Source organism: Mytilus edulis, chromosome 6 (genome assembly GCF_963676685.1).
Source record: "Mytilus edulis chromosome 6, xbMytEdul2.2, whole genome shotgun sequence".
Lineage (NCBI taxonomy): Eukaryota > Metazoa > Mollusca > Bivalvia > Mytilida > Mytilidae > Mytilus > Mytilus edulis.
Window position 1 is genome coordinate 82,493,663 of NC_092349.1, and position 288,358 is coordinate 82,782,020.

At 32.7% G+C, this 288,358-nt stretch overlaps 10 protein-coding genes and 2 non-coding genes across 27 annotated transcripts; 3 read left to right on the top strand and 9 right to left on the bottom strand.

Moving 5' to 3' along the window:
- Positions 1 to 15,728: 15,728 nt before the first annotated feature.
- On the bottom strand, positions 15,729 to 32,177 carry LOC139528657 (zinc finger protein 254-like). 2 transcript variants are annotated; one of them, XM_071324750.1, is made up of 9 exons: positions 32,038 to 32,177; positions 28,982 to 29,136; positions 26,578 to 28,115; positions 25,269 to 25,478; positions 23,275 to 23,405; positions 22,616 to 22,692; positions 22,033 to 22,119; positions 21,019 to 21,101; positions 15,729 to 16,327 (listed from the first exon to the last, which is right to left on the bottom strand). In XM_071324750.1, exons 3-9 carry the CDS (start codon positions 28,096 to 28,098, stop codon positions 15,851 to 15,853), a joined length of 2,586 nt encoding a protein of 861 aa, XP_071180851.1. In that variant the 5' UTR covers positions 28,099 to 28,115; positions 28,982 to 29,136; positions 32,038 to 32,177; the 3' UTR covers positions 15,729 to 15,850. The 2 variants fall into 2 exon arrangements, with proteins under 2 accessions (XP_071180851.1, XP_071180852.1); XM_071324751.1 differs by lacking the exon at positions 28,982 to 29,136 and having other exon boundaries at positions 32,038 to 32,168.
- A 3,754-nt stretch (positions 32,178 to 35,931) lies between these two features.
- LOC139526677 (uncharacterized) lies at positions 35,932 to 37,320 on the bottom strand. Its single transcript, XM_071321839.1, has one exon. It carries the CDS (start codon positions 37,318 to 37,320, stop codon positions 35,932 to 35,934), a length of 1,389 nt encoding a protein of 462 aa, XP_071177940.1.
- A 39-nt stretch (positions 37,321 to 37,359) lies between these two features.
- On the bottom strand, positions 37,360 to 39,225 carry LOC139526679 (putative leucine-rich repeat-containing protein DDB_G0290503). Its single transcript, XM_071321840.1, has one exon. The coding sequence runs from the start codon at positions 39,223 to 39,225 to the stop codon at positions 37,360 to 37,362; it is 1,866 nt and encodes a 621-aa protein (XP_071177941.1).
- Positions 39,226 to 42,244: 3,019 nt separating this feature from the next.
- Positions 42,245 to 53,847, top strand: LOC139528658 (UPF0764 protein C16orf89 homolog). Its single transcript, XM_071324752.1, has 7 exons — positions 42,245 to 42,646; positions 48,258 to 48,579; positions 49,477 to 49,588; positions 51,035 to 51,188; positions 51,788 to 52,025; positions 52,820 to 52,866; positions 53,744 to 53,847. The coding sequence occupies exons 1-7, from the start codon at positions 42,472 to 42,474 to the stop codon at positions 53,821 to 53,823; spliced, it is 1,128 nt and encodes a 375-aa protein (XP_071180853.1). The 5' UTR covers positions 42,245 to 42,471; the 3' UTR covers positions 53,824 to 53,847.
- Positions 53,848 to 65,328: 11,481 nt separating this feature from the next.
- Positions 65,329 to 72,991, bottom strand: LOC139528660 (DNA-directed RNA polymerase II subunit RPB11-like). Of its 2 annotated transcripts, none has more exons than XM_071324756.1 (4): positions 72,882 to 72,991; positions 71,058 to 71,147; positions 69,855 to 70,029; positions 65,329 to 65,622 (listed from the first exon to the last, which is right to left on the bottom strand). In XM_071324756.1, the coding sequence occupies exons 1-4, from the start codon at positions 72,932 to 72,934 to the stop codon at positions 65,587 to 65,589; spliced, it is 354 nt and encodes a 117-aa protein (XP_071180857.1). In that variant the 5' UTR covers positions 72,935 to 72,991; the 3' UTR covers positions 65,329 to 65,586. The 2 variants fall into 2 exon arrangements, with proteins under 2 accessions (XP_071180857.1, XP_071180858.1); XM_071324757.1 differs by having other exon boundaries at positions 71,058 to 71,981; positions 72,426 to 72,971.
- On the top strand, positions 72,960 to 78,711 carry LOC139528659 (putative methyltransferase DDB_G0268948). 3 transcript variants are annotated; one of them, XM_071324754.1, is made up of 5 exons: positions 72,960 to 73,082; positions 74,237 to 74,796; positions 75,680 to 75,777; positions 76,352 to 76,483; positions 78,365 to 78,711. In XM_071324754.1, the coding sequence occupies exons 2-5, from the start codon at positions 74,257 to 74,259 to the stop codon at positions 78,447 to 78,449; spliced, it is 855 nt and encodes a 284-aa protein (XP_071180855.1). In that variant the 5' UTR covers positions 72,960 to 73,082; positions 74,237 to 74,256; the 3' UTR covers positions 78,450 to 78,711. The 3 variants fall into 3 exon arrangements, with proteins under 3 accessions (XP_071180855.1, XP_071180856.1, XP_071180854.1); XM_071324755.1 differs by lacking the exon at positions 72,960 to 73,082 and adding an exon at positions 73,100 to 73,231; XM_071324753.1 differs by lacking the exon at positions 72,960 to 73,082 and adding an exon at positions 73,411 to 73,522.
- Positions 78,712 to 91,337: 12,626 nt separating this feature from the next.
- LOC139528661 (GATOR complex protein Iml1-like) lies at positions 91,338 to 194,845 on the bottom strand. Of its 12 annotated transcripts, none has more exons than XM_071324763.1 (40): positions 194,750 to 194,845; positions 192,127 to 192,220; positions 191,478 to 191,527; positions 188,012 to 188,097; positions 186,646 to 186,779; positions 184,683 to 184,752; positions 183,915 to 184,055; positions 183,033 to 183,102; positions 179,185 to 179,257; positions 178,257 to 178,444; positions 177,333 to 177,467; positions 173,194 to 173,255; positions 169,262 to 169,335; positions 168,890 to 168,968; positions 150,018 to 150,054; positions 144,504 to 144,612; positions 143,941 to 144,179; positions 141,081 to 141,287; positions 140,641 to 140,738; positions 139,571 to 139,650; positions 138,108 to 138,232; positions 137,055 to 137,147; positions 133,206 to 133,316; positions 129,303 to 129,444; positions 128,730 to 128,931; positions 128,137 to 128,222; positions 127,693 to 127,867; positions 122,870 to 122,952; positions 122,410 to 122,527; positions 121,983 to 121,997; positions 120,881 to 120,957; positions 119,874 to 119,939; positions 119,019 to 119,151; positions 112,450 to 112,552; positions 112,031 to 112,243; positions 109,675 to 109,701; positions 100,813 to 100,976; positions 98,311 to 98,479; positions 94,048 to 94,108; positions 91,338 to 92,657 (listed from the first exon to the last, which is right to left on the bottom strand). In XM_071324763.1, the coding sequence occupies exons 1-40, from the start codon at positions 194,805 to 194,807 to the stop codon at positions 92,198 to 92,200; spliced, it is 4,707 nt and encodes a 1,568-aa protein (XP_071180864.1). In that variant the 5' UTR covers positions 194,808 to 194,845; the 3' UTR covers positions 91,338 to 92,197. The 12 variants fall into 12 exon arrangements, with proteins under 12 accessions (XP_071180864.1, XP_071180860.1, XP_071180859.1 ...); XM_071324759.1 differs by lacking the exon at positions 109,675 to 109,701 and adding an exon at positions 108,930 to 108,944 and having other exon boundaries at positions 144,504 to 144,672; XM_071324758.1 differs by having other exon boundaries at positions 144,504 to 144,672.
- On the bottom strand, positions 145,488 to 145,680 carry LOC139529169 (U2 spliceosomal RNA). The gene has a single exon (XR_011665792.1). It is a non-coding gene; the product is annotated as a U2 spliceosomal RNA (small nuclear RNA).
- LOC139529170 (U2 spliceosomal RNA) lies at positions 148,761 to 148,953 on the bottom strand. The gene has a single exon (XR_011665793.1). It is a non-coding gene; the product is annotated as a U2 spliceosomal RNA (small nuclear RNA).
- Positions 194,846 to 194,892: 47 nt separating the features above from the next.
- On the top strand, positions 194,893 to 200,654 carry LOC139528662 (large ribosomal subunit protein uL16m-like). Its single transcript, XM_071324770.1, has 4 exons — positions 194,893 to 195,004; positions 196,984 to 197,043; positions 198,735 to 198,904; positions 200,181 to 200,654. The coding sequence occupies exons 1-4, from the start codon at positions 194,950 to 194,952 to the stop codon at positions 200,637 to 200,639; spliced, it is 744 nt and encodes a 247-aa protein (XP_071180871.1). The 5' UTR covers positions 194,893 to 194,949; the 3' UTR covers positions 200,640 to 200,654.
- A 3,361-nt stretch (positions 200,655 to 204,015) lies between these two features.
- Positions 204,016 to 238,306, bottom strand: LOC139526680 (cadherin EGF LAG seven-pass G-type receptor 2-like). The gene is made up of 18 exons (XM_071321841.1): positions 238,249 to 238,306; positions 233,876 to 233,965; positions 231,489 to 231,659; positions 229,681 to 229,756; positions 225,192 to 225,355; positions 222,407 to 222,586; positions 219,265 to 219,380; positions 218,543 to 218,714; positions 217,099 to 217,232; positions 215,869 to 216,037; positions 214,923 to 215,081; positions 214,323 to 214,463; positions 212,459 to 212,581; positions 211,317 to 211,499; positions 209,201 to 209,388; positions 208,203 to 208,569; positions 206,138 to 206,492; positions 204,016 to 204,588 (listed from the first exon to the last, which is right to left on the bottom strand). Exons 1-18 carry the CDS (start codon positions 238,304 to 238,306, stop codon positions 204,546 to 204,548), a joined length of 2,889 nt encoding a protein of 962 aa, XP_071177942.1. The 3' UTR covers positions 204,016 to 204,545.
- A 4,952-nt stretch (positions 238,307 to 243,258) lies between these two features.
- On the bottom strand, positions 243,259 to 277,924 carry LOC139526681 (protocadherin Fat 1-like). The gene is made up of 22 exons (XM_071321842.1): positions 277,807 to 277,924; positions 273,651 to 273,740; positions 272,541 to 272,711; positions 270,933 to 271,008; positions 270,443 to 270,606; positions 266,174 to 266,353; positions 265,684 to 265,799; positions 264,388 to 264,559; positions 263,227 to 263,360; positions 260,585 to 260,756; positions 256,553 to 256,686; positions 255,251 to 255,422; positions 254,409 to 254,545; positions 253,050 to 253,218; positions 252,272 to 252,430; positions 251,205 to 251,345; positions 249,651 to 249,773; positions 248,900 to 249,082; positions 247,273 to 247,460; positions 246,344 to 246,710; positions 244,565 to 244,931; positions 243,259 to 243,710 (listed from the first exon to the last, which is right to left on the bottom strand). The coding sequence occupies exons 1-22, from the start codon at positions 277,862 to 277,864 to the stop codon at positions 243,659 to 243,661; spliced, it is 3,525 nt and encodes a 1,174-aa protein (XP_071177943.1). The 5' UTR covers positions 277,865 to 277,924; the 3' UTR covers positions 243,259 to 243,658.
- Between the last annotated feature and the right edge of the window lie 10,434 nt (positions 277,925 to 288,358).

The following is a 288,358-nucleotide window of genomic DNA, read 5'->3' on the forward strand; positions in this document are numbered from 1 at the left end:
TAATAAAAAAGGATATAAAAAAGGATCCCAGCAGATTAGATGTACGCCAAAACAGAAAAATCTTATAGAAGTATAAAGTTGCAGCTCCGTCTGACATTAGTTTTAAATTGCTTCATGTACCAAAAGAGGATACCCAACATTATTGCAAAGGCCCTAACATGGCAAAATGTGAACCAACTATAAATTAAGTGAGGTGATACAATTAATTAATAACCGTAAAACCTTCAACAATGACAAAACCTGTCAGCTTTAAAAGGCCCCGACGTACTTGGATTTGTTTCTTTTTACATTCAAAAGATAATCATCTTTCAAATTTAGATTAAAAAGAGTACTTCTTGTTCTATAGTTTGAGCTGTTTTGTGCAATTTCATGTCATAATTGCCTCAGTCGACTGAAAATGAAGTTGTAGTATAACATTTCATAGGAAGTACAGCAGCTAGTATTAGAGAATAATATTCAAGGATGTCTTATCAATAGATAAGTTGCATTACCTTTCATATGGCGTAACTGTATGAATATTGGCGTACTTGTTTGTCTAGAATTAGAGCTATATTGAAAACACTTTATTTGTTCTTTTGTCCGATCGTCTAACTATAATTGTGTTACTTTTATCAGAAACAACGCTACTGCATTGTCTTCATATTTGCTCATCAGCTTAACAGCGACGAGTTTTAACGTGTGTACACTTTCTGATCTGTCTGTCTGTCTGCAATTAGTGTACATTTGTCGATACTTCAAATTATATCTCTCAATACACTGAAGTACAAAAGGGAGATGCTTATACACATAAGAAGACGTGGTATGATTACCAATGAGGCAAATCTCAACCAGAGACCAAATGACAAAGACATAAACGACTATAAAACATCGGACGGACTTCAACAATGATTAAGACCCACACCGCATAGTCAGTTATGAAAAGACCCTACATAACAAATGCAAAACAACTCAAACGCGAAACTTACGGCCTGACGGTTAAGTACAAAACAATGAATGAAATACAAATATGATATACAATAACAAACGACACCATTGAATTCTTGTTTTGGTCTATAACATCCAGATTGATATACAAAAAAATAAACCAATTAAACAAACTAACGTGTGACAATTCTTCATCTATTGGCAATATTTTGCTTAAATTCAAAACAAAAACGACACCAATGTATTTTTTTTTAAATCTTTTTAACGGACTTTTATTGACACCTTTTCTACATACATATGTACATATATAATATCATATAATTTTAAAAAATCAAACTCTGCAATTTTTTTTATGTACCAAGGCAAGTCCAGAACGGGATGAGAGACTTCTTAATTTACAATTTTATTTACGAATAGGGGTGTTGTACGACCTTGTCCACCCATGAGGGTCTCGCATATGCAGTCGGTTTTGTTATTTTATTGATTGTCTGTTAATTTCGACCGTACAATAACAATTCACCATTCAATTTGCAGTCTGTCCAATGCTATACAAGAAGAAAAACAATAAAGACACAAACTATTTTGATTCTGATTATCTTTCAATTCAAGATAGTATTATTGACTTCATTATCAATGAATGAAAATAAATGTTCTCGTCATGAAAAATTTCGGCCACTCTACGCGCCATATATTTTGTTAAAATGTTCTTATTAATCACGGGTTCAGACGTTTTCTCATTTCTTTTAGTTTCATAAAAATAACATGTTAATTGAAATGTTCAATTTAATATTTGCCGCTGAACGTCAAGCAGCTATTAATAGATATACCTTTTCTTCAATTGGTCATGCAAAGTTGTATTTTGTTTATTTTTGTTCATCTCCAGTATTTCCTTTGTTCTCACTGCTCTTCGGCGGATTTCGCCGTCTTTTAGAAACGACAAAGCCGCTTTTTTAGCAGGTACTTTTTTTGAAATTCGCGCAACCTGATTATGACGTCAGTGAATATTCCGCGAAAATATGACTTCATTTAAAGCGAAATGTTGACGTTCTTATTAGAAACACCGCGAAATTACAACGTTCTGGTTACAAACGTCGCGAAAACAACACGAAAAGTTTTGAAAACATTATTATCTGCCCCTGCTACTGTATCGTATTCCCTTATACATACATGTAGAGCAAATAATATCAATATGCAATGGAGTATGCAGCCGTACTCTCCCATAACAGGAAAATAACATGACTTTTTATTTACCATCGGCAATCCGCGTCACGCTTCGACCCCAATGAGACCCACATGTTATTATGCCCTTAAACACTCAAACACATAAACTTTACAACAGAATTATCAGGATTAACAACAGAAATCAATCGACAAATATTGTTTTGCGGTCTTCTCTCAAGTATTTCTCCCTATACAAAGCCTGTACTATATATGCAGGAATTGGTTGGCCCTTATTATGGGTCGATTGTATTGTACTATTTGATGAGGATCTTAAGTAAATGTACATTGGTGTCTGGATTGGTTTTACAGCATAAGGAAGAGTGGCAGTAGAGAATAATGGACAAAAATAACGATTAAAGAAAATTAGGGCTAAAAAGTAAGAATACAAAGAATAGAGTATATAACATGTATAATGGGCAAAAAATAAAGAATATGGAGAATAATCCTCAGTTTACTGAAGAAAGCAGACAATGCAGACTCTAAAACGCAATAGTCTTTTAATATGACAAAATTTGTACTTGCATGGTAGATGATGCGTACATAGTTTTGATCATTGGTAAACTCAGGTTACTTTTTTGTTTTTGTCTCTGAACAATGTATCTATCTATAGATATGATTCGAATCCTGTCATGATCACAGCTGGACTGTGTTAGCAGATTATTTGTTTGTGTCTATTTTCTGTCAAATTTTTAATTTGTATTACATTGTTAACGTTTTTAACGTTGGCATGTACTATTTCTTTGTTTTCTAGCAATGTGCAATACTATAAAAACACTGGAAAAAAATCGATGTAAATGAATGGAATTAACATTAACATGGTTTGTGTTTCCTGTATATGAAGGGTTTCAGCTTACAAAGATGAGGATGACGGGTTTAAAGTGATAAGGTTGAATTCATCCAATCACAATTTTTTTAGGTGACATTACGATTTAGTTGACTGTTATATGATATCTGCATTACAGATGACCACATATATCTTCCACTTGTCGTTGCCACAATATTAATCCGGTAATCTTTTTATCACAGAATGCGACTGATCACTGAACTTGATTGTGGAAATCTTAAAAGACTTAAAATCAAAATAGAAATACTTTCACATGTTGCATAAGTAAAGCAAATATTCAAAGTCAATGAACCATGAAGAGGGGGTGGAGCTATATAATCTTGCAATAAATAACAGATTCACAACACAACAGCTCCAACTAGTAGAGCACGAACTGATGAACTTAACAGCACCAGCTTGGTATCCTCCAAGGTGTTATAGGGAATTAACTATAGTTTGGAGCTGATGAGCTTAACAGCACCAGCTTGGTATCCTCCAATAGGGTTATAGGGAATTTACTATAGTTTTGGAACTGATGAACTCAACAGCACCAGCTTGGTATCCTCCAACAGGGTTATAGGGAATTTACTATAGTTTTGGAGCTGATGAGCTTAACAGCACCAGCTTGGTATCCTCCAAGGGGGTTATAGGGAATTTACTATAGTTTTATAACTGACGAACTTAACTGCACCAGCTTGGTATCCTCCAACAGAGTTATAGGGAATTAACTATAGTTTTGGAACTGATGAACTTAATATCACCAGCTTGGTATCCTCCAAGGGGGTTATAGGGAATTTACTATAGTTTTGTAACTGATGAGCTTAACTGTACCAGCTTGGTATCCTCCAAGGGGGTTATAGGGAATTAACTATAGTTTTGTAACTGATGAACTTAACAGCACCAGCTTTGTATCCTCCAACAGGGTTATAGGGAATTTACTATAGTTTTGTAACTGATGAGCTTAACTGCACTAGCTTGATATACTCCAAGTGGGTTATAGTGATTTTACTATAGTTTTGGAACTGGTGAACTTAACAACACCAGCTTGCAGGTATTTTCAAACAGGATTATAGGGAATTAACTATAGTGTCGGAACTGATGAACTTAACAGCACCAGCTTGGTATCCTCCAACAGGGTTATAGGGAATTTACTATAATTTTGGCACTGATGAGTTTAACAGCACCAGCTTGGTATCCTCCAACAGGGTTATAGGGAATTTACTATAGTTTTGGAACTGACGAGCTTAACAGCACCAGCTTGGTATCCCCCAACAGGGTTATAGGGAATTTACTATAGTTTTGTAACTGATGAACTTAACAGCACCAGCTTGGTATCCTCCAACAGGGTTATAGGGAATCAACTATAGTTTTGGAAATGATGAACTTAATAGCACCAGCTTGGTATCCTCCAAGGGGGTTATAGGGAATTTACTATAGTTTTGTATCTGATGAGCTTAACTGTACCAGCTTGGTATCCTCCAAGGGGGTTATAGGGAATTAACTATAGTTTTGTAACTGATGAACTTAACAGCACCAGCTTTGTATCCTCCAACAGGGTTATAGGGAATTTACTATAGTTTTGTAACTGATGAGCTTAACTGCACCAGCTTGATATACTCCAAGTGGGTTATAGTGATTTTACTATAGTTTTGGAACTGGTGAACTTAACAACACCAGCTTGCAGGTATTTTCAAACAGGATTATAGGTGATTAACTATAGTGTCGGAACTGATGAACTTAACAGCACCAGCTTGGTATCCTCCCACAGGGTTATAGGGAATTTACTATAATTTTGGCACTGATGAGTTTAACAGCACCAGCTTGGTATCCTCCAACAGGGTTATAGGGAATTTACTATAGTTTTCGAACTGACGAGCTTAACAGCACCAGCTTGGTATCCCCCAACAGGGTTATAGGGAATTTACTATAGTTTTGTAACTGATGAACTTAACAGCACCAGCTTGGTATCCTCCAACAGGGTTATAGGGAATTTACTATAGTTTTGTAACTGATGAACTTAACAGCAACAGCTTGGTATCCTCCAACAGTGTTATTGGGAATTTACTATAGTTTTTGGAACTGATGAACTCAACAGCACCAGCATGGTATCCTCCAAGGGGATTATAGGGAATTTACTATAGTTTTGTAACTGATGAGCTTAACTGCACCAGCTTGATATACTCCAAGTGGGTTATAGTGATTTTACTATAGTTTTGGAACTGGTGAACTTAACAACACCAGCTTGCAGGTATTTTCAAACAGGATTATAGGTGATTAACTATAGTGTCGGAACTGATGAACTTAACAGCACCAGCTTGGTATCCTCCAACACGGTTATAGGGAATTTACTATAGCTTTGGAGCTGATGAACTTAACAGCACCAGCTTGGTATCCTCCAAGGGGATTATAGGGAATTACCTATAGTTTTGGAACTGATGAACTTAACAGCACCAGCATGGTATCCTCCAAGGGGATTATAGGGAATTACCTATAGTTTTGGAACTGATGAACTTAACAGCATCAGGTTGGTAACCTCCAAGGGGGTTATAGGGAATCAACTATAGTTTTGGAACTGATGAACTCATCAGCATCAGGTTGGTAACCTCCAAGGGGGTTATAGGGAATTTACTATAGTTTTGGAACTGATAAACTTAACAGCAGCAGCTTGGTATCCTCCAACAGGGTTATAGGGAATTAACTATAGTTTTGGAACTGACGAGCTTAACAGCACCAGCTTGGTATCCTTCAACAGGGTTATAGTGAATTTACTATAGTTTTGGAACTGATGAACTTAACAGCACCAGCTTGGTATCCTCCAATAGGGTTATAGGGAATTAACTATAGTTTTGGAACTGATAAACTTAACAGCAGCAGCTTGGTATCCTCCAACAGGGTTATAGGGAATTAACTATAGTTTTGGAACTGATAAACTTAACAGCAGCAGCTTGGTATCCTCCAACAGGGTTATAGGGAATTAACTATAGTTTTGGAACTGACGAGCTTAACAGCACCAGCTTGGTATCCTCCAACAGGGTTATAGTGAATTTACTATAGTTTTGGAACTGATGAACTTAACAGCACCAGCTTGGTATCCTCCAATAGGGTTATAGGGAATTAACTATAGTTTCGGAACTGATGAACTCAACAGCACCAGTTTTGTATCCTCCAAGGGGGTTATAGGGAATTTACTATAGTTTTTGGAACTGATGAGCTTAACAGCACCAGCATGGTATCCTCCAACAGGGTTATAGGGAATTTACTATTGTTTTTGTAACTGATGAACTTAACAGCACCAGCATGGTATCCTCCAAGGGGGTTATAGGGAATTTACTATAGTTTTTGGAAGTGATGAACTTAACAGCACCAGCTTGGTATCCTCCAAGGGGTTTATATGGAATTTACTATAGTTTTCAGTGCTGTATTTAAAGCTATTCCTTTTTTACAATGTCAGTGTTTATAACAGGTACATTGAAAATAATGTTAGCAAGTTAAAATCTAATGCTGGATTTCTAACTTGCTACTGTCCGAGGATAAGACAAGAGACATTCATCCATTTGATACTTTGATTTCCTTATCACTGGTTATTATTCAACCATTTATTTTATTATGTACTGTGGATTCATAATTATCCGTTAGATAGACGAACCACGAAATTAAATGTTCAAATAATGACATATTTTCTTAGGCTTCTGCAAAACAACGAAATTAAATATCTACGAATATTCAAGTTTTCCTTAATCCACGAAAATTGGTACCCACGAAAATAAATGAATCCACAGTATAACTATGCATGTCTCCCTAGTGGAGCAGAAACTTTTGACTCTTTATGAGCATCCTAATATCCTCTCCACCTATATAAGTGGTTACAGGTTATTCAATCTTAAATAACATCGCATGTCTCCCTAGTGGAGCAGAAACCTTTGACTCTTTATGAGCATCTGAATCTCCTCTCCACCTATATTGGTGGTTACAGGTTATTCAATCTTAAATAACATTGCATGTCTCCCTAGTGGAGCAGAAACTTATGACTCTTTATGAGCATCTGAATCTCCTCTCCACCTATATTGGTGGTTACAGGTTATTCAATCTTAAATAACATTGCATGTCTCCCTTGTGGAGCAGAAACTTATTTTATCATGTATAACATCACATGTCTCCCTAATGGAGCAAAAACTTTTGACTCTTTATGAGCATCCTAATCTCCTCTCCCCCTATATTGGTGGTTACAGGTTATTCAATCTTAAATAACATTGCATGTCTCCCTAGTGGAGCAGAAACTTTTGACTCTTTATGAGAATCCTAATCTCCTCTCCACCTATATTGGTGGTTACAGGTTATTCAATCTTAAATAACATTGCATGTCTCCCTAGTGGAGCAGAAACCTTTGACTCTTTATGAGCATCCTAATCTCCTCTCCACCTATATAAGTGGTTACAGGTTATTCAATCTTAAATAACATTGCATGTCTCCCTAGTGGAGCAGAAACTTTTGACTCTTTATGAGCATCCTAATCTCCTCTCCACCTATATTGGTGGTTACAGGTTATTCAATCTTAAATAACATTGCATGTCTCCCTAGTGGAGCAGAAACTTTTGACTCTTTATGAGCATCCTAATCTCCTCTCCACCTATATAAGTGGTTACAGGTTATTCAATCTTAAATAACATTGCATGTCTCCCTAGTGGAGCAGAAACTTTTGACTCTTTATGAGCATCCTAATATCCTCTCCACCTATATTGGTGGTTACAGGTTATTCAATCTTAAATAACATTGCATGTCTCCCTAGTGGAGCAGAAACTTTTGACTCTATATGAGCATCCTAATCTCCTCTCCACCTATATTGGTGGTTACAGGTTATTCAATCTTAAATAACATTGCATGTCTCCCTAGTGGAGCAGAAACTTTTGACTCTTTATGAGCATCCTAATCTCCTCTCCACCTATATAAGTGGTTACAGGTTATTCAATCTTAAATAACATTGCATGTCTCCCTAGTGGAGCAGAAACTTTTGACTCTTTATGAGCATCCTAATATCCTCTCCACCTATATTGGTGGTTACAGGTTATTCAATCTTAAATAACATTGCATGTCTCCCTAGTGGAGCAGAAACTTTTGACTCTATATGAGCATCCTAATCTCCTCTCCACCTATATTGGTGGTTACAGGTTATTCAATCTTAAATAACATTGCATGTCTCCCTAGTGGAGCAGAAACTTTTGACTCTTTATGAGCATCCTAATATCCTCTCCACCTATATAAGTGGTTACAGGTTATTCAATCTTAAATAACATTGCATGTCTCCCTAGTGGAGCAGAAACTTTTGACTCTTTATGAGCATCCTAATATCCTCTCCACCTATATTGGTGGTTACAGGTTATTCAATCTTAAATAACATCGCATGTCTCCCTAGTGGAGCAGAAACTTTTGACTCTTTATGAGCATCCTAATATCCTCTCCACCTATATTGGTGGTTACAGGTTATTCAATCTTAAATAACATTGCATGTCTCCCTTGTGGAGCAGAAACTTATTTTATCATGTATAACATCACATGTCTCCCTAGTGGAGCAGAAACTTTTGACCCTTTATGAGCATCCTAATCACCGCTCCACCTATAGTCGTGGTTATCAGGTTATACACTCTCGAATGTTCTGTGTTTTGAGTTGTTTTCCTAACAGCAGATTGAAGGGAGGGGCTTCTTTTGGTCCAGGCCTCCTTTATAGGCTTATAGAGCTACATTTATGGTTATGCATAAATTTTACAAGTCCCATTCCTGACATAGCCATTTGGTTTGCCCACTTTTTTTTCAAAATCCTGATTCTGCTTTCTTTGTTTTTTTGTGTGGTCTCTTTTTATTAAGCTTCTGATTTTTTTTCCTTGATTTAAAAACCGTTTCCCCCTTTTTAGCTCACCTGGCCCGAAGGGCCAAGTGAGCTTTTCTCATCACTCGGCGTCCGTCGTCCGTCGTTGTCGTTAACTTTTTACATTTTGAACTTCCTCTAGAGAACTACTGAATGGAATGAAACCAAACATGGCATGAATGTTCCTTATGAGGTGCTGACCAAGTGTTGTTACTTTGTAGCCGATCCATCATCCAAGATGGCCGCCAGCGGGGGACTTAGTTTAACATAGAACCCTATGGGAAATGCATATAAATGACTTCTTTTAGAGTACCACTGAATGGAATAAAACCAAACATAGCATGAATGTTCCTTATGAGGTGCTGACCAAGTGTTGTTACTTTGTAGCTGATCCATCATCCAAGATGGAAGCCAGCGGGGGACTTAGTTTAACATAGAACCCTATAGGAAATGTATATAAATGACTTTTTTTTAGAGTACCACTGAATGGAATGAAACCAAACATAGCATGAATGTTCCTTATCAGGTGCTGACCAAGTGTTGTTACTTTGTAGCTGATCCATCATCCAAGATGGCCACCAGCGGAGGACTTAGTTTAACATAGGACCCTATGGGAAATGCATACAAATGACTTTTTTCAGAGAACCACTGAATGGAATGAAACCAAACTAGCATGAATGTTCCTTATAAGGTGCTGACCAAGTGTTGTTACTTTGTTACCGATCCATCATCCAAAATGGCTGCCAGCGGGGGACTTAGTTTAACATAGGACTTTATGGGAAATGCATACAAATGACATCTTTTAGAGAACCACTGAATGGAATGAAACCAAACATAGAATGCATGATCCTTATGAGGTACTGACCAAGTGGTGTTACTTTGCAGCCAATCCATCATCCAAGATGGCCGCCAACGGGGGACTTAGTTTAACATAGGACCCTATGGGAAATGCATACAAATGACTTCTTTCAGAGAACCACTGAATGGAATGAAACCAAACATTGCATGAATGTTCCTTATGAGGTGCTGACCAAGTGTTGTTACTTTGTAGCCAATCCATCATCAAAGATGGACGCCAGCGGGGGACTTACATAGGACCCTATGGGAAATGCATACAAATGACTTCTTTTAGAGAACCACTGAATGGAATGAAACCAAACATAGCATGAATGTTCCTTATGAGGTGCTGACCAAGTTTTGTTACTTTGTAGCCGATCCACCATTCAAGATAGCAGACAGCGGGGGACTTACATAGGGCCCCTATGGGAAACGCATACAAATGACTTCTTTTAGAGAACCACTGAATGGAATGAAACCAAACATAGCATTAATGTTCCTTATGAGGTGCTGACAAAGTTTTGTTACTTTGTAGGCGACCCATCATCCAAGATGGCCCCCAACGGGGGACTTAGTTAACATAGGATCCTTTTGAAAATACATACAAATTTCTTCTTTTAGAGAACAACTGAATTGAATGAAACCAAACATGTTTGTTTCTTTCCTTTTGAGGTGCTGGCCAAGTGTTGTTACTTTGTAGCCAAATTTTTTTTATATATATAATTTCAAAAACCCAAGAAAAGTCAGGTGAGCGATACAGGCTCTTGGGAGCCTCTAGTTTACATATGCCTGACCAAAACGTTGTGAGCTTTTTTCATCAGTTTGCTATTGTTAAAGGATAAGGGTTCCTACTGAAATGTGAAAAAGTTCTCATTTATATTGATACAAAAGTAATCGAACCACACTGAATTTAACCTTCATACCTTCAAGGCCATAAAATAAATTACAAATTTGTTTGTAAATGTTTATTATATCACAACTGCCTATATATACTGATTTCTGCAAAACATTAAAATATAAACAATAATAATAATAATTCTTAACAAATATTTAGGCATAACAGTTTAATGCTAAATGGTTTTCTGTTTTTTGACATTAATTAAAAGTAAGTACTTGGCTAAAACAGTCCAAAGTTTTATAAATATACTTCTAAAACATGCAGGTATAAATTCAAATATAAAATGCAATTCATAAATGTATAGTAAGTGCTAATTTAAATGGAACCCATCATATGCCAAGCCCATTTGTCCCTGGTTCTAATGATAACACAGAATACATCTAAAATATTCCCAAATTTGTTGGCAACAGGACAATAATCTAGGTCAATGTCACTGCTGGTGGAGTTTTTATTCCCAGAGGGGCATCACCAGCCCAGTAGTCAGTACTTCTGTGTTGACATGAATTGTCATTGATGTGATCATAACTATAAATTAACTGTTTATAAAAATTTGAATTTTTTAAATACTAAGGTTTTTCTACCTCAGAAATAGATAACCTTAGCTGTATTTTTCAAAACTTTTAGGAATTTTGGGTCCTCTATGCTCTTCAACTTCATACTTTATTTGGACAATTTAACTTTTTTGGCGTCACTGATGAGTGTTTTGTAGAAAAAGCGGGCGTCTGGCGTACTACCAAATTTAAATTCTGGTATCTATGATGAGTTTATTTGGTCTCATGTGAGCTTTTTCACATCTTAGATGTTAAAGATGTCTCTTGGTGGTAAAAATTATTTACCTCAAAAAAGTTTACAGTTCACCATATACATGATATAACCTAGGAAATTTTTTTTTTTTTTTCAAAATTCTTCTTTTTTAAGATATTTGCTATAGGGTAAATTGTAGTTTAAGTTTGTGTCTATTTGTATCATAAAATTTGTAAGATTTGAAAATTGCCATAAATGTTTTATTTGTATATTCAAAAATCTGCAAAATCTAAAGATAGATCAAAATCCAAAGAAGATCTGATTGCTTGAATTATTTATTCAAAGAAAAAACCACTTATATATATATGCAGAGGCAGATCCACGGGAGGGTTGCGTGGGTTGGACCCCCTCCCCTTGTTTTGGGATGATCAATGCATTTGAATGGGGACATGTGGTGGAACCCCCCCCCCCCCCCCCCCCCCCCCCTTATCCTGGGTAAGAACCCCCCTCTTTTCAAAATGGCTGGATCGGCCCCTGACATGCTGAAAAAATTGCTTTCAGTAAGTTAACACAATACAAAAGTTGATAATGTTTTTGAAAAAGGTAAAAAAAAATCCAGAAGTAATGAGAATTTAAATATACAACAAGTGTATTGCTCATGATTTTTTTTGTTTTGTGTGTAAATATATGACATACATGTATATTTAAAGACTCTACCTCTATGAGAAAATATTAGTGGACAAAAATAAGTGCAATTTATATTAAATCCTGTGTTTGAAATAATCCAATTCTATTTTTTATGTTAGAATATTACATTCATATCAAGTATTTTATTCAATATTAAATTAAAGTAAAAATACTGTATTCTGTCTTGTTTAGTTTTGTAGTGAATATATGCAATGCATATCTATATATTAGAATTATAAAGTTATTGTATAACAAATGTAAACTTTTACAAAAAAAATTAACAAAATACTTTGATAATTTACAATTTAAAAATTATTGGTTTAGAAATAATGAAGTAGTAAAAATTTAAAAAATTCTTATTTTCCACTAAACTTAAAAATTAGAGAACTTTATTGTTAATCAATTAAATGTTAATCATCATGCGTACCAGTTGATGAAAATACTAAAGAGATATCACAATCTTTATAGAGTTTTTTTTTTAAATTTTGAAATAATTCTAAGCATAAGCAGATCAACTTCCCTGAAATAAACAACTTTACAGTATTTGTTTTTCTACCATGGTACAGGTGGTACAGGTTAGTTGTAATTACAAAGTTATTACACACCCTGAATTATTAAACAACAACCAAGTCTCAAACTACACATAGATATCTCTGAAATACACATCCTTACCATTCTTCTTAAACAAAGAATTATATAATATATTAATGCAAAGGAGTAGGTTCAGTTAAAGACCCCTTTTTGGCCCCAAAATATAGCAGTTTTAGAAAATTGTGAAAATGTAATCTTTAAGCTATATTTTGGAAAATTAAAATGCTTCTGCTACATAAATATGAGCTGTTTTTGACAATGCAATGCACAAATATCTCGTTCTAGCATCATTAAGTCATTGTAAATTACTGAAATCTTCAACATGTTAGCGCTTTGGTTAATTTTTAGACGGTTTCTGTCTAAAGTGAAAGTGGCCGCGTTCATGTTCATTCATAACATAGAAATTTAAGTTGTATTTGATGATAATACAAAACATATATGTAACACTTCCAAACGTGTCCTTCCCCCCAAACGTGTCCGATTCTCCCAAACGTGTCTTTTCTCCCTAAACGTGTCCGAAATGTACAATATTTCCCAAACGTGTCCGATAATTGTTATTCGTCAAATCGTGTCCAATATTTAACGCCAAAACGTTACACGTCTTTTAGCGCTTTTACATGTATCTCTTAAATAAAATCGCTGATAACGTTGACGGCAATTCTATGATGGGAGACACACGTGATGAAGATGTCATTTATCAGATTAAGTTAGTTCGATGTAGGTTTTTAATGTCAGATTATAATAATTGCAAAATTAATCTGTTATTATTAAGTAACTTTGACTGCAGTTGTTTATTGTCCAGTTGCAAGTATTTCATATTAGTTTAGAGCGAACATACACATATAGTTTTGGAGTTGAATTAATCGTTAACTTTGATAATGATTTTGTACATATAAACTCCGATGATGCCTTTTATATTTATCCGAATATTGCATGGCGGGGTTTGAACAGTATTTTTTTTTTACTTTTGTCAATAGTTTGTGTGTATTTCAAAAACCCATCAAATTATAAACTTGTTATCCTGGTTTTTAATAAATTTTAGGTTTCCACCATTACTAAAGACACACGATAAGAAACATAACGTCCAGTGCCAAATATTTCATGCATTAGTTTTATAGATTACTGTTATGTGATCAACGCCGGTTTTAAATGCAAATTTATTTTGTAGTGTATAAATAAACTTTAGAATGTTGATTACGTATTGTCCAGTTGCAAGTACTTTATGCATATTTAGAGCGCACAATAGTTTTGCAAGTTTTAATGTTTTTACAGTTGTACTATACACATTAACTTTAAACTAAACTTTAAACTGATGATTGTGTATTGTCCAGTTGCAAGTATGTCATGCATATTTAGAGAGAACATACAAGTTTTAATGTTTTTGCAGTTCTATTTAGAGAGAACATAGGCTACCTGTTTTTTTTAACATTTTAACATACATGTTTTAATGTTTTTACTGTTCTTTTGTTAAGATAAACTCTAGACTGCTGGTTGCATATTGTCCAGTTGCAAGTATTTCATGCAAATTAGAGAAAACATACAAGTTTTAATGTTTTTTTCAGTTCTACTGAATAAATTAACTTTAGACTGATGATTGCGAATTGTCCAGTTGTCAGTATTTCATGCATAATTAGAGAGAACATTAAAGTTTTAACGCGCAGAGAAAGGGACACTTTGACCTGTTAACTGTACTGTTTAACTCAACATGTTTGCTTACAATTTACAAACGAAATAGCCGAAATGACGCCCCCACTTTAAGCCAGTTTAATTCTTCCGTTTTGAAAAAGTACTAACGTGCTTATGTATATTTTTAATGAAATGGTAAAATTAGTGTACTTTAATCAAGTAGCAATAACCAAATAATGCTTGATATGAACACGTTTTGGGGATTGGACACGTTTGGGGGTTAGTTGAGAAATGGACACGTTTGGGCATTTATACAAACGACACGCTTTGGCGCAGTTTTCAACTAGACATGTTTGGGAGAATTGGACACGTTTGGGGGGAAGGACACTTTTCTGAGTGTTACATATATAAAGGTTGAGGATGAACACGGATGCGGCCACTTTCATTTTTGACAAAAAACATCTGAAAAGTGACGTCTTTTGGCATATTTGATAGATTTTTCATATATAAGCTTGAATCAGAGCGTTTTAAATGACTAAATCAGTTAAAAGCTTTCACATAAACTAATTGAATCAATTGAAATAGACTTTAAGTGTTTAAAAAGTGTCCAAAAACTTTCGTGAGATGAACCTGAAATTTGAGGCCAAAATGGGCCCTTACCGGACCTACTCCTTTCAATGCATCCAAATATTTCAATGCAAAACATGTACCTCAATATTTTAGTTTTCATTAGAATGCAGCACGATAAAAAATTTGTATATACTAAAATACAGCAAAAGCCAAAGGAAATATTTTCAGTACAGGTCATTCATAAAAATAAAATAAAATAAAACTCAGATTTTGTTTTTGGAAAAACAGCATGATGAAATAACAAAATATTTTTTAATGGAAAAACATAAATTAAACTTTGTTCTTGGCACAAAAAGGAATAAAAATGCTTTGGAAGACGCAAAAATAAATTCTTTCTTTCAAATCAATATACATTTTATCTGCATATGATAGTTTGGTATATGAAACAAATAGATACATATTAAACATGTTAAAACAAAATGTGTATTTGTAGTCAGAATATTGTATAAAACATGAAAAAAAGACAACATGCAGTGTTAAAAGACGAACATTATTACAAATAAGGTTAGCAAGTTAATAAAGATTTAAGTTATCTTAACAATACAAACAAACAAAAAAACTGTCAAAATAAATGGCACTAAAATTTTCAAATCTATAATAAGAATGACTTTAACATTATACTTTAGCATGTTTGATGGCTAAAATACGTTAAACAAATGTGTGTGTTCAGGGTTTTCTTTACAAATTATAATTGGTAGGTCAGACCTTGCTTACACAAACCAAAGAATATCAAGTCTTCACAAAATTTGGTATACATATTATTTGACTTGAAAGTCACCATTTACAATTTGTCAATAAACAAATTGATTGTGATTATAAATAGGATTTGATCAGTTCTGTCATGTGTTTTGATCTAATAAAAAATCCTAACAAAAAACATAATGATCAGTCAAGAAATACTCGACACACATGGTTTGGCTTTCTCAAAATATGTTTTGACACATTCCCCCATTTGCCTTCTTAATCTTATTTCATAAATGAAATATGTCTGCAATTAAGCTGCAGTCTTTTAAGAGTATGATAATGGTATGTTACAATTCCCAACAAAGTTCAATAACTCCTGATATTTTTCTAAATTATCTCCCATTTGTACATGTCTCTCTTCAGATACATGTACTGGTATGTGTTCATTATAACTTTCACTGATTGGTCTATTCTGCAATGTTAAATTGGATGAAATTCTTTCTGATTCCATAAAATGCATTCTTTCCCCACCATATTCATTATAACTTTTCTCAGTTGTAATTGTTTTTTCACTTATTGGTCTCGTCTGTACAGATAGATCTGATGAACTCTTTTCTGAATCTATGAAACTCCGCCTAGCACTCATGTATTCATTATAACCTTTTCCTGTCTTTATCATTTTTTCACGTAGTTTATGAGTTGAAATTATCTCTAATTTATGAATGTTTTTCATATGGCTGTTCAAATTTCCTTTCAACTTGCAGCTGTATTCACAAATATGACATGAAAATGGACGAGCCTCCTGTAAAAATATAAATTTTATATAAAAGAAGTATAACTTAACAATTGAAGCAGTCAAAGGAGTAGGTCCAGTAAGACCCCTTTTTGGCCCCAAAATATAGCAGTTTTACAAAATTGTTAAAATGTATACTTTTAGTTATTTATTGGACAGTAGAATGCTTCTGCTACATAAATATGGGCTGTGTTTGACAATACGATATACATATATCGAGTACTAGCACCATTAAGTCATGCTAAATTACTGAAATCTTCACAATTCTAGCATTTTGGTTAAATTTTAGACGGTTTCCGTGTAAAACGAAAGTGGCCGCATTCGTGTTCATCCAAAATATTTAAATGTAAGTTGTATTTAATGATAATACATAACATGTATAAAGGTTGAGGATGAACACGGATGCGGCCACTTTCATTTTTGACAAAAAAACATCTTAAAAGTGACATTTTTCAGCATATTTGGTAGGTTTTTCATATTTGAGCTTGAATCGGAGCGTTTTTAAAGGGATAATTCGCAATTTTTCACTTTTCATCTAATTATGTTCATAATACCATAAAAAACATATTCACCAAGTTTTATTTCGATATGAAAAGTAATAAAGAAGAAAATTGGGAATTATTAATTTTATTTTATCAAACTTCCTGACTTATGTGACGTAGTTTAAGTCTTTGAGCATGCCGGGAGTGAAATTAATCTCATTTAAGTCTTGTTCGTTAACCATATAATAACGCTATTTAAAGCGCATCGACGACTTTTGGTGTAGCTATTAACCAACGAAAAGTAAGTGATAGCCATGCAACTTTTAAAATTAGATTGTAGGATTCATGTGTGGGTTTTTTATACGAATTCTAGTAATTAAAGTAAATAATACAATAGAACATTTTTATGACTTTTTTTTCTTTAAATACTTTAAACAAACATATGAAACTGACATGATCGATAGTGTATTAAAAAATACATGTTTGTATTCTGAACTTTTTGCTTCATTCCAGAAAACATTTTCACTTGCTTGTACTGTGGAAATTAAATGTGTATTAATTTGTGACACTTAGTGAATGTTGAATGCGTATTAAATTCAAGGTAATTAAAAGATTAGCATTATGTAATTCTTCATTCAGTGACACCTAGGCGTCACGGTTCACCATTTCAGGTGTGAACAACATTTCGTATGAATGATATACGGGAGTCAGTTATACTTTTAGACACAGAAATGTAAGAAAAAGAATAAAAATGAATTTACGGGAGAAATAAGGTCGCACAATAACTGGATAGCTGTTGTATATTTTTATATATTTTGCATAAGCTCACTTTTAAATGAATTACGACTTCTGATTACTTTTGTAACGATAAAATACTGAATTATTTTAATTGAATAAATTTATAAATAAAAATAGCCTTCTAAACACGAGTGTATGAACTAAAAAATGTACTTTTTAAATTAGAATCGGCAACCTTTAATATTTCAAACAGATTGCAATCATATAATTTAATCCATCCAAAGCGATCTTTATTTACCTATTTAGGAAGTAATGTTCTCATCAAAATATTTTAATCTCAAAACCATGAATACTTCAGCTATTTGAAAAAAAAGATGTTTTAAAAAATTGACAGGAAATTTAAGGATCCTCTTGGAATGGAATCGAAAAATTACGAAGAGATATTCTTTTCAAGTGTGAAAAACGTCAACCAAATGTATTCATAATCGGGAGCGTCCTTATTAAAATAGTCTTCTTCTCACAACGAATAATACTTTAGCTATTTGACCAACGATGTTTAAAAAAAAAAAGACAACGAATTTATTGTCATCCTAATTTCCCTATTTTTGAATGTAATTATAAGTCTGTTCAACTGGCAATAATACTCAAAAAGCGGACAAGCAGTTTATTCTTTAAATTGCTGTCATTGAATATCAAGAAAGAAAATAAATCCCGAAATCAATTTGAAACTTTTATACTCAATAGTTTTCCTAGAAAATATTCACATCCCTTGGGGTTTATTAGTGTACGTCCAGTTGCATATGTTTTACATGAATGTCGGAACAATTGTGATGATGTCGAATTTTTCCTTCATTGGAGAACGATCTAATTGATATATATATATTTGTGATTTTACTATGTTCATAACTTCGATGAACCGAAGCAAGTTATTATATCGACCTGTATTTAAATCAAATTGGTCCTCTTCTTCTTCTTCTTCTTTTGGTATACAATAGTCTATCGAATTCGATGATTACATACTGTTGGCATACGTGGACTAGTCTATTTACAAAACTGTTACCCCAATTTACACAAAATGTATGTTTCTTTCTTATGTTCAATGTATACATGTATAGATTTTAAATTGTGATATAGCTCCGTAACTTTCTATCCAGGCGTAGAAACCAATCGTCGACAAGTGCGTACATTTTTTTAAATCAATATTTCTGGTATGTTCCAATCTGTCCTTGACTATTGACAACGAGTTTATATTACATTTTCCCAAATTAAACCTTAGAAAAAAAATGTAAATAGATTTTTATTTCATCAAATCTTTTTTTTTTGTATTATTTATATTTTTATAAATAATATTCTTTACACCAGTAATGTTATTTATAAACAAGCGTATGAGATTAGTAATGACTAGTATATTATATCACTTTCGGACACGCAAAACAGAGATGTATATTATACACCTGATAGTTCAAAATGGAGAGTTATAAATTATCGGCTGTGTACACTGATCAATACCTACAGAAGTGAAACGATGCATGAACTTGCAAGCCCGACAGGAAATCGCTTGAATACCTGGACGTGTCACCTCACACCCCTCACAATACCTTTGGGAGTAATACCTTTAGTCATGCTGGTGATTAAATGAGGGAAGATCCGAATTTATTTGAATAAAATTTATTATTTTAAAGAATTATAAACGAATTAGATTTACGAAAACAGTTTTCACGGAACACTTATTTATGATTTAAACTTTTGACTTTTTAACTAATTCCAATATTAACAGTTCAAAAATAACAGACTATGGTTATTTAAAAAAAATTAAGAACATTTTCCGTATCAAGTTAGTTTGTCAGATAAAAACAACCGTACGATTGACAAGATATCGACACGCAATTACTACTACATCGGTTACTGTAGTTTTGGTCCTTTGTGGTTAATAGACATATCTTGATTTTAAATTGGGGAAGACGACAAAATGGCGGAACGCTGAGAATTGATACTCTAAATTTAAAATCGATGGTGATCTCTTATCTAGCGGAATAAAACTTTAATATCTATAAAGTTGAGCATTTCTATACAGAATGGACATAATATCAATTTTTGATTTTTTTGCGAAGTTTCCCTTTAATGACTAAATTAGTTAAAATCTTTCACATAAATAAATTGAATCAAATAAAATAGACACTTAAGTGTTTAAAAAGGGGTCAATTCTTTCATCAGATGAACCTGAAATTTGAGGCCGGACCTACTCCTTTAAAGTCATGAAAATACTGACTGAAGAAGTAATTTGGTATCCTGGTCTACAGGTGAAAGTCTCATTTACACAAACCCATAATCTCTTTGTAGTTACATGCAAATATATATTATTATATCATCAAGTTTACTGACTCTCTGAAATATGTCTGACCATCTGAAACATGCAGTCTACTGTTGGGAAGATAAACATTCCCACACACTGGAACAAATATGAGGTAAACAAAAATGCACTATCCTCTACTTTAAAGACAAATGTATTTGTAAGTTTAAATATTGTTTTGGTCACCACAACCATTTTGGTTAAACCTTAATAATTGTATCTGCTAATATTTTGTTATGGTAATAATCACAATAACTATAGCTACTGTTAAGAACTGCAAAAGTTCTTTATGAAAATTTGTGTTACTTTGTGTAGCAGAGCACGCCCTATATATAGTAAACATTTGGGGAAAAAAATTTCTTACATGTTTGAGTCTGACTGATTTTTTGTTCATCAAAAGAAATTGTTGCATTTGTCTGACCAATGTTCCACAGTTTTCTGAGGAATTTCATGAAGTCTGTATATCATGTTACAATGCAAATATGAATATTAGGTAAAATACTTACAGAATGTGTGCATTGTTCATGTGTTCTAAGTTTTCTTCTAGACCTTGTTGCATAACTACACTTGTCACATCTAAATACTTACAGAATGTGTACACTGTTCATGTGTTCTAAGTGTTCTTCTAGACCTTGTTGTGTAACTACACTTGACACATCTAAATACTTACAGAGTGTGTACACTGTTCATGTGTTCTAAGTGTTCTTCTAGACCTTCTTGTGTAACTACACTTGTTACATCTAAATACTTACAGAATGTGTACACTGTTCATGTGTTCTAAGTGTTCTTCTAGACCTTGTTGTGTAACTACACTTGACACATCTAAATACTTACAGAGTGTGTACACTGTTCGTGTGTTCTTTTGTGTAACTACACTTGTTACAAAGATTTAAATTTTCACTTTCCCTTGTCCTAAATCAACTTGCCACAGGTGATGGGAAATGGGAATCCTAGAACACTGTACTTACAGAATGTGTACAATGTTCATGTGTTCTAAGTGTTCTTCTAGACCTTGTTGTGTAACTACTTGTCACATCTAAATACTTACAGAATGTGAACACTGTTCATGTGTTCTAAGTGTTCTTCTAGACCTTGTTGTGTAACTACACTTGTCACATCTAAATACTTACAGAATGTGTACACTGTTCATGTGTTCTAAGTGTTCTTCTAGACCTTGTTGTGTAACTACACTTGTCACATCGAAATACTTCATCTAAAATGTAAATTGAAATACCAATACATAAGTACATCTATTTTTATTATGGCAAAGTTTGTATTGCCATTTCCTAGAAATTCTTGTACTTTGAAAATTTGTAAAACGTTTAAAGGTAGAAATCAGTGGGTTTTGTTTTTTAGTACATGTCTACCTCATAGTGGTCTATCTCAAGTTTATTTTAAGAGAAATACAGGGCGATGTTTTGTTTTTTGTTTGTTTGACATCAAAACAGGAAGTAATGAAATGCTTTGTGTTGAAAAAATATCTTGATATATATCTTGATATATATATTTTAATCAATTTTCTTCCTTTCCTGTTTTATTTTCATGTACTTGGCATTTGCATTTATATTTCAACAAACTGTGGTTCCAATTTTTTCGGATTTTAGAAAATTTATATTTAAAAATTTGTTTGTGTGGTTTTGCCACAGTTTGCACACAAGCCTTTAGATCGCTTAAAATTTTTTGAACATCTAAATCTTTTGGTTTGTTTGTGCCGACAAAATCCAACACAATTGGTATCTTACAAATATAAACAAGTAAAACTGCAAGCTACTGCTCACTGATGATACCCTGCCAAAATATTAACAGGAAGTTGTTGAGTGATTATAGTTCTTGAGAAAAATGTGACGAAAATTTTCAACTTTGCTATAAATATATATATCATGTGTAAAATGATACAAGTGTTCAGTAAACAATTCAGTTGTTGAGCGATAAATCTAAAAACACATTGTATGGTATAACTGACTTATATAAACCCTGAAACCAAATTTCAGAAATCCCTGTCAATTAGTTCCTGAGAAAATATTCATGGGACAGACTGACTGATGGATGGACTGACAGACAGACAGAGGTAAAACAGTATACCCCCATTTTTTTTTTAAAGCAGGGGTATAATAATAATGAATCCACAGTATGATAGTACTTACTGCTGTGAGAGGCTATTCTATGACTGTATAATGACTTATTGGTTTTAAATTTCTTTGGACAATCACTGCACTTGAAGTTCAGATCCTCTACAAATAAGCATAGAATAAATAAAATATGTATAGCAAAATATCTTCTTATTTTATAATGTAATTAAGCTTACTTGTTCACTTCTATAACAGCTAATTATAAAATATCAGTCTACATATGTAATTCAGTATTGCCTATCTGACAGAAACTATCTATAATCTAAACATATTTAATAATTTAGAATATATATGGTATCATGAGGTTCTCATCTTGAAATAAAAGAACAATTACAGTAATTCAAAAAACATTTCTAGGTTCTATAATTCTTTGTTAACGTATGCCAATTTTAAAAATGATAAATCATAATGGTGACCAGCACATCGGCAGGAGTGGTAAAAATGTAGATTTTATGAGTATTCAAGTAATCAAGGTTGTACTGACCAAATGAAAACTAATGCTTGCTATGTAGTCTGGGTCTTGCTCATTGTTGAAGGATATATGGTGACCTATAGTCACTAAAAGGATTTAAAATGCTTACTTTAATTTATAGTATACCTGAATGATTTTCTTGTTTATGATTTTTTAAATAACTAGGATAGAAACAGTAGAAATCACACAAATCACACTGGTATCTGAAAAATAAACAACAAATAACAACAAATCAGGCATACCATAAAGTTTTGATAAATTGGGTAATAAAATGAATGGTATATTTTTAAGGTATTTAAGGCATTGTTTATATTGCTACCTAGAATTTATATTGTCAGATAATAAAATAGCATGACATTTCATTTGATGTTCATAATATGTTATGTAAAGCTGTAATGTATATCTTATAATAACACAGACAGAGCCCTTAAATCACAACTGATTTTTTTTAAGCATGAATTGAGGTTTCATTACTTGAGACATTTGACAATTTTATGGGTTTTTTTTTCTGTGTTCATTTTTTTTTTAGGAAAACTACATAGTTTTCTCGTTTGAATTGTTTTACATTTATCATTTCAGGGCATTTTCTGACTGACTATGCAGTATTGGCTTTACTCATTGTTGAAGGCTTTATGGTGACCTTTAGTTGTTAATTTCTGTGTCATTTTAGTCTCTTGTGGTGAGTTGTCTCATTGGCAATTATACCACATTCTTTTTTATATTTCCTATTTCTGTAAGATAAGACCAAATCTATGAACTATGATGTTTCAGTACACTTAGCTTACTTTTTCATGTTGGAAGGGATAGCTTCTCCATGTACATTATGTAGATGAATGGACAATGTCATCTGAACTTTGGACTTAAATGGACATTTATGACAAAGTTTATAACTTTTATGTTCAGCATTCAGATGTTTCTGTGGAGAGAAAAAAGATAATTAGTCATTGAATATTTATTCTAAATCTTTCTATTAATCAAATATTAACATGAATTAACAGTAATAGCTTTATTTTTACTATCTTTTCGTTCAATGCCAATCCTATGCATTTATCAAATTAAGTCATATTTAGTAGTGCAAAAGTCAAACTCATAAACATAAAAGTTCCTAAAAAATGTTTTCACACACTTTTTATCTTATAAAACTAATACAAAATTTAATGTATTTAATTTTTGGAAAACTGATTGGTGTGCATCATTGGGAATCTTGAAACTTTTTCTATAGGAACCCTTTCCATAGTTGTCATAGAAAGATCTGTATAAGGAAATATCAAATAACCATTTTCAGATTTTTACCTTCGGGTATGCTTTTGAGAAGAAGAGTGTGTTTTATGAATATTTTTTAGATTCTTTTTTCATATCTAAAATTTGATTTAAATAACTAGAGGCTCTAAAGAGCCTGTGTCGCTCACCTTGGTCTATGTGCATATTAAACAAAGGACACAAATGGATTCATGACAAAATTGTATTTTGGTGATGGTGATGTGTTTGAAGTTCTTACTTTACTGAACATTCTTGCTTCTTACAATTATATCTATAATGAACTTTGCCCATTAGTAACAGAGAAAAATATTTGGTAAAAATTTACATAAATTTACCAAATTAATGAAAATTGTTAAAAATTGACTATAAAGGGCAATAACTCCTTAAGGGGTCAATTGACCATTTAGGTCATGTGGACTTATTTGTAGATCTTACTTTGATAAACATTATCGCTGTTTACAGTTTATCACTATCTATAATAGTATTCAAGATAATAACCAAAAATAGCAAAATTTCTTTAAAAATTACCAATTGGAGGGCAGCAACCCAACAACCGGTTGTCCAATTCATTTGAATATTTCAGGGCAGATATATATTGACTTGATTAACAATTTAACTCCTTGTCAGATTTCCTCCAAATGATTTGGTTTCAGAGTTATAAGCAAAAAACTACATTTTACCCCTGTTCTATTTTTAGCCGTGGTGGCCATCTTGGTTGGATGGCCAGGTCATCGGACACATTTTTCAAACAAGGTACCTCAAAGATGATTGTGGTTAAGTTTGAATTAATTTGGCCCAGTAGTTTCAGAGGAGAAGATTTTTGTAAAAGATAACTAAGATTTACGAAAAATGGTTAAAAATTGACTATAAAGGGCAATAACTCCTAAAGGGGTCAACTGACCATTTCAGTCATGTTGACTTATTTGTAAATCTTACTTTGATGAACATTAATGCTGTTTACAGTTTATCTCTATCTATAATAATATTCAAGATAATAACCAAAAACAGCAAAATTTCCTCAAAATGACCAATTCAGGGTCAGCAACCCAACAACAGGTTGACCGATTCATCTGAAAATTTCAGGGCAGACAGATCTTGACCTGATAAACATTTTTACGCCTGTCAGATTTCCTCTAAATGCTTTGGTTTTTGAGTTATAAGCCAAAAACTGCATTTTACCCCTATGTTCTATTTTTAGCCGTGGCGGCCATCTTGGTTGGTTGACCGGGTCACGCCACACATTTTTTAAACTAGATACCCCAAAGATGATTGTGGCCAAGTTTGGATTAATTTGGCCCAGTAGTTTCAGAGGAGAAGTTTTTTGTAAAAGTTAACGACGACGGACGACAGACGACGGACACCGACGTCGGACGCCGGACGCAAAGTGATGGGAAAAGCTCACTTGGCCCTTCGGGCCAGGTGAGCTAAAAATAGATCTAGATAAGTCAAAAGGAAAATATATTTTAGTACTCGCTATCCCTAATGAGATTATGTTTCCATTTGACCCCTTATTACTTACTGTAAGTTCATGATCCCATCCAAACACTTTACCACATTCTTTACACTTAAATTTCATTTCTTCTTCTTTATGGTGAGATGAGTGAGCTCTCAAGCCTCCTTCTGATGTGAACTCCATTCCACAAACATGACATACTAATTTGTCAGTCTTATAGCGATGACATTTTTTATGGTTGTATAAATTTATATTTAAACATTTGTGTGAGCATCCCTGTAAATAAGAACAGTCAAAATTATTACAATGGTAATTAATTAATTAATTAATGTAAAAACATGTTCTATGACAAACGTAAAATATGTATATAGCTTATAGTACATCATGTGCATAAAGTGTTTATGTACCATGATAATACTGTACATGTGGCTTTATCATTTAACAGGTGAAAAAATATGATTCGAAACTAAAGATAATAATTGTTGCAAAATGTTTTGAATAACTATATATACCATCTTGTCTAGCCAAGGGTTATGATCCACTCCCGTTCTCTTCACCCTTGGCGGATTGAGATAAAATTTCGGAAACACAAGGTAAGGATTTTTATTGGTTGAACTAGAAACTCGCTGCATCTGCAAAAAGCGCCTGTAAAATGATCATGTGTAGATGTAGAAAGTGTTTGTAAACAATTGCCACTTGTTAATTGTGCAACAAGTCTTTACATCACTAAACATACGACTATATTTAGTGACAACTTGAATGTTTTTAATCAACTAATAGAAGTTCCTGTGTATGTTTCATGCACAAATGCATGAATGTTGACGTATATTTTTGTTTCCTACCAAGTGTGTAGAATCTAGATGCTACCATATTTTTACCCCCAAATTGAATAGTTCAAGTGGTACCATTAGTCAAGAATAATGTATTCAGAATGAATGGGCGTAACTTTAAATTAATCTTCCGATAGATGGCACAACATCGATATCACAAATGTTAGCTCAATCTGCCAAGGTTGAAGAGAACGGGAGTGGATCTTAACCCTTGGCTAGCCAAGATGTATATATAATTGCATGTAATTTGCAAGAACATATGTATTTCCTGTTTAAAGTCTACTTTTATCTTGTGCTGTTGGCTTAGTGACTCATTACTGTTAAGCTAACAATTGAAATTTTATGTATGTGCAATTTTATGTTTGGGGCCATAGAGAATAAGATGTTAATTAATAATACAAACTCATATACAACTTCTACAAGAACAAAATCTACTGTTTACAAGAAGAGGGACATCTGATGTTCAGCACAGGATGACAGGACATCCAAAAAAGAAGTGTTAATACATACAGATAAGAAAAAATAAATAAATCATTACATTTTACCTCAACATCACATACAACCAATGGATATTTCTTTGGGAAAATGACCACTTTGTGTTGTCCATACATATGTGAGGCATAAAGGTGGGGCTGTATCCCAATCCACTCGCACAGTTCACATGGGTAAGGCTTATGAACTTCTCTCAGATGATCTCCACGTTTTGCATATGATGGGAAAATTAGATTACACTGAACACATTTCCATTCCTTTTTTGTACTTGTCATGTCAGAGTCCAGAGTAAAATCTTCATCCTTTTCTTCATTATTATCATCGTCTGATGTGTCCCTTTCTTTCTTTTTCAAAAGTTTACGATTTATTCTTTCAGTTTTTTTGGCTTTATTTACATGATTTACAGGTTTTTGTTTCTTTAAGCCTTTTGTTTGCTTTAACCTTTTATTTGAGGAAACTGTTTCTTCACTTTTTATATTACATTTATAAGAGCGTTTTGTTCCTCTTCTCCTAACATTCTTTTGACTTCTTAACAAAGAAGATGCTTTGCTAGAATCTTTTGTTTTCCCCTGCTTAGCAGAAACTTCTGTGGGTAATTTTTCATACACTACAGTATCAACATATTCTTTTTTTGTCCTCTTTCTTATTTTCACAAAGGAAGTAGTGTTACTATCAATGTCATGTTTGTTCGTGTTGTCAGAACTTGGGACAATAACAGATTCAGGGATGTCAGATTCTTTTTGACTTGTAACATGTACATCCTCACTAATGGCAAGCTTCAAATTGTCATTATCAGAAAGTTCTTCCTCACAAGGTTTAGTATCAATGCTATTTTCATCATCAGAAATATCATTACTGTTTAGGTTTTCATGATCACTATAATTTTCAGATTTACATGTAATTGGTGTGTTGGTAATTTTAAGATATAAATGTTCTCCTTCGTTTACTATTTCTTTACCCAATACATCACCTGAGTCTGAATGCATTGGAGACCTTTTAAAGCATTGGGTATCAGCATCATCACCATCATCCTCATCATCAGCGCCAACATCACTGTCACAATCAGCACCATTATCACTTTCACCATCAGTGACATTATCACTGTCACCATCATCACCGTTCTCATCCTCATTATTGTCAATAAACCGAGATGATTCAACCTGTCTATTGTCAAATTGTGGATATGATTCTACAGGTTTGGGTAATGTTTTATGATGCTGTTTTAAAGTCTCACATATTTGATTTAGATCTAGATCTTCAGACACCTTGATAAGATCAGAAATATTCTTTTCTTCTATAATAATTTCACCTGTGTATAAACATATGACCACTGCTTCAACTACTTGAATACTGTATTTTGTACAGTCAATTTGATGACTTTTTGTTTTGTTGAAACCATGAGGGTTTGAATGTGATTCACTGTTTGCCTCCAAGATGATACTGTGAAGATTTGCAGTGCCATCACATGCTTGTAGTGTTACATCACAGTTAACTCCCCTTTGCTGTAATTGATGCAGTGAATTAAATACTTGATCTTTATATCCAGCTACAGAAACACTGATTACTTCATCCATTCTTTTTCAATAATAACCTGCAAAATTCAATCATAGCTAATCATACATACTGGTTTATCTTGAACATTTTATTCAATTAATGCAGCTTTCAACTAACCAACATGAATATCACAAAATTAATGGAGCAGAATTTGACCAGGTGACCTCTCTGAAGCAGCTGGGGCTGTGTTCATTTAATTTATTGTTCTTGTTTGAATTTGTGTTGCTCAAATTAAATCAATCAATCTTTAAAAGCTTTCCATGTTGTAGTAATTTTTGTTTTTATTATTTGTTTGTTAGTTTGTTTGTTTGTTGCATTGGATTGTTGGTGTTAAACCCAATTTTCTGTAACCATGGCAATATCACAGCGGTTAGTTGTTATTGCCCGAGTACAAAATGTAACAAGAGATGCCATTAACTAAAAATATAAATGTAAAAAGTGTGGAAGCAGTTTCCAAGCTAGCTCATAATTGAAGCATACAGCTCCCCACTGACATTTCTCTTCAACTCTTTGTGCTTATGGATCCTGCCACATGATTTTTTTTATTACCTAATTGATTTTAATGGTATTAACATGTATTCTTGGTTTTCTGAGAGAAAAAACAAATACTTTCCAATGCAACAAACCATGTCTTATTTATAAGAGTTTAGTGTCCTTTAGGCTTTGATTTGTTCTTTTTATATTCCATCTATTGCATAAATTAAATCTTGGTTTATACCATTAATAATTTTGAAGACATGGTAGATATGGAAAATTGTCATGGCCAAAGATGATGTTTAAAAACATTCTTACTAAGAACTGTACACTACATAACATGCTTAATCATGTTAATATAATTATAACAGGGTTAAATCAGTTTTCTATGGACCTTGCATTTGTTACTTTAAAAAAAATAATAAATACCAGTGAATCCAAAATAATTAACTTTCTGTTGTTTGTCTTTCTTGTATGTACAGTGATCCTTTCCCATTTTCATGATTTTGGATTGGGGGCAGTCATCTTATTGATATAACAAATGAGTGCTGCCTATATCAATTGACAATGGAAGGTAATTTTACCTGAAACAGAGATCATAAAACATACCTTGTCAATTTGTGTAGAAGGAGATGTGATATGATTGCCAATGCAATGATAGTATAGATAAAACTATCCTCCAGAGTTTAAATGGCGAGAACATACATTGTAAGTTATAGTATATCTGGCCATGGCATACAACAAAAAAAAAACTTACCGGTATGTTCGTTTTATTTATTGTGAAGTCAGCAAGAAAAGGCCCCGACATTTATTATTTTCTTTTCTTAAATTCTCATATGAAAGACACTGTCACGCCCATATAATTATACAATTGTCTGTATAATTGTTTATATTTTGTATTTGATCATGCACCAAGGGTCATAACCATTTAATGTAGATAAATCTTATTCTGTATTGACTAGAACTGTATATATGTATAGTACAAAAATGTATGTAAATAGATTGATGATTTATACATAACTCACATTTTTTTCAGTTCTGACATTTCATTTCATATTTCAAGGGAAAATAGATTTATATCATTTATCTATTTCTTGCTTATTAATAAGTATCCGCAGAAACAATAATCATACATTAACAGTAACATAATAAATGTGGCCAGAGCCAGAATAGTTACTCTGTCAGGAGAGTAGCATTACCAAAGAGTTACATTTGTGTAGGTTAATATCAATGCCTCCCACACGTATATGTGTGTATGTACAGTGTATGACCAACTGATGAAGACAGCGCTCATTTACCATGTTTACATGTATACCACATACAAGAGGGTTATTGTCATGCATCAACTGTTCATTTTTGTGTTATCTTAGCTTTAAATGAGCCTTAATCTTTTATTGTCATTTGTCAAATGGCATTTTATAGCTACCATTAGCGTCAAATGGAGTAAAATGTCAAAGTAAAAACTTTCAGCACTGTCATACTGTAGCAATCAGTCTTAAGCAATGTTCAATCAACACCATACAAATTATGCCAATGCAAGCAAATTTGGATTTTATAAATTAATATTTCTTAAGGATCATGATCAACACCTTTTGACAAAAAAAGCTGTGTTCACATCATCATGATCATCAAATTTTCTCTGTGTTTAGACAAAACTGTACAGTTTGAAAAGTTTTGAATAACGGAGATATTATTTTGGACTTTTAGGGGGAAAAGGGGGAGGCATGCCTGTTAACCTGTGACGATGGAAATGCAGGTCATGACCTGCATTGAGAATGAAATATCAGGTCATAAGACTCATAACGCGTACAAACTTTTTTGAGCTGAATTTCAGTATTATGGGGACATTTTTCTTATAATTTAAATCAAAGTTTCCAAAACATGTTCACTTGGTTAAGTAATTTAAAATTTTATTGATTATTTTTTCATTGCACTTTTAAAAGCTTTTGATGAATTTGTGACCTTATATTATTGATATTAATATTGTACATCTGATGTCTCAGCCTTAACAACATGAACAATCAACTATAAGTTACATACTTCACATAAAAGTATTTACTGTTTTGTATCCAGCTAGTGACTTTTCACTGCACACTTAGTGAAATTAGATAAAGTACAATGTATATGGTAAAATAAAGTTAAACAGTTAAAGGAAGTATAGATGAAAAAAATAATTTTTTAACTTTTTTTTTATAATTGTATAAAGGTACATGTATAAAAATAATGAAAAGTTATATTTCAATATGTATTTGAATTCTATTTGTTGTAGATTTAATATTTTTTACCCCAAAAATCGTAAATATAAGGAACAATTTTGAAAGGTGACATAAAAGGGGAAGTAACTTTAGTTGAAAAATAATTGTAAAAAAACAGAGGAACTATTTAGGACCTAAAGCTAAGGTAATTAGTGTTAATCAACAGTGTGTTTGACGCCAAAGCTGTCAATTGAAGTCATGCACTTAATGGGTCACTTAATTTGACAGTTTACACAGCTCAGCTGAACTTCCTGTTCATAAAAGAATTACGAATTTGCCGGTATTTCAAAGGAAAATCACTTAATAAATCAATCTCAAGGCTTAGAAATCCAGATGAAAACGGGTAATTTTCAGAATTCCTGGGTCATTGAATGACCCTACGGGTGTCCTGGGTGATCCCTCCCAATTGTGAAAATCTCGGGTCAAATCCGCAGAATACGGGTCAGTTGACAGGTATGGGGGAAGGGGGGCTAGAATGAAAAATTTGAACAGCATTTCAATTTTTATCCTGGAATCATATTTTTCATTCTATACTGTCCTGCCTGTTTATTTTTCTTTTTCCTGACTCTCTTCTACATTAATTCTAATCCTGTCTTTTTTTTTTACTCAAAACCCCTGTCAATGCCCAAATGATGCCTGTCCGGACTTGTTTTTACAAATTTCATCCTACCCCTCCCCCTCCCTTTTCAATCAAAATGGTACAATACAATCATAATTTACCGGAGAGGGACCATCACAAAGATTTCACAAGACAGTGGCGGATCCAGGGGGGGGGGGGGGTCCGGGGGTGCGCACCCCCCTTTATTTTTGCCGATCAATGCATTTGTATCGGGACATATGTTTTGCACCCCCCCTTTGCCCTGGGTTAGCACCCCCCCTTTCGAAAATTCCTGCATCCGCCCCTGCAAGACGTTGACTACATGGACCAAGGACTTGTATACTATACAAATCCTTGCATGGACTAAGTCTTTGCTTTATTTTTCAACATGTGCAACAGGGATTGAATTTCTTAAGCTATATCCACAAAAGTTTTTTTTTTTTTTTTAAAGGAAAACGAATTGTATATCAAGGTACTACCAGGCTTTAAAACTCTTCAAGTTACACAGTTTTGTCTTTCCTCAGAGAAATTTCAGAAACAGTGACCCTGCCCTTTGGCTTTGTCAAAGTGTATTGATGAACCATAAATCGCAAGAAAATACTTGCTACCGGATTGAGCCTACACACACTTACATGTGAATGAGTATTGCTGCATATGAGGTGATATTTTTTTGATTGCATTTCACTGCATATGCTAAATCGTGGTAATTATTTATTTTGGGTTAGGAAAAATTAAAACCGGAAACAAGAAACCCAGGAAAATCGCAGCCCAATAACGGAAAATACATGGTTTTAATACGGACATATTCTAGGAATGATTGTTAATTCAGCAAAAAGGAATCAACAACACACCAACATGAAGGAAATAATTTGAAAGTTACAAAATCTGTCCTGTTAAAAATTTAAATTGAAATGAAAATTACAAAGAGAAACTATGATATCAATTTATTCAAAGGAAATCAATCATTTTAAAGATTCGATTTTGTAAGAATGATTTGTTATTTAATTTTCTAGGAGGGGGTAGACTTTCCTTTATACTATCATGACTATGTAAATGAATGGAAGGGGTGAGCCAATGGTAAAGGTAATTATAGTTTTCGAGATAAAACATTATATGATAAAGGTTGTTGATTAAATCAAAAGTTCACTGTATTATAAAAACCAATCATGCACACTCCAATATTTTTCACATAAATTATTCAATTAAAACCATAGTCGGAAATACCTAAAAATTTTGTCAAATCTATGTTTTTTCTGTTCTCCAAATATGTGAAAAGTCACTGCCTAGAAAGTGATGTCTTAGCTGCTTATTCCTACCAAAATTTATTGTTGTTCCCTCCAGCTTCAGCCCCTTTTGAATTTCATTTGTAAAAAAAACTGTAGAGTTGATACTGACTTGACATGTAAATGGAACAAATCTTGGAAATATATTCAAGTATCGTAAACAATATCTATCAACAGAGGGAAAGTCAAACTCAAGTCAAAAATTATTGACAATGCCCCGGAAAGCAACCAAAAGTAGTGTTTCGTTCGGTCGCTTATTTGAAGTTTTCCCATAAAATGTGAGTCATAACAATAAAGGAATGATAAGATGGGAACTGATAGTCCACATTCATGACATTGAAATAGTACCAACCACTTAGCGTTATACTTTATCACCAAAACGAACATCAATATTATGAACCATAATTGTTTTAACCATTGTTTTGCATGTTACACGATTGTTTTCTTGTAAAAGAAGGATGAGAGATACCCGAGGGACGTTCAAACTCATAAATCAAAAATAAACTGACAACGCCATGGCTAACAAAGATGAATACTAAGAGACAAAAAATAGTACACAAACACACAACATACAAAATTAAAGGCTAAGCAACACAAACCCGGGCCACCAAAAACAGCGATGTGTGGTGCTCCGAAAGGATAGCAGATTCTGCTACACATGTGGCACCCGTCGTGTTGCTCATGTTAGTACAATGTCAAACCCGTTAATAAGTATAATTCGGTACGTCACATTCGTGCAAAGGGAACGGGATTCTAGTTACGACACAAGGAAAATATCGGCTATCATCTGTGAAACGGATATTCCATAACAGTCAATCAACTCGTGATGGCGTCCGTAAAAATTACGACGAGATGATTTCAACTTCACCATTTGGAACTCTTGGTTTAATAGCTTCATTCAAGGAAATCAGGATAGTGTTATCAATAATAAAGAAATGTAACGATGCAGTAAACGATAGTTTCGCCATAATTTTATCGAAATACATTTTATATTGGAGTTTTTTATTATAAAAAAGAGAAATCTTCTGTTCAATTAGATTTAACAGGTTTAAGATACATATATATATATAACTTTATTTCCTCTATTATAGAGATTTGGTGTACATGAAATATATAAATCAGAAAATTACAAAAAACAAAGAATTAAAGTCACCGTTTAAAGTTAATATGAGAAAAAAAAATTAGCACTGTCTATAATATCGGTAACGGACACATCTTCTATCGATTGTAGAAATCTCTGCAGATTGTTTCAACATGACGAACACAAGTCTTAGAGAAAAAAGTTAATTCATCATTTTCTAATTCATATGACGTATTGCAAGAGAGAATTGTTGTTGTGAATTCATGTGCCGAAAGACTGTCCATATAAACACTGAACTGAATGGGATTAATGTTAATAATGTCTTCCCATAGATCATCTCTTTTGTCTTGAATAAAATCACAGGATACCAGTAAGTGTTCAACGATATTCAAGAAGAACTTTCCACATTTGTCGCAAAGTAAATGTTCATCTTCGTAGCGTACTATAGAACATAAGTCAATCACATACTTGGCGGAGACACGAAGTTCGGGAAACTGTTTCGCAATTGTCCATGCTTTATGCGGTTTGATTGCAGAATGAATATGTCTAAACATATAAAAGTCATTATCGCATGAAATTCGGTAAGACCACCATGTTTCTTCACTTGCATTTATATTCTGATTTACAATAATTGACCAAAGTTTTTTTGATGGGAAAGAACCAGTATTTGCAAAATTAACAATATAATCTGTAATGTTATATTTTTCGGCTGCTTTATAGATGTCAGGTATAAAACGAAGTTGTTCTGGAACACATTTATGTTTGAATTCCATAAGTCTGCTTATCATTATTCGTTTTGGTAACGCAGAAGACTTTAACCTACATAGTCTACCAAAAAATAAAAGTTTACATCTGTTGATAATGCTTTCAACTGAAAACCAACCTAGAAGACTTGTACACTTGTCAGAACGGGTTCGTTTTGGAAGCCCTTGAATAATTTTACACACAAATCTGTGAGATCTTTCTAACATCGTAAGTTCTGTTTGAGTCAAATTGTTCCATAACTCACAACCATATAGAGCTTTGCTGTAACATATTTGAAGTATTATCTTGGAACACGTCAAAGGGTTTAAAATTGATGGATGAATTCCAGAATTTAGAACTGAAAGAGCAGTTGATCGCAACACTCTACAAGCATTCAACGTCTGGTCCATTGATCTAAATTTACAGTTCAGAAGAATACCGACATGTTTGGCAGACGTCACGAGTGGTATGATGTCATTATACAAAGTTAAATTGCTTGTAACATTCTTGTTCTTCTTTGAATAACGTAAGACGTTGCTTTTAGTCGGAGAAAACTTGAATGCCCACTTCTCGCTATATGTCTGACAAATGTTAATAAGTTGTTGCATTCCTTTTTCTGTTGTTGAGAGTAACGCAATGTCGTCGGCTTGAACAGAGCTGCTTACACTGATATCTAGAAGAACGCATCCCAATTTAGAGTCTTCAATGTCGCACAAAAGATCGTTTATGTATACTAAATATAACAGGGCGGATAAGACGCCACCTTGGCGAACGCCTCGTTTCAGTTCAAACCAACGAGATAGCCTACCATTGAACAGTACAGAACTACGCATGTCACTGTATATTTCATCTATGAGCAGCCATAAATCACCGGTAACTCCATATTTATGTAGTTTATATAACAATGCATCATGCCATACGGTGTCGAAAGCTTTCGTGCTATCTAACAGCACAACAATAACATCACTGTTACGTTCAATATAATGACGAATCGGTTCTTGTAAGTTAAATGAAGCATGAATACTTGATAATTCCTTTTGGTATGCCATCTGAGATTGATGTGGAAACTTTATGTGCAAGGAGTCGAATCGAGGATAAAGAGACTTTTCGAATATCTTGGCGATACAACTTGTTAACGATATACCGCGGTACGAATTGGGATCAGTTTTGTTTTTATTTCCACCTTTGAATAACGGTATAATTACACTTGTTTTCCAATCTAGAGGAGTATAACGTGTTTGTATTATTAGGTTGAATAGATTGCATAAGTGTTTTTGCAATGTTTTACCACCATATTTTATATGCTCATATGAAACGTTGTCTAAACCTGTAGATTTGTTGTTACATAAACTTTTACAAATGTTGGAAATTTCTTCAAACTCAAATGGGTTGATTGGAGCTTTGATTTCCTTCTGCGTTTATCGTATTTTATTCACTTCATGTTTTACCAAATTTATGTTTGCTGAATTTGTTAGCTTGCTATCAAACTGAAAAATGGATTCAAAATGGTACGCCCATGCTTCGCATATTTCACTTTCGTTTGTATGAGTTATTCCATTTAAATTTAGTTCACGACAAAAAGTTTTCTGTTTACGTCTGCTTTTTAAGACCGACCATACATATCTTTGATCATTTTCGATAGACTCTACCATTCTGTTGGCAATGTTCATAATATGTTCGTTGTAAGCTTTATCCATTTCATTTCTGAAAGTCCGTTTTGCATGTTTGTAATCAGTAAAGAACTGATCGCTTCTATCGTGAACTTTTCCGTTCAGTATCCATAAACTGCGCTTATTTAGCATTGTTTTGTGTGATAGATCTACGACTTTCGTCCAATAAGGCTTTATATGTTTCACAAATTGCTTATGTGGGAGTGTTTCTTTGTCAGCTTTTTGAACAGCAACTATAATAGTCTTATAGTAGAGCTCGATATCTTCATTGGTCGCTGGTAGTGACGGCATTTGAACAGACCATAAAAATTGTGAGACTGCAAATGAATAGTCATTAACTGAATTCATTTCTAACGCTTTGGTCCACGATACTTTGTCAGCCATAACACTTTCGTATAAGTTGTCACTATCAGCACGACATTGTTCGATTAGTAAAGTACACGCGATAGGCTTGTGATCAGAAACGTTAAATATGCTTTCGTCTGGGACAAACACATTGTAAATATCTCGTGTATTTTCGTTATTTGTGACTATGTGATCTATCACTGTTTTAGGACCATCCTCATAAGATTGAAATGTACATACCGGACCTTTGGCAAAGTCCTGAACATGTAATGATATACTGTTATTGTCAATAAGGAGACTTTCAAGACGTTGACTACGACGATCTTGAGTAAACGAATATCGGGGTCCACCAATCTTGCAATTGAAATCACCAAGAATATACACCGTCCCGTGGTTCGAATACGATTTGTATGTGTCCATTAAGTATTCAAGTTCATTAACGAATGCTTCGTTGGGTTGTGTAATTGCTGGTAAGTATATAGACAGAAAAAATATACTAGGTAAATTAGGAAGTTTAAGTTCGATACCACATATCCTATTGCTATCAATTACTAATTCTGTGACATACGGAGATAAAGTTTTAGAGACCATAATCGCAACACCTCCACGGGCGCTATAACTGTATTTTTCAGGGCAGTGTTCATCGGCGCATTTTCCAAATACTAAATAGTTTTGTTTATCGATTGAATTAAGGAAGTGGAATTGTGATTTTCTAAGCCAGTGTTCAGATAAACAAATAATATCAATCTTATTATCATTTAAGAATTCTAGTAGATATGGTACTGCGGACATTATTCCGCGACAGTTCCAACATGCTATGTTTAAAGACATTTATGGATGTTCGGTCTTTGTAGATAGAAAAACTGACCATGGAAGCCATTCTTTTAGAAAAATGCCTTCAGGCCAAAAAGACGGATCCCGTATTAAGGTTTCACATTGAGCATCGATATTAAGTTGTGCAGAAGCTGTTCGTCGATTTTGTTTATCAAAATATCTTAAATGTGTTACATTAACACCTCTTGCAGCGAGATATTCACGCATAGATTCTTCACATGAATTGTGTTTGTCGATACCACCTACGTAGAATCTGGATACACGGTGTCTTGTTTTTTTAACAAATCCACGAAAATTGTCAACGGTTGTGGGATTACACATGGAAGTTGGAAAATGCACTTGTATATTTGTATTTTGTTCATTTCCAGTTATATTGTTGTTGGTGTTCTTGATTTTATTTGCTATTGAAGTAGACGAAGCTGGATTAACAATATTACTTTGTGCATGTATGTCTTTGACTAAAACGGACAGATTCGTAACATCAGAGGATCTGACGTGTTTTGTGTGTGAGTCAACTAGAGAATTGGAATGTTCATTAATGGAATTCCTTTGAATTGGCTCTTTGGACTGACTCAAATCGGATTCGATCACATTGCAATTTTCTAATGCTTCAGCCGAAGCTTTAACTTGTTCAGATTTAGATTTTAGAATGTCTGCGTACGATTTTGTAGACTTGTCAAGGACTTTGACATCTTTCTCGGTGTTTATGATACGCTTTCGCAAATCACTAATTGACTTCGCATGAGAACAACAATCAATATTTACTTTTTTGAGTTCATCGTCAAATTCTTTCAGTTTATCACTCATGATGTTTGTCTTTGTTTTCAGACTTACAACGCCTTGCGCTCTTGTATCACTTAGCTGGTTAATTCTACATGACTCAGATTTCACGCTTGAACGTAGTTCATTAACGTCTAGTTTTACTGTTTTAAAGTCGTTTTTTATTTTGTTTACATCTGTTGTTAACTGTTGAATGCTGTTTTCGTATTCATCCAGTTTGTTTCGGAAAGTTCCTGAACTTTTTTCAATTGCTAATTTATTTGATTTGCATGTCATTTCCGCTTCATGTGTAACGACACTCATGTTGTTTACTGTTTTAGCTAAGTTTTCGTTGTTTTCTCGTAAGGATGAAATTTGATTCTGAAAGTTCCGTAACCGGTCATTGTTTTTCTGGTTAGCGTTGACCAGTTGCTTGTTTTCTCGTACTAATACAGATACTGTTTTATTAAGATATTCGATTTCCTGAGTGTAGTCGCCTTTCAATGTATTAATTTCTCTTTCTATGCGCACGAGAGACTCTTTCAGACACAAGTTCTGAGAAAATTCGCTGGAATGTGTTTGGTTATTTTCATCTGCTGTAGACATTTTTCGGGCACTTTGCGTATGCGAACGAGTATTAAGTGTTAATCTTAAATCTTCCGTATATTCTCCGAGTGATGCTAAATAAAGCGCATAGCAATCGCTACCAAGTTTGTTTTCAACTGATTCACCGTTTGGTTTTCTAGGACAAAGACGCTTTTTAAGAGTTGCATTCAGATATGGAAAGTTATGTTGACATTTTGCAATTTCCAGAAGTGCGTAGCGAATGTCGTCAATTTCACAGTGAGCGTTTTGGCATTTATCAATTAATTTAGACACAAAGCTGTCTTTAGGTAAAGATAAAAGTTCTTCTTGGATAAATTTTATTATCGATTCTGTTATGCTTGTATCGTTGCTTATGTTGCTTGTGTTGGAAGGAACATCTATTGTAATGTTAGTTTGTCTTTGTGACGAAAGAAGATCATCAAAAGGATCAAATTGGCTATCTATAAAACTCGAGTGAACAAGTAAATCGCTAGGTCTAAGTTCCGTTAGATTGTTCATGATATATTATATATGTTGTGAATCGCTGAAAACAGTTCACAGTGATCTGATTTTGAAAATCAATACAGTCATGTTTATGAAGTAATATCTGTAAATGTATTTAAATTCTTTTTTATCAATATGGTGTTGTTGAAAGTATGGAATGATCTCACCAAATTCTTGATCTTTGAAGATGTATGAAAACTGTCCTATTCTAGAATAATAACAAGAGCACATTAACAGCACGTCCTTCACTAAAGGGACTGGTTTGTGACGGCTGCAGTGCAGGCGATTTGGTGTCACGATATCACAGTAGCATGGGTTCGAATCCCGGCGAGGGAAGAACCAAAAATTTGCGAAAGCAAATTTACAGATCTAACATTGTTGGGTTGATGTTTAGACGAGTTGTATATACATTATGTACACAGCCATGTATCACCATCATTGATGGCGATCCGATGGATACATCTGTTGTAGAGTTGTCATTGACTCAGACGTACTTATAAATATAATTATTTTCTGTGACTGTATATTACATTAATTTGTAGGATCCTTTACTATAGATAATTTAGCTGATCTGTAACAATAACATCTTCATGCCTTATATATCATGTACTGTAGTACGCCGCTAGATTAAAACTGACGAGGAAAGGTAACACACGGCCATCGAAAGCTCTTTTAGTGAGAGCCCAGGTGGTCGTGTGGTCTAGCGGGACGGCTGCAGTGCAGGCGATTTGGTGTCACGATATCACAGTAGCATGGGTTCGAATCCCGGCGAGGGAAGAACCAAAAATTTGCGAAAGCAAATTTACAGATCTAACATTGTTGGGTTGATGTTTAGACGAGTTGTATATACATTATGTACACAGCCATGTATCACCATCATTGATGGCGATCCGATGGATACATCTGTTGTAGAGTTGTCACTGACTCAGACGTATATATATATATATATATATATAAATAAGCAGTGAATGGGGTTGTTTAATTTGATAGATGCTTTTGTGCTTTTTAGTTAAATATTTGTGTGTTTTTTTCTAATTGAGATTGTGACACATTGATGACTGCTGTACACCTTTTTTTTGACAATTTTACCTATTGTGTCTGTTTTGTTGTAAATATAATGGAATTTAATACGACTGTCATACAAGTGAGCGGTTAACCGCTATAAAACCAGGTTCAATCAATCATTTTCTACAGTTGAAAATGCCTGTACCAAGTCAGGAATATCACAGTTGTTGTCCATTCGTTTAATGTGTTTTATCATTTGATTTTGCCATTTGACTAGGGACTTTCCGTTTTGAATTTTCCTCGGAGTTCTGTATTTTCGTGATTTTACTTTTTATTATATAATATAATTTAAAGAAGAGAAATCATGACTGTAAATGAAGACTAACATACGCTACCTTAACGTATCCAATGCTTCCAAAGACGTGTTCCACGTCAGAAATAATTGTTATCACTTTAAACCTAATAATCTAAACAGCTTCTGGGCGATTGAAAGACCACAAATCAAAACTTCAGAAGAACCACACGATATGAAGTTGAACATGTACTGGATACAGATATGATACAAAATCTATAAGATTCGTTTATGTGTACTTTGGGAAGCTTATACAAATTGCAAACCTTGCGCTGTCCAGTTGTTGTTGATGCATGTTCATTTACGACCTTTTCTTCAGTAAAAGTTAGGATATACCGTGACGACGCGTACTGGTATATGTGTGATCTCAGTTTTGGGTAATTCACTCAGTTTGTAATTAGGTAAACGACCAAACCAGCACAAGGAGCTGGTAAAGTGGTTGTATGAAAATTGCACTTGTCTCAGAATATATTTAAATATTAAGGTATATAGGAATATTTTTTTCTGACACAAGTGCCTGTGGATATATATAAGAAAATTCAATTTAGAAAACTTATTTAAAATTCGTAATTGCAAATAATCATATATAAATTAGATCATATATTTTTTTAGACATAACTGATTGAAATAAAAAATAAAAAAGAATGTCCGAATCATACGTCTGACATATACTTAGATACTCAAATATTAAAATTCCTATAGAAACGAATCGATAGCATAACATTTCAAAAGAAGAAAGATACACATTTTTATGTCATGATAATTACATTGGTAATCCGTTTCATTATTTATTCAATGTGTAATAATGATGATGTTACAAGATTAAGAAATAATTCCAATTACAAAAAAACCTGAAACGTATACTGTCATTCAAGTGAGAGGTTTAGCTAGCCATAAAAACAGGTTCAATCCACAATTTTCTACATAAGAAAATGCCTGTACCAAGTCAGGAATATGACAGTTGTCATCCATTCGTTTGATGTGTTTGAGCTTTTGATTTTGCCTTTTGATAAGGGACTTTCCTTTTTGAATTTTCCTCGGAGTTCAGAATTTTTGTGATTTTACTTTTTATTTGTCTCTGTGTGTACTAGATTACTATTTCGTTTAAACTTAGAGATGATAAGATGAAACGTCTGGTGTCTCTATGTAATATAAAAGTCTTGAATAATTTAGCAATTTATAAAATATCACTATATAAATTGTATAATTATACATTTATAGTGAATATAATAAATTATCAATGAATTAGAGGAGTTTTATTAAATGCCAGGAATAATGCTAAAAGAGAACAAAGAAAAATAAGATTAATGATTTTCGAAAAATGTTGAGAATAATTTTATTTCATTTTCAATGAAACCCAGACGTCTGGTTGTCAGTGTTATTTCATTTGTAAATTAAATTCGTATTAAACTACGAGTAGTACAAACACATGTCCAATAAGTGCGATGGATCATTCCTATTAATTACCCATACTTCACGTCTTTCTGTTGTCTCCTCAACATTTCCATTCGTAAATGTATTTCGAGTTATACTCCAGAAAAATGTCTTCGTGATTTTTTTCTAATTAGACTTTCTAAACAGGCGGAAAGTCCAAATATAAGACCATGTAAACGTAACCAAATACTTGTGTAGGATTGTTTAATTAAACTCTGCTATCTTCACGACGTAAATATTTTCAGTTTGGGAAAACGAGAGATAACTAAAAATACTAAAAAAATCGACTACGCAGTTTTGATTAATATTTTAAAACAACTAATTAGTTTGTAAAAATAGTGGGCATCATCAAATCATATTAATCATTGGTATACTTATATAACCTAATGCTATCGGAGTTCCAATAGATAACGAAATCCGAGAGGTGATACGTTCACCTGTTGTAATCTCACGAAACGAAAATAAACCCGATGGCGGTGTTTTATTTCCTTGTGGTGACCATTCTACCCGCGCTTGTTGTATCTTTACCAACCACAGACCTATTGAAGGAGACATTGTCAACGGTAGACCGGGCTTTGACATTTTTTAGTTCAGATTATAGTAGCATCAATGTGGACGGATTATTTGGACTAAGAATCGGACAGGGTGAGTGTCAATATTTATCGTAGTTATTGTTTAAATAAGCAAATCTAAGTGAATTGTATTGCATTATAATACAACGTCAATGAGTTAGTTTACCAGTCATATTTTTATTCATATTCTGAAATTATAAAGTCAATTGCAAAAGAGATAGAATTAAATTAAAACGAACGGTCTTTATATCAATATTTATCCGTTATTGTATTAATAAGCCAATCTAGGTAAACGTATGCCTTAATATTACGCCAATGAGTTAGTATACCCCCTATTGTTATTCATATTATAAAGTCAATTGCAAAAGAGGGTGAATTTAAAATAAAAGGAAAGGTCTTATCAATTACCAATGTATACATTCAAGGGTTATATAGTACGTAGAAAATTGAGAAGAAATCCCAGTTTGATATGGTATTTTACGTTTTGTATATCAAGTTTATTGCAAAAGAGGATAAATTTAAAATACAAGGAACGTCTTATAAATTACCAATGTATGCATTCAAAGGGTTATATAGTACGTAGACAATTTAGAAATTCAAGTAAAAAATTAAAAACCAATTCTTCAGAGAACAATTGAAGGTCTTTCCACCTCGATAATAAGAATGAAATTTAAAAAACGATGTTAGAAAATGTCACTCCTTGTTGATGTTATTTGGTTCTTCAAATTGATATAAAAAATAAGACTAATAGGTATATGCAGAAGACTTGAAATTATTTTTAGCAAAGGTCAAAATCTAAAATGTCAAATTGACCTTTGACCTTGACCTCAATTTCAAGGTCATAGGTCAGGGATCTCAAATCAAAAGACCCCAGGTCAATCATTTGTATGGTTGTGGAGAAATACTGATTTCAAATACATAAGGGGAGAAAACTCCTATAAGGGTTAACCAAAACACTTCGACTGAAATAGATTGAAGTTGCGCCTTTTTGTAAACAGCATTCAAAATTTATAACATGACCTTGACCTTTGACCTTGATCTCAATTTCAAGGTCATAGGTCCGTGAACACAAAACGGAAGACCGGAGGTCAATCACTTGTATGGTTGTGGAGAAAAACTGATTTGAAATACATAAGGGGAGAAAACTCCTATAAGGGTTAACCAAAACACTTTGACTGAAATAGGTTGAAGTTGCGCCTTATTGTAAACAGTTATTTAGTAAACACATCATATCATTTACTGTCACAGTTTCTGTGGTATAACGATAACAAGCAAAATTCAAAATTTAGAACATGACCTTGACCTTTTACCTTGACCTCATTTTCCTTCAAATGGACCAAGGACTTCATATCAAAAGACTGTAGGCCTCTACGACTTATAACGTATGAATTGATCCAACAAATCGCCTATCTTAAATTTTCAAAGGGAAATAACTCCCTTAAGATGTCTTCCGATCACTAAAGTCAAAATAATTCAAATCATTCTCAAGAGTAGACGACCAATTTGGTGAAAACAGTTTGCTAAAATCTTTTACGGTTTTAGAGATATAGCGATAACAAGAAAAAGGGGACGCAGGGAGATAACTCCTATAAGAATAAGTGTTCGGTCACACAGGGTGAGTTTCGAAACCCCCATTACTGTACAACATCATTGGCCAAAAAATCCATTCTATATGTTGTAAGACAAAAAAGCATCTCAGACGGCAGAAGAAAAAAAAAAAAAAAAAAAAATAATCAGAAGAAAAACAAAAGGTCTTTCCACGAAAAGTGGAAAGACCTAATTAGTATTTCAGGTGTTTAACAAGCAATTTACACACACATATAAGGGGTATTTTCAATTGGTGCTTTTTATAATCTTCTACATTTTTGATATGCCACAGATTATTTCATTGCAAAATGGAAGATTATATCTTAAATTTGAGATTCTATGTAGATTTGCTTGCTTTCGATTCAAGCTGAAAGACTGTTTTTGTGTAAATGAAAAGAAATAGAACATTGCAGTTAAACTATTCAAATGACCATTTATAATCGTGATATGCAAGTGCAAAATACTTGTATATAGAAAGTTGTGATTATCATTCGATCATTATGGTCATGATGGTATCTAGTGATTTAAGAAGTTTTGGTAAATCATTAAAATGCATATTTTGTCTATGGTATAACAGAAATTGCCGACAGATACGATTAAGATAGGAAGAGAATTAGTTGTAAGCTAATGCTGATGAATGTCATTACAGAATTAAAGTTTCAGTTTTAGAGTAAGCCCTGTAACAAAAACCAAAATTAATCCTCGAAGACATGCAAAGTCTATTTGATGTACGTTATTCATGACATTTATATGTAGCTTTACATTTTTATCAGTTTTTAAGTAAATATTAAACTGATTAACCCGTGTAATAATGTTATATTTTAACCTATCTACTTTCAATTCTTGTTTAAGTACTAAACGTTTTTTTTTAGAACCAGATGTTAATTTATTGATTTTATTGAAACACAATTCCAAAATACTGTGCTCATCAATGCAGAAATGAGATATATTTTTTAACAGATATCAGTTACTTAAATATTGAATTTCAAAACTGTGTGATCTTAATATAAACAAGCACATTTTAAATCGAGACTTTAAACATCAGTATAATCTCTGTTATATATGTACATGTTCGCTGCAGCTGTTAAATATGTATTGAGACATGAAAGTTTTAAAAGCGACCTTTCTTCTCAAATCTAATTGATATAGAAAAAGGCCTTCAAAGTACTATTCACTTTTTTTTCTTCGTGTATCTTTTTATTGACAAAGCACGTCGAATAAATGAATCGTATTTAAAATAAGATTGAGAATAAGTGGATAATGCAATTTAAACATTATTAATTATCTATGAAAATGAGGTCAACATGGTCAAGGATAAGATGAAACATTTGGACAGTCATAAACATATTACAATAATTCTTTATAAGTTTTGTTATGATTAAGATAATAACACAATGTTGACCTTTGTACCCCTATTTTTGACATTTTTACCTATTAGGCCTACGTGAGAGGCTTAGCTAACTATAAAACCAGGTTTAATCCAACATTTTCTACATAAGAAAATGCCTGGACCGAGTCAGGAATATGCCAATTGTTGTTCATTCGTTTGATATGTTTGAGCTTTTGATTTTGCCATTTGATTAGAGACTTTTCGTTTTGAATTTTCTGAGTTTAGATTTTTTGTGAATTTACTTTTTTCACCGAATACAGTTGGTCAATTATTTATAGTACTTGAGAAACAAACACCACGAACACAAAGTTGATCACACTGCCACACACATTAAGGTCAAGATGATTTCTAATTACTCAGTTGACCACATATGACATGTATCGATTACAACTATGAAAATAATGTTAAGGACAAAGACATATATGTCAGGCGATATATAAATAGGATGCAATATTATTTCTGTAATATAAATCTGTATATATATTACGAAAATATGTGGACAATCGATGTATATGAAATTCTAAAATATGAAGCAGCACCCATTTCAGATGCTGAATGGTTCTGCGACATTCGTCATAAAATAGTAGAGATAGAAAGTGATGGTTAAATTTGATGTGTTAATCTTTAGCACTTGTTTCAATACAAATTTCTCCAATTAGAGTTTAGCCGAAGATTTAAATGTGTATTAGGTATAAAGATATAAAAAAAACCACCGAAAGATATTGTATTGCATCATGTTTATTTCAATAATTTGTCGCTAGAATAATGGTAATTGTTAATTAAAGCATTGTATCAGTACATCACTGAAGTGCTGATTTATGTCCTCATCCTATGTAGTTACATTTGTATAGAAATAATGTGATCATTCAATTGAAACATACTTTGACTAGATCTTTTGTTTAATTAAATTTGATTGATATATAGTAAACTTAAATAAATTTGATTGTGGAAGTTAATATGTTATTTTGATGTTTCATTTTGGCACTTTCGCCATGAATATCTCAATTTGTTATCATTTAGAACCGGACTGTAAGATTAAGCTTTGTTTCATATCTTAGATTATGAATATATAGATATTGAAATAACGGGTACTGTTCACTGATGCTACTGCAGTACTAAGTGCAACGGTTTTGGCATAATCATGATAATGTTTGAAAAACACTTTACAAGTATTCCACATTCCAAACTAAAATACAAATTGAAAGAGTTGGTATTGCTTTGTTTCATAAAAAAGAAAAGGCAACGCAGATACAAGTATCTTGTCTTGGGAAGGGATAAATCCTACTTTGTAAAAGATCACTCTGATTCAAATAAAAAATTCTCTGAAACTGACATTATCAAGATGTTGACAACATATTTGTTACCTTCGGAGGACGTGTTTTTCAACAGACTATCGGGATTCCAATGGGAACCAATTGTGCCCCTCTTCTTGCCGACTTGTTTCTTAATTATTATGAGGCTGACTTCATACAGGAACTTCCTAGGAAGAAAGATAAGAATTTAGCAATATCCTTTAACTCTACTTTCTTCTATGTAGTTAATGTTCTTTCACTAAATAATTCGAAATTTGGTGACTATTTCGAATGCAACTATCCCATTGAACTAGAGTTAAAGGATACAACAGATACAGTTAAGTCTGCCTCATATCTTGACTTACATCTAGAAATTGACAATGAGGGTCGATAGAAAACAAAACTTTACGACAAAAGAGATGATTTCAGCTTTTTTAATGGTGAACTTTCCATTTCTAAGTAGCAACATTCCAGCAGCAGCTGCATACGGTGTATATATCTCCCAATTGAAACGATATTCCCGTGCTTGCATTTCCTAATGATTTTCTTAATAAAGGGTTGTTGCTCATAAGAAAGCTATTAAATCAAGAGTTCCAAATGGTGAAGTTGAAATCATCTCTTCGTAAATTTTACGGACGCCATCACTAGTTGGTTGACCGTTATGGAATAACCGTTTCACAAATGATATCGGATATGTTCCTTACGTCGTAACTACAATCCCCTTCCTTTTCATAAATGTGACCTACCGAATTAGACTATTTATCGGATTTTATATCTCATAAGCAACACGACGGGTGCCACATTTGGAGCAGGATCTGTTTACCCTTCCGGAGCACCTGAGATCACCCTTAGTTTTTGGTGGGGTTCGTGGTGTTTATTCTTTAGTTTTCTATGTTGTGTCATTTGTACTATTGTTTGTCTGTTTGTCCTTTTTATTTTTAGCCATGGCGTTGTCAGTTTATTTTCGATTTATGAGTTTGAATGTCCCTCTGGTATCTTTCGTCCCTCTTTTAAAAGATTCCGTTTATAATATCCAAAATTATTACGAAATCAAGGTTCAGATCCCTCAGGCAAAGTTAACCCTACAAGGTTTACTGAATTTGGCTATTTTGTATTTTCCGTTTGTTCATATAGATCATAATATTTCAGCGTATTTATATATTCCTGACTTTTAAAAGTTAAGTTTTGAATGTCTTGGCGAAGTTTATCCAGCTTCAAGTTAATACAATATTCCATACTTTGGCACAGCCTGGTTAATACATGTAGTTCTTGTGAAATGTTTTACAGGTTTAGGGCCGATCATCGTTTTTGTAATCCTTCTACCCATTGTCCATACTACAATCTGCTTTTCGTCGACTAATTAATGTTTTCAAATTTCAAATTGTCCTCTTGATGTCTTTTGTTCTGTTTTACAGGTCAATTGATAGAGGCTGCAAATGTATGTGCCAAAAAGAAAAATTGTGGAGAATATCTGAAACTTTTGAAATCTTTAACAAAACAACTCGATGAAACATGCGAGAAAGCATTACCATATATAGAGCAGAGTGATCCTGATTATTACAAAAGATTTGAGCAAACAATTTCAAAACCATATATTCTGCCATATACATCAACCAAATTTGACTCTTCTGTTTTGTCCAGTATACGAACAGGAACAAACTCTAGCTATGTGGAGGAGGAAGGAGACGCATGTTATGCAAGAATTATGGGAACGTTCGAAGAACCGAAATCAGGCCTGTAAGTTAATAAACTGTTATAAAATTAAACATAATTAGATAGTTTGAAATGTGAAATTTAGTACAAAAATAATGTGTGACATAAGCCAAAATTTAATATTTCTTGCATTCACAATTTAACAATCTTCCGTATTATCTTAGTATACACGTTAATAAATGTAGAGGACCACAAACTCATATTATCCATTTTAATAGTATTAAAGTTCTTGCTTTAAAATCTTGTATAGCAGCCGTGGACTTGAAACACGTAGAAACCTCTCACTACTTGATGATTGAAAATTGTTTTTAGACTAATTAAGAAAGTCAAATAAATCAATGATCTACGTGGTATATCTTCCTGAGACATATAGATGACTGTATAGTATTTTTTTGTCCTCAAAATGAAACCTTGCTTAAATATGTGTTTGGCTGGGACTGAGATTCTGTTACCAACATGTAAATTCGTATAAACTGCTAAACAAAACAAATGGAAGTTTATAACGACCCTTGGCTGCTAAACCGCAATTGATTTTATGATGTGTGATGCCTACGAATACCCACAATTCTTAACCCTTAGCACACGTTTTCCTTACCAAACCTTCATTCATCGCAAAGCTAATAAAATACTTCTATCCATAGGATGTATGTCATATTAAGCGATCTAATAGATTTACAAAAATCTGCTAGTACCATTACAAAGTTTTATTTAGAATTTGAATACTCGACAATAGCGTAATTTGAGGCAATACGATATTGTGTATTATATCTGGCAATTTGTGGGATAACAATTTGATAAAACAGTTCTTTAATGTACGAGTTTAACAGTTATTTAACTGCTTCAACCCTTATGAATTCGAGATCATATTTAGCGTGCAATGCTTTTCTGTTTCTTCACACATTGCTCATTTTAATTTTGCAGCAAAACAACTCGTTGTAACATCACTAATTCATGTTATAATATGATGACGTCACAAGGTACATCTAAATATGCTATCACACATCAGCTGTTATTCTTTATGGTGATAGAACATGTAAGTATATTTTAATAGTAACATGTTATCTGGAATGTATATTGGCTAATATTTGAAATTAATACGAGCATATCACGGAATCATTTTTCAATGTCACCACGTTTTCAAATTTTCTAGTATATTGTCTGCTAATATACTGTCCTAGATTTGGTGCTGAAAATCAGAATAGCGTTTAACGTCCAAAATCACCCTGATTGTAAGAGTGTTAATGATAAAGTTCTTTTTTAGTAGATTATTAGAAAGTGGTGAATAGGTATTGCTACACCAGTATTACTGAAAGGAAATCTTTTTAAAAACAGATAAGTTGAGGACAACAGTAGTTGACCGATGTTCTAATCTCTTAGATCACAAACACCCCCGCAGACCGTAATACAAAGGAGTAGGTCCGGTAAGGCCCATTTTTGGCCCAAAAATATAACAGTTTTACAAAATTGTTAAAATGTAAACTTTTAGTTATTTATTGGACAGTTGAATGCTTCTGCTACATAAATATGGGCTGTTTTTGACAATACAATGCACATATATCGGGTTGTAGCACTATTAAGTCATGCTAAATTACTGAAATCTTCAAAATTCTATCATTTTAGTTAAATTTTAGACGGTTTCCGTGTAAAACGAAAGTGGCCGCATTCGTGTTCATCCTTAATATTGCAATGTAAGTTGTATTTTATGATAATACATAACATATATAAAGGTTGTGGATGAACACGGATGCGGCCACTTTCATTTTTGACAAAAACAATCTGAAAAGTGACGATTTTTGGCATATTTGAGAGATTTTTCATATTTGAGCTTCAATCGAATCGTTTTTAATGACTTAATCAATTAAAATCTTTCACATAAACTAATTGAATCAAGTAAAATAGACACTTAAGTGTTTAAAAAGTGGTCAAAATCTTTCTTCAGATGAAACTGAAATTTGAGACCAAAATGAGTCCTTACCGGACCGACTCCTTTCAAATCGACGAAGTAGTAATTAACCATATAGAAATGCATGTCAAAGTTGAGATCGATTCTAGCGAGCAGTTGATCCCTTTTATGAAACTAAAGTTGCAATATTCTCAAACAATGTCATTGCTCTCTTTAGACCACATGGGTTTAATGATTTCTGTTGTTGTTTTTTTGTTTTTGTTTTTTTTTTTAAATTATTTACGTGTACCTGATGATGGTATTTCCAACAGTGAAGTAACCATTTTTGTGGGTATTGTGCGCTAGGAAGTTATGGAGTATGTTTTAACATTATAGTTAATATGTTTATGACGTAAATGTTACTTACAGCTCGATCAGGTAAAATTAAGTAATAGTATGGAAAATAAAATCTTTGTTATTACTATTCTAGGCAAATTAGGAAAAACGTTCAGGGCTAGACGTTCGAATAAATAGTGTTTAGTTGTTGGAATTAATTTAAAAGAACCTACCTGTCATGTATCATTTGCTTGTTTGTAGGTAGGTTGTACTGAACAGGTAGAAAAATTCATCAATGGACATAAATTACGTGAAATACAACAAGGATTCTGCCAGAAAATATACAAAGAAGCCGATAACTTAGTAGTCAATGGAAAGGTGAAATCATCTCATAGAGATTTGTTCCTAGAACAAAGTAAGTTATCGTTAAGCTTTCCATAAGCTCTATAATAGATTTTCAAGGAACTTTACACTTGATTGTACGAAGTAATTCTTTGAAACTTTGCTTTCAAAACCAAAAGATTTCACAAGTTGAAATGATAATACTAAATGGTATATTATACATCTAGAGTTATTTTATCTATAATATTCCGGAGAACGTAAAATATTCTGAATCCCATATTTATCTATACTAGTTACTCCAAGTTTTATTAACCAACAAAGCTGTTTCAGAGACGATGAAACTATGTCCTATGTTATTTAACATCGACGAATATGTGTGGCATCATTCCCGTTACAGGTATAATGCAAAGTTAACACTTGGAATCGACCTTTACTCCACAGAGTCTTTTGTAGACCAAACGAGCATCTGGCGTTCAAAATTACAATCATGGTATCGATGATGAGTTTCTGTATTGCCATAGGAAAAGTTTCCACATTTGGATCCCTTAAACACAACGAGACTGAATACACAGACGTTTTACACATAAATATAAAAGTTTATTTAAGCTCCCTATGAGATTACTGGTGTTTCATTATAATGATAAATAAAACACAAAAATTCTGTTCATTCAGGTGTATTGTGTGGTTCCTTGGGATTTGAAGATTTCTTTAGATCTGATTGGATAAAAATGACCTTGACATGGCCAGACAAAAAAGATGGTTGTATGAAATCATCATGGACACAGCTACTTGAAATCGACAGCCAAAAACTAGTTAACTCGCTGTTTACTAATCCTAAAGCTCACCAGCTTGCTGGAGACGTGGGCAAATCAATTGAAAATAAGTTTGAAGAGGAATTGAAGAAATTAAGGTATGGATTCCTGGACTTAATAACTCTTGTTAAATTACCAAAATGTGTATCGCTTCCAATGTTCAATATCATACTTGAACACAAAAAAAAAAACATTCACGTAATACTCTGTTTCACTTTACGAAAAGCTAGGAACTTGAACTAAAAAGTTCATGTAAACAAAAACAATCATGGCAATGCCAGACAAAACTTTCATAATGAAAAGGAACTATCTTTTAATGAAGCAATTAAATGTGTTAAAATCTCTTAAGATTCATGTTATGACAAACTGGTGTTATCACAAGTCACGATTCAAACTTATTATAAACTAATAACTCTGGGGTATGGAATTTGAAAATTGTCAAACTCAACATGGAGATTTTTTCATATATCAATAGAACAAAAAAATTGTAAACACTAAAACTTATTCTGAACTTTATTTGTAGTATAGGGAGAAAAGTGTAAGCCTTTAATAAAGACATTAAAACAACTCCATTATGATCACCTGGAAGTCATGACAAGTTGATAATGAATTTAAAGTAGACAGAACTTATCTGACAATAGCAATAAATAGACAAAAACTACTGCCCCAACCATTAGATTAAAACAAAAGGTAAATAATGCAATTGTACCACGTACTGCAAGATGTCAATATATCTATTTGAAAGTATACATACTACTTGAAAAAAAGTATGTGTCTCGTTCAAGTTTTCTTATAACAAGAATAACTAATTATTGAAGACATGTGAAGCATATTTTTTATGAAGAAAATACTAGTAGCTAAAACATGTTATATTCATCTTGTATACTTTCAGTGGTTCTAAAACAATGAGGAAACTTCTGAGAGAAAAGGCAATGAAAGGTAACTATTCGTGTCTCCCCTTATATTTATGTATAATAATATCTAATCATCAACCACCGGTGTCCTGTAACCATTCCCCTTTTTAATCATTGACTGTAGTTTTCTATTTATAATACTTTTTGAAAATTGAAAGTTGTCAAAAATATATTTTTAACTTGATAAAACCTGTTTTTGCTACTATTCGGAAGGGTAGTTGAGCATACTTAGTAATGAAAAAAAATAAAGGCAACAGTAGTATAACGCTGTTCAAAAGTCATAAATCAATTGAGAGAAAACAAATCCGGTTACAAACTAAAACCGAGGGAAACATATCAACTATAACAAGTATAAGAAGCAAACAACGAAACAACAGATACATTGAAATGCAACAGAAACAAACGACAATGCAACACACACAGAAACGAACTATGAGATAGCACTAAAATTTCCTGACTTGGTATAGGACATTTAAAAAAAATCGTAAGTTGAACCTGGTTTTGTGGCTGGCTAACCCTCGCGCTTTTATGGGATTGTTAACTTTATATAACACTACATTGACAACATTATACGACAGGAATACAGTACTAATAAATGCAAGAACATTCAGGACAGAGAAATACACAAAAAACAATACAGTTGTACATTTTGAATTGCTAACTGCAGAATGAAAACAACTTTGTAAAACAACCTAGTGCAGCACACCAGAACCACGAACTGTCTGTCACACGACTGGATCAACGCCACATAAGTGCATCAAAGGTAAATTTCTAGAATTTGATATAATACAAGATTGATAAAATTTGATAAAATTCAAGATTAGGATGAAACTAATAATGTCCCCCTTATTTTTATAATGCACTATTGCTTCGACTTTAAATACCATTGTTTGTATTTTCAGATGACTGCATGGCCCATGCCTCAGGATTGGCTTTTGGAACATTCGGCAGTTATGTACGCTATTTAGTGCTGCAGTTATAATTCAATAAATTATATGATAACTGATGACATATCATGCAATTTGATACTGAGATTTATATCACGCATCTTGTATAAATGTATGTGTGATATAAAAAAATAAACATGCCGACCTCCAAGGAAAAGTCTGAACGGAAAAATCCCTCATCAAGTAAAAAAATTATGAGAGGGAAAAAATGTCAAAATTGTAGTGCAGCAGTCAACATTTGATTATAGTATTACGGTACTCACTATGAAAATAAAGACCGGGATAAACATGATAAACTATTGAAACAATGAAAAAAGGCTTATAAACTCTCTATAGACAAAGTTTTTATGCGAATATAAAATACAAGAATTCAAATATGATCGTAGCACAATAACACAATGGCGAAAACTTTATACCGAGTCATGTCAAACGAATATATAAAAGAACTGAAGAGTACATTTAAAAAATATACAAAGACAAATAAAAGCAACCGTAAGCACCTACATGTATAATCTATACTTTAAAACCGTTGGGTATAATTTGTAAAGTTGAAACGGAACAAGGTCTAATAAAATAGGATTAGACATTCATTGACATACCCCTGATACCCCTGGTTCAGCAACTTTCTGATCAGACACTGGTGCTTTTTTATAAAAGCTCCTAAATATTCTGAATCAGTTCGGAAATGTATATCCCACAGGCAGGTGAAGTTGGTATACAAATTGACGATTTTCAATACCTGTAAACTGTGTCGAAGGTCAAAAAATAATTTATAAAGGCCAAGTCAGAAACAAAACGTCAATGAGTTATTTTCATTTTAATTTAGAAATGTAAAATGTTGTACCCTAGTAAAACATTTTTAGACAACAATCAAATCTTGGGATAGGTTATTTTGGACCAAAACATATTTTTTTGTGTTTTGACAATTTGTCGTTTTTTAAAGATTGATATATAATAAGTATACCATACATTCCAAATTGTTTCTTTGTGTCAAAATACTGCTTAAACTAACGCTATAATGAGTCTTCTCGTGTTAAAATGTGTTATAAGTACTTCATAACATTTTCAAAGATAAAAGACAATGAGGTCAATGTCAGATAACCCTATCAGACTGATATTTAACACCTCAAAATCATGCCAGACTGATATTTAACACCTCAAAATCATTCCATGCACCAAATGAAGTGCTTATTATGTCTGAGGAACAAACTAGGAAAACTAACGTGTATATACAATCTTTCCTGTACAACAAATATAGTTACGTATTTGTTTTTCGTTCATTTTTGTACATAAATTAGCCCGTTAGTTTTCTCGTTTGAATTGTTTAGATTTGTTATTTGGGGGGCCTTTTAAAGCGGACTATGCGGTATGACCTTTGCTCATTGTTGAAGGCCCTACGGTGACCTATACTTGTTCATTTCTGTGTCATTTGGTTCTTGTGGATAGTTATCTCATTGGCAATTATGCCACATCTTCTTTTTTATATAGAACTATTGGCTATAGTATATGGCATGAGGGCCAATCCATACAAACCTTTTCATTTGCAAAAGAACATTCAAAATAAGGTCAATGTCGGTTACACATTAAAATCATTACATACACCAAAAACAGTAAGTTGACATATTCCGAATAGTATGTTTAAATAGACCAAAACATAAAAAAATCATTGAACCATGAAAATGAGAGCAAGGTCAAATAGAAAAGAGAGGCTTAAAATACCGAAGGTACATTCAAACTCGTAAGTCGAAAATAAAATACAACACTATGGCTTAAAAAGAAAAAGTCCAACAGACAAAAAATAGCATACAAAATACAACATAGAAAACTAATGACTAAGCAACAAACACCCCACCAGAAACTGGGGGATATCTCAGGTAGCTCGGAAGGTTAAGCAAATCCTGCCCCACCTCTGATACCCTTCATGTTCCTCATGTAAGTACAAACATGGTATTAAGTAGCCTAAGTAGGTCATATTCAGGGAAAATGAAAAGGTATTGTATTTACGACATTTGGAAGATATCTGCTATCATCATATGTGAGACGGGTATTCCATCACGGTCAACCAACTCGTGGTATCGTCCAACTTTACCAATTGGAACTCTTGGTTTAATACTGTGGATTCATTTATATCCTTTAGTACCAGTTTTCGTGTTTTGAGGAAAACTTGCATTTTCGTGAATATTTAATGTCTTGGTTAAGCATTTCAGTGTTACATTGTTTCGTTATTTTCCTCTTATAGTTGATGTGTTTACCTCAGTTTTAGTTTGTAACCCGGATTTGTTTTCTCTCAATCGATTTATGACTTTCAAACAGCGGTATACTGCTGTTGCCTTTATTTGGCAATAGTCTGCTAAAATTCCTGAAGAAAATTTGCAATTCTTTGAATATTGGGATTCGCGGTTCTCTGGTTACCACGAAATTCACGACAATTTGTATCCAACTAATAATAATGAATCTACAGTAGCTACCTTGTGAGCAGCAATCCTCTATCAGGGAAATCATGATAGGAAATATAATCCCTGGAATGTCGTATCAATTGATAAACGGACAAAATCACGTCACTTTCATGTTAATCGCTAGTCAATGAAATGTGTTAAGAGGTTAAGGAACATGTGTCTTATGTACAGGCAGATTTTTCAAAGAAACGCATTTATAAACCAACTATATTCATCCTATCAGTCTAAATAAGTGAGAAACTCACATGAAAAAAAATAGAATCTCATTTTAGCAGTCTTTAAACATGTTAAAGGTAAGGTCAACGAAACTGGAAGAATGATAGACGGAAATTCTTAAAATAAGACATCCAGGTCCTCAGTCTTTTGCATTTACCAACAAGAGTGCGTGCACACGCTGAAATGTCTCGCCTTCTTTACTAATCATTGACATTATGTTGATATTATGTTGATAGTCCTAAATATAAAGCGTTATTACAACTTTAACATTAACTTAACATTAACCAAGAAAACTAAACATTGACCAATACACCATGAAAATGAGGTCAAGGTCAGATAAACCATGCCAGGCAGACAAGTCTTCCATACAACAAATATAGTGACCTATTGCTTATAGTTTAAGAAAAACAGACCAAAAATAAAAAAAAACCTTAACACTGAGCAATGAACCGTGAAAATGAGGTCAGGGTCAAATAAAACATGCGTGACTGACATATAGATGCTGATCATAAAAAATATCACCATACACCAAATATAATTGACCTATTGCATATAGTATAAGAAAAACAGACCAAAACACAAAAACTTAACTATAACCACTGAACCATGAAAATGAGGTCAAGATCAGATGACACCTGCCAGTTGGACATGTAAACCTCACAGTCCTTCCATACACCGAATATACTATACCTATTGCTTATAGTATCTGAGATATAGACTTGACCACCAAAACTTAATCTAGTTCACTGATCCATGAAATGATGTCGAGTTCAAGTGAAAACTGTCTGACATGCATGAGGACCTTGCAAGGTACACACATACCAAATATAGTTATCCTGTTACTTATAATAAGAGAGAATTCAACATTACAAAACTTTTTTTTAAGTAGTCACTGAAATGAGGTCAAGGACATTGGACATGTGACTGACGGAAACTTCGTAACATGAGGCATTTATATACAAAATATGAAGCAACCAGGTATTCCACCTCTTAAAATATAAAAATTTTAAGAAGTTAGCTAAAGCTGTCGCCGCCGGAGCACTATCCACATGTCGAGCTTTCTGTGACAAAAGTCGCAGGCTCGACAAAAATTAATAAATTGAAATTTTATCAAATTTTGGTTTTTATACAAAGTAAATAAACTAGTGTTTAGTTTAAACATATTGTAGCGGCATTAGTCTGCTCTTTTTTCGAAATCTACAAGGGTGTCTTTAACGTGCAAGAGATATGGCTTTCTCTTTACACGGGTCAGCCATTTATCGTCCCCTTCCGACGGACTATCATCGTTTCCTCAAGACCATACTCGCAAATGGTGGGTGTCTTTAACGTGCAAGAGATATGGCTCTCTCTTTACACGGGTCAGCCATTTATCGTCCCCTTCCGACGGACTATCATCGTTTCCTCAAGACCATACTCGCAAATGGTGTCAAGGGAGAGCCTAAAATTCAGTCCCTCAAATTTTCAACCCAGACGGGAATCGAACCAGGAACCTTTGTATTAGTAGTCCGATGCACTAACCACTACACCACGGCTCTGTGGTGTTGTCAACGGTTAACCGGTTAACAGTTTGAACAACCGAATACCGAATACCAAAAACGCTAACCGGTTAACCGGACTTTTTTTTAAATTTTGATAGATTTGATATAAATTTGTAATGAAATCATTAAATAGTGGTAATTAATTTGACAGATCAATTATCTAGTAAATTGATTGCTATTATTAATAAAAAAAAATATACAATTAATTAGAACTTGTCTCTCAGCTCGGGGCAAGATCTTAAGGAAACATAATTAGAATACTAGAACACACCCGTGATATCGCGGGTCCGTGACTGAATTAAAGTATATAACTATGCGCAAGCCTTATTTGAGTATTATTTTTTATCTGATAAAGTCATGCCGATAATAAGATACACAGTTTTCTCTGCTTTCAAATCTTTCTGTTTGAATCCGTCGAACTGGAACTTATCAATTATTGGTAATATTAATTATTTTGATAACAAAAGGTCCTGGAATGGAGTAATTTTTAATCAACAGCATTGTCCTATGTCAGTTATAAATAAAGTTGAATTATTTGATTCACTGTTTTATTTCATGCCCGCTAACAAATTGAAAACGGTTCCTATATATACACCTTAGTTTTAGTCCAGATTTTTAGTATTCGTATTGTTATCTTAGAAAGTCTTACTGATTAAAATACTACAATAGGTAACAATTTGACAATGATTGAATTTAGTAGTGTCAACCCTGTGATTATGATCCGTGTATATAGCATAATCCTAAATACACCGTTTGGTGGTGCACCTGTTAGATGCGGAACGTACAGATAAGGTAATAGATAACAGGTGAATTATACTATTGGTATCGGTATCGGACTCGACCCGGAACTTCTTAATTATTGGCAATATCAATTACGTGGAAAACAAAAGGGCCTGGAGTGGTGTAATTTTTAATCTACACCTTTGTACTATATTAGTTAGGCAGTGGCTATTTGACCGGCACCGGCTAAATAGCAAATTTGCTATTTGACCGGCACCGGCAAAATAGAAAATTTGCTATTTAGCCGGCACTGAATAAAATTGTTCATTGATGTGATTAGTCATGTTAGTAGAGAATAAAAAAGCTTAATAATAATTTAAAATCATTTTATCACAATATCAAGCATTAAAATACAGTACAATATAAAATAAAATATTAAAGATGTTCATATAAATAAAATATTAAAGATGTTCATATAAATAAAATATTAAAGATGTTCATATAAATAAAATATTAAAGATGTTCATATAAATAAAATATTAAAGATGAACATCTTTAATATTTTATTTTTAATTGTTCATATATAAATAAATAATTTATAACTTAATAATATTAATTAAAAGCATGAAAACACCATCAAAAGATCAAAGAACTAGCTGCAAACTGCAGTTCAACCAAGGAGCTCTGGTTAGTCTTTAAGACCAACTTAAACCAGAGTGTGGCAAATCACACCCCGCACAAAACTGCAAAACAACCTTGGTTCACACCATCAGTACGCAAACTAATAAAACGCCGTGACAGATTGTACAAAAAACATAAAAAGTCAGCTGATCTTACAATAACATCCAAACTTAAAGAAACAAAGAGAATGGTACAAACATATTGAAACTGCAATGAGAACATCGTAACACCTAAGGAGGAAAACAACCAATATACATGTAGTAGTATGAAACGATTCTGGACATACATCAAACATCAGAAAACAGAAAGCAATGGAGTTGCACCTTTTCTCAGTGAAGGTATAAGTTACACACACACTCTGTAGACCACGTAACCATTCTAAACAAGCAATTCCAATCTGCCTTTTCCACCAAGGACACATATAAATAATACGAGTTTAAATCCAGATGCAATATGCCAGGTCAAAATCCCTTAGCATGCAGAGGAACTCAACATCACAGAAAATGGTAAACTCAAACTTCTGAAAAAAATAAATTCAAATACAGCAGCTGGACCAGATAATATTAAACCTAAACTACTCAACGAACTGGCCACAGAAATAGCCCCAATCCTACAATCATTTTCAAAACATCAATAGAAACTGGGGATGTACCAAATGACTGGACAAATGCGAACGTAACACCAGTATTCATATAGTACGTAAGTCCAGTATGGGACCCATACTTTAAAACAGAAATAGATTGTCTAGAAATGGTCCAGAGACGAACAGCAAGATATGTGTCCAACAAACACCATAATCACTCAAGTGTCAGCAAAATGAGTGAGCACCTGGAATGGTCATCTCTGCATGGGAAAAAGGCGAAAAGACGATAGACTAATCATGTTCTATGAAATAGAATACAACAAAGTGACTGTAACTACGGAAGGACGTCTCATGCAACCAACACCACTGTCGAGGAACATGCACGACAAAAGTTTCCAAATTCAAGCATCCAGAAGGGATTACAGGAAATACTCATTTTTCCCCGAGAACGATCAGGGATTGAAACGCTCTCCCTCCTGGTGTAGCATCAGCATCGTCAGTCAAGGCCTTTAAAGCCTCGCTGACAAAGCTGAACTAAATTATTAAATTAAGGTGGGTGGGGGAGGGGGTCTGTATGCACACTTAAGTCATTGCATGTGGCCATTATCAGACAGAAGCAGGAGCAGAAGAACACATTAATTTGTATATACATTACTAAATATATCAATTACGTGGAAAACAAAAGGGTCTGGAGTGGTGTAATTTTAATCTACACCTTTGTACTATATTAGTTATATATAAAGCTGAATTCTTTGATTCGTCGTTTTAACGTGATGACGGCTGACAAATTGGACCTCGTAATTTTAGTATTATAGATAGATGTATATGTTTTGTTAACAGTAACTTTAAATCAGTAATACGATTAAGTTTTACGATTTACTTTATTATTTTATTTTTCTTTATATTGTGCTACATCTGAATGTGCAATCTCCGTCGTGCAAGGCTTTGCCATACTTTAAACGAAATGCTAACTAAAAAAAATGGTGAACTGCAAACCTATGTGAATGTAATCAGTGTATACTTGATAGTACGAGTAACAAGCTTTGGCTTAATCATTTCAAATTGAAACACTCCGATTTATTTTCGGAGACAACAAGAGAAAATGAAAGAATCATCAGTTTCTGACACATTAAATTCTACGAGATCAAGAAAGTTTTTTTTTCATTTTCCAATATGAATTTAGTACAAACGCCATAGTTGGTACGGTGTATTTGATTACTAAAAGTCAAACTTCGTCAGGAATCTTCACAAACAAGTCTTATAATACCAAAGAACAATAACTTCAATTCAGCGTATTATAAAAAAGTAAATGTATGACTTGGATGGAAGGTTGTCACATTAACACTCATACCACATCTTCTATATATATGTGTGTAGCGTACTATAGATAAGGCCTTCAAACATCAACATAAACTACCGGTTAACCGGTTAATCGGTCGAACGATTATCCGAGTAACCGGTTAGGCAAAGGCGTGCGATATGACAACACTAAAATAAACTTATCTAAGATACCAGGATTTAATTTCGTATTTACGCCGGACGCGCTTTTCGTCTACAAAAGACTCATCAGTGACGCTCGAATTCGAAAAAGTTGAAAAGGTCAAATAAAGAGCGTTGAGGACCAAAATTCCTAAAAGTTTTGCCAAATACAGCGAATGTAATACATGTATATTCCTGAGACAGAAAAGCCTTAGTATTTCAAAAATTCTAAATTTTTGTCAATAGTTAATTTATAAAGATGACCATAGCAATGATAATTCATGTCAACACAGAAGTGTAAATATCTGCTACAACCTCTCTTTTCAAATTAAGGCCAAATTACGTGTCAAAAGATTTTATTAAGACATTAAAAAGTAATTTACACTGACAAACATCTAGATAGTTTCATGACATAACCAGATGCTCCGCAGGGCGCAGCTTTATACGACCGCAGAGGTCGAACCCTGAACAGTTGGGGCAAGTATGGACACAACATTTAAGCTTGATACAGCTCTGAATTTGGATTGTGATTAAATAGTTGACACAACATAGGTTTCTAACACAAAATGAATGTGGTCTATGATCTTAAACTTAAAAACTTAAAAATTTTACATTGGACATTTACCTATTATGGTCCAATATCCAAAATATAAATACATGGTTAGATTCGGCATATCATAAAACCCCATGAATTCAATATTTGATGAAATCAAATAATGTTCAATTTTAGACCCTTTAGTCAATGTGGACCAATTTGATAACCGGGCCCAAATATTAAAAATTTGTAAGGGTTCCGCGGAACCCAGTGTCTCGCCTACTTTTGCTGTTAATCACACACTCATCAAAAATGATGAAAAAAATAAATAAAATTATTCCTCTCGGTACTATCTTTTGATTGTCAGAAGCTTCTGTCAACGTTTGGTAAAAATCCAGGCTATTTTAAAAATCTTAAAAATGTTTTAAATACTTTAACTGCAGACTGTAATGTTAACTGGAAGAAAAACTAAGTCCATTTATAAGTAAAATACGGGAAAAATGGAATTTTATTTTTACAAAATTTACTTCTGGATACTATCTTCTGATCATAAACAAGCTTCTGGCCAAGTTTCTTACAATTCCAGGATAGTTTAAGAAAGTTATTAAAATTTTAAAAACTTTAACCACAGAGTGAATGTAATGTTACCTGGCAGAAAAAACTAAGTCCATTTATAAGTAAAATACGGAAAAAATGGAATTTTATTTTTACAAAATTTACTTCTGGATACTATCTCCTGATCATAAACAAGCTTCTGGCCAAGTTTTGTACATTTCCAGGATTGTTTAAGAAAGTTTTTAAAATTTCAAAAACTTTAACCACAGAGTGGATGCCGCCGCCGACGGAATGTAGGATCTCTATGTCTCGCTTTTTCGACTAAAGTCGAAGGCTCGACAAAAATCTAAATACATGGTTAGATTCAGCATATTGAAGAACCCCATATATTCAAATTTTGTTGAAATCAAACAAAGTTTAATTTTTGACCCTTTGGGCTTTAATGTAGACCAATTTGAAAACGGGACAATACTGTGCAATTGAATATTTCTGCTATTGCGCAAAACTTTGCAATTCAAAATTTCTTGCTATTGCGCAATATTGTGTAATTAGATATTTCTTGCTATTGCGCAATACCGTTCAATTGAAGATTTCTTGCTATTGCACAATACTGTGCAATTGAAGATTTCTTGCTATTGCGCAATTGAAAATTTCTTGCTATTGCACATAACTGTGCAATTGAAGATTTCTTGCTATTGCACATAACTGTGCAATTGAAGATTTCTTGCTATTGCACAATACTTAATATAATATTTTGGACCCCGATTTGGACCAACTTGAAAACTGGGCCCATAATCAAAAATCTAAGTACATGTTTAGATTCAGCATATCAAAGAACCCCAAGAATTCAATTTTTGTTAAAATCAAGCTAAGTTTAATTTTGGACCCTTTGGACCTTAATATAGACCAATTTAAAAACAGGACCAACAAGAATGTGTCCTCAGTACACGAATGCCCCACTCGCACTTTCATTTTCTATGTTCAGTGGACCGTGACATTGGGATAAAAACTCTAATTTGGCATTAAAATTAGAAAGATCATATCATAGGAAACATGTGTACTAAGTTTGAAGTTGATTGAACTTCAACTTCATCAAAAACTACCTTGACCAAAAACTTTAACTTGAAGCGGGACAGACGGACGAACGGACAGACAGTCGGACGAACGAAAGGACGCACAGACCAGAAAACATAATGCCCCTCTACTATCGTAGGTGGGGCATAAAAATTAAGAATCTGAATACATGGTTAGATTTGGCATATCAAAGAACCCCAATAATTCATTTTTTTATGAAATCATTTGGACCCTTTTGGCCCCTAATTTGTTGGGACCAAAACTCCTAAAATCGACCCCAACCTTCCTTTTGTGGTCATAGACCTTATGTTAAAATTTCATAGATTTCTGTTTACTTATACTAAAGTTATTGAGGGAAAACCCAGAAAAATGCTTATTTGGGCCCTTTGTGGCCCCTTATTCCTAAACTGTTGGGAGGGAAACACTTTTATGGTCATAAACCTTGTATTTAAATTTCATGGATTTTTATTTACTTTTACTTAAGTTAGAGCGCGAAAACCAAATGTCTTCGGACGACGATGACGCCAATGTGATACCAATATACGACCAAAAAATTTTTAATTTTTGCAGTCGTATAAAAACAACTCTGAATTCTGCAGTAATAACATGACTCAGTTTTGCAGGGGCAAGACAGATGTCCTCATGATTTAAACAGTGATTTGCTTTTATAATATGAGAAACATTAACATATTTTGTTTTTGACTGGGTTTTTCATATCATTTGATAACTTTACCTTCTATGTCTATAATTTCAAAAGGAAGTGTATTGTGTAAGGAAATTGAATGTCATGATAATCCCTCAACTATTGAATATAAATTGTTTATCAAAAAAGTAAACTAGGGGGAATATCAGTACACATCAACAACCTACCACTAATAATAAATAAACATGCAAACAAAGTCAAACAGTGAACCAAACACGGTCAAGAAAACTGGACTTGGTATACCAACAAAACGGGGTTTGGTTAAACCCCATATCTAACCTAACGTGTTAAAACACGCAAACTATTTAAGGTTTTACTTATCTAGAGCATAGTTTAACCATCCTGTATATAGTTATTTCATTTTTTTATGATTTTCATAATATTCTTTACACTTGAATTGAAATAAAGTCCTACTCAATTTTTTTTAATTTCAATCATGGAATGAGTGCAAGTTACACTTGGCTTATCTTACTCAGACTTATAAGAGTTTGGGAAAGTGGTTTCTTTTTTTCTGATGAAAATTGGGCATTGTATAAGGGAAACTCCTAAAACATGAAAGGATATTTTACAGATTTGTATTTAATGACCAATAAATGAAAGACTTTTTTAAAGATTATGACATTCTTACTTCGTTCTTTATTTTATTTTTTCAATTATTTTTTGTTGGATCATCAGTGATGAGTCTTCTGTAGAGGAAATATGTGCATTTGGTCTACAAAATTATAAGCCTGGTATCTTTGATGAGATTTTACAGGCCCATACATAGGACCAAGTCTTCAATTGTTTTACACTTGTCATTTCGAAGACTTTTGCAGTTGACTATGCAGTATGGGCTTTGCTCATTGTTAAAGGGTATATATTGACCTATAGTTGTTAACTTCTGTGCGATTTGGCCTCTGGTGGAGAGTTATCTCATTGGCAATCATACCACATCTTCTATTTTTAAATAAGATTAGTGTTGGCTGGATAAAACTCTGATACAAGATGAGAGGAAAAAAAGTTTACATGTATATCTTTTAATCATGGATTTATCTAAGAAATGAATGTACATGGTTATTAACATGTTGAAATGAAATGATATTAGACAATCAATTGTTATTGTTCCTATGATTGACAGATTCTCATGTGTCCATTATGGGAACCAATATCCATTGTTCCTTCAGGTTTAGACCAGCTAAACTTATTATTTCAACAAAATACATTTTCTGTTGAAATACAATTGTTTGTACATTTCACAATAATGTTGCAGATTTTGGTTTCATATGTCACCATCCTGTCGTTCTCTTACTGCATCCTAAAATACATAAAAAGATTAATTAGTTTGGATCATAGATGCTCATCATTTTAACAAAATTATGAAATCAATACCGCAGTATGAAACATTAAACTAGAGGCTCTCAAGAGCCTGTATCGCTCACCTGATTCTACTTGGGTTTTTGAAATCATATGAAAAAATATAAAATTTGGCTAAAAGTGACAACACAACCTCATTGATAAGGAAAGGAACATGTTTAATTTCATTCAAAAGTCCCCCACTGGCGGCCATCTTGGATGGCGGATCGGCTACAAAGTAACAACACTTGGTCAGCACCTCATAAGGAACATTCATGCCATGTTTAGTTTTATTCCATTCAGTGGTTCTCTAAAAGAAGTCATTTGTATGCATTTCCCATAGGGTCCTATGTTAAACTAAGTCCCCTGCTGGCGGCCATCTTGGATGATGGATCTGCTACAAAGTAACAACACTTGGTCAGCACCTCATAAGAAACATTCATGCAATGTTCAGTTTTATTCCATTCAGTGGTTCTCTAAAAGAAGTCATTTGTATGCATTTCCCATAGGGTCCTATGTTAAACTAAGTCCCTGCTGGCGGCCATCTTGGATAATGGATCGGCTACAAAGTAACAACACTTGGTCAGCACCACATTAGGAACATTCATGCCATGTTTGATTTCATTCCATTCAGTGGTTCTCTAAAAGAAGTCATTTGTATGCATTTCCCATAGGGTCCTATGTTAAACTAAGTCCCATGCTGGCGGCCATCTTGGATGATGGATGGGCTACAAAGAAACAACACATGGTCAGCACGGCATAAGAAACATTCATGCAATGTTTGGTTTCATTCCATTCAGTTGTTCTCTAAAAGAAGTCATTTGTATGCATTTCCCATAGGGTCCTATGTTAAACTAAGTCCCCCGCTGGCGTCCATCTTGGATAATGGATCGGCTACAAAGTAACAACACTTGGTCAGCACCACATTAGGAACATTCATGCCATGTTTGATTTCATTCCATTCAGTGGTTCTCTAAAAGAAGTCATTTGTATGCATTTCCCATAGGGTCCTATGTTAAACTAAGTCCCCCGCTGGCGGCCATCTTGGATGATGGATTGGCTACAAAGTAACAACACTTGGTCAGCACTCCATAAGGAACATTCATGCTATGTTTGGTTTCATTCCATTTAGTGGTTCTCTAGAAGAAGTCATTTGTATGCATTTCCCATAGGGTCCTATGTTAAACTAAGTCCCCCGCTGGCGGCCATCTTGGATGATGGATCGGCTACAAAGTAACAACACTTGGTCAGCACTCCATAAGGAACATTCATGCTATGTTTGGTTTCATTCCATTTAGTGGTTCTCTAGAAGAAGTCATTTGTATGCATTTCCCATAGGGTCCTATGTTAAACTAAGTCCCCCGCTGGCGGCCATCTTGGATGATGGATCGGCTACAAAGTAAAAACACTTGGTCAGCACCCCATAAGGAACATTCATGCTATGTTTGGTTTTATTCCATTCAGTGGTTCTCTAAAAGAAGTCATTTGTATGCATTTCCCATAGGGTCCTATGTTAAACTAAGTTCCCGGCTGGCGGCCATCTTGGATAATGGATCGGCAACAAAGTAACAACACTTGGTCAGCACCTCATAAGGAACATTCATGCCATGTTTGGTTTCATTCCATTCAGTGGTTCTCTAGAGGAAGTCATTTGTATGCATTTCCCATAGGGTCCTATGTTAAACTAAGTCCCCCGCTGGCGGCCATCTTGGATGATGGATCGGCAACAAAGTAACAACACTTGGTCAGCACCTCATAAGGAACATTCATGCCATGTTTGGTTTCATTCAATTCTGTGGTTCTCTAAAAGAAGTCATTTGTATGCATTTCCCAAAGGGTCCTATGTTAAACTACGTCCCCTGCTGGCGGCCATCTTGGATGATGGATCGGCTACAAAGTAACAACACTTGGTCAGCACCCCATAAGGAACATTCATGCTATGTTTGGTTATATTCCATTCAGTGGTTCTCTAAAAGAAGTCATTTGTATGCATTTCCCATAGGGTCCTATGTTAAACTAAGTCCCCGGCTAGCAGCCATCTTGGATGATGGATCAGCAACAAAGTAACAACACTTGGTCAGTACCTCATAAGGAACATTCATGCCATGTTTGGTTTCATTCCATTCAGTGGTTCTCTAAAAGAAGTCATTTGTATGCATTTCCCATAGGGTCCTATGTTAAACTAAGTCCCCCGCTGGCGGCCATCTTGGATGATGGATCGGCTACAAAGTAACAACACTTGGTCAGCACCTCATAAGGAACATTCATGCCATGTTTGGTTCCATTCCATTCAGTGGTTCTCTAGAAGAAGTTCAAAATGTAAATTGTTAACGACGACGACGGCGGACGACGACGGACGCCAAGTGGTGAGAAAAGCTCACTTGGCCCTTCGGGCCAGGTGAGCTAAAAATTGACCACCTGATATATGTAAAGAAAAAAAAGACACTGTCAAAGATATCTACTAATATAATTTCATACGGTTGAACGTAGTCAATTAGAGTGAAATTATTTTCTCTTGTCTTTTTATGATGTATAGGTGTCGTACCTATCGTGTGGTCAGTTTCCCGCCAAAACAGGGGTTTTGGTCATTCAGCCTGACAGCGCCAAAGCAAGAGGTTCTCATCTAAACACTTGGTAATTTTTAATTTATTCAATAAGTCCCCTTTTTAGTTATTTATAAGATATATAGGATTGATAGGACTTGAGGGTTGTTTTTCTTTTTGGTATTATATTGAGTGAAGTATATAGTTTCGATATGTGTTTTTGAATGTTCAGGTGTAACATATTTAATAAACATAGAAGCAGCATTGTCGTGTAGCTTCCCACTTTAATTATGAGTTTTGCATTCTTTATACTTATACAGTAAATGGTTTTTCAAAGGCATACATTATCATGGGGTGACGTACATGAGACTAGTATTATGTAGTGAAGTTTTAATACAGAATGAAGGTTGTTACAAGAGAACATGTAGATTTTTTTTGGGTGTATACAGTGTTCTAGGATTCCCATTACCCGTTACCCGGGGTAAGTGGATTAGGACAACGGGTAAGTCATTTTTTAGCCTTTGTCACCCGGTGGTAAGTCAATTTTCAAGTTCGGGGAAGCCGAAAAACTCTTGAAATTTCCCGGTCCTCTTCAATTTTCCCATATCTGCTTTTTATTTTTATTAAATCACGAGAAAAAACTTTGATAAAAGATCGAAGATTTTGTCGATGTCTATCGGCGCTTTTATTCAAGCACTCGTTTACTAGGTGTAATCAAGCGCAAAAGAGACCACATTCTTCTCCTATCATTCTAAAAGTCGGTCACGGTGTCTGTAAAATCGGAAAATCCGGATTGATAACTGGTGCTTAAATCGGGACATAAACGATTTTTTTTCTTGTCATCGGAGGAAAATAAACTTACAGTTGCATTTATTATAGCTCTTAATAAATGACATAGTAATAACTATAACATATTTGTCAAATTTAGTAAGAAATCGTTTTTTTTGCACCGTCCGCATTGGTTGGTGGATTTAACTTTTAGATGTGGGTAAGTAATTTTTTTATTGATCTTACCCGTGGTAAGTCAAGGTGCCAAAAAAATCCTAGAACACTGTGTATATACTTATTAGAAAATTAACAATACTTCTTTTATACACTACATTCAAATACAAGTACATAATAGAAAATTGAAACACGTAAGAGGCATATTGAAAAATAGAATATGTTGATAATAACATGTTGAAAATCTGTCAACATTGGTCAACAAAGTATATATATGGGATATGAGTCAAATAATCTCTATGAGGTAAGATCTACTATTTTTGTATACAGTTATGCCATAATTGTTCTTGAATCAAGGTAATTCTCTCTTATGTGTTACTTCATTTTTATGCGTCAGTTAGTTTGTTTTCTAAAATTGTTGTGCAGTCCAACCATATTAATTGCCATATTATGCATTATATCCTTTCAAATAATTTATTCCTGCCACTTGCCAAAAATGTAAAGTATTCAAAAGTCAAACTGAACAGATCCTGCTTTTTCTTAGAATATGTATACCTGAAAATAGAATTGACTGAAAAGTTGATTTTACTTTGATACGTGTAGCTAGGTTTACTCAATTTGTGACACAAAAATCTATGTAAATTTTAAAGACAAGCTTGAAATAAAATACAGTTATCGATTTAGTTAAGAATAAACTCTTAGCCTTTACCTTGAATCTTTCTTCTAGAAGTGAGAACTCACTAATGAGATCAGTGATGGCATTGGTCAATGCATCCTGAGGACTGTAGTCTGAGGTCGTCTGTACTCTTAACACAAATTTGTGCTCCAATGGATGCGGGTTTTTATATCCAGAAAACAAAACTTGTGGGTCTTTCCATAACTGTCTGTAATAAGTAAAAGAATATTCATTTTTTGTTTTTCAAAATGTGTTGTGCAATTATAACTTTATTTGGTTAAAGTGCTCATTTGTCCCTCTTTAAAATCATCCACAACTGAAATTCCTTAATTTCAAGTCATGATCATGAGAAGATGTGTGCAGTTTTTTCATTGAAAGGCCAGTTTTCCTCAATTTTCAAAATATTGAAAATGTTTATAAAAAATTCTAGAACACTATTTGTGTGTTCAAATAATCCAAAATCCCCACAAAAAAATAACCAACAGGAAATTTAAGCTTGTCAATAACTGGAAATAAATTTGGTGAATGGGCAGAATCACTCAGGTATTTAATAGATATAACAAAGAAATATGACCTTTGAAAGTACAACTTATTCATCAAATCAGAACTAATAAATTATAATGAAATATTTTTGTAGTTAATACATGTAATAAAAAATGTACATTAATACATTGTTACGTTTGAACTACACATGTAGTTGTATTTGATTTTTATATTGAAATCGCATATAAATATGCATTTGGTAAATGATTGAAAAATAATATTTCAACAAAAATTTGGTGTTACAAACAAAAAGTAAAATCACAAAAATACTGAACTCAGAGGAAAATCAATTCGGGAAGTCCATAAACAACATTCTGAAAGTTTTTCACTTATTCATGAAGTACCCAAAATCCTCAGCTTGTCTGGCAATTTGAGTTTTGGAGTAAAATATCACAGATTATACATGATCCAATATGGTAAATGACTTCAGGAATGTTTGTGAATGGTATTTTAGTGAATGTTCAGATGAATTCAAGTTACTTTTTTAAAAAATAAATTATACTCCTATCTTTTCAGTCATGGAGATAATATTGTAGTGTATCTCGAAGGTTACAGATCTAATGTCATTATTCATAAAATGTAAAAACAATATTTAAATAATGATAAATTTTTACAAGCGTATCAGTCTTTGACTCTTTTACCATGTTTACTGGTTACACCTGCCTAATATTATGGATGTTTTATTAAACTTACGAACAGATCATGTTTCCTAGTGTGTGATCTTCTTTATTCACTGTAAATATTGCAGCATTTGGTACTTTAGTGTCTTTTTCAATAGTGATTCTGAAATATACATTAAATATAAGTACAAATGTATCTGAATCTATCTTCATTTGATCTTACACCATAAACACATCATGCACATGCCAAAATAAACTTTACATTAATACAAGTACATTGTACATGTATATGAATGTGTCTCTCTTTTTTTAGTCGCCAGCGTAAAATGCCTGCCAAAAACTAATTTCATCTATCAACATGATCAATTTATAACGGAAAAATATATATGGTACATGTATAATATGGAAAAAAATGTTAAAAATATTTCTTTAAACAAATTGTCATAAAATTGCTTTAAACCTCACATTGGTCAAAGATTTTGAGATAAAATATATAGGCATATTCTGTTTTGCAGACTGATAAAAATTATAAAGATCTTTTAAATGAAAATTTTGATGGGCATTTTTTCGATCCAAACAGATGTAAGAATAAACTAAGTTACTGTTATCTTTTTGATGAATCTGAGTCTGTTCGCCCTAGTTCCTGTTCGCCCAGGGTCCATTCACCCAGATTTAATTTTTTTCCTAATTGTTGTCTAGTCACATAATTTTAAGTATTTGAAACAAAATATGTTATTAAAAGTTTGTTGAAAAATTTACAGAATATTTATATTGTTGCAATCAATTTATCTTTTTCCCTACGATTTGCAGAGTAGAATACAATACAATCATGACAATGTATTTATCTTTATTGATATTTGTTAACGAAATAATTGTATTCAGTCAATCTCGAAGGTATGCAGTATAACTGAGACTAGTCTCAGAGTATAATAATAAAATCCTTTATTCAACTTAAATGCCCTGAATATTTTTTATTTTTTTTAGTAGGGCCAACAGACTCTTATGCAGGTTTGGGACAACCCATCAAATGGGGAACTGTTCCCCAAATGAGTAACAATCCCTCATTTGAGTAATCATTTCATAGTGCTAAAAAGCAAAATTTTCATAATTGAGTCTTTTTTTCTTAAAATGGCACATATTCATGAAAAATGCAGACATTTTTCAAAAGATGATTATCCCTATCTAGATTTACTGAGAAGATACAAGCCTATGAAAAATTAGAAAATTTGACTATTTCCAAGGCTTCTAACTTTTTTAAAACCCATAATAACAATATAGTTCTTTGGAAGAAGTTGTTCAATTTTCTATCAATGTGTGCCATTTTATCTAAAAAAGACCCATTTTTAGAAAATTTGGTTTTTAGCACTATGAAATTATCACTGAAATGAGGGATTGTTACTCATTTGGGGAATAGTTCCCCATTTGACGGGTTATCCCCAACCTGTTATGGGCGAAAGGACTCTATGACTATGGGCGACCATGTTATTAGGGCGAACAGATCCGATACCCTTTAGACACCCCTATGAAGTTCAACTTATATTTGTTATCAGTGTTATTAGACAGTTAATGTAGTCAACGACGTATAACTAACATCTAATATACGTCCTTGATGCAGTGTACTAATAGAAAAATTTATGGTGCAAACACAAGGGTTTGTTACAATTGATTCTTTAAATACAGAAAAATATCAACATCAAAATTCATTTTCGGGGTTCGTATGGACAGACACGTCAAATTGTTTCAAACCCCTGTGTCTGTGGTGCAAACGCAGGAAATTATTTGTCATTTTTGTCAAAGTGTTTTGCATTGAAAAAACTTAATTTAATGGTTTTGAAGGATTGTTTGTCCTTATCGATAAACTTGTCTCATTATGACAACATTTTTCTCAAACAATTACTTCTTTTCGCCGTCAAACAGAAGGAAAGACTCAAAAGTCGGAGGCGCATTCATTTTTACGTGCTGTTTTCCGACGAAACGGAAATGTAATGTTTGTACAATATACCGCACTTACTTATAATGTCATTTTGATTGGTCAAAAATAAGATAACGTCTGATAACCAACGAGATGTAAGGGACACCTCTTTCTTTTACAGTCAAGGTAAGCTATCAATTAATTGATTTCTTCATGTTATTTCATACACAAAACTTCAGTCGATTGTTTCATTACAGCTGCAATACAATTCATTAATTGATCTAAATATTTAGAGGAGGTTTAAATGCATTTTTGACTGAAGTGGAACTAACTAGGTCAGTTAACTTATGATGCCGAAAATAGTTTTAAAAGTGGGAAATATGAATATTTCAACCGCAATTCAAATTCAAATTATTTATCTGGGAAAGTTAGGACAGAGCACTATTAAAGTAAAAAAAACCAAGTAAACTGGCAGTATATTATGTCGATGGACAGAGACACAAAATATTTGTTCCGCATAATGGTATATTTTTCAATATGAAAAACTCTGTCTTCTTTTCTCAGTTTCTCTGTGTAAACTTTGTAGTACGCTATGCTACGTTTTTGCAGGAGGATAAACATGTTTAGTAAGTTACAATTTATATCAACTTTGCATATCTTTTAAAAATGGTTATGTCATGAATGTTGTACTAAAATTTATAATAGAAAAGAGGTACTGTACATTTGAAAAATGTTATTTTTTTTGTTAAAACACAACTTCGAATTTCAGTTAAAACTGTTTAATTTTATTAAGTCCCTATTAAGAAAACAATTAATTTTCTTTTTATTTCTGACACTTACCGTTTATCGGCTTTCCTATCTTTTTCACTTTATGTTCACCCGGCATTTGAACTGCTACTCTTAGCTAGTTTTCTGGGATTATTTTCACTTTGTGATTTAAGTCTCTAATATCTTACCGAATTCTTTGTTTTGCGTGCTAAACATATGAATGTATTTCATCCCAATGTCTATACATTAAACATGTGAAGCTCCATTGCCACCGAGTAACGGGCGGGACTGAGTTGTGGCTGACATCGGACACAGGCATTTGTCTCAGAAAAAAACCCTATATGCATTGAGGTATGTAAGAAAAAAAATCTTAGACAAGTGCCTGTGACACCGAACTACATTTTCGTACCTAAATGTCGACGTATCAGTGTTGTGCAAGTAATTTACGAAATTTCGATTGGATAAAATTAAATTAAAAATATTTTTTCCTAGATGCATATGAAATAAAAACAAAATGATTTGCCTACATCAACATGATTAAGCTATATGAGTTGATAGTTTTTTATTTCCAGAAACAAACCATGCTACTGTAATGCTCATTAAACTGTGTGGACAATTACTCAGTAGGACAAAACAATCCACAAATACAACTATAATCACAAGGAATATGAGTACAAGACTTTTCGAAAGTTCTGACCATGCTAAGTACTATGCCCAGTTCAGACCAGACTATCCAGACACAGTGGTCAAGTCAATAGTTGATTATTGTAAATTATCAAATAACGATATTGATACGGCGATCGACATCGGCTGTGGAACTGGACAAAGTACTTATTCATTGAAGACCTATTTCAAAAACGTGTTTGGTGTTGATGTGAGTGAAAAACAAATAGAGCAGGCCAAACTCAAATACCATGACATAAAGTTTACAGTCGGACCGGCAGAAGACTTGTCATTTTTGGAGTCGGGAAGTGTAAACTTGATAACAACAGCACAAGCATTGCACTGGATGAATCATGAAGCATTTTACGAAGAAGTTGACCGAGTTTTACGACCTGGAGGAGTATTGGCGGTATATGGTTATGGGATACCTGTAGAAAACAAAAAGGAGGCACACAACCTTGTCTCACATGTAAGATCAAGTATTATACTTATGTATAAACGTTTTTGGCAATTGTTGAAACACTCTATCACGTTCGCACAGGATTACTTTATATTATAAATAACTTCTTTAAAGATCTACCTATAATTTTTAAACATATCTTTCACTTTATGCATGGTTGCTACATTGGCCCATACATTACATTATCATTTACTATAGCTAAATAAATATTTGATTACCATAGATTTTTTAACTTGACATTGAACAAATACCGTGTCCCTTCTGAACCCGATTTCTACTCCGCGTATTGCAACGCTTTGATTATAATACGTTTTATACAACAAAAAACATATCATCAGTGCAAGAAAATGATCATAGCCTATAGCTATGACTATGTCCAGGCAGACAGCAGAGAAAAAAAAACCACGACATATGTACTTAAATCAAGTATTGATGTTTCTTTAAATGCGATCTATAATTTATCATTTTAAGAATAAATGCATGCATTGCCAGCACTTGCATAGTCAAAGAAAGTATTTATACTTCGTGGAATAAATCATGCATCTCCCTTGCCCAAAGGGGATACGTAGTTAACTATTTCCAACATTTTATTTGTCAGGAGTTTTATTCTTACGCCAATTTTTAAATATTCATTTTTTCCAGTTGCAATGCCAAATAACTTATTTAAAAAAAAACCTCCTTCCAAAATGGTCGTCTATATACTATATTTGATATGACTTAATTTCATACCCGACTGCCATATAATGTGTCAAAGTTGCCTGGAAGGTACGGTTGGATAAATATCTGGTATAGGCTGTGTATACAATCCTTCGCTCAACCAAACATGTGAGGGTGGTTTAGGAAACGTTGCTGATGACAAATGTTTAATTTTAATAACTATTTCCTTTCACAGTTTTACTCTCAAACTCTGTCAGAATATTGGAGCAAAGAAAGGAAGTTTATAGAACAGCACTATCAGTCGTTTCATCTTCCATACGATGGTTGGATTAGGTCTGTGGCAGTAATTGGTTGAATAAATCTATCTTACGCCCCCTTTAACTGTTGACACTTAATAATAATTCATGCACATCACTATAAAAATAAGGAGATGTGGTATATATGATTGACAATGAAACAACTATCCGCCAAAGTTCAAATGAAGTGGATATAAACAGCTATAGGCAACCGTACGACCTTCAACAATGAGATAAACCAATACCGTATGGTCACTGTTCATTAACCCAAGCCGAAACACAATGTACCTATAGATTCACGGAACACCCAAAATTCACGACTGCATGAATGATGCATATACGTTTAACAGTTCCTCTCATTGCTTGTATTCGCATTTAGCATTCAAAAAGACTAATTCGAGTGAAATAAATGTATATATGAGAAAATAACCCTATATATACTTTTCGAAATTGACTCATCTGATTCATTAATTGATTGAACATCTACAGCATCGATCAGATAAGAAAACTTATAAGAATATCTGTAAATTCTATAGAATCACAGTCTCTGATGGAATTCAGATGCTCATTAGATTAAAATGTTATGTTATATTTTTTTATATATTTTATAGGAATGATGAACTAGAAATAGTTAAGAACTGGTCAGTAGACCAGTATACCGGTTATATTACCTCCTGGTCAGCATGGCAGAAATACCTCAAATCTTATCCCGAATCAAAGGATTTACAGACATTACATGAGCAGTAAGTAATTCAAAGGACACATGATATATAAGTGAGAGACGATTTCAGATTTGAGAAATCTGTCTCATAAGCCTCGGTCACACCTTACCGGATAGCACGAACGGACGCCTAACGGATGAAAATAAAAGTTGTCCATTGACAAAATTGTTATCCGTTGGGAGTCCGTTGATGTACTGACCGAATAAAACGGACGCGTAACGAATGCATAACGGACACACACCGATCTATGCAACGTTCGGGAAACGTACCGGACAGAACGGTTGTCGAACGTAAGCCAACGGACGAGCAACGCATAAAACGGACACCTGTAACTGAAGCGTATCGGATAAAACGGACGAACAAGATATACGGAAAAATTAAAGGCGACAATATTAATACATCATGTACATATAAATCGCATAAATATTCAAAATGATTCTGTGTAACTGGTTGTGTTTTTTTTCAAAATTCCGCCAAAGGGCAGTGTCTGGCCTGAATAACTTAAGAACTGCTTGATTGTGAAGACGTGCCCTTTTATGAATAATAAGAATTCATGAACCTTAAGAAATCTGACATACCAATAATTGGCATTTCTGACACGAAATTTCCAATTGGCATTTATCCGTTTCAGATTCGTTCAACATCCCTTTTAGGTAGAAGTCCGTTGATGAATTTATCTGCCAGACCTCCAAAGGATGTATAATGGACATGTAACAGATACAAAACGGAAACGAAACGGACGAGTACCGTACAAAACGAACGGCTACCTAACGTTCAACGGATATTTCATCCGTTGGACGTCCGTTCATAGTTTAGAGTTTTTCAAGTTTTCCACCGGACAGAACGGACGTCGACGAATAAAACGTACGTTAAACGGACATGCAACGGATATGGACGGACGTCTAACGGATAAGAACGGACGTCTATAACAGACATGAACGGATTGAAAAAAAGTTATCCGTTAGGCGTCCGTTCGAGCTATCCGTTAAGGTGTGACCGAGGTTTTACCTTTTGGGTTATAAATATATTGTACTTTCTACAAATAACTGAAAAAGAAATGCTAATTGTCGAAAGCCGTATGGTGACCTATAGTTGTAAAATATACATGCCACTGATTTGGTTTCTTGAGAAGAGTGGTCTCATTGGCAAAAAACAACATCTTCTTTTTTATATGCACTAAATAATGTTTACGTATACGTCCATGCAGGCCAATTTGTCAGCATTATTTCATTACGCATACAGTTATTTTTATTTATTCAAGTTTATTAAGATATCCAATTTCCTTCTGAAATGCTCTGGTCTACGACAGAAAGTCACTCTGAATTAAGATAAGTGTTTAATTTTTTTATAAATTTCCTGTTGACAAAACTTTTAACTTTTCGAAAAAACATAGGATTTTCTTATCCCAGGAATAGATTACCTTACCGTTTTTGGCATAACTTTGGGGAATTTTGGGTCCTCAATGCTCTTCAACTTTGTACGTGTTTGGCTTTATAACTTTTTTGATCTGAGCGTCACTGGTGAGTCTTATTTAGACGATATGCGCGTCTTGCGTATTAAATTATAATCCTGGTACATGTACCTTTGATAACTATTTAACCGGGCAGGTACCACAATTCATTAAGTTTAACTCTAAATCGTATACGTTTAATCCAAGCACGTACCACAATGCATTTAGACTATACAAGTGCAGTCCATTATCTAGTTGAATATGAATATATTTATTTATGTATGACACCAATATAATTTTATTGCCTGTCCATTATGAAAATTGTATTTTTTTGTTATTTATATCATCTTTTCTATGCGATTTCTATCTACAAAATCTCTACAACTACATAAAAAGCAAATTATAAAATTAGAATAACTCATTTTTTCTGACACCAACTTTTTTTCTTTCAGATTGTTATCGTTGTATCCGAATGAAGAAATAATGACAATAAGATGGCCTATTTTTATGCTACTTGGAACCAAGCCCACGGCGTAGTCAAACATTAATTCCTACTCAAACATTTACAACAACAAACATGATCAATATATACAGTAAAAATAAATTCAGTTAATTTAGTTCTATAATCATCATCTAACGCGTTATATAGTTAGTATTGAAAGTCACAAATTTGTTGTACAGTAACCTTGCATTTGATAGTACTATTGTTCGCACTAGACTTACACTTGAAGGGCTTGTGTTGTGTATGTTTAATGAAGCTATGTTAGTCACTTGACTTACTTATACTCTTCTGACTGAACATTTATTTTTATTCTATGTTGTTTTCTTCTGCAAAAATTAATAAGCGAGGCACTTGTATGGCGTATGGCTTACTAGTATTCCAAATGCGGATTTACGTTAAGGGCGGTGCATAATGAAGTAAGTGTTATACAATAAAGGCAACAGTAGTATACCACTGTTCGCGGATCAATCCGTTAAGCAATCTGTTATGCAACCTGTGTAGGCCATAGCTCTACAGAGGACGGTTATAATTTTATTATGTTAGCCAGTTAAGGCCATGTCGCGTTTTTACGTTTTTCGCTTTTTTTGCACTTCACATTCTGAGGGGAGAAAATGCGAAAATGAGAAGTCGCGAAGTCGAAAACGCGACATTGGATTTGATCTCCTTCAGTCACATACCGATAGACTTTTCATGTGATAATTGGATCAATTATAAATGAAGGGAACAGTGGTAAACCGCTGTGATAAATCATAAATCGATCAAGAGATTCTGAAAACAAATCCGAATTACAAACCAGAACCGAGGGAAAAAATGGCGAAATGGCGAAATGGCGAAAACGTGAAAACGTATAAGCCGAATCTTTTTCAAGCAAATCAGCTATGAGCAATGATACCAAAAAGGACGTGAAAAATAATAGCCAAATCCATGCATCTTAAGTCGGCTTTGCCTGAAGGAGTTGGAACCTTTGTTTCTTGATAATTTATAAATTTGTAAACGGACAATTTTAAAAAGTTATGTTCTAAATCATGCCAGTTAATACGTAGGTAATGATATCCTCGGTTACTGAAAGTCCACCATCGCAAGCAGCGGTATCGACCTAGTGCTATAAAAATATAAAATACACTAAGTAAAAAGTAAAATCACAAAAGTAAGTCAGTTGTATGTGTCGGAAGAAGCGTTTTCCCTGATTTACATTCACAGGGAACGGTCAAAGTCAAGATAAGACATTCAATGTAAAAGAACTGAAGCAGTTGAAAAGTTAATTTTGACCGGAAATTGAACATATTAAAAAAATTGAGATGGTCCCAAAAACGTTTACGATATGCAATATCAGTAGTGTATCAGAAGTGATAGAAATAATGTGGTCAATGCTACATAAAAGAAGATTACATACAACATGTAAAAGATTAGTGATGTTCTCGTCATCTTCAGATAAATATATATCCCTCTTATTATAATAGTTCACGCTAATTCCAAGTATTCCTCCTTTTTATGTTATAACTATTACTAGTATGGGACCCTTGTATGGTAGAAAGATGTACATAGGCTACGCCTGCGCAAACAGTATCTTGTCAATTAAAAAATATTGAAGGATAAAAGGAGTAAGAATTGGCTTCTTGTGATAAACTTATTATTATATCCAAATGGATAAGCATCAATTTAAATAAAGACTTTTAGCAGCAGTCGTCTTGCGACATACAAGGAATATATGCATACTGCAAAGATTTTAAATTGTTATCTTTAAGGCGTTATTTTGAGCATAATTTACTACTTTAACAATTGACTTGAAGCTCTACTGCTCGCTTAACTTATGTAACCATTTCGAATCATTTGCCAAAAAAATATATTGTCGTCATCTTTTACGTATCTAAACGTCTGACTGGAATGCTAGATGGGCTTATTGTGATTATTGCATATGAGGACAATTTTCTGTCTATTTGTAAACTCAGAAAAGTGAGAAATGTTTTGGTTTGGGTAATTTTTAGTTGTTCGTTTTTCAATTTTATTTTCAATTTTAATTAATCGTTTATAATCAAGTGCCATTGTTAATGTTGACGAAACTTGCGTCTACTTTAGCCTGGTTTCTTTGATGATACATTGTAAGTAAAAGATCTAAAACTGTTTTGATGATCTGGTAAAGTATGTTTTAACTACTCGTTTGTAGCATTGTCATGGTTTGAAAATAACAGCAGAGTTTCTTTCCATACAATTAATATAAAATAAATCGTATTGTACCACCGTGTTTTAGCATAACTGTTATATAACAATGATTCAAGTAATTAAAAGTAAAGTGAAGTAAAGTAAAGTATTAAAACGTTTAATCCCGCTGCAAATCTTTGCACCTGTCCTAAGTCAGGAATCTGATGTACAGTAGTTGTCGTTTGTTTATGTAATATATACGTGTTTCTCGTTTCTCGTTTTGTTTATATAGATTAGACCGTTGGTTTTCCCGTTTGAATGGTTTTACACTAGTAATTTTGGGGCCCTTTATAGCTTGTTGTTCGGTGTGAGCTAAGGCTCCGTGTTGAAGGCCGTACTTTAACCTATAATGGTTTACTTTTTAAATTGTTATTTGTATGGAGAGTTGTCTCATTGGCACTCACACCACATCTTCCTATATCTATAATCTTTATTTAAAGTCGGGTTGCATATATACATAATAACAAAGAACATGAGCTCTTTAGAGCTCTTTAATCGACTGATATTGATAAACAAAACATACATGTAATAACATCAGATACACATATACAACACAAACATACAGACATCACATATATATATATATATATATATATTAAAGTATAAAATAGCACATGCAGAATAAAAGCTAGGCAAGATATATTAAAACAAATGTAGAGTAGCACATGCAAACTTAAACACTATAAGTACAAACAAAAGACTGCATGCAGCTATAGCAAAGGTAATGCATAAGCAAAAGAAATAAATGGCTAAATGGCTAAATAAAAATAACTGCAAAAAGATAAAAAAAACAAAAAAAAAAAAAAAAAAAAAAAAAAAAAAAAAAACAGCAGGCTTCGAGATCAAGTTATGAGGCAGCAAGTAAGTACATTATTTACAAGAACTGCATGTACATTTTTCTGAAAAACACCAGGTGGAGATAAAAATTTTGAACTGGCCAAAAGTTGATAAGCTCCTTGCCTAATTTGGCAAGGAGTTCCAGAGTATTGCTGCCTCAAAACTAAAGCTTTTCTTACATACCTTGATGTTTTTGGCCGTGGTATATCTGCTATGCCTTTGTACCTGAAGTTATATGAATTTTCTTTAATATTTATTAAATTATGTAGGAATTCTGGACTTGATTTATTTATTATTTTATATGTCTCTAATGCCATGGTTCTCAATCTTCTGATTTTTAGTGCTGGTAGCTTAGATTGTACAAGAAGTGTATTGTAAGAATTTGTGTAGTCGTCATAAATAAATCTGAGTGCTCTTTCTTGTATTTTTTTGTTTTTTGTTTTTGTTTTGTTCACTGCAGAAGTGCCATGTAAGAGGACAGTAGCTGAGGTTTGACATGATAAATGAGTGGTATATTGTGAGTTTAGAAAGTCTTGTGAGATGAGTGCCAATTCTTTTTAGAACGTTTAGTTGTGCTGCTTTTTTGCAAATATTTGAGATGTGAGTGTTGAAATCCAGTTTAAAGTCTATTGTTACACCGAGAAGTTTCACTTCGTCGTCACATTTTATGTTGAATCCATTTAGATTGAAAATAATATTTTGAGTGTGTGTTTTTTACCTATGGAAATTGCCTGGAATTTTTCAGGGTTTGCCTGCATTTTGTTGAAAGAGAACCATGCTATTAGGGAATTACTATCTTCCTCTAAGGGTTTGATTACTGATTCCAAAGTAGTACCTGTTTTTGAGAGGGTGTTATCATCAGCATAGTTGTATAAATCACAGTGTTTGACAAAAAGAAAAATATCATTTATGAAAACATTAAATAATACAGGGCCTAGTATAGACCCCTGAGGAACACCTTTATATATATCTTGCATTTGACTGATACTCTGGCCTTTTTTTACACACTATTTTCTTGCAGTCAGATAGCTTTTGAGTAATTCCAGAGCAGATGGACTAAGGCCATATTTTCCAATTTCAAAAGAAGTAAATCATGTGGGAGACAGTCAAAGGCTTTACTTAGGTCCATTAATATAGCCGCTAAATATTTATTGTTATCCAGTGCCTTTTTCCAATCTTCCAAAATTTGATAATTTGTTGACTGGCAGCCATAACCAGCTCGAAAAGCCGCAAGAAAATGGTCGAAAATATCATCAAAGTATTTATATATAGTAGTAAGTTGATTTTCTATGGCTGTTTCAAAATTTTTAGATATAGCAGGTAAAACACTAACTGGTCTATAATTACCCTTTTCAAGAACACTGTTTTTTTGTGAACAGGTGCCACTTTGGCAATTTTTAATGAGTCTGGAAAAATGGAAGTGGATAATGATAAATTTACAAGCTGTGTGATAGGTTTGATCACTACAGGTTTAGCAGCGTGTACAATTTTTGGTGATATACCATCTATACCAGTAGCCTTTTTAACATTTATTTTACCAATTCTTTTAGAAACTAATTCCTCATTTATAGGCTGAAAAATAAGTTTATTTGATGTTGACCCGTTTGAGTATTTATTACTTATAGCTTCTATACTTGGGTGTTTGTTATTCACCTGTATGTTCTTGTCACCAATGTTTTTTGCAACATTAAAAGTCATTAAAAATTTCAGATATTTCTTGTTGGTTCGTAATGATTTTAATGTTTTCCTGCAGTATGGTTTCTTTTTGGCTGGTGCATCCTTTGTTTGTAAGGAATGGCTTAACTGTTGGCCAGAAATCTTTCGACTTAGGACCACCTGTGCAGCGTTCTATGAAGTATCTATTTATGGATTGTTTTTTAAGTTTAGTGACAAAATTTCTTTGTGTTTTGTATGCATCCCATGTCTTGCTGTTATTCATTTTTTGAAATTTGTTGTACAGCATTTTCTTTTTATAAATTGTAGATTTTAACTGTTTGTTCATGGTATGGTATCTGTTTAGATAGGGTTTTTCTTTCTTTAAAGGATGCATGTTTATTAGCTGTTTCAATAAACTTCTTATTGAAGTTTTCATACTCAGTATTTATGTTATTATGTGGGTGAACATCCCAATTCAACTCATTCAAATCAGATAAAAAATCATTTACATCAAAACTTTTAAAACTTCTACATTTTCTGTATTTTGGTTTAATATTAGGTCGTTCACATTTTATTTGAACCCCAATCAGGTTCAGTAATTAAGAGAAAAAAAATCATCATACAACAAATAACCCTTTTCTATCTCAAATATTTAGAAACTTAAAGCCGGCTTACAAGTTCTTGGTGAGTTGGCTTAGAGACAATCAAAATGCTTTACCCGTTATTTATCTTTATTGATGCCAATATTTACATTATCATGATCTTATTCATTTTTTTTCAGTAAAATGCATGTATCTTTTTTGTTCGAAAAGCTTTTTGATTTCGCAGAAAGCACTAAGACGTATTATTTGTTATCTCAACTGACATGTTGTATTCAGTTGAGAAATCACTACAATGAACATTAATGGTTATTTTAAGAAGTATCATATACTTTATAATATTTATCTTTAAGTACTAATAAAATCTTAATTCTATAATAACTAACAATATCAGTAGGGAAATTATTACTTTAAACTTTATAAAGAGCAGTTACGATCATGATGATATTCATACAAGTAATATATGTCTGTATGAGAATTGTTGTCGTGCACTTTTTTTTAAACACTTATCAAGTGCTTTTACCTTGCAGTCTTTCTGTGATGTAATTATAAGAACTAAAAAATATTAAGGTCACATCTTGGAAGCATGGTATTCCATGGTCACTTTATGGGGACGGTACAATTTGCAGTTGTCACTACACACAGGCAGACATATACATATATTTAATTGTATTTATTTACAGTGATTGTATGCTTCTAAAATAGATAAGCATCCTGCAATTATACTGAAGAGATTAGTAGATGATCATTTCTGTACACTAAAAATAAATACTTCGTGTATTGTATCAGAGATCCTTTTTATAAGCTAGATGGGATAAGGTCGCTGCGCAATGCTAAGCTGTGTTTTCAAGAAGCTAGAAAATAAAGTACAGGTTCCAGCCCCGGTGACTGGGAGGAAGTTTTAAACGAATCAAATCTACTCTAACATCGTTAGGTTGATTTTCTAGGTACTTTATATATATACATGTCTCTGGTTATAGGTAGTGTAGTAGATCAACATGTAGGCATTAGACATTAGAAAATATTGTCACATAATGACTTGAGCTGAGTATGTAGTGATGTTAACTACTGATACTTTTCAAAGTACAATACTATAAACATGATACATGATAAATAATTTTGGAGTATTTAGTTCATACTTTAAAGTAATATAATTATAAAAAAAACTTATGAGTAAAAGACGCAATTATTTTATTAACGCAGTCAGCAATCAATAAAAAGTCGTTGTAGTCCAATCGGAGGTCATATCAGAACCAATGTGTAAAAGGGATCAAAACCATAAGTACCACTTTCCCGTAAATATTCAAAGGTTAATGAATCCAAATTAGAAGAATAATAAGTATCTTGTCTTAGGGAGGGATAAATCCTACTTTGTAAAGGATCACTCTTATTCAAACAAATATGCTCTGAAACTGACATTATCAAGAACTTGATTTCTTGATTTACAACATATTTGTTACGTTCGGTAGATGTGTTTTTCAACAGACTGTCGGTATTCCAATGGGAAACAATTGTGCCCCTCTTGCCGACTTGTTTCTTTATTATTATAAGGCTGACTTCATACAGGAACTTCTTAGGAAGAAAGACAAGAAGTTAGCAATATCCTTTAACTTTACCTTCCGCTATATAGATGATGTTCTCTCACAAAATAATTCACAAAATTGGGTGACTGCGTTGAACGCATCGATCCCGTCGAAATAGAGATAAAGAATACAACAGATACAGTTAAGTCGGCCTCATATCTTGACTTACATCTAGAAATTGACAATGAGGGTTGGTTGAAAACAAAACTTTACGACAAAAGAGATGATTTCAGCTTTCCAATTATGAACTTTCCATTTCTAAGTAGCAACATTCCAGCAGCACCAGTGTGCATACGGGGTATATATCTCCCAATTAATACGATATTCCGGTGGTTATATTTCCTATCATAATTTTCTTGATAGAGGGTTGCTGCTCACAAGGAATTCGAAGCTATTAAACCAAATGGTGAAGTTGAAATCATCCCTTCGTAGATTTAACGGAATTCATCACGAGTTGGTTGACCGTTCAATTTCACAGATGATATCGAATATGTTTCTTTCGTCGTAACTACAATCCCATTCCCTTTCATGAATGTGACCTTTCGAATTAGACTATTCACCGGATTTGTTATAATATGCGCAACACGACGGGTGCCACATGTGAATCAGGATATGTTTACCCTTCCGGAGCACCCGAGACCACCCCTAGTTTGACTGTCCCTCTGGTATATTTCGTCCCTCTTTTAAAAATATCAATCACAGTCAATTTTTTGTCATGGGAATAAACGGAACATAAAGAAATGTAACAAAATAATGTAAATAATGAAAGATAAAGAAAATTATTGAATATTGAAAGATAGAATCACGGTGTGATGTTGGAAATCGAATGTTGATTATCAAGTGTTGAATGTTTAAAGTTGGATATTTGAATGTTTAATGTCGAATATTAATGTTGAGTCCAACTTTTGACTGTTGTGAAAATTGAAAAAAAAGAAAATTACACGTTATGAATTTCATGCGTCCGAAGCGATTTTCTGGATTTACCATTCATCAGAAACGCCCAAAGCCGAATATTTGAAAGCCTTAGATGTATAAGAACCTAAACAGACGAAAAGCTATGTAACCAAAAAGGACATGCATAAAACAGCCAAATCCATCTACGGTCAACTTTGCCAGAGGGATTTCAGTGAAACCTTAGCTCCCAACAATTTCGAAGTTCATTAACGGACAAGTTTTTAAATGGGTTGTTATAAATTATGTCAGTACCGAATTACTGACTACTAAGCTGATGGTACACTTGGGGACGAATAGTCCACCAGTAGAGGTATCGACCCAGTGCTGTAAAATGTGAAAACAACACGTTATAAATGTCATGCGCCCGATGCGCTTTTGTGGATTCACCTTCATCAGGAACGCTCAAAGTCGACTATTTGAAAGCCACGGATGTATAAGAACCTAAACAGTTCAAGAGATATATAGCCAGAATTGAGACTTGAAAATTATAATTTTGAATATTGAAAAGAAATACATTTGGCCATGCTTATAATTTTTTTCACACTGAATCAAAACCATTAGAACTACTATCCTTAGACATGCTACATGTCCTTTCCTAATTATGTTTTTTTTTATAATTTTGCCCCTTTAACAATTTCCTGTTATAACTAGGAGAATACCATTATACTGACATCTGCAGGACAATCAGTACACTGGCAGTTATCAGTACACATATAAATTAGTAAGAAATAAATAAATAAAAGAAAGGGAATTGTAGCAAGTCTACACTATCCTGTAAATATGCAAATGTTCACGAATTCAAATTAGAGGAACATTAAAAATATCAATTACAGTAAAATAACTGTTTTTGGAATAAACGGAGCAAAAGGAAATGTAAAATGTAATAACATCTATTTCAAGAAATATGAATGTGAATAACTTAATATAAAGAAAATAATATTAAATACTAGTATCGAAAGATCGAATGTGTGATGTTGAATGTTGATTTTCAAGTGTTGGATGTTTAAAGCTGGATACTAGAATATTGAAAGTTGAATATTAAATGTTGAGTTCGAACTATAAACTGCTGTAAAAAATGAAAAACAAGAATGTGTCCAAAGTACACGGATGCCCCACTCGCACTATCATTTTCCATGTTCCATGGGGCGTGAAATTGGGTAAAAATCTAATTTGGCATTACAATTAAAAAAGACTATAGGGAAAATGTTTACTAAGTTTTAAGTTGATTGGACTTCAATTTCATCAAAAACTGAAACTCCCACTTTCATTTTTGAAATTAGAAAGATCAAATCATAAGCAACAAGTGTACTAAGTTTCTAGTTGATTGGATTTCAGCTTCATCAAAAACTACCTTGACCAAAAACTTTAACCTGAAACGGGACGGAGGAACGGAGCCACAGACCAGAAAATATAATGCACCTCTACTATCGTAGGTGGGGCATAAAAAATTGTAAAAAACACGTTATAAATTTCATGCATCCGAAGCTCTTTACTGGATTTTCCTTCATCGGAAACTCTCAAAGCCAAATATTTGAAACCCACGGATGTAAAAACCTAACAGTTGAAGAGCTATATTACTAAAATGGAGACTACTGAAAATTATGATTTCAAATATTGAGAAGAAATACATTGGGCCATGCTAGTAAAAAAAATAATGATAAGGTACCGGTACTTTCTGTATCAAACTAACAAATGTAAAAAAAAAAAAAAAATCAATAAAGTAAAAAAATAATGAATGATGAATACTGAGCCAACTTGACAACCGTAAGTACAATTAAAGAATAAATTGCAACTAGTAAACATCTAAACAATTATTGGTTATATTTTCAAAAGAGTACATGAAAACAGTTGTCAAACGATGCAATTTCATACAATGGTGTATCTTAGATTAATTCTGGTCTGTAACGTCAGATCATTATTAAAAGAAAATGACCTTATCTCGAAAGGAACAAAAAATTATATAAATTGATAAAACCACTTCTAGATACAGTAAATATGAATTCTTGTTACATGTCTTTAGGTTTGATGTGCCGGGATATGCCAAATTCTAGATAACTTGATATGGGCATTGAAGTTTGAAGCTTATAACTTCAATAAACACATACGCACACCAAACTGCAATATATGGTAGACTTTATGTCAAATTATAATTCATCAGTATTGCACATATACATGCGATTAACTTAGTCACCTAATTTAGGATAATTCGGTGAAATCACATATTTATACAAAAGAAACTTAATGATGATTTCAACAGCTGCTACTCAGAATTTATGAAACACCACCGGAATCTGAGCAGATAACGACAAATGAGGGTTATGTCAGAAAAAGTCATGTCCTTTATCTTAATTATTTCATAGTATTTGTTTAATCTATATTTGTCTTTTGTATTTTTATGCCCCACCTACGATAGTAGAGGGGCATTATGTTTTCTGGTCTGTGCGTCCGTTCGTCCGTCCGTCCGTTCGTTCGTCCGTTCGTCCGTCCGTCCGTTCGTTCGTCCGTCTGTCCCGCTTCAGGTTAAAGTTTTTAGTCGAGGTAGTTTTTGATGAAGTTGAAGTCCAATCGACTTCACACTTGGTACACATGTTCCCTATGATATGATCTTTCTAATTTTAATGCCAAATTAGAGATTTTACCCCAATTTCACGGTCCACTGAACATAGAAAATGATAGTGCGAGTGGGGAATTCGTGTACTGAGGACACATTCTTGTTAACCTTAAGTCAATACTTGGTAATATCGTTTCTGACGTGGCTTGGTACTTATACATTACGCAGCTTTGTTATTGTGCTCTGGTCATTTTATGAAATCTTTTTTGACTGTGCTATGTCTAAAGAGTGTCTACATGCCGTTTTAACATTGTTAATTGTTTTTAAGGTGATTAAGATTATAACACAATGTTGGTTGCTGTTTTTATTTTTACATATCTCTCCTTTGTTATCAATAAATTGTCATATACTGTTGTCAAAATAATAGAATTTTATGAGACTGTCATACAAGTGAGAAGTTTAACTAGCTAAAAACCAGATTTAATCCACCATTTTCTACATATAAGGAAATGACTTCAAGTCAGGAATAAGTATGTTGATTTGCATACTTTTGATGTCTTTGCTTCTAGTATTTGTTGATGGAATTTTCGTTTTGAATTTTCCTTGAATATAAAAAAGAAGGATGTGGTACCGTATGATTGCCAATGAGACAATATCTGTTATTCATCTTTTTTCTACCTCTTAAGTTTTTCTTGCAAACCACTGAATGAACCATAAGACTTTTTGACCATGGGAAATAATTTCTAGAAGATGAAAAAAATCATATAACAAGAATGTAGGAATGTGTCCTTAGTAAACGGATGCCCAACTCGTACTATCATTTTCTATGTTCAGTGGACCGTGAAATTGGGGTCAAAACTTTAATTTGGAATTAAAATTAGAAAGATCATATCATAGGGAACATATGTACTAAGCTTCAAGTTGATGAAACTTTAACTTCATCAACAACTACCTTGACCAAAAACTTTAACCTGCACTTCGCACTATCATTTGCTATGTTCAGAGGACCATGAAATTGGGGTCAAAACTATAATTTGGCCTTAAAATTAGAAAGATCATATCATGGGGAACATGTGTACTAAGTTTCAAGTTGATTGGACTTCAATTTCTTCAAAAACTACCTTGACCAAAAACTTTAACCTAAAGCGAACAGACGCACAGACGGAGGCACAAACCAGAAAACATCATGCCCAGCTACTATCGTAGGTGGGGCATAAAAATCAAGGACTCTCCCATTGGCAGTTTCTATTAATTTTCCCATAGTGAATTTTTCTTACTGTGTAGCAACATTTAAACAGAACCTACATATCATTTGGTGTTTATATATCCCTGCTTTGATAACTCATGGCTTGCATCACACTTATAAGTTTCCTTTCTAGATGGTTGCTTTTATCAAGAAAACTATTGAACCAAGGTTTTCAAATCTTGTAGTTTTGTTGAAACCAGGACGAGCTGCTTTTTATGAAGTTTTTTATGCTTTTGTTTTGTAGTATGTATTGTGACCATTGTTTTCTAATGGTCATTCTTCTCATGGTGTTTTTTCTGATTTTTTTGTTGTGTGGGGGTGGGGCTGTTTATCAAACTTGTTTGTTTACATCTTTGTACTAAAGCAAAACGGAACATGACTGAAAGGATCAAAAGGTCATTAAAAAAATTGTTATACGAAGTTATATCAAACAATTCATGGTAATTTTTTTGTGCATTTACTACATGCCTTTGCTAACAATTATCTTCTTCTAATAAATATACCTTTGATAACAACTATCTCTTCCTAATAGACTACCCATGAATTCATCATTATTCCTGGATAACTAATTTTCATGGATGTTTTGGGTAAACAAAATTGAGAATGGAAATGGGGAATGTGCCAAAGAGACAACAGCCCGACCATAGAGCAGACAACAGCAGAAGGTCACCAACAGGTCTTCAATACATGTAAATCACAAAATTAAGTGTTTACTGAATTACACATTTTTAAAAAGGTTATATGCAGACTTGGACAAAACCATGGAATCAAATATCCACAAAAAATCAAGTTTTCCCTTATCCATGAAAATTGCTTCCGACTATAATAAAAGAGTCCACAGTATTCATTTAAATGAAATAATTAAAATAAAATAGCTGATGCAACTCATTTTGACATCCTTTTCTTAAACTTGCAAAATATATAAAGATCTCAAGCATTATTATGAGAAATACACAGACACTTATTAAAGTTATTTCTACACAAAAAAGTATTTGCACATAGGTAATTCCACTAACAATTCGGTGTGTTTGTGTTCTATTTATACTGTAAAAAGATGCTCTCTATTACATCCATTGATTGGCTTCAACAAGTTTCCTTTTGTTCATGTCTTTATTCTTAAATTATTTGTTAGTATGAAATGTTTGATGTGTTCATTAATTAATGTGTTTATTAAGACGTTATAAAGTTGTAAAACTTGTGTCTAATACATTTGTCATTTTGAACAATAAAATATGTTTAAACTAACTTATTTTGGTGACCACACCAATTTCCTTAAGAAAAGCAAAAGAAACATAAAACAAAATTTGACTTATTTATTCATGAAAGACAACAATTTGAATGAAAGCTTTTTTAATAGTTCCAAACAATTACATTTTAATCATAAACATATCATGTTATCACTCAACATATAACATTAAAATAGATTGCACTTGCCAAAAACATAATTATAAGTTCACATTATCTAAGTATTAATGTTTTCTATAATAAATACAACCACTTTTTTCATTGAAACAGGAATGTGATAAAAAGAAACAAAATATAAATGTAGCATTTCGAAGATATTGACTTTAAGTCTGCAATTAAAAAAAAAAGAATGGAGGTCTCCCAAGACCAAAAACCTGACAGGTGGTTATAATAACCATCTGAGAAGTAAATAATCTTTCTTTAAAACTTAACATACAGTTGAAAACCTAATTATTTGAGTTGACCAGTTGAAGCTTCTTTCCATGTCATTCAAATAACTTATCCCTATCAATTTTTTTATTCAAATATATTTTTTTTCAAGAGAATTATTCTTTGAACTTGAAAAAAATGATATCATGAGAAAACAATCAGGTGTTTAGCAAATCTCCACATAAAATCTTATACATATGGCAGAAATGAAATAATGTTCTTATATTTCAAATTATCACTCATTAAACTTTTTGTTTCTGATCTAAAACCAATACTACATTTCCTGGAAACTGACATTTATTTCCAACTGCTTCATGTATCCACATAATAAAACAAATAAATCCACATCATATTAATATGTATTTTATAACAGTTAATTAAAAATGTAGTTTTGGTGGATAAGCACTCTTTTGAAATGATATGTATTTCAATTATACATAATGCACCAACAAATACCTGTAATTTAATTGATCATAATTGATCATCACACAGGATTATCTAATTTATAATCATGCCAGTATTCTTTCAATCTGTCATCTTTGTTGGAACAAAACTCACGGAAATCAGCCAACATTTTGTCCTGAAAATGTTCATCCCCTGTGTGCGATGTCCGCCACTTTTTAGACAACATATAATTCCACGACCACAAAAACCCAATTTTATTCCAATGCTGATCATCATGTTGATTTGTTCGGCTTGTTTGACGTGCTATATAATCTTTCCTTAACTGTGACGCTGATTTTTTCTTGTGGCCGTACACAAACGGTGCCTCCTTCATTGTCGGAGAGGTTGTTTGACTGTCCTCTATCAATACAAACATTCCACCGGAGCAGTGTACATATTGTTCCTCATTCTGACTAGGTGAGGACCCAGAGGAGGAGGGATTTGGACTAGGAGGGTATCCTGAGGGTTTAGCCATCACAGAAAAAGGCATGAAACCATATCTGAAATCAAATATAAAATACATACAAGTTTTGAAAAATTTGATTTTTAATATCCTGTTATTGAACTAACAATGCTGCATTTTACATGTTTTATGTCTTAACCTTCATATGTGTCTTTTAAAAGAGTACATAAATTCCAGATGTTTTAAATCCATGGGCTGTTGGTTTTGAGAATACTGTAAACAGGGAAATTTTCGCTGTAGTTTTATTTTCGCTATTTTCGCGGTAAGAAGTGAAACGCGAAAATAAAACAACCGCGAAAATATCTAGGAAACTCTTTTCATTACATTTACTTTAACAAATTGTGACTTGGATGGAGATTTGCCTCATTGGCAACTATACAACATCTTCTTATATCTACGTATATGAATAGAATATATATAGGACTACTGTATACCACTGATTTCAAAGACGAGAAATATATAATTTAAATTATAACTGTATCTCTTAATGAAAAGCAAAGTTAAAAGTCATGTCTTTAACTCAAATCGTTTATTTTATTGAAGCGAACGTTACGGATATTGTTATGTAAACAACACTCATTACAATTATGTTAATGACACCTGTCACCTGTAATAAAGGTGTCACCTCGTTGAATCTACTACAAAGATTGATCAGATCAAAAGATCGATTAATTAGCATTAATCCTGACAGCTTTTTATTTAAATTCATTCCTAATTAGGTTTACTTTTCTATTATTGTGTATGTGTTTTTACGAGCATTAAAACATGCCAAACTTTTAATCTACTTTAACATTAATGAACCGAAAACAAACGATTTTTGATTGATTTTATTATTTGATTTAAGATATATGTAAAGCTGTTCACTTTCGAAATCATTTATGAAAATATTTATCTAGGCCACTGGGAAATCGCGAATTCATAACGGCGCGAATTTGGATCGTGTAAGTAAATCGCGAAATAAAGACGGCGCGAAAATTTCCCGGTTTACAGTATTATAAATCTGTAAGTTGTGGTTTCAAAATGGACAGAGCCATGACTATATGCTCCCAAAATGTACCATTTTTCAACACCTTGCCTATCCTATGGGTAAAGTCATCTTGGTACTCGGATAAGGTAGAGCAACCAAAAGAAGTAAAATTAAACACATGATAGATACAATTGGGTGGGAATTTTAACTGTTTTCTGAAGATTTTGTCGTGTATAGAAAGCATAAAACATTAAGTTTCCTCTAAAACTGTACCATTTGTAAGCTTGATTTGACTTCTTTTAGTTTACATGTCTGAGTACCAGGATGTCCTACTAATGAAAGGGTAACCTGTAAAAAAATATATACACTCTGGAGTCAAAAGATGGTATTAATACGAAAATGGTCTATTGTTCATAGGGAATAAAGACCGAACATCTGAAATTGTAAGAGTTGAAATTACCTTTTAATAATTGACTGTTGGAAGTGTTTCAACTTTTGTGCCTTTATATCCTGGTCATAGCCTACAAATATAAATACAGAGAAGAGAGTTATAAATTCATGGTTTACAATAATTACTGCAAGGTTCTGAACTAAAAAGAACATTCATTGTTGTAAACTTATTATTTAACCAGTACTTTGATAGATTCTCAAATTTATTAATGTCCTTGAAGATGTCTTGTCTATCCAATAATTTGTTAGTTGTAAACTGATAATCCTTGCATTTAAACTAATGATATGCATACAAGGACTTGTTACTTATCAACCACTATAAAAGACCAAAAGACACATTGCAAAATGCTAATAAAAATTTAAGAGAAAATCATAGTGACTGAAAATATAAAATTATTATATAGTCTTTTAATGAGATGGAGCATAAAAGAGACTGCTAATGAGATACCAAATTTGCACAAATGTATAAAATAATGGCATTTTGCTTTAGAACTTATTTAATATGTACACCTGGTTATCTTATCTTGATTTACAATGATACACAAACCCAACTTGTACATATTTATACGACCGCAATAATTTTTTGTGGTTGTATATTGATATCACGTCGTCGTCAGCGTTGTCCGAAGACGGATGGTTTCCGGATAATAACTTTATTATAAGTAAATAGAAATCAATAAAATTTTAACATAATGTTTATAACCACAAAAGAAAGCTTGGGATTGATGTTAGGGGTTATGGTCCGATCGGTTTAGGAATTAGGGGCCCAAAACATACATTTATCTAGTTTCAGGACAATTAGATGTGTATAGGTATTTCAATTACTCTGAAATTGTACCACAATGTTCATACCATTAAGTAGAAGGTTGGGATATATTTTATGGGTTATGGGGCAAACAATCTAGGAATTAAGGGCCAAAAACAAGCATTTTTTAAGTTTCAGGGCAATAACTTAGGTTTAACTGCATGGATCTCTCTGACATTGTACCACAAGGTTCCATACAATGAAGGGAAGACTTGGTGTCAGTTTGGGGTTAATGTCCCTGAAAATTTAGGAATAAGGGGCCAAAAAAGGGCCAAAAAGAAACATTTCTCTAGTTTACAGACAATAACTTGTGTCTAAGTGTATGGATCTCTCTGAAATTATACTACAAGGTTTCTTACTACTAAGGAAAGGCTGGAATTGTGTTTTGGGGTTCTTGCTCCAAGGGGGGTTTCAATAAGAGAGGGGCCAAAAAAGGGGCCCAAATAAGCATTTTTGTAGTTTTCAGTCAATAACTTGTGTCTAAGTGTATGGATCTCTCTGAAATTATACTACAAGGTTTCTTACTACTAAGGAAAGGCTGGAATTGTGTTTTGGGGTTCTTGCTCCAAGGGGGGTTTCAATAAGAGAGGGGCCAAAAAAGGGGCCCAAATAAGCATTTTTGTAGTTTTCAGTCAATAACTTGTGTTTAAGTGTATTAATCTCTCTGAAATTATACCACAAGTGTCCATACTACAAAGGGATGGTTACAGGGGGTAATGGATCAAATCATTAAGCAATTAGGGGCAAAAAAGGGGGGAAACAAGGGTTTTTCTGGTTAAAGGACAATTTAGACAATTTTAAAGCAGTGTAAGGGAGGTAATCCAATTCCAATTAAAATTTAAAGAATACTGTTATACAGTGAAACCTGTCCAAACCGAACACCCACGGGACTTTGCGTTTTGTTCGGTTTTCACAGGTGTTCGGATTGTAGAGGTAGACGGAAGTCAACACCAAAATAATTTTGGCAGGAATAATAGGTGACACAACAGCCTACAGTTTATTTTTGGGTTGATTTAGATGTAAATATAAAAATTAAACGAAGATAAAAGATAGACGTTTTGCTACATTTTTGTTTATAAATCAAACGCCACTCCGTCAATCACGCTCGTCGTTGGGAAATGTCCGACGTGGAGCGATTTTGCTTTTTATAATTATTTTCTCATCCGTTAATTCACTGACCAATTCAGATTCACAGTCACTGTCATATGACAATTCCGTAGTTGAATTGGGAATGTCATTGTACACACGAGTTCTCGGACTAAACTGGTCACCCGCTGATTGATACTTCGGCACACGATAACAGTGAAACAACACCAGGGGTCCAGTTTATTCTCGGACTTTATCGTTGCTAAATAGCTAACGGAAGTCTTCGGGAGCATTCGAATCAAATATATAGTGCCTCTAATGGGAATCCAGCAATCGAAATCCATTGACCTTGTTGTGTTGCACGACTTCTTAATCCTGTGAAAGGCTCTAAAACTATTATTTAATTAAACAGTTTAGCTACAGAATGGCAGTTTCGATTTTGTGGCCGTAGTTATTTGAGTAAGGTGCATTTAATTGATCTGAGAGAAAGTTCCTTTCTTGTCATTATCGGCGATGGGGGTAGCTGACCAGTTTAACGTTTCTTTGGACACTGACATGCTAATTATTTTGTAATAACAACTCACAAGTACATTAAACCTCAAATACCTTCGGGGATACTCTGCCATCCTTTGTTTGTTTAATTAAATCATGCAAATAATTAATTAAAATTTTATTGTTTTGATTGGTATTGATCGAGTTTGACAGGTAATTTTTAGATACAAATTTACTAACGAGCCTTCAAAAAGCGTTCGGAATTCGGTGTTGACAGGGTTCGTTTTTTTCAGGTTAGATTAACGTTAATTGATAGGAAAATTTTGTGGGACTTTTAAAATTGTTCGGTTTAAACTGAAATTCGGTTTTATCAGGGTTCGGTTTACCCAGGTTTCACTGTATATATGTTTGATTACTTGATTACCTCCCTTACACTGCTTGAAAATTATGTTAAAGGAGTGATAATTGTCTTGAGATGTGTAGCTGTAAATTTATTTTTAGAAGTTACTGTTAATTGATATTAATTTTAACCATGACTGTAAAAGAAGGACGAAAGATACCAAAGGGACAGTCAAACTCATACAAACTGACAACGCCATGGCTAAAAATGAAAAAGACAAACAAACAACAGCACACACGACACAACATAGAAAACTAAAAAATAAACAACACGAACTACACCAAAAAACTAGGGGTGATCTCAGGTGCTCTGGAAGGGTAAACAGATCCTGCTCCACATGTGGCACCCGTCGTGTTCCTTATGTGATAACAAATCCAGGAAATAGTCTAATTCAGTAGGTCACATTCAGGAAAGGGAAGGGGATTGTAGTTACGACGTAAGGAACATATCCGATATCATTTGTGATACGGTAATTCCATAACGGTCAACCAACTCGTGATGGCGTCCGTAAAATTTACGAAGGGATGATTTCAACTTCACCATTTGTAACTCTTGGTTTAATAGCTCCATTGTGAGCAGCAACCCTCTATCAAGAAAATCATGATAGGAAATGCAAGCACGGGAATATCATATCAATTGGGAGATATATACCCCGTATGCAGGTGCTGCTGGAATGTTGCTACTTAGAAAAGGTTCACAATTGGTAAGCTGAAATCATCTCTTTTGTCGTAAAGTTTTGTTTTCAACCGACCCTCATTGTCAATTTCTGGATGAAGTCAAGATATGAGGCCGACTTAACTGTATCTGTAGTATTTGTAAGTATCTGTAAGTTATTTTATATTTTAATACTTTATGATGTATTTAGATGAGTAGTTATTGCTTCCAATTCATTAGAAATTTGAATTGAGATTATTTTTGGAATAAGGGATTAGGGGAGGTGAAAAAAATGGGGAGGGGTGGGGGTAAAATTTTTCTCATTTCAGATTTCAGAAATTAAAAAGAATTGTTCTTCAAATATTATTTTTGAGGGGATTTATATTCAACTGCATAGTGTTTTGCTCAAATTTGTTAAGTTTTTAAGTTCATTAGACCACATTCATTCTGTGTCAGAAAACGTTGCTGTGTCAACTATTTAATCACAATCCAAATTCAGAGCTGTATCAAGCTTGAATGTTGTGTCCATACTTGCCCCAACTGTTCAGGGTTCGACCTCTGCGGTCATATAAAGCTGCGCCCTGCAGAGTATCTGGTTATATTAACTTGTGATCTTCTCATTTTCATTAAAAATGTTTGGAGTGATGATCAAATTGATTGTAGCAAAATTTTTATTTTTATTTAATAATGCCCTAAACACCAGAACATGTTTATCTTATTAAATTACTACAGAATCCCTAAAGCGTTGTTGTTTTAACTGCTTGCACTTAATAATTAATATTAAGCTTCAGATTGTTTACATTTAGATTCCATAAACACTCAATTTAATTTCTTACCATGGAAAATACCTTTGCCCCCATTAGACATGCATGCGATATTTAAGGGTAAGAATATTGGTCCTCTTAAAGGATCAGAATCAGGTGCTGTGGGCAAGGCAAAAGGATCAACAGGAACAGGCAGGAACTGAAAACCACAAGGTCTTGCTTTCCTATACCAAGTTGATACCTGTAATAACATAAGAATGTATTTATAGAATTATAAGAAGCTTTCAAGTTGTTCATAATTAACTTATGGCACAAATATGTATTTTGAAAATCTTAACTTACATTGACATGTTAATTCCTTATACTATTTTGTTTCTTATACAGTCCTGGCTTTTGAATATTTGGCTTTGGAGCATTGCTGATGAAGATATCTCCAGAAAAGCACTTCTAGTGTATGCAATGTATTAAGTGATCATTTCATTTTTAACCCTTTTATTAATTAATTATATTAATATATCTGAAAGCATCTTTATATTATTCAGACTTTACCAAGATATTTCTAAACTTATTATGTTTAAACCAATTTGAATAATGTAAATTTGGAAAAAGTGATAATATCTCTTAGCTAATATCTAATAAAACAAGAGGCTCTCAAGAGCCTGAATCGCTCACCTGAATTGTTTTGGTTTAATCTCTCATCAATGATTATTTTGGCTTTTCAATTTATTTAAATGTTCTTTGAATCGTCCTATTTTCTTCAAAAGCAAAAAAAAATCATTTTCTCCTATGTTCTATTTTAGCCATAGGAGCTATGTTTCTTGACATACAAGGAAATGAAATATAAAATTTATACTAGATACTCTGAAACTCTGAAACTCATTTAGCCTAAGTTTGGCTGAAATTGATACAGCAGTTTCATAAGAGAAGATTTTTTAAAGTAAGTCAACATGATGAACAAATTGTGAAAAAAGTCTTTAAAGGGCAATAACTCCTAAAGAGGTCAATTGACAATTTTGGTCAAATTGACTTATTTGTAGATCTTACTTTGCTGATCATATTTGCTGTTTACAGTTTATCTTTATCTATAATAATATTCAAGATAATGACCAAAAACTGCAAAATTTCCTTAAAATTACCAATTAAGTGGCAGCAACCCAACAATTGGATGTTTGATTCATCTGAAAATTTCAGGGCTGATAGATATTGACCTAATGAACATTTTTACTCCATGTCAGATTTGCTCTTAATGCTTTTGTTTTTGAGATATAAGCCAAAATCTGCATTTGACCCCTATGTTCTATTTTAAGTAACGGCGGCCATGTTTTTTGACGGATCAAAAATCAAAGCAAACACTTTGTGCAGGATAATCTAAGGAACAACCATGCTAAGTTTTAACCAAATCCATTCAGTAGTTTCAGAGGAGAAGATTTTTTAAAGTTAGCAAATATGATGAACAAATTGTGAAAAATTGTCATTAAAGGACAATAACCCCTTAAGGGGTCAATTGACAATTTTGGTCATATTAACTTATTTGTAGATCTTACTTTGCTGATCTTTTTTGCTGTTTACAGTTTATCTTTATCTATAATAATATTCAAGATAATGACCAAAAACTGCAAAATTTCCTTAAAATTACCAATTAAGTGGCAGCAACCCAACAATTGGATGTTTGATTCATCTGAAAATTTCAGGGCTGATAGATATTGAGCTAATGAACATTTTTACTCCATGTCAGATTTGCTCTTAATGCTTTCGTTTTTGAGATATAAGCCAAAAACTGCATTTGACCCCTATGTTCTATTTTAAGTAACGGCGGCCATGTTTTTTGACGGATCATAAATCAAAGCACACACTTTGTGCAGGATAATCTAAGGAACAACCATGCTAAGTTTTAACCAAATCCATTCAGTAGTTTCAGAGGAGAAGATTTTTTAAAGTTAGCAAATATGATGAACAAATTGTGAAAAATTGTCATTAAAGGACAATAACCCCTTAAGGGGTCAATTGACAATTTTGGTCATATTAACTTATTTGTAGATCTTACTTTGCTGATCATATTTGCTGTTTACAGTTTATCTTTATCTATAATAATATTCAAGATAATGACCAAAAACTGCAAAATTTCCTTAAAATTACCAATTAAGTGGCAGCAACCCAACAATGGTTTGTTTGATTCATCTGAAAATTTCAGGGCTGATAGATCTTGACCTAATGAACATTTTTACCCCTGTCAGATTTGCTCTAAATGCTTTCGTTTTTGAGATATAAGCCAAAAACTGCATTTGACCCCTATGTTCTATTTTAAGTAACGGCGGCCATGTTTTTTGACGGATCAAAAATCGAAGCGCACATTTTGTGCAGGATATACTTAGGAACAATCATGTTAAGTTTCATTTAAATCCATTCAGTAGTTTCAGAGGAGAAGATGTTTGAAAAATTGTTAACGACGACAGACGACGACGACGACGACGACGACGACGACGTCGACGACGACGGACGCCAAGTGATGAGAAAAGCTCACATGGCCTTTTAGGCCAGGTGAGCTAATAATGATATGCAAAAATATCGGTTTACCAGTTCAGCCAGTATACTGCCAGTAGCCACCACCCACTGTAGTTCTAACTCCCAGGCACATTGAGGACTATAGTATGCATGGTACCTGGCTGTGGCCCATTCTGGTCGATCACTTCTACCATTAAAGTCTACATCCACACTTACATATTTGTGGGTCAAAGTAGCTGTAAAAGTAAATGGTGTTATTCTAACTGGAAACCATTCATAGGGCTAACAATTTCTTGCACAAGGTAAATTCTTTTGAAGAGCTATAAATGTTCAGTTGTTGATTCAACACTTGAAACCTTTGCCTAAATTGATCTAAAATATTCCTGAACAATGCAGTTTCATCTCATATATGATCAACAATATGATTCCAACACCAAACAATATTTTCACATGTTTTGATACCATTTCATATGAATTGAAAACACGTTATATTAAACAGTTCCACTTACATTATAATTTTAAACAGTTGCACAAATGTTTTAAATAACTGTTGCATCAACGTTATAATAAACAGTTACACAACTTTTTTGCACGACTTTTTGGAATTTTGGATCCTCAATGCTCTTTAACTTTGTACTTGTTTGGCTTTACAAATATTTTGATATGAGCATGACTGATGAGTCTTATGTAGACAAAACGCGCGTCTGGCGTACTAAATTATAATCCTGGTATCTTTAATAACTGTTTACATCAACAAAGCAGGATAGTCTTATGCAGATATTTTTGCAGGAATAAAAGACAATATCTAGAAAGTACCTTATCACAAATTAGTAAATGACTCTAGAAAAACATGCATGAGGATATCCATAGCTATAAATATTGCTTTAAATATATATGGCTTCTGTAAGTACCATGACTCTGGAACAACAAACCAGATAATTAAAAATATCAGAGGCATGTCTACCGTCACCAATCGCAACAACAGTGCAATGTGTGTAGTTATTTAATCTATGCATACTAGAGTTAGTGTGCGACATACAAAAAACTGACTTAAGTATCTGCATTACTTGTGTGTTTATTTGATAATCTACATAAGGACCTTGAGCTTTAATTTGCAGCTAAGATAATGGAATAAATTATAAAATTTACATATTTCTGTAGGTATGGTTGAATAAAATACATTTGATACCAGTAAGTGTAAAATTTAAAATAAGCAAAATGATCATATGGGTTTAAGGATGCAGGGAGGCAGTTTGTACTGGAACATAAAATAAATGTAAACCAGGCTGTTAGTTTTCTGGTTTGAATTGTTGTCATTTCAGGGCCTTTAATAGCTGACTATACATGAAGACCATATGATGACCTATAAGGTGTTAACTACTATGTCATGTGGTCTCTGTCTCGTTGGCAATCATATCACATCTTTTTATTTATATATTATGACAAAAAATTAGGGAATAGTGAAGGACTTGGAAAATGATATGATTAAAATGAAATGGAATCTATTCATTTTATAAATTGTCAAGAGTATAATCAATAAGTTGTGTTGTATGTTTTCTAGTTTGTGAACCTTTCAGAGTATCTTTATACAAAGTATAACATTTAGAAAACCTTGTTCAAGTATTAGCAGTATCAGCAGAAATATACTAATTCTAAGAATTAATTATATAATAAAATCTGTTGACGTATTGCTTTTAATTTAGTATTCATATTTATTTACCTTCAATTCAGTGCATAAAAAATATTTAAAGGTGCAAAAACTTATTAATTAACATAATGAAACAATAGTGCTAAATACCAGTAAAAAGGTGTGCATTGATAATCAAAATTAAAAAAAAACATTTGTCTGTCTATACACCAAGTATGATTATGCAGTCTAAAATCTGATTTACATATCTATCTACATAATATATAATACTTTTAATAATATTCTTGTATGATTTGTATAATATCAAATCCTATCCAAGAATTGGTAAAAAGGGCTTGCCATAGTGATAAATTTAATAGAACATTATTACCAAATAGCTTTTGGACCCAAAATAAACAGCACAGCTGTTTAAATAGACCCACACAAAACAAAAGCAACTGCATGCTTTGTTGGGCTATGCATATCTAACTCCTAACTAAAAGTATCAGAAAACAGGAAGAACAGACAGCCCCCTTAACACTGTAAAGGTGCTGATCAAATAATAAGTTATTTCTTTCAGGTATTTCCCAGGAAATTATGAAAGAAATAATTGTTTCATTCAACATTCGGAACAATTCAAAGGACCGTCAAATAGAAAGTAGGTGTTTGACAAATCCAGTGTTCAAAGGTTACAACAAGGACTGTCAAATAGAAAGTAGGTGTTTGACAAATCCAGTGTTCAAAGGTTAGGCCACCCTTAAAAAATTGTTTGTTTGGCATTGCCGACCCACACTATCAGCAGGTGGGTAGGTAGGTAGGGATTTTTTTTTTTTTTTTACATTTAAAAGCCTTATACATGTAAATCATGAAGTCTCCAGATCAATGTTGTCTCAAGCATTGCAGCATTGTTGTGTGTACATGCTGGTGGTTTCTTTGAAAGGAGTCAACCATCAATGTCACATTCTACATCATATGGATAATTTCACGTAAGACAGTCAGTTTTATTGGCAAAGTTAACCAAAGTACCCAGAAAAAAAACACAGAACTGAGGCAGGAAACTGACAAATTAACCATATAAAATGTATGACATGAAAATTGAACTTTTATTGTGGGACTGCCCATTAAACAGAGGCCTGATGTCACATCTTGAAGTTGTGGTCACAGTTTGGTAAAATTACCATAATTTAAATGGCTCAACCACTACGGCTCCTTGTACAAATGGACAAAGATTTAAAACTTTGCTTTGGTTTTATAAACATCACTTTCTACACCATATGGGTAATTTCATGGCAGTCAGTTTTAGTGCCATACTAAACCGTAGTACTTGAAGGAAAATGGCAACCTGTGGGAGGAAACTGACTAACCTTATCACATCTGACATGAAAATCAAACCTTAATTTTGCAACTGCCCAACTAGGGCTCAAACCAATACCTGGAGGCTAGTAATCATACATGTAAGGTGTGACGAACTACCATAAAAACATGCCTGATAAGTTTTGAGGATAAAGGATCTGTTCCAAATTAGGATAGCAAAATATCAAAAATTTGGAAGGTTGGCACAAATAGACATGGTGTTTATACTAATATTATCCAAGTGCAAGGTTTTTCAGGGATTTAAAACGTATGATAAATTCAAAATGGAAATATGCAGCAGGACAGACAATTTTTGCAGATAAATAAATTATTGGTTGTAATGCTTGTTTGATTAACAGAAATCTGGACATGCATTACATGAATACAGATAAATTAATGAGCCCTTAGAATTGTGGAAAAAGAGGGGATTTTATTCATCACTAGTACACTGGATTCATTTATAAATATGTTTCTGTCAGTATCTTTTATGTTTTAAGAATTATCTTATTCATGTTAAGAAGAAAGGCAAGAAAAGGGGGAAGTACTTCAATTGACACAAGATGCTAGTCTTTAAAATATGTATGTTTTGTTCCAGGCTAGCATCTACTGGTACAAAACTACTATAAACCTGTAAATCATTATGGTCTTTAAGCTTTGGTGCTTACAGCCATAATTATCTTGAATGCATCATTGTGGTTCTGACTATAGTAGATACTTTGTTCTCTGGTTCAAGGGAAAATTTGTCAATGATAAATTTCAAATATTTAATAAGTTCATCAAATGTAAGAGCCACGCATATTTGTTCTGTGATGTCCCGGTGAAAAACTTCTATCTCATGAAGCGACAAATTCAAGCAGAAATCATCTGTTTCTGCTTTACAAAAGATAAATCTGAGTCCTCTACAAGGTCTCTCAGAACGTTTCTTTCAAAGAATAGCTGAAATTTGAATTTTGATAAAATCCATCTCCCTTAACCAATGCATTGCAGCATAGGGAGATGCCTTCCCCTGCCGGCCTCTTTGACATTACTTTTGGCAGACTTTTTCTATTCCATGTCATTTAAATGTTTGCTCCCAATACAGCGGTCTCACTAATTAGCGACAACAAGAATTTTAGCGACAACAAGCGTCAACAAGCGACAAGAAGCGACAACAAGAATTATTTTAGCGACAACAAGCGACAAGAAACTATTTAGCGACAAGAAAACATTTTTTTTTAATTAAAATTAATTATTACAATAAATATTAAAAGAATATGCAAAAGAAAATAATTTTAGCGACAAGAAAGTTTAATCAAGCTTGGTGCATTTACCAAGAGGCTTTACAGGATAATTTGGTGGATTAGCAACTATGAAAAAATTAGCAGACATCAAAATGATTTTTTGTTTTTTTTTTATATTGGTTTTTTGTTTTTTGTTTTTTGTTGCTTTTTGTTTTTTTTCTTTTTCTTAATCATCTTTTAATTCTTTTATTTATTAATTCTCTATATATTTTTTTTGTATGTCCTTTTTAATAAGATACAATTATAAAATCCAAACAAAATGTTATTTTCAAGTTCTATACATTTTCTAATAGGTTGTATTATATTACATTTATATATATGAACTTATTGTTTGATAACTGTACTGTTGTATATTATATATGTTGGATAAAAAAAATAAAAAAAAAAAAAAAAAAAAAAAAAAAAAAAAAAAAAAAAAAAAAAAAAAAAACATTTTTTTTTAATTAAAATTAATTATTACAATAAATATTAAAAGAATATGCAAAAGAAAATAATTTTAGCGACAAGAAAGTTAAAATTGATGGAAAAAAATGAAACATTATTGACATAATATTTTATTATCTATTATGAATAACAGCCAGTATTACGTTTAATTATTGTATTATGAGATTACTTTTCCTTGTGTTTTAGAACATATTATTTATCTTATAATTTGTTTTTTAAAACTCTTTACGTGCAATATATATTAAGCTCGCAAAATGAATTATTTGTGCATCATTGTCCTGAAAATATTGACTGTGAAATACAAAGAACTGAAATCAAACAGGAGGAAAAGAAAATTGAAATGTGAATGTTTTCATCTTTTTATTTGTTTATTGCCTCATTAAACGATATTTATCATGTTTATGCATATTGATTGAAGATGAAAGGAAATTAATGACAATCTTGAGTTTTCTTCTTCACAAATGTTAAATTTCTTCATCTACCAATATAGATATACTAATATAAACTTCACAATCTCTTTCTTCCTCACAAATGTTTCATTTCTTTGTCTATCGACATAATAAAACATTTTAATTAGACATATCTGCTCTTATATTTAAAAAAAAACCATTAAATACAAATTTCTTTATATCTAATAAAAAAAAATGTTTTATTGTCGCTAAATAGTCTTCTTGTCGCTTGTTGTTGCTAAAATAATTCTTGTTGTCGCTTCTTGTCGCTTGTTGACGCTTGTTGTCGCTTCTTGACGCTTGTTGTCGCTAATTAGTGAGACCCCAATACAGTGTAAGGCAAGCGCTTTTAAGATCATGATTTGAAATAAGTAAAGCCAGGAACAAACTCGGTGGATACGATCAATTTCCGGCACAATTTCGATATTTTTAAATAAAAAAAAAAAAATTTCTGAAACGCAAATAAAATTATTTGGGCGGCAAGTTTTTCAGTGGGTCGGGCGGCAATGCCAAACAAATGAAATTTTATTTTAGGCCTTACAACAAGGACTTTCAAATAGAAAGTAGTTGTTTGACAAATCCAGTGTTCAAAGGTTACAACAAGGACTGTCAAATAGAAAGTAGGTGTTTGACAAATCCAGTGTTCAAAGGTTACAACAAGGACTGTCAAATAGAAAGTAGGTGTTTGACAAATCCAGTGTTCAAAGGTTACAACAAGGACTGTCAAATAGAAAGTAGGTGTTTGACAAATCCAGTGTTCAAAGGTTACAACAAGGACTGTCAAATAGAAAGTAGGTGTTTGACAAATCCAGTGTTCAAAGGTTACAACAAGGTCTGTCAAATAGGAAGTAGGTGTTTGACAAATCAAGTGTTCAAAGGTTACAACAAGGACTGTCAAATAGGAAGTAGGTGTTTGACAAATCCAGTGTTCAAAGGTTACAACAAGGACTGTCAAATAGAAAGTAGGTGTTTGACAAATCCAGTGTTCAAAGGTTACAAGGACTTTCAAATAGAAAGTAGGTGTTTGACAAATCCAGTGTTCAAAGGTTACAACAAGGACTGTCAAATAGAAAGTAGGTGTTTGACAAATCCAGTGTTCAAAGGTTACAACAAGGACTGTCAAATAGAAAGTAGGTGTTTGACAAATCCAGTGTTCAAAGGTTACAACAAGGACTGTCAAATAGAAAGTAGGTGTTTGACAAATCCAGTGTTCAAAGGTTACAACAAGGACTGTCAAATAGGAAGTAGGTGTTTGACAAATCCAGTGTTCAAAGGTTACAACAAGGACTGTCAAATAGAAAGTAGGTGTTTGACAAATCCAGTGTTCAAAGGTTACAACAAGGACTTTCAAATAGAAAGTAGGTGTTTGACAAATCCAGTGTTCAAAGGTTACAACAAGGACTGTCAAATAGAAAGTAGTTGTTTGACAAATCTAGTGTTCAAAGGTTACAACACATCATTGTTACGCTTCTGTCAGACCAAATATTAAATATTTGTTGGAAGAAAGAACAGACAGACAAGGTGATTGTAGTTTAGTCTCCATGCTAAGAGTGTGGACATAAAAAAATGTGTTCATAGGACACCATGTTCAACTCACAGATCAGGGTTGTGTTCAATTAACTGCAAAATTTTGATAAAAAAAAATAAACATTCTCTATATATTCTTAATTGCTCATAGCATAATGAACATGTTTTTTTCTCACCTGACAGATGCACAGACTAGAGTACATTAAGCCTCAATGCTAAGTAGCAGGGCATATATACAAACAGAAATAACCCACATGTGCAAGTAAGGTTAGTAAATTGTTTTAATAAAAAATAAGACACTTATTCCACAGATATACAATTAACTTCAAACATGTCCCTCTGCAGCAAGCAACCAAGCTTATCATTTGAACACTAGTCTTGATATCTAATAGCAATAATTGTTTAATTCAGAAAAAGAATACCTGCTCTTCAACCCTGAATGCATGCAATTATTTTATTTTATGTGATTTTTTTTTACTATTTAACCTTATCACCCTTAATTTTACATTCACCAAATGTGTGAATTAACATGTCAGTTAAATGTAAATTATAGGAAACAGAAACCCAATATTTTAATTTTTGTTAATTTAAATTTTATATTAGTTCTGATTCAAATACAAGTTACACATATGTGTCCACACTTTGCATACAAGGATCTGACAACACTCTGTTATACTGTCTGTTCAAGTAATTATTACACCAACCAAGGTAATTACAGCCTTCAAATTTTTGAAAGAGTATCCAGGATTCTTGAAAGGTCTTCACAACATTGAATTGTCAGATTTATGTAAGGAAATATGAAATAAGAGGATGTGGTATGATTGCCAAAGAGACATCTCTCCACTAAAGACCCTAACATTTACAGGGTTTGTGTAGTGTTGTGTTTTGTGGACTTTTTTGTCTGTCTGTTGTTTTCATTTTTTTGCCATCACACTGTCAGTTTCTTTCATCTAATGACTTATGAATGGCCCCTTGAGTTGTCACCCATCTTTTTTTTTGTTGGTTATATACATAGTCTTGTATTATTTTAATTTTAGTTTCTTGTGTACAATTTGGAAATTAGTATGGCGTTCATTATCACTGGACTAGTATATATTTGTTTAGGGGCCAGCTGAAGGACGCCTCCGGGTGCGGGAATTTCTTGCTACATTGAAGACATGTTGGTGACCCTCTGCTGTTGTTTTTTTATTTGGGCGGGTTGTTGTCTCTTTGACACATTCCCCATTTCCATTCTCAATTTTATGTATACAATTCTTTACATATGTATTTGTTATCTGATTTATTTGTCCATTTTTTTTATACTGACAATTTAAAAACAATCTATTTGGGACAGAAGAATATGAGAGATACACACATTCAAGCAAGAAAAATATTACAAATAAAAAACAAGAAGAATTACGATGTCAAATGATTTTGTGTCAACAAAGAAATACATTTAATAGGTAGGAATGTTAAGGTTAAGTATTGAGAGAAGATGAGGTTAACATGAACAACAAAAGAAATGTTTACCATTTACTGCTAATTCTACAGTTATTAAAATATGGATTTTTGTATATTTACTAAGAAAACACATTTTAAACAAAATTCAAATCATATTCTAATTTTTTTCCTTACATTTTTTTCTTCTTTTAAACTATGCTCATTGTTGAGGGCCATGTACGACCTGTGGTTTATTGCAATCTCATCCTAAGTCTATGGTGGATAGTCTAAATGGCTGTCATACCAAATCTAGTATTGTTTTGTTATAAAGTTAAATAAAAGTGGGTTATCTTCTGAACTTAAAAAAACTAACAGTTCAACCCAAAATATTGTCATTCTAACTTTTGTTTTGATGAAACTTGATCACCTGTTGACATCAACAATTGTTGTATGAAGACAAAAGAGGGAAAACTCAGGATTTAGTTCACACATAGACTAATAGTTTTTATTTGACAAGGAAATCAAGATATTGTTATTTTCCAGACTCATTTGTAAAATAATGATTTTAAATCTTGGAACTAAGAAAAATGTAGAAAGTTAAGGCAAAAGCTAACATTGATCTGCAATAAAAATGAAGTTGAGCAAATTGCAATATATTCTGTTTTAAAAAATACTTTAAAAGTATTAATCACCAAAATAAATTTTAAAGCTTTAAAGACGAACATTCAATATCATAGACTTGATATAGATATCGTATAACAAACTGAATAAAATCATATATATAGTAGTACTACAAATCTAGAGCGTCAGCAAAGCGTTGTGAGATTCCACTCACCGTGATGTTTTATATTTAGAATGGAATCTGAAAGAAACTCTCACATAGACAAACAATCCTGAACATACAGAACAGAATAATAATGTACACAGCTTGATTTTTTTTTCGGAACTATATTTTACATTCATTAATTGGTTTCAGGAGATTATATTTAAGTTTTGATCTTTACTTCATTTCTAAGCTGTTAACTAGAGGCTCTTTATAAAGAGCCTGTGTCGCTCACCTTGGTCTATGTGACTATTAAACAAAGGAAGCAGATGGATTCATGACAAAATTGTATTTTGGTGATGGTGATGTGTTCGACATCTTACTTTATTGAGCATCCTTGCTGCTTACAATTATCTCTATCTATAATGAACTTGGCCCAGTAGTTTCAGTGGAAAATGTTAGTAAAAATTTACCAATTTTATAAAAACTGTTGAAAATTGACTATAAAGGACAATAACTCCTTAGGGGGTCAATTGACCATTTCGGTCATGTTGACTTATTTGTAAATCTTACTTTGCTGAACATTATTGCTGTTTACAGTTTTTCTCTATCTATAATAATATTCAAGACAATAAACCAAAAAAAGCAAAATTTCCTTAAAATTACCAATTCAGGGGCAGCAACCCAACAACGGAATGTCCGATTCATCTGAAAATTTTCGGGGCAGATAGATCTTGACCTGATAAACAATTTTTCAGATTTGTTCTAAACGTTTTGGTTTTTGAGTTATAAGCCAAAAACTGCATTTTACCCCTATGTTCTATTTTTAGCCGTGGCGGCCATCTTGGTTGGTTGGCCAGGTCACCGGACACATTTTTTAAACTAGATACCCCAAAGATAATTGTGGCCAAGTTTTGATAAATTTGGCCCAGTAGTTTCAGAGGAGAAGATTTTTGTAAAAGATTACTAAGATTTACGAAAAATGGTTAAAAATTGACTATAAAGGGCAATAACTCCTATACGGGTCAACTGATCATTTCGATCATGTTGACTTATTTGTAAATCTTACTTTGCTGAACATTATTGCTGTTTACAGTTTATTTCTATCTATAATAATTTTCAAGATAATAACAAAAAACAGTAAAATTTCCTTAAAATTACCAATTCAGGGGCAGGAACCCAACAACGAGTTATTGGATTCATCTGAAAATTTCAGGGCAGATAGATCTTGACCTGATAAACAATTTTACCCCATGTCAGATTTGCTCTAAATGCTTTGGTTTTTAAGTTATAAGCCAAAAACTGCATTTTACCCCTATGTTCTATTTTTAGCCGTGGCGGCCATCTTGGTTGGTTGGCCAGGTCACTGGACACATTTTTTAAACTAGATACCCCAAAGATAATTGTGGCCAAGTTTGGATAAATTTGGCCCAGTAGTTTCAGAGAAGATTTTTGTAAAAGATTACTAAGATTTACAAAAAATGGTTAAAAATTGACTATACAGGGCAATAACTCCTATCTGGGTCAACTGATCATTTCGATTATGTTGACTTATTTGTAAATCTTACTTTGCTGAACATTATTGCTGTTTACAGTTTATTTCTATCTATAATAATTTTCAAGATAATAACCAAAAACAGTAAAATTTCCTTAAAATTACCAATTCAGGGGCAGGAAACCAACAACGAGTTATTCGATTCATCTGAAAATTTCAGGGCAGATAGATCTTGACCTGATAAACAATTTTACCCCCATGTCAGATTTGCTCTAAATGCTTTGGTTTTTGAGTTATAAGCCAAAAACTGCATTTTACCCCCTATGTTCTATTTTTAGCCATGGCGGCCATTTTGGTTGGTTGGCCAGGTCACCGGACACATTTTTTAAACTAGATACCCCAATGATGATTGTGGCCAAGTTTGGTTTAATTTGACCCAGTAGTTTCAGAGTAGAAGATTTTTGTAAAAGTTAACGCAGGACGACAACGGACGACGACAGACGCCGGACGCCAAGTGATGAGAAAAGCTCACTTGGCCTTTAGGCCAGGTGAGCTAAAAATATGACACTTTCTTCCATGTAATTTGTTATTTCAAACCTCATTAAGAATACTCAGAAGAAAATTTGGAACGCATGCAGTATATATGTTTTCAACAAGACCTTTGAATAGAACAGTTTATAGGTTTTTAGGTAAACTTTTCCTAGAGATAAATTTTATTGCATTTAAAAAAGAAGAATTAAACAAAATGAATTATTATCATTTATTTAGTAATTTTATTGTTTTTCTATCATGAACCTATTCTTCTGTTATGTTTATATATTGAATTGTACACTTACCATAACCCTTAACAATAACCTCAATCACATACATTGTATATTTGAACTTAAACCTAAACCTAAGTCTTTTTTACTCAAGTTATAATATTAGTTTTACCTGATTGTTGACCCCAGCCTTGACTCCTAAAAGACAATCCAGTCTGTGTTCTCCAATCATCATTTTCAGCATCTATTATATTATCATATGGTCTTGAGGATCCGTCATCACCAAGGTGAAATTTATCCTTTGGTTGATTCCTATTAGACGTTGATACAACAACTTCACACCACTCATTCTCAAAAGTACTGTTATAAACCATGAATTCTGGAGCTTGATAAACAAATATTAAAAAGTTCATATTTTCTTAGAGTACAGTACTTGCTATTAAGAATTAAAAAAAAGATGACCCTAAAATTGTTGATCTTGCAAGATGTTTATAACTATATTTAAAAACAAATGTGAGTATTTCACTGTAAAGTGCCTTTTCTTGGTAGCATGAATGATAAACTGGAATAACCTTCACAACTTTCACCTACCTTTTTCTTTGTTAGGGATCACACAGTACAGGTAGAAGCCATAGATAAATTTATGTTTAGGATTTCCTGATGCATGCACAATCACTTGATCATCAATTAATCTCTGAAACAGAAAACACCAGTATGAGTAATCAGGATGTTCATATGTAGTATCTGAACAGATTAGTAAATATCAGTAATCAGGATGTTCATATGTAGTACCTGAACAGATTAGTAAATATCAGTAATCAGGATGTTCATATGTAGTATCTGAACAGATTAGTAAATATCAGTAATCAGGATGTTCATATGTAGTACCTGAACAGATTAGTAAATATCAGTAATCAGGATGTTCATATGTAGTATCTGAACAGATTAGTAAATATCAGTAATCAGAATGTTCATAGGTAGTACCTAAACTGATTAGTAAATATCAGTAATCAGAATGTTCATATGTAGTACCTAAACAGATTAGTAAATATCAGTAATCAGGATGTTCATATGTAGTACCAGAACAGATTAGTAAATATCAGTAATCAGGATGTTCATATGTAGTACCTAAATATTCAAATTTTTAAGTAAATTTGGATTTTATTAGATAAATACTTACCATCATAAATTCTGAGTGTAACCCCAATTGCGTCATAGGTCAGATGGAAAATCCCAACTAAAAATAAACGTACTCTCACTGGTCCGGACATATACCCCTGTTTGCCCATATTCTTCCATTCAATTTCCTCAAGACAGAAACATAAGGAAAGGGGATGAAGGGGAGGTGGGTGGGACCTATAATTTATGATGGTAAGTATTTATCTAATAAAATCCAAATTTACTTAAAAATTTGAATATTTTATAGCTATAAATACGTTACCATCATAAATTCTGAGTAACAGAATCTAACGTAAAGCTGAATCCCCTGTAACAGAAGAAACAGGAGGAAAGTTCAATCTTTGTGCTGAAACTATAGGTCCAAGAGAGTATAAACTTTCGGCAAAAGTAGCCATAGATTGGAGGTAGTGAGATATAAAAGAGTTCTCATTTCTCCAGAAACCTGCAGACAGTACCTCTTCTAAAGATGCACTGTTAAACAGAGCCCAGGATGTAGAGATACCCCTAACATCATGAGCTTTAACATTAAAACTATTTAAAAGTTCTGCCTTAGAAGAACCATAAGCTAAAGATATGCATTTGCATATCCAAGTAGAAATAGTTTTAACAGAAAGATCTGAGATTCCTTTTTTAATAGGAATAAAGAGTCTTGAGTTAGAAACAGAACGTAAACTACACGTTCTTTCCAGATAAATAGATAGGATTCTTACTGGACATAAAAGTACAGAAATAGAATCGCTAGGGAGTGCAGGAATCACAACTGGTTCTGCACCCTTATCTGGAATCTGATTCTTTGCCAAAAAAGCAGGATCCGTTAAAAGAGTAACAGAAGATTTATCCCTGTTAAATCGAAGGCAAGCATCAGAAATAGAGAAGGCATGGATTTCACTCCTTCTCCGTCCAGAAGCCAAAGCTAAAAGAAAACAGCATTTATAGGAAAGAAACCTTAAATCTATTGTTTCTGCTGGTTCAAAAGGAGGAAGTTTTAAAAAGGATAAAACTAGTCCAAGGTCCCACTTAGGAACTAAAGTTTTTTGTCTTGGTCTTTCAAGACTAAAACTACGAACCAAAAGAGAAATATGCTCATTGATTCCAAAATCTGGGCCACCAGAAATATGAATAGTTCTTGAGATAGCTGATCTATATCCCTTAATAGTAGAGGGACATAATCCTTTGGATTCAAAAAGAAAAACTAGAAAGTCTGCTAATTGTTGTACAGTGACTTGGAAAGGATCAATTTCCCGCTCACTACACCAATCTGAGAAGATTGACCATTTTGCATCATAGACAATGCTAGTGGAGTCTCTGACAGACTTTGTGAGATGCTTGGTTGCTCCTTCAGAAAAACCTCTCTTTCTGAGGCTAACCCTGAGAGAAGCCAGGCGTGTAGATGAAGTTTTTCTGGATTTTGATAAAGAACCTTGCCCTTGATTTGAGACAGAAGGTCTGGTCTCAGAGGTAGAACTAGAGGACAAGCACATGATAGGCGCAGAAGGTCTGGAAACCAAGACTGTTTTGGCCATGCTGGAGCAATAACTATGATCTTGCAATTTTCCCCTGCTATTTTCTGAAGTACTGGGGAGAGAAACCTGAAAGGAGGGAAGGCGTACCCGAACATTCCTTTCCAAGATAGGCTCATTGCGTCTACCGCAAAAGATTTTGGATCTGGAACCGGAGACACAAATGTTAGAAGTTTGTGATTGAGACTGGTCGCAAACAGATCTATCTGAGGTGACCCCCAATGAAGAGTCACAGCTTTGAAAACTACTTGAAGTAGTTCCCACTCCGTGTTTACTGGAGCAAGGGATCTGGATAGAGTGTCGGCTAGAATATTGAGGTGCCCCGCAATATGTCTCACCACTAGATGAACCTGGAGTTGAAAACACAGAAGGAGAATGTCTCTGGCTATCTGATAAAGAGAAGGTGAATGAGTTCCTCCCTGATTCTTGAGATAAGCTACAACTGTTGTGTTGTCCGTGGCCAGAATGACAGACTGATTCTTTAGAGACATTTGGAAATGATTCAGTGCAAACAGAACTGCTTTCATTTCCAATACATTGATATGCTCTTCCAAAAGATCTGGACTCCAGACTCCCGAGATTGTAAGCCCCTCCAGATATGCTCCCCAACCGAGGGTGGAGGCATCTGTGAATAATGTTAGACTGGGAACTTGAGGGGACAGACATAGGCCCCTCATTACATTTTCCCGTACTAACCACCATTGAAGGTGTGGAAATAAAGGCTGAGTGATTGGAATCAATGCTTCCCATTCTTGTGAAGCTGCAATCCATAACTTGTGCAGATAAAACTGAAGCGGACGAATGTGAAGTCGTCCCAATGGAATTACATCTGCCAGAGAGTTCAATAGACCCAGAAGTTGCAAGAATTGACGTGCTGTGACTGATTGAACCGTCAGGAATAAATGTATTTTCTGACATACCGGTAGTTTTGTAAATTTCTCCTCTGGCGGGAGGACTAGGCCTACACTGGTTAGGAAATGTTCTCCCAGGAAAACAAAGTCTTGAGACGGAATTATCTCTGACTTTTTCCAAGAGATAAGGAAGCCTAGGGACAGAAAACAATTGATGACCAAGTCTGTCTGAACCCTCAATTTGATTGGGCAAAATTCCTTGAGAAGGGAATCGTCCAGATAGGAATGAATCTGAATAGATAGGGAATGTAGGTGAGCTATAGCTGCCTGCATGATTTTGGTAAAAGCCAAAGGGGCTGTAGACAGGCCAAAAGGGAGAGCCTTGAACTGGAAAACTTTGTTGTTCCAAACGAAGCGAAGGTATTTCCTGTAAGTTTTGGAAATGGGAATGTGGAAATACGCGTCTGAAAGATCCAGAGAAGTAGTCCACATTCCTGGAAGGATTGAAGCCCTGATGGATCTGTTTGTTTCCATTTTGAAGTGGGGAACAATAAGAAATTTGTTCAGAATAGATAGGTCTATGACTGGCCTCATTCCTCCAGTCTTCTTTGGAACCAGAAAAAGACGGGAATAAAATCCCGGAGACAGAGTTAAGATCGACACCTCCTCTATTGCAGCTTTTTGTAACATAGTGTCCACTTCTACTGATAGAAGTTGACACTTGACTGGGTCTTGTGTATGAGACAAACTTATTGGAACTGCAGATAGAGGAGGTGGGTTCTTGAACTGAAGTGTTAATCCCCCTCGAATTATTGACAGCACATAACAGTCTGAGGTAATTTTCTTCCACTGATTTAGGAAAAAACTTAACCTCCCCCCTACTGGTATTGATTTTTGAGGAACTTGTTGTAAATTTTCCCCTGGGGAAGCTGTCAATAACGTACGAGGGGGCAAGAACCTAGGTACTAGACCCAGGTTTCTTGGAACCCTTAAAACCACCAGAAGGCTTACCTGAGCTTTTTCCTGAGTTATTGGGTTTGTTCTGCGGTTTGCCGTAGTTATTCTTCCTTTTCTTAGCAGAAGAAGGAGGACCACCTGAAGCAGAAGTACTATTAGAACTAGATGTAGCATTAACCGACCTCTTGCCATTAGTAACTTGTACACTAACTTTGACTGGAGGAGGGTTTTTGCTGAGTTCCTCTTGAACCCGCTGTAAGGGTAAACCAAACATCTTGTCAGAGAGTGGAGATTTCAGTAAAGAATCTTTCAAAGGCTCAGCGATAGAAATGTTTTCAAGAAACTCTGCTCTTTTAGATAGGGTGCAATTAGCAATAGAACCCATTAAAAGCAACTGAGATGAACCTAAAGCTTTATCCAGTTGAAGTAAGAAGGATCGTACTTCTGCTGGAACAACCGAATCTTCGCTGTTAAGCAAATGTCCGGTTGCAGCTAGAAAATGTTCGGCTGTGCCAAGAACTTGAGAAGCACTACGAAGGAGATTCTCAGTCTTTGACCAAACAGGTTGAGTGAGACGAAGACCATCTACTGGCTTTTTTCCCAATAAAGATGACATAGATTTGTCACAACTGGGAACAAGTCTACCCAGTGAAGAATCAAAGATATCAAAATCCTTGTACTTAACCTGATCAGAAAAGGATGACATTCCAAATCCTGAGATATTGTTATTAGCAACCTTTTCACTAGCAGAATTAGCGATACCTTCATTAATAAATTGTAAAGCAAAAGTCATATGGCCAGATTCAGGAAAAGAATTGTGAGAAGTCACAGTATCCTGAGAAATACCACAGGAAGCTTCAAAAGTTGAAGAAGGTTTCTTCGGCTTGGAAGGAGAGAGAAAAGGGATATGTGCTTCATCCCTCATCAAGGTATACACCTTATCCCTAAGATCCTTCAAGGAAGGAGGATCCTCAGTCTCCTTGGTGGGAGGTTGTTGAGCTGACTTAGAAGAAGGCTCAGGGGCCGTCTTCGATACCTTGGGAGAAGAAGAACTTTCAACATCCTCATCAGTGAGGAAAGCTCTTTCATGACTCCCAGGGGAAACAGAAAGCTCGTCATCCTCCCTCTCATCACATTCTACAGACTTAGCTGGAGAAGGTTGATGAGAAGAAACTCTATTTTCCAGTAGAGTCATACGACTGGATAGAGTACTAAATTCAGCCTTGAAAGACTCACCAAAGTCTAAAAGTAACTTCTGTAAACCATCCAAAGGTGATGCATGATCAGAAACCTGAGTACCATGAGAAGAACTAGAAGCTTGAGAGTCAGGTACGGTGGTAGAAGGAGCTACTGCAGAAGTCAAAGATACTGCTACGGGTAGAGCAGAAGCTAAAGGTGGTGCAGTAGCTACCCCAGAAGGGGGACCATAGAAATTGTCCCTATAAGGCCAAAAACCAGGTTGGTTTGGCATAAACCCACCATAAGGGTAAGACTGTGGCCAAGGTGGCTGAGACCATGAGGGTAAAGGTTGTGTGCCCGTGTTGGGAAGCATATACCCACAATAGGATAATGGGGGTCTAGAACCTGGCAAGTTCAAGCCCATAGCTGTACCTGGGACAGAACTAATAGTACCCGCTGAATTAACAGACCTAGATAAAGTATGAGTCACCGAAGTTGACGTAGGTACCCCCCCAAAATGCATGGCCGAACCTTGTGAAAGGGTCGGATAGGTAGCAATACCAGACACCGTTGTCGAAACTCCGGTCAATGTACTGGTAGTTTGGGGGGGACTTAAAGGTAGTGACCCATCTAAGAGATAGTCCGAACCAGGAATACTTACATACGGACTATTCAAATTAAAGTCCATAATAAATTTTACTTTAGTCAAAAACACAAATAATTTGTTTAGAAATTTAAACAAAACAAGGGAATATATTTCCAATAAAATACACAATATATATGAAAAGCAATTAAGCTATTCAAAAAACTAAACACTTCTCTGTTGAATCTGTAAAACTTGATGTGCACGTGTGACCGATGTCGCAGATGGAAATTGAATGGAAGAATATGGGCAAACAGGGGTATATGTCCGGACCAGTGAGAGTACGTTTATTTTTAGTTGGGATTTTCCATCTGACCTATGACGCAATTGGGGTTACACTCAGAATTTATGATGGTAACGTATTTATAGCTATAAAACAGATTAGTAAATAACAATGTGGATTATCTCCCCTTGAACAGTATTTATAAACTGATGTATTAAAGACCTTCATGAAAAATAAAAGTTGTTCTAACTAACTACATCACAAGTAAACAAATCATTCACCAACCATTTATATTGTCAAGTAGAATTTAACCTTATTTAATGAATTCAGCTATAGCATAGGTGAGGAAACAGATATAGTATTTGATAGGATGACACTCTTTTTCTTATATATATAAAGCATATAAGTAAACAAAGCATTTACAAATCAATCGATTATCAACATTATTTAACTAAATCCTTCAACATATATCTTTTAGATGAAACAACTACATCTGATAGGTGATTAGGTGTAATTGCACAGAAAACCAGTATGGATATATGTTTTTGATACTATATTTTTACCATGTCTCATTAAGAAGTTAATTGTGATTCTGTTTTTCTACAAACCTGCATTAGCACTATGGCTGCTGTGATAGTTTTAATGCCCTCTACCTCCTGTACACACCAATTTACAGCTTCTTCAGCTATAAAACAGTTGTGGGGTAATCCGGGTTGTTTAGACAGTAGTGGCAATCCAAATCTGAAGCACACGAAAAATACAAATGATTGCACAATATGTACTGTATAACTAATTAAGAACATACTTCATTTTCATTGAGACAAACCAATCCAGCAATCCCTACATAACCTACCTCAGTGTTTAGCTATTATCTTAAGTCATTTTTTTATGTTAAATTCAATAACTTATTAAGGTCTTATGCTCATCAACATTATCTTTCTTGAATCAATTAACTATCTCTTTTTTGTTGTTAGGATATAGAAGTACGCGGCCACGTCCACTCTGTTTTTGTTAAATGTATTTCAACTTGTATCCATGTGATAAGTTAAGCCTTTTTCAACTGATTTTGATAGTACGTTCTTATGTTGTACTGTTATACCACTGTCCCAGGTTAGGGGGAGGGTTGGGTTCTCGCTATCATGTTTAACACTACAACATTTTGTATGTATGTGCCTGACCCAAGTCAGGAGCCTGTTATTCAGTGGTTGTCATTTGTTGATGTGTTACATATTTTTTTTCTTCATTTTTTGTACATAAATTATGCCGTTTGTTTTCTCAATTGAATTGTTTTACATTCGTCATTTCGGGGCCTTTTATAGCTGACTATGCGGTATTGGCTTTGATCATTGTTGTAGGCCGTACAGTGACCTATAGTTGTTAATGTCTGTGTCAACTGGTATCTTGTGGAGAGTTGTCTCATTGGTAATCATACCTGATCATCTTTTTTATATTTGATAACTTACTGATTATCAACCATTATTTCTGCAATTTTTATTGATGGAGTGCTGCCTGTTATTGTTTCTTTTTGCCTAAAAAATACAAATATATATTAAAAAAAAAGTACATATATATATAATTAAAATAAATACATTCAGGTTATACAATTTATCTTCTTTTTTGCTATGTTTTCCAGATACTTTATTTAAGTTCTGAGTTTGAGTATAAATAAAAGGAGATAGAAGTTACACATCATTTAGATTACACATAAATTACATACTCGTTCATAACACATCTAGAGTAAAACTACTTTAAAAAGCTTTTTAAATATAATTGGAAAAAGAGAAGGAAATCACTTATTTTTTTCAAATCTTTAGATATGTTATTTTAAAAATATTAAGTACTGCCCTTTTTCAAAATACCTTTAATTCTTACAGAGGCATTAAAAAAAAGCTTTTGTTATTTCTTATAGACAATATCCATTTCATTATCCTATCAATGTATCTTCATATAAAGATTGGATTTTTTTTTTGCAGTTTCTGCATTTTCAAATTTGAAAGTGAGCATCTGCCCATTAAATCTTGTAAATATAAAAAAAGAAGATGTGGTATGATTGCCAATGAGACAACTGTCCACAAGAGACCAAAATGACACAGACTTTAACAACTATATGTCACTGTACAGCCTTCAACAATGAACAAAGCCCATACCGCATATGTAAGACTATTTTGTAATATTATGCAGCAGCTTTGTTTATGAATAAATCAACCAATTAAATTAACCATAAACATTCTTACACTTCAAACCTTAATGATTACCTTAGTTTCTTATTATATGACCAGATAAAACCAGTTTTAAGAAGGATAAATCTGCATGTGTGATACTGGTATTAATATAGATTTTTTTACCGATGGGAGAATACAGAAAAATCTACTTTTACAGTTGCACTGTACTTATTGTATGTCATAATTTAAACTTAATGTTAAATATAACCAACCTTGTCTGCTGAGCATCTGAGTTAAATATAACCAACCTTGTCTGTTGAGCATCTGATTGTTTAGTTGTTTCCCCTAGTGGTGGTGCTGGACTCTGTACTTGATCACCAGAATTCTAAGAAAATACGGAATTAAAGATAATTTAGGTTTTTTTTATTGTTTGATAAGCACATCCAATATTGATCAATATTATTGGGCATTTTCATTTAAGTGGTGTAGACAGACATTAGACAGACCTGCTGATTTATTTTATTTGTGTCAAGTTTGGTCCAGATTCATTGGAACAGACATTGAAGACAACAGCCAAATATATATCTGAACACAAGTCTATTTTTCCCCAATCAAAATCCATTAATTTGTTGCTAAGAATCGACAACTGTTTGACTTTCAATGTGAAGACCTTCGTGTTGGAATTATAAGCTTTCTTACTTACACTTACTAGTACTCTTAACTTATTGTTTTTCTTGTTATCAATTTTTAGTATTTGTCAATTTTTTTAAAAGTAGCATCAATATTTCAAATTATACAAAATGGGTTATTCATAAGTATTTATTAGTAACCAAAAAAGGTTTATATCAAAGAAGATAAAGCTTTCATAATTATGATACATTGAAATCAATTCATTTTTTAAAAGTATGCAAATGTATAAGTATTATTACAGGCAAAATTGTAGTATTATTATAGCATGTCATTATATGAATTTTTTTAACCAAATCTTAGCATATTAAAATCGATCAGCAATATATATATTTTAGATAAGAGTTAAAACTTTTGCTTCCTCCATTTTATCACTAATATTGGTAGAAACAAACATAAGCTTGATCACAACTATATATTTCTGCCAACATACAAGTTTCCTTAGCTTTGATCAAATTAAATTAGATAACTTGATAACCTTCTTTAAGATTTATTTGGAAATATGTTTTAGTTTTAAAACAAAATAAGAAGCAAAAAATCAACAGGCCAAAATTTTAGCATCAACTATACAAGACATGCCATGGAATAGTCCTAAAAATAGAGTACTTCTAAAAAATCTCAAAGTTGGCAAGTATATAAGTGATTCCAAAAATAGAACTGAAATAAGCAAAAAACAGAAAAACAAGTATCATAAAATTGTTTAATAACTTCAACACTACTTACAATACTACTAGCATGCTACAAAATTTACCATCATTATCTTAATAATTAAAAAACGCTTTTTTTATTTACCCTTGACTAAAATTGTTATTTCTTGTTTATATTTTGTCACAACTAAATATGTTTATATGACAATAAATTATTTCTACTATTATATTATTGTAATTGATAGAACAACCACTCCTGTATTGAAGTGTCAGACATTTCCTTTAATGACATCAATAATTTGCAAGTAATTGTGGATAACAGGGTATCTTTCTTTCCTTATTTACATATTCTGAAGAAGTCCTTTTTTATTTTATTTCCTGAAATAGGCTTCAAAATAAACTTTTCCATTTTTAATTTTCATACACAAATGACATTGCGAAGGGTGCACAACAAACTGATGGAATACATACTAATAGATAAATAAACTTAAGATGCAAATTACCTTTAACCTTCTTTCCTGTGATGTCCTCTTCAGTTTATTTAGAGTTTCCAGATATCTTATGAAGCCATGCACAAAGTTCCCAGTGTCTGTATCAGATATTTCTGTGTAGATATCACACCTACAAAGATCAACATATATTTTAAGTAAGGGTTAATATTTTATTTCTCGTCTTTCTATTTCAGCACTTCAATCTGTTTGAGTATTTCTATTTTGACATGTTGCTCTTAATTTTAGAATTCTTTGACTAGTTATATATATTTGTGCTCTGCATCAATTAATGTGTTCCTATATACAAACTAAAGTGGTGAAAGTATGAAAATCTAATTATGTCAATAAAACTCTTTCAAATTAAAAACTTTTATTTTACAAAGCAAAACTTATACCCCTTTTCTCATATTGATCTTAATCACAAACATGTACCAAAGCTTAAAATAAAACCTTAATATCTACCACAATATACCTGTCATTTCCATCAATAATTTTCTTTGTAGCTGGTATATTGATAGGTAACAGTAAGAACCTGCTTCTCCAGAACTTCAATGACTGAAAATACAAATCAAACATTGTATAATTAATAATTCTTATTGTCAGACAATGTACCTTTTAAATGCTTTTTTTTGTTATATTGAGGTTGTTAAGGTCTTCAAGATTACATACGTAATGTTACCAGAAAAATAATGATGAAATGACACAAATTTTCATCATACCTTATCATTTTGCAAGAGATCATAGGATCTTGTGTGAATCTACTACATTAACCCTTTCGCCGATGAGTCCCGGTTTACCGGGATTCACGCTTCAGACAACTGACGATGAGTCCCGTTTTACCGGGATCGGAATACATCTTTTATGTTTCCCGCTCAAAACAGTGCAAACATGAGTTATCTTTCTTTGATGAATACCCGGATGAACGTGTAAACATGGGGCTTCCGTTTGTTGAAAACCGTGTCAAAATCAGACGAAATTTACGGAATTTACGAGAATTTGAAATGAGGGAACATTTTTTTTGAAAGAATATGGAAGAATTGAAGCCAAACTAGTATACTTTTTTGACATAAAATGTCGTTTTATGTACAAAACACTTGGAATGGACATCGTTCAGTGTGAGGAATTTGTACAGCCTCATAAAATTTTTCAAAAGTTTGCCGTTTTGGGTTAAAAAATTACGATTTGGGGTCAAAGAGCAGAATTTTGAGAATTTGACCTAAATAATGCCGAAAATTTGAAAATTTGGATATTTTATGAGGAAAAAATTATCAAAACATGAATAAAACTGTGAACATGGTGTTAGTGAATGAAATAAATACACAAATAACTACAAACAAGTTTTTATTGACATTTATTATGAAGATCTCCCACTTGAGCAATAGTAGCCAGGGAAGCCATCGTCTCAGAGTAGCTTCTGTCTGGGCAGCAATCGGTGAAAGGGTTAAAATAATATACCAGTATTTAAGAAATTACTCTAAAAATTAAAACAGAGTATTTAAAAGTAAGTTCCTACCTCTAACAGACCAAAATCTCCTTCCCCATGTGTACACATGTATTGATCAAAGTAGTTCCTACCTCTAACAGACCAAAATCTCCTTCCCCATGTGTACATATGTATTGATCAAAGTAGTTCCTACCTCTAACAGACCAAAATCTTCTTCCCCATGTGTACAAATGTATTGATCAAAGTAGTTCCTACCTCTAACAGACCAAAATCTCCTTCCCCATGTGTACAAATGTATTGATCAAAGTAGTTCCTACCTCTAACAGGCCAAAATCTCCTTCCCCATGTGTACAAATGCATTGATCAAAGTAGTTCCTACCTCTAACAGACCAAAATCTCCTTCCCCATGTGTACACATGTATTGATCAAAGTAGTTCCTACCTCTAACAGACCAAAATCTCCTTCCCAATGTGTACAAATGTATTGATCAAAGTAGTTCCTACCTCTAACAGACCAAAATCTCCTTCCCCATGTGTACACATGTATTGATCAAAGTAGTTTCTACCTCTAACAGACCAAAATCTCCTTCCCCATGTGTACAAATGTATTGATCAAAGTAGTTCCTACCTCTAACAGACCAAAATCTCCTTCCCCATGTGTACAAATGTATTGATCAATGTAGTTCCTACCTCTAACAGACCAAAATCTCCTTCCCCATGTGTACAAATGTATTGATCAAAGTAGTTCCTACCTCTAACAGACCAAAATCTCCTTCCCCATGTGTACAAATGTATTGATCAAAGTAGTTCCTACCTTTAAGAGACCAAAATCTCCTTCCCCACGTGTACAAATGTATTGATCAAAGTAGTTTCTACCTCTAACAGACCAAAATCTCCTTCCCCATGTGTACAAATGTATTGATCAAAGTAGTTCCTACCTCTAACAGACCAAAATCTCCTTTCCCATGTGTACAAATGTATTGATTAAAGTAGTTCCTACCTCTAACAGACCAAAATCTCCTTCCCCATGTGTACAAATGTATTGATCAAAGTAGTTCCTACCTTTAAGAGACCAAAATCTCCTTCCCCATGTGTACAAATGTATTGATCAAAGTAGTTCCTACCTCTAACAGACCAAAATCTCCTTCCCCAAGTGTACAAATGTATTGATCAAAGTAGTTCCTACCTCTAACAGACCAAAATCTCCTTCCCCACGTGTACAAATGTATTGATCAAAGTAGTTCCTACCTCTAACAGACCAAAATCTCCTTCCCCATGTGTACATATGAATTGATTAAAGTAGTTCCTACCTCTAACAGACCAAAATCTCCTTCCCCATGTGTACAAATGTATTGATCAAAGTAGTTCCTACCTCTAACAGACCAAAATCTCCTTCCCCACGTGTACAAATGTATTGATCAAAGTAGTTCCTACCTCTAACAGACCAAAATCTTCTTCCCCATGTGTACAAATGTATTGATCAATGTAGTTCCTACCTCTAACAGACCAAAATCTCCTTTCCCATGTGTACAAATGTATTGATCAATGTAGTTCCTACCTCTAACAGACCAAAATCTCCTTCCCCACGTGTACAAATGTATTGATCAAAGTAGTTCCTACCTCTAACAGACCAAAATCTCCTTCCCCATGTGTACAAATGTATTGATTAAAGTAGTTCCTACCTCTAACAGACCAAAATCTCCTTCCCCATGTGTACAAATGTATTAATCAAAGTAGTTCCTACCTCTAACAGACCAAAATCTCCTTCCCCACGTGTACAAATGTATTGATCAAAGTAGTTCCTACCTCTAACAGACCAAAATCTCCTTCCCCATGTGTACATATGAATTGATTAAAGTGGTTCCTACCTCTAACAGACCAAAATCTCCTTCCCCATGTGTACAAATGTATTGATCAAAGTAGTTCCTACCTCTAACAGACCAAAATCTCCTTCCCCACGTGTACAAATGTATTGATCAAAGTAGTTCCTACCTCTAACAGACCAAAATCTTCTTCCCCATGTGTACAAATGTATTGATCAAAGTAGTTCCTACCTCTAACAGACCAAAATCTCCTTCCCCATGTGTACATATGAATTGATTAAAGTAGTTCCTACCTCTAACAGACCAAAATCTCCTTCCCCACGTGTACAAATGTATTGATCAAAGTAGTTTCTACCTCTAACAGACCAAAATCTCCTTTCCCATGTGTACAAATGTATTGATTAAAGTAGTTCCTACCTCTAACAGACCAAAATCTCCTTCCCCATGTGTACAAATGTATTGATCAAAGTAGTTCCTACCTCTAACAGACCAAAATCTCCTTCCCCACGTGTACAAATGTATTGATCAAAGTAGTTCCTACCTTTAAGAGACCAAAATCTCCTTCCCCATGTGTACAAATGTATTGATCAAAGTAGTTCCTACCTCTAACAGACCAAAATCTCCTTCCCCAAGTGTACAAATGTATTGATCAAAGTAGTTCCTACCTCTAACAGACCAAAATCTCCTTCCCCACGTGTACAAATGTATTGATCAAAGTAGTTCCTACCTCTAACAGACCAAAATCTCCTTCCCCATGTGTACATATGAATTGATTAAAGTAGTTCCTACCTCTAACAGACCAAAATCTCCTTCCCCATGTGTACAAATGTATTGATCAAAGTAGTTCCTACCTCTAACAGACCAAAATCTCCTTCCCCACGTGTACAAATGTATTGATCAAAGTAGTTCCTACCTCTAACAGACCAAAATCTTCTTCCCCATGTGTACAAATGTATTGATCAATGTAGTTCCTACCTCTAACAGACCAAAATCTCCTTTCCCATGTGTACAAATGTATTGATCAATGTAGTTCCTACCTCTAACAGACCAAAATCTCCTTCCCAATGTGTACAAATGTATTGATCAAAGTAGTTCCTACCTTTAAGAGACCAAAATCTCCTTCCCCATGTGTACAAATGTATTGATCAAAGTAGTTCCTACCTTTAAGAGACCAAAATCTCCTTCCCCATGTGTACAAATGTATTGATCAAAGTAGTTCCTACCTCTAACAGACCAAAATCTCCTTCCCCACGTGTACAAATGTATTGATCAAAGTAGTTCCTACCTCTAACAGACCAAAATCTCCTTCCCAATGTGTACAAATGTATTGATCAAAGTAGTTCCTACCTTTAAGAGACCAAAATCTCCTTCCCCATGTGTACAAATGTATTGATCAAAGTAGTTCCTACCTCTAACAGACCAAAATCTCCTTCCCCATGTGTACAAATGTATTGATCAAAGTAGTTCCTACCTCTGACAGACCAAAATCTCCTTCCCCATGTGTACATATGTATTGATCAAAGTAGTTCCTACCTCTAACAGACCAAAATCTCCTTCCCCAAGTGTACAAATGTATTGATCAAAGTAGTTCCTACCTCTAACAGACCAAAATCTCCTTCCCCATGTGTACATATGTATTGATTAAAGTAGTTCCTACCTCTAACAGACCAAAATCTCCTTCCCCATGTGTACAAATGTATTGATCAAAGTAGTTCCTACCTCTAACAGACCAAAATCTCCTTTCCCATGTGTACAAATGTATTGATCAAGGTAGTTCCTACCTCTAACAGACCAAAATCTCCTTTCCCATGTGTACAAATGTATTGATCAAAGTAGTTCCTACCTCTAACAGACCAAAATCTCCTTCCCCATGTGTACAAATGTATTGATCAAAGTAGTTCCTACCTCTAACAGACCAAAATCTCCTTCCCCATGTGTACAAATGTATTGATCAAAGTAGTTCCTACCTCTAACAGACCAAAATCTCCTTCCCCATGTGTACAAATGTATTGATCAAAGTAGTTCCTACCTCTAACAGACCAAAATCTCCTTCCCCATGTGTACATATGTATTGATCAAAGTAGTTCCAGTTGTAGTTCTCTAACTTTTCATTTTTAAATTCACTCCACGAGACATCATACCCCAGAGAATCTGGTACCTTAAACCTGTATCTGTCGGAGTATGATAAGGTGGGCTGCTCATGTCTGAAAGTGTAAATAAATGTATGTAGAGTACTGGAAAAAAAAATTAGTGACTCTTTTTCCAATTTTAAAATTCTGAATCCACTGATGTAGAAAAGTAATTGTAGCTTAAATTTTTTAAGCGCAGATCCAAGTATTTTCAGTGGTTAAACCGTTAAAATATCCTTAAGAACCAACATTTAGTAAGGAATAACAGTACTGTAGTTGAAGAGTTGTTACCATAAATTGGCGATTTGATGGTTGCAAATGCAGTTTTACTGGGGACACATTACCTTGGTCTATATCTGGTCACAGTTATTGTTGATCCAACCCTTCTTATCTTGTGAAATATCCTTCCTATACTCAGATGATATTCCTCCTACAATACACAATACAATTATTTTACATATGAGATACATTTTTTAATATTTGATAAGGTGGTTTTCTCATATGCCAAACTGTTGATCAATATTTCTTCTTTCTGGATAAAAGAGTATTTTTTCTTTTCTTCACAACTTATTTTTTTCAAATGAAACTAATTTTGATGCTTTTTGCCCCAAGATAATAAACTATAACAGTACTTTATATGTATTAATAAAAATGTTTTAGAATACATTGTCAAAGAATATGCAAAGAAAAAACTGCATAAAAATGTTTTCCTTGACCTTCTGTGTATTCAGCTATTTTCAGATACATTATTTCATGGCTTTGGTTTAAAACCCAAGGGAAATTTGCATGTCATTTAACATTAAAGTTCATGGTTCCCTATGCATAGGAAATCCACAAAAAATAGTACCCAGGAATAATGATGAATTCACAGTATTTATGATATAAAGTTCAGTTTAAATGTTAATATTGTCAAACTGTATACACCAGTGGCACTTACAGAAGGTTCCTGTCTTGGTCTAGCTCTCATTAGTCCCATAGAGTATTGCTGACCTGGTACAAGTTTAGACTGGGATACAGGACTTGTACTAGCTGACAGGACGATGATTTGGAAACCCTGTGCCAATCTGGATGATATTAATTCTCTGAAAACTTGGACAGTTGATAGAGGCTTCTTTGGATTGATTTTATCTGAATCTGACCTAAAAAAAATAAATCAATAATTATTGCAACGTCAAGCCAACAAATAATAATATTCACAAACAACGAAATTATTTTGACAATTAACAAGTTCTTTGCACAACTGTAAAATTTGTTAAGGTAAATGCTCAAGTATGAAATAGTTGTCCTCTAAAATGAAAATAATTTTTCTATTAATCTTATAATCCTTTCCCAAAGAGGAGAAGGGTTCTGTTAATGTACATATATCCTTTCAAGCAGAGGTGGATACCCCTTACTTAGAAATAGATGATGAGAAAGTTAATGTTCCACAAGATATGAAAACGGCTTACACAGTACATTTCAACTTTAAATAGATTCAAACAAAATGAAAATATGAAAATTAAAATCGTACTGGTTCATATCAAAGTTAACATCTTCTGGGAGTAAGTTATAATCTGATACCACATAGTCATTGGTCAGACTTTGTTTCTCTGGGAAATAGTCTGTTGTGATTGGTAGAGAGGCTGGCATTGTCAACGACTTCCAATCAACACCTGCAAATATAATCAAAATTTTTTTTTAAATTCTGAAATGAAAAAAAAAACATTTGCAAATTGTTTTAAAACTGATCATTGCTTAGTATTGACATTATCTTTATTCAAATTAAATCATTTATTACACACAAAACAATTAATCTGATACATTTACCTATTCCTTCAGTCAAAGTATTTTTCATAGAAGATTATTGTTTCATTAAAACTTTTAATTTCAAATATTTTGTAGGATATACTGATTAAGACATTAAATCCCTGCTGTTAATTGACTTATTTATTAAATGATTTATCACATAGAAATATACAGTGCTCCCCACTGACCATTCACATGTAAACAACAACAAACGAGTATATGATAGAGGAGGATATGGGGAATTATAAATGATGCAATTTTCAAATTGATGGATATATGCAGATATGTTTCAAAACACTGATCTGCCAGCATTCCTTCAAATTTTCATAACTATATGTATAGGCTAACTTGACTTTATATACAGCAATGAAAGTATTTGTTCTATAATTATGTACCATTGAAGTTTTAAGTATCTCAATTAGACCATAAATAAATCAAAAAGATTTCTTGCACCTGAGTTTATTTCAACTTGAATTTCATCTACATGTAGAACTTTTTTCACAATTTTTACGTATTGGATTCCTTTTTGCTCCAGTAAAACAGAAGACTACAGGTAACTTTACCTTGAATCTACCAGAGTTCCTTCGGACTTATATGTTTTCAAGCTGTTATTTCATTAAATCTACGGCTTATAACTTATAATTACACCTTATGTATGAGTCCTTGGTTTTGATTGGTTGATAGCCAGTGTATTTTTCACCAATTTATTGTTATCAAATGAATATCGTTCATTTTTTAATGCCGTCGGGATCATATGCAAAAAGGATATGCCTCTTTTATCCTCTGTGCCGTGGTAGTTGCCAAAAAATTCTCAATCCGACTGGATGCTTGTAACGTCACCATCATCAATGCGTTTTTGAACGTAAACATTCAGTGTAATTAAACAGATATAACATGATCTTGAGGGATATTTACGAAAATACCCATCCTTAACATAATATATCTGTTCATAAACCATCTTTGTGCTATGGTATGGAGACTAATAATTGAATTATAAATCATTATTTAAAGTTTGTTTAATCATTCATGTTTTCTTACTGAGACTATGAAATGATATGATCAAATAAGCACTAATATGGATAAACCAGCATGTGCAATACTAATGATGTCGCCCTGTTGATATTAATACAGCTTTTCTCTCTGTTCCAATACAGAAGAATGCTGCATCAGCCTATGAGCTACCGGTAATATGTTCACTTCTAGGTACAAATGAATTTTTTAAGTAGCTGAATGCCAAAACATGTATGCCAATTACCATAAAAAGCTCTAAAAGAAAAAGCACAATGTTTAAAAAAAGCTTGAAAAAGCTTCACTAAAATCTATTTAGAGCTAATTTCTAAATGCATGCAGATTTAGACTTTGGTTGGCTTGCTTGACCTGTTTGTATACACGTTTGATCAATCATTGTTGTTAAGGTTGATGACATCTGCAAACAATACAAACAGGGGAGTTTGGCCTGTACTCGAAAATCAACCAATCAAATTGCTGGATTTCATGTTTATAGCATGATTTTTGTGCTCAGAGCACTGAGCAAAGTTTTATGCCTTCAAGGCCAGGTGCCAATCTTAATTACAATGCTTGATCAAACAATTATACAAACAAAGCAAGCAGCCAATCAGAGTCTTTACCTAAAATTAGGAAATTAGCTTTAAAAGCTCTGTATAACTTGTTCTGCAAGCAATTATAGCAAAACATAAAATCAGATTTAGCAATCTATACTTTACATACATGGTCCTTCACCAAACAATTACACCCGCTCGTTTATAATATTTGTAATAATTTTTAACTAAGCTAGACATGCCTAGGTTTATTTCTTTTTTAGAAAGAGTCAAACAAATAATTGTCAGTTGTGTGGCAATGGAATCAGTCAATCATTAGAAATTAAACCTTTGTATCCGTTGAAGCAGTTAGTTTGTGCATGCATGTGTTAACACTAAATATAATGTTGGGGAAACTGGGGTCAAATTCCTTTACCGGATAACCCTTAAAATCATTATTTCAAGTGAAAGTATACGTGTGGCAATACAACACATTCAATTAAGATATAAATAAAAAGAACAATGTGCCCATGGAACACAGATGCTCCCTTTGTAAATACATGTAGATGTATACGGTAAATTACACAGTTTTTATATTTTTAAAGGGACATATCTCAGGAACACTGAAAGTAATGCCACCCAAATTCAAACTGGTATGAGCTGAGGCCCACCTCCAGATGCAGGATTTTTTCACTGCATAGAAGACCTATTGGTGGCCTTCGGCTGTTATCTGCTCTTTTGTTGGGTTGTTGTCTCTTTGACATATTCCCCATTTCCATTCTCTATTATATTGATCTGTGTTAAGTGGTAAAAAGCATTGTGTGTAAGTTTCATAAAATTTAGTTGTTGGTAAAGTAAAATTTATTAGTGTGGAAACAGCATACTCAGATTTTTTTTCTCAAAAATATCCACGAAGAGCATAAAAACATTGACCATTCAAAAATGTTGCTTTAAATAATTTCGTTTCAGTAATACTTAATTTGAATAACAGTACACAATAAAAAGTATTAACCCTTTGAATATGTAAGAGGTGTTGTTTTTAGGAAAACATATAGACATGCTGTCTTAAAAAACGCACAGACAAATATTAAACACAGACAATTATAAGACACATAGACATGTAAAAAGATAACAAATAAAGTCTTAAAAATCTGTAAAAAGAAATGTATAATTTGTTAGTAGAAACTGAAAGCATTATCTGCACTGCAAACTAGGTCGCTGTTGTCAAATTATACCTGACAAAAACAGTCAATGAATGTCAGACTAAAAGTAATCAGATGTATAAAAATAAGAGGATATGGTATGATTGCCAATGAGACAACTACTAGTCCTTGGTAAATGTAGTGATAATTTTTTCCATGGCAAATATACAATACCTCAAATAATTTTTTTTTACTAAAAAGAACCATAATATCTGACAGATCTTAATAAGCATGTTTTTCAAAGGTTAATATTCAGTTTTTATACAAAAGGTATGGAGCACAATGTGGGAACCTTTTAGGGTATCCAAAATTATTCTTCACAAGAAAATTAACTGATAAGAAGTACGGATGGAAAAAGGCCTGAAATTTTTTCTTGTTTAAATAAGGAACAATTTCAAATTTGCATTCAATACAAACACTCATTTTTTTGTCAGATATAACATAACAAAAATATATCACACCAAAAATTATATATAATATGCATTCATACCTGTTAAAATCTAGTTTGAAATTAGCTGTTATTTACAAGCATACAATAATATATTAGCAATCACTTTTATAATAGTATACTTATAATTTAGGAGCATATATACAATGTTAAGAACTTCATTTTCTTCAAATATTTTTTTGCAAACTCTTGAACAGATTTATTCATTTAATTTTATGTTCCATCTTTTAAAAATGAAAGATGTGCAGCTTACTAAGACCAACATAAGATTTTTAACAGAAATGAAGCATTTACAACAGAAATAAAAAATGCAAGTAGTAAAGCAAAATTCCCACAATGCACCTCTGCATGCCACATAGTGCTTTTGTAAATTTTGGACCACAACATTTGAAGAAAATGGTGAGAAAATCTACAAAAGGTAAAAATACACTAATTCATACTTATTCCGGCACAAAAATTTTTGGACTGAAAATCAGTCCCTAGAAGAGGTTTAATCAAACACGACTCTGACTGAATATTTCTGTGACTTTCGGCTGGCCGCCAATCAGTACCTGAAATTCAATATCCCACTGAACATTATTATAATGTTAATATAATACAAGTTTATTCCCGATTTATGTTTTAAAACAGTTGCCTCCCTTGTTTGTATAGATTTGCTTTTTATAATGCAACATTACTTTTTTTACTTAACAACAAAAAGAGGAAAGTTGGCTGAGATTCTAACCGAACTGCATATTTATTTCATTGACATTAAACAAGAATGACTAAGACTTGTATTTCAAGGTTAAAAAATGAAAATATAAAATAAAGCAAGGGTTAGAGAAAGTTATCATGTGGAAACACAATGATTTACTATATGCTCTCTTAAATATTTTTCAAGGAGCATGAATTTCATGACTTTCAGAGCACTTTGTGAATTTTCGCTGGACACAGGCAATTATGTGTCATATTGTTCCCATTATTAGAAGCAAAAAATAAAATAAAATACAGGAAACATTATCAGCTTGTAGAAAATGAGAATAAAGAGGATGACAAATATGGCCACTTCTGATGACCTAAGAAGATGCAAAACACTGTTTAAAGAAAAATACTTTTCCTATTCCTGTGATCTTACCAATGCCTACTAATATGTACATGTATATAATCATGAATAATTGGATAAGGACTCTGAAACAAATAGTGAATCAAGAATAATGAAATAGCACTGAGACTGGCAGTGTATTGTTACTGCTGTGTGAAGTAGACACAAAACAGAATCTATAGAAATGTCTATGAACAAATAAGCTGAAGAAAAGCTGAAATAGCTTCAGCAGAATGGACTGAAAATTGTTTTCTAACATTCAAACAACAACTAGCTGGTCGCTGTGTCTATCGAGAGGTGTATCATATGACCCCACAAGCAATGTATGTCTATTTGGACAGTTAGCATGTTATATGTACAAAAGCCTAATAAAAAGAAAAAAAGTATGAGTTGAAAAAAATGAAAACTACATTTATAAATGTCATGCATTCAAGGCACTTTTCTGTATTTACCTTCATCAGGAACACTCAAAGCCGAATATATGAAAACCAATGACTTGTGAATAACAGATAAAGAATAAACAAGAGGCTGTCACAACGACAGCAAACCGGATTTATTAACATTTATTTGTATCCTGCCAATATCACAAGAACCATTACTGATGAACGGTGAAAGTGAAAATCATCAATATCAAATTTGACCATTTTGTCATCAGTATCAACATATTAAAATTTGAAAAGCTTAGGTTCAATGGTTCATGAGTAAATGCACGGACACGACTGGAAAAGCCATTTTTCAATCTTCCAAGAACATTACTCCTGAACGGTAATAGTCAAAATCGTCATTATTGAACTTGACCTCCATTTTGTCATCAGTAACAACATATTAAAATTTGGGAAGCTTTGGTTGAACAGTTCATGCGTAAATGCACGGACACGACTGGAAATGCCATTTTTCAATCTTTCAAGAACCATAACTCCTGAACGGTAAAAGTCAAAATCGTCATTATTAAACTTGACCTCCATTTTGTCATCAGTAACAAAATATTAAAATTTGAAAAGCTTTGGTTGAACAGTTCATGAGTTAATGCACTGACACGACTGGAAAAGCTATTTTTCAATCTTTGAAGAACCATAACTCCTGAACGGTAAAAGTCAAAATCATCATTATTAAACTTGACCTCCATTTTGTCATCAGTAACAACATATTAAAATTTGGGAAGCTTGGTTGAACAGTTCATGCGTTAATGCATGGACACGACTGGAAATGCCATTTTTCAATCTTTCAAGAACCATAACTCCTGAACGGTAAAAGTCAAAATCGTCATTATTGAACTTGACCTTCATTTTGTTGTCTGTAACAACATTTTAAAATTTGAAAAGCTTTGGTTGAATGGTTCATGAGTAAATGCACGGACAACATTTGGTTGCCGCCCGCCCGGCCCCCCGCCGTACATCCCCAAATCAATAAATAACCGACATTTTTGTCACAAAAATCCGGTTAAAAATGGAAATGATATACCTTGCTTTGTAAAAATAATATATCTTGCTTTGTAAGAATAATATAGTAAGAAGTTTTAAGAATGTGTATGAAGTTTAAAAATAGTTTATACTAGCAAAGGAATCTGTGTCATAAAAAAATACATCAAGCACTATGTGTAACTGCAGTGTGCTATAAAGGGAAAGTCCAGAGAAATAATGTGTTTTTTATAATCATACTTTTTAAATGAAAAATAAACAATCAACAACTGTCATTAACTTACTGTGTAATTTTAACTGAATATACACATAACTACACCTATGTCATAAAGATAAACCAGATATTTCTGTATTCATATTTTTAAGTTTTGAGATTCATTTTATTCAGGTAAATCAAAATTTTCAACCACTATAGTTTGAAATTTCTTGTTTTATTAATTAATATGCAAGTCATGTAATGTATTTTGAAAATAGATATATGCATAAAATATACAAATATACAAAAATAATTTTCCTTCTTATCCAAACAAAAAAAAATCATCAAATTATAGGAAAAAAAATCATTGACATAAATTTAAAGCATAAGCAAACACCATGCAGATTAACCAGAATGCAACATCATGCAAAACAATAACAACCAATCAAAACATGGAAAAATCTACAAAGAACCATGTGAAGAATTCAACTAAAGTAAAAGGTGCAAGATTGATTAAAGTAACTGTCCTGAGTATTATACACAATGTCTGCAGATATTATAAATGTCTATAGCAATCATGGGAAAGATAAAGGATTTTTGTAGATGTTTATGAGTATATAATATATAAGTTCAGCCAATACCTTACTATTTATGCAAAATAACTAATAATATTTGGATTATAATATCACGATAAGGATATTTCTCATTATTAGAGTATTAATAAATAAATTGTTGACAAAAAGATAGGATTTCGCCTGTATTTTTGATAGTATAATTCAAATATTGAAATCAAAACGTAGGGCCAAGAAATACTGTGGAAATGAAAAATGCCAATGCAAAGTTTAATGTTGGACCATTCCGACCTCATGTGGACCAATTTAAAAACTGGGACCAAATTCCAAAAACTTAATAAACAGTTAGATTCAGCATATTTAAGAACCCCAAGAATTCAAGAATAAAACCCCATTGAAATTGGTCAAGAAATGAGCAATTTATACAAAGTATTAGAAAAGTATTGTTTTTGGCCCCTTTTTCCTAAACAGTTAGGCCATAACTCCCAAAATCAATCGATCCCAAACTTCCTTCATTGGAATGGAACCTTGTGGTTCAATTTCAGAAAGATTCATACCCTTACACACAAGTTATTGTCTAGAAAAATACTTATTTTGACCCCTTTTGGGTCCCTTGTTTATAAATTGTTGGGACCATAACCCCCAAAATCAATCCCAACCTTCATTTTGTGGTTTTAAACCTTGTGTTTAAATTTCAAAGATTTTGATTTCAGATAATAAATTGCCTAGTATATAAAGTGAGTATACTGTTTTAAAAATATAGACAAATCTTCATGGTTTTCAGATATATTGGATACAGACATATTCTTTATTTACATTTGATAGATTTTTGGCGTTTTAAATGGTGAAATAAATGAATTCAATAACTGAATATGGAAACAGGTAATAAACCATGAAAACTTGTATCATAAACAGGACTATTTTGTGTATAGATGGAGAGGTTTCAAAAACTATGAATATATCATTATAAATAGGGATGTCTCTGATTATAAAATATGACAAATCAAACATTATATACAAACCTGTTGTCATTTCTGGACTCCATTCCTGCTCCCCTGTTGGACCCCACAGATACGATTTGTCTTTAGCTGACTTACTCCGCCCAGACACTGAACCTAAGTAAAAATAAATACAATTTTGAAATGAGCCTTATCTAATTGATCTACATCCTATTTGATTAAACTAGTTTATGCCTAAAGTAATTAATTAAAAAAGTCTCCCATTTAATAATACAAGTTTCTACATGTTGTTATCAGTAATACAAGGTTATTGGACTGGGTATTATCTGGAGTATAACTAAACATTCTAGTCTAGAAAGAATAATCAATTTTCAGTCTATATTGTGCAGTAACCATTATTTTGGTTTTTCCTGTTTCGATTACGGCTTTATGGTTTTTATGCTCTCAAATATCACTTCCAAAACTTTTGGTCTGAAGGTTATTCAAGAAGCATGTGTTGTACACTTTTTTTTACTATGAATGGGTTGGTACCATTGCTGATGGACCATCAATCTGTAGATAACCATCAACCTAAAAACCAGAACTTCAGTACAGACATGATTAAATAAAACATAATTGTCTTCACATTTCCTGTTCACAGACTAAAACATAATTGTCTTCACATTTCCTGTTCACAGACTAAAACATAATTGTCTTCACATTTCCTGTTCACAGACTAAAACATAATTGTCTTCACATTTCCTGTTCACAGACTAAAACATAATTTCTTCACATTTCCTGTTCACAGACTAAAACATAATTGTCTTCACATTTCCTGTTCACAGACTAAAACATAATTGTCTTCACATTTCCTGTTCACAGACTATGTAAAGTGAGTAGTTACATCAGCACATCATTTTTCTTACCATTAAATTCAAGCTCAGGCAACGTAATCTGATTAAGTTTTGTGAATAGCGCAATAAAGTTTATCTGTGGATGTGAATTCATTTATTTTCTGGGAACTATTAAAACTTTGTAGTTGGTTGAAGATTTGAATTCACTTGTGCCCAAGAAACCCACAAATACAAAATATCAAACAAAAATAATGAATCCACAGAACTTATTTTTATTTCCTACCTAAGTCGTTCATGAACACTGATGATCCTGTTGATGATGGCCAATGTGGATCAGTGTTTCCTTGGTAACTAGAATGAAGGGGAGATAACCCTAAACTACTACCTCCAGAGTCTCGTCCTTCATTTCTGTTAAAAAAAACCAACAACAATAAAATAATTTAACAACTTTTAAAAAGAATATTATGGAAAAGGAATTTTAACATTGTAAATGCTGGTTCATATTTGGGAAGATTGCCTATACTCGAATATTTCTATTAATGGCTAAAAGAATTTTTTAGAACAGGCTGAAATTAAATGGATGTGCCCAGTTACCATGTTCTCTTAAACCCAACAAATCTACCTTACTTGATTTCTTTTCTGGCATTACCTATCAAACTATAGCCTCTTAAGAGCCTGTGTCACTCACCTTGGTCTATATGTGCATATTAAACAAAGGAAACAGATGGATGCATGACAAAAATGTGTTTTGGTGATGGTGATGTGTTTGTAGATCATACTTTATTGATCATTCTTGCTACTTACAATTTTCTCTATCTGTAATGAACTTGGCCCTTTAGTTACAGAGGAAAACATTTTGTAAAAACTTACCAAAATTTACCAAATTAATGAAAATTGTTAAAAATTGACTATAAAGGGCAATAACTCCTTAAGGGGTAAACTGGCAATTTTGGTCATGTTGACTTATTTGTAGATCTTACTTTGCTGAACATTATTGCTGTTCAGTTTGTTTCTATCTATAATAATATTCAAGATAATAACCAAAATCTGCAAAATTTCCTTAAAATTTCTAAATCCGGGGGCAGCAACCCAACAACAGGTTGTCCAATTTGTCTGAAATTTCAGGGCAGATAGATGTTGACCTGATAAACAATTTAAATCCTCTTCAGATTTGCTCCAAATGCTTCAGTTTCAGAGATATAAGCCAAAATCTACATTTTACCACTATGTTCTATTTTTAGCCATGGCGGCCATCTTGGTTGGTTGGCCAGGTCACGCAACACATCTTTTGAACTAGATACCCCAATGATGTTTGTGGCCAAGTTTGGTTAAATTTGGCACAGTAGTTTCAGAGGAAAAGATTTTTGTAAAAGTTAACGACGACGGACGCCAAGTGATGAGAAAAGCTCACTTGGCCTTTTAGGCCAGGTGAGCTAAAAATGACTTTAAAGGGCAATAACTCTTTAAGGGGTCAACTGACCATTTTGATCATGTTGACTTATTTGTATGATGATGATGATGATTGTGCCAAATTTAGTTAAATTTGGCTCAGTAGTTTCAGAGAAGATTTTTGTAAAAGTTAACAAGGATGGACAACGCCGGACGCCAAGTGATGAGAAAAGCTCACTTGGCCCTTTGGGCCAGGTGAGCTAAAAATACAGCAATAACACTCACTTTTTTATGATTAAACCTGCAACTTGAAAAAAAATAATCTTGTGGTCATGAAAAAAGTTCTGAAAGACTTACCCAGGAACATCCACAAAATCATTACTGCTTTGTCTTGAAAACAGCTTAGTTTTTCTTGCTTCTAATGCTAAGTGTGCACCCTATGAATAAAACAGTACATAAATACATTTCACATCATATATAAACTTGTTGGTGACCTTCTGCTGTTGTCTGCTCTATGGTCGGGTTGTTGTGTCTTTGACACATTCCCCATTTCCATTCTCAATTTTATTGTAAACATATTTTTAAAAGTATTGACCTAAAGGTAGATTGATTGGTGTTTAACACCACATACAGTACTATTGTGCATTTTAGTGGTGGTCAGTATGTATTTGTGGAGAAAATAGGAGTGTCCAAATAGAACCTAGACCTTTGGTAGGAAATCTGACAATCCTAATCAATAAAGAAAATCGACTACTCTGACCACTCTGCTAGTGAGTCCTCCTATCTTAGGTAGAGAATTATTGAAGAACCAAAACTGAAACATCAGAGTCAGATTTTGTTATTCTAATTCACCTGAAAAACTGATAGACTGTTCTAACGTCATTGCAATATTTCAGGTGGTGAACTAATCCGTACACTTCCATTGATATTATATTTTTTTTCATAAAACAAAATTTTCTATATTTTATATAGCTTATTATGTTAACATTTCTGTATATTTTTTCTTGGTAAAACTTCAGGTGCTAACAAAAGAATTATATAAATTTTAACTGTTTGTGCTGTAAAAAAAGATAAGTTCCTTAAAATACATTTGTGATTATAATAGCAGTCTGTGTTATAAGAATAATGTAGAAAATCGTGTAACTTTCTATTACTCTTATCAAGTTTAAACATAGTATGGTATTCAGTGTTATTTCTAGAAAATTTGCTGATGGTGATAAATCATTAAATACAGCTGATCTGAAATAATCTGCATGGCATGAGTTTATATTTTGTAGTACTGAGTAATTGCAAGATTAAAAAAGAAACCTTACTTGAAAAACTCCTACATGCTATAGTCTCCATCATGTAAAATTGACAACCAGACTTGATCAAATATTTGAATTTACTTGAAAAACACTAAATGGTAGTAAATAATTATCTTTTACCTGTAAAACTTCTCGTGTTGGCAGACTATGCTCTTCTTCTATTGCATCCGTCGTACTTGTATGTATGTGATGGGTCTGTACAGCTGCTCCACGTAAATCTGTAAATATAATGTAGATAATGAAACAAAGGCTGGATTCAAGTCTGCCCTTTAAAGATAGAAAACGTGTGTTTTCTTATTTCAGCCTGGTACCAATCACTAAATTTTAACACTGTTCCTATGTCTCATTCCCTTTCCCTGTTTATCAAGTGGATGCAAGATTTATAAACCTCAAGGCACAAATACAGGTAAAGGCATATACTTTCAGCGTGATGGTAATTTTTTTTTGACAATTTCATGCTAAAAAATCATGAAAATTGTGACCAAAATGCCCGTCCTTTTTCAAAATCTTAGATCAGCATAAAATTTAAACCATTCCTGATAGTGAAAAGGTTTACAAACCCCTTGGAAAAGCATGTACCCATCTTCTTCTGTAGGATGTCATTTTGAACTGCATCCTAGAGGGAGCAAAAGGGTTGATGAGGGCACGACGTGACTTGACATGATGTTGTGCCCTGGAATGACTGACAGGTGATCCAGCACTCCCAACTCGAGGCTTCAATTTGATTGTCTCTTCACTGTCTGTAGATTCAAATGACAACTTTTTGTCTGAAAAATAAAAATATATAATGAAAATTTCAATTTTAACAGGGTTAACACCATATAAATAAATATAACATGGGTCTCAAATTTAGCCGAAAAATGTTAGATATGCAAATTTACATTAGTAAATTTTTGTTTTCCCCAAGAAGGATACATAACCCTTTAAACATATGAGAAATAAAATTTAGTTTAACAGCTGTTTGATATTACTGCACAGTATGATTAATACTAAGCCTGTCTATAGTCTTTTGATAAATGACAAAGTCTACTCAAAAGATCAGAGGGACATAGTTTGAAAACTACTTGCTGAGAGCTGCTGGTTCTCACTAGGAAACCTGGTTTTTGATAAACTGAATTGAAACAAATGAAACTTTAACAAAAGATATCTTAAAGTACTAATCATCTGGAAAGACAAAACAGTAAGATATTGAATGTAAAGACAGATAATTTTTGATGATCAATTCTTATACCAGTTCAAGCATTAAGTTAATGAATATAAAATAGAGAATGGAAATGGAGAATGTGTCAAAGCGACAACAACCCGACCATAGCGCACACAGAAGTCAAAGGCCACCAATGGGTTTACAATGTAGAGTGAAACTCCCGCACTCGGAGGCGTCCTTTACCTGGTCCATAAACAAATATGTATACTAGTTCAGTGATAATGGACGTCATACTAAACTCCGAATTATACACAAGAAACTAAAAGTAACCACATGCTCAGCAGGGCGCAGCTTAATATGACTGCAGAGGTCGAACCCTGAACAGTTGGGGCAAGTATGGACACAACATTTAAGCTTGATACAGCGCTGAATTTGGATTGTGATTAAATAGTTGACACAACATAGGTTTCTGACACAGAATGAATGTGGTCAAAGAACTTAAAATTAAAAACTTAAAAATTTTAAATTGAACATTTACCTATTATGGTCCAAAATTCAAAATCTAAATACATGGTTAGATTCAGCATATCGTAGAACCCCAAGAATTCAATTTTTGATGAAATCAAATAATGTTCAATTTTAGAACCTTTAGACTTCAATGTGGACCAATTTGATAACCAGGCCCAAATATTAAAAAATCTAATCTATTAAATACATGGTTAGATTCAACATATTGAAGAACCCCATATTTTTCAATTTTTGTTGAAATCAAACAAAGTTTAATTTTCAACCCTTTGGACCTTAATGTAGACAAATTTTAAAACGGGACAATACTGTGCGAGTGAATATTTCTTGCTATTGGGTAAAACTGTGCAATTGAAAATTTCTAGCCATTGCGCAATATTGTGTAATTAGATATTTCTTGCTATTGCGCAATACTGTGCAATTGAAGATTTTTTGCTATTGCACAATACTGTGCAATTGAAGATTTCTTGCTATTGCGCAATACTGTGCAATTGAAAATTTCTTGCTATTGCACAATTCTGTGCAATTGAAGATTTCTTGCTATTGTGGAATACTGTGCAATTGAAAATTTCTTGCTATTGCACAATAATTATTATAATAATTTTGGACCCTGATTTGGACGAACTTGAAAACTGGGCCCATAATCAAAAATCTAAGTTCATGTTTAGATTCAGCATATCAAAGAACCCAAAGAAAATAAATTTTGTTAAAATCAAGCTAAGTTTAATTTGGAACCCTTTGGAACTTAATGTAGACCAATTTAAAAACAGGACCAAAAATTAAGAATCTGAATACACGGTTAGATTTGGCATATCAAAGAACCCCAATAATTCATTTTTTGATAAAATAAACAAAGTTTAATTTTGGCCCCTAATTCATTGGGACCTAAAGTCCCAAAATCAATCCAAACTTTCCTTTTGTGGTCATAAACCTTGTGTTAAAATTTCATACATGTGGAGCAGGATCTGCTTACCCTTCCGGAGCACCTGAGATCACCCCTAGTTTTTGGTGGGGTTCGTGTTGTTTATTCTTTAGTTTTCTATGTTGTGTCATGTGTACTATTGTTTTTCTGTTTGTCTTTTTCATTTTTAGCCATGGCGTTGTCAGTTTGTTCTAGATTTATGAGTTTCACTGTCCCTTTGGTATCTTTCGTCCCCCTTTTTTATACTATAGTTATTGTGAAAAAACCAAGGAAAATGCTTATTTGGGACATGTTTTTGGCCCCTCCTAAACTGTTGGGACTAAAACTCCCAAAATCATTCCCAACCTTCCTTCTGTGGTCATAGACCTTATGTTTAAATTTCATAGATTTCTGTATACTTATACTTAAGTTATTGAGCGAAAATCAAGAAAAATGCTTATTTGGACCCATTTTGGCCCCTAATTCCTAAACTGTTGGGACTAAAACACCCAAAATCAATCCCAACCTTCCTTTTATATTCATAAATTTTGTGTTTAAATTTCATAGATTTCTATTATTTTTTACTAAAGTTAGAGTGCGAAAACCAAATGTCTTCGGATGACGACGACACCAACGTGATACCAATATACGACCAAAAAATTTTCAATGTGGTCGTAAAAAAATCATACAAGACTAACAAAGGCCAGAGGCTCCTGACTTGGGACAGGCGCAAAATTGCAGCAGTGTTAAACATGTTTTTTTAAATCTCAACCCTCCACCTATATATAAAGACCTGTTACCAATCAAAACTTATCACTTAATTATTCTGTATAATTCTGTATATACAAACCAATAACAGGATAACATCCTACAGAATATGCCACTTCTTCTCCACTTGGTGACCTTGGGATATTTATAGCTGGTGACCTTGTTCCTTGACTACGACCTTCAGATTTCTCCAGTGCTAGTCCGGCAAAGTCATCAGATATATGTCTATCTCTTGGCTGACGAAGACGCTTAGCTTCAGCAAAAGTAGATATAGTATTTTTGTTGCCTTGAAATCTAATAATTCTTTTCCTTTCACCCAGCCTACAATACCAAAGAAAATTGTTAAAACATGATAATTTCTATATTCATGAATAATAATCAAACTATAAAAATTCATATTCAAACTCATATAAACAAATATGTGATAAAGTAAAAATCTAATTTAAGCAAATGTTAATCATTTTTAAAACAACTTTGAACATATAGTTTTCTTATGTCCACAATAAAGACAACAACACTCAAGTTTTTACCGCATAGTATGTTTATTTGGTGGACATGTTTCATCTATAGGCTGGCGTCATCAGGACAATGTTACATATAAAATTTACAGTGAGATGCATTTTTTTGGATTACCATTTTACTCACCCAAAGCTTGGGACTGGTACTTTAAATATCTGAGCATCATATTCATCATAGTCAACAAATGGGAAATTATCCTCATCATTATGTACAGACTGTGGTGAGTGGATTAATTCTGAAAGAGAGGGGAAATAATCCTCATCATTATGTACAGACTGTGGTGAGTGGATTAATTCTGAAAGAGAGGGGAAATAATCCTCATCATTATGTACTGACTGTGGTGAGTGGATTAATTCTGAAAGAGAGGGGAAATTATCCTCATCATTATGTACGGACTGTGGTGAGTGGATTAATTCTGAAAGAGAGGGGAAATTATCCTCATCATTATGTACGGACTGTGGTGAGTGGATTAATTCTAAAAGATAGAACTCATATATATATATTGTTGGTTGGTTTTTATTTGGAGGAGCAAATAGTGTTACATCAACACTCATTGGAATGGACATAAATAATTTACAAAGAATTATTTTGATTTTGTTTAAATCATTTGAAACTGTAATCAAAACTACTTTCTGTTTTGACACTCATGATTCCATAATATGTTACATGATATCAAACCCTTATCATGCTTGACTATGAAATAAAGTAAAATTGTTGAGAAGCCCTGCTTCTTAAGTATTATTTTATATTAACCATAATATCATGGTGTAACATTTAGCTACACCCATCAGGCTAATGCCCTTGTCTTATAAATGCAGACAGTATAATTTCAAAAAGAAGAAACTAGAAAGGGAAAATATACATTTTTAATTAATAATGATACAATCATTAATAGACTATTCTAGACGAAAACTCACTGACTTACAATGATATATCTGTAGACATAAAAATAAACATTATCTTGTTCAATTAAAACAAAAATGACTTTTAATATAACAATAAGGTTATGTCAGACTAGATCATATGAAATATTATCTCAGTGACAGGGACTCTAAAAGATCTGTAGTTTCTAAAGGGGAGCTATGTTTGATTTATTTGTTCTCCCCCTGAGGGGAGTGGGCCGATCCTGGAGGTACTGCAATACCAGGCCAACCCGTGACGAGAGCGGAGCAAGCCCCTGACATCTCATCGAGTACCAAAAATCAGTTTAATATCGAAGTACCCACATGGGGTACGTATCAGATATTAAGCTGATAAGAACAGATACTACACTTTGATCTTAGCCAAAAGGCCGAGAAGCGATACCAGCAATTGAAAAATCTTAGGTAGTCTAATATCAAAACAATTTCATTGGTGAAGGTATGGATCAAGAAAAAATTGGGAAAATTCACTTGCAAATAACTCAATCGTGAGCTTTTCTTCATTTTTTATTTCAATAAGTTTCAACAATATAAATAATTCTTATTTTTTTGGTATAAATATTATTTACTTAGAATAATTGATTTTAACATAAACAATTAATTACTTTATCAAGTAGGCTATTTTTCTATCTAGATTATCGTTCCTGCCAGTTATTTAAACCTATTATCTACGTTTACACTATACAGGCTATTTATAGATAACATTATCATTGTCCACTTAACATGTTAGTCATGTGTGCCCACAGCAAATATCTACACTCAGGATTTATCATTCAATTTTATATTTTATCACAAAAAAGTAAATGAATGAACAACTTGTCAGTAAATTAATTATTAAATATCAAGTGATTAAAAAATAAAAGGGAAAAAACTTTAGAGAGCTATTTTAATATGTCTAGAAATTTTATACTGGCAAAATTAAAAGACAAATCATAATATTTAAAAACATTTTGTAAATACTCAAGTTTAAACCAGAAGTATCAATAAAATAAGATTAACTATCATAATATCTAGAGTGTTTACCTTTAACTTAAATCATAGATGTAATACCCATATGGGTATTACATCTATGCTTAAATTAATTCTAAAATCTGCAGGTTAATACAATCAAAGCCTTAAAGGCTGTAAAAGCAATTGCTGCCATGTTAATGTTTGGAAACTTTTATTTTTCATCCACATATATACAAGAATTAAACCTGACATGAGTGTTGTCTAGTTAAAAGTAAGAAGGTTTTAACTTTATATAAATAAAAGACTTTAGCAGAAAGTCATTTTTAATATGTTTTATATTTCACAAGGAGACAACACGTTTACCAGGCTAAAGTTGGGGTCAAATATACATGTGCTGAAACATATAACTCAAAAAGAAATCATCATGGATAATCCCCTGGTAGTGTTTGTAACTTCCTTGGCAATAATTTCCTTTATTGATTTAATTTTAACAATTTTCATTATTAATTTATATTTAACCATTAACACAAATGATTAAGTTAAAACATTTCAACTTTCCAGACGCAAATGTTAAAAAACGGGAAAGAAATAAAATATCTTACAAGACATAAACATGTAAAGAATAAATGTATATTTCAGCTTAATAAAAATATTTTCATAATGTTACTTTGTCATCATTTTTAAAACTAAGTTCCAAACATTATTGCTCAGTTGATATGTGTCCTTCTGATGCGGTACGGGCACAGGCACTTGTTTCTATCCATAGGAAGGTCGATTATCCATTTAAATAGTTTTATATGGATAGTCGACCTTCCTATGGATAGAAACAAGTGCATGTGGGTACGAGATAACTACAATTCTCATGCAATCCCGAAAAGGGGGGTCATCACAGACAAACATGACATTAAATCGTTAATACTGAACTAGTATATATATTGTATAGGGGCCAGCTGAAGGACGCCTCCGGGTGCGGGAATTTTTCGCTGCATTGAAGACATGTTGGTGACCTTAATTCTGCTGTTGTATGTTTTTCTATGGTCGGGTTGTTGTCTCTTTGACAAATTCCCCATTTCCATTCTCAATTTTATTATACGAACAAGAACAAACAGCTCTACGTTGCTTTGTTATTTATCAATTTTCAGGAAACATTGCGAAAAATGATCTTCAATATTTCGAAAACATGTGAAATAAAATTGCTAACACGGTGGACCGTCGAGTGTCAACAAACGTAGTAGACTTGTTCACTGAAAAGACGAGGATAATGGTTTCATCTGACATTTGTTATGCAAACCCAGTTTTGATCATGATATTTAAAAAGACGTACTTTTTTCAATCTATGTATTAATAAACTAGAAAATTCCAAATTGTAAATATCTCTTCATCTGGACCGACTTGGCATCTACTACGTTTGGACGGGTCCATTTCATTAGTAAGGTGATCGATAAATATTACGGAGTTTTGACAGAAAAGGAAAACGAACTTATTGTTATGTGTTTTCAACAAGGGTTTCGTTCCGCTAAATTATTTGCCCAAATAAAGTTTGTCTATTTTTAGATTACAGGTAATAATTTGACACTACGCATTAACCTGTGTAGTGATTTTGATTTTACGATAAATGTATGAATGAACGATAATTTTATGAATGAACAAGAGCACCTGACCTCTTAAAGAAACACAAATTAAACATAAAAAAACCGTATTTATTAGGAGATAATCCAGTTAAATTTTCAATACTAAGTCAACAACTGAAATGAATCCATATTTTGTTGAAACATCGTACGAACGGCGGAAAACGGAATCGCATTTATAAAAATGTACTTTTTTTCACTCGGACTTCTATGTTATTTGATAGTCAAACGGTTGACCCTTTAAATACAAAAATACATCTACAAGAACATATTCTGAAACTTCTTAAATCCACTAACTTTTTTTTAAAGTTTCAAGCTATGTATTGCATTAGAAAACATACATAGGTGTTAAAGAATGACTGACCAGGAGCCTGTTTAACAAAATACTATGGCTTGATCTGGGCGGAGTCTCTGATCTGGGTCACAAAGATGGCCATACGCGACGGCATAAAAGCAATTGCTTTAAAAATTAAGTGATGTTTTGTTTTTCTTAAATTGAGAAAATCTCTGGGAAATCTGTGCTAGACTTTCTTTGTAATATGTCTAAAGTGGGTGAAAGTCTACAAATGCAGAAAGTGAAATTATAAAACATATATTACTGAGAAAGGAACAAAAGAGTATCTGAATATGACATGCATATATTTCTACTGATAAACATACAATATGAAAAGACTATTATTAACAGAGAAATGACTTAAGATTCCGTAGTTATACAAAAAAAACAAAATTTTCTTGTACAATAAATATACTCATTCTATAAAAAATAAAGACATATGACTGGCTATCAGGGTATGAAAAATTCACTTTAGTAAAATGCAATGAATCTTAAAACATTTCGAGTTTTTTAAGGGGACCTTTATTTGATTTATTTGTTCTCCCCCTGAGGGGAGTGGGCCGATCCTGGAGGTACTGCAATACCAGGCCAACCCGTGACGAGAGCGGAGCAAGCCCCTGACATCTCATCGAGTACCAAAAATCAGTTTAATATCGAAGTACCCACATGGGGTACGTATCAGATATTAAGCTGATAAGAACAGATACTACACTTTGATCTTAGCCAAAAGGCCGAGAAGCGATACCAGCAATTGAAAAATCTTAGGTAGTCTAATATCAAAACAATTTCATTGGTGAAGGTATGGATCAAGAAAAAATTGGGAAAATTCATCTGCAAATCAATTAATAATGAGCTTTTCATCATATTTTATTTCAATAAATTTCAACAATATAAATATTTCTTATTTTTTTGGTATAACAATTATTTAATTTGAAATATTGATTTTGACATAAACAATTAAATAATTGTACTGAGTAGACAACTTTTCTCCCTAGATTATCGTTCTTGCCAGTATTTTAAACCTATTATCTACGTTTACACTATACAGGCTATTTATAGATAACTTGTCCACTTTACATGTTAGTCATATGCCTACAGCAAATATCTTTTATTTACATTAATAGCTCCAGAATAATCATTCAATTTCCCATTTAATCAAAAATAGATAATCAATGAAAAAAATTAAATCAATGATAAAAAAAATTGATAAAAGTGATTTAAGATAAAAAGGAAAAAAACATAAGAGAATTACTTTTAACATTTTTGTAACCTTATACTTGTCAAGTCTACAGACAAACTAATTTTTTGCTAATATTTTTTAAAATGCTTCTGATTTAAACCTAGAGTATCAACATTTTTGGATATTATCATAAGTTTTCTCACTACGATATAGCCTTGTTGTGCTAATGCGACGTAAAGCAACCAACAATCAATCAATCAATAGAGACTTATGTTTAAACTTGAAACATAGCTAGCTGGAAAGTGATGTCTAAATTTTTAATTGTGAAAATCTGCACTTGACTGGCTTTGAAATATCCTAAGAAAAAGGGGGGTATAAGATATTGAGATAGAGAGGAGACCTCTGTCAATATCATTACATAGTTATTTTTCACATTTTCATATTTTCTATAAAAATAATTTGTATATCCTTCAAACAAATACCAGCTGTCATCAAATTAATAAATGAAATAATATTCAAAATTTACATGTGATATTGTTTGCTAAATAGATGGGTTTGGTATTTTTTGGGGGGTGGGTGGGTGGGGGAAGGGGGGTGGGAAGCACCTTTTTTTTCTAATATATTTACCAGAGTTTCTTTCTTTGCTTTTTGGTTTTGGCTTGAACTACAATAAGAAATAAAACATGGCTCAAGCTCAAATATCTTGTCTGCATTGTCATATCAAATTATTGTCAATATGTTCCATGAACATCAACTGCTCATGGTTGACATTTTATCAAATAACATTCAATAGTCAGAGAGCAAAAAATGGAAATGAAACAAATCTCTTTTTTCTTTAAATGCATAATTTAATATACTCTACAACCAACCGTAACACTTTTTTCATTCGACAGAAATAATTTAATGCACTGCTGAATACTTGAAAGGGTGTAAGGAATTCAGTATTGGTTTAGTATTTTCTCCTTAAATAAAAATTCTTGAATTGATTTGAGTTCTATTTCACACTTATAAACAAAAGGACAGGTTCAATGGTCAAAAGTAAATTTTTGCTTAGATTCTTAAAAATTGGCATGATAAATAGGTTTTCTAATGTGTTTCTTCAGAAGATATATTATAAAAAAGTTGTGGTATGAGTCAACTCTACACAAGAGACCAAATGACACAGAGCAGGAATGACGTACCAACGTCTTCAAGGGATACCTCATAAACTTTCATTCCACAAACAAACTTTTTTAATTTGTCTTGAAAATTACAAATTCTATCTATGGATTATTTTCTTTAGTATAACAGTTTTATTATCAAAACATTAAGCCATGAAGGAATCCCATAAAACCCTTTTAAAAAGAAAATTGGCACTTTATCATTATAAATTATGTTGATATTATTTTGGTAGTATGTAGTAACATATTTCATTATAACAAGAAAGAAAGAATTTAATTTTTTCATTCCCTGAGCTGCAATGCATTGTTTATATCAGTTTCCAGAGGTTGTGACAGCTTCTGTTAGGAGGAATAAGTATATGTTGAAACACATATAAGCAGTTTCAATGTACAGAATAGAAAATGAAGGGCAAAAAGTAGAATAAAAAAGAGAAATAAGATATAAAATAACTGACTACTGTTATAAAGTACCCCCATCCAGACCCTCTTTTATGAAAAAGAACAAAAACAGGCTTGGTCAAATATTGAGCTGGAAGTAGATATAGAAGTAATCAATATTGGATAACCCAACTCTTCCGGACCAGGCATACTATTATAGAGTATACGAATGTATTTAAACCTACAAAACGGGACCAATACATTTCAGTCATAGTGTAAATTTGCATATCAGTTTTAATTCTTTCATATTTTGATATTTTACTGTAGATACAGTTCTTATATTTTGGTTAATGAAATAAAACAGATTTATTATGTTTATTTTATATAAGAATATTTGATAATTTTTCTGTATTTAATAATTCCTTTTAATTGACATATTACTTAAGAAGGGACAGAACTGTGTATATCTATTTTTTTTCCTTTGTTCTATTTTTAGCTTTTGGAAATTCCTTTTAACATTTACTTTCTGTTTAATAGTAATTTCTATTAGACACAATACTTCAAGCCTTTTAAACTATTTTACCTGTGTTCAAAATATAGAAAGTTAAATCAACCACACAAAAGTCGTAGTGCACAGCTATGGATTTTTCAAAGTGTGAAAAACTGTTGACATTATTTAGAATAGATAATTTTAATCAAGGAGAGCAGCTTTAGTGTAATAAATGACACCTTATCATACAACCTTAAGGGTGATTAGTTATCTTTACCAAAGCCTACAATGATTATAAGAAAAACTACTTTATATTTATATGAATATGTTGCTGTAATTGAGAGAACAATTTATTTAGGAGATCATAATTGGTACTTAAATTACATCGTTCACAGGCATCCAATGTTCTATCAACATTCAAATACTTATAAAATTTGCTTCTGCATTTTGATCATGCTATTCGAATACATATTGTGTACTCTTTATTATGTTGAGAACAAATACTGTGATATATTTTCCATAATTTTCTTCAATTTAGAATTTCTATTGCATGACAGATGAACATAGTATTAAAGTCTAAGTATAAGAGGTGTTCAGATGTGTTTTCATGAGCTCCATCTCGTTAACAAAATGGAGCTGAATTTCTTGTTGCTTATGTCAATCAAAATCCTGTTAACATTATCTATTGGAATTATAATAGATACTAGCTTTGGATCATAAACAAGCTTCTGTCCAAGTTTAGTACAAATCCAGGATTGTTTAAGAATATGTTATCAAAATTTCAAAAACATTAACCACAGAGTGAATATTTGTGGACGCCGCTGCTGCCAACAACGGATTGTAGGATTGCTATTTCTCGCTTATGGTTTCTGCCATAAAAATATTTCTGCATTGATATAATCTTTAGGTCTACCTGTAATTTCAAACAGTCGTGTTTTTCCCAAGTGATTGATTTTGTGCCATTTAAGCTTTGCACGTATAATGAATTTTTTTACCATCTTTACTTTATTTTAAAACTAAATTTTTTTTTTTTTCACTGACATTCAGAGACACACCATTGGTAAGAAAAATTTGTAAGAGTTCCATGGAAACCAAGTGTCTCACCTACTTTTGCTGTTAATCTCAGGCTCAACAAAATTGAGGAAAAAAATCAATAAAAATATTCCTTTCGATACTATTTTTTGATTACAAGAAGCTTCTGTCCAAGTTTGGTAAAAATCCAGGATAGTTTATGAATCTTATAAATGTTTTAAATCTAGATCTTTAACTGCAGACTGTATGTAATGTTAACTGGAAGAAAAACTCAGGATAGTTTATGAATCTTATAAATGTTTTAAATCTAGATCTTTAACTGCAGACTGTATGTAATGTTAACTGGAAGAAAAACTAAGTCCTTTCTAAGTACAATATGGATAAATGAGTACAGTTTTAACAAAATTTCCTTTTAGATACTAGCTTTTTATAAAAAAAAAATTCTGTCAAAGTTTGGTACAAATCCAGGATCGTTTAAGAAATTTATTAACATTTTAAAATCTTTAACCCCAGATTTATAGTGAACATACATGTTATTAAACTGGCAGAAAAACTAAGTCCATTTTTAAAAGTAAAATATTGAAAAACAGGAATTTTTTTTTACAAAATATACTTCTGGATACTATCTTATGAGCATAAAAATTTTCTGTACAAGTTTGGTAGAAATCCAGGAAAGTTCACGAAAGCTATTAAATTTTTTAAAAACTTTAACCACAGAGTAAATGTAATGTTTGCTGGCAGAAAAACTAAGTCCATTTATAAGTAAAATACAGAAAACAGAATTTGTTTTAACAAAATTTACTTCTGGATACTATCTTATGATCAATCAAAGCCTTAAAGGCTGTAAAAGCAATTGCTGTCATGTTAATGTTTGGGGACTTTTATTTTTCATCCACATATATATAATAATTAAACCTGACATGAGTGTTGTCTAGTTAGAAGTAAGAAGGTTTTAACTTTATATAAATAAAAGACTTTAGCAGAAAGTCATTTTTAATATGTTTTATATTTCACAAGGAGACAACACGTTTACCAGGCTAAAGTTGGGGTCAAATATACATGTGCTGAAACATATAACTCAAAAAGAAATCTTCATGGATTATCCCCTGGTAGTGTTTGTAACTGGGCAATAATTTCCTTTATTGATTTAATTTTAACAATTTTCATTATTAATTTATATTTAACCATTAACACAAATGATTAAGTTAAAACATTTCAACTTTCCAGACGCAAATGTTAAAAAACGGGAAAGAAATAAAATATCTTACAAGACATAAACATGTAAAGAATAAATATATATTTCAGCTTAATAAAAATATTTTCATAATGGTACTTTGTCATCATTTTTAAAACTAAGTTCCAAACATTATTTCTCAGTTGATATATGTCCTTCTGATGCGGTACGAGCACAGGCACTTGTTTCTATCCAAAATAGTTTTATATGGATAGCCGACCTTCCTATGGATAGAAACAAGTGCATGTGGGTACGAGATAACTATAATTCTCATGCAATCCCGAAAAGGGGGGGGGGGGGTCATCACAGACAAACATGACATTAAATCGTTATCACTGATGTATTGTTTAGGGCCAGTTGAAGGACGCCTCCAGGTGCGGGAATTTTTCGCTGCATTGAAGACCTGTTGGTGACCTTCTGCTGTTGTATGTTTTTCTATGGTCGGGTTGTTGTCTCTTTGACACATTCCCCATTTCCATTCTCAATTTTATTATACGAACAAGAACAAACAGCTCTACGTTGCTTTGACATTTATCAATTTTCAGGAAACATTGCGAAAAATGATCTTCAATATTTCGAAAACATGTAACCCGAATAATTCAGTCCCTCCCCTTAATCGATCTCTCCTACTTGCGAGGTTAATGTAGTAAGCGGAATATAACGACTGAATTATTGGGGTTAGAAAACATGTGAAATAAAATTGCTAACACGGTGGACCGTCGAGTGTCAACAAACGTAGTAGACTTGTTCACTGAAAAGACGAGGATAATGGTTTCATCTGACATTTGTTATGCATTCCCAGTTTTGATCATGATATTTAAAAAGACGTACTTTTTTTCAATCTATGTAACTAGAAAATTCCAAATTGAAATATCTCTTCATCTGGACCGACTTGGCATCTACTACGTTTGGACGGGTCCATTTCATTAGTAAGGTGATCGATAAATATTACGGAGTTTGACAGAAAAGGAAAACGAACTTATTGTTATGTGTTTTCAACAAGGGTTTCGTTCCGCTAAATTATTTGCGCAAACAAAGTTTGTCTATTTTTAGATTACAGGTAATCATTTGACACTACGCATTAACCTGTGTAGTGATTTTGATTTTACGATAAATGTATGAATGAACGATAATTTTATGAATGAACAAGAGCACCTGACCTCTTAAAGAAACACAAATTAAACATATAAAACCGTATTTAATAGGAGATAATTCAGTTAAATTTTCAATACTAAATCAACAACTGAAATGAATCCATATTTTGTTGAAACATCGTACGAACGGCGGAAAACGGAATCGCAGTTATAAAAATTTACTTTTTTTCACTCGGACTTCTATGTTATTTGATAGTCAACGGTTGACCCTTTAAATACAAAAATACATCTACAAGAACATATTCTGAAACTTCTTAAATCCACTAACTTTTTTTTAAAGTTTCAAGCTATGTATTGCATTAGAAAACATACATAGGTGTTAAAGAATGACAGACCAGGAGCCTGTTTAACAAAATACTATAGATGGCTTGATATGGGCGGAGTCTCTGATCTGGGTCACAAAGATGGCCATACGCGATAGCATAAAAGCAATTGCTTTAAAAACAATTGCTTTAAAAACAAGCTCCTGTCCAAGTTTGGTAGAAATCCAGTATAGTTTAAGAAAGATATTAAAATTTCAAAAACATATTAAAATTTCAAAAACTTTAACCACAGAGTGAATATTTGTGGACGACGCTGACAACAGAATGTAGGATTGTTATGTCTCGCTTTTTCAACAAAAGTTGAAGGCTGGACAAAAACATATAAACATTTAAAACAATTGCATGGTGCATTGACACTGACCCCCAGAGAGCAGTTGGGATGGTTGATGCAGGAATAAGTGTTGCTGATGTCGCAGCTTGATTTTAAATGCATAGGTTAACAGTTTGAAGGCTAATAAACAGATATCAACAAACTGGAACTGCATAGAATAGGCCAAGATCTAGGAGACCTAAAAAACTAATGCTAAAAAAGTAGAGCTACATTCGCCTTACGTCAACACGTAACAAATTTGTTTCGACCACACGAGTAGTGTATCTATAGACTAAGGGCACATACTGAAGTGCATCTTTCAGCTCAGACCATGAGAAATTGCCGTCACAGACTAGGGATACATACACGAAAACCACATAAAGATGTAGCTAACACCCAACCACCAACATCAAAGGCTAGTCTGGACAAAAAATAAATCACAAAAATACTGAATTCCAAGGAAAATTCATAAAGGAAAGTCCTTTATTAATCAAATGGCAAATAAAAAGCTCAAACACATCATACAAATGGATAACATAGTTCTTACTTGGTGAAGGCATTTTCCAATGTAGAAAATGGTGGATTACCCTGATTTTTTATAGCTTGCTAAACCTCTCTTGTATAACCATCTCATCTTTTACACTGGTTAAACAGGCTTGACAATAAAATGCTTCATTCAACAGCTAGATACAACCACAGAGGTCAAAACCTGAACAGTTGGGGTAAGTTTTGACACAATTTTCATTCTTGATACTGTATGAATTTGGATTCTGGTCAATTTTTGACATAACATAGAGGGTGGTAAAGGGGGTGCTTGCACAGAAAACCAGATGCTCTGCAGGGCGCAGCTTTATATGACCGCAGAGGTCGAACCCTGAACAGTTGGGGCAAGTATGGACACAACATTTAAGCTTGATACAGCTCTGAATTAGGATTGTGATTAAATAGTTGACACAACATAGCAGTGTTCCAGCTGGCCGTTTTCAGAGGGCGCGGCGCCCGCCCTTTTCCGAGTGGCGCCCTGTGCCCTTTTTACAGTTTCCAGGGCGCCCTGCCTTTTTTGAAGATCGATTGCATATTAATTTGCGTATTGATATGATACGCTAATTACTAAATTTTACCTGGGGAAAAGATTATGACTTTGTTTACCACCCCAAGCTAATCAATGGTTACAACTGGTGTCCTAATCTGTTGTTATAGGTAATCCGTTTATCGGATGGGTCATTAATGATCATCAACATTAATTCGTTCAAATAGAATCGGTCAGTCGGCAATTATCTTTGAAGAAATGTGCATACAACAACTTGGGCACAATTTGCGATGTTTACCGTAGTTTCATGGAAGAAACGTAATGACAGAAAGTTGGAAAACCATTAATGATTATAAACTCGTTGAAGACATTGTTTTACTTGTTTTCTGAAAAATAAACAGAAAATTCAGACGTATTTGTCATTGACTGCCTTCATTTTTGATACGAAAATAACAAAATCCGCCGCCATATTGTGATCATATTTACATCATATTTACGTTCTGTTTATAATCCTCCAAAGAAGGAGCACACCCGAATAAAGAAAGATAACTCAATCTGATTTTTTTCCTAGCATTGAGTAACCCATTTACATATTCTAAAATGTGTCTCCATACTTCTTGCTTAAGAATATATATGTTTAGGTATTTATTTTGAGTTATGGGATAAGTTAAAGAGGGTCTTAGTAGCAGTGTTGGTAGGGTGCCTTGGTCATCTTTCCTGTATTCTTTATTTTTGATACTATTTTTCACTGTTGCTTTATATCCTAAAATTGTGAATTTACTGAGCACAGCTGTTTTGTGCTGTATTGCCATCAAGCACAGCAGGGGTAGAAAGGTGAAACTGGTAAAATGTGGTAGACCATAGAAACAGTATGAAACAGATCTCCTTTCAAAACATACTGCATATAAAGTTCAACTGTGCCAAGCAATGATAAAAAAACTTGTGTGACAAGCTGCTTGACAAGTTTTTCAGCCTTAAAAGTAGAAAGATAGAGTTCTACATGGGCTATATATGTTCTTGTATAACCTGTGATTCAACGAATAAACACAAATGTTTGATTAACATCTTTTATTAAAATATGCCCTTTTCATATTATCATATCGCGCGTTAAATGCCCTTTTTCAGGATTGGCACCCTGCCCTTTTGAAAACCTAGCTGGAACACTGCATAGGTTTCTGACACAGAATGAATGTGGTCTAAAAACTTAAACTTAAAAACTTAAAATTTTTAAATTGGACATTCATATTTTACCTATTATGGTCCAATATCCAACATCTAAATACATGGTTAGATTCAGCATATTATAGAACCCCAAGAATTCAATTTTTGATGAAATCAAATAATGTTCAATTCCTAAACTGTTGGGACCAAACTCCCAAAATCAATCCCAACCTTCCTTTGTGGTCATAAACCTTGTGTTAAAATTTCATAGATTTCTGTTTACTTATACTAAAGTTATTGTGCAAAAACCAAGAAAAATGCTTATTTGGGACCTTTTTTTGGCTCCTAATTCCTAAACTGTTGGGACTAATATTCCCAAAATCAATCCCAACCTTCCTTTTGTGGTCATAAACCTTACGTTAAAATTTCATAGATTTCTGTTTACTTATACTAAAGTTATTGTGCGAAAACCAAGAAAAATGCTAATTTGGGCCCTTGTTGGCCCCTAATTCCTAAACTGTTGGGACCAAAACTCCCAAAATCAATCCCAATTTTCCTTTTATGGTCATAAACTTGTGTTTAAATTTCATAGATTTCTATTAACTTATACTAAAGTTATAGTGCGAAAACCAAATGTCTTTGGAAGACGACGACGTCATACCAATATACGACCAAAAAATTTTCAATTTTTGCGGTCGTATAAAAACGTGAAATAAGACATAATTTCATGTTAAAAGTGAAATAATTTCTGACATGAATGTTGCACGAAGAATAAATACTTTGATTGAACCCTGTGTGACTGTGTCACTGTCTTCTTGTATGTATTAAATCTCTGTTTTACTTGATATTCCCGATTTAGTATATATGACCGGACCGGATTGCATGTCAATAAGTGGGGGAACTAGCTGACATTCTGCGACCCAGTTCCTATCATATTATTTTGTAGGGGAACTAACTCTGTATAATGATGGTAGAGCATAGGTATCTCATTGTCTGGTTTTCTTCATATAACGCACAAGAAGTCAATAAAACACTAAGTTCAATGATGGTATATTAATTATTCTCGTATAGATAAAGCATTCATATTTACAACACAAGAAATATATGTATACGAATATGCAACTAAGTCACCATGATGTGACAAAACCCTAAGTTATCCAATCTCTAAAATTACATAAAGTTCATATATCCAAGTCACTTTCTAAAAACGCATCTCCATCTGCCATAATTTCAATAATCATTTTATGTATATCATATTAACTTGACCAATCAAAATACATAACTCCTGAAAAGGGGAGGGTAATTATTTTAATCCTTAGTATTCAACTTATGGTCCCTTAGATACATTTTTATCAATTCAAATATATAGTTAAAGTATAAAATTATGTAACTAAACTATAGCACTTCTATTGTATTTTATCTTAAATAGGAAATAGCTAATTACAGTCTTATTGTAATATTTTGAAGGTGCTAATAGCTTTACCTCAAGTTTAACTTAATCCCTAATCCAGAATTAAGAAAGACAGTCTAATTATGTTTTCTTTGAAACGTGAATTATTTGCATTAAGCCTTTACTTAGTTTTGACATGTTGACATTCTAATACTTTGATTTATCCTTAAAGAAATAAAGAAAATATAGATTTATTTATACAAATATTATAACGCTTGACCGTTGTCCGAACTTTTAAGATGCTCTTTATAACTTTACTAGACATATATATAATTTGGTAACTGCTGCAGTCTCATTGTCCAGACAAGTTCAATAGTTTATAAAAGTGCTTATTTGACATATTTGAAGAATCCTACGCTTGAAAATGTATAGAACATTTAAACAATAATTTTATGTAAAATAGTTTACAAAGTAGAACCCGCATACATTAACTAATAAACCATATGAAATAAAATAAACTACATTTTTCTATTACAATACAAAACTATTCAAAAATATTGCTAAGGAAAAATACCTCATTTTTCCTTGGTGATATACTTTCCCTTCTTCCACAAAAGATTTTTTTTTTCTTATAGAAAGAAGAAATAACAATAAAAAAAAAAAATCTTTTCATACATGTGCATAATATATATACTACATGGTAACACACATTATTTAAATTAACATTATTTCATTAAAGCAAATTATTCTACAATAATTGAAATATCCTCATTGAAAGTAAACACATCCTGAATTATGTACATGAATATCATTATTAACGTCATTGAACAAAAAATGTATTGTCATTCGAACACAGTCTTTTGGTTTTGCTTCTATTGATATTAATCTTTTGGTTTTGCTTCAATTGATATGAATCCTTTGACATAAATCTCATTATTAACGAAATGAATAGTTATTTTAACACAGTCTTATGATTTGAATCTTTTGATATGAATCTTTTGATACAAATCTTTTGATAATAGTCTATTGGTCTGAAATATTCTGGAACACATCTGTTCTGTTGCACGAACACGACAAATCTTCTGGACACAAAACAAACCTTCCTCTCAGAAGAGAGTGGTACCCGAAGGATGTTTTATCGGCATAAACCAGTTGCCTGGTTTGAAGTCTCAATCCACATGAAACTTCTAAATCCCATTTCTGCATGGCGATTCATACCTTATATATGGTTTTCCTGACCTTCGAAGTTTCAATCCGCATGAAACTGAAGAAATTTACATATGACAGATGTAAACTGTGAATTCCATATCCACATGGAGATTCACCTGATCCACTGATGTTTTACATCAACGAATGTAAAACTTTGAAATCAATATCCACATGGAAGTTTCAAAAAAAGACACACAATGAAATGTTACATATTCCGAAATGTAACATGAAATCCATAACCTAATGGATTTTTCCTTTATATAATATTTGACAAGCATGAGGAACCGACACTAGAATGAGGCTGAATATATCTCTTTTTCCCACGAGCAAAGCACAGAACTTGATTGCTTAACTGCAATTTACTTTGAAAATGTCTTGTATTCTGGTTCTTTTCTGTACTAGAATCCTCTGAAATAGTCTAATTTGATAATCATAAATGTTATTGAAACTTCTTCCATACTACTGAGTATAATGAGACACAGCTTACTAAAATCACCTTGTGACAATTTATTTTGGCCTTAATACATGAAATATTAATATCCTATAATCTTGAAAAACTATTTATTCTTAGCCCTTTGAAAAGCGATGAGCAGAGTTTATATTTAATAGAGAAACGTTTAGTATCTACATGTACATAGCATTAATATTATTCTTTAGTTGATCTTTGAATTTATTAAAAACTATAAAGTACAAACCCTTGGGATTAACTAACACATTACTTAAGAAATATAGGGTAAAAATAAATTTTCGGACTTTTATAACTGACTGATTAGATATATATATATTAATACTTCAAAAACCAAAAATAACAATGATGTATCATAATCTTAAGAAATCAATGAAAATGAATTTCCCGAATTTGATAATAATTCAGCATGGAGTCGTCACTTCCATACTAAACTGCCTGTAAGAAGTAAGGTTTGGTTGACGAGACCAACCCTTACTCTACAGTTTAAAAATGTTTCTAAATATTTGTCATCACATTTAACAATCATTGTTATTTTTAATTTATGTCTTATTACTTTATTTTAGTGTTGAATGATAAGAACAACAAAAATTACATTACTATTGGAAAAAAAATTGTATTCCATGGTCTTTGTCTAGGACAAGAGCATGAACAATGCTGAAATAAGTATATAGATCCTTAAAAACTTATACGAGCATGTCTTTTTAAGAACAAAAGCTCGATTAAAGCAGAACCTATAACATACCCAGTTTTGGTAAGGAACTAGTACAGACTTGGATCATTGCCATTAACCCTTGCATAATGTTCAATAAGTTTTAATCTGAACCTGTTAATGCCATGACCAGATGAATATTGAGTGGGTATTGCTCTTCGTGTTGTAGGTGTAAAATGGTGCATAAATTTCATTGTTTCAATATCAAACTGGGATACTGGCAGAAAATCATTTGGTTGTACTGGATTTTGAGAGTTTCCACACATATTTTCTTCTTGTTTTAGGACTTTTAAGAACTGCCTAAACACATCAGGTCTTAAATCCTCACTCATAAATAGAGTACTTCTTGGACCTTGACAGACATTACCATTTGAAAACTTTACTAAATATCTGGACTGTTTTTGATCTTTGTCTAATAGAACGCTTACAATTTTTTGATTAGGTACTTGACTGAATTGTTGACTATTTCCCTGGTTTTGAAATGAATTTGGTTTTGTTTTGGGAAATGCCTTATAAGTTTGAATGACTTGAACTGACGGACTTTTAGTTGACTCAAAAAACTTGTGTTTTCCTGGACGTTTCCGCTTTCGTCCTTTTGCATTGTATTGTCTATGGTAATCCTGTTTTAAATTTTCTGGAATACGTGAACCATCTTGCCAACTAGTTCCTGGCTTACCAGTCAATTTTACTTTGTATATAGGTTTACCCTGATAAAGACTATATTCAACAAGTTTTTCAATTTCATTGGACTGAAATGCGGTATGCTGAGGGTTTTGTAATCTGTTTTGATTTTGTGATGCCCCTTGGTTTGCCTTTTGTGAATTTTTGACCTGTGAATTATGTTTGTCTGGAATACTTGTATCATTTTGAACTGAACTTTGAGTCTGAACTTCATTTTGTGTCTGATTATTGTCTTCATTTTGCATGTTTTGTGAATCAATAAGGTCATCATTACGCTCAACATTTGTGGCTTCGTCATCATCTTGCTCCTCTGCATCAAGTAGAATGTCTTCATATTCAGGCAGCAGATAATTTGGACGGTCTAGGGGATTGTGGTAGTCCTTCAGTCTCTTAGCATGTACTAATGCCTTAACCTCTTTTTGTGTTTCAGTATTTTTAATCTTAAAGGTATTATTTGGCCCTTTGTACAGAATTCGGTAAGGACCTGTCCATCTTTGAACTAATTTGTGATTCTTGCCCTTTGGTGTTCTGCTACAATATAGCCATACTTTTGCCCCAGCAACGAAAGTTGGTTGAACTGCTTTTTTGTCGTGTTGAAAGGTATATTTGTCTTGTTTTTCTTTCTGGTTTTTGGCAGCAACTTCACGGTAGAGTTTTAATCTGTTTGCCAATTCATTTACATGTTGTTTAGTTTCCCTTGGCATTGTTTGTTTTGGTATTAAAGACACATCAATAGGCAGCCTCATTGGTTGTCCAAACAGTATTTCAAATGGTGAGAATTGAGTTGACTGTGTTGCAGGTGTGGACCTGTAAGCCATCATGATTGGAGGGATAAAATCTGGCCAATCTGTCTGTTCTTTGTTACAATATGAACGAAGGGATTGAATGATATAAGAATTCATTCTTTCACAGGCTGCATTGGTTTGCGGATGATAGCTACTTGTATAGTGTCTAGTAACATCACATAACTCGCAAAGAGCTTGAACAAGCTTGGACATGAAATTGGCACCTCTGTCAGATATGATACAACGTGGACTTCCCCAGCGGCAAATTATCTCATTGAATAATACTTTAGCAACCACTTTCGCTTCCATTGATTTCAAGGGAAATGCCTCACACCATTTCGAGTAACTGTCAACCACTAGTAGCAAGTATCTGTGTTTGTCAGGTGTTGTTGATAGTTCTAAAAAATCCATATGCATTCTTTCAAACACATTTTCAATTGGCAAAGGAGTAAGGGGTACTGGTCTCTGATGTTTAGAGTTCTTTGATTTCTGGCACTGTTCACATGTTCTTACGTACTTGTCTATGTCGGAATACATATTTGGCCAATAGTATTTTAAACGTAAGGATGCATGGTTTCTCTCAACACCTGGATGAGCTGCCATTTTACTATCATGGTAACATAACATCACATCACGTCGTAGGACAGCTGGAACACAAAGTTGTTTTAGGAAATTGTGGCCTGGAGGAAGTTTTCTTGAATTTTCGGAAACCATATGGTACAAAATGCCTTCAATAATTTCATAATGGTACGCCTTTGCAACAAGAGATCTTGCCTTTTGAACCTCATCTGGAACGAGTCCTTTTAGTTTATAATCAAAAATTGGTTTGAAGTCTGGACAGTTTCTTTGTAGCTGGTACAAGGTTTGACGTGTTGGTAACATCTCATCAGGATCTTTAGGTTGGTCCTCTTCAATAGCTAGAACTTCAGGAATCCGGATGCTGTTTTCCCAGCCAAACTCAAAGGTGACTGCTATATGTTCTTTCCTTTCAGCATGAAGTGAACCAATCTCTGGAAGGTCATCATCAGATTGGTATTCTTTGTCTTGGCTATCTATGGGATAATCTCTTCGTGACAATGCATCAGCATTTTGGTTCTGGGTGCCTGGCCTATGAACAATGTTGAAAGTGTACTGCTGTAAAAACAATGACCACCTCCCAAGTCGTCCAGTAGCGTCCTTTGAGTTATTTAGCCATCGCACGGTTATACTATCAGTGTAAACTGTAAACTGATTGTTTACTATATACGGTTTGAAAGTTTTTATAGCTTCAATTAGAGCTAACCCTTCTTTGTGATTGATATGCCAACGTTTTTCCTGATCTCTTAAACCTCTACCTCCATATGCAATAACTTTTTCTAGTCCTTCATGATGTTTTTGACCTAATACATAACCAATTGCTGAATCTGACGCATCTATTGACAGGAAAAACTCTTTTTCAAAGTCAGGAAATGCAAGGATTGGTGCAGATGTCAGTTTTTGTTTTAATGTATTGAATGCATCATCTTGTTTTGTTGTCCAATCAAATTTTACATCTTTCTTTAATAGTGTTGTAAGAGAGGAACAAATTTTACTGTAGTTTTGAATAAATTTTCTGTAATAGTTGCACATACCAAGAAAGCTACGTAATTGTTTGACTGATTTTGGAATGGGATATTCAGAAACTGCAACTGTTTTAGATTTGTCAACGTGTATGCCATGTTCAGAGATAATGTGTCCTAAATATTTTACTTGTTTTGCCGCAAAATGACATTTTGAGGGTTGTAAAGTTAACTTTGCTTGTTTTAATTTTTGAAATACCAGATTCAAATGTTCAAGATGTTCATCAAAGTTTTTGGAAAACACTAATATGTCATCTATGTATATAAGTGCAACCTTCCAATTTAGTTCTTGTAAGACTTTAGTCATTAACATTTGAAATGTTGCAGGTGCATTTGTTAAACCAAAACACAATCTTTTAAATTGGTATTGACCTTGTGGTGTCATGAATGCTGTTTTGTGTTTTGACTGTTCATCAAGTGGCACCTGATGAAATCCACTAGCAAGATCAAGCGAACTGAAAATTTTAGCTCTTGAATAGCCAACTGTATCAACAACCTCTTCTATTTTAGGAATTGAGAAAGAAACTTTTTTAGTGACCTCATTCAATTTTCGAAAGTCTAAAACGAATCTGTATGTATTGTTTGGTTTTTTCACTAAGATTACACTGCTATGGTAAGGAGACATTGATTCTTCAATGATGTCATTTTCTTTGAGATTTTTGATTTGTGTCTCCATAATTTCTTGCATTTTTGGTGAATATTGAAACCGTTTAGACCTTACTGGTGATTCATTTGTCGTTTCAATATTGTGATAATGCAAGTCTGTTTTGCCTAATTCAGACGCATCTTTAGCGAAAACATTCCTATTTGATCCTATTAACTTTAGAAGTTTTTGGTGTTGTTCTTTAGTAATGTTATCGGAATCAATTGTAACATTAAGATTTAATGCCTCTTTAATTGGGTCTTGAAATTGAACATCTGATTTTGATTTGTTATCTAAGGCACAGATTGGTTTTGTGGGTGATTTCCAAACTTTTGAAATTGGTGAATTTGCCTTTATAACAATGTCTTCATTTGTTGGATTTAGCACTCTGTAGTAAACTTTTGCATTTTTAACTACACTGAGACAATTTGAACCTAATATTTGTCTGTTTATCAAATTATCGTGTGGCTCTAACAGCACTGTTGTATTTGTTGGGAATTTATTGATAGAAAGTTGTATATCATTCTCTGTATATGCTTTCAAAGTCAGCGTTTTGTTTGTGTTTGCTATGAAATATCTCTCTAAATTCTTTCCAGACTCCAAGGCAGCAATAGTAAAATCATTATGAAATGAAACACAACCATTTGAAAAATCAATATTTGCCTTATGAGTAGTCAAAAAATCTTGACCAAGGATTAAGTGAAATCCAACATCTCTTAAAATATAAAAAGAAAAGGGCATAACTAATCCATTGACATCTATGTCCAAATCAATTTTCCCTTGAACATTATGTACAGTATTGCATACTCCACGAATTTCATGTAAATCTGTAGTAGTTATGACTGGTAATTCTTTCTTATAAAATGCTCTTCTAAGCAATTGCTCATTAATAACAGAAATTGTAGCACCAGAGTCTACAAGAGCATTAATATAAATATTACCTAATTTAACCCTTATTTTATTACTATTTACAATGGCTGTTTCTACATTAGCCATGAAGTTGTTCTTGAACTCAAAAGACTTTGCCATTTTAATAATATAATATTAGACTTCAGGAGGGATGAAAAATATAAGCCTTATCACTTATCAGACCTAATTATATGCTCAATAAATTAAAATTATTATTATATATAAAAGTGTCACAGGTGATTTAATAGTAGGCTGTACTCACCCTCTGCAGTTACCAAGGAATAAGTAAATAGCTAAATTCCTATACGGTTTTCTGTCCTGGAGGTCTTCTATATTATGGCACTAGTCCTTAAAGTTCAGCAAGCATCTTCTTCACGAGAAACGAAGCCGGGTCCTCGAACCACTCTATGACCGGACCGGATTGCATGTCAATAAGTGGGGGAACTAGCTGACATTCTGCGACCCAGTTCCTATCATATTATTTTGTAGGGGAACTAACTCTGTATAATGATGGTAGAGCATAGGTATCTCATTGTCTGGTTTTCTTCATATAACGCACAAGAAGTCAATAAAACACTAAGTTCAATGATGGTATATTAATTATTCTCGTATAGATAAAGCATTCATATTTACAACACAAGAAATATATGTATACGAATATGCAACTAAGTCACCATGATGTGACAAAACCCTAAGTTATCCAATCTCTAAAATTACATAAAGTTCATATATCCAAGTCACTTTCTAAAAACGCATCTCCATCTGCCATAATTTCAATAATCATTTTATGTATATCATATTAACTTGACCAATCAAAATACATAACTCCTGAAAAGGGGAGGGTAATTATTTTAATCCTTAGTATTCAACTTATGGTCCCTTAGATACATTTTTATCAATTCAAATATATAGTTAAAGTATAAAATTATGTAACTAAACTATAGCACTTCTATTGTATTTTATCTTAAATAGGAAATAGCTAATTACAGTCTTATTGTAATATTTTGAAGGTGCTAATAGCTTTACCTCAAGTTTAACTTAATCCCTAATCCAGAATTAAGAAAGACAGTCTAATTATGTTTTCTTTGAAACGTGAATTATTTGCATTAAGCCTTTACTTAGTTTTGACATGTTGACATTCTAATACTTTGATTTATCCTTAAAGAAATAAAGAAAATATAGATTTATTTATACAAATATTATAACGCTTGACCGTTGTCCGAACTTTTAAGATGCTCTTTATAACTTTACTAGACATATATATAATTTGGTAACTGCTGCAGTCTCATTGTCCAGACAAGTTCAATAGTTTATAAAAGTGCTTATTTGACATATTTGAAGAATCCTACGCTTGAAAATGTATAGAACATTTAAACAATAATTTTATGTAAAATAGTTTACAAAGTAGAACCCGCATACATTAACTAATAAACCATATGAAATAAAATAAACTACATTTTTCTATTACAATACAAAACTATTCAAAAATATTGCTAAGGAAAAATACCTCATTTTTCCTTGGTGATATATACACATTTATGATATAATTGGTTTACGGGTTTTAAAAAAGTATTTCTTGACAATCCCTGCTAAGTGTTTGAATTTTATTTGAAAAATACCGAGCACGCAAAATAAGCATTCGAAAATCAAGATGCATGTAAAATTAAATAAGCAGAACTCGTTGAACGAGGCACCTGTCTTGCACGACTGAATGTCAAATAAAAAAGTGAAAATACGTTGACCACGAAATAAAAAACAGTGATCACATGGCACAAAATAACCCTTTACCACCCTCAACAAAATTAAGATGATCAAACATCTCAAAAATTAATTGCGCATTAATGCGCAATTGAAGATTTCTTCTTGAAACTTTTAAATATAATTCATAAGAAAAAAAATATGACAAATCCCGGCTTTCCCTTTGTGATATGGAACCTTGTGGTACAATGTCAGATAGATCCATACACTCACACACAAGTTATTTTCCAGAATCTACAAAAATGCTTGTTTTTCAATCCTTTCTTGGTCCCTAATTCCTAAACTGTTGGTATCATAACCCCCATAATCAATCCCAACATTCCCTTTGTGATACTGAACCTTATTAAAATATTTCTTAGAGATCCATTCACTGAAACAATGTAATTGTCTAGAAACCAAATATGTCTTCGGACGACGTAATTGTCTAGAAACCAAATGTGTCTTTTCAGACGACGACACGGATGACGACTTTATAGCATTATAAGAACGCAAAAAATCTTTTGCGGTTTAAAAATATATAACAGTCATTATTAAAGAAAATATGCAGACAACCAAATAATTCATTTATGTGATTGTATATAGGTATATTTCATGAAAGAAACAAGTGTTTTCTTTGCTTCATGATTAAACTGGAAGATGACTTGATAAGTTTGGGTCCAACTTATCAATGATGGTTCATTCATATTGATGTCAAAGTTTTTAAGGCCAGGACAAAATATTTGAAGTCCCAAATCCACAATTTTCAGTTTTATTACAAGGTAAGTAGAATGATACAGACAGTGGGACCACCAATAATATGTGTACTCATAGCATGCAGGCAGAGAAGATAGTTGAAATAAAGCTGACCAGCCAGTGACATTGTGCAATATATAATCCACAAAAATCATCCAATCAGGGACCTGACTACAATGTTTGATGGTCGAGAGATACATGTGTTGTTTCAATAATTTTACTTTAAGAATACTTCAAAGGCGTCAATGGACCTTTGATGTGGGAAATATAGAGGAAAGGTTTGACAGATCATGGAGATATTAAGAAAATATTAAATACAAGAATATAATAAAATTAAAACTTACTATTTCTGGGGGTGGTTTAATCCTTGGTACAAATGATCCTTGAAGTCGAGCTTCTATCTGGTGTTTAGATATATAAAAACTGTAATCAGAAAATATATCTTATTTTAAAAACATTCACAGTAATTTTTTTTAATTACTCATAAAAAATGATGCCTATTATGCTAAATTTGATAAACAGCAGCAACATGAGCAAGATACGCCTGTTACTTTTTCAATAAATTTAAATTGATAAAAAAAATAAAGGAAGGTTTCTTTTTTAGATATAAACCAGTCACCAAAGTTTCATGAAAACTGCTCAAAGCACATTTAGGATATTGTCCGAGAACTGGAAAATCTTTTCTTTAATGATAATAAACACCTGTATATAATTACCTGTGATTCATCCAGTGTGGTATATTATAATCGTCTCCAACTTCTAAATCTGACTTCTGACTTTTACTGTGAAACTAAAAGAAAAATAATGTGGTTATATCTATAACAAATAATGTTTTTATCATATCACTTATATATCTTCTTGTTAATATTAGCTCTTTTTTTTTATTAGACAATTCTTTTAATACATGTCACTTGAGCTCAAAAGAAACATTTTCAATCAAGAATATACAGTATCCTGTACCAAAATAAGGATATCTAGTCTGACTGTGATACTAGTACAAATGGACCAATGGTTTAACTTTGTGACCTTCAGGTTTTAAGTTTAAGATTCCATGGTTGTTTGCATTATCTAGTAACTAGACAATCACATTCTTTTTCCTTTTCAAAGATCTGCAAAATAATCCTGTTCTTTTCCTGTGACATGATCAAGCATTGTCATCTTATTTGTTTGGATGTCACAACACCAAGTTCTGAGGTAGGTTGAACTTATATTAAGTGAACTGTACATTGATTATATTAAACAGCCATTTGGTGGATGCCTCAAAGAAACTAAGAATAAGAGAATGTTTAAGGGGGCTCATGGGTATAAATCATTTTTTTTTTCTAATATAGGATTTCGCTATATTTTTTTTATAAATGAACTTTATCATATACTTAAATGAAAAATGAAATAAAAAAATGGGGTCACCGTTCATTTAAGCTCACAATCTGCCTCTGGAAACAGCATACACTTTTGTTAATGTCGTTTTTTTCTGTTGAACTAATAGGTGAAATAGAGGTAATATTGAAATAAAAAAATAACCTAATTACAGAAATCGCTTAAATTTTACAATTATTTAGTTTATGTACAGCTTATTTGAAAACAATAATAAACTAGAGGCTCTAAAGAGCCTGTGTCGCTCACCTTGGTCTTGTGCATATTAAACAATGGACACGGATAAATTCATGACATAATTGTGTTTTGGTGATAGTGATGTGTTTGTAGATCTTACTTTACTGAACATTCTTGTTGCTACAATTATCTCTATCTATAATGAACTTGGCCCAGTAATTACAGTGGAAAATATTTTCTAAACATTTTCAAAAATTTATGAAAAATGTTAAAAATTAACTATAAAGGGCAATAACTCCTTAAGGGGCCAATTGACTATTTTGGTCATGTAAAACTTATTTGTAGATCTTATTAAGATTTTATTTTGCTGAATGTTATTGTTGTATACAGTTTATCTCTATCTATAATAATATTCAAGATAATAACAAAAAACGGCAAAATTTCCTTAAAATTACCAATTCAGGACAGTAACCTAACAACGGGTTGTCAGATCCATGTGAAAACATCAGGGCAGATAGATCTTGACCTGATAAACAATTAAACCCTGTCAGATTTTCTCTTAATGCTTCGGTTTTTGAGTTATAAGCCAAAAACTGCATTTTACCCCTATGTTCTATTATTAGCCGTGGCAGCCATTTTGGTTGATTGGCCAGGTCACGCCACACATTTTTTAAACAAGTTACCCCAATGATGATTGTGGCCAAGTTTAGTTTAATTTGGCACAGTAGTTTCAGAGAAGAAGATTTTTGTAAAAGATTACTAAGATTTACGAAAAAATGGTTAAAAATTGACTATAAAGGGCAATAACTCCTTCAGGGGTCAACTGACTATTTTGGTCATGCTGACTTATTTGTAAATCTTACTTTGCTGAACATTATTGCTGTTTACAGTTTATCTCTATCTATAATAATATTCAAGATAATAACCAAAAACAGCAAAATTTCCTTAAAATTACCAATTCAGGGGCAGCAACCCAACAACAGGTTGTCCGATTCATCTGAAAATTTCAGGACAGATAGATCTTGACCTGATAAACACTTTTACCGCATGTCAGATTTGCTCTAAATGCTTTGGTTTTTGAGTTATAAGCCAAAAACTGCATTTTACACCTATGTTCTATTTTTAGCCATGGCGGCCATCTTGGTTGGTTGGCCGGGTCACGCCACACATTTTTTAAACTAGATATCCCAAAGATGATTGTGACCAAGTTTGGATTAATTTGGCCCAGTAGTTTCAGAGGAGAATATTTTTGTAAAAGATTACTAAGATTTACGAAAAATGGTTAAAAATTGACTATAAAGGTCAATAACTCCTAAAGGGGTCAACTGACCATTTTGGTCATGTTGACTTATTTGTAAATTTTACTTTGCTGAACATTATTGCTGTTTACAGTTTATCTCTATCTATAATAATATTCAAGATAATAGCCAAAAACAGCAAAAATTCCCTAAAATTACCAGTTCAGGGGCAGCAACCCAATAACGGGTTGTCGGATTCATCTGAAAATTTCAGGGCAGATAGATCTTGACCTGATAAACAATTTTACCCCATGTCAGATTTGCTCTAAATGCTTTGGTTTTTGAGTTATAAGCCAAAAACTGCATTTTACCCCTATGTTCTATTTTTAGCCATGGCGGCCATCTTGGTTGGTTGGCTGGGTCACGCCACACATTTTTTAAACTAGATACCCCAATGATGATTGTGGCCAAGTTTGGTTTAATTTGGCCCAGTAGTTTCAGAGGAGAAGATTTTTGCAAAAGTTAACGATGACGGACGACGGACGCCAAGTGATGGGAAAAGCTCACTTGGCCCTTCGGGCCAGGTGAGCTAAAAATATAGGTCACCGATGAGTTAAAAAAGATATTTCAATTTTAATGCCAAAAAATGGCATTTTTGCTCCAAAGGGAGATAATTTGGAGCTTTTTCAATGATATTGAAATTTTTAAAAGTCATCTGGGGCCAAACCGAATCGATTTTTTGAGTTGATTTTTGTACCATATCATAAAGTAATAACTAATAGTGTAATAAATAAAAGTTGTAATAAAAAAATAAAGGTTTAATTTTTTGCTGAATTTTTTTAACCCACGAGCCACCTTAATATGCTAGAGTTTTGATAAAGGTCATTAGATAACTCAAGTTTCATGAAATTGTTAAGCATACCAGTCAACTGACCCGTATTCTGCGGGTGTGACCCTAGATTTTCACAATTCTGAGGGATCACCCGGAACACCCGCCGGGTCATCGAAATAACCCGGAATTCCAAAATGACCCGATTTCACCCGTATTTCTTAGCCTTCAGATTGATTTCATAAGTAATATTCCTTTGAAATACCAGCAAATTTTGTAATTCTTCCATTAACAGGAAGTTCATCTAGCTATGTAAACTGTCAAATTAAGTGACCCATTAAGTGCATGGCTTCACTTGACAGCTTTGGTGTCAAACACACTGTTAATTAACACCAATTACCTTAGCTTTAGGTTGTAAATAAATTGCACCATTGGTTTACAAACTGAACTAGAGTTACTTCCCCTTATTTGTAACCATTCAAAATTATTCCTTATATTTACGTTTTATGGGTGAAAAAGATTAAATCATAAAAAATATAAAATTCAAATACATATTGAAAAATAACTTTTCATTATTTTTATACCTTTATACAATTTTTAAAAAAAAGTTGAAAATTATTTTTTAAATTCTAGTGTTTGATGATTGCAGTATTTTTTCTCAAAAAGTAAAGCACATAAGACTGAGTTACACAAATCTATAAAAATCTTTAAAAGTGCAATGAAATAATATTTAATAAGATTTAAAATGACTTAACAAAGTGTACATGCATTGATGTTTTAGTATCTTTGATATATACATTATAAGAAAATGTACCATAAATACTGAAATTCAGCTCGAAAAAGTTCGTACGCGTTATGACCTGAGATTTGATTCTTCAATGCAGGTCATGACCTGCATTTTCATTGTCACAGGTTGACAGGTATGGTTAAGTATAAGTTAAAACTCATCAAACAAACAAACCTAAGCCAGACCAACATAAAGTTTGATGGTTAGTTGTTGAAATGTTCTTTAATAACAACATAAGCCTACCTTAAATAGGGGTGCTGCATGTAAAGGTTGTTCTCCCATACAAACCAAATCACTTCCTACACCTAAAATAGTACAATTGAAATTAAGTAAAATGATTATGATAATCATCTTTCTGATAATAACTGGAAAATTTTAAAAATAGAATATATAGAGTTCATGTGCAAATTACTTAAAGGGAAAATTCGCGATTTTTTACTTATGGTTTAAATATGTTCATTATGACAAAATATATATATTCACAAAGTTTTATCGCTATATGTCCAGTAATAAAGGAGAAATTCAACAATTAATGAAATTTTTTTAACTACTTCCTGTAGGTCGTGACGTTTTCTCCTGGTTTTTGCATGCCGGGATTTAAAATACAATCAGTAAAAGTCTTGGTTTTTAATGATATTTAAACGTAATCGTAAGCGCGTCGATGACTTATGGTTTATCTAATAAACATCCGATAATAAGAAGATAAGACGCACAGACGTGCAATTGTACACATTCATGAGATAAATTTTCTATGTTAAATATTTTAGTAGACAACCAAAAAAGTTATAAATTTATTAATTAATGCATTTTCGGACTGATATATGAGGTGAACAAATTAAAGTACAATAATCTGTAAAGACAATATGTTGGTGTACTCTTATTGACCTTTTACTATCTCTGCTTTGACTAGATTTATACGATGTGTGTATTCACGGTTCTGTGGCGAATTGAATACTCTTAGATGGCTTGTTGAAAGGTAAATTGTTATTTGCACTTCGGTATTTAACCACGCCTCTAGGGCACACCTTGCCAGGTGTGACTGTCTATTCGGATCAGTGGATTATAAAACAAGGGAGCATTCAATATACACATCTATAATACTAATTCAAGTTTCAAGTTTGTTACAAATAAAAATAGATCGCCGTGGAATTATTTAATTATATTTGCTGTATCATTTATTTCAATTCAAATAAATTAATTTACTAAGTAATAAAATTTAAACAATTTTCGGTTAAGACGGGAAACTTAATTCATGTGTCAGAATGAAATGATATACACCTCTTGTCCTTGATGTATGTCTCATTAAAAAGGGGGAATTAGAAATAGCTTTACCAAAGCATTTTGATTTTCTTTATTAGGCAAAAAATGTACGAGAACACTTACATTTAGACTTTTGAAAGCCATGTATTAATGTATATCTGAAACTATCTGAAGATAAGTAGATAAATCTACCGAAGCGGAGTATAATATGTACGAACAAAGAAAAATACTTTTGTTTTTAAATCTTTGCACATTCATGATTAATTATTGTTATCTATTACTCATTCAATTACTTAATTGGTACCTAAAATATGTCTACCGCTTGGCATTAAAACTCGGTGTAGTAGGAAGGGTTTTATTACATATACTAGATTATATTATTTGGATGAGAATTTGAGCTATCCTATAAAACACATTTATTAGTTAACTACATTCGAGCCCAAAGGATATTAACTTAAATGATTCAATTAACTTTACTCACATATTACTTATATTTCTATCTTATGATTTTTGCGTGCTTGTTTTTATAGAACAGTTTATATATGGTTCAAAAATTTATCATAAAATCATAAATAAAAATATCTTGTTCGGAGAATGATAGTACTATAACAGTGGTTCCAGTCAGTCAAAAGAGTCAGATTTTGACGAGTATGGTCATATTGGGTACGCACTAGAGCCAGGGTATACCGAAGAAGAGCTCCATAAAATGGAAGCTGCAGAAAGTTCCCGAAATCAAGATATCCTTAGCAACCATCGCTAGTTTTTAAAACACAGATTGGTGTTCGTGTACTAACTGCATACTTATGCCGTTATTAACGGAATGTCTTTGTTGCCACTAATTTACTCTCTTTGATCGTAATATTGAATTGGGTGAATGCATAAGTAACAGCATCGATTTCATAACAGTTTGTCTGAACCCGGTTGTTCTTGAAACTAACTATATAAGTTTTTTTTAAGTACAATCGTATTCATATTATACATGTTAAATGAATGAACAAATATTAAACCTATCTGTTTATTGTTTTCCGTCCATGTCTGCTCATCGCCAGAAATAAAGTTTGTCGCACGAAAAAATGGTGTTAATTCCAGAGTCAAAATTTAAAGAACTTATTTTCCATGTTTTCTGGTATTGTTCGAAAGAGAATTGACCTAACAGAAGAATTACTATCTTAGGCTGTCAGTAACACATGTAGAGTAGTGGGTCGTTGTTGGACATGCAAATCTTATAAAGTGTATCATCTGTTAAATTTGCAGGTCACTGAAAGGGGAAGTTCCATACGGAAGTAGGTTTTGAGATTGATTTTTTTTTATATCCAGTGACACATTTTACATGCGTATTCTTGAACGTTTGATACATCATTTACTCTCAAATTGCAAAAAACGAAAACTTCCACTTGTATTTATAGTATTTGTTGAAATAGTCCTCGTCTCACAACGTATAATTCTCTATCTATTTGACCAACGATGTTCAAAAACAAAAGACAGCGAATTTTATGTCATCTTTCCCTATTTTTGAATGTAACTTATAAGGCTGTTCAACTGGCAAGAATACCGCCAGAGACATATATACATGTCTCTGATACCGCTAAAGCGAACAAGCAGTTTATTCTTTAAATTGCTATCATATCACGGCAAGAAAGAAAATAAATCCCGAAATTGATTTGAAACTTTAATACTCAATAGTTTTCCTAGAAATACTCACACCCCTTTGGGATTATTAGTGTACGTCCAGTTGCATATATTTTACATGAATGTCGGAACAATTGTGATGATGACGAATTTCTTCCTTTATTCGAGAACAATCTAATTGATACATAAAACTGGGATTTTACTATGTTCATAACTTCGATGAACCAAAGCAAGATATATATCGACCTGTATTTAAATCAAACTGGTTCTCTTCTTCTTCTTCTTCTTCTTTTGGTATACAATATAGTCTGATACATGTATATATTTTAAATTGCACTATAGTTCCGTAACTTTCTATCCAGGCGTATAAGCCAACATCGACAAGTGCGTACATTTTTTAAATCAATATTTTTGGTATGTACCAGTCTGTCCTTTACTATAATTGACAAATTACATTTTCCCAAATTAACCCTCGGAAAAAATATGTATATAGATTTTTATTTCTTCAAATCTTTTTTTTTTTGTGGTATTTTTTATATTTTCATAAATAATATTCTTTACACCAGAAATGTTATTTATAAACAAGCGTACGAGTTAAATTATTGGCATCATATCACTTTCGGACACACAAGACAGAGATGTGTATTATACACCTGATAGTTCAAAATGGAAAGTTATAAGTCTGCCGTGTACACTGATCAATACCTACAGAAGTGAAACGATGCATGAACTTGCAAGCCCGACAGGAAATCGCTTGAATACCCGGACGTGTCACCTGAGTCCTCACACCCCTCACAATACCTTTGGGAGTAATACCTTTAGCCATGCTGGTGATCAGATGAGGAAAGATCCGAATTTATTTGAATAAAGTTTATTACTTTAAAGAATTATGAACGAATTAGATTTTTGAAAACAATTTTCACGGAACACTTATTTATTATTTGAACTGTGACTCCTTAACTAATTCCAATATTAACAGTTTAAAAATAACAGATATATAATAATGGTCATTTAAAAAAAAATAAGAACATTTTCCGTATCAAGTTTATAGTTAGTCAGATAAAACAATCGTACGATTGACAAGATATCGACACGCAATTACGACTACATCGGTTACTGTAGTTTTGGTCCTTTGTGTTTTATAGACATATCGTGCTTATAATCGTAGAAGATGACAAGATGGCGGAGCGTAGAAAATTGATACTCAAATTTTAAAATCGATGTTGATCTCTTATCTAGCGGAATAAAACTTTAATATCTATAAATTTGAGCCTTTTTATACAGAATGGACATAATATCAATTTTTGATTTTTTTGCGAAGTTTCCCTTTAATGAACAATGACTGAAAAAACATGACTAAAGAACACATATGTTCATTTAATTCTCAAGGAAATTAACAAAAAACATTAAAAGGAATAAACATTGAATATTTAACTCATCTCTGGATTTAAAATTCATAGAAAATAAAAGCAGTCATACTTAAAACAACCTACCACAATCAATAGTCCTTTGTTTTGTTATATTGGTAAGTTGTCTGTCCACCTCAAACACTCCAGGTCCAGGTGTGATGACCACAGCCACTTTTCCTGTACGGTCAAAGTTTCTGTCAAAGTAATACTTCTCAAACACTGAAAATAAAGATATAAATATTATAAAGCAATACAGACTGCATTTTGTATTTATCTTATTGTCTTTTGCATGTCAATGACACATTTACCAACATCTCCTTCATCTTTCTTATCAAGAATTGCTTTAAATAGTTGGATGGAAATGTACTTTTGATAACAGAATATTTACCATAAAAAGGCCTATTAAAGCTCTTTTTTTTTTAATTTTCACTAACTTTTCTGCTTATCCTTCCAGAGCACTTGAGATCCCAACCCAGTTTTTAGTTTCTACTATTGAGAAAATATTACGTCAAAGAGAGAAATAATCTTCATTGACATTAATATTAAAACACCATAGTCAGTCAACCTGCCTGCCCATAAAAACTAACCTCTTTTGGTTGGACTAATTAAAACTTGGTGCAATTTAGATTTGTTTTCTATGTAATGGTAAATCTTATTTTTGTAATGATTTTAGGCAACATAAAAGCTCTTTGTGTATTCTTACCATAATCGTCAGTGCCTACCCTGACACTTTTTATGCCATTTTGGATCAAGCAATGTGAAAGTTAGACTGACTCCTTAGTAGTACATGTAGTAAACAGCTAAATAATGTTTGTAAAATAAAATGATATTGCCTACCTATCTACCCTATTATTTTTTAGCATGTTAGAGGAAACACATGTATAATTTTTCGGCCTTATCTTAGATGGAGATAATGGACAAGTTTTGAAAGGTTTAAACTAAATAACAGAAATTTTTATAAATCATAATATCACTTTAACATATAGCAACAGCATGAATAGTACTTACAATTAAGTGTCATATTAAGTGTTTCCAGGAAGTTTCCTTGAGCAGCAGTAGAGTTATAGGCCTTGGGGATTTTTTCACCAGGCCTTTCATGGTATTTTAAAACATAATCTTGATACTGGTTTATACATTTCCGTAATTTTTTAATTGTTGTTGTCCAATCTTCATATCGTTCATTTTGTATGATAATTCTACAAAAAAAATATTTACAACTGTCATGGTCAGGTATGAATTGTGTAATTATATATCAAAAAAGGAAGAAAATTCATTGTTATATGTGTAAATACAATTTAACACAATAGGTACTTTAAGGGTATACATCATCTTCAGTTACCCAAGCCTGAGTAAATATCTAACAGTCAATATATAGACCTTTGTCAGGTAAGGGAGGGTTAACTTTAGGAGACTGTAGGGGGTTAGTAAATTTCATAGGGGGTTCATGACGTGTTAATGGTGACGTCATCTATTAATGTTGTAGTGTTTCATTGTTTATTTTTCAACAAAACGCAGCAGAAAAAATCCAGCGTGCAATAAATTCATTATACGGTTAACTACTGACCCCCTACGGATTCATAGACGGTGAATAAAATCCATAGGGGATTTGGCTTCCGGCCTCACCCTCTATAGGATTTTACTAACCCTCTATGGATCCATAGGGGGTCAGTAGCAAACCATATAACTTATAATGTGGTATGGGCTTTGCTAATTGTTGAAGGCTGTAAAGTGAAATATAGCTGTTTGAATTTCTGTGTCATTTGTTCTCTTATAAATAGTTGTCTCATTAGCAATCACTCCACATCTTCTTTTTTATACTAAGGTCAAAATACCCAGTCACTTTTTGAAAAGTCTAAAAGAATAATCTGCTCTGATTGACTTAAATTTTTAATTTTAGAAAAATCTATATTTTAAATGAAAATGAAAATATATTCACCTGTAAAAGTCCTCATAGAATCTGCCCATATAGTCAACTTGTAAACAGTCTCTCATAAATACTGGAAACTCTTCTGTAAATTGATCAATACTATTTTATCAGTAATGAGAACATATATCATAATTTTAGTCAACAATAAAAAAGACAATTTCTGCCATGTTAATTCATTTGTAGAACTTTTCCTTTAGATTAGCTTTGCTATATGCAGTTTTTGAATTATTGACTATTATTTTTTTTTCAAGATTGTAGTCAATAATTCAAAAAAATTAACAATTCTTTATTAAAGGACAATAACTCCTGTAAAGACTTGTCTGACATGTGATCTGCTTAATGTTTGCATGTTAAATGTTGTTTTATTGTTAGATATGTCAATACATGAATCTTACCAACTCTTAAAGTATGACTTAGAGTACATATCATAATATCCTCTAAATATTGTTATCTTCTGCAAATATGAAAAAGCTAGATGCTTAAAAGATGTGTGTCAAATTAATGAATCTTACCTATATACTGGGCTTGTGCTTCATAAAATGTTCTGGAGAATAAGACTATGGTCACATCATGAAGACATCTTACCTATATACTGTGCTTCATAAAATGTTCTGGAGAATAAGACTATGGTCACATCATGAAGACATCTTACCTATATACTGTGCTTCATAAAATGTTCTGGAGAATAAGACTATGGTCACATCATGAAGACATCTTACCTATATACTGTGCTTCATAAAATGTTCTGGAGAATAAGACTATGGTCACATCATGAAGACATCTTACCTATATACTGTGCTTCATAAAATGTTCTGGAGAATAAGACTATGGTCACATCATAAAGAAATCTTACCTATATACTGTGCTTCATAAAATGTTCTGGAGAATAAGACTATGGTCACATCATAAAGAAATCTTACCTATATACTGTGCTTCATAAAATGTTCTGGAGAATAAGACTATGGTCACATCATAAAGAAATCTTACCTATATACTGTGCTTCATAAAATGTTCTGGAGAATAAGACTATGGTCACATCATAAAGAAATCTTACCTATATACTGTGCTTCATAAAATGTTCTGGAGAATAAGACTACGGTCACATCATAAAGAAATCTTACCTATATACTGTGCTTCATAAAATGTTCTGGAGAATAAGACTATGGTCACATCATAAAGAAATCTTACCTATATACTGTGCTTCATAAAATGTTCTGGAGAATAAGACTATGGTCACATCATAAAGAAATCTTACCTATATACTGTGCTTCATAAAATGTTCTGGAGAATAAGACTATGGTCACATCATAAAGAAATCTTACCTATATACTGTGCTTCATAAAATGTTCTGGAGAATAAGACTATGGTCACATCATAAAGAAATCTTACCTATATACTGTGCTTCATAAAATGTTCTGGAGAATAAGACTATGGTCACATCATAAAGAAATCTTACCTATATACTGTGCTTCATAAAATGTTCTGGAGAATAAGACTATGGTCACATCATAAAGAAATCTTACCTATATACTGTGCTTCATAAAATGTTCTGGAGAATAAGACTATGGTCACATCATAAAGAAATCTTACCTATATACTGTGCTTCATAAAATGTTCTGGAGAATAAGACTATGGTCACATCATGAAGAAATCTAACCTATATACTGTGCTTCATAAAATGTTCTGGAGAATAAGACTATGGTCACATCATGAAGAAATCTAACCTATATACTGTGCTTCATAAAATGTTCTGGAGAATAAGACTATGGTCACATCATGAAGAAATCTTACCTATATACTGTGCTTCATAAAATGTTCTGGAGAATAAGACTATGGTCACATCATGAAGACATCTAACCTACATACTGTGCTTCATAAAATGTTCTGGAGAATAAGACTATGGTCACATCATAAAGACATCTAACCTATATACTGTGCTTCATAAAATGTTCTGGAGAATAAGACTATGGTCACATCATGAAGACATCTTACCTATATACTGTGCTTCATAAAATGTTCTGGAGAATAAGACTATGGTCACATCATGAAGAAATCTTACCTATATACTGTGCTTCATAAAATGTTCTGGAGAATAAGACTATGGTCACATCATGAAGAAATCTTACCTATATACTGTGCTTCATAAAATGTTCTGGAGAATAAGACTATGGTCACATCATGAAGAAATCTTACCTATATACTGTGCTTCATAAAATGTTCTGGAGAATAAGACTATGGTCACATCATAAAGAAATCTTACCTATATACTGTGCTTCATAAAATGTTCTGGAGAATAAGACTATGGTCACATCATAAAGAAATCTTACCTATATACTGTGCTTCATAAAATGTTCTGGAGAATAAGACTATGGTCACATCATAAAGAAATCTAACCTATATACTGTGCTTCATAAAATGTTCTGGAGAATAAGACTATGGTCACATCATAAAGAAATCTAACCTATATACTGTGCTTCATAAAATGTTCTGGAGAATAAGACTATGGTCACATCATAAAGAAATCTTACCTATATACTGTGCTTCATAAAATGTTCTGGAGAATAAGACTATGGTCACATCATAAAGAAATCTTACCTATATACTGTGCTTCATAAAATGTTCTGGAGAATAAGACTATGGTCACATCATAAAGAAATCTTACCTATATACTGTGCTTCATAAAATGTTCTGGAGAATAAGAATATGGTCACATCATAAAGAAATCTAACCTATATACTGTGCTTCATAAAATGTTCTGGAGAATAAGACTATGGTCACATCATAAAGAAATCTTACCTATATACTGTGCTTCATAAAATGTTCTGGAGAATAAGACTATGGTCACATCATAAAGAAATCTTACCTATATACTGTGCTTCATAAAATGTTCTGGAGAATAAGACTATGGTCACATCATAAAGAAATCTTACCTATATACTGTGCTTCATAAAATGTTCTGGAGAATAAGACTATGGTCACATCATAAAGAAATCTAACCTATATACTGTGCTTCATAAAATGTTCTGGAGAATAAGACTATGGTCACATCATAAAGAAATCTTACCTATATACTGTGCTTCATAAAATCTTACCTATATACTGTGCTTCATAAAATGTTCTGGAGAATAAGACTATGGTCACATCATAAAGAAATCTTACCTATATACTGTGCTTCATAAAATCTTACCTATATACTGTGCTTCATAAAATGTTCTGGAGAATAAGACTATGGTCACATCATAAAGAAATCTTACCTATATACTGTGCTTCATAAAATGTTCTGGAGAATAAGACTATGGTCACATCATAAAGAAATCTTACCTATATACTGTGCTTCATAAAATGTTCTGGAGAATAAGACTATGGTCACATCATGAAGACATCTAACCTATATACTGTGCTTCATAAAATGTTCTGGAGAATAAGACTATGGTCACATCATAAAGACATCTAACCTATATACTGTGCTTCATAAAATGTTCTGGAGAATAAGACTATGGTCACATCATAAAGACATCTTACCTATATACTGTGCTTCATAAAATGTTCTGGAGAATAAGACTATGGTCACATCATAAAGAAATCTTACCTATATACTGTGCTTCATAAAATGTTCTGGAGAATAAGACTATGGTCACATCATAAAGAAATCTTACCTATATACTGTGCTTCATAAAATGTTCTGGAGAATAAGACTATGGTCACATCATAAAGAAATCTTACCTATATACTGTGCTTCATAAAATGTTCTGGAGAATAAGACTATGGTCACATCATAAAGAAATCTTACCTATATACTGTGCTTCATAAAATGTTCTGGAGAATAAGACTATGGTCACATCATAAAGAAATCTTACCTATATACTGTGCTTCATAAAATGTTCTGGAGAATAAGACTATGGTCACATCATGAAGACAATTCTGCTCCTACAATGAAACACAACCAATTTGTATTCTTTTGGTTTGAAAATAACGAAAAGCAGTAAAACTTGAATTAAGATACTTTCAGATAACTATAAATGTATAAAAAAATTAACAGTTACAATCCACGTTTTCTATCTAGAGCATTTAATTACAAAGTTTTAAAAAAAAAAAACATTTTGGAATGTAACTTTAATTGAAATGATATCTTAGATGTAACAATTAAAATGACATCTGGAAGCTGACTTAAATAAAAATGATTTCTGGAATCTTTGATGAAAAATGACATTTGGCATCTTGCTTTGAATGTGTTTGATTATACTGATATTTGGTACTGAGTTTGGTTGAAATGGTATTTGGGATCTTACTTTGATGGCAATGATATCTGGGAAAGCTTGTTTGGAAATGGTATTTGGGATCTTACTTTGATGGAAATGATATCTGGGAATGCTTGTTTGGAAATGATATCTGGAATCTTAGGCAATATAGGAAAGGTGTACTGACATAAGTGGTTTCTAAACACATTAACTCCAAATGGAGCTTTCGTTAGTAGAAGCCATATTAACTATGTGTATCAGTGAGAAAAATGTAAAAGCATAAAATTATAGTATATATACCAATACACATAATTAACAGCGTCTGGTGATGTTTCATAGCCTGACCGGTTTCGGTCCAAAAAGGACCTTCATCAGAGGCAGAATAGTGGATTAATGTTTGCACCCTATTTATATAGATATGGTAACCGGCGGTTATCTGGAATCTTACTTTGATGCAAGTGATATCTTTGATGTAACTTTGATTGAACTTGTTACTCTTACCTTCCATTTGGCAAATAAATCTGTAAGGAATCCATCTACGGCTTTTTCTATATATAAATCTCCATACAGGTCAAAATCCCACATCTCCGAACTCATCTGTATAAATATCTGAACAACTGAGGTTGAAGATCGGAAAACTACCTGAAATTTTTAAACATTTTTACAGACAACTACAAAGAACTGTCTTTTGCAACTGATTTTGATAGTGTGTTCTTATGTTGTACTGTTACACCACTGTCCCAGGTCAGAGTTATGTCTATCAATTTATTAATTAAATTTATGTAAAAACACATTTAAATTTAACTTTACAAGTTTACTGTTTTTCACCCTTGTTTTAACATTATATACACAGTACCAATTTTACTGAACCAATTCAACTAAATGCACAGTTAGACAATCAATCACTCTTCTGTGATGTTTGTTTTCTTTGGAAATAGTTTTGTTTAAACAAGTGTATCTGTAAGCATTTGAAGGTTTTTCATATTAAAATAATTTCATATTTTTTATAAATATACTGTGGTACTAATTTCATGAGATGAGAAAAATCGTATTGTCTTGGATTCTTGATTTAGTAATTCTAATAAGTTTGCTTACAAGCTGAAGGAAAATTTGATCTTAGTGAAACATTTACCTTAAACTAAAAAATCCATAAAAATTGGTTTCTTATTAATAATAATGAATTCATAGTATATTTTTACCCCTGTGTATTGGAGACTTTATTTTTACACTTGTGACATTTTTCAAAGAAAAATATTAGTGTATTTTTACCCTTGTATCTGAATTAATTACACCACATGTTACTCTTTCTCCTTTTGACCATAACTCATAAACTTGTGCTCTGAAATTTAAAGAAATAAGATCATGTAAATACATGCACTGCATACATTAAATACCTGTACATTGAATGTTCTCGAGTCTACATACATTAAATACCTGTACATTGAATGTTCTAGAGTCTACATACATTAAATACCTGTACATTGAATGTTCTAGAGTCTACATACATTAAATACCTGTACATTGAATGTTCTAGAGTCTACATACATTAAATACCTGTACATTGAATGTTCTCGAGTCTACATACATTAAATACCTGTACTTTGAATGTTCTCGAGTCTACATACATTAAATACCTGTACATTGAATGTTCTAGAGTCTACATACATTAAATACCTGTACATTGAATGTTCTAGAGTCTACATACATTAAATACCTGTACATTGAATGTTCTAGAGTCTACATACATTAAATACCTGTACATTGAATGTTCTAGAGTCTACATACATTAAATACTGGTACATTGAATGTTCTAGAGTCTATTTCAATTTTAGTTATTAAAAGCAACTGTATCTGACATATATTGCGGTAAAGCTTAAGCATACAACAATCAAATGATTAATGATTTGCTATACTGGTTAGTTAAGGAGTTTTGGTCATAAAACTCTACTGAGTAATTCGAGAACAAAATTTGTCATTAGAACACTAAATCCAGTGTGTTGATTGGTTGATTTCTGAGTGAGATAATCAGTCTAGATTTCAATGACCCCCAAGGCCAATCTCTTACACTAAATAAAAGGACATAGCAAATTTGCTTTGATTACCTGCCCTTTTTAAATTGACAGCACAATTCTCTCTTCAAAGTACAAATTTCATCTTGATAAAAAGTTCTTCACTTAAAATTTTCATAATAAATATTTAACAGGTGTATTAGAATTCCTAGAATTCCTTGTGCAATTAGTTGTATGTCAAATAAAATTCACATATTATTTTGAGACCGATAATTTTAGAGCTTGGCATGATGTATACATGGTATAGACACTGTATATTGTTGAAGACTGTATATTATATATATCTCGTTTGCTATTTGTGTCATTGGGTTGCTGTCTATTTGATTTACGCTTCACATTTTGTTTTGTGTGAGGCCTTGGTGTGAGAGTGGTCTAAGAAGTCAAATTACTGTATCAGTAGTCTATCAACTCTGAGGTTGTGATAATCCTGCACGTGGGAGGTGAGTCCTCCAATCTAAATTGACTAGGATTGTCAGATTTCCTACCAAATGTAACGGTGCTCTATGGGCACAATATTGCTGAAAATAGCAATAAACATCAATCAAAAGAATTTCCTTTTATTCATAAACATTTCAAAACCTACCTCATGTCATAAGCTTCTAACTTCATGTTTAAGTAAGCACATGTGCTTGATAGAACCTACTGCATGTCATAAGCTTCTAACTTCATGTTTCAGTAAGTACACATGTTTGATAGAACCTACCTCATGTCATAAGCTTCTAACTTCATGTTTAAGTAAGCACATGTGTTTGATAGAACCTACTGCATGTCATAAGCTTCTAACTGCATGTTTAAGTAAGCACATGTGTTTGATAGAACCTACCTCATGGCACAAGCTTCTAACTTCATGTTTAAGTAAGCACATGTGCTTGATAGAACCTACTGCTTGTCATAAGCTTCTAACTTCATGTTTAAGTAAGCACATGTGTTTGATAGAACATTTCAAAACCTACCTCATGTTGTAAGCTTATAACTTTATGTTTAAGTAAGCACATGTGTTTGATAGAACATTTCAAAACCTACCTCATATCGTAAGCTTCTAACTTCATGTTTAAGTAAGCACATGTGTTTGATAGAACATTTCAAAACCTACCTCATGTTGTAAGCTTATAACTTTATGTTTAAGTAAGTACATGTGTTTGATAGAACATTTCAAAACCTACCTCATATCGTAAGCTTCTAACTTCATGTTTAAGTAAGCACATGTGTTTGATAGACTATCTCTCAGCCGCCAGAAATCACTTCTACTAAAATACTGGTCTTTAAATAACAGTTCAACCAGATCCAATGCAACAGCCTGTAAAATTAGTAAAAAACTGGATAATCCTTTTGCTTTTTGGTTTTTTTTTGTTTGTTTTTGTTGTTGTTTTTTTTTCCTTCTTCTTAATTGACTAATTTTTATATATATTTTTTTTTTCATCTTTTCAATAGAAATTGTAAAATATTTCATGTATTTCCAATTAAGATGTATTTATCCTAATGACATTGTATATATCTTATATGTATCATATTGTATGTATGTCATGCATATGATGTAATAGTTGGAAATAAAAAAATCAAGTTTAAAAAAAAACAAATATTAGAAAGAAACAAGAATGTGTCCTCAGTACACGAATGCCCCACTCGCACTATCATTTTCTATGTTCAGTGGACCGTGAAATTGGGGTAAAATCTCTAATTTGGCATTAAAATTAGAAAGATCATATCATAGGGAACATGTGTACCAAGTTTGAAGTTGATTGGACTTCAACTTCATCAAAAACTACCTCGACCAAAAACTTTAACCTGAAGCGGGACAGACGGACAGACGGACGGACGAACGGACGAACGAACGGACGCACAGACCAGAAAACATAATGCCCCTCTACTATCGTAGGTGGGGCATAAAAAAAACCAAATAAAAGGCTATGCCATGGAAACACATGTTGAAGATGGTCTTTGTCCTATCAGTGTACACCGTTGTAATTATAAAATTTAAAGTTATTGTAAAATTTAAAAAAAAATCTAAGTACAAGTCACTTTTTTTTTATATATTCTCCTAATAAAACAAGTGAAACTGTGAGCTACTGCTCACTGATGATGCCCCCATTGCAAGTGGATAATGTTAATAATGTAAATATATGTAAGTGTTCGGTAAACAGGAAGTTGTCGAGTGATGAATCTGAAAACACATCACACGGTATAGCTGACTTTATATATAAAGCCTGAAACCAAATTTCAGAGATCCTGGCATTGTAGTTCCTTAGAAAAATGCGAGTGTTTGGTTAACAGGAAGTCGCCGAGTGATGACTCTGAAAACACATCACACAGTATAGGTCACTTATATAAAACCTGAAACCAAATTTCAGAAATCCTTGCATTGTAGTTCCTGAGAAAAATTGAAACGAAAATAATTCATGGGACGAACGGACTGACGGACGGACAGACAGAGGTAAAACAGTATACCCCCCTATTTGTATAAAAATACAAATGTAATTTGTTATTTCATTAAATTGTATCAGCTGGCGCCTAGTTGCTATTGGTACATACCTTTGGGTCCACCTTTTTGACAACAACATTATTGTACGGCTTTAGATGGAAGGAACTTGCTATGGAATGTTCTATACTAATGGTATCTGTGAAGAAATAAAAGAAAAGTAATTAACTGCTTTATATTAATTTTTTACAACCAAATTTTAGGATATGTAATAAATTGTACATCTATGGTATCCTATTAAGTGTACCCAAGAAATTTTCTTTACTCGCTATTTTAAAACTTCTTTTCTATCCCTATATGAACTCTAATATTTTATTCTATTCTTATCATTTGAGTCAAAAAATGTTTTATGTGTTTAAATAAAAGAAACGCCATATTGTTTTTGCATTTTTATTTATATATATTCTGTCATGTCCATGAGTTACAGTACGCCCAAGGAGTTTGTAATTCCAAACTCCATACTCCGATATTTTTCCTGGTGTAACACCAGGAAACTCCGACATCCCTCCCAAAATTCTCGGAGAAATTTGGGAGTATTTCCTCCGACTTCCGCGTAAATCCGCTACCTTTTGTTTATTGTATTAGCGACATCTCTCCCAGTCTGGTGTGACGCGGTGTGACACCAGGTAATTAATTGCCCTAATCCGTCTGATCTATGCCGGCACGCGACAGTCAAGGTATGTGAGATTTCTAATGTAATTAAACAATTGTATTTCCTGTCTATTGATTATCAGGTTATATCTGATTGCTTGAAACAAATGAAAGATTAAAATAAAAAGCAAAACATTGTTGTTAATTCTTTCAATTACACTGTACATTTTAATCAAGTTTTTAAACAACTTTATTTGATTTTGACTTCCGTTTTTTTATCAGTTAATAAATATTTAATTTACTAAAAGAGATATAATTGTGCAACAATAAACGGAGACTAACGCTGAATAAATGAGGGCAGTTTAAAGAAAAATTACACGTCTCAAAGTTTTTTATACTACAAGTAAAAAAGAAAATATTATTCACTATCTGTTATGCTAATAATTCTCTATCTGTTATGCTAATAATTCTACGCCATTTCCATTTTACGATTACAAAATAAAAATTTTAAAATCCAAAACGTTGTTGTTAATGCTTTCAATTGCATTAAAGTTTTATAAAAAAAATCTATACTTGATTATGACCTCGTTTTTTATTTATCGGCAATTGATATAACTTACGAAAAGAGACATACTTGCGTGAAAATAAACGGAAACTAACGCTGAAGGTATAAAATGTGAGCAGTGAGTTTAAAGAAAATTACGTGTCTTAAAACTTGTATATGCAAGTAAAAAATAAAATACTATTCACCATTCGTTATGCTTAATAAGTGTACGGCATTTTCTCTTCACGATTAGCATTACTTTAGGATATAATACATTTCGGCTACAACAGGAATACTTCTATAGCTGCATCAACTCGTCGTTGCATAATATTCATTTACGCACAATGAATGTAAACTTTTGTGTTGTATTTAGAACAGTGATCTTTAAATATTTTTAAAACAATTAATTGCCGTGGGAAGACGACACGCATCTCAGTGATCAAAAGTGCGTGGTTGAACTTGAACTTGACTTCGCTCACAATATTGAATGCTAAAAATAGTGACATCAATTTTGTCCACGAGATTTTTATTTGGCGGGAAATAGTATCATGTAACAGTAAACTCAGGTGACCTTTCTGGATAACCGTGGGAAAATTCATTGAAGGTTTTAACTTGCTTTGTAATCAGATTGACATTTGTGTGCGTTAAGATTGAGGCTCTAGAAGGTCCTTTTACAATTGATTAACCGGATTCTAAATTTTATTCCTTTTCTGAATAAACGAACATCAGCCTTTTATTTATACGTTTCTCAGTCAACAGAGGACATAAACCTGGACATCATTTATACTTCCATAGTCAACACTATACATTAATGGTAGATGAAAACAGGATGCATGTCGTTCAGTTCCTGATGGGCTTTGGTAGAGATCCTCTGTGAAAATGTGTCGATCGTAAAAATCCGATCCACATTTTTTTTTACATATTTCTTTCTTGTACCATATAATTTCATTTTAATATTCTATAGTATAAATTGTTGAAATACTTCTTTTTATATTTCGCCGAGGACTTTTAACGAGCAGTAAAATACGGATTGCGCCAATCCAATTTTATTTTAAATAATAAAAGATCAATAACAGATCATAACAGATAAAAAACACATGATTTTATTTCTTCATATAATTAAATAAGGTTGTGATTATTGTGTTGTGTCTGGGCGGGGAATTATCTCAGTATTTATGAATATAGGGCTGCCACATTGCATACAAAACTATTTGTCACTTTACAGTTTCTTTTTTAAATTCAAATATTTCAAGTCAGTAATCTACCGAGGTAGTGAAACATAATATTTTACATTTCAAAATAAATTGAAAGTAACAGAGTTCACTTGTTGTCCGATGAATTAACTCTAGGGTTTGATTTAGATTGGACAAATTACCGTAAAAACATCATTTTGTGTTAAGCCAGTTGATATTAATTATATAATATTGAACTATTAATGAACCGGATATTGCTCACTGAGTAGGTCATAAAAGGTTCTAATTGTGGTAAAATCATCTTTGTTATACTTTGTTGAAAAAACAAAAATTATGACCTGATCGGACTATAATGAAAATACTAAATAAGTGTTTTATTCGTATTTTTATACGTTTTTACGTTTTATTTCATATGACAATGACATGGGCATATACATACAAGAATAATTATCTTATTTTAAATAAAAATGTCACACTTTTATCTGACAATGAATGGACATTTAAATAACGTATTTTAAAGCACACAGGTGCAATCAAGATCGATTAAATGTACAAAGGTAATAAATCTGGCTAATCCGATTATGTTGTCACGCGTCATTAATTTTCAGTTCATCCGATGGGCAATAAACCAATTAACAGCCACGCGGTGTTGGGAGAGAATCTTTGGAGGAAATTGGGAGTAGAATCCGTGATTCGCGGTGTCACACCGCTACACTCGGAAATCGGTGATAAAAGTTCGCGATTACAAACTCTCTGGGCGTACTGTACAACAACTCTAAATTAGAATCTGTTAGAAATTTATATGTAATATTTGGTTTTCTAAGCAATCAAACGAACTTAAAAATTTGATATTACATTGTTAAGAATGCATACTATTCATCATTTTCTGTGTCATTTAATCTCTTGTGAAGAGTCATATCATTGGCAATCATACATCAGATCTTCCTTAAATTTGGTCTCTGGTATAGTGATTTCTCATTTGCAATCAATCCACACTTTTATAAAATCAATTTAATGGGTAATGTCATTGATGTTTTTAACCTTGGGAGTCTGAAATATTGAATTTAAGGAAGTTACAAAATCTTCATAGACAGATCTAGATGTATCAAGATTGGTAAATCTATTGTTTCTGTCATATTTGTCACTGGGCACAAAAATCTAGAAACACAAATGTTTAATAAAATGGTGTACCTTTCTGTTGAAATTCACCAGTCACTGTTGTCACCTGTAGCAGTAATCGACTAAAATTAGAATAAGAGCATACATTAAATTACAATGTTTTAATTCTTGAATAATAAATATAGGCAAACAAAATCTAATATCTAACAGACCCCTTCTGATGTTGTTGGGTTGTTTCTCTTTTATGTTTACTCAACATCTTCCTCTTGTTTCTTTCATCATACTTATAAATATTTTCAGTTAAAATTAATTAATGATTTCATAAACATGATAAATCAACTCTTTTTTCCAGAATTACTTTCATAACCTATAAACCTCATTTGTCAAAATTCAATAACTTCTTATTTCAAAAATCATTTTACATGTATTAAGCTAAATGCCTATACATGTACATGAATTAAAACATGTAAAGTGAGTAAGGAAGTAAAAAACATTGAAAAAAAGTCCACTTAGTCCAGACATTAGACTATCATCAAATGCCAATTACAAATGAACATATACATACAGGGGTTTACACAGTGGAACGAAATAATAAAACAGCAATACAATTACCGTAACAATTATCATCACTGATACCACGACTGAGTTCATGATAACTATATATATATATTAGTTATTACAAAGAATTGTTAGGTTATCTCCCTTACTTGATGACACTTACCTATTATCACTATCAGAATGATGAATCTCTAGAATATCTCGGAGAACAACGTCAGGAAAGTCTTTAGGATTGATCAAAATATCATTTCCTAAAACTAAAATAGCAAACAAAAAAGTTTATAAATAAAATTGGGAATGGAAATGGGAAACGTGTCAAAGAGACAACAACCCAACCATAAAAGATCATAGAACAGACGACAGCTGAAGATCACTAACAGGTCTTCAATGCAGCGAGAAATTCCTGCACACGGAGGCGTCCTTCAGCTGGCCCCTAAACAAATATATATACTATTTCAGTGATAATGAACACCATACTAAACTCTATAATTGTACACAAGAAACTAAAATTAAAAATAATACAAGACTAACAAAGGCCAGAGGCTCCCGACTTTGGACAGGTGCAAAAATGTGCGTGGTTAAACATGTTTATGAGATCGCAACCCACCCCCTATACATCTTGCCAATGTAGAAAAGTAAACGCATAACAATACACACATTAAAATTCAGTTCAAGAGCCTGTAAATTGAGACTTGTCATGGTTTACTTTTATAAAATTGTTACTTGGAAGTTGTCTCATTGGCACTCATACCACATCTTCCTATATCTATGAACATTGTTTTTTCCCAAAGTTTTATTTTTATTGTGGATGTTTTTTTGTAGTGGGAAAATCCCTCAAACGTAAGGTGCTTGTCATTTTGAAATTCTTAGAAATATGATTTGCATGACCTGTTTTGTCTGCCACTAAGATTGAGTGAGGGGGGGGGGTGTAGGAGGGGTCCTGATCTTGAAAACCTGGGCTTTAAAACACGATATTCCTGAATTTAAAAAGATCTAAATACCTGCATCCCGAAATTGGAAAAAAAGAATTCCCGGATCCCATAAGGGTCAATCCTGAAATTCCGAGCTTAAAAACACCTGTTCCCGGAATACTGATAAAGGTCCTATCCCCTTCATTGATGACGCTTAATGGAATGTACACAAAGCTATAGAGGTCAGAAGTGGAATTTGTGAAGTTCTGAAATGTTTTAGGAATTTGGAAGTCAGGTTTTAAACAGCCATTAGAAAATTGGCAAGTTGGCAATTTTTATAAAATACTTTTGAATAACTATGAAAACATATCTCTAGATTGATTGATTGTTGGTTGCTTGACGTCCAGTGGCAAATATTTCATGCATATTCAGGACGACATATCTTTAGAAATGTTCTTTTATTTAGAAGAGTAGAACAAATGTATTCTGCACTAATTTTGAGAGTTGGTATTAGCGTAGTGGAGTCAATGCGGAGTTTTCCCGTGTAATAAGTACAATAACAAAGTCTGAATGAACCAACAAGACGACCGATTATACACTACAGTAGGATATCTTAGATTATTCTGGGAAAACACCATAAAAACCTTTAGGATATTCAGTATTATCATACCTGTCAACTCACCCGTTTTTTGCGGGTGACACCCGTTATTTTCACCTCTCACCCGGGAGTTTTTCTTTACCCGGCGGGTCCCGGGAATTTCTAACATTACCCGTTTCACCCAGATTTCTGACCGGAATTGTTTCCGGTATTTAGAAGTAATACGACCTTCGGTTTTATCGGTCTTTTTCAATGTAACCAAAAGTCAAAATGTAGGACTGTTTACCTGAGCTACGTAACGATATGAAGAGACAACACAGCTACAAGATGAGTTCAGTGACTATCAGTTGACCCCATTAGATGAACTTCCACTTTGCACTTCCCCTGAAACTGACATTGGTACATTTTGGGGAGAAATGTCCAAGTTGCATGACATTTTTATTAACAAGCCAAAATTTTTTGTTTTGTCAAAACTTGCTAAAACATTACTGGTTTTGCCAAACAGCATTGCAGACAGTGAGAGGGCATTTTCTTTAGTAAAGAAAATAGCTACAGAGTTTAGGGCTGATCTTAATAAGGATACACTGTGTGCTCTTCTTTCTTGTAAAATGAATACACATTTGCATTGCTATGAACTGAAACCAAGTGCAGTTCTTTTAAAGAATGCCAAGTCTGCTACTATGGAATATAACAATAGTCTGAAATAAACTTGTATACATGTTCTAACTGTTTCATATACATATTGACTATATAAATTATATGTAAACATATTTTTCTTCTTCAATTGAGCCCGCAAAATGTCGTACGCGTTATGACCTGAGATTTTTTTTCTCAATGCAGGTCATGACCTGACTTTTCATTTTCAGAGGTTGACAGGTATGTATTATGTTACGTCACTACAGCAATACAACTTGTATATTTATTAGTATTATGTAGATGTAGATAGATTAGCCATGACTAAATTACTATCTTAACTATTAAGTCTTGCTCTCATACATCACGCACTTCTAACCAAACTCGAAAAAAGAAAGAAAAAGACCGAAAACGTTGCACAAAAATAACCCTTTGCCACCCTCTTTTTTTTTGCAGAAAATAACAGCCTTCCAAGATGTCATGAATAATTTCAAAATATTTGTCATAATTTGACAGAACTTCAGAAGAGACAGTGCTACATTGCAAATTAAATTACTCATGTACACAGTACAGTTGTAACGAATGCATGGTTTGTAAAAAGATTTTGAAATGAATTTAAACAAAAATCACGAAATGTCATTTACATGCATCTTGTGGATTTCTTTTATGGACATGAAGCTTTTTTATCTTTTCATTCTCCATTTCATTTTGGTGGCGGTTTTTTCGTACGGCGATGGATAAAGTCCGAGAGAAACATACGAAATGCATGGTCTGCAAAACGCTTACATTTACGAATTTGCGTAAAGGGAAAATAAAGAGAATAGCCTACATCGAAGAACAAAAAATGAACTGTCTTGTAAAAAATCTTTGCAGAAAACATTTACTTTTGCTAACAAAATGTAATTGAAATTATTGAATAAGTAGCAATTTTTTATCATTTTCGATATATGTGATTATTTCAGTTGTTCTCACGGTAGCAAAAATCTCTTAGAAAGATATGATTAGGGATCAAATCGGCACCTATGTATAAAAGTCATTTCGGCATAATTTTTGCCAACGGTTAGACAATTCGGAACCTAACATATGTTCAGCTTTTCCTTCCACTTTATTTTAGGGTGCATTCTGTATTCAAGATTTGTATAGTAACCTTTACAATATATTTTATTTTTAGTATAAAGAATGATCAGCTGATATCTTTTTCATTCTACTTTCATTCTCGATAAGCTGAAAAAAAATTGTTGGTTTCCGGTTCTCTAACTAACGTTTGCCTCAACTAAATGTGATGAAACTTATACATAATGCTTATTACCACATAACACAGATCAAGTTTGGATTTTGGTGACATCATGTGCACTTAAAGGGGCACAAACTGTCAAATTCATTTTCACCGAAATGAACACAATTCTCATATTTGATTTATAACAATGTATAAAAACATTTATCAAAACTACATGCATTAAAAGTCTAAAATAAACAATAAACAGGACACTGGCATGAAAAAACATAGCTTCGTTTTGTGTGTAGTTTAGTCCATACACCATCCAATTAACTATAGAGTTGACCTCTAAAGTCATCTGATGACCATACATGCGATGTAAACATAAATATAAATATAGATAGATGGAGCTAACTCGTGCTGTTGGATTTTTCTAGGTCTATTTACTTCATGTTATAGATTAAAAATTCATGTTTATCCTTTTTTTTACCTGTATAAGAATGATTGTGTTTGGATCAAATAAGTCAATCAAATGATTTACCTTTGTTTCACTTTCAATGTTGACATTAATTTCCTTTAAATAACTTTACACATATAATTCACATGTTATCCATCTCAAGCTAAGGGGTTAAATTGAAGTTCACATGAATACAGATTCAATGACATGAATGAGGTAGAATTATTCACTTGCAAGTGATTGAATCATAATCAATGTTTTTTAGCTTATTTTCACAAAATTGAACCATATTGGCTGCTAAAAGTGAATTATTATTTCTCTATTTGCATTTCATTAATGATTGAGCAAAAGAAATAATGTGTTAGATTTTTAATGTATCTCGTAGCTAGTGGTCCTTTATCATGTTTATAAGTGGAAATATTGCTGATTTTTTAGTTGCCGTTCTCTAATATTAGTTTGCCTAAATAAATGTTATGAAACTTACACACAATGCTTATTACAATACAGATCAAGTGTGAATTTAAGTAGTGTCACTTTAATATAACCATTCTAGAGTTATGCCCTTTATAAATAAAATGAAAATATGATGAATATTTTTTTCCATCCTTGATATTTTTTCAGTTCTTAAACTTAAGTTTGACTCAACCAAATGTTATGCAACTTATGCAGAATACTTTTTACCACAAAACTCTGATCGGTACAATTTGGGTAGCATGATGTTTTGGAGTTAAGTATTGATGTACATTTTCACTGAACTACATGTAGTACACATTGTTATTAAGGGGCCAGCTGAAGCCTGCCTCTGGGTGTAGGATTTTCTTGTGCGTTGAAGACCCATTGGTGGTTCAGTTGTAGTTGTCTCATTGACATATTTCCCATTTCAATTCTCTATTTTAGATCGGTTTCTGATTATATAAATTACCTTTAAACTACATGTTTGTGCTCTATCTGTCTACCTGTCTGTCTGTCCATCTGTTATTCAGGCAAATAAGTTTTTCCACAATTTTTTCTTTGCTTGAATTCGAAGATATTGGTCTGATATTTGACATGTTTGATGATACTTTTAAAGTATCTTTAGTCATTGTTAGTTGGAAAACTCACTTCGACTTTCCTGTACAATAAAAAGATGATTTGAAGTAATAAAAAAGGGGATTTTGTGTTATATTCTGACATGTAGCTAATTAGATAATTTGATTATTTTTCAGGGTCAGAAGTGACTCAGGTTGCCACATACATGAAGCTGAAAATGCCAGAAAAGGAAGAAGGTAATTTTGATTGATAATTAAACCTTCTGCTGTATTTGAGATTTCAGTGTTTGGCTCATTTAAAAATGTTTTTATGCCCCACCTACGATAGTAGAGGGGCATTATGTTTTCTGGTCTGTGGCTCCGTTCGTTTGTTTGTCCTGCTCCAGGTTTAAGTTTTTGGTGAAGGTAGTTTTTGATGAAGCTGAAGTCCAATCAACTTGAAACTTAGTACACTTGTTGCTTATGATAAGATCTTTCTAATTTTAATGCCAAATTAGACTTTTGACCCCAATTTCATGGTCCACTGAACATAGAAAATTAAAGTGGGAGTTTCAGGTTAAAGTTTTTGGTCAATGTAGTTTTTGATGAAATTGAAGTTCAATCAACTTGAAACTTAGTACACATGTTACCTATAGCATAATATTTCTTATTTTAATGCCAAATTAGATATTTACCCAATTTCACGGTCTATGGAACATGAAAAAGGATAGTGCAAGTGGGGCGTCTGTGTACTTTGGACACATTCTTGTTTTATAATTTATTAGTACATGTATCTTAAAAAATCATAAACATGATAAGAGTAAACATGGTACAGTTACAATGTCAAGGAAACATTTTAAATTCACTGCAAACAAAGAATTAGTATGTTTTATAAAAAGCATTAAGAAAAAGTATTGAATCAAATATATACACACAGTATAAGTTATGATACAGAAGAATGTAATCAGAGAAGAAGTTACTATTTATAATATTGATGGTACTACACATGTATTGCTTAGTTTGAAAGGATCAAGATCTAAAACAATAAGTATAATTCTACCACATTAATGTTTCCTGTTGCTGTCACAAATTAAGACTTTTTTATGACATTTGTGACTTTTAAAAAAAAAATGTTAACTCATGAATTTGAGTTGAGTTTTGTTTCTGACAGTTATTCACAACTTGTATAGAGTGACTAAGATGATTTGTATCTTGACATATTGCTTTATAGATATGATCTACTTTTAAAGACTGTTTGATTCCTTTTTAGATGTCTATTTATTATTTTTTTTATATAAGGTTGATGTCTTTTTGACATGTACCCCAAACATCATTTTATTCATGATTAAGATTTATTCTACCATCTAAAGCATTGTCAGATTTCACCCTGTTCAATCACTGCCTGTTATCCTAATATGTTGTATCTACCTTCAGTTACATTTAAGAGCCACCTTAATGAACAATTTCAATCACTGTCTGCAAATCTAAAAAGTTATATAACTGCATTTAAATTCAGAAATAAGAATTTTATCTAGATGATTAAGCACGCTCACTTAATTATAACTTGCTGGTAACAATACATTTTATCCTGATTTTAGAAGGAAAAATCAGTTATTGACTTGTGGATGTTCTGCGAGAGGGCACAGGGGTATCCATATGGCAGGCTGCCAAACAGTGTCCATGCATTTACTCATAAACCATTCAACCAAAGCTTTTTAAATTTTAATACATTTTTACTGATGACAAAATGAAGGTCAAGTTCAGTATTGACGATTGTCACTTTTACTTTTTATGATCAGGAGTTGTGGTCCTTGAAAAATACCAGAACACAAATAATCAATAAAAAAAATCTGGTTTGCTGTTGCTCTAACAGCCTTTTGTTAGACTTTAATGTAGTCTGTGTGAAAATTAATATTACACATTATGATATGAATCTTGTTATATTACAGATTTAGAACTACCTGTAAATAGACTAAGGAGTAAACTGTCACAGTTTGACAAAGTACCACAGAACCCAATTCCTTCTGCTAAACCTCCTACCATGTCTAAAATGTTGGACCATATGAGAGGGCCAGAGATGGTCAATAACAAACTTATCTACGGACAATTTGGAATACAGGTATTTAAAAAGTTACAGATATATGTAATAAATTAAACAAAAAAATACACCTCCCAAAGTCATAGTAAGGTGAACTTTGAAATATAAAAACCATTACAGATAGAACATTTTAAAAGAAATTACCAAGAAAAAGAAAATGCTACTCTGCATTTCATGGTAAAAACTGAGTTTAACTTACCAACAGAAAACTGTTTGGTGTTCAGTTATAAAACGGGATAATTGACTATTACTACAAGGTAATACCAGGTAATATTCCATGATACATGAAATAAATACATAGGAACAGTATTTACCCTGTGAATATGTAAATAGAATTGAGAATGGAAATGGGGAATGTGTCAAAGAGACAACAACTCAACCATAGAGCAGACAACAGCAGAAGGTCACCAACAGGTCTTCAATGCAGCGGGAAATTCCCGCACTCGGAGGCGTCCTTCAGCTGGCCCCTAATCAAATATATATACTAGTTCAGTGATAATGAATGCCATACTAAACTCCAAATTGTACACAAAAACTAAAATTAAAAATAATAAAAGACTAACAAAGGCCAGAGGCTCCTGACTTGGGACAGGCGCAAAATTGTGGCGGGGTTAAACATGTTTACGAGATCTCAACCCTCCCCCTATACCTCTAGCCAATGAAAAGTTAACGCATAACAATACGCACATTAAAATTCAGTTCAAGAGAAGTCTGAGTCTGATGTCAGAAGATGTAACCAAAGAAAATAAACAAAATGATAATAATACATAAATAACATCAGACTACTAGCAGTTAACTGACATGCCAGCTCCAGACTTCAATTAAACTGATTGAAAGATTATGTCTTCATCATATGAATATCAGGCACAATCCTTCCTGTGAGAAAAACTGTTCTGCTCTCTAAATTCTCAACCTCGAGGTGATGAAACTTGGCATAATTTCACGTCCACTAGAAGGTGTGTCATATACAGAAAGGAAAACTGTATGTAGATGATAAAGGCCAAAAAGTTAATTAAAATCAAGACACCCAAGTGCACATGAATGTACACAATGGGTACCTACATGTATCACTATTGACTAATGAATATAAGTGGTGCATCAGTTTAGTATTGCCTTTCATTAATTGTTCAAATAAAACAATCATGATGACTTCTAAAACGCTGCATCACTATTTCCCTTTTAACATGGAAATAATACTCTAAATAAAGCATATTGCTTTCATACTCGCATTTCCTCGGTATTTTTTAAATATGTGAACTCATGGATAATGAAAATATACTTTTTGCTTTAATTTTAGGCATTGACAGGAGGTCGTCTAAGATTTGAACATTATAATTTAATCCGTTTTGCTATTAATAAGCACATTCAGGAAGGTAAAACATATGGTGTATGGAGAGTTAATCAACCGTGGCAAGCTGTTTCTAAAAAGGGCGCAGGCAAACAGATGGGCCAGGGCAAATCTGACATTGATCATTATGTGTATCCACTTAAAGCAGGTCATATCATATTTGAAATTGGAGGCAGAATTGAATTACTTGATCTGGAAAAAACATTAAAAGTTGTGTCACAGAAAATGCCTTTCAAGGCACGCATTGTAACACCACAGATACTAGAAGATGATGTCAGACAAGAAGCCATCCTAAAGGAGAAGAATATAAATCCATTTACTTACGAATATTGTTTGAAAAATAATTATAATGGAGTTAAAATCTACTATAGTCCTTATGATTTGTATTATCTAAATAAAGAGAAATAAAATAGTTTTACTTGGCATGTTGAATGTACTTTATGTATTGCAAATACAGTAAATAGATATCAGAAGATGTGGTATGAGTGCCAATGAGACAACTCTCGATCCACGTCACAATTTGTAAAAATAAAAGTTACAGGTAAAAGTACGGTCTTCAATACTGTCTTGAACATGGAGCCTTGGCTCACACTGCACAGCAATCTATAAAAGGGCCCCAAACAGTTCAAACATGAAAACCAAGGGTCCAATCTATATACCTGATTGTAGTAGCGACTATTGTAACTTATCCTTTGTCATCTGTGAAACTGATATTCAGTAATGGTCAACCAACTCGTGATGGCGTCTGTAAAATAAACGATGGAATGATCTCAACTTCACCACTTGAAACTCTTGGTTTAGTACCTTACTTGTGAGCAGAAATCCTCTACCAAGGAAACAAGATAAAAAATACAAGCTTTGGGAGATAAATGCTCAGTATGCAGGGACTGCTGCAATGTTACTACATAGAAATGGAAAGTTCACAATTGGAAAGCTGAAATCATCTCTTTTGTTGTAACGTTTTGTTATCAACCTACCCTCGTTGTCAATATCTAGTTGCACATAAAATATGAGGTAGACTTGCTGTATCTGTTGTATCCTTTGTCTCAATTCGATTGAATAGACGCATTCAACATAATTACCAAATTTTGAATTGTATACAGAGAACATCAGTTTTATAGAGGAAAGGTAAGTTGATTTATACTGCTTCTTTTATTTCATATATCAATTACATATTTTGAAATACGTATTTTTTAAAAATCTTATCATAAAGACTTTCATTACAAACCCAGTAAAGTAGACAAGGAATTGCAGCATGTTTACTCTTGCTCAATACATGTGTAAATATATATTGGAGGAGAAGATAAGGCATCTGTGCAATGCTAGGCGGTGTTGTAGAATTGAGAAGTGAAACGTACAGGTTCCAACCACTATGGAGGAGGAAGTAAAGAATCTTGTAAAGCTGATTTTCTCGACACTTTATAAATATTCTGACTTGGAATTTCATGTGACTGTCATACAAGTGAGAGGTTTAGCTAGCTTTAAAACCAGCTTCAATTCACCGTTTCTACATGAGAAAATGTCTGTACGAAGGCATCATCTGTTTGATGTGTTAGTTTTTGATTTTGTCATTTGATTAGGGACTTTCCGCTTTGATTTTTCATCGGAGTTTGTTTTTTTTTGTGATTTTATGTTTTAGCTGGTATTTCTTAATCAAAAGAAATCCAATGGACAAGGTATATAAATATTAATTTATTTGCCTCATAACAAAGAATGAGTTCAGTCTCATTCCAATCTAGTGGTTAACCTCTGAGTGTCTATCAGTCTGTTCATTCACTTTTATCCCCTTCTTTTGAAACACTCATGTCAGTCCCCCCTTTCGTTGATCTTCGTTGACTCAATTATTTGGTAACATATTTTCGTGATATATTTCCAGGCGATTATGCTTGACATGCTTTTTAAGGTTTACACTTATCATGGTCTTATCGTGTTTTAAGATGTGATGCAGTTTCTTACGGCATTTTATCATCAGATTACTTTTCTTCAGTTAATAGTCCAAAGTGTAGTCTGGAATATAGAACTGTTATCAACTGTATGTCTTCTCTCACCCGGCAGTCGGAGATATGCTGTCAGAGAGGGCGTACGTAAATAAGCAACCATTTGTAGTCGGAATAGGTTCATTGATCCGTTTACGGAGAGAAACCTTCACCCTAAACATTAAAGAACAATTGAAATAATCATCAGAGATTTAATAGATTTATTTTTTGGCAAGGCAAGCCAAAAAAAAAAAAATAACGTAAATTTCATCGTCTGAATTTACCTCCATCAGCAACGCTCAAAGTCGAATATGTGAAAGCCAATAGTGTATAAGAACCGAAAAAGTAGAAGAGCTTTATGACCACAAGTTCATATAAGGAAACATTATTTTCCCTAACACAAAATTGTTCATTATCAGTGGTAATCACAATTTCCCGCCATTAAAACTTGGTTGAACCACCAGTCTTTATATTGATGTTATGTTCAAATTGTTCTCATCCTGAATATGCATGCAATGAATGCCATTTGATATAAGCAAACACAAGTCAATCAATGTTAAATAACGGCTACAGTAGTATACCGCTGTTCGAAATTCATAAATCGATTGAGAGAAAAAAAAATCCGGGTTACAAACTAGAACTGAAGGAAACACTTCAAATATAAGAGGAGAAGAACGACACAACCGAAACACAACACTTAAATGTAACACATACAGAAACGAACTATAATATAACAATGGCCAATTTCCTTACTTGATATTTCTACTATCTGAATTCGGTTTCTGGTTCTCATAGTGACGTTTGACTTCGTTGTTATCCTCTGTCCTGTATTTTTTATGAATTCATTATCATGTTCAACCCATAATACCCTATATCCTAAACATCGTTTAGTAGAACGTATGTATTGCATTAAAATTGTCAGTAACATTTTTCTATATACAAATGATCCATTTTATCCAACTAGATAACCACCATCTCTTTGCCACACATCAGACTAGACAATGTCGACACAAGATGTCTGAACGTTTTTGTAGAACCCCAAAAAGATTATATACATTATATAATGTTTAAAACAAGCTTTTAATACTTCAGTTCTCATGTCTAATAACTTTGTTGTATAAGTGTCTATTTTTTAATTTTCTGCAAATACCTTATTTTACAGATGTAATTTTTTAAACAGTTAAAATTACATTCATTTAATGCGATTGGGCTTTTGATTTTGCCATTTGATAAAAGACTTTCTGATTGAAATTTTCCATGAAGTTCAGTATTTTTGTTACTTTACTTTAAACATTGAAATCAGAATTAACCTTTAATTTTGCACGTGAATCACTTACAACATTATTTTGTCCATTTATGTATATCTAGGCTTATATGCATCTAAAACCTAATAAATTACGATATCCAGTCGTAGAACTAAATTATCGTAAGACATGTAGATCAATACGTCCGTTCGGAACAAAAGTCATCTCTAGTAGCTTTATGCATACGAGCCCTGGACTGATTATTTCTCATTATATTTAGTATTGATATATTCGGATTCTCAAGCAGATGACTTTTAAAAAGTGAGAGGTTTAGCAGTTATAAACTAAACTTAATCCACCATTTTCTATTTGAATACGGACTTTCCGTTTTGAATTTGCCATGGAGTTTTGTATTTTTGTTATTTTACTTTTTAATGTAAAACAAGTTCATCCCAAAATACCTTTTGCTTATAAAATAAGAACTATTTCACCATTCTTAAAATACTAATTAATCATAATAACATGTACATATATATCTCAATTCTAAAGAAGATGTTCTCGACTTTATAACAATGTGTCTGTTTTAAGAGGTTCCTTGATAATCTGGAAAAAATCGCTAATTTACCGTTGTCTTCTAATTTTGAAATTAACGTAAGCAACAGTAAATTTAAGACGTTGTTGTCCTGTCTAATTGACTAACAGACATATTCTTTAATTGCATGTATATATATTTTTTTAAGTGATCTTAATATTCCCTGTGTGAGTAATTACAGATCGTATACAGACAAGACAGAGATAAAACAAAAGTTCTAGCTGTTGCTTATAGGTAGAGCTCGTACCATGTGACAATACATATATCTCTTTATGAAAAGTGGTATTTGGTGATGAAAATGAAGACCTATATAAATACACAATGTGTCCTATATTTATATTTAACAATACATTTTCATTGAGGTACAATAGTTATCAATATAAATGGTATACAATAAACGAAAACACCTGAAAGTATTTTTAAGAAATATCTCTTTATGTCTTCAAAAATAGAGTATTCGTGAGTAAAAAAATATAAATATTGTCTTTGTTCGTTCAATATTTTATAATGATCTTATAAGTCTTTTCTGTTTCGTCTTACTTATGCTACAAAAGAAAAAGAAAATAAGATATATTTAGGGTCATCACTTGGTTTTCCTATAACAATTTTAAGCGATATACTACTGTTGCCTTTATATATCTACACTGGTAAGACATTAACCAAAACAGTTTTAACTGATATCATATATCGGGAAATTTCAGTATTCCTCGCAACCTTGATTTTTAAATGACATTGGAAAACAATCTGTGTCTACTTATCCTGCATTAAGTTATTATTAATCGAAATGTGTATTAGTGTAAACAAGACTTGCTCTCAAAATACAAGTTCGGCTTAGCGCGTTTCTGATGAAGATAACTCCAGAAATTTTAAAAGGCCCATATAGACATGAGATATGTAACATGTTGTTTTTATGACTGTTAATAGAAATTTAATTCGCTTGCAAGTATTTTTATGCAAATATCAAAGTTTTATATCTGTTGATATACAAGCAGCATATTCTATATAAATTCATATATCTAATGCACATTGTCATAAGAAAATGCTGTTAAAAAGTCAGGAATATGACAGTTGTTATCCTGTCGTTTGATGTGTATGAGCTTTTGCTGTTGGCATTTGCTTAGTAAATTTCCGTTCAGAATTTTCCACGGAGTTCTGTATTTTTGTTATTTTACTTTTTTTAAACGGAGCATCATATTATAAATCTTCCAAATATCGAACCAACTTTCCGATGTTCAGTTTTTCGGATAGAATTATATTTTTGTTTTTGCCTCGCATATTAGAATTAAGGATTCAAACTTCTCACATTTAGTACAAAACAACAAATAAACTGTCAAAAATAGTCTCATTTTGATATCTTTCATAAATGTTAAGATATGACGAACAGCGTTGCCTACAATGATAGTTTGCTATAAAATGTATTTCTCAAAGGTGTTATTTGGTAAAGTCGTTGCACATTACCTGGATTTGAAGACAAGATATCAAATTGAGGATATATACTACTGTTTATTTGACCGAATGCACCAAGTGGCACTTTAGGTCCAAAACTTAGGTATGGACATCTAAATGGCGTAATAGTGACATCACAAGTGACATGTCTGAACCAAATTGTCCAGATCATATTAACCTATACAATTGAGAATGGAAATGGGGAATATGTCAAAAAGAAAACAACCCGACCAAAGAGCATATAACAGTCGAAGCCCATCAATGGGTCTTCAACGCAGTGTGAAAATGAAATATCAATTAAATTAACATAATTCTGAAAGGTTTGAAAAAGTTTCAATTTCATGGGCTAAACAATTGCCCTTTTATACCTTCCTTTAACATGACAACAAACAGTTGCGTCACGGATGAACAGATGATAAGCATGTCAAATTATTTAAATGAAAGAAACGAAGGAAAGACAAAAAAATCTAGAACAACAAAACATAATGTAATACAAATCAAAAAGTATGTTTGAAATCTTTGCCAGATTTTATTCAATGTGATGAAACATTTTCAGAGTAACTACACAACGCTAATTTGACATAGAAATGTGAATGGTCATAAGGTCAATGAAAACTATGCCATGGATATAGAAAAATAATCACGTACCTTTTCAAACATGTACAGTTAGTTGTGTATATCGTGTGTGTAACAACACATACAGTGACGAAAAGCACACACATTAAAGGAACAAACCAAGCCATGTTTGGAGAATATCTGAAGAATGTAAAGAACTGTATACCATTCCCTTGGGTCAGAGGAGCTGCATAACTTGTAAGAAAAACAATATAAACCAATGTAGAAGCCTGTCTGTTTCCGATATCCACAGCATAAATCGTTAGATTTAAAATGGAGCCTTCAGAATATTGAGTCAGACTTTGGCTGACAAATATCGAACCATTTTCGTTAACATGAAATAAACCATAGTTGAAGTCTGTAAGCGCAATATGGTAAAAGATATTTCCTAAAATAAAATAAACAATATTATTATGTTGACTTCTATTTTTGACATTATAACCTAAGGGTGCAATCAACAGTTTTTTTCTATGACGTCATATTTTGAGGGACCATGTATAAGTGACCCTTAGTGGTGGACTGATTAATAAAGATACCTGTATAAAACTAGATATCAATGGAATCAGAATGTTCTCTAGTTTATAATGGAATAAAAAAAAAGTGTACTTTTAATAGTATAAAAAAGTTTTATCCAGAGAAACTGGGAAAAACACTGCCTAATTTAAGCTTTAAAAACCTGAAATCAGGTCATGTGCACACCCCTGAAGACATGATACCTGCACATTTTTCATAATCAAAGTTGTATGAATTTCATAGATTTTTACCTGGTCTTTCAAAAAATTCATGTTTCAGGGTACGTTCGCCTGCTCCGAAAAGAGCTACAGTGGCTGCAAATGAGTTTTGAATTTTCACTGCCAAAAAAACAGACTGTTTACTGTGTTGTCTCCCCTCAAAACATGAATATTTAATCTAATTTTTTAAATTATTTTAATCATTCAACCGGTTTTAATTGAAGTTAATTAACATATCTTTACAACCAAATACAAAAAACATGATACTTTTTCACCAATTATGTTGATAAAAGGGACTTCCCTCGATGTCTATTTTTAGTTGGGGAATAACCCCTAGTTTTTTTTTATACGAAACTGTTTATAGCACCCTATTATATATGTTTGTTTTGTTAACACATTGTTGCTAAGATAATAATTTTATGCGAAAGTCATATAAGTGAGTGGTGTGGCTGTCTCAGACAAAAACAGGAATAATTCACCATTTCATGTCAGGAATATGACAGTTGTTATCCATTTATTTGACTTTTTCGATTTTTCCATTAGATTATGAGTTTTCCGTTTTAAATTTCCATCGTAATTTCGACATTTTTGTTAATTTACGTTTTATATCAATTCATGTATTGGTGCATATAAGTTTTGAAACAAGTATTTCATGCCAAAACAAGACATTCATACGTAGTGAGAGTGGTATTTTTCAAATACATGTATGTGTATTATAGACAGGTCCATGGATTTCAGGATAAAACATTGACGTTTAGTATCCCAGGCAAAAGCCATACTGCCTAACCCGTGTTTAACAAAATTTTCGAAATTTCCAGCTCTTAATCCTCCTCAACTTCGTTTTTGCTTTATTTTGATTTCAAACTTATTGTATCGAGTACCATAGATTAGTCTTATGTAGAAATAATGCGCATCTGGCGATTTCATTGAAGGATTTTTCCTGCTATACACTGCCAGTCGAAATATGTGGTTAAATAGCGCCATTTCTGTGTCATTTCGTCTCTTGTGGAGAGTGGTCTAATTTTAAGCAAGAACTGTATGATGTTTAACTGACACAAAAGGTGGAGTAAATAAAAAAAGAAGAAGATGCAAAGCACAGTGTACTTTTTAGACCAGTGACAAAATAAACAAAATGCATGTGTGTATGTAACATTGCAAAAGATATACCACTAAGATGGAATACCAGTAAACATAAGGATTATCGCTTTCAAAATAGAAAACATTGGGATTTTGATTAGTTGATTTATAAAGATGGGAATATGTTAAGTAATACAAGACAAATACAAACAGAAGAAGAAAAACCCATAGCAAAATTAAACCCGAAATCATATTCATATTATGATACCTCTGATATTAATCAAACTTACCATAACTTCCAATATCATTATCAATTGCTTGTACCTGTCCGACAATTGACCCAACATTTGAGGTAACTGGTATGTAGAACGTGTATATACTATAGGTAAATACTGGTGCGTTATCATTGTCATTCGATATAGTTATATTAATGTAGGCCATATCCGTATATTCATTATCACTGATAGTAACATTACAGTTTATCTGAGATGCTGTGCCGACCATGTCTAGATCATAGTCTGCTGAAAACGACAGGAGGCCTGAGGATGAATCAATGTCCAATCGGCCTGTGTCAGCACCACAGTCAAGGGAAAATTTTACAGCGCCACCATCTTCATCTGTATACTGATAAAACGGACCATAAAGAGCGGTACCACCCTAAATAATCAATCAAAATAACAAAAATTTAGATTTAAGTAACCTGTTTTGTAAAATCTGCTCTTAATTAATGGTAGTAACATAGTAAAACAACGATAATGCTTACTGGCACTAATTAATCTACTAATAGTTTATAACATACTTTGTGCTCCATTGCTGTTAGATAATAATGTATGGTGTAATAAAAACAACACCTTAAGGCCGAACATTTGTAAAAAGAATTATGGCTCGACGCGTTCCGATAAAGGCAAATCCGAGACAAACAAAATAGAAACTCGAGTTTAACACACAATTAATACCGGTACACCGAACAAGAATATGAACGTGTTTCGGTGTAAACAAAGTATAAATGGATAAATCTTTATTTTTAGCCAATTTAAAACATTATCTCACATTTCAATAAATGTATGACATGAACCTATAAACGACATTAACCTTAGTACCCGATTCCTTTATTTTTTTAATATTTGGTTTAAGAATCTGATTGAATATAATGAAGGCTTCATATTTTAAGTTAATCATCCAATTGCTGCATTTCAATTTTCAACTATAATTAATGGCATTTTCGCCATTATAGTTCTGAAGTATCTTGCAGTGATTGGAAGGAAATATTAAAAATACAACAACTTACAGTGCTTTCTGAAGGTGTAAGTGAGTAATTCGTCTTCGTAAACACTGGAGGTTCGTTAATATCCTGTATGTTCAAAGTAATGTTGGTAGTATCTTCGGACAACGAATCGGAAGCACTTATTATCAACAAAAAAGACTTGAATGGGATCGTCTCGTAATCAATATCATATAAAGATGTTATTAATCCAGCTGAAATAATAATCAACAGCATTTAAGCTTATTAACTTTAGAACATATGACACAACATAGAAAACTGAAAAGCAACACGAACTCCATCAAATACAAGGGGTGATCGCAGGTGCTCCGGAAGAGTAAGCAGATCCTGCTCCACATGTGGCACCCGTCGTGTTGCTTATGTTATAACGAATCCGGTAATTAATAGTCTAATTTGGTAGTCACATTCATGACAGGGAAGGGGATTGTAGTTACAACGTAATATCCGATATCATTTGTGAAACGCTTATTCCATAACGATAAACCAACTCGTGATGGCGTCCGTAAAATTTACGAAGGCATGATTTCAACTTCACCATTTGGAACTCTTGAATTAATAGCTTCCTTGTGAGCAGCAACCCTCTAATAGAACAAGCAGTTTATCGGATCGAGACAAAACAATGGCGAAAATCATCCTTGATTGGTTTTATTTAAAAATTTAGGTTGTCACTACACAACAGGAAATTAACTTCAAATAAAAAAATATTAGTTGAATTCTATGGTATATTTGTTTGATTGCTACATTTACAAGAATAACTAAACTAAAGAAATGATAATTAACAATTCTTTTTTATAGTTGGGCCATTTAGTCAGAATTAATTTCAAAAACTGTCATAGTACAAAGGTTTTTAAATCATTTCTAAGTACACAGTACCAAAGCTTTATATAATACATTTTATACTTTGTGTTTTAAAAAAAATGCTTTAAACATGTGACAATATAACAAATTCCTATGTGGCTCAAAATTAAATTTTGTGTATTTTCAGTAAAAACGAATAATAAGGTATTTCCAATTAAAAACAGAATTTTAAATATTGAAAGAAAATCTATGTATTGCACTTTAGTTACAAATTGTTTACAGGTTAATCTTGTATGTCTATGCAAATTTTAACCAAAGTCGTGTTAATGTTGCCTTCTAGGACTTTAAAAAGAGCTGAAAAGTATTTTGAATAATGTATAAAATGTATATTCTCTTCGATATTGAAGTTCTATTGGATCTCCAAGGTAGGTAATATGATATGCTCACTCTTCCGGAGCACATGAGATCACCTTTTGGTTGGATTCGTGATGCTCAGTCTTTAGTTTTTCTATGTTGTGCTTTGTGTACTGTTGTTTGTCTGTTTGTCTTTTTCTGTTAGCCATTGAGTTATTTTCGACTGATGAGTTTGAATGTCTCTTTGGTATCTAATGCTTCTGTTTTACACAAATACATTTTTCAGAGATGAAGCGAAATGTCCTTCGTTTTTTTGCTCTTGGGTCGGATTGTTTTTCTTTGACACATTCCCAAATTCCATTCTCAAATTGATTCTGTGATTACATAAATTAACAAAGATGCAACCATCTTTCTTTAAAATTCACTGTTAACCTGGTAAAACCATTCGATTTTTATGTTTTGACAAATATTGATTGTAACTAAGAGTGATTACAATCGGTGGAGGGGATGAATTTGGTTCCATTTGATTTGTAGGAAATATCTTAAACAATTAAAGCTAACGATGTATTACCTTCAGATAATGGAGTCATAGTATGTTTTAGAAAACAAATATGATATTTTGAGGATATAATATAACGAACCAATTGTACAGATGAAAAGTAAAGATAACAAGAATGTGTCCCAAGTACACGGATGCCCCACTCGCACTATCATGCATTTTCTGTGTTCAGTGGACCATGACTTTGGGGTAATAACTCTAATTTGGCATCAAAATTAGAAAGATCATATTATCATAGGTAACAAGTGTACTAAGTTTCAAGTTGATTGGACTTCAACGTCATCAAATACTACGGTACCTTGGCCAAAAACTTTAATCTGAAGCGGGACGAACGAACGGACCCACAAACCAGAAAACATAATGCCCCTCTATTATTGTGGTGGGCATAACAATCATAGAATACTATCTTACTTGATTGATTAACATTAAAGTAAACAGCGCCCTCTGGTGGATTATATATGACAGAAAACGTATGACTGTCCAACAAGTCTTCATCTGTAATTGTCGGTTGAAATATGGACGATCCAGAATGTGTACCTTCAAACACAGTTATAATCTGCGATGGAAGTTGGAACGAAGGAGGAAAATTAATATCTAAAAACAGAAGAAACTAGCACTCAGACAAAATTAATAAATATGATACAATTGCAAGCCAAAAGACTATCAAGTTGAACGAAGATCATGCAATACTATATGTTAGCAAATCAGACAAAATAGCAAGCTAAAATAAATCGTACGAAATTGTAGATTAATTTCAAAACTATCGTCAAAGTGAGAAAAAAATCTGTCAAATTTTGAAATAATGTTAGACAGTATATCGAAACTGGCGTTTTTCTATACAAAACAAACGATACAAAGTATTATGCAAAATATGTAATAAACATCCCAGTACGATTTGTAGAGTTGAAATCAAGGATAATTACGATATTCTGTACAAAAAAATGGGCGGTGATTTCAACTCTACAAATCTTACTTGGATGTTTTCCTAAATACAACACCTTGTATAATAATTTGCATTATTTATTCCTATATGGAATTGATATGGAAATTTCATATAAGCAGAAACACGTTTCCGACGCTCGAAATGTATAAAATGTTTAATTCATAAACTATGCGTGATTGATATAGCATAAATGATTATACGTTTAGTTTCTTATATTGTTAAATAATGGTTTGAGGTACCTGTTATACGAACTGTTAATGAATGAGCATCTTACCAGTTATAAGAACTGTTAATGATCTAGAATCTTACCTGTTATACGAACTGTTAATGATCGAGCATATTACCTGTAATAAGAACTGTTAATGATCGAACATCTTATCTGCAAACAGAAATGTTAATGATCGAACATCTTACCTGTAATAAGAACTGTTAATGTTCGAACATCTAACCTGTAATAAGAACTGTTAATGATCGATCATCTTATCTGTTAGACGAACTGTTATTGGTCGAACATCTTACCTGTTATACGAACTGTTAATGATCTAGCATCTTACCTGTTATAAGAATGATCGAACATCTTACCTGTTATAAAAATGATCGAGCATCTTACCTGTTATAAGAACTGTTAATGATCGAGCAGCCACCACATTTCGTCCATCTGATAAACTTATGTACAGATCATATCCGGCTACAAGTTCAGCATTTATAGAGCGTGTGAAAGATATCTCACCAGCTGAAATATCAGTCATAGAATCATAAGAATTTTTAAATAATTTAAAAGCAGACCATAACTACTTTCAAACTTTCGGTTTAACAACAAATGAAAGTATATGCTGGCATCACACATTGGAGTATTGATCGGCGTGCACCAGACGTTAACAATCGTTAAACCCGTGTTGCATAAGTTTTCAGTACGTCGAAATGCAAAGGTATACGCTTGGGGAATGCTATAACTCCAGGAATTTTTTATGCAGCTTAAAAATTTGCATTCAGCTCAGGCGTGTGTCAAGCGTATACCTGTACGCTAAACGCACGTAATACATACGCTACAAACGCGTTGAAACACTACAGATAGGTTTGAGACACGTTAAGGGCACGTTGTATACGCTTCAAGATCGTTCGACTAAAATATATGCGAGTGTGTTTGTAACAAACTCCTCATAATTAAACGTCCCAGACACGCCGAAAGCACGGTGTATCGGCCCAGATACGACCGGGACGCGTCTCAAATACGTTAAAGAATTATTTTTTTTGTTGCTTTGAAGCGTGCATTCCATCTACGTGAGACAAACGACAAAAATACGCCAACATAGGTTACGTGAACGCCCAATAAACTCTTAGGTACGCTTTCCGTATGCCCAATACACGCTTAAAGCTCGTTGTGCACACGATACAGATATGATTGACAGGTTGAATGCATCCAAAATTGCTATCGTATTGGCAGCGTACATGATTTTTTTACCACGCTCGGCGTACGTCGGAGCTATACGCTGATGTGTGATGCCAGTATAAAGAAGTCATGACAAACAACGATGACAGTTAGCCCCAATACGTTTGTTATAGATTGAAACTACGAGAGATATAAAGTAACCTAAAATATGCTTTTTTTGGTTCAATCATTAATGAATGTGAAATAGTGAAATATTAATTCGCTTTTAGCGACCAGCATGGTTCATTTTTCATGTGTTTTTTTTTATCAAAATGAGCCAAGAAACATTGATGATGAATTATTCACTAAAAGTTAATAATTCAACTTCATTGAATTCATATTCATGTAAACTTAAATACAGCCCCTTAGCTAGAGATGGATAACGCATGAATCGTACGTGTCGAGTTATTCAAAGGAAAAGAATGTCAACCATGAAAGTGAAACTACTTTAAATCATTTGATTGACTGATTCGATCAACAAAACATCTTTCTTATACAGAAAAAAAAACGATGATTAACATCTATTTTTAATCTATAATATGAAATTAAACAGACCTAGAAAATTCCAACTGGACGATTTTCTTATCAATTTATATCTATATTTATGTTTAAATCGCTTATATGACCATCACAGGTATTTGAAGGTCAACACGATAGTTAATCAGATGGCGTCTAAATTAAAATGCACACAAACAAAGCTACATAATCGCGACCCCATGCTCTGTAAATTGTTTATTTCAGAATTTTTATAGTTAAAATAAATGTTTTACGATGTTATAATGTTAAATCAAATATGATAATTTGAGTAAAAATCGGTGAACATGAGTTCGACAACTAATGCCCGTTTAAAGACTGTCGCAAATTTCATATGTAGTAGAATATAGTAGAAAAAGTTCAACTTTAACATATTCAAAATTTTAACCATCTCGAAAGAATGAAGTGTTAAAACAAAGTATTGTAGTATAATCGAAAGTATTTGTATGTAGACATAGGAATTTCAAGTTATAATCAGTAGTTTTGAAAACCATATACAGGTATTACTTACTATTTTGATCGATAGCAAATGGGACATTCGTAGTATTTGATGACAAGGAATATTGTACATTGTCATTTTCTGGATCCACACTGTCTACAGTATAAATAATCTGACCAGCAGCTGAGGTCTCGGACGAAACACTTGTTTTATCTATAGTCATATAAAAAAAAATGTAAAAAAAATTTAATCAAATGAAGATGCATAATCATAGAGTCAAGTTAATCAACGACAGTAATACTTATGTTTGTTTGTTATAAATAAAAGAACACGTTGACAAAACATCAATAAGACATTAACCAAACAACATGAAAATGAAGCTTTATTTGAATATTTCAATGCGATAATTATTTGTCCTTCCGTCTCAAATTATTCGGCTTAAATAATTCAGTGGAATGTCCTCATATTTAAATGGAAGATGATAATAAAATCGAAGTCTTTATACTGTCCGATATTGTGCTCAATATATAGTTTATGGCTGTTTAGCATTTAGATAAAATTCATACTGCCCTAAAGCCATTAAGTATTAATTTTCTTAAATAATTAATTCGGTCATTTGAATTGATGACCAAAAACAACAAATGTTCAAACAAATGATTACTATACATTTACCTTGAAGATTAGAGAAGTATGGAGGCATGTTTCGAAGAATGTAAACGTAAAACTCTCCCGAATCACTTCTTCTCTGGTCACTACACTCTATGTTTAATGTGTACTGTCTTTGGGTGTCGTAAACAAATCCTTGATTACCTAGGACCCATATTTCGGTTTCTGTAAACATATAATTTAATTGTTGAACAAATGATATGAAATCATCATCTCAAAACTTTGTGTAAAAATTCAACTTATTAAACTAACAAAAAATACCATACGGTATAGCTATGCGTTTACTGTTCTATGTTGGCTAGAGGTATAGGGGAGTGATGAGATCTCAAAAAACATACTTAACCCTACCGCATTTTTGCGCCTGTCGCAAGTCAAGAGCCTCTGGCCTTTGTTAGTCGTTTATGATTTTTAATTTTAGTTTCTTGTGTACAATTTGGAGTTTAGTATGACGTCAATTATCACTGTACTAGTATACATATTTTTTAAGGGGCCAGCTGAAGGACGCCTCCGGGTGCGGGAATCTCTCGCTGCATTGAAGAATTATTGGTGACCTTCTGCTGTTGTGTGTTCTATGGTCGGGTTGTTGTCTCTTTGACACATTCCCCCATTCAATTTTCAATTTGATTTTTATGTCTATAATTGCATCCCTTGACGTGTAATTAGTTTAAATAAAACTAATCCGCAGCGCTCGAAGCAATAAGTTTGGCAACAAATCGGTATTGGTAATGATATCATAAAATAAAATTGAGAAAGAAAATGGTCGACGCAATTGCTGGTGGAAGTTACGTCCTCGAGTGTATCACCATCGAGTAGTCAATACCTCAGCATTGATCATGAATATCAATGCCAAGGTTTGCAAAGTGACAATTAAGATCCTTAACTTCTTGAAGGGCTCACAAAATTTGTAACACAGGTCATTACACACAAGTTTTCACACAACATTAAACTATACCAAATAGTACTGATCCAGGCTGAAGGTAGTATATAGTAGATGGTATTGTTAGAGCACACGTGACTGTATCATTGGTTGGATCTGTCACTGATATGGTATACAACAAACTTTCAGCAGTCCAACTTTCCGGTATCTCTGAACTCATCGGTAGGTTAGCAATTGTTGGTGGCTAAAACACGTTACACAGAAGTTACCATATCATACTGGTTAATATAGATATAGGAAGATGTGGTGTGAGTACCAATGAGACAACTCTCCATCCAAATAACAATTTAAAAAAAAGGTAAACCATTATAGGTCAATGTACGACCTTCAACACGGAGCCTTGGCTCACACCGAACAACAAGCTATAAAGGGCCCCAAAACTACTAATGTAAAACCATTCAAACGGGAAAACCAACGGTCTAATCTATATAAAACAGAAAAACGAGAAACGAGAAACACGTATATATTACATAAACAAACGACAACTACTGTACATCAGATTCCTGACTTAGGACAGGTGCAAACATTTGCAGCGGGATTAAACGTTTTAATGAATCCAAACCTTCTCCTTTTTTCTGAAACAATAGCATAACATCACAACATAGAAAAACACACGATAAAATATTAATTGGCAGGCTTAACTCATTCAAAAAACGTACATTAATACACTATAAACGAATAAATTTGATCTGCGATATCTTAATGCAAATGCACAGTTAATAAAATATTAGGGACAACATTCAAGGCCAAAAAGCAAACAAACAAGTCAAAACAAAGCCACAATATACGCTTATTGTATACACCTGTTATTTAAACTTATTAATTCTGTTTTCAAAATGTAAAAGTGCCTGACTTATGGTTATATAGAATTATACATACTATTCATCCACACAATGCAAGCGTTTATTTACTCGGTCCTTTATCATATAGAGGTATGAGAGCACCTGATGTAGAGAAATACTTTTTACATCCAAAAAGTTCTTCTTTTACAACATGTTAGATTCTCATAAATGTGTGTGTAAATATATAGATACAGTGTTTATGGATACATGGAGACATTTAAATAAAATAAATTATTAAATAATCTTACTTGTGCGGCTTATATAGAAAATATTCTATTAGAAAATATTGGGAAAACGTGTTGGCTTTTTGAGTCTCAAAGCTCTTTAACTTTTTACTTTATTTTTGGTGTTAAACTTTTTTTTTATTTGAGCATCACTGTTGATGTCTACGGTAATATTTTACCTGATTTATGATTAATTTGATAGTCAGCACAGCATCAACTTTATCATCCCCGTCGTCACATTCTACTGTAAGTGTATATGAAGCCGTCACAACTGAGTTTAGAAAGACTCCTGCGTTCTTATACACTCCATAATCTTTTAAAAAAGAACAAAAATATTGAAGAGTCTAATATTTCCTTCTTAAACATTTTAGAACTTGAAACAAATGCCGCCTATCTTAATCAATAAATAGCCCCATCATCATTTGTCCGTCCAATTATATCACTTTGTATTACAATTTTTAACACAATTGTTTTAGAACGCAGCTACTGATGATTCAATACAATCATTGACGCCTTAGTTACAGAACATTTGAGATTGCATGGTCAAAGTTTTTCTTACGCATTCTAATCCGAACAATTCTTAAAATCCTACCATCTCCAAAATATACTGGCATAAAGGCCTATAATGAATTCATATGAAGAGATTTGTTTTACACAATGCATGAATTATAGCTTTTGGAAATGTATCAGTTTAAAAATTAAGTTGCTGTCGACCGTTTGAAGATACAGTTGAAATTCAATGTTATATTTAAAAACACCATTGATAGTTATCAAAGGTTCCAGGCTTATAATTAGTTCCATACAGCAGACGCGCGTTTCATCTTCACCCGACTCATCAATGATACTCAGATCAAAATAGTTAGAACACCAAACAAGTTACACGTTGAAGAGCAATGGGGCCCCAAAATTCCAAATGGTAATATATGCCTGGGATAAGAAACTCTTTAGTACATCCAATATTTCACAATTTTGGAAACAGTAAATTTATAAAATTAACATATAATTGATATTCATGAAGAAAAGTCCACCAGCAGTTAAGTCGACCCAGTGGTGTAATTAGTCATCAGGGGTACCAGGCTGATATTTTGATATACCAGACGCGCGATTCGTCTACATAAGACTCATCAGTGACGCTCAGATCAAAATAGTGACAAAGCCAAACAAGTAAAAAGTTGAAGAGAATTGAAAACCAAAATTTCAAAAAATTGTGCCAAATACGGCTTAGGTAATCTATTCCTGAGATTAAAAAAATCCTTAATTGTTTGAATAATTCATACTTTTGCAAACAGTAATTTGATAAAAAAAAATGACCATATAATTGATATTCATCTCAACACGGAAGTGCTGACTACTGGACTGGTGATACCATCGCGGGCGAAACGTTCACTAGAAGTGGCATCGACCCACAGGTGTAAATATATAGTTATCAAAAGTACCAGACTTATAATTTGATACGCCAGACGCATGTTTCGTCTACAAAAGACTCAGTGACGCTCAGATCAAAATAGTAAAAAAAAGACATTTTTTATCCTTGTTCTTTAGGCAATAGCAGTGTATCGATGTTGCTCAATTGTCATAAATAGTATCACAAAAATAACAGATCTGTATTCATTACTGTTTTACCTGTTGAACCTGATATTTGGGCTACATAAAATGGCACAGTTCCTCCTCCTTTCTTAGCGCAAGTTACCGGGTCTGTTACTGTATCTGTAGCATTAAAGGTAAATATCAATGTATTGTCTGCAGTATCCTCTGATATTGATACAGCATCAGGGAGGTTATTGATTACAGGAAGCTGCAAACATATTCAGTTTTAGTATACATGGTCAGCTAGGTTCAACTTTAATATAAGTTGAGTAAGATTTGCTCGGTTAACAATTTACGAACTTATTAAAATATGTGTAATAAATCATGGCAAATATGAATGTTGATACCGTTATGAACCAAAAGTCCAACATAGATTTTGTAAATCAATTAAAAAAATAGTGGTTTATAATTAAAAGTTGGTTAATTCACAATTTGGATTTCCCCTCATAATGTGTTACATACAATCAAACAGCTGTAGAGTGTCAGATATAATGTCTCGAAAGAATACAAATGTTCATAATATGATTGTTACTGCTGAACAATTTGATTTTTTTTTCTAAAAGATGAAAATAAATATAGCTCAGTCATTTATTGACCTACTCTCCGTAAACCCCATAAGAAATAATTGGTCGATCCCTATTTTATACAATTTCTTCTCTCGTGTCCAGTAAGGTGACCCTGTCATTAATTCTGATTTCCACAACAAGAAAGACATTTCCATTTACTTTTCGATTAGAAATAAAAGTTCTAAAACTTACCCTATTAATTATCTCAATAGTTTCTGTTCCGGTTGATGACACAGTGCATAAGTCCTCCACTTTCATTTGTAAATTATATGTATTCAGGGGAGGAGTCGCTTTTATTCGAATTTCGTCTAAAACAAACAATACTAAATGAAATATCAAATATTTGGCTGATAATAGTTGACGTATTTGATGATATGTTCATCTCTGTACCAAAAATATAACATTGCAACTCATCATTATATAAAACACTTGCACTGATTCTATAAAGCTATAAAGACCAATGGGCAATGCCGCCTCTTTAGAATATAAATTGTGTTTAGTCGGAGTAGAAGTGAGACTTTGAGTTAATGAAGACCGTCCTCTTTCGGAAAACCTTGGCAAACTCCGGTTTACATCTAACCTCAGATGTACCACTGTACGTGACATGTAGTTACGCCAATACATTGTGTTGCAGTTAGATGGTTAGTTGTGGCGAATGCTTTTTCAATACTCTTCTTGAATGGACAACATTACCATCCTGACCCGGGTAGCATCTACTCTATATTTCACCCGATTAAACGATATATTCTATGAAAAGTTATTGTTACATATATTTTGAATATGTCCGTTTTGAAACGATAGATGAAACGCGCATATATATTGTTTGAGTTTTAAATGGTTGTCAACATAAACAAGATTTTTGATATAGTTATATAGTTATCGAAGGTAACAGGCTTATAATTTAATACGCCAGACGCTCGTTTCGTCTAAATAAGACTCATTATGCAACAAATTACATTTTATTGACAACGATGTGTAGAAAAAAACAAACAGACAGTTGATATTGGCACTGTGTTTGTGTTGTTCTGTGTACATTTTCAACTGTGAAGGCGTGGTAATGATCCTTTCATTATTTTTTTGTGTTTTTTTTTATTTTAAAATTATAATGAAATTCATCTGTTTTCATTGCCTAACCCAACCATTATATCCATATCAGATTTTTTTAGTAAACGATCTATTAGGTTCATTCAAATTTGAATACATTCAGGCAGATTCAGAGCTGGGTAAATCCTGGTGTGTGTTTATTATCAACATTTAGAGACAATCGGTATACCAATCGGTACTGAGTGTGTACTCTTACTGCAAGATTTGTTTTAGTATAAAAGAGAGAAAATAAAACTTCCAAAGTTATTCTACCTCAAGTTCAGATACATTGCAACTACATAACCTACAATTAAGAGAATGCTTGCAACTCATTGATAACTTTCTATAAAGTTAACAAATAAAATCAGATCTCTAGATACCTCACTTGAAATTGACACATATAGAGGACTTTAATCTGAGATCACCCCTGGTTTTTGGTGGGGTTCGTGTTGTTTATTCTTTAGTTTTCTATGTTGTGTCATGTGTACTATTGTTTTTGTGTTTGTCTTTTTCATTTTTAGCCATGGCGTTGTCAGTTTGTTTTAGATTTATGAGTTTGACTGTCCCTTTGGTATCTTTCGTCCCTCTTTTAACATAGGATCTTTGACAAAAGAGATTACTATGACTCACGTTTTTAATGATAAACTATATAGGAATGACCTCTTCTGACTAAATGTAATTGTTCATCAACGTTGAAATATAAGCACGGTGTTCACCAATTTGTAAGTTTTACCTTTATTGTGGATTCGTTATTATTCGTTTGATACAAACCTCCGCGGGTTTCATGGGTACAGGTGAACCACAAATTCAATGAATAATATATTTTCAATAGGCTTTGTATACACAGATTGCAACGAAATCAAATAGTCAAGAAATTGTCACGAGTTTTTAGGAATCCACGAAAATAAATGAATCCACAGTAAATATTGCTTAAAACTTATTTTCAATTGTTCTGTTGATTGCTAGCGTTTTGTTTTATACATTTTATGGAGACATTCCATTTTCCCATATTGCTTGCATATGATATGTTCCAGTGAATCTGAGATTTAGGATACTTTTAACAAACGATCCAAGATGATGGGTCAGCAGATTACCACCAAGAATTAGAAAATTGACAGATACGATTTGTCTATGTACCAAATCACAAATAAAGGCAACAGTAGCAAAACCGAGGGAAACCTATCAACTATAAGAAGAAAACAATGGACCAACAGAAAAACTCAACTGTTATGAAAACAAACGCAAAAATTCATATTGGATAACAACTGCCATATTCCTGACTTTGTACAGTAAATTTTAAGAAAATATGGTGAGTTGGACCTGTCTTTCTTATATGGCAATGTTGAAAATATCGCTAAAATGACGAATGACACAGGAACACAGTAAAATAAACGCAAGAACACTCAGAACAGAGAAATACACACATAACACACGCTATGTTTTTGCGAGCTTATCTCTTTGGATATTAGAAAATATATCTGATCTGATATGAAACCGATTAGGTCATATTACAGATTGTGACATTTTTAATTAGTTTTAATTTGCATGGTAGTTTATGCATGCAGAAGATGTGTACCTATTGGATACATAACATCAAATTTAGAAACATGGAATTATCCTCAAATGTATAAGAGAAAAAACATGGACTCTTGGAGATACTTCTTTATTGACCTAGATATAAAACAAGTCAGGTTATATATGCCAAAAAATAGTATCCCGATAATCGCTGACGGTAATAATCATTGTATTATTGGTATTGAGGTTTCATCCATTGATCTTTGCTTCAGACTATTGAATGACCATCAAATATTACTGACAGGATTATTTTTAACAATTTCAGCTACGTATGAGTATATCTAAATATAGGAATAAGAAGATGGTTGTGATTGCCAATGAGAAAACATTATACCAGAGACTAAATGAAATAAAATAAAATAACAACTATAGATCACCACACGGCCTTCAACAATGAGCAAAACCCGTACCTTATAGCCAGCTATAAAAGGCCTGGAAATGATCAATGTAAAACAATTCAAACTTGAAAAATAACGACCTGATTTATGTAAAATAAATAAACGTAATACAAATATGATATACAAATACAAAAAGACAACCACTGAATTACATGCTCCTGTCTTGTGACTCCCACACACAAAATGTGGCGGTGTAATACATATGCATATTAGCAGGCGCCCAACCCTACCCTATCCTGGGACAGTAGTGTAACATTACAAATTTCCTTTCTACGTACCTGCGACAAGCTCAAAATAACTTGTACCACTGTTGGTAGCTGATTCTAATGTCAACGTGAGGTTTCCAATATCCTCTTGGTCATTATCAGTATATGTTATTGTAGTTAAAACCTTTCCAATCGCGACGTCATCGTTATAAACTGTTACTGTACCAAGGCTAGTCAACTGTGGAGCTTCACCTTCAGCAAAATATTTTCAAACTTTGTTAAGATTTAAATAAAGATTCACCTTTCTTCAGGCAATGATGACCTTAAATGGATTTTATGTCCAATTTGGTCTTAGAGCTCTCTTATTATTTTGGATTTAAATTCAATTATTATTAAAAATTCCGTTGTCTGATGGAAACAATCTAGAAAAGCATTTAGGATGCGTGATATTTCTAATGTGTTGTATTTTTTACAGCAACAGAGTGATACTGCTATTGGTAAACTATTAGTTAAGATTTATTTTTTCTCAATCGGTTTATGAATTTCGAACAGCGGTATACTACTATTGCCTTTATTTATGTCAAGTTGATCTTCAATAGTTTCGGTTTTTATAAGTCTTCTGCTTTCAAATATTCGGCTTTTCGTTCATGATGAAGGTAGATCGGTTTAAATGCTTCGTACGAATGAAGTTTATGAATTGTATTTTTTTATTTTTATATTCTAACAATTCCGTTCCTCAATTTTGGATGAATGAAAGTTTTTTTTTCATCATTTGAAAAGTATCTTATTTGTAAAAAATAATAATAATACTTTATTCAGAAGCAATACAGCTGATAGAATATACATGTTTACAATATTTTTTAAATGCGTCAATGTAATAATAAAATACACGTATGGTAGAAAATGACAATAAATTCATATGATAAAAAGGATTATTAATTTTTTTTCGATATTGAACAAAAATTTACCTAAATCATAAAAATTAATTCACATTGTGAACTGATAACAACTGTATAAGTTTAAAAGCGGGTGGATTTGGCCAATGGCATTTCTTACTATATTGTTTTCTTAAATAACTATACTTATGACATTCTAAAATAACACGGAATTCTTCTTCAACAACATTGCTATTACACTAAAGTGTTACAGGATATAATACGTGTCGAGTATAGATCGAATAATTCATTACGCTAGTTATGATAACCACAATGCATAAGGAACTTACCTTGAATGGGAGTTATAGGACAATATTTTCTTTTAAAGTCTGTCATTAATTTATGAAAAATAGGTATGTATGTAAGGTATTCACAATATTATACATGTTAATTTGCCAGGTGAAATATTTACAGCAAAGCTGAACATTCATCAAACATAAATTGTCATGTTTTTCCCGTAATACGATACATTTTATCTTATGGCTATTACTGTTAGACAGACAGAGTTTGGGATACACTGCACTCAATAAACGTATGTTTCGATATACCATAACAGAACAGATATGGATGGGGTATTTATTTCAGATAGTCAAGTTTGAGCACATGGACTAAGATGCTATGATGCTGGTTATAATTCAGAAGTTATGCGATTGGTATCCAAACAGCCGGTGTTCGAATAGGAACGATTAAAAAAAAAACACAAAAAAACACATTACTGCATGTCTAGTATTGTTAGGCTAAACAAAAAACGTAATTTGTATACTAAAATACCTGAATACTGTGGAATCATTATTATTCGTTAGATACCAATTTTCGTGGATACATGGGTAAATAAAGGCAACAGTAGTATACTTGCTGTTCCAAATTCATAAATCGATTGAGAAAAAAACACAAATCCGGGTTTCAAACTAAATCTGAGGGAAACACATCAAATATAAGAGGAGAACTACGACACAACAGAAACATATCATTAAAATGTAACACACACAGAAACGAACTATTATATATAATTGCCATATTCCTGACTTGATACAGGACATTATAAGAAGAAAATGGTGGGTTGAACATGGTTTTGTGGCTAGCCTAACCTCGCACTTTTATGGCAATGTTAAATATAAGGTAATGAATAAGGGTGAATCACGAAATTAAATCTTCAATGGTATGGGCTTGTATGCAGGCTTTGGCAAAGATTACAAAATTAAATATCCACGAACATGTAATTTTTCCTTCATCCATGAAAATTGTAACCAATTAAAATAAATGAATACACAGTTGTTCTCTTTACTATCCGATATCTTTTTTACCATACAATATAAGTTAAAAAGAAGTGGAAGGAAGCTCAGAGAAAGACCAACAAAAGCATGACAAAAATAAAGAAACGACTAAAAGAAAAATAACAGCATGCAAAACATTTCATACAAAATAATGACACAACAGACTTCAAAACATAAAATGAAAGACAAATAGTAGTATACAATAAAAAGTTAAATCATAATCAAAATAAATTTCAAAGAAATTCAAAACGGAAAGTCCCTATTCAAATGGCAAAATCAAAAGCTCAAACACATTAAACGTAATGAAAACAATTGTGATACTCCTGACATGGTACAGCCATTTTCTTATGTAGAAAATGGTGGATTAAACCTGGTTTTATAGGTAGTTAAACCTCTTACTTGAACACTACATAAAAATATATGACATGTAGTAACGTAAATCGCAGTCAAATCAGGTTGTTATCGCAAGTAACGTAGATGGAAAACAGGTCCTACTTCACATGTGCAATGCATATTGAAAACCGATAACTAATATTGATTTTATTAAATACTTTTAAAACAAAAAATATAGCATAAATGCCTGTCTTACATGCATTTTTAAGGGGAGAAAAGTTTATTTAGAAATTTTTGTTAAAGTATAGTACTTACTCGGTGTATACGTGGACCTAATGGCATAGTCAGAGTTTATGACTGTTGCACCTGAAGTATCAAGTGTAGTCGATACACCGATTGCTGTTGTAATACCAGTTAACCTCCTTATGTTTTCTGGGCCTTCGTTAAAATAAGTTACTATAAATCCTCCAGTTGAATGCCTGAAAGAGAATTTATTCTTTTAACATGTTTGACTGTTTAAAGATATTTACTTCAAGTGAATCAACTTAATTCATTTCTTCTTGTAAACATAAACAAGAGGCTCTCAAGAGCCTGAATCGCTCAAATGTATTTCAGAGGAGAAGATTTTTAAATGTTAGCAAACTTGATGAACAAATTGTGTAAAATTGCCTTTAAAGGTCAATAACTCCTTAAGGGGTCAATTGACAATTTTGATCATATTAACTTTTTTGTAGATCTTAATTTACTGAACATTATTGCTGCTTACAGTTTATATCTATCTATAATAATATTTAAGATAATAACAAACAAGAATGTATCCACAGTACACGGATGCCCCACTCGCACTATCATTTTCTAAGTTTAGTGGACCGTGAAATTGGAAAAAATTCTCTAATTTGGCATTAAAATTAGAATGATCTTATCAAAGGGAACATGTATACTAAGTTTCAAGTTGATTGGACTTCCACTTTATCAAAAACTACATATATGTACCTTGACCAAAAACTTTAACCTGAAACTTGCACTATCATTTTCTATGTTCAGTGAACCGTAAAATTGGGGTCAAAACTCTAATTTGGCATTTAAATTAGAAAGATCATATCATAGGGCACATGTATACTAAGTTTCAAGTTGATTGAACTTCAACTTCATCAAAAACTACCTTGACCAAAAACTTTAACCTGAAGCGGGACAGTAGGACGAACAGACGCACAGATCAGAAAAAATAATGCCCCTCTACTATCGTAGGTGGGGCATAAAAACTGCAAAATTTCCGTAAAACTACCAATTTAGTGGCAGTAACCCAACAAGTGGTTGTTCGATTCGTTGGAAAATTTCAGGGCTGATAGATCTTAACCAATTGAACAATTTTACCACATATCAGATTTGCTCGCTCTAAAGCGTTTGTTTCTGAAATATCAGCCACCAAGAATGTGTCCTTAGTTCTTGGATGCCCGACTCGCACTATCATTTTCCATGTGCAGTGGACCGTGAAATTGGGTTCAAAAGTATAATTTGACATTAAAACTAGAAAGATCGTATCATGGGGTTTAATAAGTTTCAAGTTGATTGGACTTCAACTTCATCAAAAATTACCTTGACCAAAAACTTTAACCTGAAGCGGAACAGACGGTCGAACGGACGGAAGGACGGACGAACGAACGGATCCTCAGACCAGAAAACATAATTCCCCTTTATTATCGTGACCAAAACTTTAGCCTGAAGCGGGACAGACGGACGAACGGACGGAAAGACGAACGAACGAACGGACCCACAGACCAGAAAGTATAATGCCCCTTTACTATCGTAGGTGGGCATTGGACTTCAACTTCATCAAAAACTACCTTGACCAAAAACTTTAACCTGAAGCGGGACAGACGGACGAACGGACGGAAGGACGGACGAACGAACGGATCCTCAGACCAGAAAACATAATGCCCCTTTATTATCGTAGGTGTGAATTGGACTTCAACTTCATCAAAAACTATCTTGACCAAAAACTTTAACCTGAAGCGGGACAGACGGACGAACGGACGGAAAGACGAACGAACGAACGGACCCACAAACCAGAAAACATAATGCCCCTTTACTATCGTTGGTGGGCATTGGACTTCAACTTCATCAAAAACTACCTTGACCAAAAACTTTAACCTGAAGCGGGACAGACGGACGGACGAACGGACGGAAGGACGGACGAACAAACGGACCCACAGACCAGAAAATATAATGCCCCTTTACTATCGTAGGTGGGCATTGGATTTCAACTTCATAAAAAAACTACCTTGACCAAATACTTTAACCTGAAGCGGGACAGACGGACGAACGAACGGTAGTACGGACGAACGTACTGACCCACAGACCAGAAAACATAATGCCCCTCTACTATCGTATGTGGGGCATAAAAACAGCATTTGACCCCTATAATCTATTTTTAGCCATGGTGGCCATGTTTGTCGATGGATCAAAACTTCGGATACAATCTATAAACTAGATACCCTAAGGAACATTTACTTAAAGTTTGAAGGTATTTGGCCCAGTTGTTTCAGAGGGGAAGATTTTTGAAATAGTTCACGACGACAGACGACGACGGCTGCCAAGTGATGGCATAAGCTCACATGGGGTCCTTCGGGCCCTGGTGAGCTAAAAAGGAAAATAGCACGTGTAAGACATGTTATATGTTAATCAAGACTCCTGGTTTTAGTGGTAGCTTAAGAAAAACTTATTATGCTAAATCTTTTAAAACACTGTACTGTTCCACGGACAATGTCGTTTCCGGAATTAAATCTGCTCTGTTTGCACAACTTCATTTTGATGCAACTCAACAAACTTTGCGTTAAAGGACAATACAACACCGGTCTTAATAATAAAGATCCGAAATTCAGGGTTTTTATAACCATTTTAAAAACCAAAAAGACAATAATCCGTCTTTATCAATAAAAGTACGCATCATCGAGGACGTTTATAACCACACCAATAGCCTTATACCAAGTACTCCTTTCCGAAAAGATAATGACAATATTTGGATAAGGGAACTAAGTACTATAATGTCATATGGTTCCAATGATAACATCAAAGGATTGGGACATTTGTCAAGTCCAGCCTACAGTGATGTAAATATAATGAGCTTTAACTCTACTTTAAGATACAAACGTAGTCATGGGCAAAGAACATAACCATCCGCCTAATGTTACAAAAAAAGTCCAAATCGAAATCGAGATCGCCTTCTCGGAGTATTGATGACCTTCTTTCACATCTTCATCATCCACTGGGATTAAATTACATTATAAACTTTTCTTTTCCGAGCCTGTTAATTTTCAAAAACGTATGAAAGAATGTGCACTTGACAGAGGATGCATTAATAAATGTTCTCCAATATATAGACTGGGTCAGTATAATCTTTGATGTATCTCTTTTCTGTCCAGAGAGATCGGAACCTAACATGAGAAAAAGAGGAAATTCCTTCCTGTTCAAATTACCAATAAAGGAAGGGATGATTATTAACATCAACAATGTTCTGCATCACAAGGGAGTAACATCTGAAATTCCATTTTATTCTTATAACCAGTATGTTCCTATTGAATTCCACAGTTACACCAAAAACATTGCACCTAAAGTATGTAACTTTGAGCAAGCATTACAGGACCTTGATTTAGAACAATACATAAAAATTCCTCTATATTGCGACTATTCCTGCTCGCCTTATTATATTTACAGCCCCTTCTACCATACTATTACTGGCGATCTAAACATATCAATTAAACATGAACATCTCCGAAATGTGATATAATGTCCTAAGTTAAGAGAACCCTAACATAGCAATTGGAACAAAAACTTCAAAATAATTACGAATTTCTGAGGACTACTATAGACCATGGAGTAAACGAGGACACTTTGTCAGAAGGGGTCAAAACAATCAGGTCTCTGAAAAAATCGCATTCATAAATTAAGAACTATGTGAATAGTCCTCCAATTTGCTGTTCAATGCAATTTTCCTTGACGCCATGAAGGATTTATGATTCGCCAAAATCTCATCCTTGTCAAATGATATGTTTTGTATTTGGGGATTTCCAGAGTGTTCTCTTTATTCCTAATTCTTTTACAAGACACTCTTAGTAGTAAGATTACAAGAATTTCTATATTTTTCGGTTTGATATAGCTCATATAGCGCGCATTTTTAAAATTAGTTCTAGTAATTCGAGATTAACTATTCTTTAAACTAATTATACATTTTATTGCATGCATGCTTTATTTTTACAGTGAATGCGCATCTTTGACGCACAAGTATGTGTTGTCTGTGAGCCTAAAATCAATAATGTTGGTATGTGTATATCAATTGTTTTATAAAAAAAAAATCAGAAAAATGCTGTACTCCTTGGAAAAATTCAAAACGGAAAGCCCCTAATCAAATGGCAAAATCAAAAGCTCAAAAACATTAAACGGAAGAATAGCAACTATCATATTCCTGACTTGGTTCAGTAATTTACTTATGTACCAAAATTAACTAAAATTTAAGAAATGAAAAGAAATATTCTTAATGTTAATAAAACAAAATTGAAGCTTAGAACATCTGACCAGTTACTGGCATACATAGATCTATGTTTAAGCTAGATAGAACAGTTAAGTACAAAACGGAACAAGTTATAAAACATATTTAAACATGTAAAAGTAAAAAGAAACACAAACAATCGAAATAGATATACCATCACAATTACACATACGCAAAACATGTTTTAATCGTATTTTTTCTTAATTATTTAGCACCAAGGATCACCGCCCCCTCCCCTTCTGTTGCAAGCAAACTTACATTCCAGGATAATCATTTTTGTTGGCTCGGATTCTCTGACCATTGGCAATAGTGCGAATTTCTTCTGTACCAGGATCTAGGAAGAAAATAAATAGTTACTGTTATTTTTGTTTTAAATAAGTAAAGAACGTGTAATCTTTAACCATAAGGGTGAAATCTTTTAATTCATTCTGTTTTGCACTAAAGCATTTTTTTGGGTAAATATTTCAAATGTAAATCATGTTTACTGTATCTAACTATTAATTGAAATAGCGTTATTTTGAAAGTTAAAAAATGAACTTCAATGTATTGTGAATAACACAAGTTTATCTTAATGAAAACAAAAATGTGTACCCAGTATACGGATGCCTCATCCGCACTATATTTTCTATGTTCAGTGAAGCATGAAGATGTGGTAAAAACTCTAATTTGGCATTAAATTTAGAAAGATCATATCATAAAGAACATGTGTAATAAGTTTTAAGTTGATTAGACTTCAACTTCATCAAAAACTACCTCGACCAAAAACTTTAACCTGAAGCGGGACAGACGGACGAACGAACGAGCGAACAAACAAACGAACGGACGCACAGACCAGAAAACATAATGCCCATGAATGGGGCAAAACAAATATGTATTGTGTCCGTCCGTTTGCCATTCCTTCGAGATCAAGTGTTGGTTTGGTAATAAATACATGTAATTTTGATATAAAAATAAAGATACAAATTAAATGGAATACACATAGCCAATACAATATAAACTATGTATTGAGCGCGATATCATGTTAATATAAATAAGAAGATGTGGTATGAGTGCCAATAACACAACACTCTATAAAAAGTTAAAAAATATATAGACATGGTCTTCGTCACGGAGTATTGGCTCACATCGAACAGCAAGCTATAAAGGGCTCCAAAATGAATAGTGTAAACAATTCAAACGGGATAGCCAACGGTCTAATCTATACAACAGAGAAACGAGAAACACTTAAGAACCAAACCAACAAACGAGAGCCATTGAACAACAGGCTCCTGACTTAGGACAGGGGCACAAAAAATCCAAACGAACAAAATATAAACTTCTTATATCAGTCCAACATGCGCAATCGTATTTTAATGCGCTAGTTTCCAAGGTAACAGTTATGTAGCCGACATATTACCCTTCTGTACATGGACACATTATTCCGACTAAGAATTAAGATGTTCTAGTTCTTTTTCCTAAATGTCGCATGCTTAATCTGTTATCTGTATAATAAATTCTGCCAGTCAAGGCACATCTCCTTGTACAGCTGGAAAAGCAGCAAACGTCAATTTTGAGGTAGCCTAGCTAGGTTATTGCATGGAACAGTTAAGAAATAGAGGCAAGCACGCCACCGTAAAATCACATCATTAGGATTTCACATAAACATCAACTAATAATTTATATACTCGTTTAATAAAATGTAAGAAACCAAAAGAAGTATTCCTAATGTTTATGTAACAACATTTTCAAGTAGAACACATGACCAGCTACTAGCACATATAGATCCATGTTTAGAAAAGATTAAAAGTTGTAGGCTCAAGATTTAAATCTTGTGCGCACAAGATTTATAGTTGTATGCACAAGAATTAAAGTCGCGCGCAAAACTATTCTAATAACTTGATAAGCAGTAGTAAACTTACTTGTGGATGTTAACAAATTAGATTCCATCAATAAGTACAGGCCAGTCGCCTGACGTCTCCACACCTGCACAGTAGTAAACTTACTTGTGGATGTTAACGAATTAGATGCCATCAATACGTAGAGGACAGTCGTTTGACGGCTTCACACCTGCGCAGTAGTAAACTTACTTGTGGATGTTAACGAATTAGATCCAATCAATAGGTACAGTTCAGTCGCTTGAGGTCTCCAAACCTGCGCATCAAATGATCCTGTGGCGGCGGTGTGAAACTTCCACTCATACACGAAACCACAACAGTCATAACCAAATTCACTAGTTTGAGTCAACACAACAAGAACTCCTGAAAGTATATTTTTTTATCGAAAATCAAATCTTATTTACCTTCATTTTATTATCTTTACATCATCTTCTTGCTCGCTTTTAAAGTTTCTCGGCTTTGTTTCTTAAAAGTTCTAAGTCTTCCCGGATTATTCAATGTGAAGAGTCAAAACTTAATTTTATGGTTCAATAAACTCAAAATAAATAATAGCCATTCATTAAATATGTTAAATAATAAAAATAAATCTGTTTGAAATGTCTTATCCAATTTCTCTTAATGCAAATAAAATATGTTAAAACAAAATTTTGATTAAATTATAAGTGCACTATCTTTTCGTGAGTATTCTGAGGTTTTAGTTTTATGATGTCATTTTCAAATATATAAACATGTTTTGGTTATTCACGATTAAAAACAAACTTCAATTTAGAAACGCTTTGTCAAATTTTGTTCATATCCTCGCATAAAAAATGAATGTGTAGCACAAATAGTTGTCTTTAAAGCAATATTTTGTATTTTCTTTTTTAAGCGAATTAGTTTCGTTTAAGGATGTTTGCTACTCCATTTTAAAATAACAAGCTTTTAAAAAGACTGTTATCAATTGATGGTGTGTAAAAAAATTTGAACTAAAAAGGCGGGGGGAAAATGCATGGCCCGTGTGCTTGTTTTCGAGATATAAGCCATTAAGAATTTGGCGGGAAATAATTCTCTTTAGATTTTTCCTACCATGATTTACATTTTTGTAACAGTAAAAAAATAACAAGGATTTTATAAAATTTTCAAATATGGCTTTTTAAACTATATGTAATAAAATTTTAAAAAGAAAATAGGGGTTAGCGGGCATTGTTTAATGGGACTATATAGATAAAACCAGAGAAATCCGAATATCTGTCAGAAATTCAAAAACAAGAGAAGCGAACATCCTTAAATCCGGGGGTATCTCAAATAAAATTTTGCATAAAAATATGCAGGCTGTGTAATATTGTATAAAAATTTCTTTGACGATCAACGGTTTAGGACTGAAATATAGATTATACCTGGTATATTTAAGGTTCAGGTGGACCCTATGGCTAAAATGAGCGTATTTTCACCTCAAAATTTACTCTGAGTACAGACAAACCTGCGCATCTGTAAAAAATTTCAGGCATAGCATGCCCTAGATAAATAAATTTCAAATATGTTTTATGTTTTAGAAAAATAAAAACTTACCAGGATTTTGCCGTGCACTTTTTTTCATTCCTCCAGAAGGCGCCAAAATAAACTAAGTTGGGAAACAGGTTTGAGAACTTCCCCACAGGTAATAATTGAAGTGAGCTGTATTGCTTTACATGGACATGAGATGGACAATAGATACCTGACAATAATTGGTTATTTAAACTGTGTACCTGAGTGGACCATATCAAGATAAACTCAACTGTTTGTTAATTTTATCATCTTCTGCAGGGACGAAAAAAAAGTGTACGGCAAAATCCAGTTAAGTTATGAATTTTCTAAATCATACAATGCATTTGAATTCTATTTATCTAGGGCATGCTATGCCTTAAAACGTTTCCAGATGCACAGGTTTGCCTGTACTCAGAGTAAATTTTGAGGTGAAAATACGGCCATTTTAGCCATAGGGTCCACATGAACCTTAATGATCCTTTTATTCTCTATTTTTTTTGAATTTCCTTTATTCTGTATAGTTTTGGCATTTCTATTCTGCACTTATAACTGATTGTTCAATATTCTGTAAACCCCAAACAGACACTCATATTTAATTTGGGAGGCCTTGGCTTATATAGAAAATTGTTATTGTAACTTTTCAATAATAGGGACATTTAGGACAACTATACTAAAAATGAAAATTCTATCGGCCTTTTTCTATTACCAAAAGAACTATTAAACATAACAGTTGTTCTATATATCATATATAATTTGAGAGGCATTGGCTCCTACAGAAAATTGTTATTGTAAATTTTCAATAATTGGGACATTTGGGACAACTGTACTAAACATGAAAATTATGTCGGACTTTTTCTATTACCAAAAGAACTATTAAATATAACAGATGGACGATTAAAAACAATCATTACTTTTGTTTCTAATTTTACAGGACAGATATTAACTCCTTTATTCTATCATGAGATACTATATTAAAAAACAAACATTCCAAGTTGATCATTTTGGAAACTTATCATTTATTTTAATACCATGATACAATGTAACTTTTATTTGTGAAACATGTAATCGTAGGTTACCTGTTTCAGCGTTTACATCAATTTTGTTGGTAAGTCCGTTTTTCTCTCCAGTAGTTTCGTCTTTCGTGCATACGGTCAAAGCACTAACATCTACAATAAACAATTTCAGATTATTAATGAGGGTCTCAATCTGAAAATATTTATGGAAGAACAAAAAATCAAATGGTAAATTCACGGCAATTAAAAAAATAACATAAAATACATTTACGATGCTTTTGTCAACTTGCAAGATTTTGATTTTTAAAAGAACAAAAATACGAAAAGTAAAAACATGAAAACACGTTGCACAAAAATTACACTTTTTCACCAACATTCACAATAAGTGTCTTTCACTGCGGAGAACATGTCGTTTAGAACGTCCATAAGTATGCTTTAAAACCTTATAGTTTTGTAACGTGTTTTGAAAAATCGTGTTTTGTTTGAATTTGATAAGGATTTTTTTTCATGCAATTGTTTACGAAGAACTACATCCGATAATTTAATTTTCATACATTCGTGTCCCATAGTTTTGGTGTCAAGCTCACCCGACGAAAAGTGATTTAACTTGTCAATGTCACGGAAATCGGTATGGTTAAAACATTCGTATACTAAATACAATGAAGAATTATTTTCAGTGTTGCTTTTGTAATAGTTTAATATTTAAGATAAACGTTTTTATTTTGCCCCATATAAAAGTGTTCATTTATCTGTTAGCACTTTTGTGTGTGTGTGTGTGTGTGGTTTTTTTTTTTTTGGTTTTTTTTTCAACGTCTTGGTCAATCAGCAACTCTTTTTTTTTCAGATTTTGTTTTAATTTGTTTGTTTTAATTTGTTTCTTTTGAATAATGACTAGAAACAAATTTTAGAATGACAATATTGATACTCTTCATTTTACAGGTAAAATATTAGCGTATTATTACAAATTTCTGACTTGAAACCACCAAGGAGAAAATACAGAATCTACAAATCAAATTGCGAAAAGAGCATAATGCTTCGTTCACACGTACCTTTAATTCGAATTGAATTCGAATCGAATGCGAATCGAATTCGCTAATCGCGTTCACACACTTTTTAATTCGAATTGATTCGAATTGGCTAATTCGAATTAACTAATTCGCATTAGAAATACGTTTTTATTAATCCGAATTAAAAGTGAACGTCGTTAAGACAGTAAAGCGAATTTGACGCGCATTCTAATTCGAATTAGAATTGACGTTAGGACGTTAAACGTTTCGAATGCGAATTAGTTAATGCGAATCGAATTCGAATTACGTGTGAACTCAGCATTAACTAATTCGAATTAGTTTAATTCGCATTCGAAACATTTAAAGTCCTACCGTCAATTCTAATTGGAATTACAATGCGCGTCAAATTTACTTTTCGGTCCAAACGACGTTAACATTTATGCTGAGTTCACACGTAATTCGAATTCGATTCGCGTTAACTAATTCGAATTTGTTTAATTCGCATTTGAAACGTTTAACGTCCTAACGTCAATCCTAATTCGAATTGGAATGCGCGTCAATTTCGCTTTACTGTCCTAACGACATTAACTTTTAATTCGGATTAACAAAAACAAATTTTTAATGCGAATTAGTTAATTCGAATTAGCCAATTCGAATCAATTCGAATTAAAAAAAGAAGAGTGTAAACGCGGTTAGCGAATTCGATTCGAATTAAATTGTCCGTGTTAACGAGGCATAAGTACCAGCAGGGCCCGTATGCATAAAGCTACTTAAGTTAAGATTTTCCTTAGTAAACACTTAAGTTAAGGAAACTCCGCCCTTTTTATCTAAGTGGTATGCATAAAAAATCTTAAACTAAGTATTTCCTAAGTAAAATCTTAGATGTTTTAAGTCACGCCCACAACACTTAAGTGGTATGCATAAAACTCCTTATACTAAGGAAACGCCTAAGGTAACACTTAAGTCTAAGGTACATATAGAGCTACCTTAAATTTTCAAAAATAGTTAAAAATTAGTCGAAAGTTTGCGTTTTTGGTAAAACATTATTATGTTACCTACAATTTGATTGATTAATATATATATCAGTAATAAACTAATTATTCGTTTATTTATTGCTAAATAATAAGTAAATATTAAAGATCATCGTTATTTTCTTCGAATCACGTATAATCAACAAATCACTTTGTATGGGGTTGGGTGGGGGTGGTGCGTCATTTGAACTTTCAATTCAGTTTTATTCTAAAGATGTAGGGCATACCCTAATTTTTTATTCACTTACCGGGACAATATCGAAAAGTTTTAAGACCTACCAGAGGTGGATTTCTTTCATAAAGGGGGGGGGATATGAAACAATTAGGTTGATTGTTTGGAATCACTGTTACGGCAGTCAGAAGTCCCCATGGAATTCGTCGGTTATATAAGGTATTTGTGATACCTTACTCGTTTTAAACTATTTTTGTCATATTACCTTATATATTCAGAGAGATATATTGCGGTTCGAAAATATTTCTAAGTTCGTTAAGATGTGGAGAATATACTTACTGTAATAATTTGTTTTAGTAAAGATTGTAGGACTTTTGAAATATATCCTAGTTTGTATATGGATTTCTGGAAAACAATCTACCCTCCCCCTTTTTTTGTTGTAAAAGGGAAGTGATAAAAATGTTAATTTCACATCAAAATAGATTTTTTTAAACTATAAGCAAATGTAGGCAAGGGTTCTGGACAGGGAGATGGCAGCGCATAATAAGCTCAACGATAAGTGAACATTTTATTGAAAAAAAGTGTTTTGTAAAATTATTTGTTAGCACATGCATGCTTACAATGCTGTACTCAGTCTTGTGCTACGCCACTGATTTAACCTTGATCATGTTTTGTTAGAGTTTAAAACATATTGTTGTCTCCAGAAAATATTACACCCATGAAAGATAATTAAAGATTAAGTAGAGGAAAGTTTTGGATTACCAATGCTCATCCGTCAAAGCATCAACCATAAAAAGCGTTGTCTTATATGCGCCAATTGTTCATCATTAAACTATGTTACGTTCTATTGAATTGTTTTACATGTCTATATCAATTTAACCCCAGCTCTTTAAAATAAAAGCATGCACTGATCAATAAATTAAAATAATCATAACAGACTTTTTCACGGATGAGTACATGTGATGAGCTAATATTTATCATACGGTAACTAGAGAAAGGTTCCGATTTAAGTATTCCTTAGTTAAGTGAATACTTAAGTAAGTTTATGCATACCATTTAAGAATTTGACTTAACTAAGGAAATTCTTAGTGAAATCTAAGTTTAAGGAATACTTAAGTTAAGATGTTTTATGCATACGGCCCCAACTGTTCTTTGTAAAAATAAACATATAGTTAAGGAGGCTCGAGGGTATAAAAATTTCAGAAAAAAATCAAACATTTGTTTTTCATTACAAATTTTATTTATTTCCTTTTGTAGTTGTTACTTTATCATATGGTACAAAAATCATTCAAAACAATCAATTCTAGTTGGCCCCAGATGACTTTCAAAATGTATTCATCATTGAAAAAGTTCCAAATTATCTCCCTTTAGTGGAAAAATGCCATTTTTGGCTCTAAAATTGAAATATCTTTTTCAACTCATCGGTGACCTATCTTTTTTAATATAATTTCCATATAAGCTGTACTTAAACTAAATTATTGTAAAATTTTAGCGATTTCTGTAATAAATTTCCTTTTTTATATTTCGATATTACTTTTATATCTCCTATTACTTCAACAGAAAAAAAAAACGCCTTTACAAAAATGTATGCTTCTTTCGAAGGCAGATTGTGAGCGCAAATGAATTGTGACCCCACTTTTTTATTTTATTTTTCTATTAACTATAAGATAAAGTTCATTTATAGAAAAATATAGAGAAATCCTATATAAATGATTTAGACCCGCGAACCCCCTTAAATACGCTATGCAAAACGTTTTTTTTTATTAGAATTGCTGTATCTTAAAATGTACTAGTATACAAACTGTTAACTGTTTAAACATGAAATATTTATTGTTTATATTTTTCATATTGTACTGAATTATATATTACTGTCACCTTGATGGTTTTTTTTTGTATATTGTACCAGAGACATATATATGTCTCTGATTGTACTTATTTGGAGAGGATTGTGCTTGGTTGTTAAAACTTGATTCCAATACTTTTGTTTAATAAAATGTAATAATAATAAACTAAGTACCGTGAAACAATGATTGATATGTGAACCGCTAGACTTTAATTGATATGTGAACCGCTAGATTTTAATTGATATGCGAACCGCTAGATTTTAATTGCTTAATCTTGAGACTATTGTCTTAAAATGAAGAAAAAAAAAAAAAATCTTAATAAACTAAAACATAATACATAATATAAAAAAAGTAAATTTATCTAAATCAATTTAGGTCTTACCATATAATTTCCATAACAGGACAAGTGCTGCAAATACGATGTTGTTTTTAATGGTCATTTTTATAAAATATGATATATTTTCTACGGATTATACATGACTTTATGTGAACGCGTCTTTGGGTCTCTTATTTCTACATTTGAAAGTCTGTGAACGGAAAGGTTGGTGTTATGTAAGTGTGACAACTTCTTTCATTCATATTCATATTGTTAAACATAAAATCAAATAATTTAAATTTCAACATTGTTATAGTAAACAAATCTTATTTGCCATTTTCTATTGGTTAGAACGATGTATTATACAATATATTTGAAAGAACAAATAACAATCGAATTAAATTTATTATATGAAATAAACACTTGTTCCATGATCGTCAGCACGTATAAAGATTTGCGTCATGATATTGGGTTACTGCTTTCATTGAATAATAATTTATTCAACGTATTACTTGAGTAAATTTAGTAACTTTGTTTGCTTATTTTCTTTATATTTTTGTGAAGTAAAATAATAATCCCGTGACGGCTTATATCATCTAGTTATTGTATAGTTATCAGTGGCATTCCAGAAAGTTATGAAACATTTTGTATATGATAGTGCACTCTTCGAAAATTACAAGTCAATACATATAGGACTAGTCCGAGATTACTCTGACGTCCAACAGCTGTTTTGACAGACAAGCTGGAGTCCATGATTACTCTGGCGTCCAACGGCTGTTTTGCCAGACAAGCTCTAATCCCCCAGATTACTATGACGTCAAACGGCTGTTTAGCCAGACAAGCTTGGGGACAGTCCCCCACCCCAGCTTGCCTGGCAAAACCGTATATTCAGTTTTATATAAAACTCAGACATGACAACCAGCTAAACCAATCAAACAAAGAATAAAGTCTGATAAATGACCAAACAAGAACCAAGATACCTACCAACGACAACTTCTGAATTACAGGCTCTTGATTTATGACAGTCTTGATGTGGCGTGGTTGAACACGTATATTAGTATGCATCCATCCCCCTAAACTACGACATAAGTGAAATAGCACAACATAAAAACAAACTGTAAAAATCATTTGCAAATGACTTCTTTTATTGAGTACCATTTCCGTTGATCACATAACATAAATAAAATACATGAAAACAAAACGTACTAGCAAACAAGAGTCTGCTGAGAGGAAATTTATTGTAAAATTAGCACAAAACAATCATGACAAAAGAAGATTCCTCGTAAGGGCATCGTTTACTTGTTATACGATGATCTTATACTTTTTCATGCTTATTTTTCATTGGACAATAATGATGTCATTTACTATTTAGCTTGGCAACGTCAAACTCTAATATTGTTAACAGTGTAATCTGTTTGTGTTGATTGTAATTTCACTTACAAGAACCAATGCCTGTACCAAGTCAGGAATATGACAGTTTTTGTCCATTCGTTTTTGATGCGTTTTGTGATTTTACTTTTTATTTTTTTTCATAAAAGAGAAAAAAAAACTTCGCACGTATTTTTTAAAGATCTAAAATATAGTACCTTATTCATAATATGGGTTCGGTCGTCGTATTCTAAAAGTGAATTTGCGTTTGGTGTACTTTAGCTTAAATTTATCATTTGCACGGAATTTAACACACGTATTTCTAGTCTTCATTGCAATTATTGAAATATTTACAAATACAAGAAGAACTATACAAAAAAAAAAAAAAAAAAAAACGAATAGTTCATCTTGTGCATGTCAAGTTATGTGACATTTTTTTCTTTTCTTTCAGATGATATATGTACACTTTTAGAAAATTAGTTAATTAGGTATATAAAAACACTTAATGACTGTGTTGTTCAGTATAAAACACCTAATGACTGGTTGTGCGGGTAATAGCAAGTTTGTTGTCCCTTCGCATACCAACTATTCCTCTCGGCTTTGCCTCGAGCAATAGTTGGTATCTCAGGGTCAACAAACTAGCTATTACCCTCACACCCAGTGAATAGGTGTATAATACTAAGGCGGTAACCCAACATGCACTATTGACCAAACTCGAACGGCATGGGTACCCAACTTGGAAATAAAGAGCCATACATGTATTTGACTCATTCATCGTAGCACATCAAATGAACCTTTATTTGTACATATCAACAGTGAATACACGGATGTTTTAGTAACAAGTTCTAATAAAACGTGAGTCTAATGTGGTTTACAGCATTTTAACCTGACCATGATTAGATAAACTGAAACATCTGTTAATGGTCGTTAGTTTTCTCGTTTGAATTGTTGAACATTTGTTATTATCAAGCCTTTTATGGCTTACTTTGTGATTTAGTTTATGCTCATTGCTGAAGGCCGTAAGTTGAACCATAGTCATTCTTTAAAACTTCTACGTTATTTGGAACTTCGTAGATAGTTGACTCATTGGCAATTGTACCAAATCTTCTTATTTTATTTTAATAAAACATTTTTTTAAAAGTTTTTATCGGTTCCTAATAAAAAAAAACATACTTCTTTACTTTATTTGCAAAAGATTGACAGCTCCCGATAGCTTCGTTTAAAACATAGATCAAGCTACACCTAAATAATTTCAGTTCCATTGACTTAAGATCCGGTTACTTCATTTATTTCTACACATTGCTGTCTTGTGTTTTACTACCTTTTTTTAGTTAAGTAACGAGATTCATGCTAGCTCTATGTGCGTAGCAGCATGTAAATAAGGCCACTGTTGTGAATCTACTCCTATGACTGGCTATTAGGATGAATTTGACTATTAATTTTAAGTGTCTACAAGGTAGATAACTTGAAAGTTTCTATGTTACTATACATTTCTGGCTTTCAAATTGTGTATGTTTTAGCGTTATATTTTGGGAGGCATTCTATTCATTTACTAGCACTGTGTCGATACTACTTCTAACGGACTGTCGTTCTCCGAGGATATCTCCAGCTCAGAAGTCAGTGCTGCGGTACCTACATGATTCACAACACTTTGTACTTTGTTGATAAATTTAGAAAGCGTTCCCTCAAGTAAAGTTGACTTTGCATGAATTTGGATATTCATTTTGTTTCCATTTTAGTCATATTGTCCCGATGAAGGAAACAGTATAATAACAAAAATATTGAACTCCTGGAAAAATCGAAAACGAAAACACCGTAATCAAAATTAAATGGCAAAACCAAAAGCTTAAACAGATCGAAGGAAAATACAGGGGGGGGGGGTATTTACATTAAGCACGTAGGATTGTGAAATGATTTATTGAAGCCAAAATTTCTTTTCATTAGTTTCAGTGTGATCCACCTAGAAAAATGGGGTTCATAAAAGAAATTTCTGTTTATCAGTCTTTGCAGGGTTTGAAATCTTAATGTCAATCAAAACGAGAGTCAAATACCCTAATATATTCCTCCCTAATATCTGAAATTATTTTGAATTAAGAAATATATCTCCCTCATGCAAATTCGTTTATCCTTATTCGACTTTGGCTTTATATTTTTTTGCCTTCTTTGGTTTACGCTGTGTTATATTTCTATTTGTATCCATCTGATAAGTTAAGTCTTTTGTGGAGAGCTGTCTTTTTGTCAATTATACTACATCCTTTTTATATTTGGCTCTACGTTTTACAAACTACATATATTAATAATCTTGGGACTCTCTAATATTTTGGCCTCGAGCATGACTGAAGAGATATTCATTGTTGAAATTGCATCTGGTGCAGAAAAATATTGGTACCATTAATGTTATTAAGTCTTTGGGGTCAGTACTATTTAATAATTGTTCGGCTTAGATGTATATACGTGCCTGTGTAAAGGACTGTTGCTGTGTATAGACTTACATGAAGAGTAAACGATGTGAAGTTTAACTAACGCCGCTTGGAACGTTGACCGGGATTGAAAGTTTTTTTTCATTTGATTTTCACACTGGTTATTGTCATTTTATATCTTGATATATGATTATTGACGTCCCGATAGATTAGAAGTAAAGTTTAAAGCATTAAGTTAACATCAGTTAAAACAGAGTTGCAATCATCGACTTGCGGAAAATGTGATAACTTGCGGATGTTAAAACATCCCATAATAGCTTGATTTTATTTCGACATAATAATATTTTAGTCACTGATTTGTTCCATGAAACTGCCAAACCACAACATACATTTTTTTAATGAAAGAGGACTACACTTTTCCATACTGAGATTTCATTTGAATTTAAACATGAACGTACCTTCATTTAAACACTTAAACGGTTCTAGACAGATGACATATAATGTGTTTCTGTTATATTTCGATGAAATAAGAAGACTATGAGTTGCTTTTCATCATTTAGTCATTTTCATAATTTCCAATGCAAAAAAAGATATCATTCAATTATTATCACATCTGTATTAATTTAAGAACATTCTAATTATGTGAAATATGAATTATTTAAGAAAAATTTATTGCAAAAAATAGCTAACAAATAAAATCAAGGATACCAGGCTGTCAATTGTGTACGTTAAACCGAGCGGTTTTTTTTTACACAAAAGCGGTCGAATAAATAAATAAATATACAATAAATGTGCAATTTCAGAAAATATATAATTTATTTGTATGAGCTTTAGAAACAGGACGAAAAGCGAAGCCACGTTCAATCCACCATTTTCTGCATTTGAAAATGCCTGTAACAAGTCAGGAATATGAAACTTTAGTTATTCAAATCTAAAAGCATTGTCTCTATTTTCTCAAATAAATCGACGTAGTTTAAACGCGGACCGCGAAGAGGACCCTAAAATGAACTTGTACCGAAAAAGGAATATCCACATTACACATTGCTACAAAAAGAAAGCAGGATATCAGCAGACTGTATTTATATATACAAGTACAAATACAACTGTACAGCAAATGATTATTATACCTGTTACAAGTAAAATAGTTAGCTAATTGCAGGATTAAAAAAAAACATAAAGCACGAAGTTGTAGAGCATTGGAGACTAACAATTACGTCAGGTTTTGCCTAATACAACTAAGATCATCTATTCCTGTGGGTAGTAAATCCTTAGTATTTCGAACAATATGGAGTTTTGTAAACATTTAATTTCTATAATATGACTATATCAATGATCATTTTATATGTCAACACACAGTTTACTGTAGTTTAATGTGAGTGCGCATTTTGTACAACATTTTCGGCATTTATAAATAAAGACACAGGTAAAATAAATAAATAAACAACTTAAAATCATGGTAATATTAACATAAATATAGCACTTTTCGAATTCTTGAATAAATCATAAACGTCACTCTTTCCCTGTTACATATTACATAGATAATCATAAAACACAAAATGTTATCGCATGATTATTACTGAAAAAATAGGCAAAACATAATCTGAATTAATACTGAAGAATATCACATTTACGGATACATGTAATTTTTACAATAGAGTATACTTTAATCATTTAATATCTTTCTCGAATCAATATCTTTGAAATGATTTCATTGGTCTTTTCCGCTTCTTTTTACGCATGCTACAAAGGAAAAATGAACATGATAACGAAATATATCTTCCATGGTCAGTCATAATTATCGTCATACAAGTTGATCTTTCATACTTCAACTATAACCAAAAAGATGAAGATAAAACCTCTATCACTAATTTATCAGGACTGCTATAATCGATCAGCAAAACAACACGTGAACGAACAACATTAATAATTGAATTCGTCAATTAGTGTGTTGTTCGGTCATTCGTTCAATATTTTTTCAAAATTTGAACCCACCGATTAGGTTACACATTTTAACATGTCTTCATAATCTAGTTATAATTTAGGTATGACTGTTATTTTTGATTGTTTACATCTTTGTCCGGCTGGTCTTTGGTGGATAGCTGTCTCATTGACAAGCATATCACAGCTTTATTTATTTTATATACAGTAGGTCATTTGCCTGCATGGCAAGCAAAAAACGTAAAAAAAAAACACGATTTAATTAAAAAAATGAATAAACATAATAATGCCCTTTAAACAAATAAAATAAAGACGTAGCAGTAGTGTCGGATTTTATCTATCCCTTGTGACAACACAGCTCTGTATGCATGTGACTAATATTGGATGTATTATCTCTTCTCGTGGGTATCAATTTTCGTAAATTGAGAAAAAAAATGTATTTTTGTGCTTATTATCATTTCGTGGTTTGACTTAAGTCTACATACAAGCATATATAAACTGTCTGCCTTGTTGACAATTTTGAATTTGCTGTGCACCTTTACGTACAAAATCCACGAAAATCGGTTTCCAACGTATACTAATTGCTGACATATAGCAATCTATGATTGTACACAATTAATAAGTAACATGTATATAGAATTGTATCGGCAACTCACCTCCGTTCTTTTTTCTTCAAACATGAACAATTCGATTTGTAGAGAGTGTGTACAGCAACACAGAAGGTGGCAAAAAGAATAAACATCAGAGGAACGAACCAAGCCATGTTCGGAGAATATCGAAAGAACGTTAAGTACTCGATACCATCCCCTGGAGTAATTGGCGCCACATACGTTGTTGGAAACACAACATAAACTATCGTGAGACCGTCCCTGCCGCCTGTATCTACACCATATATGGTAAGATTCAAAGTAGAACCTTCAGTATACCGGTTCAAACTTTCGCTGACAAATATCGAACCATTTTGTACTACATCGAACAAACCGTAGTTGAAATCTTCGAGTGCAATGTGGTAAAAGACATTTCCTAAAGTAAAGACAGAAATGTAAAATATTAACTTAAATATGTTGTTGGACTTGATACAACCATTGAGTTTGCATATGCAGGAATTTACTGTGCAAGGATATGATTAAAATGGTAAACTCTGGGCGTTCCTAAATATATAAAGGGAAAATCCAGAAGATTTTAAAAACTCATCAATTTTAGAGAACTCTGTAGATGCGCTTCTGAAGCTTCCTCCGATTGCCAATATATATATATATGCTTAAGACCAATGAAAAGATAAAAAAAAAAACAACATTAATTTATATCTATATTTGGCTAAAACAGATTTTTTTCTTCAAATGTCTCTTTTATCATCAATCAATCGTTTTCTAATCTCTTCTAATGGAAGTGAAACTAAAACACTTCTGAAAACACTAGCATAAGGTAACGTTTATGTAGATAAACTATACTAGCGAGTATTATAACTGCTTATCCTTCTAGAGTACATGATCCATATGATTGTTTGGGTCGTATTAGAGCAGTATGACAACATTTGCCCTATTGTTGACGTTAACCTTTTATCACATGTATTGTTTACTACATGTGAAGCAGGATCGGCTACATGTCCTTTGCACTTGCGATCACGACTGGTTTTCGGTGGGGTTCATGTTGCTCAGTTTTTAGTATTCCATGTTATGTTATGTTGTGTTGTGTTTTTTTTCCTCTCGTTTGTTGTCATTGCGCTGTGAGTACATTTTCGGCTTATGGTGTCCATAGTTTATTTTGGTCGTAAAGATCTTTGAAACTATTTTGTTTCTTATACATCGATGGCTATTAAACATTTGGCATTGAGCGTTCCTGATGATGGTAAATCCAGAAAAGCGCTTCGTACGCATGAAATTCATAACGTGTTGCTTAAATTTTTTTGCATCTTTTTTCAGTGTTTACCGTATTTTCGTCTCATCTCTTTTGTCAGTATTCTAACTCTAGTATAGATTGCAATTATAGGGACATAGGCTGAATTTGTCGTATTCTTACTGGTGTAAACTACGGGTTTCGATTTTTTGAATGGTTGGTTGTTTGGTTTAAAATAATTCCCGGGTAACAAGTAAAGAAACATATTTGATCTTTTTTTTTTAATATTTTGATATGAGCGTCACTGATGAGTCTTATGTAGACGAAACGCGCGTTTGGCGTACAATTATAATTATATTCCTGGTACCTTTGATAACTATCGATTCGTTTTTGCCCTATTTGTTCAAACAACCACGAGGTTGCTAAGTCATCAAAATACAACAGAAAATAGTGCTAGCATTTATCCTCTGAATCAAGTGCGTTTATGGTTACAAAACGAAACAACATGCTGTGTAGACTAAATGACGAGCATATGCATATAAACGAAAAAGGCAAACTAAAACCAATAAACATACATTGTAATTGAATGATAGACTTACCATAATTTCCAATATCTTTATCAATTGCTTGTACTTGTCCAACAAATGACCCAACACTTGAAGTAACTGGTATGTAAAACGTGTATTCACTATATATAAACACAGGTGAATTGTCATTATCGTCTAATATAGTTATATTAACATATGCCATATCTGTATATTCATCATCAGTTATAGAAACCTTACAGTCTATCTTAGATGCTGTACCAACTATGTCTAGATCATAGTCTGTTGAAAACGAGAGAAGACCTGTCGATGAATCTATGTCCAAACGACCCGTGTCGGCACCACAGTCAAGAGAAAATTTTAATGTGTCACCATCTACGTCTGTATACTGGTAATATGGATTCTGAATCATAGTTCCTCCCTAAATAAATATTATAAACAATATTAACCAGTAGGAACTTGAATTCTGGAACGTGTTTTGCATAACAAAAATATGCTAGTTTTTTTGTGATGGTGTTTACTACACAAATCTACCAACATAATAAATTATAAACAAGTTTCTGTAATCAATTGCTGTTAACATACTACAAAACTGGTGGAACAAATTTACTAAATGAATTGTCTATAGTCGATAGTATTTATGAGAGAGAAAAAATGAAAATCGGAATGTAAGTGAAAACTTCAGCATTTCACTTCAAAAAGGGACGTTAGTGAGAAAATTGAGTCTTCCTATATGTACATTAAAAAGAGTACCGTGGGATCACTGGAGCTCTGAACACAGACTATATAAACTCAGTATGGTTAATCAAAAACACAACACAGATGCGAAGATAAAACCATGTACATGAAGTAGGACACTGATAAAATAGTTGTCAAAGGTACCAGGATTATAATTTAGTATAAAAACCAGCATATAACAAATCACCAAAACATCATCAAAAGCATCATTTGATATATTGCAAGTAAAGTAATATTGAACTTACACTATTTTCTGAAGTTGTAATTGAGTAATACTTCTTTGTAAACACCGGCGCCTCGTTTACATTCTGTATATTCAATGTTATATTCGTAGTGTCTTCCAACAGAGAATCCGACCCAGTTATCACCAGCAAAAATGACTTGAATGGAATTGTCTCGTAATCAATATCAACCAAAGATGTTATTAATCCAGCTGAAAAAAAACAAGGTGAAGGTTATTTCGTTACTTGTACGCTTTAAATTCGGAATCGATTATGTCGCATTAAACTTGGGATATATTGTGTTTAATTTTTAATTGTTTTGAACTAATCAAAAATATAATATTTATGGATTTTTCAACTAGATGGCGGCTCACTACTTAGTTACGACATGTAAACTGTGATATTTTGCCATTTGATAATGCTTTCGTTTGAATTTTCCTTGGAGTCTGGTAATTTTGTTTATAATAATAAGTGGTGTTCGCTTCAGGCAGTTAGAAGTCCGAAATCGTTTAAGATTTTGAGTAGATGGCAACAAAATAACGGTAGCTTAAAATGTGAAAAATAAACATTAATTAACAAAATCAAGGACCTTTACTAAAGGTATTTTTTCTATTTCAGAATTATGTCTGAATAGTTGGAATCCCTTCAATAAATAAAGCTTTTTTTGTTCTTTGGATGTTTGAAACACATTACATGTCAATACATTAAAGAAACTGTTTTCCAACAGCAATGTATATGGCTGAATGATATTTAGGTTTATGAATATTTGTGAAAGTTAAGAAATTTTAGGTGGATTCGTAACACTATCTTATTCTTAAATTCCACCAATTGTTATCAATATTTGATACTAATTGAAAGTTATACCAATAAACTACTTATAGACACAAGGATACAAATTTTGTAAGCAAGAAGGGCGTTTCGTCTACAAAAGACTCATCTGTGACGCTCTTATAAAAAAGTTTAAAAGGCCAAATAAACAACGAAGTTGAAGAGCCTTGAGTGTCGTACAATAATACAGGAAAATAAATGTCATTTACGCTATTGTTCCTGTTGTTTTTAGCAAAACGTTACAGAAAACTTTAGTAAGAGAGATATTTAAAGAATTTTTGCAAACATTATGCTGTTAGTCATCGAATGTATCAATAGACCATTTGCCAGTTTTTGGGTTGTGGCATGCAAAAACTGAAACTTTTTTATTCAAATAAGCGTATAAATGTGTCAGATCCTTGTCAATTAAGGAATGTATCGCCTTCATGCAAGCTACGACTACTTTTTCAGGTTTGCTTTGCATGATATTTTGGTTTCATCATCTCTTTAATGTTCGTACAAGGCTTTGTATTTTTGATTTTTTTTGTCTTGTGCATCTTAATTGTCGAAGTGAACATCTGGTGAAGTAAAATACAATATTGATATAATAAAATGTCCTTTTTTACACAAGTTTGTGCCTTTTTAAACCCATTTGCCGCGCTCACGCAGCAAGACGCTTTATATCGCGATACGCTGCAAATACAAGTATATCTTACAGTATCAATAAAAAGAAAATCTGATAAAAGGTAAATATGTTCCATTCGTTATAACATGCTTTTCTAGTAGCATTTTCCGTGCGGAACGCAAGAATCTGAAAAACAGAAAGCATACATGGATAAATTACTTGATTTGTCGACGCCGAAATAAACAGCGCCATCTGGCGGAGAATAAACGACAGAAAATGTATGAACGTCTGACAAGTCTTCATCTGTTATTGTTGGTTGAAATATGGATGATCCAGAATTTATATTTTCTAATACCGTTAATGTCTGCGCAGGAACTTGGAAATGTGGCGGGAAATTAATACCTACAAACAAACAAAACGAGTTATAAACTGAGATGTAAAACAATTGAAAATTGGGAACGATATCTATCGAAATTGATAATAACAAAATGCATCATCTGACAAATTGGACTGAAGACTAAATAGTAAAGAAACAACTGTGTTGAACTGTAAAAATCGGAAATGAAAGGAAACCCCAACATTGGCAAAACTTCCCGAACAATCTAAATCAAAACCATATATTGTGAACAATATGTTTTATATATCATAAGCGGCTATAATTTCAACTTACGAAATGATAACATTCACTTAGCCAGATTTGAAATGCACATATATTTAGCTGTAAGATTTGTTATTAAGTTTTGATAGCTTATGAAGAACAATTTCAAACAAGCTATGTAACCCAAAACTGTACCTGCTAAATGAATAAATTAAAACAAAAATTAATTTAGGATAAAGCAAGGATAATATACAGTTCCGTTAAATGAACTGGCATTGCTCGAGCAATGTACAAGTTCTACGAATGAGTATTAATCAATTAAATTACTACTAATACTACTAATACAAAATTGATCAGGATAAAGTAACTTACCTGTAATACGAACTGATAATGACCGCGCAGCCACCACATTTCGCCCATCTGATACACTAATGTACAAATCATAGCCGGCTACTAGCTCCGTCTTTATAGAGCGGGTAAAAGATATTGCTCCAGCTGAAACATTTGTTCTTATTCTAAAGAATTTGATAAACTGAACAATCATATTTATGTGTATACTCATTACAGTTTGCGGGTTTAAGATAAAGGCAACAGTAGTATACCACTGTTCAAAACTCATAAATCCACGGACAAAAAACAAAATCGGGGTAACAAACTAAAACTGAGGGAAACGCATTAAATATAAAAGGAGAACGACGACACAACATTAAAATGTAACACACACACACACACACACAGAAACGGACTAAGCATGAATTTGGGATAGATAAGTACCGTGACACGTCTTATAGTAATGTGAATTCACACTCAAAAATAAGAGAAAACAAACGACACAACGGAAACACAACGTTAAAATGTAACACACACAGAAACGAGTTATAATATAACAATGGCCATATTCCTGACTTGGTACAGGACATTTTTATAGGAAAAATGGTGGGTTGAACCTGGTATTGTGGCATGCTAAACCTCCTTCTTTTATGGCCATGTGAAATATAACATTGAAATAACAACACAGCATTAAAGGACTACAATGTTAACAAATAGGAGAACACAATTGACAAAGAAACACACGAATAATAGCTAACAAAAGGCAACAAATTAAAAAAATTTAATACGCCAAAAGTGCATTTGTCCACACAAGACTTACTAGTAACGTCCAGATACAAAAGTATCGAGGACCAAAAGTTCAAAACAATTGTGCCAAAAACGGCCAGGGTTTTCTGTTAGGTACCAGAACATCCCTATTATTTAGAATAATTTTTGCAATTAATAAATTTTATGAAATGACTATACAAAAGATGTACATGATAAAACTGAAGTATTATCTAATTACAGGAAACAATCGAAATACGTTACATAACCCGACAAAATGCAACACATCCGAATAAGTTTAAACCTCAACGCCAAGTGACGTCATATTAGAAATTGTATTTGATAAGATAGTGTAGATGAGAATAACAATAATAAGTTAATACCGACTACCAGTTTATTTGACACCATATTGAGTAACACTTGGACATCGTTAGACATTAAAGCCAACAGCATGGTTAAGTTTTTTTTTGGTCATCTCAAGAAGTCATCTATTAGACTATATCAAATAACGAAGACATGATGACTCTGAACACAGAGTAGTAGACCCTAACAAAAAATGTTTATACAGTGATCAATGTTAAATCTCCATGTAATTTTTTATATACTATTTTATTATCTTTATCGATTGTCTCTCTTGCCATAATGCATTTTTCATTTTTCATTGTCCCTTTTGGCATCTTCTGCCTCTAGGTTTAAACCATATTTGATTTAGTATTTAAATTTCTATAAATTGTAACTTGGATTTAGAGTGGCCTCGGTGGCATTCATATCACGTCTTCTTATTTGTATAAAGCAACTATAAATAAGATTTTTTAAGTCTGTATTACTCACTGTTTTGGTTGATTATAAATGGCGCATTCGCCGTGTTAGATGACAAAGAATATTGCACATTGTCACTCTCTGGATCCACACTGTCTACAGTATAAATGATCTGACCAGCAGCTGAAGTCTCGGACGAAACACTTGTTTTATCTATAGTAAAAACATCTTTCATTGATTAAGATTGAAAACTCGTCAATTATTTTTTTAATCAATTACTGTAATAATTTCTACTCGTTTTGCATGAAAAAAACCATACCAATTGAGTCTTATCCTTTCACGCAAAGAACAAACATATACCTAATTCATCTCTTTATTATGTTCAAATAATTATACAATTTTGTTTAGTCTGTTTAGCCTGTTCGATTGTTTCGTGAATCTGTCGCATTCTTTTATTATCTATGTACTTTGTTTACTATTTTTGGTCTGCACAGAGGCAAGTCTTCTCTAGAGTTTAAGTTTTGTTAAATCGTTCATATATATTTCATTTAGTTTGTCATTGATTTACTATAACCGCAAACGTTTTAATGACTTACATTATATCCAGTTATAGGTTAATAGCTGGCCGACTCAAGATTGTAAGCCTTAGGAGGTAGAAAAATATAACTATGATTTAAAACCCGGGTGGTTTTGACTCGTCAGGCTTTGTCGGCAATTCATCTAAAGGAAAGAAACTGTGAAAAAAGATTCTCTGGCTTTCCAGATTGGCAATTGAGCGATAGGCGAACAACCTATATTTGTTAAATTAAAAAGCTACAGAAACGCGAACTTCTCCCCTTTATGCGACACATGACGCTAGCTGGAATTGTAAGTTGTAAGGGTGTATTAAAATTAAATGTATAGTACGTATCCTTAAAAAGGGCAACAAACAGAACAACGCTTATGGAATAGTTGCGTTCAATATTTTATATAGATTTGTATTGTATTAAGAAAATAATATTTGAGTTTGAATAAACATTGGCCAATAAGGGTTTAACCTGCCCACATAGATTAACCTGATTAGGCAGTTCTTTTTGTAGATTATATAGTTGTATGATAACTTTACAATGAATACTCCGTCGCAGTTACCATAATATTACCTTGAAGATTGGGGAAGTATGGAGGCATATTTCGAAGAATGTAAACGTAAAACGCATCCGAATCACTTCTTCGCTGGTCAGCACATTCTATATTTAAAGTATATTGTCTTTTAGTATCATACACGAACCCTTGATTACCTCGAACCCATATCTCGGTTTCTGTAAATAAATATTTTATTTCGTTGAGAAATCAAAGAATTATATTTCATATTGAAACTAGAGTTCTGACTGTTATCTTTACCTCCTAAAACTAACAAAATTATACTTTATGTCAATTAAGGTTCAAATTATTTGCCTAAATAGTCTTCCGTTTTTTGGTATTCATTATTTTAGTTGCATATGAAACTATATTAAACCATAATATTTTTTTCGTAATCGACACAAAATATTTTGATAGGCTTAATATATTTCTTGCTCCCACTGCCTCTCAGCAATATCCAAAAGGTGGATTTTCTTATAAACCTTGTATTGTTTAAATCCAAATTTCAATCTCTTTAGAAGGGGTTTTCCTAAGTCCTTTTTGGTCACATATCTTTCAACCTGTTTTTCGGTTTTTATACGTCGTCATCTTTCAAATATTCGGCTTTGAGCGTCCCATCGAAGGGAAATTCAGAAAAGTGCAACGGTTGCATGATTTCATTGAGTGTTTTTTTTCTTCAATTTTTATAATTTAAATGTATAAGCGAGTATTTATTCTAAATTAATAAGTATAACTACACATAGCGCTTAATCAAAGCATATATGTGAAGACATACATTTCAAACTACTTTAAATTTACCAAATTGCGCTGATGTGGTTTGGAGATAGAATATAGAAGTTGCTGGTGTAATAACACATGTAACTGTATCATTAGTCGGATCTGTCACCGATATGGTATATAACAAACTTTCTGAAGTTATACTTTCCGGTATGTCTGAACTCATTGGTAGGTTTACAATTGTTGGTGGCTATAGTAAACAACAGAAAAGCAACAATATTTTACATGTTATAATAGAATTGGGAGTTGTTAAGACTTGATGGACAAATTCAGCTTTAATGATGAATTTTATGATTTAGAAATGCAGCAGCCTTTAAGAAATGGTAAATATAAATTTTAAAAAAATATCTGCCATTGCTATCTGCCTTTTTAACTTGCACTTACGCAAATCCACTGATGAAAGTGTCAAAATCTGACATCACAAATTGAATAATGAGGTTCCTGATGACATTAGACTATAGGGAGAAACGGGAACTACTTGTTGAACTATTTCGCATCATGAGAAAAATCATGTACATATCTTTAAATTGTATATAACTTTCTGGTTATTCAAATGAAACTTCAACAGGATATCAATAGTCATCTAAAGTCTTTAAGCTTTCATTTGATACAAAGTTCTAAATTTTTATAAAGTAACAGTTAACGTAAGAAATTATTAAACGTGTTGTTTTCAATTTTTTACATCACTGGGTCGATATCTCTGCTGAGGGTATCATTAGCTCAGTAGTCAGTGCTTCGGTACTGACATGATTTAACAAACTTTACTAAAATTGTCCGTTTTTTTCGAAATTATTATGAACCTATGGTTTCAACTCTCTCAGGCAAAGTTGGCTTTAGATGAATTTGGCTATTCTTTTTAGGTATATTTGACATATAGCTCTTCAACGATTTTCGGTACTTATACATCTTCGGATTTCAAATGTTTGGGTTTGAGCGTTCCAGATGAAGGTAAATCCAGAGAAGCGCTTCGGACGCAAGAAATTATTAAACGTGTTGTTATAAATATTTTAATAGTTATCAAAAGTACCAGGATTATATTTTAATACTGTATAATGAACATATTGGTCTCTTGTGGAGAGTTGTCTAATTGGCAATCATACCACATCTTCTTTATATATATATAGATTGTTCAATTAAAATGGAAAACTTTTGTCCTAACATTTGCTTTAAAGGCAACTTACTTCTCATTCGCAACTGAGAATGCGAATGAAAAGAAGTTATGTGCCTTTTAAGATGGTATATGATTGCCAATGAGACAAATATCATGTCACCCGTCAAGACATTGTATCAAGAGTTACGTTTTCGTAACTTCACCTTTAACTCAATATGTTATCAAATCTCAATTATGTAATATCTTATTAGTTTCCAACTTAGTATTACCTCGTTTCGAATTATTGCAACTGTCAAGACATCTGAGACAGATCTCCTATGATCAGCACAATCAATATTTAAGGTATACGAAGGAGTGACATCATAATCCAAAACTGTTCCTCCAACCAGGAAAACTCCATAATCCACTGTTCGAAAGTAAACAAGTTACTCAAATTATTAACGTAGAACTTTATGATTCCATCTGTGAATTTAATATATTTAGTACTAGATGGATGTCAAATTGAACTACAATTTCATTGATTTCAATGGAAAAAAAGGCTAGTAATGAACAGTTGATGTATATTTTAAATTATACAGACAAAGCATTAAAAATATGATACAATTCCCGAAAATCACATTGTCTTTCACGTAGCAAATTAAAGTTTCAGGAAACTAAAGCTTACAGTTATACAGCAGTAAAAACAACAGTCGTATACTACTATTTAACAGTTTGATAGTCATATACTTAGTATTGATTAAGTGAAAATAAATCTGGGCAATAAACCAAATCCGAGGGAAACACAATTTATCTAACAATGCAAGTCTTAAGTCAGTAGTCAGCAGTTCGGTGTTGACAAATTTTTCGAAAACCTAAGGGTCTTCTTATCCCAGACATACATTACCGTAGCCGTATTTGGCATAACTTTTTGGAATCTTAGGTCCTCAATTCTTTTCAATTTTGTACCTTTTTGGCTTTATAACTATTTTGATCTGAGCTTCACTGATGAGTCTTATGTAGACGAAACACGCGTCTGGCGTATTCATTTATAAGCCTGGTACCTTTGATAACTTTTTAAGCCAGAAGGAGCTCGCAATCTATAACATTGAATAAAATATTTGAAAGTGCAAACCTGATGCTGGTAGTATTTTACTTAGTTCAAATAAAGCATTGTTTGGGTTAAATGCGCATGTCACAGTATCAGCTGCGTTAACATCGGTAACGTTCAAAGAATGCACTAATGTTCTAGTGTTGAGGTCTTCTGATATACTTTCGGTTGTTGGTAAACTGTTTATGACTGGTGGCTGCAAGTATAGGGTATTTCATACAGCTTTTACATTTACATGCTTTAAAGTTTTATTTACCATAATGTATCATTACAATCTTAAAATATATTTAGTAAAATCACTAGTATAAAACCAGGTTCAATCCACCAATTTCTTAATTTTAAAATGCCATTACCAAGTCCGGGATATGACAGTTGTTTATATTGTTTGATTAGAGATTTTCCGTTTTGAAATTTCCTTGGAGTTCAGTATTTTTGTGATTTTACTTTTCACCATCGTACCTTCTGTTGTCGCAAAAAATAGAAAAAGAAAGAAAACGCTTAAATGAAAGAGGGACGAAAGATACCAGTCAAACTCATAGATCGAAAATAAACTGTCAACGCCATGGCTTGAAATTTAAAAGACAAACAGACAAATAATAGTACACAAGTCACAACATAGAAAACTGAAGACGAAGGAATACTAACCCCAACAAAAACTGGGGGAGATTGTTTTATTTCCATATTTTGCATCCCGTATTAATTTTTTTTATAGACAACTGTACATATTTGGATAAATAGATACACAATATTACTTTTAATTAGACTATAACAATTTAAACCAACGAATAAACAAAGACTCACAAAACCAAAGGAAATTTACATCAACAGTTATAAATATTAATTAAGAAACAACACGAAATGTGACCTACCGAATTAGACTATTTACCGGATTTGTACATAAGCAACGGGTGCCACATGTGGAGCAGGATCTGCTTACCCTTCCGGAGCACATGAGATCACCCCTAGTTTTTTGGTGGGGTTCGTTTTGTTATTATTTAGTTTTCTATGTTGTGTCATGAATATTATTGTTTGTCTGTTTGTCTTTTTTTCATTTTTAGCCATGGCGTTGTCAGTTTATTTTCGATTTACGAGTTTGACTGTCCCTCTGGTATCTTTCGTCCCTCTTTTACTCCTTTGAACACTTAGGATGTATAAATATGTAGGAATTCAAAAATGTATTTATCCAATCAAAATGAACAAACAAAGACAAGCTAAATTCTTCATAGGTAAAATTTGTAGGTTAGAGTTAGAACCATAGGTTTAAAATAATGTCGAAGTAATGTATTTTCTATGTGCATCTCCTAATAATCAGTACAAAATTTTTACCGTGTTTCGTATCAGATTGACTGTAAAACTCTCCGTATCACTTCGTCTAACATCATTACACCGCACTGATAAAGTGTATGACGAAGTTGTATCATAATCTAGAGTGGTCCCGCCTGATAGATAGATGCCGTATCCTTGATAAATAAATGACAGTGAACATTGTAGAGATGTGTGTACTATTGGGAGATACTCTCTTCAATGATTCGACATATTGTATATACGAAACATAAGCTATATCTATTATAGGAAACTAAAAATGTTCCCCAAATTTCCTGGTTTTGAAAGTTTATAATACATGAACACGATGAAACCTTTTTCATACCCAAAACTCTGAATGAACACAAGTTTGATTAAAACCCTAAAAAAACATACAACAAAGGAAAATAAATTTTGAAAAATAATTTGAAAAAAAGCTAACCATCTGTTTAAGAAATGATAATAATTAATCATATACAAATCGGACCTTTCAACCCCCTCCTCCCTGCCAATCAACAGCAAGAACAACCGTGGTAATTGAAATCGATGATGCTGTAAATCCGATACGGTTAATGATTTAATTGGTTGATTACGCATATAGATGTCAGATAATTTTTCTTCGTCTATACAGCTCAGCCTAAATAATGTAGTTTCCTAATCAACGAGCAATCGCAATCAAAGAAAAGTGAACAAATACCAAAGGGGATGCATACTGTTGCTCCTGCTAGGTAACTGTGATCCCTATTTTGTTAATTAACATCGCTATTTTCACTTATTATCGACAATATTTCACAATGACAAATATCCATTAAATGTTTCCGATAACACAGAATACAAAAGTAAAGTCTGGTATCAACATACGAGTTTTGCTAGATTTATTTCACTTAACTGGGCGTTTTTTAAGAAGTTCGCTTATTTAAGACCAGTCTATCTATAGACAGGAGTTTTCAGAAAAACTCATCAATGAAGTGTCCAGTTATTCGTCACATATCATACACTGAGTTCTTTTGTATATGATTTTGGTGACACTGATAGGTGATAAGAATTCAATAATATTATAACGGCAATCATCCTTATCACACACATCTTCAAATAGACTGTCCTTATGCAAATTTAAACATAAGCTCCGCCAGATCAGTTGAAATAACATAGTTAATACTTGCAATTAGCTCAATTAATGTAAACAAATGTTATAACACATCGTCTTGTAAATAACAGATTTTAAATAAAGAAATTAAGCAAGTTAATACATACCAGTATTTGAAGGAGGAATAACCGATACATCGTATATAGTACTGGTTGGATTTAGTGTACATGAGCAGGTTAATACATACCTGTATTTGAAGGAGGAATAACCGATACATCGTATATAGTACTGGTTGGATTCAGTGTACCTGAGCAGGTTAATACATACCAGTATTTGAAGGAGGAATAAGAGATACATCATATATAGTACTGGTTGGATTCAGTGTACATTAGCAGGTTAAACCATACCAGTACTTGAAGGAGGAATAAGCGATACATCATATATAGTACTTGTTGGATTCAGTGTTCATGAGCAGGTTAATACATACCAGTATTTGAAGGTTGAATAAGAGATACATCGTATATAGTACTGGTTGGATTCAGTGTTCATGAGCAGGTTAATACATACCAGTATTTGAAGGTTGAATAAGAGATACATCGTATATAGTACTGGTTGGATTCAGTGTACATAAGCATGTTAATACATACCAGTATTTGACGGAGGAATAAGAGATACATCATATATAGTACTGGTTGGATTCAGTGGACATAATCAGATTAATACATACCAGTATTTGAAGGAGGAATAACCGATACATCGTATATAGTACTGGTTGGATTCAGTTACATAAGCAGGTTTATACATACCAGTATTTGAAGGTGGAATAAGCGATACATCGTATATAGTACTGATTGGATTCAGTGTACTATAGCAGGTTAATACATACCAGTATTTGAAAGTGGAATAAGCGATACATCGTATATAGTACTGGGTGGATTCAGTGTACATAAGCAGGTTAATACATACCAGTACTTGAAGGAGGAATAAGAGATACATCATATATAGTACTGATTGGATTCAGTATACATGAGCAGGTTAATACATACCAGTATTTGAAGGTGGAATAGGCGATACATTGTACATTGTACTGATTTGATTCAGTGTACATGAGCAGGTTAATACATACCAGCATTTGAAGGTGGAATAAGAGATACATCGTATATAGTGCTGGTTGGATTCAGTGTACATAAGCAGGTTAATACATACCAGTATTTGAAGGAGGAATAAGAGATATATCATATATAGTACTGGTTGGATTCAGTGGACATAAGCAGGTTAATACATACCAGTATTTGAAGGTGGAATAAGCGATACATCGTATATAGTACTGATCGGATTCAATGTACATGAGCAGGTTAGTACATACCAGTATTTGAAGGTGGAATAAGAGATACATCGTATATAGTACTGGTTGGATTCAGTGTACATAAGCAGGTTAATACATACCAGTACTTGAAGGAGGAATAAGAGATACATCATATATAGTACTGATTGAATTCAGTGTACATGAGCAGGTTAATACATACCAGTATTTGAAGGAGGAATAAGCGATGCATCGTATATAGTACTGATTGGATTCAGTGTACATGAGCAGGTTAATACATACCAGTATTTGAAAGTGGAATAAGAGATACTTCGTATATAGTACTGGTTGGATTCAGTGTACATCAGCGGGTTAATACATACCAGTATTTGAAGGAGGAATAAGAGATACATCATATATAGTACTGGTTGGATTCAGTGTACATGAGCAGGTTAATACATACCAGTATTTGAAGGAGGAATAAGAGATACATCGTATATAATACTGGTTGGATTCAGTGTACATAAGCAGGTTAATACATACCAGTACTTGAAGGAAGAATAAGCGATACATCGTATATAGAACTGGTTTGATTCAGTGTACCTGAACTGCAGGTTAATACATACCAGTATTTGAAGGAGGAATAAGAGATACATCATATATAGTACTGGTTGGATTCAGTGTACATTAGCAGGTTAATACATACCAGTACTTGAAGGAGAAATAAGCGATACATCGTATATAATACTGGTTGGATTCAGTGTACCTGAGCAGGTTAATACATACCAGTATTTGAAGGAGGAATAAGAGATACATCGTATATAATGCTGGTTGGATTCAGTGTACCTGAGCAGGTTAATACATACCAGTATTTGAAGGAGGAATAAGAGATACATCATATATAGTACTGGTTGTATTCAGTGTCCATAAGCAGGTTAATACATACCAGTATTTGAAGGAGGAATAAGCGATACATCGTATATAGTACTGGTTGGATTCAGTGTACATAAGCAGGTTAATACATACCAGTATTTGAAGGAGGAATAAGAGATACATCATATATAGTACTGGTTGTATTCAGTGTCCATAAGCAGGTTAATACATACCAGTATTTGAAGGAGGAATAAGCGATACATCGTATATAGTACTGGTTGGATTCAGTGTACATAAGCAGGTTAATACATACCAGTATTTGAAGAAGAAATAAGCGATACATCATATATAGTATTGGTTGGATTCAGTGTACATGAGCAGGTTAATACATACCAGTATTTGAAGGAGGAATAAGCGATACATCGTATATAGTACTGGTTGGATTCAGTGTACATAAGTAGGTTAATACATACCAGTATTTGAAGGAGGAATAAGCGATACATCATATATAGTACTGATTGGATTCAGTATACATGAGCAGGTTAATACATACCAGTATTTGAAGGTGGAATAAGCGATACATCATATATAGTACTGGTTGGATTCAGTGTACATGAGCAGGTTAATACATACCAGTATTTGAAGGAGGAGTAAGCGATACATCGTATATAGTACTGGCTTGATTCAGTGTACCTGAGCATGTTAATACATACCAGTACTTGAAGGAGGAATAAGCGATACATCATATATAGTACTGATTGGATTCAGTGTACATAAGCAGGTTAATACATACCAGTATTTGAAGGTGGAATAAGCGATACATCATATATAGTACTGGTTGGATTCAGTGTACATGTAATTGTGTCACTCTCCGCGTCAGTAACAGTTAATGTATGGAGTAAAGTATTGGTGTTCCAATCCTCCAGAAAACTTACACTATCAGGTAAACTCTGTATCACAGGAGCCTACGTTAAAAAAGAAAGCACGAACTAATTTAGTATGCTCTATATATGAATTCATAGTGTTCCTGTTTTTTTAACGTTATGTAAACAAATCACACCATAGATTTCTTTCATTGAAGTTTTAAAGGCTGTCTTATTATGATGATTTTGATATTAATATCTGTTGTCAATTGTCAATAATCTGTTTCTTACTAATTTGGGTAAGCGGTTAAAGATATGTCAAATTCGACATTTTTTGCAATTTGCATCATGATAATTACTAATCAGTCGTCACAGATCTAGAAAGACAACATAATAAGGTTTTCACTGCAGATTATGTAAAGAAATCGTTTATTATCTATAACGTGAAGTGAAAAGTTCAAAGGATTTCGAAAATTGATAAATGACAATGAAAGAAACCTTTAGTGGCGTATACTAAATTTAGTCCTGGTATCTATGATGCGTTTATTTACAACCACTGGGTCGATGCTACTGCTGGTGGAGATTTATTTTCCCGAGGGTATCACAAGTTCAGTAGTCAGCACTTGTTGTGCTGACATGAATTGTCATTGATATAGTTATATTTATAAATTTAGTGTTTACAAATTTTTGAATTTTTTGAAATACTAAGGCTTTTCTACTTCAGGCATAGATTACCTTAGCTGTATTTGGCAAAACTTTTCGGAATTTTGGTCCTCAATGCTTTTCAACTTCGTACTTTATTTGGCCTTTTTAACTTTTTTTGGATTCGAGCGTCACTGATGAGTCTTTTGTAGACGAAACGCGCGTCTGGCGTATACTAAATTTAGTCCTGGTATCTATGATGAGTTTATTTACAACCACTGGGTCGATGCAACTGCTGGTGGAGATTTATTTCCACGAGGTTATCACAAGCCCAGTAGTCAGCACTTTTTATGCTGACTTGAATTGTCATTGATATTGTTATATTTATAAATTTAATGTTTACAAAATTTTGGAATTTTTTGAAATACTAAGACTTTTTTTACCTCAAGCATAGATTACCTTAGCTGTATTTGGCAAAACTTTTAGGAATTTTGGTCGTCAATGCTCTTCAACTTCGTACTTTATTTTGCCTTTTAAACTTTTTTGGATTTGAGCGTCAATGATGAGTCTTTTGTAGACGAAACGCGCGTCTGGCGTATACTAAATTTAGTCCTGGTATCTATGATGAGTTTATTTACAACCACTGGGTCGATGCCACTACTGGTGGAGATATATTTCCCCGAGGGTATCAAAAGTCCAGTAGTCAGCACTTTTTGTGCTGACATGAATTGTCATTGATATTGTATTATTTATAAATTTACTGTTAACAAATTTTTGAATTTTTTGAAATACTAAGGCTTTTCTACCTCAGGCATAGATTACCTTAGCTGTATTTGGCAAAACTTTTAGGAATTTTGGTCCTCAATGCTCTTCAACTTCGTACTTTATTTGGCCTTTTTAACTTTTTTTGGATTCGAGCGTCACTGATGAGTCTTTTGTAGACGAAACACGCGTCTGGCGTATACTAAATTTAGTCCTGGTATCTATGATGAGTTTATTTACAACCACTGGGTCGATGCCACTGCTGGTGGAGATATATTTCCCCGAGGGTATCACAAGCCCAGTAGTCAGCACTTTTTGTGCTGACATGAATTGTCATTGATATTGTTATATTTATAAATTTACTGTTTACAAATTTTTGAATTTTTTGAAATACTAAGGCTTTTCTACCTCAGGCATAGATTACCTTAGCTGTATTTGGCAAAACTTTTAGGAATTTTGGTCCTCAATGCTCTTCAACTTCGTACTTTATTTGGCCTTTTTAACTTTTTTGGATTCGAGCGTCATTGATGAGTCTTTTGTAGACGAAACGCGCGTCTGGCGTATACTAAATTTAGTCCTGGTATCTATGATGAGTTTATTTGTGTTGCTTAGTCTTTAGTTTTCTATGTTATATTTTGTGTCTTTTGTACTTTTATTTGTCTGATTGTATTTTTCTTTGTTAGCCATGGGGTTGTCAGTTTATTTTATCTATGAGTTTGACTGTCCCTCTGGTATCTTTCGACCCTCTTTTAAAGATTAGTACGAGTTAATCACACTGTGAAGAATGTGAGTTCAGTAGAGTTCTGCCATGCATCTACTGTAATGTCGAATTATACGAAAGCTTATCTTTTTTGTTAAAATAAATATGCTGTTTTCAGCTTATAATATATTTATGTTTAAATACTGACTATGCGGTATGGACTTTGCTCATTGTTGTAGGACGTACGGTGACCTGTAGTTGTTAATTTCTGTGTAACTGTGGTCTCATGTGGACAGTTGTTTCATTGGCAATCATACCACATCTTCTTTTTTTGTATTGTATGTATAAAAAGAGCTGGACCGGGTGTTGTATGAGACCTTATATCTATATACACCTGTATTCAAAAGTAGGATAAAATATGTTCCATTCCATGAAATAAAGCTTATAGTTATTGGGTAAAATATTTGCCTGATTTTGTATTAAGTTGATGGTCAGATCAGCGTCCACTTTGTCATCTAAGTCATCACATTCTACTGTAACTTTATAGGATTGAGTTATATCATAGTTAAGGAAGGCTCCTGCATCCTTGTATACTCCGTAATCTTAAAAAAAAATCAATATTCACTCAATATTTTTGATATTGTCATTTTATTAAGGACTTTCCGTTTTGAATTACCCTTGGAGTTCGGAATTTTTGTTACTTTTTTTTTATATCAAATGTGCATATAATTAATTCCGGTTCCTTATTGAAATTAGATAACCCTGAAACAAATACTCGAAAAAAATGAGTTCTCTTGATGTGGGTTGCTTATTAAATTTTACTTGAATATGTCGTATAACAATTGAGCAATAAATAAGAGCACATTTCCTAGGAAAGTCCAACAATTTACTCTGTATTAACTAACTACTGAACACTCATCTTACAGCGTCAATTTAGAGCACCGAAAAATTAAGAATACGAAAAATTTAATTGTAAGACTGTGGAAGATGAGAAGAAAGTATATTAAAGAGAAAATTTATGGGTTTCGGAAGTGAAATGAAATACGTTACTTATTGTATTCTATGCATTTCTGGGAAACATACATCTTAAACACGTTAGAAAAATCATCAAAGATACCGAGTTTATAATTTTGTACGCCAGACATGCCATTTTTTTCCATGCGAAAGAGCTATATTTCTTAAAAGACAGGCGGGCGATATCAAAGCGATATTAAAATCTCAAGTTGTTACCAAGTAAGAATAAGGCAGTTGTTATCAAAAACTTCGTTTATACATATGTTGGCTTTTTAAGTTTTGCAATTTAATAGTCCTGTTATTCATTCTTTTTCCTCTTATAATTGATGTGTTCCCTCAGTTTAAGTTTGTAACCTGGATTTGTATTCTCTCCAAACGATTTGTGACTTTCAAACACCGATAAACTACCGTTGCCTTTGTTTATCTTGATAAAAAAAACCAGTCTCTATATAATGTTTATATACAGTTAATCCCAAACAAAAGTTACTATTCAATGAAGTCAAAATACGTCTGATCTGCCTTTTGTTTTACATGAAAGTTCAATACTCACGTTGAAAGGTCAATTTCGTCTATCTCACAAAATCTTGTTAGAGATAAAAAGTAATTTATGTTCACCTGTTGAACCTGGAATTTGCGCGACAGAGAATGGCACAGTTCCTCCCCCTATCTTTTCGCATTGTACTGGAACTGTTACTGTATCTGTGGCATTAATGGTAAATATCAATGCATTGTCTGCAGTATCCTCTGATATTGATACAGAATCGGGGAGGTTGTTGATAACAGGAAGCTGTAATGATATTCAGATTTAGTTCACAGTTGGATAATTTATAAAAGAATTTCTTATTCGAAAAGATTCATCAGAATTTAAATCGACATCAGTCATGTCTTAATTGAGTGTGCTTATTTGAATCTACTTCAACAAGTTTTTGTATAAAAATATAAGTTTATGTAATGTAGTTTAATATGGAATTCAAATGACATTTCTATTATTAAAAGATGCCAGGCATTACTTTTTTCCAATTCACATAATACAAAATATTTGTTTCACTTACATGGTTATGATATGACATGAAAATGATTAAAACAAATTATTGATCGTTCGAATGTTTAAGAGTTTATTTTTGATACATTCAAATACATAAAATTGATATACAGCCCTATATATTGCTGGTCATAACAATAATATTAATTGAACTACGCCTTATACGAATCTGTATTAGACAGATGTAAAGCTTAACTTTCCACATAATTTTAGTTTGGGGAAGGAGGTCTTTTTCATGCATGCTTATAATCTGTCAAAACTTTTTTGTGGTGAGCCATTGGTAAGCATAATAAATTTAGTTACAGTTTCGAAAATATACCAAAATGTGTTTAAAACTTAAAAGTACACCTCTGAACATACGATACTTTAAAAGGACATACACGATTGCGTGACTAAGATAATCATGATAATGGCTCTAGTTTGTTAAACAAAACCTGTATAATAGACCCTCACTCTGAAAGCTGAATGATGAATTCAGTGCAAAAGATAGCAGGAGTAAAAACTACTTAATGCATAGTCTTAGTACATAGAAGACTTACACTATAGTAAAAGCTTAAGTATGAAGCTCAATAAAGTTATAAATCATATTCAACACAGACTACCTAAAGAGAGTAACTTTTTTAATTTTGCAGAACTAATATATCAATTTACCATAAAAGGATTCCCTTGCATACGTCTCAATACATGTGCAGTAGAATTATTTCCATTGACATGAACAATATTTGAATATTTATGATAAACGAGGAAGAATAGACTTATTCCAATTATTTTGTTATGCGACCTTATCTCTTTGAGTTTTATTCCAAAATATTAATATATGTGTATAAACCATTTCTTTTGTATTGTAATCTACAATACTAGAAACTTACTCTATTTAGTATATCAATAATTTCTGTTCCGGTTCGTGATAGAGTGCACGGATCTTCTACTTTAAGCACCAGATTATATGTATTCACAGGTGGTAGAGCTTTTACCCTTATTTCATCTAAAATAAGAAAAAATGTATATGAAATGTTTTATTGATTAAGTCACTTATCATTAATAACCATGTATATTCGGCAAATTATTAGAAATACAAAGAAAGTAATTCTATCAAAAAATAAAATCACCAACGTACAGTACCAAACTAGTCGATATTGGGTTTATATATAGACAAAATCGTGCATATATTCTGACTTCATTTGCTTTTCTTCTAGATGTATTGATGTCATGTCGTTCAGTAGCATTTATTGTTATTATTGAACAAGCGCTTTATGTTACCTTTGTGGTGCAGAAACACATGACCAATAGTTGTTATGTTTTGTATGACTTTTTGTTAATACAGGCAAATTATAATTGAACATAAATCTTCTAACTTACCAGAAACAAACTCAAAATAACTTGAGCCACTGTTGCTAGCTGATTCCAATGTCAAAGTGAGGCTTCCAACGTCCTCTGGATCATTGTCAGTTGTTGTTATTGTAGCTAACACATCTCCAACCGAGACCTCGTCGTTATACAATGTTAATGTACCTACGCCAGACATGTCTGGAGGTTCACCTAAGCAAAATATTGTTTGGGACAATTATGATAAAGGTTAATCAAAGATCAATAAAAAATTCGAAAAATGCAAGGTCAACTTAAGTAAAGTAAAATACCGATTGCTATGGGCATGGTCCGTTTCTAGGACCACTTATATAACCCGACCCAAAGGATTGTATAGCCAAAATGTATACAGACATAAAAACATAAACCACAACGAAACACAACTAAAACTGGTCAAATGTGCTTGTTATAAACCTTTTAGTTTAAGGTTATCATTCAAATCATACAAGTAACAAAAATGAAATCGTGCATATCTCATTTTCACATATAATATTGCAATACATCTTATAACATGATAATATATACCAAGTATTTAGTATGACTATAAATTTTCATTTTGGTTTTCGTACTATGAGCAATTAAATTAAAACTGTACACCTTACAAACAAATTATTTTCAGTTATCTGTGTACATTTTTTCTATTTGGCAGCATTTTTTTAAGGTTGTGTTTTTATTTCCGAAATTGTTTAACTATAACCCCTTATTTTATTGATTATATATTTTCATTGTGTCATTGATCAAAACAAGTTTATTCGTTCAATGTATGTTCACTTGTGTTGGTATGTCGTTTGATTGAGTTAAACCAATTCAATTGCTATTTTACAGTGTGTCTTCTTTGATGTGATGTTACACTATTGTTCCAGATAAGGGTGAATTTTGATAACTATTTAAACGTTTGGTACCGTTAATTCCATTACTACCACTGGGTCGATGCCTCTGCTGGTGGACTATTAATCCTCGAGGGTATCACCAGCCCAGTAGCCAGTACTTCGGTACTGGCATGAAAATACGGATTGTTTGTGTTATTAAAATTTGCTGTTACAAAATGATAGAAATTATTATAAATTAAGGAATGTATCTCCCCCATGCAAAGCTCTGATTCCTTTCACGGATTTGGCTATACTTTTTGGACCTTTTGGATTAGAGCTCTTCATCTTTTATATAAGCTTTGGATTTCAAATATTTTGGCTACGAGCATCACTGAAGAGACATGTATTGTCGAAATGCGCATCTGGTGCAAGAAAATTTGTACCGTTAATTTTATTACTACCACTGGGTCGATGCCTCTGCTGGTGGACTATTAGTCCCCGAGGGTATCACCAGCCCAGTAGCCAGTACTTCGATACTTGCATGAAAATACGGATTGTTTGTGTTATTAAAATTTGCTGTTACAAAATGATAGAAATTATTATAAATTAAGGAATGTATCTCCCTCATGCAAAGCTCTGATTCCTTTCACGGATTTGGCTATACTTTTTGGACCTTTTGGATTATAGCTCTTCATCTTTTATATAAGCTTTGGATTTCAAATATTTTGGCTACGAGCATCACTGAAGAGACATGTATTGTCGAAATGCGCATCTGGTGCAAGAAAATTAGTACCGTTAATTTTATTAAACCCACTGCATTTGTTTGTATCTGTCCCCCAAGTCAAGAATTTAATTTTCAGAAGTTGTCGTTTGCTGATGCGGTTCATAAGTGTTTTCCGTTTTTTGTTTTTCATATGGATCAGACCGTTGGTTTTTCCGTTTGAATCGTTTAACACTAGTCATTTTTGGGGCCAAGCATCCGTGGTTTACCAATAATGGTTTACTTTTACAAATCGTGACTTGTCTCATTGGCACCCATACCAGATCTTCTAATATATATATATATATGATAAGTCATAAGTTACTCTTGAAATTTTTATATCAGAAAAATGTTTCAGTAATGGGGTTTCTAAGTTTTGTGGTGTTTTTTTCCTTTGTTTTTTTTATCATTTGGTTGTCAGAGCTATTAAAACTTTTGATGGTGTTTAGATAACGAGAAATGAGCTATATATAGAGAATAAAACTTGTAAAATTCCATATCACATGCCGTATCATCCCGATGTACCAATATTAGCCCGATATACCAATATCAGTCCGAGGGCGTTTTATGCCAGAGGTTTGATATTGGTCGAAGGTAATACTGCATGTAATACGGATTTTGCTACGTTTTTTCAAGCTTTTGACTTACTAATTGCGTTCTGTTGTGTAAAGAAATATTTTGAATTTTTATATTTTTTATTTTTTTTTGCTTATTAGTGTTTTGTATGGTATTTTATTCAGTTCTGTCATCCTCCTTTAGGAAGGTTGTATTATATAAAACACATACTGATTTAAAAAAAAAGGTTACATTTTGTGTCCCAAAAAATATGAAAGCTCGACGTCTGTGACGTCGCATTCCAAACAATGACGTCATATGACAAGTGACTGTTTCATTTTGGGGCCCATTGACGAAAAATATTTCACTTTTTTATATTTTGTTTGAAAGATAAACAGAAAGGTGAAAAACTTCCATAAAGTTAATCATGGACTTCATGTAAATTTAGAAGCAATCTGCCATAAATGAATAATTCAAATTCGGTGTGATAAAGGATAGACATGCGATCAAGGGACATGATTAAGGGTCTGCATTAAAGTTGAACGATACGGATTAAACAGTAGGATAATTTATCAAATATTCAAAACTACTGTATTTACTACTAAATATATGATAAAATCATCGCTTAAATATATGCTAAATGCAGTTGATATGAATATAAATTATTGTCACCTCGGTGTTGAGGTGTAATATCACGTTAATAGTCGTTGTTAAATTTGCACTTTTCCAAAAATTGTGCAGAATTTGTCTTTATTTCAAATAAAGAAATACTTGGCAGAGGTAAAGTTTTTTCCTGTCCAGTTCTAAAGAAAAAAATGCACATAACATTTTATAGCATATAAGAAAATAATCATCACCGGAAGTGAACCAATCATATTATTCGCCTTATTTGACATGGGTACAAGCTTTTGTAACCATGTAATCTCAAAGGAGTAGGTTCAGTAAGACCCCTTTTTGGCCCCAAAATATAGCAGTTTTACAAAATTGATAAAATGTAAACCTTTAGTTATTTATTGGACAGTAGAATGCTTCTGCTACATAAATATGGGCTGTGTTTGACAATACAATGCACATATATCCGATACTAGCACCATTAAGTCGTGCTAATTTACTGATATCCTCATAATTCTAGCATTTTAGTTAAATTTTAGACGGTTTTCGTGTAAAACGAAAGTGGCCGCATTCGTGTTCATCCTTAATATTGAAATGTTTGTATTTTATGATAATACATAACATATATAAAGTTTGAGGATTAACACGGATGCGGCCACTTTCATTTTTACCAAAAACCATCTGAAAAGTGACATTTTTCGGCATATTAGGTAGATTGTTCATATTTGAGCTTGAATCGGATCGTTTTTAATGACTAAATCTGTTTAAATTTTTCACATAAACTAATTAATTCAAATAAAATAGACACTTAAGTGTTTAAAAAGTGGTCAAAATCTTTCGTCAGATGAATTTGAAATTTGAGGCCAAAATCGGTCCTTACCGGACCTACTCCTTTCCAAAATATTCTATAGAAACCCCAAATAATGAAATAATGATGCTATGATTTATTTAAGTTATAATGTTTATGACCTAGAAATGTTTCAAAGCAATACTATGTAGGATTAATTACCTACAACTGTCGAATTCAAGGGAATATTTTTCTACCTATTTTCGAATGAAACTGGGTGTGACGAACCATGATTTAGTGGTAAAGCTCCTGGACATGAATAATTATTATATTGTCTTTTTTTTAATCAACTGTTTACAAAAGTAAGAATTATTCGAAATGCTAAGGATTTTCTTATCCCAGGCATACATGTATATAGCCTTTGCCGTATTTTGGTACAATCTTTTGAAATTGTGAGTTCTCAATGCTCTTCGACTTTACAATTGCTGAGCTTTCTAGCTGTTTGATCTCAGCGTCACTGACGAGTCTTATATAGATGAAATGCGTGTCTAGCGTATCCAATTACAAGCCTGGTACCTTTGATAACTATCATTGTTAGGAAAATTTCGAGATTGTATAAAAACATATACGCATACAAGAAATGAAAAAAAAACATTGTTGCAATATCTTTTAATATATTTGGGGCGACATCAATGCTTTTCTGCTAGTTGTCTTTATATCGAAATTATTATAGTACGTACTTTCTGTATAATACGACCTGATGGCATAGTCTGAGTTTATTACTAATGCACCAGAAGTATCAAGTGTTGACGACACAGCAACTGGTGTTGTTCTTCCAGTCAACCTCCTTATAGTTTCTACTCCTTCATCTTTATGAGTTACGAGAAATGTACCAGTTGCATGCCTGACATTAAAAACGATAAATAAAATTTAAAAAAATTACTAAAAACCCATATGAAATTACTTAATGGAGTATCTAAAACTTTTAATTACATTTTTTCGCTAAGATCATGAAAACACGAGTACTATCATTTTTTTCTTTTCTTTACCTGTGCAATTTATTGTGGAACCGTGTCATTATGTATGTTTCAATTCATGCAATTCATTTTGAAATGAAGAATGACGCGAGATTGCTGTTAGCCAATCAAAATAACGTATAATAATGAAACATACATCTAATGTAATTATATAGAAATACATTCTTGCTTTATAATGTTTAAAGTAACTTACATTCCTATGTAATCATCTTTCATGGCTCGAATTCTCTGTCCTTTTGGTATAGTTTGAATTTCTTCATTTCCACTATCTAAGTAATATACATGTTGTTGTTGTAATGTTATTTCCAATTAATCATTAATTTGCTTTACTTTTTCAATTGAAAAAATACTTAACCGAGATCAATGAGTATAAAGCTAATCACAAAAATACTGAACTTAGAGGAAAATCTAATCGGAAAGTCAATAATCACATGGCAAAATCAAATAATTAAAACAGCAGTATTTGATCAATTAAAACTTAAATTTAAAACTTTATAAACATGCCAAGTGATCTGAATGCTTCAATAAACTAAGCATTTTGTCAAAAGAGTTTTACATATATATTACTTAAAGAAGGTACCGATTGCATTGAGCTGCATTCCTCTAAAACCATACAAAATCAGAAATATGTGTGGTATGACGCATAAATATAATTTTTTGTACTTCCTAAATTTGTCATTTTAAACAATTATTTTTCAAAAGAAAATATCCAAGCTTGGAGATCGTTATCAATCCATGTCGTTTACGCTTTCGCGCATGCTCAGTCGACACACTATATATACTCTTTGTTTCAACACTTGCCCTATTGTACCGTGATTTCGCGTGCATCTTCTAGTAAATTACATGACAAGGATTAAATTCCATCGCAGTTAATTTTTATCACTGTAAATAAACACATAACTCTTTAGTAATGCGTGTAATTTATTCATAATTCCGTATATATTTACCAATAATGAAATAATGAACAATTTCAAGCATGATTAACAGTAGGTTTAGCAAACTTTTTGCTAATAAATGTTGGTTGTTAAAAGCTAATTATAGAACACAGATGTTTACAATAACATAATGAGAGCCGTGGTGTAGTGGTTCGTGCATTGGACTACTAACACAAAGGTTCCTGGTTCGATTCACGTTCCGGGATGAAAATTTCAGTGTCTGAATTTTCGGCTCTCCATTGACACCATTTGCGAGTATGGTCTTGAGGAGACGATGACAATCCGTCGGAAGGGGACGATAAATGGCTGACCCGATGAGATAGTCATAGCTCTTGTACGTTAAAGACATCCTTGTAGATTTAGAAAAAGAGCACTACAAGGCAGCACTCGCAAACGCAAAGTGAAAAGGGATTAATATAAGTTGCAAAACTTGTTTCCTAATCCACTATAAATAAATATGTTTAAACTAATAACATTAGAAAACTCCATACGGTATGAGAAAATTATAACAGACTCGGAAGTTCGTTAATTTGGTTTTAGACCAATTGATTGATTGATTGATGCTTTAAAGCAACTTTCAGTCCTATTATACTATTTCGTCGCGGTCAGTATTATGTTGATGAGGAAGCCGCAGTGCCCGGAGAGAACAACCGACCAACTGACAATCCAAGTCATTTAAGATTGGTATTGAACGCACCTCAAATGTGCCGGATTCGAACTCACAATCAAAATGTTCACGAGCTAGTTATAGAATAGTTCGACTACTTCACCACTCAGCCACCTAGAAAAAATGACAAAAAAAATAATGTAATGTTTAAAAGTAATTTAAACGACACTACTTTCACTGAACAAACTAGTTAACTTACTTGTTGATGTTAATGAATTAGAACCAACCAATAAGTAAACTTCATTGCCTTGATGTCTCCACACAAGGGCATCAAATGTTCCAGTTGCCCTGGTGTGAAACTTCCACTCATACACGAAACCACAACAAGGATAACGAAATTCCTGAAACTGAGTCAGCACAACAACTGTTCCTGAAAACATATTTCTACATTGGAATTTTAATCATAATTTACCCTTATTGCTTTCACAAGATTCAAGATTCAAGTTTCAAATGCTTTATTTACCTCATAGATATGATTGCGCAAGTGAGCAATTATATATCATAAACATCTAATTTCATGGGGATGAAGAGAAGACAGAAATATTAATTATATAATAATATTCAATGATTTCAAGGAGTTCATTCTCTTACGTTAATAAAAGCACCAGAAGTATACCGATGTTCAAAATTCATAAATCGATTGAGAAAAAAACAAATCCTGGTTGAAAACTGAAACTGCGGGAAACACTTTATGTATCATGGATAACCATGTATCTGTTACTCTTGTTTTGATACTTTTTTACTTTTATAATATTTAAGAATTCAACGAATTAAAAAAAAATTTCAGGTTCCACAAACGACATGATGGGTGCAATAAGTGGTGTAGGAACTGTTTATCTTCCTGAGTTTCTTTTTTGCTCAACCATATGTTTTCTATGTAATATTTTGTGAATATTTTCTCAGTTCTTTTCTTTTCTTTCGTTGTGGACTGTGAATCTTTCTAAAGATAACAATAATATAATGTCTCCTTGTATTTTTTTTTTTTTGTTCTTTTCTGTGTTATTCTTTTCTTGTTGTTTTTTTTTTAGTTTTAGCTTGAAAAGAGAAATGATAAATTTTCATGTATCGATTTCATCTGTATGGTCATCTAAAAAAAGTTTCTGAGATTTTATAATAAATAACCAGAGGGAACAAGGTGGGCTAAACACAATTTTCTTCGTTTCTTTTTAAATGTGATGCGAAAGTAGTTTTCTAACGTGTTCGGATTTTTTAACGTTTTTCATCTAACTTATTATGAAATACATTTATCAGTCACCATATTGATCGAATGATTCTCTTTTCAAATAAAACAAATATATAAATATGTTACCTGCTATGTCGTCAGTTTCTTTTTTGCTATCGAGTCCGTTATTTTCGCCAGTTTCTCCGTTGGTTGTGCATTCATCAGCAGCACTAACCACTACAACAAACAATCAAATATAAATAAGTAAAACAAGATATTTGTTTACGGGGACAGCTTAAGGACGCCTCCGGGTGCGGGACTTTTTCGCTGCTTTGAAGAACTATTGGTGAGCTTCTGCTGTTGTCTGTTCTATGGTCGAGTTGTTGTCTCTTTGACACATTCCCCATTTCCATTCTCAATTTTACTTTAAAAAAATAGAGAATTCGATAGTTTTTCTTCGTTTTTATAAATGGTAAAGGGTACATTGATACTGTTTAGCAGTAATGAATCGATAGCAGTATATTTTATTTATGCTGCCCCTCTATTTATATTATATAAATGACCAGGCGTTTGCTCAAGATCTATTATCCATATCAGTAGCTATAGATTTGAAACTAGTATGAAAATACGAATATTGTTTAATGAAACAACGCACTTTTCATTTTTTTTCAAATCCTTTTTAGATTTTGTTTAATGTCTGCTCTCCCAATTTTTTTATCAGGATTTTGATTTTCAAAAATGTTGACTTTGAGCATCACTGAAAACGCATGTATCTTTGTAGTGCGCATCTGATAAAGTAATACTTGTACCTTTGATGTTGGTGGTTATTAGTCCAAAAACTGCGCTATCATGGTAGCGTGTTGTAATTCTTTTACACGTTACATTGTGAGTAAGTTTGAGAAATGTTTAAAATCGTGTTGGGAATGGTAAAACGGTTATGATTTATGAAGTGGAAACGATGTATAGGCAATAATAGTGACTTGACATATCAACGATATAATAGAGACTTAGAACGGGCTTTTCCCCCGTTTCGGGACGAATCCTTATAACGATGATATGACAAATCAATACACTTTTATTGTCTTTATAATGCAATCTAGACATTAAACATTCTCAAGTGTTGTTTTGTGTGTTATTGTTTTTTATTTGATGTAAATATTGGAAATAAACCCATTTAAAAAAGCAATATCAGGCGGAGTAATATTATAACACAACAAAATGTAATCTGTTGAAGCCAATCCGATGGTGAACGAATTCGTATATATATATATATATATATATAAAAAAATATGGTCTAAAATATCGACAATGAACATAAAGCATAATGATTTATAGATTTTAAACAAACAATAACATTTATAGATTTTAAGCCAAAAACAATATCAAGTGAAATAGGTGTTTCCAACAATGGTGAAAGAATACGTTTGAGTCGTTTAAAGCTTCGATATTATAAAAAGAAGATGTGGTATGATTGCCAATGAGACAACTATCCACAAAAGACCAAAATGACACACATTAACAAATATAGGTCACCGTACGGCCTTCAACAATGAGCAAAGCCCATACCGCATAGTCAGCTATAAAAGGCCCCGATAAGACAATGTAAAACAATTCAAACGAGAAAACTAACGGCCTTATTTATGTAAAAAAAATGTTTGAAAAACAAATATGTAACACATAAACAAACGACAACCACTGAATTTACAGGCTCGATGTTTATATTGGAAACACTGATAGGTTAAAGAGGTCGTCATTAATAATGCAATATAGTTCGGGCAATAACTATTTGAACATTCATGAGGAAACGTGATATCAGGTCAGTCACTGTATATAACATAGAGAATAATACATGGCAAATTCGGGTTCACATGCCGTATCTTCCCGGGATACCAATATCAGCCCGAGGGCCTTTAGGCCCGAGGGATGATGTTGGTCGAGGGTGATACGACATGTGATACGGCTTTTGCTATGTTATATACGCTTTATTATGCTTTATCATATATTTGAATAGGAGAGTATATAGGAACTGCTTACTGATCCAAAGCACATGGGTAACATTCAGATTCATTTTTGCCTTGTTTTCACAGCCTTGTCATATAAGAACTGTTTTATTATTCATCCGAAGCACCTGGGCTAACTTCCAATTGTAGTCCACAGAAATGTTTTGTTGTATTTTTTATTTATTTTTGTTTTGTTTTCATTTTTGTGTCCTACTTTATTTTTGAGACTGTTGTATGTACTATATAGAACACATTCTGAATAAAACCTATTAACAAAATAGTAGCACTAAACCAACAATTTAAAAACAAAAATACTGTAATAAACAAAAGACTACTTTGACACTGGTGAGTGAAATGTGCACTTTTGAATATTAAAATTAAAAGTTGAACCCTCTTGCTGCCTGTAGTTCTTTTAAGATTTCATTTTGTGTGCCAGAAAATATTAAAGATCGTCGTCTGTGACGTCATATTCAAAAAATGCCGTAATAACCATTCCATTTATGGAATAACTGTTTCACAAATGATATCAGATATGTTCCTTACGTCGTAACTACAATTCTCTTACCTTTCATGAATGTGACGTTCTGAATTAGACTATTTACTGGATTTGTTATCACATAAGCAACACGACGGGTGCCACATGTGTGGAGCAGGATCTTACTGGCATTACTAGCCGTTAAACATAAATTTGTAATCATGATCCTAATTGCGATTAATCATACGTTTAAATAGATTAATATCATACGTTTAATTAGATTTATATCGTGCACAGAAAATAATAAAATCACAAAAATACTGAACTCCGAGGAAAATTCAAAACGGAAAGTCCCTAATCAAATGGCAAAATCAAATGATAATACAAATCAAATGAATGGCCAACAACTGTCATATTTCTAACTTGGTACAGACATTTTCAAATGTAGAAAATGGTGGATTGAATCTGGTTTTATTTCTTACTTGTATGACAGACGCATCAAATTCCGTTATGTTTACAACGATGCGTGAACAAAATAGACATAATCGGTAAAATAGTCAAAATATGATTACAGCAGTCATCACTATGTTACAATCTCAAAACAAACAAACATTTACAAAAAAGCAACAAACAACATCTAACAAATTTAAAACACATTAATTGTTTCGCGTGTTTGGCGTCAGAAAATGTAAACAGTCACATAGGAAGAAATTTTGTCGTATAATGTATATTTAAAACAATTATAATTTCACATTGGGAATGGTGGTATGCAGGGTTAAAAATTATAAGTTAGAATTAATTTCAGAAAAAGACGGAGATATAAAATTATCCAGAAGTTCTTTAGAATTTTTGATAATCTATATATATATGGTTAATATCACTACGCGAGTTATATAATTTTGTCGTTTGTCGTTCAAAGTTTTATTAAATTTATAATAGAACTAATAGATTAATATCATACGTTTAAATAAATAAGCTGCATTGAAGACCTGTTGGTGACTTTCTGATGTTGTTTGCTCTATGGTCGGGCTGTTGCCTCTTTCACACATTCCCCATTTCCATTCTCAATTTTAGTATCGTGCGTTTATATAGATAAGTATCATGCATTTTTTTTTTTAAAGTATCACATGTTACAATAGCTAATTAGTATCATACGTTCAAATAAATTAGTTTCTTGCGATTAAATAGATGATTAATATGCATTTTTATAATTTAGTGTCTTTGAACACATATGAGCATAGGTTTAAATAGATAAAATCATGCGTTAGCATAGATTTGTTTCATAAGCTTGAATTCAGAAACTGCAGGAGAGACTATTCACATTGTATAGTTTAAAAGGTTTTTGGTATTGCTTTTTTATTTGCTTTCAAAATGCGGATTTTCTTCAAATAAACGTTTTTTACTTAAAGATTATAATGCGCAAAAATCTGGTTTGTAAGAACCATGTACTAGATCGAATTAATGATTACATTATCTACATTTTCAAAATCAGAAAATTTGTCCATGATTTTATTTTGGATGTATCGCGTCTTCTGATTGGCTGACAGTGTTTTGTCTATAAGCTCAAAGACATAATTTTGTCATCTGATCGTGACGTCATCAACGTTTTTTCATTATTCACTCCTTCTTAAAATGGAATTAAGAAATTTTCTTTTTCCATCAGCGGTTTTTTTTTCTTCATCTTTGTCTGTTCTATAGTTAAAATTATCATTGTAATTATTTAGATAAAATTTTCAATAACGCAAAAATACGATTTAAAAGATATGAAATAGTTATGCAAAGCAAAACAATAAAAAAAGAAAGAAAAAAAATGAATTCAAATTCTTACCATATAATTTCCTTAACAGAATAATAACAGTCAATAAGATGCTGTTTTTGATATACATATTGATGAATTACGATCAGTTCTGTATGTAAGTCACTTTTTGTAATAGCACGTATACAACTAAACGATTATATTTTGGTATATAGCTATGTAAAGTAGGATTCGTTTTACATAATGATGAAAACCAATCAGTTTTAATATATTTTATGTGAATAACACCCTCTTTTATTCATATTCATATAGTCAAATATTTATAATCAAATGCGTTTTACGTTTTAGCTTTGTTATAGTTGACAAAAACCATCCATTTTTCTCTCTTTTGGTTGGTATTGTTTATTGTAAAGTATATTTACCAATAATTTATCATATAAATTCAATTATATTTTTATTTGAATTTTGCTTTGTACCGTTTGCGTACGAAAATATAAAATAAAATACCTTGTCTCTTTCTGATGGTTTTTATAGAATAATGATGTATTCAACTAGAGTAGATTTGTTATTGTCAAGCCCGTTTATATCAATTTTTAATTAAATTTTTCTTGTTTACCTACTTCTAATTTTCTAAAGTACAAAATATGTTTGGAGTCTATACACGAAACAAATTGAACGATGCGGCAATGTTTACATAACACGGTTTTTTTTTCTCCGATTATTTGATTTTTTCAAATTTTTACATCAAAAGAAAATGGTAGTACTTCAATCAACGTAAACCTTGTAGGCAGTAGTTGTCCTATGTTACCTCTTCAGATATGAAATATTACAGATAGAGTAATATCTGCAAATTTGTGAAATCTTACTTTATTTGAAATACGAGGGATCATTTTTTTGTACCTGTTGTCTTTGACGAAAAGTAAAATCACAAAAATACCAACCTTAGAGTTAGACGTAGCTACTAAAAATCTGCTAACTTTTGGAATCTTATCTTGACTTAAAATAATCTCAGTTTAGAAAAGTAGTGAATTAAGTCAACATACAATAAAATATCTACTGTCAAGACCTCCCTCTTCAAGAATCGAAATTCACAGTTCAATAAAAGTGGGAGGTTTTGTTAACTATAAAACCAGATATAACCCATCATTCATATCGGGAAATGTATGTACCAAGTCAGCAATGCGATAGTGGTTCTCCATCCGTTCTGTTTGTTGATATAGTCTAGCGTTTGATATTATCAGAATATATAAACCACTCTCTTTTTTAATTAACCTTACAGTATACTATGTTTGAAGAATTCATTTAGAATGGTTTGCTATATAGTTATCAAAGGTACCAGGATTGTAATTTAGTACGCCAGACGCGCGTTTCGTCTACATAAGACTCATCAGTGACGCTCATATCAAAATATTTATAAAGCCAAACAAGTACAAAGTTGAAGAGCATTGAGGATCCAAAATATATTTGTATATGTTACAGTAAATAGGTGAAATTAGGAATTACATGTAATTACTAAAATTTAGGAATTACATGTAATCCCCAATGCACCTAGTAATTCCTGAAATGGCCTAGTTATTACCAGTAATTACTAATTTTAAAATGAATTTTTACACCTATTTACTAACTGTTAAAACAATGTTGTAATATGTTCAGCTGATCAAAAGTTAGGGTAATACTAACTATAGAAGATCAGTGAGCAGTCTTTTAAAAAGTGATTAGCCTAAAATGTAACTTTTTTATAGGAGCATTAGCTACGAGATGTAAAAAAAAAATTTTTGTTTGTTAAATCATTAATGAAAATGATATAGTGAAATTATAATTCACTTTTAGCAGTCAATCTGGATCTATTTTACTAAAAATAAGCTGAGAAACCTGCTTGATGAGTTGTGCACTTGCAAGTGAATAAATGGACCTCATTGAATACTTATTCATGTGACCTTCAACCCCTAGCTGTAGATTGGTTACCGATGGATTCAGATTTAAAATTGTAAGGGTTTCATGGAACCCAGTATATCGCCTATATTTGATGTTAGTCGCAGGCTCAACAAAATTGGGGAAAAAATATTAAAATTTTCCTCCATATACTATCTTTTGTCTAGGACTGTAAGAAGCTTTTGTCCAAATTTGGTTAAAATCCAGGACGGTTTATAAAATATAATAAATGTTTAACATGTTTAAGAAAAACTTTTATTTGAGAGTGTATGTAATGTTAACTGGAGAAAAAAAACGAAGTCCATTTATAAGGAATATACGAAAAAGGATATTTTTTCCATCTTTACCTCTGGATATTATCTCATGATCATAAACAAGCTTCTGTTAAAGTTTGGTAGAAATCCAGGATATTTTGAGAAAGTTATTAAAATTTTAAAAACTTTACCACAGGGTGATTGTAATGTTAACTGGCATAAAACTAGATTTATAAGTAAAATACGGAAAAACTTAATTTTATTTTTACAAAATTTACTTCTTGAAAATTATCTTATAATCATAAGCAAGCTTCTGTTCAAGTTTGGGAGAAATCTAGGATAATTTAAGAAAGTTATCAAAATTTGAAAAACTTTAAAGGGTAGGCCTTGGTAACACCAAAATTTTCCTCTCGTTTAATTTTTTCTTATATTTACATCATTGAAAAGGTAGGGGTCCATGCACCATCTGCCAAAGTCTAACGGAAATTCACCGTTTCATTTTATGTTTAGGGTATATTGAATATGACCAGTTTTGGGGTACCCTACAAAACGGTCGAAACACTAGTAGTTAAAAATCATTGAGTGTTTTTGCACATGTTGTCATTAGAAATACCCCTGACTGTTAAATTGCATAGAAGAAACATATTTTAAAGTAAATCTTAAACATAATGGTAATACAAATAGCCTGAATGTTAAAAGAATACAGTTTTTAATAATTGATACGGCGAAAAGTCTGGCCAGCTCAGATAACACATTTTTGTTCAAATTTAGACAGAAAAAAAATTGTCGTTTAATTCCTGCAAAAAAATGTTTAAACACTTGTTGTTTATTACTCTTTCAAATCACAAAATTTTGCTTTATTGAATGTCTATCATCAAAAAGAGGTGGCGAATTTGCCTGTTAACTTCTCACAATATTTTTCAATTTTGGAATGATATCATATGTCTTGCATGCTGAAAATGATTTTTAGGGAGTTTCAAAACTGTAATAATAACCATTTTCCAGTTTCAATTCACAAACACTACAGAGTATACACTTTTAATGTGCCTTATATTCATTAATCCTTAATTAAGTAAGCTCTAAAATACTTACCCTTTAGTTCTTATTTTGTATCTTGAATTATAACTTTAATTTCAAAACAAAAATATCAAGTTAGTAAATAGCTGTAAAAATTACAAAAAAAATCAGTGAATACCAGTAATCACTGAAACAATTAGTAAATACATGTAATTACTAAATTGGCTAGTAATTACAGGTATTTACTGAAATGTTTAGTAATTACGTGTAATTCCTAATTTCACCTATTTACTGTAACATATATAAAGTTTTAATCTTAAAATCAAGAGCTAATGAATAAAGAGGACATGTTATTATTGAAAAAGGTAAAATAGGTGACGACCTCATTTAAATAAAACTTGGCAAATACAATTTGTCTTAATAGTTTGAAGTTTGCAGACCCAAAATCCCTTTTTCAAAATATATAAAATTCATAAAAGAAACTTTAAATCTTAAGTGTTACGTAGTTTCTTTCTACATTTAGATTTTATTAAGTTTTGTAAATTATACAATATATCAGAAAGACAAACATAACATTTATAAAAGATAAACATGTATACAAGTATTCAATTAGAAATATTGTAGGGCAAATAACAAGAAATATATCATTTCATCAATTTTTTTTACATTTGTACCTATAGATTCATTTTGGTGCAATGTCACTTTTAATTAAATGTTCTTATGCGTAGGTATCAATTCAACAATGCACAATAGTCCTTCGTCGATGCTATTTAACCATTAATTAATTTTAAAATGAAACACGCTTAGTAAATTGATGTTACCTTGCTCTTAGGTATTTTGTGAACTTTTCATTTTTGTCATACAAAAAACAGTTGATTTACAGTTGTAGAAAAATTCACTGAACACAAGAAACGCAATGTTATTATTTAATTTGGATTTTTGGGGAAAATACTGTGAAGTTATAACCAAACATTTTATTTTTGTGTTTTGAAAGTCATCATTAAAAAAACATGCGGCTAACAGAAAGTGATTTGTGTCATGATATATGATAAAATTTTATTTAAAAACTTAAGATATAAAAAGGAATTCGACGAATGCGTGTTCCGTAACCTATTCTGTGGTTACACATTCATTTTACTATTGCAAGAATAAACAGAGAAAATAAATGAAATCAAGTCTACAATCGGTACAGTTGAGAGGAAATTGTTTTCCTATTCATTTTTCGTGTACGGAAAACATAAACAATTATTTTTCCCATATTAAAACGAATTTTAGTTTGGTTTTACTCCTTTTAGTTTTAATCATCTAAACTATACTTTGAATATTTGTAAAAAAATGTACTGCAACTGGAATTATTGCATTCATATCTAGTTTTTAATGATGAATCAATTTTAAATGAGAGTATCTCGTTGGTCAAAGTAGTTCAAATTCTCAACTATACTTTGTTGATACGGAAAACGAATTTTAAAAGAAGAAAGGAATTTCTTTCTTCTATTTCTTTTGTATATATCAATTAAATAATCTGCTTTTTTCTTACTCGTCAATTTCCACTGCTGTACCGTAACGTTTCATTGTTATGCCGTCATTTTGAGTAAGCTAAAAGAATTTTTTTATAATTCTATTCTGAATATACCAAAGGATTGAAATCAAAAAGAGGACTCATAAGAGAACAAAGTGTACTTCATGCATTAGATTGTATTCTTACATCACGTTTCTTATGGTTGAACATCATCATGACGAAACATCAATGAAAGATGTCAAGTTACCTTTCCATGTTTGTTTATTTTTCATAAATTGTATATATATCTAGCTTTTATATACGCATGGAAAAAAAGTATTGCAACACCAAATTGAAATTCAAATTAAAAAAACACTTTTAATTTTTTTGTTAAATAATTTGTTGAAATAGAACTAATTAAACATTATTCAAATATCACCTGAGTTTAATCAATAAATATCGACTCTATCAGTTCTTATCTGCACATGCAGCTACGGTACTCGTAAACACTAAAACAGATGTTTTCATCCTCATTGTTTTCAACACTTAAAATAACCAAGTTTATAAATTTATGTGATTGAGACCTTGTAATTGGTCATCCACAACTCATAACTGCAGCAAGATGGCAGATAATCAGCTTGAGGAAAGCAGGTATGTCGCTGTGACAATTGCATGTATTGTTGGTTATCACCATTCCACTATAAATCGTTTGAGAATAAAAATCAGTCAAGAAACGATGTTAAAGACCTTCCGAGGTCAAGAAGACCCCCTTTAACATCTGCTAGTGAAAATCAAGCATAATGAAGGTTGGTCAGAAGGAAACCCATTGCAAACAATACAATCCTAAAAAGAGAGTGATGACCATACAGGAGCCTTTAAACAAGAACTGTTCGAGATTGGCTCATCGCTACTGGTTATCGTGCGATATTAACATTTCGGGGACCTCTGCCTACGAACAGACACACAGATTCGCGTATCCAATATAGTGCAGAGCTCGCCAAAGTTGGAAATTATCGTCGTGGAGGAAGATCCATTGTTCCAATGGAATTCGGTTTATCTTCCTTGGCCCAATCGTAGTCCGAATTTGAACCATGTCGAGCATATATGGTACACTATTGGGCGTAAAGTGCACGAAAGGACATCCCAGTACAAACACGTCATGAAATAAACAATACCCTTCGTCAAGAATGGTTGCTGCTACCTTAGCAACAAATTAGTCGACTTATGGCAGGAATCAGAAGACGTTAAGATGCGGTTATCCGTTTGAATAGAGGCTGCGCACAAAGTACTAATTCTTTGGCGTATAACGATCAACCATGATGTGAACAATCATCTAAAGATTAATTTTGAAATGTCTGACATTGTAAAGTTCGACTACAGCAAAAGTTGTAAAATGCATTTTTTTGTACCAAAAACACTTCATTTTGTTATAAAAGTTTTGGTTAGATAAAACTTTTTTTTTACATTAATTTTTTGTTTGTTTTAATGCCAATGTCATCATTAATTACGTTTCAATATTATTTTACAAATATTTTATCATATTCCATCCAAAATAAGAGACTGATTTTTCAAGTTTTAAAAAATCAAGGTGTTGCAATACTTTTTTCCATTTTTTTGTCAGGAATTTATTGTGCGAATCATACAAAAAAAATTCATTTTATATTAAATTGTAAAACTGTTGACTTGTTTTCACCACCAAAGTGCGCGCAGTGTGTGTCAGAATGTATGATACATAATCGTATATAGTTCAAGAAAGGACGACTCCAAATAAAAAAAAAATAGCTTATGTTTTTGTTTTATTTTCCTTCCGAATGAATATCTAAACAACATGTAAATCTTGTATAAATGGCAATTAAAATTTTGTTTAACCAACATATTGATATTGACTAGCACGTAAACATATGACTTATTTACATTTTAATTTAAATTTCGTTGCACAGTTTCAGTGTTCTTACAACAAACGATACAGAATGACAAACAATAATAACAATATTACTGTCAAATAATTCAGCATAGTCAATTCTATGTGCTGTTTTTTTCATTTTCAGGCGAGGTTCACCGTAGATGAAATTTATTTTTTTATGTCCTTTTTGGTCATTTAACTCTTCACATGTTTTAATCCTTGACATCCTCGATTTTAATATGATAGAGTTGTTCCGAATGAAGATAAATTTAGAAAAACGCTTCGGATGCCAAAATGTCACAAATTGTTATTTTCATTGTATGTCCTTTCCCTTTTAAAATGAAAGTCAAAGACAATTTTGCAAGAAGGTAATGTTCGGTCTAAGCAGATGTAAAAAGAAACAAATACAAAAATACTGAACTTCGAGGAAAATTCAAATAGGAAAGTCCCTAATCAAATGGCAAAATCAAAAGCTCAAATACATCAAACGTATGTGTCAACAACTGTCATATTCCTGACTTGGTACATGCATTTTCTTATGTAGAAAATGGTGGATTAAACCTGGTTTTAAAGCTAGCTAAACCTCTCACTTGTATGACAGTCGCATAAAATTCTATTACATTGACAACAATATATATGAAAGGCAAAGTACAGAACGCCAAGGCAAATTTAAAAGGGGGGAAAGTCCATAACACCTGACAAAATCAAGCTCCCGATTAACTAAACAAACGAAACAAATGGGCAACAACTGTCATATTCCTGACTTGATACAGACATTTTCCGAAGAATATGATGGGTTTATCACTGGCAATAACTTTTCAGAATTAATCCATGTCATCTTCATTGCACTAAATGATGTTAAACAATTTACTTAGCTTACAGCATTGGACTTAGTTTCTCTAAAATTTAGTTACAATATATCCAGGGAGAATATATGATCAGATATATATAAATGTAAGTATTAAACAATTAAAAACAATACATAATATAAATAAACCTCAATATAAATTGATTCATTGATTTATTTGTCAGCTTACAAAACGGAAAAAAATTACGGATCAACACTGTACCGTTTTTTGATTAATATGTGTGTTTACGTTCTCTCAGGATACCTGTGTATTAAATTGGAATGTTCTTATTATTTTATAAGTTGAATGATTAATTCTGGTTTTCTGCTGAAAAAGTAAAATAACAAAAATACCGAGCTTCGAGGAATATTCATAACGGAAAGTCCATCATCATATGACAAAATTAAAAGCTCAAAACACATCAAACAAATAGATACCAACTTTCATATTCCTGACTTGGTACAGGGATTTTAAATCATTGGACTGCTAATTCAACAGTGCTGATGAAGTATTTTACCCCTAAGTGATCTGATAAGTTTAGTCAAACTATGACACTCATACATTCTTGGTTTTTTTATGAGTAGCGAGTTGTTTTGTTACCTATCTATATCCTCAAGCTTATACAACAGATTTTAGACAGTATCTTTTTGCAATCCAAGTAAAATATCCAATGACTTTAGATACTTTAATATAAGTGTTTAACTATCTATAAATTATAGCGAACGGCATTAATTTAACTTTAAATTCTTCGTAAAAGTCTGTATTGTTTAGTTTAGATTTCGTACCCCTTCATATGCATTTTTATATGTAAAAGGAAATTCAAATCATAATTCATATGTCAAGAATATCGTCATGTTTAATCAGAACATTGGTACAAGAACAACATGTCATAAGCAGAAACATGCTTTGTCGTTTAGAATCTTAATATCAAATTTATCTTATATTTTATAAAAGTAAACAATTCTTTCTTTCAATTTTGCATGTCATTATTGTTTGTTAATAAGACATCGGTACTTTCTTTGTTTGTTGTATTCCACATATACGTCATCTTTTAAAAAAAAGTACAATTGAATGAAATGAGATTTTGCAAACAGTATAGCCTTGGTAAATAAATGAAGAATTTAATAACAAAATATGAGAAAATAAAAAATTAAAATTAATGTTTGTCTAAATTATGTACTTAACATAATTGTGTGAAATATTTTTTATACGATATAATAGTTGTTCAAGTTGTTGTTTTCTTTTAATATATATTTTTACCGTTATACCTGACCTTAAAACAGGTCAATGATAGATTTTCTAAACCTTGTAAATACACGCATAAAAAATACCATTGTCCTGAAAACTATTTGCCACTGGACAATAAGAAACCAACAAATAATCAATCAATGATACCAAGCATTTTCATTTTGTACACTAGACGCGCGGTTTGTCTTCAATAGACTCATCGGTGACCATCAAATACAAAAAAAAATATAAAGGTCAAATAGAGTACGAAGTTGAAAAGCCTTGAAATCCCAAATTCCGAAAAAAAAATCTCAATACAGATAAGGATTTTATATTCCTGTGGGAGCAAAATTCTATTTTTTTCGACAAAATTGAAAGTTTTGTGAACGATAATTCTGTTATTATGACTATATCCATGATAGGCATATCAACATAGAAGTATTTTCCACTGGTCTAGTGATCAGGTAACTGGAAATAATAATCATGTTAGGAATCGCAAGAAATCAAATCACATATTGAACGTTTACGTCAACATGATACGTGTCACGCGTTTTTCGTGCATTAACAGCTTTAAACTATTTTGATCTGAGCGTCACTGATGAGTCTTATGTAGACGAAACGCGCGTCTGGCGTATAAAATTATAATCCTGGTACTTTTGATAACTATTGGGAACAAAAAATTTGAGTACTGTTCAATATGATATGACAGTTCTGAAGATAATGCGAAAAGCAATGTTGACACTACTTGACTGAATAATGTTTAGACCTTAGCGATTTTTCTACAAATAACCCAACAGAGATAACGAAAATATTTCTAAGTATGACTGACGCGCGTTCCGTCATCATGAGACTTGTCTGTTGTCTTCAAATCAAAACAGTTGGAAAGTCAAAACAGTTACAAATTAAAGAGCGATATTAGTCTTTATGCTATGATGAACACTTCAGGAACTTCTTAGGAAGAAAGATAAGAAGTTAGCACTATCCTTTAACTCTACTTTTCGCTATATAGATGATGTTCTTTCACTAAATAATTCAAAATTTGGTGACTATGTGGAACGCATCTATCCAACCGAGCTAGAGATAAAGGATACTACAGATACAGTTACGTCGGCCTCATATCTTGACTTACATCTAGAAATTGACAATGAGGGTCGGTTGAAAACAAAACTTTACGACAAAAGAGATGATTTCAGCTTTCCAATTGTGAACTTTCCATTTCTAAGTAGCAACATTCCAGCAGCACCTGCATACGTGGTATATATCTCCCAATTGATACGATATTCCCGTGCTTGCATTTCCTATCATGATTTTCTTGATAGAGGGTTGCTGCTCACAAGGAAGCTATTAAACCAAGAGTTCCAAATGGTGAAGTTGAAATCATCCCTTCGTAAATTTTACGGACGCCATCACGAGTTGGTTGACCGTTATGGAATAACCGTATCACAAATGATATCGGATATGTTCCTTACGTCGTAACTACAATCCCCTTCCCTTTCCTGAATGTGACCTACCGAATTAGACTTTTTACCGGATTTGTTATCACATAAGCAACACGACGGGTGCCGCATGTGGAGTAGGATCTGCTTACCCTTCCGGAGCACCTGAGATCACCCCTAGTTTTTTGGTGGGGTTCGTGTTGTTTATTCTTTAGTTTTCTATGTTGTGTCGTGTGTGCTGTTGTTTGTTTGTCTTTTTCATTTTTAGCCATGGCGTTGTCAGTTTGTTTTAGATTTATGAGTTTGACTGTCCCTTTGGTATCTTTCGTCCCTCTTTTCTAGAATATGGTTATCTGGGTTATTTCAAAGGAATTAACAAATCAAGAGACAATCTGGTAAAGTATGGATCATTGTTCATTAGTTTTATTACAAATAGCCTCCGTCCCCATCCCACAATAACAAAGAAATTATATTTTCTTGATGAAGGAGACGTTAATCCTTTGGACACA

What these genes read in the sequence shown, in the direction of transcription:
- LOC139526679 (XM_071321840.1), bottom strand. Translation starts at nt 39,225, where the DNA reads ATGAACAATCTAACGGAACTTAGACCTAGCGATTTACTTGTTCACTCG.
- LOC139528660 (XM_071324756.1), bottom strand. Translation starts at nt 72,934, where the DNA reads ATGAATGCGCCTCCGACTTTTGAGTCTTTCCTTCTGTTTGACGGCGAA. An exon ending in CTAGGAAACATGATCTGTTC is followed by an intron (nt 70,030 to 71,057) that starts GTAAGTTTAATA and finishes TACTTATTACAG; the next exon opens with ACAGTTATGGAAAGACCCAC. An exon ending in TTCTAGAAGAAAGATTCAAG is followed by an intron (nt 65,623 to 69,854) that starts GTAAAGGCTAAG and finishes TATGTATTTTAG; the next exon opens with GATGCAGTAAGAGAACGACA.
- LOC139528657 (XM_071324750.1), bottom strand. Translation starts at nt 28,098, where the DNA reads ATGGATGAAGTAATCAGTGTTTCTGTAGCTGGATATAAAGATCAAGTA. An exon ending in GATGGGATCATGAACTTACA is followed by an intron (nt 23,406 to 25,268) that starts GTAAGTAATAAG and finishes TTCTCTCCACAG; the next exon opens with AAACATCTGAATGCTGAACA. An exon ending in TAGAATAGCCTCTCACAGCA is followed by an intron (nt 21,102 to 22,032) that starts GTAAGTACTATC and finishes TTTACATTTTAG; the next exon opens with ATGAAGTATTTCGATGTGAC.
- LOC139528659 (XM_071324753.1), top strand. Translation starts at nt 73,489, where the DNA reads ATGCTACGTTTTTGCAGGAGGATAAACATGTTTA. An exon ending in CACACAACCTTGTCTCACAT is followed by an intron (nt 74,797 to 75,679) that starts GTAAGATCAAGT and finishes TTCCTTTCACAG; the next exon opens with TTTTACTCTCAAACTCTGTC. An exon ending in TTACAGACATTACATGAGCA is followed by an intron (nt 76,484 to 78,364) that starts GTAAGTAATTCA and finishes TTTTTCTTTCAG; the next exon opens with ATTGTTATCGTTGTATCCGA.
- LOC139526677 (XM_071321839.1), bottom strand. Translation starts at nt 37,320, where the DNA reads ATGTCCGCAGTACCATATCTACTAGAATTCTTAAATGATAATAAGATT.
- LOC139526680 (XM_071321841.1), bottom strand. Translation starts at nt 238,306, where the DNA reads ATGACCATTAAAAACAACATCGTATTTGCAGCACTTGTCCTGTTATGG. An exon ending in CCAAATATCAGGTTCAACAG is followed by an intron (nt 217,233 to 218,542) that starts GTAAAACAGTAA and finishes CTTTTTTAAAAG; the next exon opens with ATTATGGAGTGTATAAGAAC. An exon ending in ATACTTCTCTAATCTTCAAG is followed by an intron (nt 214,464 to 214,922) that starts GTAAATGTATAG and finishes ATATGACTATAG; the next exon opens with ATAAAACAAGTGTTTCGTCC.
- LOC139526681 (XM_071321842.1), bottom strand. Translation starts at nt 277,864, where the DNA reads ATGTATATCAAAAACAGCATCTTATTGACTGTTATTATTCTGTTAAGG. An exon ending in TTATTTTGAGTTTGTTTCTG is followed by an intron (nt 265,800 to 266,173) that starts GTAAGTTAGAAG and finishes TTCTTATTTTAG; the next exon opens with ATGAAATAAGGGTAAAAGCT. An exon ending in ATTTATAATCAACCAAAACA is followed by an intron (nt 249,774 to 251,204) that starts GTGAGTAATACA and finishes CAAATGTTTCAG; the next exon opens with CTGGAGCAATATCTTTTACC.
- LOC139528658 (XM_071324752.1), top strand. Translation starts at nt 42,472, where the DNA reads ATGGCGGTGTTTTATTTCCTTGTGGTGACCATTCTACCCGCGCTTGTT. An exon ending in GAAGAACCGAAATCAGGCCT is followed by an intron (nt 48,580 to 49,476) that starts GTAAGTTAATAA and finishes TTAATTTTGCAG; the next exon opens with CAAAACAACTCGTTGTAACA. An exon ending in AGATTTGTTCCTAGAACAAA is followed by an intron (nt 51,189 to 51,787) that starts GTAAGTTATCGT and finishes CTGTTCATTCAG; the next exon opens with GTGTATTGTGTGGTTCCTTG.
- LOC139528661 (XM_071324758.1), bottom strand. Translation starts at nt 194,807, where the DNA reads ATGGAGAATGAAAAGATAAAAAAGCTTCATGTCCATAAAAGAAATCCA. An exon ending in TTAAACCACCCCCAGAAATA is followed by an intron (nt 150,055 to 168,889) that starts GTAAGTTTTAAT and finishes TTCTTATTGTAG; the next exon opens with TTCAAGCCAAAACCAAAAAG. An exon ending in GTTAACTTTGATATGAACCA is followed by an intron (nt 128,932 to 129,302) that starts GTACGATTTTAA and finishes TATTTTTTTTAG; the next exon opens with GTCAGATTCAGATAAAATCA.
- LOC139528662 (XM_071324770.1), top strand. Translation starts at nt 194,950, where the DNA reads ATGAACTGTCTTGTAAAAAATCTTTGCAGAAAACATTTACTTTTGCTA. An exon ending in TTTACTTTTGCTAACAAAAT is followed by an intron (nt 195,005 to 196,983) that starts GTAATTGAAATT and finishes ATTATTTTTCAG; the next exon opens with GGTCAGAAGTGACTCAGGTT. An exon ending in ACGGACAATTTGGAATACAG is followed by an intron (nt 198,905 to 200,180) that starts GTATTTAAAAAG and finishes CTTTAATTTTAG; the next exon opens with GCATTGACAGGAGGTCGTCT.